This window comes from Canis aureus, chromosome 16, assembly GCF_053574225.1.
Source record: "Canis aureus isolate CA01 chromosome 16, VMU_Caureus_v.1.0, whole genome shotgun sequence".
In the NCBI taxonomy this organism is placed as follows: Eukaryota; Metazoa; Chordata; class Mammalia; order Carnivora; family Canidae; genus Canis; species Canis aureus.
This window is the reverse complement of record NC_135626.1, coordinates 47,667,817-47,956,174: the sequence shown is the minus strand read 5'-3', so window position 1 is coordinate 47,956,174 and position 288,358 is coordinate 47,667,817. Positions and strand designations below refer to the sequence as shown.

Here is a 288,358-nt window from a genome sequence, read left to right as displayed (position 1 = left end):
TTTACTGCTTTATTTATGATAGTCATATATTAGTCATTAGTCTCCAGAAAAACAGAACCAATAGGATATATATAGATATGTATTGATTATAAAGAATTGACTCACATGATTATGGAGGCTGACAAGTCCCCAAATCTATAGTCCATAGGCTGGAGACTAAAGAGAACCAAAATTGTAATTCCAGTCTGAGTCCAAAATCCTGAAATCCAGAAAAAGGCAATGTTTCAGTTTCAATCTAAAGGAAGGAAAAGGGATCCCTGGGTGGCGCAGCAGCTTGGCGCCTGCCTTTGGCCCAGGGCGCGATCCCGGAGACCCGGGATCGAATCCCACATCAGGCTCCCGGTGCATGGAGCCTGGTTCTCCCTCCGCCTGTGTCTCTGCCTCTCTCTCTCTCTCTGTGACTATCATAAATAAATAAAAATTAAACAAAAAAATAACGGAAGGAAAAGACTAACATCCCACCTCAAGGCAATCAAGAGAAACGTGCCCTGTACAGGAATCGTCTCCTGATAAACCTGGGTGACTACCCTGCCTGCGGGGACCATTTCACATGATAGTCAAGGCCAAGAAAAGTTAAGTAACTTTAAAGTCAGTTATAGTAAAATCGGGACTTAACCACAGACCTCTTGTGTGTCATCCAGAGGCTCCCCTACCCAACCAGCTGCGCCTGATTCCTACCTGAAAAGGGCACATCCCAAATGGCAGTGGGGCCCCAGCCCAGCCATAGTGAGCGCCAGCCACCCTGAGCCACAGTAGCTTGGACAAAGGTGCCCAGCTCCCGGTAGGACACATGCTGGGCCTGCAGCTTTGTCCGCACCAGCTCCAAGGGGCTGATCACAGTCATGGTGCCCAAGCGGGCTAGGGCACCAGCCACCATGGGTGAGTAGAGGTCAGAAGTCAGGGCTCAACCACAAAGGAAGGTCCTGTGTTGGTCATATGCGGTGAAGTAGATAGCAGTGGCCGGCACAGTCATCACCAGGGTGTCTGGGAGGCCACTCCACAGGGTCCTGGTGCCCTCGTGCCTCACGATCTTCACAAAATCGTCCATGGTGCCAGTGAAGTGGGTAGGGTCCTGAAACCAAGTGGCACAGCGGGCACCCTTTGGACACAAGTACAGGGGTTCCAGAACACCACTGCAGTACAGGAGGCACTTCCCTGTGGATGGGAGGATGGAGGGCAGTTTGGTGTAGGAGAGGCTCCAGAGTCTGGAGGGAGGCATCAGGCCACTGGCCACCGAGGGGCCCTGAGACTGCAGGCCCACTTTCACCATCCAGGGGTGTCATGAAGAGGCATGCAGATTTCACAGGGTACACATGTATCAAATCATCAGGGCTGTAGGCCTTAATATTTACAACCTTTTTTTTTCTTTTTTTAAGATTTTATTTATTTATTTGAGAGACAGAGAACACAAAGAGGGGGAAGGGCAGAGGGAGAGAGAAAAGCAGACTTCCTGCTGAGCAGGGAGCCCAACACAGGGCTGGAACCCAGGTCCCCGAGATCACAACCTGAGCTGCAGGCAGACACTTAACCGACCGAGTCACCCAGGTGCCCCTACAATTTTTATTTGTTTTTGTTTTAAAGATCTTATTTATTTATTCATGAGAGACACAGAGAGACAGAGACACAGGCCCAGGGAGAAGCAAGCTCCGTCTGGGCAGCCTGATGTGGGACTCGATCTCAGGGCCCCAGGATCACGACCCCAGCCAAAGGCAGATGCTCAACCACTGAGCCACTCCAGTGCCCCCACAATTTTTTTTTAAGATTTTATTTATTTATTCATGACAGACACAGAGAGAGAGAGGCAGAGACACAGGCAGAGGGACAAGCAGGCTCCATGCAGGGAGCCCAATGGGGGACTCGATCCTGGTACTCCAGGATCACACCCTGGGCTGAAGGCGGTGCCAAACCACTGGACCATCAGGGCTGCACCCCCACAATTTTTATATGTTAATCATACTTCTATAGAGCTGGGGGTGGAAAAAAAGAAAAAATATTAGACCCTACCTCTAAAGCTGGTTTTGCTCCTTTTTGCTTGGTTGGTATAGGTACACATTTTTAAAATAGCTCTGTTTTTCTTTCAAGATACTACTAATAATATATGTTGATTGCAAAAGAAAAACTGTTACATGCTATTTGACTTTTGGAATGACTGAATTATAGTGTCGGACAATAGATCAGTGGTTGCCAGGGGTTAGGGTTGGGAGAGGGTGTGGCCATGAATGGGTAACACAAAGGAGTTTCTCAGTAGTGATGGAGCAGTTCTGTGTCGGATTGTGGTGATAATCACTTGAATCTGCACGCATCATAAAATTTCATAGAACTATACACCAAAAAAACAACCAAAAAAAAAAGTGTTAAAAAAATTTAAAAAAACAACGGTATCTGTTGGCTAAGTAACATGTTCCAAACCAAAGTCTTGGAATTTTATGTACGTTGCACAAGATATTGACAGCAACCTTGTGAATAAAAACTATTGCTCTCAGGATCCCTGGGTGGCTCAGCAGTTAAGCGTCTGCCTTTGGCCCAGGGCGTGATCCTAGGGTCCCGGGATCAAGTCCCACATCGGGCTCCCTGCATGGAGCCTGCTTCTCCCTCTGCCTGTGTCTCTGCCTCTCTCTGTGTGTGTGTTTATTCTCATGAATAAATAAATAAAATCTTTAAAAAAAATAAATAAAAACTATTGCCCTCATTTGAAAAAGGAGCCAACAGACACTCGGACAGACACTCAGAGAGTATAATCAACTAGACACAATCAGGTACCGGGTAAGTGGCAAAACCAGGACTTAACCACATCTGACTCCAAGGCTTGTGCCCCATCCCTGCCTCACGAAACCTCTTGAAACCTAAATAAACTCCAAAGCACTGAGCCTCGGTCACTCACAGCATAGGCCATCCTGGCCATGATGTCATCTTACGCCACAGCTGGGTGTCTTGCACTTGTCCCTCTCACACTCTCTGGACCTCTTTACAGCTGCACGAGGTCCTGAATAAACACAGAAAAGGAGAAGTTGCTGGAGAAAGGCTGTAAAAATTAGCAGAGAGATGAAGCCATTCATAGGCAACTACAGGAAAAATCCAGACAGGCAGATGGCTCAGCCTGGGGTCAGGGGTCTCAGAGTAAAGGAAGCTATAAACCTTGCTTGAATTTGGTCAGTGACTGGCTTTTCAGGGATGTGTGTCTCCTGCAGGATGCCTCCCCCTGACTCTCTCCAGGCTGAGCTAGGGGACCCCCCCCCTTCGATGCACCCACATCAACAGGATTTATCTTATCAGGGGCTTTCCATTCAGTTCTAGAATCCCCAGTGTCTATGCTGTTGATCTTGGAGCCCTGCACAGAACCTGGCCTGGGTAGGGGCTCCATAAATGTAGAGTGAATGAATGAACTGCAAGAATCTAACACAGGATCGTGGACTCAAACGTCTTGCGAGGCCGGGCAGACCATACACATGGATGGGGTCGGGGATGGAAATGTAGGGAATAGCAAGGAAGAGAGTGAATGGGAGCATGTGTACCACATCTGAAAGGAGCAGCCACTACCCAGTCCTGGTCATTTGCTGCCAGGTGGGAACGTGGACCATCTATTGCCACATCTGATTTTTCAAAAGAGGCCAAAATCCAGGCTTTTATGATGAGCTCCTGAATTTTTCATGTTGTGAACTAATTTTAAACTTTTTTAATTGAGTGAGAGCCAAACAAAACACATATGCTGGTTGACCACTGCCCAGAGGACATGTTTGGAACGTCCACTCTAAAACTTCAGGATGTTTCAGAGTTTCTGATGCAGTGATTTTGTTGATGAGTGCTAGGCAAAGAGCTCAAGAGCAGGCAAAGGAAAGCCAGCGTCACTAACATACAGAAGACATTCCCTTTGACGGCCTCTTCTATAAGCAAACTACCAGGAGAGACCCAAAGACCAGGCAGGAACTCCTTAGGGGGGGTTGAGGGGGCAGATGACCACATGACTGCTAGCTGGTTTGGTTATAGGATTCTTGTATAACTTGAACCCCCATGAAAAATGCATCTTTTTTGAATTATCAGACTATTTTCATCCCAGCGCTAGAGGCACAATGACCAGACAATCTCCTCTAATGGACAAAAGATGGTCTTGCCAGATCTATGTAAAGAGGGGCCCTCATTGCCACTTGCACAAGACAGAGGGAATTTAAGACAAGACTGGACAGGGTCCTGGGGGAGAGGCCATGGGTGGTGAATTAGCCCTGGCCCGAGGACCTAATATGGATGTGAAGTCTCCCCTCCTCCCATCCTTCACTGGAACGCCAAGGGCCTCTTGTCATCCTCTTCACTGGCCAGTCCTTACTCTCAAACTCAGGAAATCGGCACAATGCTCAGAGACTGGCCTAGCTTCTGACCTTCCTTGACCGTCTGCTGGTTGTGTGACTTCAGGCAAGTGACAGCTTTGGAAACCTGGTTTCTCCGCCTTTAGAATGTAACCGACACACATTGGCATCATGCACCCCTTCATACGATATAATGGTTTCCCTTTGGTATTCCTCCCCGAAATCTATATCCCCAGTCTAAACACGAGAAAACACCAGACAAGCTCAAATTGGGGAGCATTATACAAAATACCTGAATGTATTCTTCAAAGGTATCAAGACAAAGAAACACAAGGATAGACTCAGAAACTGTCACAGGTTGGAGGAGATTGGCCAACTGAATTGTAGCATGGTATCCTGGATTGGTTCCCGGGATGGAAAAAGGCCAGTGGTACCAACAACTGGTGAGAACCGAGTAAAATCTGTGTAATTTAGTTTTAAAAATCATGGGACTGGGCACTGGGGTGGCTCAGTCGGTTGAAAGTTCAACTCTTGATTTCGGTTCTGGTCTTGATCTCAAGGTCATGAGAATGAGTCCCGCGTTGGGCTCCACACTGGGTAGGGAGCCTGCCTGGGATTCTCTCTCCTCCCTCTGCCCCTCCTGTCTGCATGTGCTCTTCCTCTCTCTCTCAGATAAATGAATCTTTAAAATCATGACACTGATAGCTCTTCTTCATATCCTTTTCCCCTTCTTTTCCTTTCTAGAATAATTCAATCCTAAAAGTTAGGTGAGACAGAGCAAGATAGATGTCCACAGTGGGAGGGGGTGGGGAGCCATGGTGACACAGAGTGTGGGTGGCCCGACATAAGGATTCAGAGCCTGAGAAGGGTAGGAAGGCTGTCCATGCAGGAGACGGCCTGGGGTGGGGAGTCAGAGCCCACATGGGGAGGGGAAAGCATCTCTGCTAGAGAACAGAGTTATAAATATGCAAAGGGAGAAGGTTGGGACAAAGTCCATGGCGTTGGACAGGAATCAGACACATTGGTGTGAACTCATACTGGTGTGAACTCTTTCAGTATATTGAGATACAAAAATAATTATAGAGATGAGTATTTAATAGATAGAGTTTTGGTTTTGCAAGATGAGTTCTGTGAATGGATGGTGGTGAGGGCTGTACAAGTGAGTGTTCTTCATGTCAGTGAAATGTACACCTGAAAATATTTAAGATGGTAAATGTTATGTTCTGGGCATCTTACCACAATTTTTTAAAATAATAAGTAGACGTAGATGTAACTGGTTGTGTCTGTATGTATGTCATCCTGTGGGTGTTCTGCTGTGGATGTGTATACACACACACCTACATTCCCTTGTTTTCTCCCCTGAGAGCGACGGGGAAGCCTCACCCTGGTAGCAATGAGCACACCCAGCACCAAGATCTTGACTTCTAAACACCATTTGCACTAAAATGAACCAGGATCCTTGGAGAAATGACTGATTTCGCAGGGCTGGGACAGGGAAAGTGTGAGATGAGCCTAGAACATCTTGTGCTAGAGAGCTCAAAGAATGACAGGCTTGGCACAGGACATAGCAATTAGCCACTGGGCTCCCACTGGCCAAACTCGGACTAATTATCAAAATAACTAATGAGAGTAACAGATTACAACCCACCGAATCCGTGAGTGCATGCAGACATTACATTTCTTGCCAAGATCAAGGGAAGGGAAGGTAGCACCGGGGAAAGAAGGACGCTCACTCTTATTTTCCTTTTTCCTATTTTTTTACAAAAATGCTGAGTGGAAAGGACATGACACATAGAGCAAACTAGAAGCCCAGAAAATTCCTAGAGAGACTGTCCAAGACATATGGACTTTTGAGATCTGTCCAGTGTCATTTCCTGTTGGTGGGGAGGGAAGATGCAGGGGGTGCCGTGAGGAATGGAGTGTGGGGGTGAGGGGAGCAGGAGAGAGGAAAGGAGGCTAGGCCACCGACTGCTGCTTCCAGGGAGCCCCCCCCATGCTGTGGGAGTGGGGGTGGCAAGGGGCCCCCAAGAGCAGCCTCTGCCCTGCAGAGTGGAGGTGCCCCACATCTGGTTCACATTGAAGGGTAAAAGCAAATGGGTTTCTGCACTGGAAGGAACCCAGAAGCCTCGGCCAAGCCATGCTGCTTGGACACCAGGGCACAGCATCACCTCTTCCACGGGTCACCGGGCCTGGCCAGCTCCCAAGGGCCTGCAGAGAGGACGTGGTTGGAAGGAGGCCATCTTCTCTGCTTAGAACCACATTATCCGGGCCCAGCTCTGCCTAATGGATAAAACAGCCATAGGTCCAGAGGGGCTGGTTCTGTGACGTGCAGATGACTCATGTCAGGCCTGGAATGAGGCTGGAGCTGCACATACACCAAATGTAACCACCTCCACCCACACGAGTTGTTTGTTCTTCTCACGATACCTCCCTCGCTAGGAAGGGACAACTGCTTGCTGGGGAATCTTCAGCAACTTTCTTAACTTCTCTGAGACCCAGCCTCCCCAACTGTAAAATGGGAACAGTGACTCCTTCCTCAGAGGGCCATCGTTAGCCAGTTAGAGTCACTGAAATGAAACGGAGAGTCAGCCTCAGAAAGTTCTCGATCAATGTCTGCCATTCCCATTGGTCATTTGGATATCATTCTTATCTCTTCTATTGGATAGTAAAAATCTAGGAGGAAAGGACTTTTTCTTGCAGGCTTTTACCCCAGCAATCAGTACTGTCCCTGGCAGTACCAGGCAAGGGACCAACAGATGAAAGTCCACTCTCCAGTTTGGCTATCTCGTGGCTTGTGTGACCCTAGGCAGCTTCCTAAACCTCTCTGAGACTCTATTTCCCTCTTTATAGAGGTGGAATCCTTGCCCTCACCATCAGGGCACTTGTAGGAACTGAGAGAGGTCATGCTTGTCAGGGGATGGTTTGTGGTATATACTATTTTCCTTCCCACACTCGCTTAAGAGTTTCAAAAAACAGTGTTGGGTCGAAGGGAAGCATCTTTAAAACCGTCCAGCTCTGGCCCTTTCTCTGCCCAGCATTAGATCTTTCCTCTTCGAATATCACCAGCAGCTGGGAGCGTGCGGATTCATCGTGGGGTGAGCTCTGACCCAGCGTCCCGGGTGGTACCCCCCAGCTTCCCATCCTGGCCGCCCTGTTGTCGCCCTCAGATTTAAGAAAACACACTGATTCTTCACCAGATGCAACCAGCTTGCTCTTCCCTGGCGCGCTCCTGGCTGCTCACTGGGAGCCGCACAGCGTCGGTGGCCGTCCTTGTCCATCGAGGAGCCCAGACCAGGAGCCGGGTCTGCAGAGCCAAAGAGCCTGGCCTCTGGGACACCACCTCCCTTGGTTCTTTGGAGGAGATGAAGCCAGAGAAGCTGGCCGCACCTTGGCAAAGCACTTGACCTCCTGTGCCTTCGTTTTCTCATCTGTAGAAATGGACACTACCCACCTCAGAGAGTGTGATGAGGCTTTCCCGAGAAGTTCAAGTACCTGAGGGGTGTACTTAGTGCAGTACCTGGCACGGAAGAACTGCTTAGCGAATGTTCACTATTGCAAATCCTACCTCTCATTTGGAATCTCTCCAGCCCTAAATAATTCCTCCTAAGCAGCTCAGAAGTTGGCAGGATTCAAACTCAACTCTGATCTACCCAGGCTACTGGGGGAGAGAGATAATCTCTCCCTTGGTTTCTCTCGCTTCCTTTCACAAGTGAGGGATCTGGTGGTCCTGCAACATCTAATCCACTCCTATAACCCAGCCACCCTGTCCATGGAACCATGATCCAATCGGATAATCAAGTCTTAATTCCTCTCATCTGGTCACCCAGATACCAACACACCTAATTAACTCTCACCTTCTCCCCAAATCAGTCACCCACTTGATTACCAGCCACCATCTAACTCCCATGCCTGCCCCCGCCCCCACTTGGGCACTGCTTAATGTAATCAGCAAGCAAAATGAAACCTTTTACTTTAAGCTTTTTTTCTGAAAGCTTGAACAAAAAAAAGAGTAGAAAAAGTAGCCTTCTCCACCTCTGTGAAATCCTAAGTAAAAAAAAATGTGATTTGTAATTATAATGTGTTATGTAGTATATAATACAATAACTGTATTATATATAACAAGATAATCATATAAATTATTTCTGTGTGTGTGTGTGTGTGTGTGTGTGTACATGCAACCAGGGCTATGAGAATGCTTATTATCACACTCAAGAGTGAAATGGAACTGGAACTGGAAGATATTATGCTAAGTGAAATAGGTCAATCAGAGAAAGCTAATTATCATACGATCTCACTCATGTGGAGTTTAAGAAACAAAACAGGATCATAGGGGAAGGGAAGGAAAAACAAAACAAGACAAAATCAGAGGGAGACAAACCATCAGGCACTCTTTCTTTTTTTTTTTTTTAATTCATTCTTGAGAGACAGAGACAGGAGCAGGATCCATGTAGGGAGCCAACGTGGGACTTGATCCTAGGTCTCCAGGATCATGTCCTGGGCCGAAGGCAGGCGCTGAACCACTGAGCCACCCAGGCTGCCCCCATCAGATACTCTTAATCGTAGGAAACAAGCAGTCGCTGGAGGGGAGGCAGGTGGGAGGATGGGGTAAGCTGGTGATGGGCGTTAAGGAGGCACGTAGTGTGAGGAGCACTGGGTGTTACACAAGACTGTTGAGTCACTGAGCTCTACCTCTGAAACCAATAATACATTATATGTTAATTGAGCTTAAAATTTTTAAAAAGAGTGAAATGGGACAAATTATACATCCTTTGCATGACAAGAAAGCTAGAAGAATAACTGTGGAAGGTCATGACTTTTCTGAAGTAGCTCTTGAAAAGTGCTTCAGGACCAGGAAGGGATGTATGTGATTGGAGGTGAGGACTGGAGACAGGCTCTTTGAGTAGCTATTCAGAGATTTGAAGGTTGAAGCACCTTGCACGGTCTTAAAAATATTGCAAAAACAATACAAAAACAAAACAAAACAAGCAAAAAAAAAAAAAAAACCAAAAACCCTCTATATATCCATCTATCTATCTGAATTTTTTTTGCCCCTGCCTTAAACTCCCGCTTTTTAAACTGAGAGCTTACTTGTTGAGCTGTTTAGCTCATTCACCCTTAAAAAACATCCTTAGGAGTTGGATAGTAGGTTCATCCCTTTCTGCTGAGTTAGAAAGTGAGGCACAGAGCAGTTAAGTAACTTTCGGGAGGTCACAGAGCTATTAAGTACTGGAATCAGATTTCAAACTCAAATCCATTGGATTTCGGAGCCCACACTTTTAACCACTAAACTCTACTGCCTCCCTGTGGTGGTTTTTCCAGTTGGGAGGAAGCCAACAGCTTTACACAAACACCTCCCCTCCCGGTAACACACAGAACTCAGTATCTCCCGTGCTGTTTTACATAGCAAACCCCACACCCTGTATTCACATTTTTAAACATGCAAAATATGAACCCACCATAAGAAGAAAAATACATTTTTTTCAACCAAGAACTTGTACTTTCTCTTATTTTAGATCATTATCAGGAAAGCATTTTTCAAAAAAAAAAAAAAAGGAAAGCATTTTTCTCCTCACTTCCTAGGTAAAACCAAAGGAATTCATTTTCAACTCATAGTGCATTTTGGAGGCCATTTAGAAGGCCCTGGGGGGGTTGAGTCCACGTAGAGGAATGTGGTGATACGTGGCCCAGTGAGGGGATCTGGAACCCTGGGGTAGGTGACACGTCCAGAGCTTCAGAAACATCTTTGTTCTTCGAATTGGGGTTTAGATACCTCAAGGGGCCAGGAGGTGGGTTTATTTTTTCCTGTTAAAACTTTCAGAGCTCAGAGCTCAAAGTTTTGGCCTCAGTGGCTAGTTTCGGTGTGTGGCAGGTGAGGGGTGGGGTGGCAGGTCTTGGGGGGTGCAGGGGGAGGTTCAAGCCCTCTGCCCAGAGGAGGAACAAATGTGGCTTTATTAATTCTAGAATGAGGGGATCCCTGGGTGGCTCAACGGTTTAGTGCCTGCCTTCAGCCCAGGGTGTGATACTGGAGACCTGGGATCGAGTCCCATGTTGGGCTCCCTGCATGGAGCCTGCTTCTCCCTCTGCCTGTGTCTCTGCCTCTCTGTGTGTGTGTGTCTCTCATGAATAAATAAATAAAATCTTTAAAAAAAGAAAATTCTTTTTCTTTTTTCTGAGCCCATGGGGTCAGCCTGAGCCAGATGGATTGAATTGAGGCCTGATTGGTTCCTCACTATTTACCAAGTGGTGTGGGGGGTGGATGGTGGCAGAAAGAAGGCCAAGAAGAGGATAAAGGAGAGGGTGGTGAAGACAACCACTGCCAGGACCCAGAGTAAAGGTTAGAACAAGGGCTGGTGGCCTTGCAAATAAGGAAAATAAAATGTTTAAAAGGACAGAAACACCTGTTTACTTTGTCTTTTGCAAACATGTCTGCCTCAGAATCCAGGCTTTCGGGTGTGAGCTTTGCTGAGAACGTGTGTGGGGCCCACAGGCAAAGACAGCCCCCCAAGCCTGTGACAACGGCCTAGCCTGAGGGCGCGCTCGTTGGGCACCCCGACGGCTCCCATCCTCTCACCCAGAGGAATAAGTCATCTGACCCTCACAGCAGCCCCGGAGGTGGGGACCTGCTGGCTGTGCTAACAGGTGAGCACTGTGAATTCCAAAGAGGGTGAGTAACCTACCCGAGATCATGGCAAGTAGGTGGCCCAGCAGGGCCCCAGGCTGTCACTTCCAGCCTCTACACCAGAGGCCAGGCACCCTCCCGGCTGCCAGTGCTGGGAATTTGTCCCTTGCAGGATGGATTCCAAGACAAATGTGTGCCTTCTCTTCATTACTCCCAAAATGATTGACAAAAATGGCTCTGAGTTTTCATTGGCAGCATCATGTGTGTATGTACGTATCTATGTGTGTGTTTAGTATGTGAAGGATTGTTCTGTGTACATCATGTGCCTGGTGACACTGTTGTAGGTACTGGGGTGAGTGCAAAGTAAAATGCTGTGCATGCATATATCTGTGTCCTCTTCTTCTTCCTTGGACACACCACTCAACTACACTTTCCAGGCTCCTGGGAAGTGAGATGAGACCATGTCATGGAGTTCTGGCCAGTGAAATGTGGGCCAAAGTGATGAATGGTCCATAAAAGCCTATCGGTGGTCACTCATGCTCTTTCTCTTCCTTGTTTGCTTCATCAATGCAGAAATCTCTAGAAAATGGTGGCGCTAATGAATGGAAGAAGCCTAATTCCCTCAACGAGAATGTGGAATAGAACCCCCCTACAAACACACACACACACACACACACACACACACACACACACACACTCCAAAGTGCATCAGAATGTGATATGAACAAGAACTAATCTTTTTTGAGGTAGGCCACTAAGATTTTTAAGTTTGGCCTATAAACAAAGCTTTTCCAATAAGAGAAGGAGTAAACAGTATTGCAAAATGAAACAAAATAAAGGAATAGAGATGAGGGAAATGGGTGATGTCATGGAAGACCTTTGGAGGAGGTAATATTTGAGGCAAGACCTAATGATGAGAAGAAACAAGCCATATGAAGATATGGGCAGAGACTCCTTGCAGGAATAGGAAAAAGCACGAGCAGAGGCCCCATGGCAGCAACAAGGTTGAATAGTTTGAGGACTAGAAGCAAGGCCAGTATAGCTGGAGCTCAGTGAGCTTGGGACAGTGTGGGAGAAGAGGTCTTAGACACGGGTGCCCAATAGGAGCCACTTCATGGACGGTCTTACAGGCTGTAGTGAGTTTTATTCTAAGTGTGACAGGAAGCCATCAGAAAGTATTAAGCAGAGGATATGGTGTGATTTGTGCTTTAAAAAGAGCCCTCTGGGGCAGCCCAGGTGGCTCAGCGGTTTAGCAACGCCTTCAGCCCAGGGCGTGATCCTGGAGACCCAGGATCCAGTCCCATGTCGGGCTCCCTGCATGGGCCCTGCTTCTCCCTCTGCCTGTGTCTCTGCCTCTCTCTCTCTCTGTCTCTGTGTCTCTCATGAATAAATAAATAAAATCTTTTTTTAAAAAAAAAAAAAAAGAGCCCTCTGGGGGCACCGGGGTGGCTTAAGAGGTGGTAGATTAAGAGTCTGACTCTTGATTTCAGCTCTGGTCATGAACTCGGTGTCATGAGATCCAGTCCCACATCTGGGCTCAGCGTGGAGCCCTCTTAGGATTCTCTCTCTCTCCCTCTGCCCTTCCCCCCTCAGCTCATGCTCTATCTCTCACTCTCATAAATAGATAAATAAAATCTTAAAAATTGAAAGCTCCCTCTGTGTTTGAAGTCAGATTAGTGGTTATGAACCACCTAGGAGTAGGGGTGGTTGATAGGGGAAGAGGGAGGAGGGGTGGGAAAAAGATGAGCCTGGAGAGGAGCCTGAAGGAACCATCTGGGGTCTGGAAATGTCCGTATCTTGATCTGGATGGCAGTTATGTGAGGGTGTCTGTCTATAGGTAGAAACGTGTTGAGCTGCACACTTCAGATTGGAGCCCTTTACACACATTATTGTATGTATTATATTTCAAATAAAATAGACCTCAAAATAAAATACGAAGACAAATGAAAAGGAGGAATCTAGGAGATGTTAAAGGTGCACAAAGTTAGCCAAAAACAAGCCCCTCTGGCTGTCGTGTGGACAGGAGGTAGGGGCCGAGAGCAGAAGCAGGAAGGCCCAAGTTGGAAGCTATTGCTGTGCTGTCCAGATTGTATCCTCTATCGGGCAGAGAGGGAGGAGAAAGAGGACGTGCCCTCCTCATTGGCACTAGCTTCACTTTACCTTTTGAAGGTAAATTGGTTTTACATTCTTCTTTCTCGAGATCCATCTAGAGAGACCGCCTCTACTTCCTGCATCCCAGTCCATGTCTGCCCCATCCCCGACGCTGCTGCCCTGCCTCCATGCTGCATCCTGGCCAGGCCGGGACAGGGGAACAGAGGGACCCAGATCAACCTCAGACTGGCGCCCCTGCCCAGACTTTGCCAGGAAGGCTAAGTCCCAGAGGCATCTCTGCAGGTCAGGGTGGGTGGGATGGGGAGGGGTGCGCGAGGGGCCACACCGGCTTTTGTAGCTTTTGGAGGTCTTTCCCTTGGATAAACCATGTGTGACACTTGGCTCGTCCCAAAGCTACTTTGCAAATATATGCTCTTGCATTCACCAGTGTGTCCACCCACCAAAAGTGGCCCCCGATGATTTCCCAGACCCTCTTAGCTCAGATTGCAGAGCGAATGAAGCCCCCAGGGGCTACCCCGAGAACCACCATCTCTGAGAATGACCCAAGGATTTAAGGCATTCAGCTAATCTCCCCACTGCCCTTAGGAAACCCCAAAGGCCAGTGCAGGTCACTGTCACCTAGAGATGAGCACAGGAACACCCACCCTGAGAATGCCTGTAATGCCCCAGCATGGGAAGCTGGTCCTGACTGGTCTGGAGCCCAGGCTGTGGGTGGCAACCATTCTCCCAAGGCACACCCCTGGGCCTTCCTGCAAGCCTGCACTGGGCAGAGCACCTGTCTGTGCTCTGGGCACAGACATTGGGCATTCCATCAATGCCTTACAACAAAATTGGAAAACTAGGGAACCAAGAAGTCTTCATTTTTCAGAAGCTAAAGTATGAGCTTCCTGGTTGAGAATTAATAATATTCTCCTCCTAAAATTCTACCTGCAGAGAGCAAGGAATAAACTGGAAAGAAGAAAGGACCTACCTGCTATAAAGAATGTCAACCACACAAGTATTGGTTTGGGTTTTGATGTTTTTTTTTTTTCAATTTTTTGTTTTGTTTTGTTTTTTTAATTCAATTAATTAACATATAATGCATTATTAATTTCAGATTTTTTTCAATTTTTAATCTTGCATTAATTCTAAACTTAGAATAATACAAAGACTTTTGCCACATTGGTGCGAGTTCTCCATATATGTGCATATAATTTTATATACTATATATAACATATATAGTATATATGCACTATATATGAATATATAATTTATCATGTGGAGAACAAAGGCAAAAGAAATATAGAAAAAATTAAATTTGTTTTGCAGCCCATTGACAAGTCCTTGAACAGTGAACTTCCTCAAAGAGCTCAGCTGCCTCAGTGTGAATACTTTGTTGGCCCCACAATGTCCTGGAAACCTTGCTTCCACATTCCTTAGAGACTTACGCCCTCCCCACTCTCCTGCCAACTTGAAAATCCCTAATGGGCCACTCCTCATGACCCCAATGCAGCTCTTTCTGCCCACAGGTCCTGTTCCCGTGCTTTAATAAAAATCACCCTTTTTGCATAGGAGATGTCTCAAGAATTCTTTCTTGACTGTTTACTCCCAAACCCCAACATTTCACATCAATTTATATATTTATGCCGATAATTTTTCAAAGATTAAAAAATTTTGTTTGGGGCACTTGGGTGGCTCAGTCGGTTGGGTGTCTGCCTTTGGCTCAGGCCATGGTCCCAGGGTCCTGGGATTGGGTCCTGCCTCGGGCCCTTTGCTCAGTGGAGAGCCTGCTTCTCCCCTCTCTACTGCTCCCCCTGCTTGTGTGCTCTCTCTCTCCCTCTCTGACAAGTAAATGAATAGAATCTTTTAAAAAATTAAAAAATTAAATAAAAATTTTTTAAAAATTTGTTTAAGTAATGTCTACACCCAATATGAGGCTGGAACTCACAACCCCGAGATCAAGAGCCGAGGTTCAGCTACTGACTGAGCTGGCCAGGCACCCCTATACATATTTATAATTTTAACACTTTATCTCTGAATTATTTTAGGGTGTGAGATGCAGACTCCTTTATGCCTAAACACTTCCATGTTGTCTCCTAAGGGCAAGAAGACTTTTCTATACAACCACAGTATAATTTCCAAACAAGAGATTTAATGCTGATATAATGATATTATCTAACATAGAGTTTGTATTCAAATTTTGCTAATTGTCTCAATAATCTCTTTAATGCCATTTTTTTTTTCTCAGTCAAGGATCCAATTCCAGATCATGGACTGCATTTAGCTGTTGCTATAGGGTTGAATTGTTCCTCTTCCAAAAGTCATGTTGAAGTCCTAACCCCTAGGACCCTCTGCATGTGACTTCATTTGGAGATGAGGTCTTGCGGAAGTAATCAAGTTAAAATTGATTGATAGAGTGGGCACTAATCCAATATGACCGATGTCCTTAGAAAGGGACAACTGGGGCAGCCTGGGTGGCTCAGAGGTTTAGCGCTAACTTCAGTCTAGGGTGTGATCCTGGAGACCCGGGATCGAGTCCCACGTCGGGCTCCCTGCTTAGAGCCTACTTCTTTCTCCCTCTGCCTGTGTCTCTGCCTCTCTCTATGTCTCTCTTTCTGTGTCTCTCATGAATAAATAAATAAAATCTTAAAAAAAAAAAAGGACAACTGGGCACAGAGAATGCACAAGAGGGCAGACAACAACGTGAAGAGACACAGGTAGAGGGCGGCTGTCTAGAAGCCAGAGGGAGAGGCTTGGGACAGATCCTCCCCTGCCAGCCTCAGAAGGAACCCGCCTACCCCTTGATCTCAGATCTGGAGCCTCCAGACCTGAGACCATAAATGACTGTTGCTGCAGCCATTGGTCTGTGGCACTTCATTACGGCAGCCCCAGGAAAAGAATACACCTGCCAGGTCATGATTAGGAGCCCTTTTGACTTGATTAATAAATAGCAGGTGACCCACCAGGACAGCCGCCCGGGGAAAGAGCTCCTTCTTCAGGGAACCACAGGCTGCCTGACTTTTGGAGCAAGTTTTCAGGGATCCACAGCCCTGATTAGATGAGATCTGGGTGGACTTTCTTGTTTTAAATGTCTACCAGGGGTGCAGGGTGGGCCAGTGCCTGGGGCTGGACCCCAGGTTCACCCAGGGGCCACGAAGACTCGGAGGACCCAAGGCGGAGGAGGGTGGCAGAGGGGAAGGAGAGGCTGCAGGGGGGTGTCTGGGAGGGCTTCCTGGGTGAGAGGAAAGTTTCCTAGGGTTTTGTTTTTTGTTTTCTCTCTCTCTCTCTCTCTTTTTTCCCAGAAAAGACAGTTTTTAAGTTTGCAGAAGGAAAGGTTGAAATGAAGTTCCCTGGTATCTTTCTATTGGCTGAATCCCGCTGTGGCTGCCTGCTGCTGATGGCTGGACAAACGGCCGTGGCCTGGGGTCTCCCTGGCAGTCGGGCCTCGAGGAGAGAGGAAATGAACAGCTGCTCACCGAGTCCGCCCTGCCGGAGACAAGGAACACCTCACTCTTCACGGAAGGGAAAATGGGACCTCAGAGCTCTGGGACCCAACTGGGAACTATGCGAACAGTGGTTCCTCTTTCGGGGGATGCATGACGCATCCGATGCCCAGGGAGCTATGGGGTGGTGACAGGCGTCTCTCCCACACCCCAGGCTTAGGAGAATGTCATCACCTGCAGGCGCATCCACAGCGGGGCTGGGCCAGGAACCCGCAGTGCTCCCAGGAACTTGGATCCTAATTTGAATGGACTAAAAGGTCACCAACATAAGATTCAGGGCCGAGAGAGAGAACACAAACCAACAGGGAACCACTTTGATACTTTAGACCAGAGGTTTTCAATCTCAGCACTATTGACATTTTGCACCAGGTAATCCTTTATGGTGGGGGTCTATTCTGTCCATTACAGGACGTTTAGCAGTATTCCTGCTCCCTACCCACTTAGATGCTGGTAGCAGCCTCTCCCCAAGATGTGACAACCAGGAACGTCTCCACTGTCAATGTCCCCTTGAGGGCCAAAACTGCCCTTGACTGAGAACTATTACTTTAGATTTAAAAAAAAAAAAATTATATATGTATATATATGTGTGTGTGTATCTAAGATTTATATTTATTTGAGAAAGAGAGCATGAGCAGAGGCAGGGGCAGAGAGAGAGAGATTGAATCCTCAAGCAGACTCCCTACTGAGTGCAGAGCTCAATGTGGGGCTCGATCTCACCACCCTGAGATCATGACCTGAGGCGAAACCAAGAGTCAGATGCTTAACCGACTGCACTACCTAGGCACCCCTAGATAAGGATTAATCTTAGACTTGCTTTTTTTTTTTTTTGCTATTACCTGAAATTTTGCTCAAAAGTCTAAATGACCCAGGGCACCCGCGTGGCTCAGCAGTTGAGCATCTGCCTTTGGCTCAGGTCATGATCTCAGGGTCCTGGGGTCGAGTCCCACATCGGGCTCCCCACGGGGAGCCTGCTTCTCCCTCTGCTTGTGTCTCTACCTCTTTCTCTGTGTCTCTCATGATATTAAAAAAAAAAATCTTAATAAATAAAAGCCTAGATAACTCAATTGAAATGCCAGGATCTGAACCCCACTGGAAGTGGCAAAAAGGCAAATGAAAGGGGGGTTCATTACGTGGTGTCTAAGTTGCTTTCTCCTTGCAGTTTCAGTTACGCGAGGCGCTCGCTGCCCGGCTCTCCTGCCTGCGCTGCGGCTGGGCTTGCTGGGCCGGGCAGAGACGGGGCTGGTCCACCTCAGAGCTGGCTGCGTTTCAGTGCCGGCTGGGAGCGCTCTCCAGGGGCTTTCCAAGCTTCATTAGCTCTTCTTTGTGAAGTTCCTTATGAAGCTCAGGCCAGGATGCTATGGGAAGTCCGAGTTATTAGGATTCTCGCCACGCTCTTAAAAAGAACCTTCCCGCATGAAAGGGCTGCGTGAGCCAGAACAGAGCTTATAGGAAGGAGCGTGTGTGCGAGTAGTGAACGGGGCCTTGTGAAGTGCATTTGAGACCATAAAGAAAGAGAGTAATACTTTCCAACTTTCTGGGCCTCCTCCTATTCTCTAGAGCAGGAAATTATGTAAAGTGTTTCCTGAACAGCTGAAGTATGTTAGAAACCTGCTAGCGTTCTCTACTTTATCTCCAGGAAATAGACGCTGAAGAATTTCTTTGCAACAAGAAACTGTTTGAGCTCTGCTGCCCGTTTTCACCTGGATGGGATGGATACTCGCTCTGGGAAGGGAAGACTATAACCTTCTTAGCTTATTTGGATGTCATATCCAGCGACCTAAAGAACATACCCTGGAAGAGAACTCTTCTGGTGTGTGTGTGTGTGTGTGTGTGTGTGTGTGTGTGTGTGTGTGGAGAGAGAGAGACAGAGAGAATATGAAGAACTTCCTTTGCCAGGTAATTTAGCAATGTCAGGAATAGCTTGCTAGTTATCTACTTATCCTCACTCAATCCTCGGGTGGGGTAAAGATGAGGTCAACCTCTTCTGTTTTAGGCATCATTCTAGAACTCACAACGAAAGGAAACTGATCAGCCCCATCCCACCTCTAGAGACTTGCCCTCTCCAAGGCCGGGGCCCATAAATCTCCCAGGGTGGGGGTCCACGGGCCTCCCGGCCCAGCAGGCCAAGTTTAAGCCTCCCCAGCACATCCACTTTGGGATGCTGGTGGGGTCACGGTACAAGAGCCATCTGGGAGCCAGCTGTGACTTTGGCGAGCAAATTCCCCTGGTCTCCTATGAGAAGGGCAGACGTGATTACCACAGCAGAAATACCAGCAGAAAATGACAGTTGTTACCTCCAGAGCAAGGAACAAGGCCTAGAAAGGAAGCCAACTCCTGAAGAGAATGACAGATCTGATTATGCTGTGAAAGGCCAGGCAAGTTCCCTGCTTCCTAATAGCAGTTAGGAACCATTCCCCCCAGCGGCAGCGCAGCCTGGGATCCAACTTGGGAAGTGTGTGATTTGCCTTTCAGAGACCTGGCTGTCAGCAGGAGGATGAGGAGCCAAACACGTCCTGTTGACACCGCCCACCCTCTGGGGCCTGCAGGGAAGCTGGACGTGAGGCCAAAGGGAGAAATCCAAAGCCCTGCCTGCCATCTTCTCTCTCCGGGAACAGAGGCACCACATTCTTAGTGCCCTTCATCATGCTTTTGGAATGAACGTCAACCAAATGCCATCTTTTCAGGACAGCACTTACCACTCCCGTTCCACCAGAGTCCTGTAGTCAAATCACAGCTAACATCGTTGGTCTGAAGTCTTAAAACTACTGTATGGATCGGGGCACCCGGCTGCCTCAGTCCTTAGAGCACTCTTGATCTCAAGGTCAGGAGTTTGAGCCCCACTTTGGATGTAAATATTAAGGGAAAAAAAAACAAGAATAAAAACTATGGCATGAAGCGAACTCAGATGGTGACATTAAAAAGTGGGGAGGGGGCTCCTGGGTGGCTCAGTATTAAGCGTCTGCCTTCGATTCAGGTCATGTCCCAGGGTCCTGGGATCAGGCCTCACATCCGGCTCCCTGTTCAGTGGGGAGTCTGCTTCTCCCTCTCTGTGCTCTCTCAAGTAAATAAATCAAATCTTAAAAAAAAAAAAAAAATCACAGTGTGTAGAAAGTAAATTGGAAAAATCTATACCTCAAGTCTGTAGTATTTTGAAGGTGGTTGCACCTCTTAGAACCTAATTTTCATCAGACTGTGAGCTCCTTTTCCCCAAAAAGCTCACGAGCATGTATTACATACAATTTTTGGGGTTCATGGGTCCCATTAAGGCCTATCCTGCATCTCAGGTTGATTCCTATCTATGAAAAAATGTACAAATAAATGGTGAGATTTTAGGCTATTATTTTAATCTTTCTGGTATTCTGTAGTTCTAAATTTTCTAAAATTAGTTCTTACTTTTGTAACCAGGAAACATTATTTTACAAAGTTACCAAAAAGAAAGAAAAGGAAAAACGCTTCATATTCACTAAATTAATGTTTCCCCTAAGTGACAGAGACAGTTGGTTGAGAGGATGGGCAGCAAGGATGCCGGGACAGTCACTAGTCACCTAAAACTTCGGTCTAAATCAAAGTTTAATTCTACATGTTTTCTGGTTGTTATGTTTTGTTTTACGATTTTATTTGTTTATTCATGAGAGACACAGAGAGAGGCAGAGACACAGTCAGAGGGAGAAGCAGGCTCCCTAGGGGGAGCCCGATGAGGGTCTCAATCCCAGGACTCTGGGATCACACCCTGAGCCAAAGGCAAACGCTCAACCGCTGAGCCACCCAGGTGGCCCTGTTTTCTAGTTTCTACGTTTTCCCACAGTTCTCCCATATTCCAACAGTTGTGCACCCAAAATGGTATGTGGGGTTTTTGTAGCTACAATCAGGAACTACCATCTACATATCAGACCTTGACTTACTCATTTTGAGTTAATTCAGTTTTCTTATTCATCCAGTCCTTCCTCGTCTTCCCTTGTTTTTATAGGTAAGCTTCCAATATTTCTGCCTGAACCTGTTCATTCTAAACATCAAGACTTGTTCAGAGAAGAAAATACAGTTTTGTTTTGCTGCCTTAGTACATTCAAGGAGCTTCACATCACCAGGAAAGAAGGCCCATCTGTTGTTTGCAGTGACAAGCTGCCAAGCAAACCATCGCCAAGTTGGACTCGGGTGGCTCAGGTGGCTGTTCTCACGGCCAGCGAGAAGTTAAATGAGGAGGTGCTCCAAACACTCTGTCCACCAGAATTAAGAGAAAGGGAAAGAGTGGGTGCAGAGAGAACACAGAGCTCTCCCTGAGGAGGCTACAAGGGCTCCCCTTGGGTGAGAAGCACCGTTCACAAAGCTAAGGCCAGGCTTTGAAAGGCCGAAAGGCTCCTGAAACATCCAATTTTTGTATTGAATCCTATCATTGAGTACAGACAATCCAACAGGGGGCTCCTGTTATCGTACAGTTGTGAATGATTTGAAGAACAAAAGAAAAAGGCACTCCATGGGCTCGGTCTGTAGAGCATGTAATCTTGATCTCGGGGTTTTAAGTTTGAGCCCCAGGCTGGATATAGAGATTACTTAAAAATAAAATATTAAAAAAAATAGTAAACTTAGCCTGAAAGGTAAAATCTGTTCTGTGGCTAGAATACTACCTGAGATAGCAATATTAATATAGTATTTATTACCTTTAGAGAACTTATTTTATACCAGGGATTGTGCTATTTTGATGGTCCAAGGGTCAACTAACATATGGAAGAGGCAGCATTTGAACTCAGGCAGGTCTGACTCCTTATTACTTGTCCTTTCCACTGCACTACCCAGAACTAGGATGGGGAAGGACATTCTTGGTGAAGAGCCTGGGAGGAATGCATGAACTGATCAATAGGAGAAAGTTTGGCACATCCAACTCCTACACAGCGTTAGGAGATGGTCCCAAATATTTAGGAGGAACTGGGCGTTTGCAAGACACCAGAATAATGCTTTCAAATTATGCCAGCAGCATGCCATTTAACATACAAATGCTCAAAATTAAATTGCTCTTCTGCCCTCAAAAAAAACCCCTACTTGATAGCTTGAGTGTTTTTTATCATCTTTATTAGCTGGGGTTATGAGACTTAACTCAGTGATGTTGCTAAACACTTTTCACTACATGTTCCCCTGGGGGAGAGGGGCGCTGCAGGATTTGGCCAGGTTTTGTTAATCACAAATTAGGTCAACAGCCTGATCTCAAAAGAAAGCACCATTAATGACATGTTTCAAGGGCTTTCCAAAATCAGTCAGCTGGGTTTTGGCAAGCGTCAGCAGGGTGGAGTGGAGGCAAGGAGTAGCCAGCTTCGCTTTCCTTAATGGCTTTCTGAATTTGGGGTATTGTTATCTCATAAGGGTTCTGACGGCCCAACAAGTTGAAGATTTTGCTCCTAGAATTACTGGTAGGATAAAAAGGAACATACCATGATGAATACCATTTTGGTTTTAATTGACCTGGTTCTTGGAAGCTCAAAAAAAAAAGGCAATTTGAGGCCAAATACGGAAGCAAACTTTAACACTGAAGATCTACTATATAACAAATTATCCAGTTTAAAAAAAAATATTTTATTTATTTATTAATGAGAGACACACATACACAGAGAGGCAGAGGGAGAAGCAGGCTCCATGCAGGGAGCCCGATGCGGTACTCGATCCCGAGTCTCCAGGATCAGGCCCTGGGCGGAAGGCAGGCACTAAACTGCGGAGCCACCCAGGGATCCCAATTATCCAGTTTTTATCTTTCCGGTGATGATGCAGCCACAGAAAGCTTAAGGGTGAGGGAATAATAAACAACCTTAAGAAATGGAATATTTCGGGGATCCCTGGGTGGCTCAGCGGTTCAGCGCCTGCCTTTGGCCCAGGGCGCGGTCCTGGAGTCCCGGAATCGAGTCCCGCGTCGGGCTCCCTGCATGGAGCCTGCTTCTCCCTCTGCCTGTGTCTCTGCCTCTCTCTCTCATGAATAAATAAATCTTAAAAAAAAAAAAAAAAGAAATGGAATATTTCCTACTTTTCCAAAAATAGTAGCTTGATAAGGATTTAAAGCAATGCTTGGTGTAATGTTTAACAGTGATGTTCAACCTCTAACCACAGTGTAACCCTAAGGATTTTTACAAGGAGCACAGTGTTAGTTTTTCCCTTGATATTTGCCTTGTGAAAATTAAGTGTTACTTCCTACCTCTACTTACCTTACTGCAAATTTACACAAACTGAAAATCATGGGCAAAGAGAATTTATTAAAGTCTTGAATGGGATTTAAAAATCAAAGGAGGGCAGCCCCGGTGGCGCAGCGGTTTAGCGCCGCCTGCAGCCTAGGGCGTGATCCTGGAGACCGGGGAACGAGTCCCACGTCAGGCTCCCTGCATGGAGTCTGCTTCTCCCTCTGCCTGTGTCTCTGCCTCTCTCTCTCTGTGTGTGTCTCTATGAATAAATAAATAAATAATCTTAAAAAGAAATAAAAGTCAAAGGAGGGCAGCCCCAGTGGCTCAGCGGTTTAGCGCTGCCTTCAGCCCAGGGCCTGATCCCATAGAGCCAGGATGGAGTCCCATATCAGGCTCCCTGCATGGAGCCTGCTTCTCCGTCTGCCTGTGTCTCTGCCTCTCTCTCTGGGTCTTCAAGGAATAAATAAATAAAATCTTAAAAAAAAAAAAAAAGAGCATAGGCATTACTTTAAAAAAAAGTCAAAGGAGCTACAAACTTTAGTAGTGCATTAAAAGAAGCTAGACAACACTGTGAAAAAGGAAAATGTTGGTAGCTATATAAAATTTTATCACTTTCAAAAATCAAGCTGAATATGAAAACTCCTTCTTAGAAAATCTTATCAAGTTCAAAAAAACATAGAAATGGATTTGAACTCTAAGGAAACCAGCATGCTTGCTAAAAATGTTATCTATGGATTTTAACTCTAAGGAGCTAGCGTGCTAAAAATGCTATCTAAAATATGAAAATGTATTTCTGGCAATCAGCTGTCTCCTGTCCATTACTTCACTATTGGGTCATGTTTTCCCTCTAAAAACAACAGACCTTATGCTTCTTACCAGTGTGTATTCCACTGGTCCCTCTGAGCCCACTCAGCCTCAGCTCTCTTAAAACAAAAACCTATGGTGTCCAGCTTTACTTCCAAGATTTTTCTCACATTCAAGACTTTTGAGTCCAGGATCTTAGGGACTTACCTTTTGAGCAAGGGTAGGAAAAAAAGGGCAGTGGAGCAAGTAGGTGGGAGCAGGAAGGCAGTCTGTGTAGTTTCGTGACTTCTCTTCTGCCTCTCCTCTATGGAAGCCTTTGCATATAAAAAGCCGAGAAAATGACCAGGGCTCCCAACAGGACGCCCTAAGCTCAGGAGGACGGGATGTAACATGCCTCGGTGTTCCAAATCAAAAACTTGGCTGCAGGAGGTACTTTAAAGAAGTATTAGCTGAAGTATTTGCTATTTCTATACGTAAATAAGCATTAAATATTATTTCATAGCAGGAACTTTAAGCCTATTCTCTGCAAAAGGCAAAACGTTACGTATGTATAGGTTAATGAACTGAAGGGTTAAGAATATCATGTTCAGGGATCCCTGGGTGGCGCAGCGGTTTGGCGCCTGCCTTTGGCCCAGGGCGCAATCCTGGAGACCCGGGATTGAATCCCATGTCAGGCTCCTGGGGCATGGAGCCTGCTTCTCCCTCTGCCTGTGTCTCTGCCTCTCTCTCTCTCTCTCTCTGTGTGACTATCATAAATAAATAAAAATTTAAAAAAAAAAAAAAAAAAGAATATCATGTTCATTCATATCCACTGAGAAAGTAAATGGAAATCTGTTGCATTATACGGATTTGCAAAACTAGCATATTTTAAAAACTGAATATAGTAGCCCTTTGTGGTCCTATCACACTTTGAGTCTTCAACCCAAATGCCCACCCCCATCACGTCAGCTCTAGATCGTCTATGGCAAAACAACCAGGCAAAGCTGTCCAATATCAGCAGTGGAGGCTTGGCTCATTACTTTTCCATGAATCAAAGGAAAAAGACAGTAGTGCTTTTAAGGTGCATTTCATTTGTCCTTAGGACTAGTGGGGCTCCTTATTAACCCTCCCTTCTCCTTCCCCCAAGCCCATTTCCTATGCTGCTAATAGTAACTATTCCTTAGATTAGTGCCTTCCAACCTGGACTGTACAGGAAGAATGTATGGGGATTAAAATTAAAATATCAGATACTGGGACCCCACCCCTTACCAATTAAACAGAATTTGTGGGTAAACTTTCCAGGTGATGCCAACAGCTTTGAAACCATGTTCAGCCTTGAAGTTTGGGAGGAATGAATTCTACTTGTAGCTTGAGACTTCTAATTTTATATATATAAATAAATAAATATATATATACACATGTGTATATATATTAAATTTTATGTACATGTATATATTACACACGCGTATATATAAACATCCTAATTATGATTAATATGCATACATATACACACATACATATATGTGTATAATATGTGTATGTATATATGTATATATATTTTTTTTTTTTTATTTTATTTATTCATGAGAGACACAGGCAGAGGGAGAAGCAGGCTCCATGCAAGGAGCCTCACTCCCTGGCCTCACTCTCACTCCCTGGCCAGTGAGATTTAAAGGAGATATTGGCTGAAGCCTTCTGGGAAATTCTGTTCATTTTCTTATGCAAACTTCTGAAAAATTCTATTCTGGCTGGAGTATAGTGGATATGAAGCTGCAAGTGCCAACAGCCATTACTGACAAAGAATCGAAGCAGCCTAGAGCAAACCCAGAGCTCAGAAGTGGGTAGAAGAGTTATGACTCCTGTATCTTTGAGGACATCACAAACCTGATATCAAATGTCATCTGCCACCAGAATTACACCTCTGGTTGGTCACATTGGTTTGGTTCTGTCACCCTTCATCTGCAATCTTAAGAACTCCAAATTAGAAAGTAATGCATAGGAACGGTGAGGTAGAGAAAAGGGTGGAATTTAATCTTTATTTACAGGACACTGTAAGATAGAAGATTCCACATAGAAATAAGCAACCCACTGAGAGGAGGAGCTTCATACAGTTTGTACAGTTCAGAACTGGTCAAGTATAGTTTCGTTGTAAAAAGTGCTACAATAACAAAACACATTTAAAAAAGAGTTCTTAGTAGAGAAACAGTAAGACAAACTTCTACCAAACAGTACACAACAAACAACTTTCTGTCTCAGCTGTACAATCTAAAAGTTAAAGGTCCCAGGAGTGCCATCCTGAACTTGGAATGTATAGCCTTCAGAGGTAGTTTCGGGCACAACATTCTGATCTTCCTCTTCCTGGAAGTATTAAAAAACAAAACCAAACAATATAATTTCACACACATAGCACATTTCTAGGAAGTAGCCTGCCTAGAAGTCTCTATTTACTCTTAAGGTCTTCATCTGCATATTATACTAATCAATGCCATACCATATTTCAGTATTTGAAATAGTGGAGGGAAAGCTGCTGAAAACTTGCCAATTCAGGAGCGCCTGGGAGATGGAAGATTCCGAATGGACTAAGGAATGCTACCACAGCAGACTTTCTTCCCCACCTGTCACTTTTCCATAGGAAATGGGAAGATGGGGATCCCTGGGTGGCGCAGCGGTTTGGCGCCTGCCTTTGGCCCAGGGCGCGATCCTGGAGACCCGGGATCGAATCCCACGTCAGGCTCCCGGTGCATGGAGCCTGCTTCTCCCTCTGCCTGTGTCTCTGCCTCATTCTCTCTCTCTCTCTGTGACTATCACAAATAAATTAAAAAAAAATTAAAAAAAAAAAAAAAAAAGGAAATGGGAAGATGGCCTATTAGCCCCAGAAGATGGCAGTGGGGTTGGCCCACTTTTCCATCATCTCCTATACAAACTTACTCTCAAGATACTCTAAAGTCCTTAAGACTGTTCATTCTAAAGAAAGAGGGGTAATTTTTAAAAAAATTTTTTTAATTTCTAAAGATTATATGATCATCAAGCCAAATATTTAAGAAGCAAAATATATATATACATTATGTCCTACTCACACTGATATTTTGCCATATTTAACAAGGTCACAGGGCTCATTTAAAAAGTATAAGGAAGAAAAAAATCTTATGGGCTTGACTTTGTGTATTTTCCAAATTCTTGTTAACTTTACCATGTTACTCACCTCTACAGAGAAATACTTCTCAATCAAGTTTAATGAAGCTTTGTACACAGACTCGTTTTCATGGTTTTGTAGAGCTTCAATTTTGTCCAAACCCCCACATTCTTCAATCATTATACTAAGTTTCTCAGTTTCACCTAGTTTCTCAGCAGCCTAAAAAAAATATCCAAGTTTAGTGGAATTTACTGAATGTTCTATTTTAATGAAAACCGTGAAAAAAAAAAAAAAAAAAAAAAGGAAAACCGTGTTTATGTTTGGGTATTGATGGATCTCAGACAACCACTTTAAAGTTCCTTCAACAACCCTATGAGATGGTTTTATTTCCAGTTTACATTTTCAAAAAATTCAAGGTGATCAGATCTATACTTGTTCTTAACAACTACTTCTGTAGCTCTCAGCTAGATCTTACAGTAGGTCTCAAATCATTTCTATGAATCAAAATCACCTGGGCAACTTTAAAAATGTTATCATAACCAGGCAGCCCCGGTGGTGCAGCGGTTTAGCGCCGCCTGCAGCCTGGGGTGTGATCCTGGAAATCCGGGATAGAGACCCACATCAGGTTCCCTGCATGGAGCCTGCTTCTCCCTCTGCCTGTGTCCCAGCCATTCTCTCTCTCTCTCTCAATAAATAAATAAATTAAATTAATAAAAAATTAAAAAAAAAGAAAGTTTAAAAAAAAACAAAAATAAAAAAAAATAAAAATGTTACCATAACCAAGTTTGGTCTTTGATGGGAACAGAATATTACTGTTTTATAAAAGCACCTCAGGGGTGCCTGGGTAGCTCAAGCCAGTTAAGCATCTGACTCTTGGTTTCAGCTCAGGTCATGGTCTCAGGGGTTGTGGGACTGAGCTCCATTTTGGGCTCCACTCTCAGCATGGAGTCTGCTGAGATTCTCTCTCCCTCCCCCTTTGCCCCTGCCACACATGCTCAGGTTCATAAATGAATGAATAAATGAATGAATGAATGAATGAATGAAAGAAAAAATCTTTTTTAAAAAGCACCTCTGATAACATCAAAGTGTAGTCAAGGTAGAGAACCATCGTCTAAGGACAAAGATGGCCTAAGGTGTATAAAAATAAACATCCCTGATTGGATTACTTACTGATAATCAAGAATTTATTAGGTATAAAAATGACATTGTGGTTTTAAAGTCTTCAAATTTTAGGATACATAAATCTTTACAGATTAAATAATTTATTTGCTTCAAAATAATTTAGAGGGTTTAGGTAAGAAGGAGTAGAAAAATAGGCCAAATGTTGACAATTTATTTATGCTGGGTGACAGATACACCAAGCATCATTATTCTAGACTCTTCTAGGTAGAATTTCCATAATCAGAAGTTTAAAGTCATTAGGTAGGACCTACCTATCCCCAACCACTGTGACAAAGTGTCATATGCTAGCATGCTCGGGTCAATTAGGAAGGGAATCAGAAAAAAAATAAAATGGATAACTAAGTCATCAAAATTTAATTTCACCATAATTCAGTAGGACATTGAAGAATTAAAGATTTCTGACAAAATAGATAGGAATGAATTGTGTCCACATATGGACTTGATTTAAATTCAGGTCATCCCCTTGTCATCTCCTTTAAATCTCTTATAATCCCTTGTCACGTCTTACCAAGAGTGTGGCCCACATAAGCAGCCTTTCTAATTCTGTGGCCTACTGAGCAAACTTAGCTGCCCTCCCGTGGGTTAAAATACCATCCATTACCATCAAGCCCAAGTTCAAATGCTACCTTATAACTTACCTGAAAGATGTTTGAAATGGCATCTAGAATAACCAGAATAATTTTGGTATCTTTTGCAGTTAAGAGGTTCATCAATGGTTCTATTATGCCACAATGAACGAGGTATACAATCTGTTCAACTGTTCCACCACTTGTATAGTTGGTCACAGCCCATACAGCTTCCTTTTGTGTCTTAAAGTCTGCCTAATAAGCATAAGGAAACAAGTTTAATTCAGAACAATTGTAAAAATAGGATCCCAAAAGTATGGTTATAGAAAAACAACTCTAACTACCAACAGATTCCATCTAATCTTAAGTGAAGGAGGTTACTGGCCACTATTTAGCAAAAGGACTCTAGGTAGAATCCAATATTGGCACATTAAGAATCTTATCAAGCACAGCTCTACCAAATGTCCATCCATAAATACTAACATTCTTTGACTAAATACTAAGACTTCATTACCTTAGAGAGAACACCAACGAGGAATGGGACTAATCCATGATTCACAACTTGCTGTATCTGGTCCTGGCGACCAGCTGTGATGTTTGACATCGTCCATGTAGCTTCCTTCTGAATATTAGTTTTGGGGTTCGTTAGCAGGCTAGGAAAGACAGCAAGTGCTCCTGCATCTATTACAACCTGAGTCTGTTCATCTGTCCCAGTGACAATATTTCCTATGGCTCTTAGTGCAGGAGTCTGAAAAGAAAAAGAAAAGAAAAAAAAGTTGATGCCAGTGGTTATCTTTTATTTTTTCCAGCACTGCTCAAAAACTCTATAAAGGTTCTGACAAATCAGAGGCCCATCATGGCCTAAAATAGGCAATGTCAATTGTTAGTATCAACTGACCATGCTTAAGGTTTAATATTTTTAGCTAAAAGTTAAAAACTTACCACAATGGGTAATTCAGTAGCTCCTAAAAGCTTCACAAGTTGGGGCACAACTCCTGTTTTCACAACCATTTCAATCCGTTCATTTGGACCATCAGTAAGGTAGGAAATGGCCCAGCAGGTATCTGCTAATACTTCTGGATCATCATGATGCAGGAGACGAACTAAGGTAGGAAGAATCTGCTCAACAGCATCTAACGGGGGTGCTGGATTCTTGTTGCGACAAAGGTTTGAGAGTGTCCAAGTAAGGTTACGTAAGTAACCACACTGAGGGGAAAGAAAAATGCAGTGAGAACTCCTGTGTATTTTCAGGGGGTGGGAAAAAATAAGAATCAAGAAGTAAACTAACTTATTAGTAACTTACTGCTAAAGATGACATATCAGGAACTGCAAGGAGAGCCAACAGTGGGTCAACTGCACCATACTTGATAACCAAGTCTCGAAAAACTGAACCATCACCTAAAAAAAGGCAAGGTTAATTATAACCTACTTGTCTAGCACCATCAATATTCAATGACTGAGTTCACCAGTGTCCTAACGCAAACACAATACTCTCGGAAATTCCCTAACTTACTTATATGCCATTAGCAGCCCTGATAAGCACTGGAAGCAAACAAGTTTAAATCTTAACACACAGGTCACTCTTACTTATGGACAAGGCACTTCTCCCAACCTCAGTATGATCAGAGATAGTCCAAAGAATTTTATTTATTTTTTTAAAAAGACTTTACTTATTTATTCATGAGAGACAGAAAGAGAGAGAGGCAGAGACATAGGCAGATGGAGAAGCAGGCTCAAGGCAGGGAGCCTAATGTGGGAATCGATCCTGGGAATCCAGGATCACTCCCTGGGCCAAAGGCAGGTGCTAAACCACTCAGCCACCCAGGGATCCCAGTCCAAAGAATTTTAAATCCAAGTACCTGCAATGTTTCCTAGAGCCCATACAGCTTGTTCACTGATGTGGGCATGGGAAGATGCCAACAGAGAAATGAATGCTGGGATAGCACCTCCATCGACCACAGCCTTGGTCTGTTCTGATGTCCCAGAAGCAATGTTAGTGAGGGCCCAAGCAGATTCAAACTGAATAGGACTACAATCAGTTCTGCCCAAGAAGGACACAAATTTTGGAATCAAACCAGCCCGGATTATGTTGTCTATGGGGGGCTGTTTTTCCCTAGAAAGCAGTTTCCTAAGGGTAAACAAAAAAAGAAACAAAGTTGAAAATGATTAACAAAAGTAGTTTGTGTAAAAATCAATTTAAAATGCAACTTAAGAGTTTAGAGCTAATGCACTATATGTTGACATATCCCGGAACTTAAGGGAGATGAACAGACTGGTTGCATAGTATGACCACATATGGTGTCTTTAACTACCTTTTTTCCCCCAAAATAAAATATTACCAATAATGGAAATTTGCTATTCCCCCAGAAAACTACTTTAGATCTTTTTACTTTAAAACTGACAGAATTACACTGCCATTCTTAATTTGTGTTTCCTTATCTACTAGTGAGGTTAAACATCTTTTCCTTCGTTATTTGTCACTTGGATTGTTTTTTAGTACACTGTCAAAATACAGAAATTACTCATTCTTTCTGTTAATGGATGTCACAAATATTTGTATTTGATAAAAGTTAAGAGTAAGCACACCCATGTGTTTGGGCCCATGGATGTGCCAATCCCATTTACTAAGTAATTCCTCCTTTCTCTATACCAACCTTGGTTGGTGCCACCTTGACAAAAACTGTTAATTTACTCAAAAAGTACACCAAAAGGTTAATAGCAATTATCACTGCGGGGGTGAGTAGGACTTCAGGCAATTATAGAAAAATCATACTTTCTTTCACCTAAGGGAAGATTCTAATGCAAACAGCCTTATGACCAACTTAACCTTCATTTTACTGTGCCATCTGTCTCTTTCCCATCAAAAAATCCTAAAGGGCTGATATCTTAGGTTACCCATGCTATAGCAGAAAAGACTTACCTAGCAGCTTGAGTAGCCTGGAGCTGGCTTTCCAAATTGTTGCTATTTATGCCTTTGACAATGTCATCAACAGACCAATTTACAGTGCCCTGCAAGGAGAGTGTGACTAATTTCAAATGATCTCTTTTAAGATTAAATATAAGCAATAAAATCCTTACTTGCCATTGTGAAGACATTTTTAGATTTATAATCAGGTACTAAAAGTTTAGCCTTACATTTAATTTTGGCTATCAATCAATTATTCATGGTTTTGTATGCAGAATAGTGCCAAAACTTGGTATATGACTCACTGGAATCTCCAGTTGTGGAGTATCATCCCAGCATCTCATCAGTAAAAGGAGACTGCAAACAATTTAATAAATGAAATTCAAGCAGTCTGAAGACTGGTCCTACAGTCTCAATCACTTGCATTTAGATATGCTGTTAGGGAGAAAGGGATGGAGTTATATAGGCAGTGTGCTGGAGATTTTCATATGTAAGCTTATAATCTATGCATTTCCATAGTACAGGGCTACAAAAATGTTTCATGCTGTGATCATAGTAGAATGGTTTGAGAACCAGTGCTATAGTTAGCTCAAAAAGACAACACCCCTGTTCCCACAGGTGCTTACAGCTTAAGAAGGAAAATGTGAAAAACAGACAACCATAAAACAAATGGTGAATATTTATGTTGTGTTAGCATTTACTCTCCATTTTTAGTGCACATCTGGGATGCTATGGGAATTCTGAAAAGGAGACATTTTTCCTGCTAGGCTGACCAAGGAGTGCTGTAAGAAGATGGGATTTGAATATAGTACTCTAGAAATAACACATAGGTATTAACTATTCAGTGAAAAACAATTTTTTGAACTACTAAAGGTTCTCAGTATCTTTGAAAGATACAAAAAGATAAATCTGAAAACCTAAGATTGATCTAATTAAAAAAAAAAAACTTCAAAGAATATGGATTTAAAACTACCAAAATTTTTAACAGAGAAAGAACAGGTCTAAAGCAGTATTTTTAAGACTATGTTTAGGTAAATAGTATGTGGCACAGAATGAAGGGAAAGATAAATTAGAAGACCATCTAAAATAGTTCAGGAGGGAAAAGATCTGAACAAAGCTGGTGACAAATACAAAAAATAGGGAACATCCAAAGAAGCCAGAAAGTGACTGGTTCTAGACACACGAACTTTCTGTTAACACAGGAATGGCCAGTCAAGGTCCTGAACTGGTGGCTAGAAATGCAGGGAAATCTGAAGGGAGTTCAGAGCTAAAGGAGACTTCAGAATCTGTTTCAGTACATTACGGAGACCAGGAAAGAAGACAACCCAACAGAATTACTGACTGGGAGAAAAAAAAAAAAAAAAAGATCATTAACAGAGTTGACAATTAAAACCATTAGGCTAGGAACATTATTTAAGTTTCTTCCTTTCTTTCTTTAAGTAGGCTCCGTGCCCAGTGTGGAGCCCAATGTGGGGCTCAATCTCACAATGCTGAGATCAAGACCTGAGGTGAAATATGAAATAAAGAGTCAGATGCCTAAGCGACTGAGCCACCCAGGGACTCCTTGCTTAAATTTCTAAGAAAAGCACCATATTGATTTTGTGGGTTTGCCAGAATTCACAATCTAAAATATATATTTACCTGGTTGTTGCGGTTTTCCTGCAGTGGAGAGGTAGCGTCATCAGGAAATGAGCTTACATTTCTCCTTTTCAGCATCTGGTCATCCTTCTTCGCTTTCCTCAGCTCCACATTAACTTCTATTCGGCGCCGCCTCATTTCCTTGGAAGAAGATAAACCACTTCACCCACTATATCAATTTTTGTGGCTAAGTGAGAATATTTATTTCAAATTTCCTCAAAGTTCTGATCACTTCCCAAATATCTTTCCATTTAAAAAATAGCATAGGAAAGCAACAGAAGATACTCACCGTACTGTCTTTCCCCTTGTTCTTGAATCTGTTAAGGCGGGCAGCTGGTGAATTAGCATTCTCGTTGGTGGACATGGTTATGAGACAAAGGAAGAAAGCTGTAAGATGGAGGAAGAGAAAGAAATTTCCCATTTATCATTTTGCTTTGTCAATAAGAAGAGCATTAATAGAATTACCAAGCATATACTGGACCCACACTTGTATAGTAGAGGACTAACTTCCTTTTTCAGCACTATGAAATACTGAACTGGCCCAACAGTATTAGTCCCCTCCTCTCCGAAAGGCTGAGACTTCCTGGAACAGTGCTGTCCATCAGAAAGAGAAAGCAAGCTGCATAAATTGAAAATTCCTGGTAACTACATTTTTTCAAAAACGCAAAAAGAAACGGGAGAAATGAATTTCAAATCTATTCCCTCCGGCCCAACACGTCCGCTATACTCTCCTTTCCACATGTTCTCCTATTTCGAGCTAGATAGATTTTACACTTTTCATACTAATACTCGGAGATCATGTGCGTACTTGGGGCTTACAGCACAGCTCAATCCGGGCTAGCCACATCGGTTTGAGGACTCACACACCACACTGGACGGTGCAGCTGGGACCAACTGAACACAGGGTGGGGCAAACTGAGCTCACAGTTAAAACCGACGTCCTAACGGGCCACAAATCCATATTCCGGAGGCTCTCCCAATGGCCAAAACAGGTCCATTCTCCACACTTGAAAATTAAAGGAGTATGTGGCACATCATCGCGTTACGGAGGCTTCCATAACCCTGCGTGTCAACACCGAGACCTCGAGACCCAATTCTGCATCCTCAGCACCCGGCAAACATTTTCATTCCCAAGAAACGCTCTCAGTTAGGCGGCTACTAACCCCGCTTCCTTCAAACAGAGCTCTTTCAGAGCGATCGCCAAGGGAGGACAAAAGTACAAGTCCTCCTGGCAATGTGCGGTCTTCCATTCCGTGATGTTCCCTGCCGACGCTGTGTCACAGCCGGGCCTGGGCCTACGTGTTAAGAGACGGTTCTTCCAACTGCCACCGCCCCCCCACCCGGGAAGATGCAGCGGGGAACGGGCGGAGGCGGGGCCAGAGGGGACAGCGCCGCCCGGGCCTCGGCGATCTTCTGGGCCGCGACGCGCCGCAGCTCCCGCCGCGGTCCGCAGAGCCTCAGCGGCCCCCAAACCCAAGCAATCGCACCGCGACACGGCCGCCTCCTCAACGAACGACGCCCCCAGGCCTCGTCAACGACGGAGGCCACAGCCAGGTCGGGCGTGGAATCCGGGCCTCCCCTCCCGCCACCACAAGCGGGGCGCGGCCTGCCAGCCTGCCGCTGCCGCTCGGGCCGGGCCCTGGCCTCAGTCGTACCTCCACGGCCGGCTCAGGCTTCCACGGGAGGCGGTGCGGGGCGCGCAGGCCGCGGGTCAGCTGCCCTCAAGACGTCCACCGCGGATCAGCCCAGAGACGGTGTGGCTCGTGCTGCCGGCCGGCGCGATTTAAATTTCCCGGTGTCCCCGCATTCCGATTGGCTGGTTCGAGCCTACGCTGCGCTCCCATTGGCGGATTTGAAAAACACGTTGATTTGGGGGGGTCATGGGGCTAAGAAGGAGAGAAGAGAGCATCGCGAGATATGGGAGAGGCCAGGCAATCCCAGAGCGCTTTGCAGGTGGATGAAGAAAGACTCCAGATCCCGGCGTGCAGCGGGCCAGTGCGCTGGACTTTGGCCTCAATCTAGGGGCTCTGCGGGGGGTTCATGCTAGTGAGGTTGCTCCCAGGTCGTTTGCCTGGGCAGCTGCTTTAACCCAAACACCACAACTGATTTCCAAAATAATGCTCTTTAAAATTCTTGAAAGAGAGGAGGTGGGTAAAAAAAGAAAAAAAATTTGATATAGAAACATATTGCTATGAGGTTTTTCCTTGATGGGACACAGTAGGAACTTGGCAGGGGTTTCTGGCCACTATGGAAGGAAAGGATAAGGCAGGTTTGGGCTGCATTTTTTAGTTTTTATTTTTTTAACGTGAGTTAGAAAAGACTGCATAGAAGCCACAAACATGGAAACAGAAGGTTTCTTAAGCCTATTTCTCCAGTCTTTTACTTTTAAATAATTTAAAATACAATAAATAAATAAATAAATAAATAAATAAATTCAAATACAGAAGAATTGCAAATCCATACCCAGATTGGCCAAATATTAACATTTTGCCACATTTGCTATTTCTCTATGTACACATGCACACACACACATATGTGAGTAAAAGTAATATGTAAAAGCCACGTATACATTTCTGAGCCAATTGTAAGCATTTCAGAAATTATGTCCCTTAACCACTAAATACTTCATTTTGTATCTTCTAGTAACATTCTTTTATATGACTACACCACAGTTATCAAATTCAGGACAAATGAACTTTTTTTGGTTTTGTTTTAGGATTTTTTTTTTTAAGTAATCTCTACACCCATCATGAGGCTCAAACTCATGACCCAAGATCAAGAGTGGCATGCTCTACCAACTGAGCCAGTGAGGGATCCCAACACAACTGAATTTTGATGCTATCATGTATTATGTAGTATGTTCAAGTTCTGACAATTGTTCCAATATGTTCTATGCTGTATTTTACACTTCTCTGAATAAAATATTTGCATTTTCTTGCATCACAAATGGTTACAGAGCATCAGAATTAAAGACCTTTTTGTTTGTGCAATTTTTCTGCATTCTAAAAAGGGCATTTTTAGAAATGTTGTATTGGCTTATTTATTTTACTATAAAGAAATTCAAACATTGAACTTTATCCATTCTTGCAGGCATTTTTGCCAGCCTCATTCATTGTGTAGCAGCCATGCGCTTCATTAGCAGTTGATTCTACGCCTCCCAATTCAATCAGTATGATCCCATCCCCCTAAGTGCAAAATGTGGAAGGAATTCACCCCTAAACCAGTCACTGCAAGGGATTCTCTTGGCTACTGTGAATGGTTCAGACGCAGGCATATGACCTAAATTCATTCAGTCGGGAAGCCTATGCCTTTTGTTTAATGACTGGTGATAGGAAAGCAGGCTCTGTTCTTCTGAACTGGGGGATGTGAGTCCTAGAAATTTGAATAGGACAATTGTAGAGAAACCATGAAAGCTCTGATCAACAGCTTGCCCTACCTCAGAAGGTTGCAATTACATAACTTTGCAATTATGTCACCTGACACACTTCCTTTGTTGTTTAAGCCAGTTATATTGGGTTTTCTTTTGCTTGAAAATATGGAGTACTATGTGCCCAGAAGTGTTCTAAGTGTTTTACATATATTAATACATCTAATCTTCACAACTCTGCGTTGTAGTATGATTATTATTACCTTGACCATTTCACAGAAGACTGAATTAAGAGTGGTTAAGTAGCTTGTCCAGGTTCACAAAGCTGGTAAATGGCCAACAGATTCAGACCCAGATGGCCTTGCTCTCAACCACTGTTCTGTACCCTCACCTGAAAACAGTCTGAATCAGAAATATGATGTCAAAAGTTGCCTTTGAAAGGTATAAAGTTGCCCTGGGGGTACCATACACCCTCTACTCTTAGCTATTATAGTTTGGATGGAGGTTCAGGAGAGGGCCTTGTCTGGCCTAGGCCAACCAGTACATTCCATCCCCAGACAGGGGATTGGTTTGATGATGAAGATAACACAATGCAATAAAATGTTTATTGAGGCCTTTGGGCATAAGACAGCCTCTCTCTTTCACAGGACTGGGTGTGCTAGTGTGAGCCTGAAACTCTGCTGCTTTCAGAGAAGCAAATCCAATTGTACCTAAGGCTAAATAATTGTAGTTTGTCTGTCAGTCATTGTTTCAAGTAAAAACCATTTTCCACTGAAAAAAGCAGTTAGTTTAGCTTGCAACTGAAACATCAAACATTTTTTTTTCCCTCAAAAGACAACCACTGAGGGGTGACTCGCTGGCTCAGTCCCCTGAACTTGCGACTCTTGATCTCAGGGTTCTGAGTTCCATCCCCACGTTTGGGGTAGAGATTACCTAAAAATGAAATGTTTTTAAAAAGTGGGGGAAAAAAAAAAGACAACCATTGTATTTTGGTATGCGCTAGAAGTGGTTGTCTTTTTTTGTACCGTGAATAAGTGAATTATCATTTACTAATAATGTCCTAGTTTTCATCAAAAGCATTTCCTTAATGACTCAGGGTCCACAGGGAATAAAACAGTGACATATGACACACAGACACGTAAGATTTCAAAGATACACACCGAGGTGTTAATCGTGGTAAGCTCCACATGGTAGAATTTTGGTCAATTTCCATTTTCATTGTTTGGTTCACCCATACTTCATACAATTCTACAATGAACAGGCGTTAGGTGTCTAAGGAGACAAACGAAATTATCTATTTTTAAAAACCACGAAAGCGGCATCTTCACGTGCAACAAGCATAGACATACTGCACGTGGCACCAAAAAGTCTCTGAATCTTATCCAAGACCTAGGATAGGATAAAAAATAATAATAATAATAAATAAAAAAGCAAATCCATATTATATTAATGGACCTTGTTATATCCATTTCTCCTTTAATTCGGAAGGAAAGCAGAGAAAGGGGAGAAAAATGGATTTAATCGAGGAAGAAAATGCATATTTGTAAAAAAAAAAAAAAAAACTTTTTTTAAACTTTTAAAAAGGCTGTTCCTGCTGTAATCCCCCAAGAGTCCCCAGGACATCCCAGTTTATGATACAGCTACAGGCTGACCGCGGGCAAGAGAAAAGGAGGGGCAGGACGGGACGCGAAGGTTGCGGGGCGTGCAGGTGCGGGCCGGGGCGTGCAGGTGCGGGCCGGGCGCCAGCTCCGCGGGAGGCGGCACCGGCGCGGGCCCAGGAACTTTGTAAAATGCAGACGCGCGGGCTCATCCAGCTACACACAATTAGCACGGAGGGAGGACAGGCACTGGAACTTCGTCTAAGTTTCCCCCAGCGCGCGTGACGCGCCGCCAGGACGGAGAACCTTCCGAGGAGCCCCGCCTGCGGGCAGCCGCTCTCAGCCGCCCGCGTGCCGGCCACGCAGCCGCCGGGCCCCGGGAGCCGGGAGGGCTACGCGCAGGCGCACGGGGGCGGGAGGAGGGCGCAGGGGGCGCAGGCGCGCGCTGTCGCTGCTGGGGGCGGCGCCCGGCGCGGGGCCGCGGAGCGCGGGGCGGGGCGCGATGATGGCATCGCGTAAGGAGACGGTGTGAGAACCCGGATCCTGTGGTGACCCAGTGGCCTAATGGATAAGGCATCAGCCTCCGGAGCTGGGGATTGTGGGTTCGAGTCCCATCTGGGTCGCACGGAGATTAGTTTTGGTGGAGAGGGAGGCGGTCGTGGGGGCTGACGGCGGGGAAGTAGATTTTGATCTGTGATCCTTCCGCGTCTCTGACGGCGGCCTAGAGAACAGCTGTACCTACAGATTAGGCACTGCGCGTCCGCGCGTTAAAGACCCTGCCGCTGAGACTGCAGCTGAAGGCTGAGACTTGGCACAGAACGGGGGCACTTGCATTGAGTTGCTTTTTTTTTTTTTAAGAAAAAAATCCTTAGGGAGCACGACCTGCCGACTAGACAGATGGCATCACCCCCCTTTGGTCCACCTTCTCTAGCATAGCTTCACGGTGGGCAGCCACACGTGCAGAGCTCCCCCCGCCCCCCCACCGTCAGGGGTGTGGGAGCCCTCCCGGCGCGCTGGCTCCGAACAGATTCCCTTGCAGCACTAAGGACGGTTTATAGGGAAGCCACGGTGCTGTTGCAACGGACATGTTGATAGTAAACGCATTTTGTGGTTTCTATTCTCAAGCATTATGAACAACCGACTGTAGTCAGAATGGATGGATGTGTGGTTTGGGGGTATGTGTCGGTGTATGTTTCATTTGCAAATTCATGTAATGAAAGAAATACAGACTTTCAGCTTTTCAGACCAGTTCAGTTGGCCGTCTTGAAAAGTTTAAACTTCTTGCAACACTCGTACAAGAGGAGTACCAGCGGGTTACTTCTACTCTTTAGAAACAACTAAATACAAAATGCAATATGCTACCCTGGATTTGAACCTCAAACAGAAAAAGGACGTTAGGGAGAAAGGGAGAAACAGTCTGGAGCTTAGTTAGATATGCCAACACGCAGTGCTTCTTACGTCAAATGTACATGGTGACGTTAACATCAGTGCAAACTGGCTGACGGGTGTAGGAGCCCTCTGTTCTGTCTTTGCAACTTCTCTGTAAATCTGACATTATTCCAAAATTAAAACTTTAATTTATTTTTTTAATTAAGAAAAACGTATTTATTTATTTGAGAGAGAGAGGGAGAGAGAGAGAGAGAGAGAAAGCATGGGAGTACAAGCAGGAGGGGCAGAGAGAGAGGGAGAGAGAATCTCAAGCAGACTCGCTGCCCAGCGTGGAGCCCGATTAAGGGCTCCATTTCATGACCCTGGGATCATGACTTGAGCTGGAACCAAGAGTTGAGTGCTTAACGGACTGTGCCAGCCAGGTGCTCCCCAAATTAAAATTTTATTAAAAACCAAAGAACCAGTGGAGAAACAGGACTGATATCCTTACCCACTTTTTTAAGATTAGGAATGTAGTGCTGTATTTTTTTTAAATATTTAATTTATTAATGATAGAGAGAGAGAGAGAGAGGCAGAGACACAGGCAGAGGGAGAAGCAGGCTCCATGCAGGGAGCCCAAAGAGGGACTTGGTCCCAGGTCTCCAGGATCAGGCCCTGGGCTGAAGGCCATGCTAAACTGCTGAGCCACCGGGCTGCCTTGTATTTTTTTTTTTTTAATAGATTTGATTTATTCATTTGAGAGACAGGACAAGCAGAGGGAGGGACATAGGGAGAGTGAGAAGAGAAGCAAACTCCCCACTGGACCTGATCCTACGACCCCAGAATCATGTCCCCACTGAAGTCATAGGCTTAACCTGACTGAGCCACCCAGGTACCTCTCGAATGGCAAATTTAAGACACACCTTTCCAGTCCTTATCTTGCTTAACATTACTCTGAAGATTGAAGCTCCTGACCAGTCCTTCCTTTAATTTTTTTATTTTTTAAAAATTTTATAATTTATTTGAGAGAGAGAGCATAAGAGAACACAAGCAGGGGGAAGGGGTAGAGGCAGAGGGAGAAGCGGACTCCCCCACCACGCAGAGAGCCCCAGCTGTGACTCAATCCCAGGACATATCCCAGGATCATGATCTGAGGCAAAGGCAGATGCTTAACTGACTCAACTACCCAGGTGCCCCACCTCAACCTTTTTGAGAATACGAGTTTTTTTTTTTTTAAAGTAATCTATTTGCATAATGTGGGGCTTGAACTCACGGCCTTGGCATGCTCTACTGACTGAGACGGCCAGGTGCCCCACCAGGCCTTCCTTCTTGAAAGACTCTTTTCCCAGGCTTCCGGAAAAGCCCATTTCCTCAGTTCTCCAAACAACTTCTTTTCAATCTCCTTTGCTAGTTCTCTCTAGGTGCCAACAATGGAAACAAACCAGCTCAACCTAAGCAAAGCAAATAATAATTCGTTGGAAAGACATGGGGGAAGGGGAGCACTCATTAAATAGCAGGGCAATCAGGCTCAGGAACCGGCAAGAAATCAAGGACAACCAATGCCCCCCCCCCCTCCCCAAAATCAAGAAGCTGAAAGCACAGTGACTCTCATAGCCAGAAATGCCTGGTTGGGAGGCCGCCACTGCTGTCATCACTGGCACTCGTCACGCAGCTAGAGCTGCAGTAAGTGCTTCTGACAGTTCTCTTCATCCTCGGGCCACTTGCTCTGGAATCAAGTTTTCAACGAAATGCTTAGAATTGCCCAGCTTGGATCAAGGACCTTTCTCCTGTTAATCCATGGGGCCAAAGAGCAATTACCCTCCCACCAATTCTTCCCTTGAGGTGGAGAGGTAATTCCTTTAAAGTAAAAAGAGGCATGCATGCTAGCTAGCCATTGACACACAAACACCTTTCCTCAGCACGAATTTGGTACATTTTGTTCTAAATAATCCATATTCATTGGTCTACTGCTACTGTTGATTTCAGGGGATGTAGACCAGGATTTTTTTTTTTTTTTCTCATTGAACCGTTTAAATGAGTCTCAAAATTTTGTGGCAGATTTTTGGTCAAGATATTTCCATTAAGAATTATTGACTTTCTTGCTGCCTGAGTGGCTCAGCGGGTGAAGCATTTGACTCTGGATTTCAGCTCAGATCATGATCTCAGGGTCACAAGATTGAGCCCTGCATTGGTAAAAAAAAAAAAAAAAAAATTACAGATTTTAAAAACTAATAACTTGGGATCCCTGGGTGGCGCAGCGGTTTAGCGCCTGCCTTTGGCCCAGGGCGCGATCCTGGAGACCCGGAATCGAATCCCACGTCGGGCTCCCGGTGCATGGAGCCTGCTTCTCCCTCTGCCTGTGTCTCTGCCTCTCTCTCTCTCTCTCTCTCTGTGACTATCATAAATTTAAAAAAAAACAAACAAAACTAATAACTTAAAACTAATACAAATTGTCCTTTCCTTCTGAAGGTTTTATGATGCTTAACTATCATTAACTAGTTATTATTAACTAGTCTTTTAATTTTAAACTGAAATGGGCAATTGAGACATTGAGTTCTGAGACCATTCTTCCGCCACTGATTAAGACTAGGGTGGTAGGTGTTGGGGATAATATCCATTTAGCCTTCTGGGCCCCTAGGCAGACTTGTGACCTTCCCAGGTCCAGCCTTCCTGTCTACTGCTTTGATGACACAGCAACCACCTGTCTTATGTTATGAACAGCAAAACGGCCTGGGCAAGTATAGTCAGAGAGGTTCTTTTTTTTTTTTAATATTTCATTTATTTATTCATGAGAGACACACACAGAGAGAGACAGAGACATAGGTAGATGGAGAGGCAGGGTCCCCACGGGGAGCCTGATGTGGAACTCAATCTCAGGACCGTGGCATCATGACCTGAGCCAAAGGCAGATGCTCAACCACTGAGCTACCCAGGGCCCCCTGGTCAGAGAAGTTCTTAATACACATGGCCTTGCCAGGGACTGTATCAGTGATGGCAGCATCACCTCATTTCAAGAATTTGGGGCCACCTTCCAGTTTTCCGAAGAAAGACAACCTCCTTCAGCTCTGCAAGCATGTGAACAATGCGAGCCATATGGCTACCCAGCACTAATTAGGCCTGGATGGTTCAGGAGAATCACCTGAGCCATGAAACCAGCTGCTTCCATTGGTGGGTCATTTTTGCTGTCACCAGCCACATTGCCACAATGAACATCTTTAACAGATACCTTCTTTTTTTTTTTAGAAAGAGATGGAGAGAATGCAAGCAGGTGAGCGGGGTGGAGGGGAGGGGCAGAGGAGAGGGAGAGAGAATCAGAAGCAGGCTCCATGCTCAGCACAGAGACTAACACCGGGCTTGATCTCATGACCTTGAGATCATGATGTGAGCTGAAATCAAAAATTGGATGCTCAACTGACTGCGCCACCCAGGTGCTCCTGACAGACACTTTCTTGACTTTGAAGCCCACGTTGTCCCCAGAAAGAGATCCACCCAAAACATAAAGGTGCATCTCAACTGTTTCATTTCACTTATACTCACATCTCTTGTAGCATTGACTGGAGCAAAGGAGGAACATGCCAGGTCTGAAAACACCAATATCCATATAGCCCACAGGGACAGTACCAATACCACCAATTTGTAGATGTCCTGAGGGCTTGTCATTTGGACAAGTTGATGACAGGATGCAATCTGGAGCTTCAAGCAGCATGGTTCCACAGGCATTGCCTTATTTATGGGTGACTTTCCATCCCTTGAACCAAAGCATGTTGGCACTTGGCTCCAGCAGGCTGTCACTATTCCAACTAGAACTTGGCACAAATGCCACTGTGTTAGGGTTAGAACCAATTTTCTTAATGTAGGTGCAGATTTCCTTAATGTTTTCCTCATACTTCTTCTGGCTGTAGGGAGGCTCCAAGAGAATTCAGTTTTTAACACCAGCAATTAGTTGTTTTGTACCCCATGTGTAATCCAGAAGAGCATGTGCATGGGTCTGCTCATTCTTGGAAATACCTGGTTCAAATTCACCAACCCCAGCAGCAGCAATCAGGGCAGCAGAGTCAGCCCATGAGATAATGGGCTGTGGTGGTGTTTTAATTAAGTCTCTGTGTCCTGGGGCATTAGCGATGGTAATGCCTGCTGTTCTCGAATTTCCACAGGCAGATACCTCAAAGGCGATACCACACTCACATCAGCTTCCAGTTTATCGACAACCCAGGCACAACTGAAGGACTCCATTCCCATCTCAGCAGTCTTTGTCTCAAATTTTTTCAGTGGCTCTTTTGTGTATCCTACTGCATTTGAAGATCAGATAGCCGGTAGTAGTACACCTGCCCAAATCTCCATGTCCAATGATGGTGATGGTGATGTCTTTTCCTTTCTCATTGTGGCCTAGATTTAGCGGTGGATTTCAGGACCTCCATTTCCTGGCAGCAGACCTGTTGCAAAAAAAAAACCCCAAAACAAAAACTAGATTGTGAGTTTTTAAGGGTCACAGACTCTCACATTTCAGTACATAAAATGTGTGTCCTTGACATTATACAAAAAATAATCTGGCCCCAAATGTCAATATTGCCCAAATCTAAGAACTCCCTTAGAGACTTGACATAGAGATGGTCTGAATATATTATTGATGAGCCTCAAGAAAAACATTTCAGGGCCTTATCAATTGTCCCTGTTTCTATCATTTTTCCTTTGTCCCCCAAGCAGCCTCAGGGACACACTGAGGAGTAGGTCAAAGGGTACCACCAAATGGACACTTAGGGGGTGCCCGCGTGGCTCAGTTGGTTAAGTGTCTAACTGATCTCAGCTCAGGTCTTGATCGCATGGTCCTGAGTTCAAGCCCTGCATTCTACGCTGGGAACCTACTTAAAACAAACAAACAACAACAACAAAAACCACCACAAATATACATCATCTAGGGATGCTCACGGTAAGCTGGGTGTAAAGCTGCCCTCACTGAGGCCTTTGCTGAGTCAAGTGCCTGATTCTGGAGACCTAAGCTCACCACAAGAGCCAGGCTGACATGTGAGGAGACAATGGCAAGAACCCCCGACGCTGGAATTCGTAGTACAGTGTATAAGCTGGGGTATTTGTTCCCACTAGCATTGTATTACCATGGACCTAGTTATTTGGAGAAAACCATTTTCCCCACAGGAAAGATATATTATACCTATGATCAAAGATAGCATCCTAGGGGAGGCGGGTGGGGGGAAGGGGAAGCTGGGTGATGGGCATTAAGGAGGGCATACGATGAGATGAGCCCTGGGTGTTATACTATATGTTGGCAAATTGAATTAAACTTTTAAAAAGTATAGCATCCTTAATAAATGGAAGGATATGACAAAATTCAGATATTTGAACTTTTTGCATAAAATTCTCCCTTTCCGGGATCCCTGGGTGGCGCAGCGGTTTGGCGCCTGCCTTTGGCCCGGGGTGCGATCCTGGAGACCCGGGATCGAGTCCCACGTCAGACCATCCGGTGCATGGAGCCTGCTTCTCCTTCTGCCTGTGTCTCTGCCTCTCTCTCTCTCTCTCTGTGTGTGTGTGTGTGTGTGTGACTATCATCGATAAATAAAAATTAAAAAAAAAATTCTCCCTTTCCTTTTAATTGAGCTATATAAATATCAGGCTTTTTCCACGATCATGATTTTTTTTTTTCGATCATGATTTTTTAAAAGTAATTTCTACACTCAGTGTGGGGCTTAAACCCACAACCCCAAGATCAAGAGCCATATGGTCCACCAACTGAGCCAGCCAGGCACCCCTGATTGATTTTTAATTGTAGGCTATTCTACTTTGGGGTTAAAAAATAATTATTATTGGGATCCCTGGGTGGCTCAGGAGTTTAGTGCCTGCCTTCGGCCCAGGGCGTGATCCTGGGGTCCCGGGATCGAGTCCCACATCAGGCTCCCTGCATGGAACCTGCTTCTCCCTCTGCCTGTGTCTCTGCCTCTCTCTCTCTCTCTCTCTCTCTCTCATGAATAAATAAATAAAATCTTAAAAAAATAATTATTATAAACATGTAACATACATACAGAAAAATCAGGTATCATAAGCATACAGTTCAATTATGTTCACAAACTGAAGAGACTTGTTTAACCAGCACACAGATCAAGAAAGGGGATCTTACTCACTGCAGAAGTCCCCTCCTCTGACCGTCGTTCCCTTCCAATCACTACCTCCACCCGGGTGATCAGTACCCTTCTTTCTTTTTTTATTTTTTAAAGAATTAATTAATTAATTAATTTGACAGAAAGAGAGTGCACAAGAAGGGGAGTGGAAAAGGGAGAAGTAGGCTCCACACCAAGCAGGGAACTTGAGGCAGGGCTCAATCCCAGGCCCCAAGGACCCAGGAACCCAGGGACCCAGGGACCACAACCTGACCTAAAGGCAGATGCTCAACCAACTGAGCCACTCAGGCACCCCAATACCCTTATTTCTAACAGTGTTGGTTAGCTGTGCCTCTTTTTATACTGGATCACTTTGGAATTTTGATTTTCAAAGGTTTGACTAAATACAGATGTTTATTAGTATTATATCAGTCCAAATTTTCAAAATCCATTTAAGAATGTCAGAATAAGTGCCAGAATTAATATTAACATGCAATCCAAAAATATTAACATTCAGAATTATCATACTTTGCAATTTGCCAGATTCCAGGATTAAACCTACAGTAAAGTTGACATTTTTCTCTACTCCTCTTGGAAGCCCTACAAAAGCAACAAGAAGAATGAGAAGCAGAACCACAAACAACATCATCAATGACACTAGGAGGAGACATCTGAAACTCTTCAAATGAAAAGAGGAAGGGCTACCGAACGCAGAGAAACCAACCCGCAGGGGATCCGAGGATGCTCAGGCCGCAGATATTAGGAAGGACCAGCAGAGGGCGCGTCTCCAAGGGAAGGGTCCAAACTCCAGAGGCAAAACAATAATCCCTTGTTCACAATGACAAGACTGGGGTGTGTGGACAGCGCCTTGTCCTCACAGGGACAGATCCGTGTTCTGGGTATGGAGTTGCCTTCCTCGCCTGCAGGGCTTCCACTAGCACCACCGTTTCTGGACGTAGACATTGCCAGGAGTCACTGGTCCAGAAACCAAGGAGAGATGGGAGTGGTCCCTCCCACTATGACCCCTAAAAACTCACTGGAAGAATTTTTTGCTCTCCTTGCTAGTGATCTGGGACTCAGTGGGTCCAAAGGCCTTGTGCCCAAGGGAGAAATGTCTAGACCGGGAAACAGCATCATGGGTCCATTCATTTGAAAGCTGAGACTGCCCCTTGGCCATTTGGGATTCCTCCTGCTGCTGAAAACAAAGGAGTCACTGTTATAGGCTGAATGTTTCTGTCACCCCAAAATCTATATAGTGATGTCCTGACCCACAATGTTATGGCTTTAGGAGGGGGGCCTTTGGGAAGCAATTAGGTTTAGATGGGGTCATGAGGGTGGAGTCTCTCTCTTCCTCTCTCTCTCTCTGTCTCACGGATACAGCAGGAGGGTTCTGCAAACCAGGAAGAAAGCTTTCATCAGAACCCCAACCATTCTGGCACCCTGATCTCAGACATTCAGCCTCAGAACTGCAGAACCATGAAAAATAAATGTCTCGTGTTTCAGCCATCTCTGCTAGACAATGTCTAGAACCCAAGGATTTAGCAGGGGCAAATCTTAATATGCCCTTCTCCCAAAAACCTGGTTAATGGAAAGTACAGCAACCTGATAAAGACAAGACTGCCAAGAACTCAGGTCCTACAGGAAGAAAGTTTTGGGTCCCCCAAGGGTGCCTGGGTGGCTCAGTTGGTTAAGTGTCTGCCTTCAGCTCAGGTCATGATCCCAGGGCTCTGGGATCAAGTCCCATAACAGGGACTCAGTGGAGAGCCTTCTCCTCACTCTCCTTTGCCCCTTCCGTGGCTGGTGCTCTCTTTCACACTCTCTCAAATAACTAAATAAAATCTTTAAAAAAAAAACAGTTACTTAAAAAAGAAAAAAGTTTTGGGTCCCCCTACCAGGCATAGGGCTCTGCTCAATTGTGAGTAAGGGGTATATGAATAAGTAATAGAAGAAGGCAACTATTATGGCCACTTGTAGAGGAGACTTCAGACAGTATGCTTTATGTTCATTTGCTCTTTTTCCTTCTTTTTTCTTTCTGCCTTATATAAAGAGCACCAGTAGTAGCTAATGATTTTGGTATCACTTGATTACTAGCTGTATAACCTTGAGCAAGCTGCTTAGCCTTTACATGCCTTAGTTATTCATCTGTAAAACTAGGGTAATAAAAGTAAGAGCTCCTAGGTTGGTGTAAAGATGTAATGCTTAGACCAGTGCTCAACAGGTGCCAGCTATTATTGTAATCATCATTATTATTAACAACAGATATTCTTTTTCGTTTCATTGTAACATTAGACAAGGAAGTTCCCAAATTAAGAATGGAAAAATTTCCCAATTTTATTATTATTAATTTAAAAGATTATTTATTGGGGTACCTGGGTGGCTCAGTGGTTGAGTGTCTGCCTTTGGCTTAAGTCATGATCCTGGGGTCCTGGGATCAAATCCTGCATCAGGCTCCCCAGAGGGAGCCTGCTTCTCCCTCTGCCTATGGCTCTGCCTCTATCTGTGTCTCTTATGAATAAATAAATCTTTAAAAAAAGTAAAAGATTATTTATTGAATTACAAGTACATATTTATATCGGATGTTCCAAAACTTGGAATTAGAATTTTTTTAAACCTTCCAAATTAATTCATAAGCTTTTTTTTGACAATAATAGTTGCTATAGTCATAATATGAGAAAACATCCAAGAGAATGGTAGAAACTCCAAGTTCAGCATAATGATTATTTCTAGGAAGGAAAGGAAATTGTACCTGGGAGGGCATAAGGGGCTTCAACTGGGTAGTAGTTGTCCGTTGCTGCAAAACAAATTACCCCTAAATTTAGCAGCTTAACATAATGAGCTTTACTTTTTAAAAAAAGATTTTATTTATTTATTCATGAAAGACACAGAGAGAGAGGCAGAGACATAGGCAGAGAGAGAAGGAGCCTCCATGCCTGGAGCCTGATGGGACTCGATCCCGGGACTCCAGGATCACGCCCTGAGCCAAAGGCATATGCCCAACTGCTGAGCCACCCAAGTGTCCCCATAATAAGCATTATTAATCACACTTTTTGTGGCCCAGAAATCTGGCAGTGGTTTAGCTGGGTGATTCTGCTTGGGTCTCTTAAAAGTTTCAGTCAAATTGGGGTTGGAGCTGCAGTCTCATTTGAAGACTCAAGTGGGAAGGGTCTGCTTTCAAGCTCACTTCTTTGGCTCTTGGCAAGCCGCAGTTTCTTACTGGCTATTGGTGAAGCCAATATTGGAACTGGCTATCAGTTCCTTGTCACATGAGCCTCTCATAGCTTGCCTGAGTGTCCTCCCAACTTAGCAGCTGGCTTTCCCCAGAGTAAATGATCTAGAAGAAAGAGAGAATGCATACTTGAGATAAGAGTTCAGACGTTTTGTAACCTACTCTTGAAAGTGCGTATTATCACTTCTTCCACATGCTATGGGTGACTCAGACCAGTCCTGCTACAATGTGAGAGGGGACCACACAGGGTGTGAATACCAGGAAGTGGGGATCATTAGGGGCCAGCCATTGTGGACACCAACTATATTTATAATTATTTAAAAATTAAATGTTAAAAAAATTAAATGTTTAAGGGCATCTGAGTGGCTCAATTTGTTAAACACCTGCCTTTAGCTCAGGTTATGATATCAAGGTCCTGGGATTGAGCCCCACATCAGGCTTCTTGCTCAGCTGGGAGTCTCTCCTCCCTCTGCCCCTCACCCAGCTCATGCTCTCTCTCTTTCAAATAAATAAATTTTTAGAAATCTAAAAAAAAAAGGCTGAGGAAGAGGACACCTCAAATAATGATGACAGAGACTTCTGAAGACAATTTCAAGAAACAGGTAGGCATTCTCAGAAAAATACAAGAAGCCATGATCCTTATAATCAGGAAATTATAAAAAGAGTAGACTGAGATGAAAGAACAATAGGATGAACCAAAAAAGCTAACTAATAAGAATTCCTTAGCTTTAAAATCCTGTTGGAAGGAGCCAAGAGCAGAGTACATAGTACTGAACATGAAATCAGTGACATGATGTGCAGAGTCAAGAAAGCCTCCTAGAATGAAAAGGAAAAAGGGACACTTGGCTGGGTCAGTCAGAGGAGTGTGTGACTCTAGGTTTCAGCCCACATTGGGTATAGAGATTACTTTAGAAAAAAACCTAATAAACTAAAAATAATTTGTTTTTTAAAAAAGGAAAGAGAGATTGAAATGATGATGAAGGGGCATCTGGGTGGCTAGTTATTAAACATCTGCTTTTGCTCAGGTCATGATCCCAGGTCCTGGGATCGAGCCCCACATCAACCTCCCATACTCAGTGGAGAGACTGCTTCTCCTTCTCCTCCTTCTCCCTCTGCCCCTCCCCCTGCTTGTGCTTTCTCTCTCTGAAATAAATAAAATCTTAAAAAAGAAAAAGTATGGGATGCCTGGGTGGCTCAGTGGTTGAGCGCCTGCCTTGGGCCAAGGGCGTGATCTTGGAGTCCCAGAATTGAGTCTCACATCGGGCTCCCTGTATGGAGTCTGCTTCTATCTGTGTGTGTGTGTGTGTGTGTGTGTGTGTGTGTCTCATGAATAAATAAATAAAATCTTTAAAAAAAGTAAAATGATGATGGAGAAGATAAAATATATAGAAGACATAATCAGAAGATCATGATTAAGGGGTGCCTGCCTGGCTGGCTCAGTGGCAAAGCATATGACTCTTGATCTTAATGTTGTGAGTTCCAGCCCCACCTTGGGTGTAGCTCTTACAAAGAAGACCAATATTAAGGAAGACACAAAAGAATAGGAGTATCTGAAAGATTCTTAAGGTGAAAATGGTGTAGGTGCACAGATAAAAACAGCTGAATGCGCTTGAAGCAAAATCGAGTGTTTAGCCTCTTAAAAGTGAAACATTTGGCCTGCCTGGGTGGCTCAGTCGGTTGAGCAACAGCTTTCAGCTCAGGTTGTGATCCTAGCACTCTGGGATTAAGCCGTGCTTCTCCCTCCCCTTGCTCTTGTGCTCTCTCTCTCAAATAAATAAATAAAATCTTTAAAAAAGAAAGTTAAATATTTGAGGTATTCTCTATACATGAGGAAATATCAACAAAACAAACGTGATGACTGTGATTATTCAACAAAGTTTGGAAGGTTCTCATCAATGCAATAAAAAAGTTAAAGATTTGAGAAGAGGAGGCAAAATATTTTTTTAGATTACATGGTTTCCATTGGGAAAACCCAAGGAAATCAATTGAAAATAGTCTGAGGATTGCCTGGCGGGCTCAGTTGGAAGAGCATGTGGCTCTTATTCTCAGGGCATGAGTTCAAGCACCATGGTGGGTGTAGAGATTACTTAAAATAAGTGAATAAATAAAATAAAAGAAAGAAAGAAAGAAAGAAAGAAAGAAAGAAAGAAAGAAAGAAAGAAAATAGTTTGGAATATCTTTGGATCTATGCAAATTGGGGTATACAAAATGTACAGATATACAAATTAGTAGCTTTTCTTTACGTCTACCAAAAGCAGAAAATATATAAAAGACAAAAAGATCTTTTCCGCATTACATCAAAAATACAAAATATCCAGGAAGTAAATTTAACATAAAGATGTGTTTAGAGCTTAGATGATGAAAATGATAATGGGGGAAAGAAGACTCAAAGAAATATAGAGATATGCCATTTTCATGGGCAGAAAGACAATATTGGACAACTGTCAATTCCTTTACAAATGAATCTATCCACTTAATGCAAATTCAAAAAGTCCAACAGAATTTTTAAAATTTAGCAGAGTACACTTGGGAAAACAAAACACTGTGTTAGACAATTTTTGAAAAGAAAAATGTGTTATAGGGGGCACCTGGGTGGCTCAGTGGTTGAGTGTCTGCCTTTGGCTCAGGTCATGATCCCAGGGTCCTGGGATCAAGGGCCGCATCGGGGTCTCCACAAGGAGCCTGCTTTTCCCTCTGTCTATGTCTCTGCCTCTTTCTGTGTGTCTCTCATGAATAAATAAATTAAATCTTTAAAAAATATGTTATAATATCACTATAATTATAACAATGTCCCAATATGGGCATATAAGCATGGGAGTAGACAGCGGGAGTAACGGAAAATCTAGAAATAGACCTAAATTTATTAGAAGTTAATATTCTCTATGTTAAAGGTGACATCTCAAATTTAGAAAAGGATGGATTTATTTGTCAATTGGGTTAGACAACTTTCTAGTTATTTTAGAAAAAAATAAAATTAGATTCTTACCTCATACTACATATCCAAATAAATTCCAGATGGAATCAAAATTTAACTACAAGCACTAGAAAAACAAAGGCTGATATATGTGTAATTTTGAGTTGGAGAATGTCTAAGCATGACACAAAAGACACCAGGGACATTGTTAAACAAAAGACTGATAGATTTTTCTGTACAAAATTTAAAAATTTGATTACCAATAAATCACTAACAGGTTAAAAAATCAACAAAATTTTGTGGGGAAATATTCTCAATATATATAGTGGACAAAGAGTTAAAATTCTTTGGCTAGAAATAGCTCTCAAAATCATAAAAGAAAATGAAGATTCTAATAATTAGACAAAGAACAGGTGCTTAGCCAAAGAAGAAATCTAAATGGCCAATAAATCCATGAGAAAATCTACAATATTACCAGCAAACAAACAAACAAAACCAAATTAAAACAAAGAGAAATCTTTTTCTTTATTTTTTAAATATTTTATTTTTCAAGTAATCTTGACGCCCAGTGCGGGTGGGGCTCGAACACAACCCAGATATCAAGCATGGTATACTTTGACTGAGCCAGCCAGGCATTCCAGAAACCCTCTATTTATTTATTTATTTGACAGAGAAAGAGAGAGAGTGAGAGAGAGAGAGCACACAAGCAGGGGGAGCAACAGGCAAAAGGAGAGGGAGCAGCAGGCTCCCTACTGAGCAGGGAAAACCCTGGGATCATGACCTGAGTTGGCTTAACTGATTGAGCCACCCAGGTGCCCCTTATTAACATTTTAAAAGTCATGCTATAAAGTATCTACATGCCATGATTCCACTTTTATGTGAAGAAATTATATAACATTTACATGCACATATATGTGTAGAAAAAAGTCTGGAAATCGATAAATCAAAATACCTATAGTAATTATTTCTAGGAAATAAGATTGTCATTGATTTTTTCTTTTGTATTATATATTCTGCAAAGAATATGTATTACTTATATACATTTTAAAGGCTTTTATGAAGGGATGGAGGATATCACAAAAAGACAGCTAACAGATTTGACTATATAAACTAGTAACATGTCTTATGTAATATAAAAAATTATTAGGTCCATCAATAGATTCAACACCTCAGAAACAACCACCCCATCCCTGTCGTTGTCTTTCCAGAACCTGCTCCCAAGAATACCCTGACTTTTTGAACCTTGTATTAGTTTTGTCTATTTATGAACCTTACAGAAATGAAATTACATAGTATATAGTGCTTTGTGTCAGACTGATTTTCCTTGAGATTATGTTTATTTACGAGATTGATCTATATTTTGCTTTTGTGATTGTGGCTCATTTATTTTCATTGTTTTTTTTTTTAAAGATTTTATTTATTTATTTGACAGAGAGAGAGTATAAGCAGGGGCAACAGTAGAGGGTGAGGGAGAAGCAGGCTCCTTACCAAGAAGGGAGCCAGATGTGGGGCTTGATTCCAGGACCCTGGGATCATGACCTGAGCTGAAGGCAGCTGCTTAACCCACGGAGCCACTCAGGCGCCCCTGTTTTCATTGGTTTATAGCAACAAATGTGGTTCACAATGTTGTCCCCAGGAGCCATTTGGCATTGTCTGGAGACAGTTTAGATTGTCATAACTGGAGGTGGGGGGCACTACTGGTATCCAGGGGATCAGGCCAGGGAGACTGGTCAAAATCCTGCAGTGCAGTGTAAAGAATTATCTTGGCCTAAATGTTAATCATGCTGAGGTTAAGAAACCCTGCTCTAGGGGCGTCTGGCTGGCTCAGTTGGTCTCAGTTATATAAAAAATTTAAAAACAACAAAAACCACAACCCTGCTCTATCGTATTCCAGTATGTCACAAGATATCCATTCCTCTAATGGTGGGGACACAGAAAGTTTTACAGTAGTAAAAATTGTAAACAGCCTGAAATATTTTTTTAACATTTTGTTTTTTTAAATATATATATATATATATTTTTTAAGACTTTATTTATTTATTCATAGAGATGCAGAGAGAGAGAGAGAGAGGCAGAGGCACAGGCAGAGGGAGAAGCAGGCTCCATGCAGGGAGCCTGACGTGGGACTCAATCCCACGACTCCAGGATCATGCCCTGAGCTGCAGGCGGTGCTAAATGGTTGCGCCACCGGGGCTGCCCAACAGCCTGAAATATTCACAAATTATGGTTGGTCCAAATGAGAACATATTATGTAGGTATGAGATTTCACAAACGTGAAATAAATAAATAAAGAGTTTATGGGGACACCCAGGTGACTCAGCGGTTGAGCTTCTGCCTTCGACCCAGTGCGTGATCCTGGGGTTCCAGGATCGAGTCCCACATCAGGCTCCCTGCATGGAGCCTGCTTCGCCCTCTGCCTGTGTCTCTGCCTCTGTCTCTCTCTGTCTCTCTCTCTGGGTCTCTCATGAATAAATAAATGAAATCTTTAAAAATAAATAAATAAATCCAACTTAAAAAAAATAGTTCGTAATAGTATTTTGAACAATTTTAATTGGATAAAAGCTGGATTCTAAATTGTACCCACAAAACAGGGAAGCATTTCTGTCATGGTGTCATGAGAACAACACAGAATCCAAAATAGTGTAGACACTCTGCCCACCCCTGTGTAAAAGTGATATCCAAGGCGTGCCTGGGTGGCTTAGTGGGTTAGGCGTCTGCCTTTGGCTCAGGTCATGATCCCAGGGTCCTGGGATGGAGTCCAGAGTCCCTCCCTGCCCGGCGGGGAAGCTGCTTCTTTCTCTCCCTCTTCCTTTCCCCCTGTTTGTGCTCTCTCACTCTCTCAAATAAATAAATAAATAAATAAATAAATAAATAAATAAAATCTTAAAAAAAAAAAAAAAAAAAAAGATGATATCCAAGAAGGAGGCTGGAAAGAAACACCTGGAGATGTTGCAAGGATTGTGGGGTGTAGTGGTAGTGAAGCGAGGCCTACATTTTGCAGTTCTTTTGGCTACTCGGTTTTTATTTTCCAAATTTTCTTTTTTAATAATGTAGAGGGATAGGAAAATACAACAGAGTTTAAAAAAAAAAAACCCAGCTACTCCCAGCTTCTCCCACCAGCGTCCGTGGGAGAGTTTGTCCGCGGGGTATTGAGGTCTCCAGCACCTTCTCCCATTGAGGGTCGTCCCCTGGTGCACCCCCATGCTCCCGGGCCGGGGGAGGGGGGCGGTAAACCCGTCATTTTTCTTTTTTTTTTTTCACCCCAGTCATTTTTCAAACCAGAGTTTACGTGGCATCTCCAGCCACCTTTACTTGGCCTCCACATTCTGTTAACCATTCTTTTCTCTCTAACAGGTACAGCTTTTCAGTATGGCACTTGACGCTCAAGTGGAATAGGTTATTTTTCACAGTGGTCTGTGAGCCAGGTGAGGGGAGGATTTAGGTCTGAATATCCCAGGATCTTTCTGGACACCTGTGGGAATAAAGCTAGGGGTTGTCCTTGAAAGTCTGAAGAATTTGGGGGAGACCCTGGACTGAAATCAAAGAACTAGAACGTGACCATAATTTACCTGATGGAAACCAAAGCAAATATTATACTCTTTTTTTTTTTTTTGTGCTCTTTTTGAAGAATAATTATGACTGATATTTCTGGTTTTCTACAACAGTGCCTGGAACATAGTATTTTGATACTGAGGAGTGGCCTATAATTCAATGCTGGCTGCACTGATCACCCAGAGTTAGTGCAGACCCCACTGTCTAAAGGGCATGGTCCACAGGCACCTGGGTGGCTCAGTGGTGGAGCATCTGCCTTTGGCTCAGGTCATGATCCCAGGGTCCTGGGATCCAGCCCTATGTTGGGCTCCCTGCTCAGTGGGGGGAGCCTGCTTCTCCCTCTGCCTCCTGCTCTCCCTGCTTGTGCTCTCTGGCTCTATCTATCTCTCTGTCAAATAAATAAAATATTCCTTTAAAAACAGAAAATAAAGGGCATGGTCCACAACAACACTGCTCCTATTTCAGACCAACTGGCTGGATCTGGGGCTTCTCACGATCCCCCTCAGGTGTGATAACTTTCTGTTACAACTCGCAGAACTCAGGAAAGCACTATACTTCTGATTGCGATTTTATTCTACAGGATACAAATCAGGACCAGCTACACAAATAGACACATAGGGTGAGATCTGGAAGGGCCCCAAATGCATAGCTTCGGTTCTCTTTCCACGGATTAGGGAGCACCACTCTCCTAGCACAGCACCAACCAGGAAGCTCCCCTGAGTTTTCTTTTTAGAGATTTTACCCACTTTTTTGAGAGGAGGGGGGCACGCACAAACCCTCTGCCACAGGGGAGGGGCAGGCAGAGGGAGCAGGAGAAGCAGGCTCCCCACTGAGCAAGAGCCCAACTTGGTTGAGGGGGGCTCGATCCTGGGAGCCCGGGGATCATGACCTGAGCCAAAGGCAGCCACTCAACTGACTGAGCCACCGAGGTGCCCCTCCACTGAGTTTTCTATGGGGTTTCATTACATAGGCCGATGGATTAAATCCTTGGCCATCCAACTGAACCCAATCTGCAGCCTCTCTCCGCTCCCGGGAAGTCAGGCAGGCTCAAGGTTCTGACCCTCTAATCCTATTGTTGGTCTTCCTGGTGACCAGCTCCCATCCTGAAGCTATCGGGGAGCCCTCCAAGAGTCACCTCATTAGCACAATCTCAGGTGGGATCCAGGAAGCTCACGAATAACTACGACACTTCTATCACCAGGGAAATTCCAAGGGTTTTAGAAGCCCCATGCCAGGAACCTGGCACAAATTCTTTATTATACAACACATAGTAGACACTCAATAAATATTTGCTAAGCGGAAAGATACACTAAAAATACCAGAAATTGGCAGGGGAGAGAAAGGCACTTAGGCTCTTAGATTTTTCCACCTGACAAGTGTATATACTTATTATGAAGACAGACACATTAGGCTACAAAAAACCAATACCGTTAAACATTCCAATCCTATGACAAGCTCCCCCTTGCTCTGGTTTATATTACCAAGCACCCTGATGATAATTTGACTTCCCATGTGACTTGTTTATAGAAAGACAACGCTAGCCAGGCTGACATGAGCATGCACGTCTGCCTGAGTCAACTTCTCGTTGTAAATTAGTTAAGTGGCATTCTGGCTTACATGGAGCAGCCTCTTTGAGCTCTTTCTGCCTTCCACACTCCACTAGGGTAGTTTCCGAACCACGTGCAGCCCAAGACGCAACCCTGGACTCTGGCAAGTCCTTCCAGGCTGGTGCCACCCCGGAAGCCTCTAAGAGCCCGTGGGAGCCATCCAGCCGGCTCTCTGCCTCTACATTTCAGGGTGTGGGCTTCAGGGCATTCACAACATTCCTGCAACAGAAGAGTTTCGGGAACACCCCAAATTGGATCTGGGTGACTTGAATATAATCTCAAGCAAGCAGGTATGTCTGAGATGTGGTTGTAAAGGAGAAAGCTTAAGCCTAATTAATTTTATTCCACTTGACTTAAAGAAAGAGCATGTGAAAGAAGGGGATCTGAGGACATCTGTGACCTGGGCCTCAAGAACACAAGCCTTGGGGATCCCTGGGTGGCGCAGCGGTTTAGCGCCTGCCTTTGGCCCAGGGCGCGATCCTGGAGACCCGGGATCGAATCCCACGTCGGGCTCCCGGTGCATGGAGCCTGCTTCTCCCTCTGCCTGTGTCTCTGCCCCTCTCTCTCTCTCTGTGTGTGACTATCATAAATAAACTTAAAAAGTTAAAAAAAAAAAAGAGAACACAAGCCTCCAGAGCTGGAGACACTGACTCTGGTGCACACAGGCCTTGCAGTGACTGGAGAGATTTACTCTTTTGGAGGAGAGAGAGAAGTCAGTCTTCTAAAACCGGAATGAGGAAGATGAACCCACCACGAGCTACAATTCAATCTGGTACTCAACAAGCAAACTTCTGGTTAATAATTAGATTGGTGAATCATCTTCACTATATCCTCTCCATTAAAAATTAATAAATGATGTTCTGGTTTATACATCTTCCTCTTATAAGTTTGTTTACTTTGAGTCAGTCCCACAAAGCTGATGCATTGAGTTTCAAACTAAGGGAAGTTGAGGATCAGACTACAGAAGATAAGAAGATAGCAACCCCTTCCAACATATTGTCAGCCTGTGGCCAGCCAGCCAGCTCCTCTCTAGATGAACATATATACTTCAATGTATCCCTCAAATCACAGCACATCTAATTTGGGAAGCTGTTCTACAGTACCTTTTTTTTTTTTATTTTTTTTTTTAGTTTATTTATTTTTAGTAATCTCTACACTCAAGATGGGGCTCAAATTCATACCCGGAGGTCAAAAGTTGCGTGCTCTTCTGAGTGAGTCAACCAGGTGCTCCCACTCTGGAGTATCCTTGAATGGTATTCTCTTTGGATACCCCCTATGGCTCCACTGTCATAACCCTTCAAAGCAGTCTGCTTTCTTGGAGATCTTAGTTGTTAGAATATCTTTTCTTAAATTGGAAATTGAATATGTCACCTTATAACTTCTACCTACTGGTTCTTTGACAAAATAATACAAATGTTTTTAGGTGCCTAGGCTGCATAGCCTCAGTTCCTGTGAAGGAACTTGCTGATGGAACCAAGTCTTCTTATTCCCCTATTGTTCTCCTAGTTTCCCAGTGTCTTTCTTTAAAACATGATTCCCCACTCCACCCCACCCCCGCCGAATCTAGTCAGTCCACTAGCATTATTATTTTTGAGACATAAGATATTGGTGCAGCAAAAGTTTGTTATTTCTTTTAGCAGCTGCATCTCACTGTTGGCTCATATGCTTCAGATAAAATGCCTTCACCTCAGTGCATTTCCCCTTCCCTTCGGATTTGAAGCTGTTGAAATGAGATACACATTAGTAAGGCTGTGGGTTTACTGTGGTGAGCTTGACCACCCCCCCCCCCTTGGTGAATGCTATTTCTGTTCAATCTGAGGAAGAGGGCCCTTAGCTCAGGACTCATATACAGAATTCAGACCTAAGCAGTGAATGAGTTTTTCTTAGAAAGAAAGAGAGAAAGAGAAAAAGAAGATCTACCTTTCTGTAGGAGAGAAGCCATCACTAGAGAGCTGGGAAGGTGTTTTTCTCATTTTTATCTCCTAGCACCTGGCTGGGTAAAAGGCACTCAGCATGGGCTTGATGAATCTAGTGAAGGAGATACTAATTTCAATTGGGAGAGAAGAAAGCAAAAGAAAGAAAGAGAAAGAAAAAGAAAGAAAGAAAAAAAAGAAAAGAAAGAGAGAAAGAAGAAAGAAAGAAAGAAAGAAAGAAAGAAAGAAAGAAAGAAAGAAAGAAAGAAAGAAAGAAAGAAAGGAAGGAAGGAAGAAAGAAAGAGGAAGGAAGGAAAGAAGGAAGGGAGGGAGAAGACAGAGCCTATTTGCTCAAGGCTGTTTTCCTTCTGGTTCTAGAACATAAAAATGGCACATACAGTAAAATAGTTTACCCAAACCTAGGCTTGGCTTCTCTCAGAACCCCTGACACACTCCCCGGCGGATTTTTCCTGTCATCTTGAATCCCTTCCACAAGCCCAAGTCGTCTTGAGCACTAATCTGCCTGTTGTTGACTTAATCTGGAAAACACTTCCTATCACTCCTTGGCCCCCACCCTGTCCCTCAGCCCCTCAACACCCTTCTTCTGCCACTCGCCCCACCCTCCCCTCCCCTCCCCTCCCCTCCCCTCCCCCTCCCCGGGTCCGGAAACCCACATGGGGGTTCAGGTTTGGGGATCTGATGCTGTCACTGCCCACCGACGCTCGCAGGGACAACTTTGAGAGGCCATGTGCTTGTCCCCCTGAGGAAGTGGGAGAAATCCCTGCAGCTCGGTTTTGTTCCAATGGTCTGCTCAGTGAGTGATTCCCGTTTCCCCAAAGGCTGCCCCTCATTAGCATGAACGGGGGTGGGGGTGTGGAGAAGGGGTGGGGGGAGAGAAAGAGCAAAAGCCCAGGCTCAGTTTTAGAGCCTGGGAACCGTGTCTACGAAAATGACAGCTAGAGCTTTCTGGCTCCTCTGTTTGATCGTTGGATCATCTCCCGAAGCCCCAGTGGCGGACAGAAAAGGTAAGATGGGTGAAATGCGGAGTCCCCGCGGAGGAGCAGGGGTGGGGTGGGCGGGGGGGGGTCGTGGTGGTGGTGCTGGGGGTGGGGGGCAGAGGGCCGGGGAGAGGGCGCGCTGAAGGGCGGGACGGGGAGGGGGTCGGAGTTTGCAGGAGAGGGGACTCCGGGTCCGTGGTCGTGTTCGAAAGGAGCAAACCGTGTCCCCAAGATTTTGTGTGTCCTGGCAGCCTTTTCGGAAAGAAGCCAGTTCAGCTGCTGAAATGATCTCGAGCGAGCCGGGCAGGCTGGAGAAAACTTTGCATGTTAAGTAGTTGCTCCATCACGGCGGAGGGAAAGTGTCACAAGGGGTCGCGGCCGTGCCTTTCGGGCGCCGCGCGGGCCGGGCTCGCAGGACGCGGCGGGCGGCGGGCGCCCGGGGGAGCGCGGGGTGCGCCCTGCGCCCCGGGCCCGGGTCCCGCGGGCGATCCGAGGCGCTGGGGGCGCCCCGCGCGGCTGAGGGCCACGGGGAGCCCCAGGCGGACACCGGCCCCGGGGCGGGGGCGGGGGTGGGGGCGGGTGGCGCTGGCGGGGGCGGAGGAGGATACCTGCGTCTCTAACACACACAATTTCATGCATGAGCTGAAAAGAAGTTACTGGGGGGAAATGAAATAAGGGATTCTCAGCGGGGAGACGTTTTTGTTTTGCTTTTATTTGGATGTTCTGTTCGATTCACTATCTCTGGGAAAAACGGCTTCCGCACCTCGCAGGGCAATTGACTTTGGGTTATTTTTCCACATGGAAATTGAATGACTTCAGTGGCATTTAACCCAAATATCAGACAATCTTTCCCATGACAACAGATGGTGATATCAATGGGGAAGCAGTTGTGAGGTCAACAGTCGACAGTCAGGAATTGGATATCCACCAGGACTTTATTCAGCTGTGTATGGGACGACGTTGGACATAATGAGTCAGAATCAACCTCTCTGCAAAAACATGAACCATAACCGGCTATTAGGGCTGGGTGAACGCTGATTTTTAAAGGAGATTGTCGATTGGGCGAGATAAGGCACTTTTAATGCAGTGTTGCGAGAGCTGCGAAGGGGGCACACCAGGCTCTTCGAGGCAAGAGGAGAGAAATGCGGAAAACGAGCCCTTGAGACAACAGAAAAAGAAAAATAAAGACAGATTCTTGTGCCGCTTTGGAGGGCACTGGGACCCAGGCAAACGGGGAGGTGATATTGTGTAACTGGGCATGGAAAGTTGCCCAGCTTCCAAGCTGGCTGAAGTTTGCTCACTAACCTGTCTGCAGAGCTGGGGGGGGCGGAGGGGATCATTCATAATTTTAAAAAAAAATTGTTTTCACGCCATATCATTTAAGAGATTTTTCTCCTCCAGGGAAAGGGGGAATGCAAGTGGGCTGTGTGTGTGCTTTTATACTCAACCAAGGGGCCTCGGCCTCCCAGCCGTGCTTTAAAGATCTTTCTTAGCTGTGGTTTACTGGTAAGTGGTGTCCAAGAAGCCGGATAAAAATCCACTCAGAGACCAAGATGACAGTGTAAACACGGATGGGAAAACCAAATAGTTCTGTTGTCAGGGGCGCTTAAACAATTAGGAGAACCTGTAATATGAGACCTTTCCCCCTGGGGTTTGCTCTTGGTACTTTCTCAACAAACTGTACATAGCAAAAAGGCGGATGTTTATACATATATTAAAGAAACGGCAGGAAAAAAAAGGGGGGGGGTTGTTATTTAAACCACAGTTGACAGTTGTGTTTAGTCCTAGAACAAATAGGTTGTTGCAATTTTTGAATGCTATAGGTTTGAGAAGGTTCCTTAAGGAAATGAAACGTTCCCATGCGGGGAGAACATTTTTCCTGGTTGGCCTGGTTCTCCCGGGCAAGACCCTCCCGTCGGTCTCCCCCGGGGCGCCCTCCTCTGCCCTCGCGCTCCCTAACCTGCACCTCCAGCGCCCCCACGCCCGCTCCTCTCGCAGGTGCCTGCCGAGTTTGCATCGCCCCCGGCGCGTCTGCCCTCCCGCGCGCCCCCGCCGGCCCCTCCGACCTCCGCTCCTCCCCTGCCCTCTCCACGGGGGCGCCCTCCTGACGGCCTCCCCGGCCTCTCCTCTTCTTTCCCCTACAGCCTCGCCGCCCCACGGCAGGAAGCCCGACCCCGGCGGCGGCCCGAGCGCGGAGGAGACGCCGGGGCCCCGAGCGCAGCCGGTCCCCGAGGCCCCGCGGCGGCCACGCGCGGCCGAGGCCGCCCCCCGCGCTTGGCCCGACCCGCGACGCCGGAAGCCCCCGCCGCCCGCCGAGAACCGGGCCGGCTTCCGGGAGGCCGCGCGCGCGCCCGCCGGCCCGCCGAGCCCGCGCCTCGCGCAGGCGGAGAACCGCGCCTCGCCCCGCCGCGCGCCCGCGCTGGAGGACGCCCCGCGGCGAGCCCGCGCCCGGGCCCTGCGCTTCCCGGCCGTGCGGCCGCCTGCGCGCGCCGCCGAGGCCCCCGCCGGCCCCGCCCACCCCAACCGGCCGCGCGCCGCCGCGCCGCCCCCGGAGCCCGCGCCTGCGCCCGCGCCCGCGCCCCCGCCGCCGCCGCGCCCCGGCCCGCCGCAGAGGGACGCGGAGCCCGGCGCCCAGCCCTGCGCGCGCGCCTGCAGGGTGGACCTGGACGAGCGCGAGTCCTACTGCGCGAGCGAGTTCGGTGAGCCCCGCCCAGGCGAGCCTGCCCGAGCCTGCCCGAGCCTCCCCGAGGGCGCGCCCGGGGGGACCCACCCGCTGCACCCTGCGGCCCCCTCGCCCGTGCGGACCGGTCCGTGATGTGCAGACTCAAGTGGGGAGAGAGGGGACGTGAGCGCTGTGCGTTTCTCCAAACTCTTTGTTTTTTTGAAGAGCAGCAGTGAACGGGATCGTCCACGACGTGGACGTGCTCGGCACCGGGATCCGGCTGGTGACCCTGCTGGTGGACCGGGACGGCTTGTACAAGATGAGCCGCCTGTACATCACTCCGGACGGGTTTTTCTTCCGAGTCCACATACTGGCCCTGGACGACTCCAGCTGCAATAAGCCGTGTCCAGAATTTAAACCTGGTATTGACACTGACCCCACCACTTAATACACGGACTTTATGCCACCGCTTGTAACTCGGATGCCACGGCCAGGGATTTTTTTTTTTTTTTTTTTGCGGGGGGGAGTATTCTAAAAATGAATAGAATTTAGACGACAGGTATTATTTCTGTCACTCTGATTTACGCGCCATCAGCCTCCCCGCGCCTCTGGTGAAAGGTGGGGAAAGCATGGATGGGCTGGCACAAAGCAGGCCCTCAGATACGTGTTGACATACGGAGTGACGAAGCAGCGTAGCCAGAGAGCCACAGAACAGGCTTTTAGAAAAAAGTTTAGAGCGGTCATTTTTTGGAGGGGGGAGGGGGGAACCCACTCCCACATCTTTCTAGAGGTGTGCTCTGGAAAATCCTCCTGATACCTCGTGATTAGGACCTTTGTAACGTTGGCTGGTTACACAGGCTGATTATGTGGTTGTCTTCTAAAGGTCACTAGACTGTTTCCACCGCTTGTTGGAGGGTGAAATGTCTGAGTTTCAACATGTGCAGCAGTAGTTGCAAGCTGACGCATTCCTTGACGGCTTCGCAATCTCTTACTGCTTCTTGGCATTTAAAAGACACTATGAATGTACTTTCTGGTTACTTTTTTTTTTTTTTTTCCCTCCCCAGGCAGCAGGTATATCGTGATGGGCCACATCTACCATAAGAGACGCCAGCTCCCTACGGCTCTGCTCCAGGTGCTGAGAGGACGGCTCCGACCCGGAGATGGACTGCTCAGGAGCAGCAGCAGCTATGTGAAGAGATTTAATCGAAAAAGGGACGGGCAAGTGCAAGATGCAGTTCACACCCAGTGCATCTGAATCGTCCTATCCTTGGGCTTTTGGGAGAGACTTGGCATTCAGCAACAAGATGGGGAAGGGCCTGTCTCCACGTAATGGGGTCTTCCTGTGGAGTAGGGCCCATAGCTCCTTCTGGAACTGACTGTGTCATTCCAACTCTAATCTTCAAGTTGCCACTTATTTACAAGATGCCTCTTCGATGGTACGCTTCAGAGCTCCCTGGCAAAGCTATTCAGCTCTCGTGGCAGTTATTCACGCGGCTCAGATAACTGACCTGTCCAGTTAACACATCACCGCTTCATGTTGTTTATTTTTAATTATTTTAATTTAAATACATTCTTCAGTAGAAATAGTTCACAAAAAACATTTCCTTGATTTTAAATATACAACTTTGAATAGGTTCTATCACGTATCAAACCCAAGTTTCATACTAAAACCATCACATTTTAAATTCTGTACAGACAGTGCACTAGTCAAAAGACATGTATTGAAATGTCATTTAGATCAAACACTAGGGTCAGAACTCAAGACAAGTATTAAAGTTTTACACTTAGAGTACTAACAGGCTTAATTCAAGCAAAATATTCAAACAAGTGTTCCTGATGTACCAAAATGTGATAAATGGTTTATTTTCATGCCTCCCTGCTCCTAAAAACGCATGTTTTGTGCCAGACTGGCAACTATCCCAATGCTAAACATATTCTGGGTGTATCTGATGTCATTTTTCTATTAAGACCAAGTATCGTGTTTGTGTTTGTAAAGTAGTAAATCTTGCCTTGAAATCAGATCTTGGATGCACCTGGTTTTTTTAGCCTCACTGAGCTCTAAAGGTTTGGGAAAAAAGCCTTCCTCAAACATACTCCAAAAACTCTGGAACCAATATGCAATGACAGCTAACAAGTATGGGAATTTTAAACATTTTCCAGTTGGTTTGGAAAAGGTTTAATCACTAGCTGAATTTAATATTGATTTTATACTTGAGTCCCCAAAGACATTAACAGGTTTTTTTTTTTTTTTTTTTTCCCAGAAGACTTAAGCTGTAGATCAGTTAAGCTGAAACACGTGAATAGAGACACGGATAATCCATGATTGGAAATCACTGCCTATGGAAAGATAAACAGGAACTGCACCAAAGAAGAAAAAAACCCAGCCTATTCTGGTCTCAGAGATGTGCTCAGGGAGCTCAAGATGTGTTCTTTAGAACATTAGTCTTTAATGGCCACACAGAAGTACTGTATACCTAAGGGATGTTTAGGACAGGACCATAGAGCATCCACAAGGAAGCAGTAGCCTAAGACAGAACATCCAAGTGTGATGGGAGATACTGTCACCTTATTTGTCCCAAATGGGGCAAAAACATTAAAAAAAAAAATTTGACAGTTTTTTTTTTTTTTTTAACATTTGAGAGATTCTGATTATTCTGTGGTAAAGGATTACTGAGGGAGTTTTAGAGAATTTTCCAAAAATGAGTGTTGCCCACACTTAATAAAAGTCATGCTACAATTGTTTCTCAGCAATGAATCGACTGCATTAATTATAATGTGAACTATCTGGCAGGAGATAAGCAGAGATTGAAGAGCTTCTGGCTTAGCTTTCTTTAGGATAAACATGAACTAAGACATACGTAGCACCAGTCACAAAAACCAAAGCCAAATCTTTAAATGTGAAAAGACTAAGTGGTGATCTTGAATAACACGGTGAGGAAAACTGCAAAATGGCCAAATAGACAAATTATTGGTTGGATGGTTGCAAGTTAAAACATTAAGAGTTATATAAATAGCTTTGGTTGAAAAAGGAGGGGGCAAAATCACTTTTACTCAAAGCCCGAGGGTTATGGTTTGTTTAGACCAACCTGACAATACTGCTTCTGAGTTTTGGAAGTACAAAATTGTGTGATCTGTGTGATAGCTGGAGGTCAAACAGCGTGTACACACCGGCAGGCCAGCTTTTTAGAAACTGCCCCATCAGAGTTATGGCCATCGTTCAAGAATCAGATTGCGGTGAGAGGCGAGGCTCCAATTAGGTAGAAGAGTGGTGGGTGAGGGGCACATGTGCATAGGGAGTAGGGGGCAAACTGATATTCCCAGGTTAGGCAGAAAAGGTTAAGAATCTCATTTTCAATATTCAGCCAGTACCTTGGATGCAATCTGTATTTTATGGAAATTTTTAAGTAGCAAATTCATTGTAGTTCCTAATCCTTTTCTCCTACTGATAGATTTTTTTCTTAGCCTGTGGATTTGTGCTCCAAAGACTAATCTGTGCACATGTAATAGCCCCTCATCTGTAAAATACTCCATTGCCTTCCAGAACTCAAGTAGCACCCCTCCTTTGAATTAAGCTGTTAGAACTCAAGAAAATAAGAGTACCTGTCTTGCTTTTAGGTCCATAAAAATATATATACCTTTATTTGGTACTAACTTTATCCCTTGGCACTGTTTGTTTATATTTCCCTTCAATCATTTTTAAGGTTGATCAAACACACATATATGCAAACACCTCAAACCGGACCCAGCAACTGTGACCTAATTTCAGGTTCAGAACTTTTCATTTAAAGCTTTTCTTTAGTTGAATTTGGTCCAAATTGGATCAAATGGGGTGTGATCTTATAAGAAATGTCTTTTTCAGTAGCTTGAAGTACCCAGGAGTACCCCCAGGATATTTCAGGTGATTAAAAATACCTCTCAGCTGGCTCTTTCCCCTCAAACACGAGACGCTCTGCTCATGAGATAGCACCATTCTCTCTTTCAGGACGAGAAACTGGAGGCTTCCAGGGAACAGCCTCAATCACCTTGCAGAGCGGGAGCTGCAATAACCCTGGAGCTCTATCTAGCTCAGCCCGACTGTGCACGTTTAAAAGGTCACCACCAGGCTGACTCTTTAATATCAAAAAAAAAAAAAAAATACAGATGAATACAAATAGGGAAAGAACCTCAATTTACAGATTCTGGGAAGGTAGATTAGAAACAGCAAATGTCAGGGTCTCTAAATAACACTCCAGGCCATTTGAAATATAAAGACAGTTGTTTTACTTTAGAAAAGATCTCTGAAAGTTCACAATTTTTTTTTTTTAACCTATTGCGGGACATTAACTAAAATACAAATCCTCCAGACTCTGGAGACTGGGAGAAAAAAGCCTTCCCAGTATTATGAAAATAGTTATTATGAAAAGTTTTCAAGGATTGTGAACTTGGCAGATGGAACATAACAAGCACCGATAATACTTTTAGTCAAGGAAATCTACTGATGCAAATTACATGTATTTACAAGCCCAAAGTCTGGGTAGAAAAATCCTAACTGCATATCACAAATGTGCATTCTACTACTTGGATTATTCAAAGGAAAATTGCTGTCAATATGTATATCTTAGTGAATAGCAGGAGGTTGTCAAAGAATACTCCTAGAAAAGCAGCTTTGAAACTCATTATGTGTTATAAGAATGTATGTTTTTCAAAAATTACTTCTGAAAGATTAAATCTCTGTAGTTGATAAAACTATAAAATGTCTATTTGGTGTTAGAAATTGCAAAAGGCTTTATACTATTAAATATACATATGAAATTAATATTTTCCTAGTCTGAGGATTCCCATAAAATTTACCTTTTTGGTACAATTCGGCAATGCCAACGGCTACAGAAAATATATTAACCAACCAAAACACTGTTTCATTAGAAACTGCACCAGATCCAATGTCAAAAACATTACTTTATTTTTCTAGGATGAAATGTCCTATTACGTACAAAAAGAATTGCTGTTTAGAATTTGCCACAATCTTTTAAAAACATAGCAATCTATTGCCTACAGGTAGGAAAGTTCTTGCCGCAACAAGTTGTAAATGATTAAGCCCATATATATCTATATCTCTCTCTATATATATGAATAAATAGTACAGAAATACTGTGATGTGACGAGATGCAGAATGATTTTAAATTCATTAAAATGTAGGATTCTTGCATCAGCACAGTGCATACAATAGGTAACATTTTTTAAAAGTAAAAGGACAAAATAACCTGCATTTGACTACTTCCATGTTAGTATTTTAAGCAAAAACTTTGTCTTCATGTTCTCATATTGAGCAGTTAGTCTCTTTAAGTTTGTAAGCAGAGGTTTATAAGTGACATTTTATGTACAAAAAGTAATGGGCTTCATGAGATAAAATTAACCCAGAATAACCTGCACACCTGAGTCTGTGATAAGGAAGAACTGGGAATTGGAGCAACATCTTTCTTTCAAGAAACTAAGGTCTGGGGAAGGTTTTGCATAGCAGGGTGATACTAAACAGAAGGAAACTTTAAAAAAAAACCATGATTTGACAAACTCCAGAAATTGGTAGGACAAAGCTAATATGAATTAGTGCAAAATCTAGTAAAACTTTTGCAAAGCTGCATAAACCAACTATGGCAGATCTTACAGAAGCTATTATTACAATGCAGTCATACAATGTGTAAGGTTAGAACACCTAAAGGAAAAACATGCAAAATACACCTGCCTCTGTTGTTTCCATTTTTCTCCTACTGCTCACGCCATTTTTTCTCATGTGGGGGGAAAAAAAAACCCAAATAATTTAACCAACCAACAAAAAAATACAAAATGGATGAAGTAACTTAAAAAATGCCCTTCATGAAATATAAGTAGCTGTCTGTAACTGATAATTTGCCTGGTATAATGGACAGATGAAGGCAATGTGTATTTTGCCACATTACTGTTTTTATTAGTACGATCAATTGATGCAACAGGATTAGCACCCCTGAAGAGTCTTCTCTGATGTGATGACAGTGGGCTGGGAATTGTAAAGTGAAGGGCCCTTACTGTCCTGGAGAAACCCAGGTGAAACCCAGGTATGGTTAGATTCTTCAGCCTTTTCTTTACCTTACAGCCCTCCCCTGTCCCCTCAGAGGCTTACAGATATCATTAGCGCACATTCAAAGACACCATCTGTGGGAGAAAAATGATCTCCATTTATTTTGTTTCATATACATCCATAGTTGAATTTTAATACAAAAAGAAAAAAATTAGAATCTGACAAATGTTTACAAACAAGATACCTTCAAATAGATTTTTACTCAGTTTAGCCTGGTGCAGAGTAAATGACAAATTGTACTGTTATATTCAAGGCAACAGAGTCTGTAGTCCGGGACCACTTAGCCCAACCTTTATGCAAGCTTAATTTTTATCTACCATGAACAATAAACTCATTGTTGATTCCCAGTTGTGTGTGTGTATGTGTGTGTGTGCACATGTGTACATAGCAGCTCCTTTCATAGAAAGAAAAGACATCTAGAGGTCGTCTTGTACTTTTACCTACAGGAATCATGATAAGATACAGAATGGATTACGTGTAACCGGGGCTGGATTTTATAAGAAAAAATAATTAGCTGACAAATGAGGGCAGCAATAAAAAAGCGTCTTTTTTGCAACAATAAATAAATACAGTCAAAAGTTTTCTGTGAGACTCTAAACCAGCTTCTTCACTGAAGAGCAGACGTGGCATTTCCATGGAGTTACACTTGACCCCATATTATCTTTTTTTCTTGCTTTCTTTTTTCTTTTTTTTTTCAATAAACAAAGTTTTCCCGCTTCTGCCACAATAGTAAAACCATTTGATCTTGACAAGATAATGGTGTCGTTGACTTTGCTTTTCCCTTGTCCGTTGGACAAAATTGGCCAAGAATATAATTGGACTGTTATGACCAATAAAAACGAAGTTTAGGTCAAGTCTTGTCAGGATAACCTGACTAAAAACATCTGGCTCCTTAATTTAAAATAGTTCAGACAACCAGATTCTTGCCGTGTTTTATGTTAGGTTAACACGCTGAACTTTAAGAAGCTGTAGACTGCAGTTTGTTGTTATGAGACCTACAGAATACAGAAAAAAGGGAACAATTAAGCACCCTTCATTTTTGAAAACAATGATGCTTTATGCGGATGCCAAGGTCGGTCTGTCTGGGGGAAGCAGCCATGTTCTTTCATTCACCCTTGGCAAGCAAATATATGAGAGCAAGTAAGAAAATTTTAAACTAAAATAGAAATTTTCACTGTACACTGAAACATGATAGTTCACTGGAAAAGGCCATTATTAAAATATATATATATATATATATTTTTTTCATCTAATAAAGATTACACACTTTTAGCCAGAGGGACAGATAGAAACATTTACAGAAGCATTACCATTGTGGTAAAGGTGTGTGCGCACGCGTGTGTGTGTATGTGTGTGTGCATGCTTATTTACATTGATTTGGGGAATATGAAGAAAAAATTATATTAAAAAAAGAAATAGCAGTATTAAAATCACATTTTTCTATTAAAGTCCAGAAAGTCTCCTTTCTAGTTTCACAGTTTTATTCACAACTTTCATTAGTAAAACCAAATTACTGTACAGTTACCAGAACTATGTCAAAGTATGGTCTATTGCAATAGTGTATATAAATACAGTATTCCAAGAGTTTACAATTCTTAAATACATTGTTCAACATGGCTGCTAGAATAAACGGTTTACTACTATACATATATTTTCAACATTAAAAAAATTATATTACTACTATGAACTTTTGGGGGGCAATTTTGAATTAGGTAATCACGTGGTGCAATAAAAGAAAGAGTGACCCCAACATCCAGTTCTGATTCCAGTTAAAAATTCAGACTAAAGATATCAGAATCTGTAAGAAAAGAAAGAACATGGATGGTATAAATGATGAATTATAACAAAGTACAGTAATGAAAATAATGTGTAAACAATGCTGGAGACCATAAATTAAAAATGGGGAAAATATGGCAATGGAAATATTGGAAACCCATAAATCAATCAAATTTCAATGAATGGCTGCTTAAGGTTTCATCCTGCCTTAAACCTGGAAATCAACAAAACTTCCCTAAAATCTCCTCACATTTTATTTCATATCATAGAATTGAGCAAACTTTTCAATTTGCTCACATGTTTCTTAATGAAAATTATGTAAATTAAAAAAAAAATAAAAAACTACAAAAACTAACTAGGTGACAGGCTCTCCTCAGCGGCCCCTGTACTGTGCAGACCCTGCCCCTGGGCCTCCTCTCCTCTCCTTGGGCAGCTGCTCTCATCCCCACTGTGGGTTCTGCCTGCAAGCCTGGTAGCAGGGTGGGATTCAAGCCCCCCCGCCTTCCACCAAAGACTAAAGCCTTTCCAATTTAAAAAACCCATTTCAGAAATTTAATTGGAGGAAGAATTGCCTGAGGTATAAACAGAAAACAGGGAGAGATTTAAAGTAAGTTGTGGTCCTCTGTCTGAAAACTTTACTAACCTGAAGTCCAGGCTCCCTAGGATCAATTACTTTGAACTTCAGTTCTTGGGTAGGTAGATTTCTTATACTATTTCTTGTTTTATCAACTTTATATTGCTTAAATCTTGTTACGGCAAATGAGAACAAAGCTCACATAACCATTTTCCTGCTTCTCTTCTTGAATCTAAGTTTTACTTCTAATTTTAAATTAAATCTTTTTGTGCTTTGTCTATAGGTTGATTCTAAAAGTTGAAAATCAATGTATTGTTTACATTATGAGGACTGTGTAAATATCTTTTCCCCTTGTGGCACCTGCTCCTTTGCTGAGAGGGCATTCTTAGCATTCCTATACAATTTTATGTTTTTGATGGAATCTTGAATTGCCTTTCATTTTTTCCTCACTAACATCCTTTTTTATTTTTATTTTTATTTTTTTCTAACATTCTTAAGCTAATTATCTAATGTAAGAATCATTTCTCCCCTCAGACACCTTCCTACTGGGAGTGTTCCATTCTCCTGCTCCTGTTTGGACTGCTTGCTGCACTGGCCTGCTTTGCAATTGTCATCCTGGGTCACAGTAATTCATACTGTTTTCTTGAACCTCTTGTTTCTTGGACCCAAGATCTTTTGTTTTCTTATTTGCTTCTTTATTTTGCTAGTGCACATCTTAAAATAACTTGCTATGAAAGGCTGCATGGGAAGGAGCCCCTTTATGAGTCCTTCCATGACTGAAGATGTATTTTTCTACTCCTGCATTTGATTGTTTGGTTGGACACAGAATTTTAGGCTGAAATTCTTGCCTCAAACTTTTATTTAAAGATTTTGGGATCCCTGGGTGGCGCAGCGGTTTGGCGCCTGCCTTTGGCCCGGGGCGCGATCCTGGAGACCCGGGATCGAATCCCATATCAGGCTCCTGGTGCATGGAGCCTGCTTCTCCCTCTGCCTGTGTCTCTGCCTCTCTCTCTCTGTGACTATCATAAGTAAATAAATAAAAATTAAAAAAAAAAAGATTTTATTGATTTATTCATGAGAGACACAGAGAGGCAGAGACACAGGCAGAGGGAGAAGCAGGCTCCATGTAGGGAGCCCGATGCAGGACTTGATCCTGGGACTACAGGATCATGCCCTGGACTGAAGGCAGACACTTAACCGCTGAGCCACCCAAGGATCCCACCTCAACCTTTTAGATTCATTCTTCCAAAGCCCTTCAGCATTCCATATTGTTAGAGAAAAGTCTGATACCAGTCTAATTCTTGTTACTTTAAAAGTTGTTGCACATTTCTTTAGAAATTCTGAGAAGAACTTCTTTTATCCTTGGCATCTGGGGTTTTTACAGTGATGTATATGCAGAATGGACTTTTTTTTTCCATTTGTCCAGCTGACTTATTATGTTTATAAACTGTCCTCATCATTTCATACCCCACTCCATCTCCTTATTCCATAAGAATGTAAGCTCCACAAGGATTCAATATATAAGACATACAGCAGGGTCTCAATTTGCTGAATGAATGAATTTGTTTTCCCTGGATTTCAAGTCTTCTGCCTCTCACCAGCTCAGGGAGATTTTCTCACATTAGTCTTTTGATAATTTCCTCTCCTCAGTTTTCTCTATTCTTCCTTTCTGGAATTTCCATTAAGTGAATACTGGATATGCTGTAGTACATTTTTTCCTCTCATATTTTTTTATCTACTTGTCTTCTTGTCCTTTACACTGAGAAAGTCCTCGATTTTAACTTTCACTGCTTATAGTAAGTTTAGATTTTTTTTTCTAGCCACTCTTCCTGGTTTTGTTGTTGTTGTTGAAAGATTTTATTTACTTAGGAGAGAGTGAGCACAAGTGGGCAGACGGGGAAAGGAGAAACAGACTCTCTGCTCAGCAGGGAGCCTGATGTGGGGCTTGTGAGCTAAAAGCAGACGCTTAACCACCTGAGTGAGCCACCCAGGCGCCCCTTCCTGATCATGATCATTCTTTTCCAGTTCACCATTTTGTAGATTCAAGATTTTTTTTAAGTAAACTCTACCCTCAATGTGGGCCTCAACCCCAAGACCAAGAATTGCACGCTCTACCAATGGAGCCAGCCAGGCACCCCTAGATTCAATTATCTTCTAAAATTTCTCTTGAGACATGATTTAGATGCAGTTTTTTGGAAAACCTTTTTTTCCCTTCTTGCCCTGGGGTCTCAGCAGCATGGGAGGCATACAGGCCCTTTATGGGGAAAAAAAATAACCCCCATCAACTTGGCACAAGCAGGGCCCTAAAGAGAGAGATGGCCAGGAGAGGGAGCCCTGTGGCCTCTGGTAGGATGCCACCCACATCCGAGGCTTGCTTTGCTTTTTTTCAAGTTCTCTTTTGTTTTCTCTGGAATTTATTCTTCTGCTATACCTTGACTTTTCTCTTTTACACTGCAAGCTTTTCTTTTCTTTTTTTTTTTTTTTTAAAGATTTTATTTATTTATTCATAGAGACACAGAGAGAGAGGCAGAGACACAGGCAGAGGGAGAAGCAGGCTCCATGCAGAGAGCCTGATGTGGGACTCGATCCAGGGTCTCCAGGATCACGCCCTGGGCTGCAGGTGGCGCTAAACCGCTGCGCCACTGGGGCTGCCCACACTGCAAGCTTTTCTTACACATCTGGCTATCCCTGGTTGTCTGTTCAAACTTAAGAAGAGTAAGTTAAAGGACTTGACAGGTGCCCCGCAGAGACCAATGTATGTGTGTAGGGCTGACTGGCCAGTGTTGCCTTAGATCAGGGTTCCTCAATCTCAATACTATTGACATTTTGGGGCCGGATAATTCTTTGTTGATGGGGGGGGGGGGGGCGCGGAGGCTGTCTTGTGCATTGAGGATGTTTAGCAGCATCTCTGACTCTAACTCTTAGATGCCAGCACTACTTGCTACACCTCTTAAAGTATGACAGCCAAGTGTCTCCAGGCATTGCTAAATAGCCCGTGGCAGGGTGTATGTGCAAATTATCCCCATGGAGAGCCACAACTTAAAGGTGACAGGGCTGTGGATGCAACCAACTCTTAGAAACCAGGGGTCTTTATTCTGGGTCCAATTCTCTTTTGTCTACTCTAGTTCTCTATAGACAGTTTATTCCATTTCTTAAGGGAAGAACCTCCTAGACCAGACCTCTCAGTTCTATGGGCTTTCGCACAGGTCTGTACTCGGGTTAGGAAGGGTTACTAGCCCATATACAGATCTTCAGTTAACTCCTCTCTCGCCTTCTATTATATGTTGGAGGCTCTCAGTGGTTCTACTGCTCAGCAACCTGTTACCTCTTCTAAAGGGCACTGTAGGAGGTGTCTGGGCAGTGGTGTCCCTGCTCTGTCAGCCAATCTTCTTTTATCTGAATTCTATATTCTAGAATCTATAAAATTTCATCAGCTAACTTTCACCGTATTCTTTTCATATTCTGAGTTTATTTCTTTTTATCCCTTTATTATTATTTTACTAAGAACTTCATCATACTGAGTAAATCTTTTTTCATTTTAGGTTTTACAGCTAATGGGTTAACAGAAAGGAGATGATACAAATGGGACAGTTTCAGAGATTCTGTAAACTCTCTCATTCTTGGTCTAGAGCTTGCCTACCCACCTGGTTTCCTTTCTTCCTTGCCTATACTTTTTGATTCCTGGGCTTGACCCTCACCATTAGTTTATGTAAAGTGATTCTAAAACGTAGTTCTTGATCTACCTTGTTGCAGGACAAGGAGAGAGACAACACCCCATGGACTGTCCTCAGAGGAAAATAAACAGAGCACTGATTCTTACGTTTTAATAAGCAGAGTTCACTAGATAATAGAGGTGCCCAGATCCTGAACCAGCCAAGACCAACCCAATCTGAATATCTAGAGAGGATCAAGCATGCAAGTTGGTGAATGGGGGGGATGGTGAGTAGTGAATCTCAGAGGTACAAAGTGGTGGCAGTTGGAAAGGAGAACAGGCTTCTGTTGGAAGGAAGAAAGTCATGGGCTTGAGAAGTGGGGACTGAAGTACAGACACAAAGGCAGAAGGTGCTACATCGGAATATCATGGCAAGTTGCTCAATGCTTCTATGTTACTGGAGGTTCAACAGAAAGGTCTGTGGATTTAAAGCCTAGTTCTGCCCACAGGAAAAATATGCAGAAAAATAAAACATTTTATGATTTCAAAGATATAGCAAACAAATTAAGGAAAGGTACTTAAATCTCTCCTCCTGGTCTTCCTCTAACTCTACCCTATCAAACAGTCATTTTTTTTCTTGCTTTTGTAAACTCAACAGGCAAGAGTTCGGTCTTACTACTACTTTTGTATGTGTCCCATGGCACATACATTTAAAAAAAAAATATATATATATTTTATATACATATATACATATTTCATATTACTTATATATACATTTTAAAGAAAAAATATGTATATATAATAATATATATTTATAAAATAAAAAATATAAATAATATAAAAATATGTATTTATGTATTATATATGTGTGTGTGTGTGTGTATATATATATATATATATATATATATTTTTTTTTTTTTTTTTTTTTTTTTTTAAGATTAAGTAAACTCTATTCCCAACGTGGGGCTGAAACTCATGACCCTGAGATCAAGAGTCGACTGAGCCAGCCAGGCACCCTGGCCATGGCATTTAAGATAGCATCTTACCTTCTGTAAGCATCTGGTAAGTGCTTTCTTATTTTAAAAAATAACTTTAATTTTAAGCAGACCACAAACTCAATTTTTCATTACTGAGTCTGTCTTCTTGCCCTTGGTGGAATATCATAATGCTAGAGTCTTGATTTTTTTTTTTTAAAGATTCTTGATTCCAAGGATCAAACTGGCCATAAACAGCACTGGTTGATTCCCTAGACAAAACAGTATAAAGAGTTTGAGGAGCTAGATTAATTTAGAACACTGAACACATTTTTGCTCACCTGCTAGCCTTGAATCCTTTCAATTTCTGTACAAAGAAGGACTCAAGAACTTCTGCACACTGGTAAAAAGGCGAGTCACTCGGATTGTAGTAACGACAGTTATCAAAAATTTTGGTCATATCTGCCACAAATTCCGTCAGCTTTTCATAATATCGTCTTTGTACTCTTTCTTCCATGGTGGCAAGGTCTTAAAAACACAAAATGTAAAACATTTTCAAAGTTTTAAGGCAGCTCCAATGTGAATATTGATCACAGTCCTGATTAACAAGAAAATATATTTCCTGCTCAAACAGTCCTTAAACCAAGCTGATTGACCACTGGAAACTATTTATAAAGCAATTCATGAAGAAAATGGGAGCACTTCTCCAATTCTGGTTTTGATTGGAGGAGTCTAAAATATAAATCTTGGCTAGTGTTATGAAGGCACTTTTATTTTCAGTTAACTACAGAGAATAGCTCTTTATTCAGCTGGGTTGAAATAAAAGAAGCTACATCAACACCATCAATATACATCTAAGTACAATACATTTTTACATGCAAACAATTATGGATTTATATTACATGTACAAAGAAGAAGAGAGAATCCAAAATTATGAACAAAAAAATCTTTGCGGTTTTGTGATACCTGTATTAGACTTTAATAACATCATTTTGTTTCCTTTATTAATTTTTATTGTTACCTTATATTGGACACAAGTAATACTGACTTAAAACTTATGGTGGCAAGGACATAAAGTGTCTACTTAAAGGGACAATATTGGCTGATACGAATAAAAATATTGGTATGTTAATAGTACAGGCAGTATGCAGAAATGACCAATAATTCAGGTGGTAAATAGGTAAGTGCTTTGGAATACACTGAGCTAAATCGACCTGAAATAACAGTAAGTCCTCGGAGTAAGCTGCGTTTAAAGGAAAATTCATATACAATTTCACATAAAAACCTGGGAGAGTAAAAAGCTGGTGATGTAGGATTGACAGACTGATAGCACAATTCCAAACAAAATCTCAATGGTTATTTTAGAATTTGAGAAAATTATTTTTTAAAAAGATTTATTTACTTATTTTAGAGAGAGAGAGAGAGAGAGAGAGTATTCAAGTGGGGGGAGAGGCAGAAGGAGAGAGAATCCTCAAGCAGACGCCCCACTGAGAGTGGAGCTCGACACAGGGCTTGATCCCAGGACCTTGATATCATGACCTGAGCCGAATCAAGAGTTGGCCACTTTAACTGACTGAGCCACCCAGGCACCCTGAGAAAATAACTTTCAAGTCCAAGAATATCTTAAGCAGCATTTATATTTTTTTCCTTATTTTATCTATTTATTTGGTAGAAAGAGAGCTCAAGTAGGGGGAGCAGGAGGCAGAGGAAGAGGGAGAAGCAGGAAGAGCAACGTGGGGCTTGATCCCAGGACCCTGGGATCATGACCTGAGCCAAAGGCAGATGCTTCACCAACTGAGCCACCCAGGGGCCCCTCTAAGAAACAATTAAAAATAGAAATAATAGGAGAGAGTTTAATCTATCAGACATTAAATATTATAAAGCTGTGATAATGGAAAAGTATGGCACTGTGCAGGATGACACAAACCGTAACAGAACTATACTCAAAATAGGAACAGACTTAACTGTGTTCAGTATAAGAATTTTATATAAGTTGAAGATGTCTTTTCTAATAAGCAGAAGAAAAAGTTCATTAATAAATTGGGTTGAAGCAATTGCCCACATATCTGAAGAAAAAAATTCTACCTCACACTAATGCCAAACAAATTCTGGGTAAATTAAAACTTAAGGACAGCAATGAAAACCATAAAAAGTACTAAAAGATATAACATTGTGAGTGTAATTAAACACTGAATCATGGATATTAAATAATATATATATATATTTATATTAAAGATTTACTTATTTATTTGAGAGAAGGAAAAAAGAGTGAGAGAGTGCCAGCAGGGGGAGGAGCAAGAAGCAGGAGGAATAAGCAGAGAAATGCTGAGCATGGAGCCTGACATGGGGCTCCATCTTACAACTCTGAGATCATGACCTGAGCTGAAATCAAGAATCAGATGATAAACCAACTGAGCCACCCAGGCACCCATGTTATATATATCTTGACACAAGTACACATGCATTTTTGATGGTTCCAGTTTATGTAAATAACGGGAAAAACTTTAGCCAACATGCTTGATGAAACTTCAAGCAAGACTTGGGCACATCTGCTGTGTGTAGTAGGTCCAGTGAGCTATACAGGAAAGAGTAAACACTTAACACAGCACATCGTTTTTGCACTTAAGTTCTGGGTACTTACTGCCTAGATAATTTTAATAATGTACACGAACATTTTGTGATTCCTTTTTTTTTTTTTTTAAAGATTTTATTTACTCATGAGAGGCACAGTGAGAGAGAGAGAGAGAGAGAGAGAGAGAGAGAGAGAGAGGCAGAGACGCAGGCAGAGGGAGAAGCAAGCTCCACGCAGGGAGCCTGACGTGGGACTCGGTCCCGGGACTCCAGGATCACGCCCTGGGCAGCGGGTAGGCACTAAACCGCTGAGCTACCCAGGGATCCCATATTTTGTGATTCCAACTTAATTAGATATCCCTTAGAAAGAAAGTACTAGGGAGGCACCTGAATGGCACAGTTGTGATCTCAGGATTGCAGGGCAGAGCCCCACATCAGGCTCAGCACTCAGGGTGGAGTCTGCTTGAGATGCCCTCTCCCTCTCCCTGTATCTCCTGCTTGTGTACTTGTTCTCTTTCTTTTTCAAATAAACAATTTTCTTTAAACCCCTAGGAGAACGTATAAGTGAATATTTATAAATCTGGGGAAGGACAAAGGACTGAAATATGATTCCACAAGCAGAATTCATAATGATGAACAGATTTAAATCCAAAAACATTTAAAAAGATCTTATGCCAGGGAGCCTGGATGGTTCAGTAGGTTGTGTCTGACTCTCGATTTCAGCTCAGGTCATGATTTCAGGGTTGTGGAATTGAACCCTGCATTAGGCTCTGCACTCAGCAGAGTCTGCTTGTCCCTTTCCCTCTGCTCATCCCCCTGCTTGCACACTCTTTCTCCCTCTCTAAAATTAAAAACAAAAAATCATATGCCCCCCCCCCAAATCAGTATAAAACTTTGTTTTATTTTTAAGTAGGCTCCATGCCCAGTGTGGAGCCCAATTCAAGGCCTAAATTTATGACCCTGAGATTAAGACCTGAGCTGAAATAGAGTCAGATGTCCAACCCACTGAGTCACCCAGGTACTTGGTATATAAAGAGACCTTAAGGAACACTGACAACAATATGAATATCACAAGAGAAAAATGGGTAAAATACATAAATAGGAAACTCACATAAAATTCAAACAATAAGCATATATCACTAGTTACTGAAGTCATGCAAAGCCAAAGAACCACTTTCTTCATACAAATTAGCAAAAATTAAAAATAACACATCAGCCTATTTTCAGTGATTACCTCTAAGACAGAGTATGAGTGGTAGTACATTTTATACTCACACTCTACACCTCTGTAAAATCTGTACACCATAATATTTTGAAATAGAAAGTATGATAACAGTGTTTTCAAGAGTAGAGAGGGAAGGATACATATATATACACTATTATTGGAAACTGGTTCAATGTGCAGAAGTGCAATTTGGAAATATTTATCAAAAGGCTAAAAAGAAAAAAAAAAAACCCAAAAGGCTAAAAAGTATATATATATATCCTTTGACCCAGAAATTTTTTTTTTTTTAAAGATTTTATTTATTTATTTATGAAAAAGAGAGAGAGAGAGAGAGACAGGCAGAGGGAGAAGCAGGCTCCATGCAGGGAGCCCGACATGGGACTCGATCCTGGGTCTCCAGGATCATGCCCTGGGCCAAAGGCAGGTGCTAAACCGCTGAGCCATCCAAGGATCCCTGACCCAGAAATTCTAATTCTAGGAATTTCTCCTCAGAAAACAAACAAGTGCAGGCAGATTCATAAACAAAGATGTTCACAGAAGTGTTGCTTATAGCAGCAAAAACTCCACAGTGAAAAACCCATTAATTGGGGTGATTATCTTAATGGCATATGCTTACAATGATGTAGCTCTATACCATGTATTTTCACATGGTATGAAAAAGGTACTGACAGGTTTATAAAGTATACTATAAAACATGGTTTATTCATAACCCCATTTCTGCTTAAGAAAATTTATAAAGCTGCTCATCTTGTTGGCTCCTTCATTCCCTGAAGAGAAACTACTATTTTCAATTTAGTCTGTATCTTTGTAGAACTCTTTTATGCATTTCTAAATATATTTATGTTCCCTTAGAAAATACAGAACTGTGTGCTTGCTTCAGCAGTACATATACTAAGAAAATACAGAACTGTTTGCTGTTTGAAACCTAGGTATTTTTCTGTAACTTTGATTCTTCTTTCAACAGTATGTCTTGGAAATCTGTATTATCTTCCTGTACATACCGACTACATAAGAGGATGTTTACCTTGGTGGTATAAAAAAAAGAAGAAAAGAAAAAGACCAGAAAGAATTTCGGTTAAATAAGTAAGGTATATTCAATTCACAGACTATAAAAAGCCCTTAAAGTCATGTTATTGAAGGTTAATGACACAGGAACATGTTTGTCAAACAGATGATTATATAAAAATATTTTTAAATTTACTTATTTTGGTAGTTTCTATACCCAACATGGGGCTTGAACTCCCAACCCCAAGATCAAGAGTCACATGCTCCCCTGACTGACCCAGCCAGGCACCCCTCAAACAGATTATCATATGATCTCAATTTTAACACAGACAGACAGACACACACACACACACATACACACTGCACACCAAAATGGGATTTCTTTTATTTCCTAGATTTTCTACAATTCCATTATGTTTAGAAGTAGAATTATCTATTTAAATAAATATCCCCACATAGTGTCTCAAAATAATTATACCAATCTAAAATATGTAGGAGGATTAGCTTCTACTTTCAACATCAGAACAGAGGTAATGGCTACTTGGTTATTTTTCAGATAGCTTTAAGTAGCCCTCACTTATCTCCCCTTCATGTTTTTCCCCCCTCTTTGAAGTTGCCATCAAACAAACCATTCTCATTTTTAAAAACTGAGATATTGGGGATCCCTGGGTGGCTCAGTGGTTTCGTGCCTGCCTTTGGCCCAGGGTGCGATCCTGGAGTCCCGGGATAGAGTCCCGCGTCCGGCTCCTGGCATGGAGCCTGCTTCTCCCCTCTGCCTGTGTCTCTGCCTCTCTCTCTATGTCTATCATAAATAAATAAAAAGAAATCTTAAAAAAAAAAACACTGAGATATAACTGACATACAACATTGTATCAGTTTTAGGTGTACCACATAATTATTTGACATTCATATATACTGCAAAGTGATTACCCAACAAGTTTAATTAACATCTATCACCAACCATATATAGTAAAAAAATTTTTTCCTTGTGATGAGAATTTTTCAGGTAGCTCTCTTAGCAACTTCTAAATACACTGTAAAATCCTCTTCATTTAGGAGCACCTGGGTGGCTCAGTGGTTGAGCATCTGCCTTTGGCTCAGGTTGTGATTTTGGGGTCCTGGGATCGAATCCTACACCGGGCTCCCCACAGGGAGCCTGCTTCTCCCTCTACCTATGTCTCTGCCTCTCTGTGTGTGTCTCCCATGAATAAACAAATAAAAATCTTAAAAAAAAATCTTTCTCATTTAAAAAATGCTTAGCTTTTGAAATACTTTTTTTTTTTTTTTTAAGATTTTTATTTATTTGAGAGAGAGGGAGAACACAGAGTGAGAGGAAGAAGCAGACTCCCTGCTGAGCAGAGAACCTGACACAGGACTTGATCCCAGTGCACCAAGGGAATGCAGAGTTAAATGTTAATACACACTCTCAATTTATCCTACAAGTTACCACACTAATTTATTCTTCCACCAGCCTCGCTCAACACATCCTTACAACAGATCAGTCTCATGGATGGCAAATATCTGTTGAGATCTAAAGATACTCCATACTCAACTCAAGTACCTACCCATAGGTTCCTTAATAACACCGTAATAATCTGGTGCATCATTAGGATCCACTGGTTCAAGGAAAGGCCAGGCCATCTTATGGGCCTATAATGGGGGCAGAAAACAACATTATTGTCAGGTAGAAATACAAATTTCATTTATGTTTCCCAACTGAGTTATTGTATCAATCAACCCTTAACTCCAGAAGTCAGTTTTAAACCTGAGAGATGAAATTATTTTATACTTAGAGGAGTTTTGCTCTAGACATAAATCATCTCAGGTGAGCATACTTTGCATTAATGATTCTCAAAGAGTGGTCTGAGGACCTCCGCTGGGGCAGTGAAGCATTACTTAGAAGTCCGAAATCTGTATTCTTATCCCTAACATGACAACCTGCTACCTATAAAAGTGGAGTGGAATAAGTTCAAAGTGTGGAATGGTTACCACTACTGACTAATGATAATGAGGTGGCAGAGACATGCAATTAAGTAACTTGACCCACATATGGAGACCGCTGTTCAAAAAAAATTTTTTTTTTCTCTTCAAGATTTTATTTTTAAGTAATCTCTACACCCAATGCAGGTTCGGACTCAATTCCAAGATCAGGAGTTGCCTGCTCTTCTTACTGAGCCAGCTGGGCTTCCCCTCACTAAAGTTTAATCAAACTGTTCAATTTATAGTGGTGAGGTAAACTTTTCTTTAAAAATTAAATCTAGGTTTAAAAAGTGAGTAATTTTAAATACAAGTGTTAGCTTAGGAACAAGTGAGCTCCTGTGTGAATACGGTTAACCTCATAATATTGTCATGTGAAGGACAAGAGTCTCGAGACTTCACTAGCCTCGTCGGGAGTCAGGAAATAATCACAGACTCTGAGACTGGAAGGTTCAAACCCTAGAAATGAATCCAAAGTCACGCTGCTTGACTTCCTCTTCAAACACGACACACAGAGAGTTTTCTCACCTGTAAAGAACGAAGCACCCTTTTTAAACCCTCATAGTCTTTCTCCGTTAGCGGTGTGAGCACTGTCATGGCATCCTCTGTTGACTGGCACTGTGGACAGACATACTCGTCAATGAGCTCTGCCTCACTTTGCAAGATGCCAACGCAGCGCCCATGGTACCAATTCTGACACCGATCACAGCCAATATAAAATCTGCAAGATCCGAAATGGAAATGTGAGTTCAAAACAGATGGGATCACATTGCTTATAATTTACTTTAAAAAGTGATAAAACATGCACCTGAAAAGATTCTAACTCTGGGTATAAAATAGTTTAGTATTACAATCGTTTTAATACTTTTGCAGATTGACATTCAAATGTGTTAATTTAGTGTTTCTGATGTTAAGAACAAGCATTAAAAGTTTATTAAGAACACTGTGGAATATTGGAGAACTAATCTGAAGAAAAATGCAAAATATTTAATTGTCTTTAGAGCTCAAAACGAAATAAAGCCAAAAATCTTTCAACTAGTACTGTATCAAATGGGAAGCTCGTATTGGCCACCCAACCAGGTGTTCAAAATCCTACAAGCTAATAACAGAGTCTCAGAACTTATACTGAATTAGTGATTTTTTCCCCTAACCTACAATAAAGCACCATTTCAAACACTGATAAAGTCCAAACAAGTCAGGCTATTTTAATCTCATTAATTTCTATGTTACATATTGAAGAATCAAGTCTACCATTAAACCATATTTTTTTTCCCAATGCATCTCAAACATTCACTATGAAGCAACATAAATTTTGAAGGGGAGGTAAAGAGGGAAAAAAGAGAAAAAAAATTGGAAAGGAATTTGGAATGTAAGTGTATAATATATGCAGAAAAATATCTTGCTTTTTATTTTAAAATAAATAACCAGTCAGAGCAATTTGGCTTCCTAAATTATTAAATATGATGCTCTTATCAGAACTCACTGTGACTCATCATAAGGTGTTCTGCAGATACAGTACAATTCCTCACTGCTGCCCTCTTGTGCCCGTTTACAATCATTACAGATGTACACATCCATTTTCTTAGCCTCCTTTTCTGTGATGCCAACACATTCTCCATGATACCAGTTAGTACAAAGATCACAGCCAATATAGAACCTAAAAGTATTCACAATGAAAATGACAATGTAATTGTCATTTTGAGCTGCATGATACTTAAATCTGTCTTCCCTGTCCTGATTCGCTTTCTTACAGGATAACTTTCTGCAACGAGTCAGCTAAACATCCTGCATCCAACCTTTCTATCCTTGGCAAACTACAGCATCTGACACTGTATCAAGTGTGGAAACATAAAATCACTCACATCAATTTCAACAAATACACTGTTTAGTGAAATATGGATCTTTAAAAACATACTGAAATTTGAAAAAATAAACAACACACTGATGGTAATGTCTCCCTCTTAATGAATGTGTGTAAAACTGGAACAGGCACAAAAACCAAAGCCAAAGAATCAAAGACTTACATCTGTCAAACCTATGCCACAGAAGCCATTTCAAATTCAGGGCTATTTCTTAGATAGGTTTGAAAATGTATCTCACAGTTTAAATTGAAAACAAAGCAAAGCGCAAACACCAAGTAAAAGTTACACTACAAGGAACATGCAGGTCAGCCAGATGTAGAAGATAAATGGTCAAAATATGATATGAAGAAGAAATCTAAGAAAGGCAGATGTAGTAATTCAATTTCTAAGTTTTCTAAATTAACATGGGAATTTAATTTAATTTTAACAGATTATGACATGGGCCAGTTTTTCAATGTAATGTATGTGACAATGTGGAGCGTGACCAGATTAATGAATTGGTAAGGAACTGCTTCAATTCAAAATGGGGGATACACAGCGTGGAGTGTGATATAAGAATTGGTAGCAAAAACAGCAAGACATTCCACTGTAATTGGCGAGGTAGGGCTGTACAAGTGCAGTAATTACTGAGGGTAATCACATCTAGTTAACACTCATGGCTTTTGTAATATAAGATCCCAAATGACAGAACAGATGAAAGATGTCTCTATGACAAACAGAGTGTATATAAAAGTGCTGACAGGAGCTATGTAGGAATGTCATGTAAAAATCATAGCAAGAATTAGTGTGAATCACAAAGGATCAGACTGGCCTTCCTGACACGGTTCTATCAAAGTGTTTCTTGGTAGATTGACCTAGAGAAATGGAAGTAGTCCTCAAACTAACCTGTCATATGAATGTAGGAAATAATATATGATTGTATACTTCATCCTATTCCCATTAATTTTTTTCTTTTGTTTTTTTTTTTTTTTTTTTTTTTTTAATTTTTTTCTTTTGAATTTGGATTCCTGCATGTTTTTCACTGCCACAGGTGGGGTTGGGCCCTCAAGGTGTTTCCGTATGTTGCCTTCAACAGATGGCGGGCTATGTGTTCTGGACATAAGCTCAGGGCTCGAATTTCAAGTTGTAGTCATTCTCACTAGATTCCCAAACCAGCCTAGTTTGGTACAAGAGATCACAAAATACTCCTAAAATACACTAATTCATCCTAACTAGACAGGGAGTGAATGAACCTGGTATACTGAAATTTCAGTAACAACATGAAAAATATGAAATACCCACAGGAAAATGAGGCAGTTGCAGTAAAATGCAGTAAAAGTTGCAACATATGTTCACGTGTACCTCATTTTATGCGGCTTTAAGTATGACAAAAATATTGTGTGTGAAATAAATTTCTGTGATCTGAATATTTTAAATAAGCCAAAGAAGTCTAAGTCTAAGTTTTTAAAGTCCATAAACAGATATTTTTGTAAAGCAAGTAAATCACATTCTGTTCTGTTCTGTAAATTAAATATTCTTTTGCTTAAAGGGAGGCATGTGTATTAGACTAAGGGGAAAATCATTTAGCAGGGCCCCACTCTGCACATTATCTATCATTTCCAATAAAGACAACGAAAAGGGAAGATGCTAAAACTGAAGTGTTTAATTCAACACACAGCTAAATCTAGCAACAAAGAATGTTGATCGAGCACCTGGTTATAATTTTAAATAACACTGCCAAAGCAGCTTCAATGTTGCAACTTAAAATGTCATTGAAGAGATCACAATTTTATTTTATAAACTTTTTAGGCATCCAGTGAAGGCAGATATTAAGCATGGCTAACTCTAATCATCCGTGTTTAGCACAATCAAACTTTTTGGTACTGCAAAAAACACTGTAGCGAACCTTGGCTTTAAAAAGCTGGCCTACATTTAAATGCTCAAAATGAAAGCTTAATACTTTGTTGAATGATAATGATAAAAAAATGAAACTGCATTAATGGATTAGTGTTTCTCAAATCTTGTATATATCACCAAATACAAGTCACAACAGTCAAAAACAGCCTCCAGCTGCCATGCTTTATTATCACACATTTCAGTGCCATTCTTGAAGACTGAGTGAAAAGAGCACTCTGGCTTTTGTCCCCAAAAAGAAAGTGGGAACTCTGACAAAAATAGTATTAAATTTCAGTATCCCAATACAAAAAACACAGAACTGCTTAAAATTAAACAATAAAAAACAAAACCACTCAAATTTGAAACCTTGTGCACCATTCATAGTCAGACAGTCTCTAAGTTTTGATGTAATCATAAGGTTGTGAACAGATTCCAGAAAAGATGCTTTCAACTTTGGGCAGCAATAATATACCTCCTTCTCTAGACAGGATTACGGATTGATTTGGAATTAATCCAGAGAGAAGAGGAAAAAGCAAAAGAGCAACAGAAAGCTTGTTTTTGACAGAAAAGAATATGATGAACAAACATGAATCATGAACACATAAAATACAAAATTTTGACTTCTCTAGGGTCGAGTTTAAGAACATCAGATACAAGACCACAAAGGAACATCATTACCCTTACTTTCAACTACTTTCATTGACATTGCTACCAATACACTCATTTTCTTCACAACTGGAAATTTAACAGCTAAACATTTAAGAAAATAAACTAGAGCCCAAAAAGATCTACTCACTTAGATTCATCGTAAGGCGTTTTACAGATACAGTAAAGCTTTGTGTCCTTCTTAGTTTCCTTTGAGGTAGTAGAGATCATTTTCTTCTTCTTGGACTTGGAGCTTGAGTCTCTTTCTTCTTCTCGCTTCCTCTTCTGGGAAGCCACAGGCAGTGTGGCCGTGGCTGTGGCTGTGGCCGTGGACAGGGGACCTGTGTGCTGCGGGGGAGGCGGAGGCGGGGGTGAAGGCGGAGGGGCTGGAGGCGCAGGTGGTGCTGCAGGCGATGTAGCCGCTACTGCTGTGGCCTGCACCATGTCTTTTTCTTTCTTAATTTTCAAGTCTCTCTTGAGCTCTTCCTGTTGTCAATTAAAGACAAGACAAGACTGTCATTCAACTTCTGTAAATGCATGACTTGGCCAAAGGACTTTACATGACCTTCCTTCTGACCTTACCACCCTTGTCTGAGCAGCTGCACAGTCCAGCCTAGTGTGAGGGAGGTTAGTAATCGTAGCATCCTAACTATACTTTAAACCCAATCAAAACAACTAGGAATATAAGGTGAAGATTATATAATAAATAAAAGCCACTAGCTATCTTCAAAGAAGATCTGACAGAAAGATGACCAAGTTTCAGAAAACAGTGCCCTCACTTGGCTTGCCCATGCTGTGTCCTGGTTATTTCAGTTGTTGCTCAGAATGGGGTTTCAAGTGTCCTCACCCACTGGCTGCTTTCTTTTGGCTGCTCTCTGTCTGTGTCCTTAGAGTGAGACCCAACATGAACTGAACATGATACTCAAGATGTGTTCTGATCAGCCAAAAGCTCAATGAGGGCAGTCTGGGTAGCTCAGCGGTTTAGCGCCGCCTTCAGCCCAGGGCGTGACCCTGGTGACCCAGGATCGAGTCCCACGTTGGGCACCCTGCATGGAGCATGCTTCTCCCTCTGGCTGTGTATCTGCCTCTCTTTCTCTCTCTCTCTCTGGGTCTCTCATGAATAAATAAAATCTTAAAAAAAAAAAAAAAAGCTGAATGAGAGACAGTTATGTCTAGAATTTAGAATGCAGGAAAAGCTATTTTATCAATATACATTTTGACATAAATTAAAATCCTTACATCTCTTCATGTGAAATACTTTATAGACACACCTTTGTTATCTAGTGCCACAACTTATTCTTTGAAATGATGATTATTTCCCTAGAGGAAATAAAGCCATTGTCATTGGCATCCATGTCCAAACTTGGTATAAATAAATCACTGAGCTTTTTTTTTTTAATTCTTTTTTTAAATTTATTTATTTATGATAGACAGAGAGAGAGAGAGAGAGAGGCAGAGACACAGGAGGAGGGAAAAGCAGGCTCCATGCCGGGAACCCGACGTGGAACTCGATCCCGGGACTCCAGGATCGCGCCCTGGGCCAAAGGCAGGCACTAAACCGCTGAGCCACCCAGGCATCCCCAATCACTGAGCTTTTAAAATTACACACCAAAAAAATTTTTAAGCAATCTCTATGTCCAACGTGGGGCTCGAACTTGACCCCGAGATCGAGTCGCATACTCTAACTGAGCCAGTCAGGAATCCTGTCAACATCACAAAAATTCTAATAAACCTGAATGGTCTAGCGGTTTAACGAGTCTACCATCTACCATCTAGATAGTCTTGTAAGTGAGAAAGTAAGCTGTACAACTATTCAGCAACCCTTCTCTAAAAAGAAAGTCTAAACTTCTTCTGAGGGAAGAAAGTAAACCTTGGGTGTCATTTTCCTAGTTAATATGATGTGTTTATAACATAATGAAACAGATTTTAGAAAAATCAAGATGATATAGTAGGGTGGGGGTTCTGGCTGGCTCAGTTGGTAGAGCATGCAGCTCTCGATCTCAGGGTTATGAGTTTGACACACTAATTCAAGATGGTAACAGAGGAGACTGGGGTGTTGGGATGGGGGAGAGGAACAGTATACAAGAACTCTTCCTGCATAATTTTTCTGTAAATGTAAAACTGCTCTAAAAAATAACCCATTTAACCAAGAAGAGAGATAAGTAGAAATCATACAAGAACATAAAGGATCAATCACATATCTTAAAAAGAAAATTATAATTAAAAATTATTTTATTTTTAAAGATTTTATTTATTTATTCATGAGAGACACAGAGAGAGAAGCAGAGACACAGGCAGAGGGAGAATCAGGCTCCTTGAGGGGAGCCTGATGTGGGACTCAATCCCAGATCCTGGGATCACGCTGTGAGCCAAAGGCAGACAGCTCAACCACTGAGCCACCCAGGCATCCCAAAAATTATTTTAAAAATATGCTAGTACACAAAGATTTGAATATTGCTCTTCAAAGCAAAGTATTTTAGCCATAAATTCTACTAGTTAAAATAGTGCTGGACATCATCTTTCTTACAAAGTATAAATACATTTTCTTTCTTATTAGATTATATAATATACTATCAAGAAGACCACCTGTAAGATGTTTACAGCAGAAATATTTTTAGGGGCACCTGGGTGGCTCAGTCAGGTAAGCCTCTGCTTTTGGCTTGGGCCATAATTCCAGGGTCCTGGGATACAGCCCTGCATCGGGATCCCTGCTCAGAGGAGAGTCTGTTTTTCCTTCTCCTTCGGCTTGACAGCTCCCTGTGCCTATGCCCTTTCCCTCTCACTCTCTCAAATAAATAATAAAATGAAATCTTAAATTTTTTTAAATGACTGCATAGAATGCAGAAAAACGTTCAGTATATGTTGTCTCTCCAGTGTGATTTCACTTCTGTATAAATTATGTTTATACAGATGAATACATATATTAAAATAATATATATAAGATATATTCTAAAATTATTTTAAAATGGTAATCTTTGGGAGTCACATTGACTTACATATTATATTTATTTGTTGGCCAAGGTAATTACTTGGAAAGACAACTGAATGCATATGTCCAAATTATTTATATGTTCAGAGTATAGACTATTAAATTTCTTCCACTGTGTGCAGAATATGGAGTGAGAATAGCATATGACACATGCTGGATATTAAATAAATACCTGGTGAGTGAACTGAATGGATAAGTCACATTATATATACTGTTCTGCAACATGAATTTTTCATGCAAGCATTTATCATTGAGAATTTCTCCGAAGAGGTAAAAACAAAAAGGACCAATCCTACACACATGATTTTGTTAAAATGGCAGTCCATTGTGTGGACATGCCCAAATGTATTTAATCCAGTGATTCCAGCGGAGGGTGGTGCTAATACCCTGAGTATTTGAGAACATAGGTGGAGAGGACTAAGTCATTTTTTGGGTTGAAAGTAATGATACTAGCATTTAGTACCCAATGCTATACTTCCTACAGTGTGTAAATACCTGGCCTGTTTAAAGGGCCCAAAGTGCTTCTGTTGAGAGACACTGATTACCAATCTCTGCAGATGTCAGGCAGGTTCCAAATTTTTGTTATTATAAACATTCATTATGTCCTTGCTCATATATCCTGTTTCTTACATGAGTTTCTAGAAGTGAAATTATGGATCAGAATGTCCACATTTTAGAGTCTTCTGATAGACACTGATACAATGTTCTCTAGAAATATAGGATATTTTATCTAGAAAAAAACAGTATTTTCATTTCACTCCTTAGTATTTAGGTTGACTATCTTTTTATGTTTATGGGCGTTTGGCATTTTTAAACTTGAAAACTGCTTGTTTGTATGTCTTACACATTCTTGTACTAGTTTTTTTTTTTTTAAATTTCATCATAACTGAGGGATCACTGACAAAACTGCAAGGTATTTAAAGTATACATTGTAGAGACTTGATATATGTATATATTGTGATAGGATTTCCATTATCTAATTAACTATTTATTCTTTTTCTTATTTTAATGTTCACCTTTTCCTTACTGACTTAAGAGCTCTTTAAATTTTACGATTACTAATTCTGTCATTAATGTCAGAACATTTTTTCCTGTTTGATACCGGTTTTTCAATATTTTTTTATTTAATTAATTAATTAATTATTTTTTATGATAGTCACACAGTGAGAGAGAGAGAGGCAGAGACACAGGCAGAGGGAGAAGCAGGCTCCATGCACTGGGAGCCCGATGTGGGATTCCATCCTGGGTCTCCAGGATCGCGCCCTGGGCCAAAGGCAGGCGCCAAACCGCTGCACCACCCAGGGATCCCCGGGTTTTTCAATATTGCTTATGGTATTTTCTTTCTTCCTAGATACATTTTCTTCTCATAAAATCTCTTTCCTTCTTGACATTTGAAATTTGTAATGTGCAGGAGTGGTTTTCCCCACTCTAAGATTACAAAAATGACCATCTTGTTTTCTTCTATATTTTTGTGGTTTCCTTTTTCACATTATAATTTTTTATATTGGGCAGCCTGGGTGCTCAGTGGTTTAGCGCCGCCTTCAGCCCAGGGCGTGATCCTGGAGACCTGGGATCGAGTCCGAAGTCGGGCTCCCTGCATGGAGCCTGCTTCTCCCTCTGCCTGTGTCTACCTCTCTCTCTCTCTGTGTCTCCCATGAATAAATTAAAAAATCTTACAAAAAAAGAATTTTTTTATCTGAAGTGGATCTTAAGGTGAGAGGGAATATTTGCTACTGTGAATTGACTCTTTGTTTATAACACTTTCACAATGCTTATAATAAGTCTCAACATGTATCTAGTGTGTGACCACCTCCCTGAAATTTCTCATAAATAAAATTTTTCTTTTTGGGTTTTGACATAATAATATCATACAATAAGAATTTTATCCTTTTTTAAAAGAATTTTATTTATTTGAGAGAGAGCAAGAATGAGAGAGATCACAGAGGGAGAGGGAGAAGCGGGCTCCTCACGAGCAGAGAGCTGACACAGGGCTCAATCCCAGGACCCCAGGATCATGACCTGAGCCCAAGTCAGACACTTAACCGAATGAGCCACCCAGGCACTCCAGAATTTTATCTTATTTAAGACAGTAGCTAGAAATTTTCAGAAGTGATAAATAATTTTCAGAGTTTTTGGCATTGTCATCTAGTTTCTGACTTTAGTGAGAAGATCCCTCATGTTTCAGAGTTGTATAATGTCAGTTGTTGGGCTGATCAATTTTTAAAATTCTCATCTTAAAATATACAAAGTACTTCCAGGAATGATTCAGATAACCTACTTTTCTCTTAAGAAGCTGTTCAAATATGTGTGAATAGATGTCCTCTTTCATTTTTCAATGAACTCCCCAAGCAAGCGAAGAATTAGCAATGCCTATAGGATAGTTACAACTCAAGGAGTGAAAAAAAAAAAAAAAAAAAAAAAACTCAAGGAGGAATGTGTCTTATTTAATGGGCAACTCTTTATTTCCTATCCTTCGACACTGTTTTGCAGCTCGTGGTCTACCTTTGTCATGAAACTTAGCAAGACTATGTAATAGACGATAAAAACTATTCCCGAGAGGGTTCTCAAAATGTTTTTATTTAAATCAATAGACTGATCTCTTAGTGTGGCTATGTTAGAGATTACAATATACTTCCAGATATAAAGCCTCTGTCCTATTTCAAAAGACATGTGTCCCACTGTTCTTAGTCTATGTACAAAAATAAGTTCTAAAAAAAAAAAAAAAAAAAAATAAGTTCTATAAACAAGATGATATTTACAGCTTAGCCGAAGTTGCAAAGGAAAAAAAAAAAAAGAATAAAGTGCTAAACACTGGACACAGAAGGAAGGGAAATACCTTCTTACCTGCACTTCAATCTGTAGGTCTTTGTCCAGGAGTGCTCTCTTTTTTAGTATTTCAGCTTTGAGTTGTTCCTTGTGTTTGAAGAGCAGCGCAGAGAGCTTGGTGGCATTCTGCTTGCTACGTTTCTGTTCCACACTCTCTTCACGCTTCCGTTTCTTTGCTGCCTGCTTTTCTTCTTTATCTATCTTATCCAAAATATACTTCATCACCTGGTTACAGACAATCATTCTAGAGAGAAATACACAATCCATGTAATCCTGAAAGGCTTAAGAAATATTTTTTCTATGTCTTTACAGTTGATACACACACTTTCTATGACTAGAAAGCTTCAAAGAGTGATTCAAACCAGTTATGAGCAGCTAGTAGTGCCAAGTGTCTCATTTAATGAACTTCAGCCAAAATTCAAAAACAAAAAAAAAAAGGAAACCCCAATGTCCTGTGTGTGTGGACACTAAAGAGGAAAGGCTGGTATACAACGAGTCCCTGTGTTCCTGGGTTACAAATATTTCTCCCTACCTTTGATTCTCTTCTCTTTCAGCTGGAGTCATGGTCTTTTTCTGCTTTAAATGTTCTATTACAGCATTATGCTTCATCACCACCTTCAGGACAGAACAAAATCCCAAAGTGCATATTTTATAATGACTACAAGTTGGTATACAAATAACAACAGTAGAAATCTGAGCACATGTATGTTTTCGAAAGAAACTAAAAATTTTATATCATAATACAAATAAAATTAGAGCTACAAAAATATGGCTTGGGAGCTTACCGTGTACTGGGCACTGTACTAAGTAAACACTTAACAATACCTCAATTATTCCTCATAACAACGCTGAAAGGGCTAATTTTATAAAAGAGATTCTCAGACATATAAAACTTAACTCACTTACTTGAGATTAAATGAGTACTATAAGCTGTAACTTTAACTCAGCTATCATTCTCCAATAGCCATTTTTTTTTTAGCATTACACTCTCTTCCTAGACATTCATTTCAAATATTTCCCCTCCTTCCCATCCCACTTTGCATGGAGATTAGGATAAAGACAGACATTGTAATAATTCTCAATTTACACAGTACTAAACGCTGGGTAATGATGCATTTGAACATATACATGACATCGATTTATAAGAGTATTACCATACACCTTTAAAATCTCTTTGCTGTTTAAAAAAAAGTGCTTCTAGCAATGTTGCATTAGAACCCTCAAATGTGCTAAGAGACACTATCTTAATTATTTCTACCTAAAAAGAAATGCTCATATGATGTGATAGAAGTACTATTGCTACAAGAGCCATCATGTTCCAAATTTCAATGAATCAAATCAACATGTGGTACACCTTAAATTTATACAACACTATATGTTGAACATATCCCAATAAAAAATAAAAAGTGCTTCTACATACATGACCTCTTTCAATCATTACAATAATCTTGTATGGCTGGAAAGAGAGGGAGTATTAATGAAGATATGGAGCTCAGGGTAGAGAGATGAGTTTCAGAGACTGTGAAGGGGAGACCTTGGAACTGGATGCAGGTCTCGTGACTTGGGAACACTTGAAATCCACACACAAACTCCTGACTAATGCTGAATGGTGTATGTTGTCGATGCAAAGACAGTTTTCTCCAGTGATGCTACAGGATCTTATATGTGTGACTTCATTTTAAGTAGAATAATTCTAATTCCTCTAAATTGCCTTACTTCACTAAGATGCTACTACAGGATACCACTTTTTATTTAAACTCTGGAGTAGAATTTCAACCTTTTACAAAGGTATGGCTAGAAATGCAAATAGGTTTCAACTGTTTATAATTTGCTTAGTCTCCGAGCAAACTAAGGAATGACCATTGCAAATAACTTCAAAGAAAGTACTATGGCGCCTGAAGTGGCTTTCAACTTAAACCTTCCAGTTTTGCATTAATGGCACTTAAACTCCTAACTCCATTCTTTCCATCTTTGTTCTCCCAAAATACAGGTAGTTTTTGTAATAAGCACTGATTGTTTTCATCTAATACAGAGTTCCAAGCCTTGGTAGTCATTTGTTATTTTTTGTCAATCCAGTGCTGCTTCTAAATTGAAGCATCAGTGACTTTTGTCTCACGTAGGAAACCTAACACAACCAACACTAAGTCTACTGCACAGCACAATAATTCAAGCTACTGAACATGCTGCTTTTTTACTTAATAACTTTACCTGTTTCTGAATGATTTCACTTTGATTAGAAGCTTGGAGAGTGTGTTCCCGCTTAATTTCTATCTGTTGCTGCTTCTTCTTTTGCTGCTGCTCCCTGAGTTGCTGAACCCTTTGCAACTGCTCTTGCACACTGGCTGCCTGCACTGTAACCACATTCTGAATCTGGTGAGTCTGCACAGGACTGCTTTGCTGAATTTGAATAGGTAACTGGAGTTTGATTTGCTGGGGCACACCACCTTGCTGAGCCTGTATCTGAGCCACAACCTGCGACTGGATCTGAGAGAGAACCTGGACTTGTTGTTGCAGCTGAGGCACAGCAATGACTTGGGGCTGTGGCTGCTGTATCTGTAGCTGAGGACGGGATGGGGATGAAACAGTAACTTGACTTAACGTCTGTCCTGATGAAAGAGTTTGAGTTGGAGACTGTACCTGGGGTTGTGATTGTGGCTGGCCCTGGGAAGGTATCTGAAGAGATGTATGTGGTTGAATTGGAATCGGTTGTGAGGTTGTAGTCTGAACCTGGGATTGCTGTCCAGGAGACACTTGGGATGGAGTCGATGGACGTATTCGAGTCTGTGGTGGACTTTGGACGCGAGCAGGAGACTGTCCTTGGACATTACTTTGAGGCTGACACTGTACTGCGACTTGGGGTTTGGATGACTGTGCCTGGGTGGGTTGTGCTTCAGAAGGGACATGGGATGCAACAGTTGTTTGGGTCTGAACTTCAGGCTGAGTCTGAACTTCAGGCTGAGCTGGGGATTGGGGCTGGGTTTGGGACTGGGGCTGAGCTGAAGGCTGAGCAGTCTGTGGCTGGGCTTCTGGAGGACTCACACTTGATGACTGAGCTGCTGGCAAGGTTTTGGCTTGTTGCACCTGTGTTGGGGGTGATAATTTACTCTGTCTTTGTTCACTTGTACCTGTGGGGGAAAAAAAAGACTAAATATTTCTATTACACTAGAACATAGGACCATGGTAAAAGAAGAATTTGAAGGGAGTTTTCTAAAGGCGAGAATTCTCAATTTCAGTAACACTGATACCTTAGAAATGTTCCATAGACACACTTGAGTTAGGACTCTCCTAACTGGGGATCCAGGTTCTGTTTCATGGCTGCCCTCTGCACATGCTGCTAAGCCTCCTGAGCACTGGCTCCTAAAGCAAGGCACAGTCTCTGGAAATTAGCCATGACTTCTGGTACAGGCTAATGCTAAACCCTCATTTTTCTCCTACGGCATGGTGAGGGTAGCTTGTAGTAAGAGGCTAACAAAGTGGTTCTGGACCTGCAGCTCTCAAATGTAGGCTATGAGCTGGATAGATCCACCTTCCCTGAGATTATCTGTATGGCTCAATCAGTGCTTGCAAGGCAGGGCAAGAAGCAAGTCTAGGCACAGTTACCATGACAGCCATTATTTTTTGCTCCCCATCCCAATTCTATTTTTTTTTTTGGCGGGGGGGGGGATTGGAGATGACAAGGAGTCTGTAGGAACAAGAGATACTGTGAGGTTGACCAGTCATCTTAAGCTCACTGGCTTGAGGCATATCCTTCCAAGGGGAAGCAGTGGGCCTCCTATCCCTCTATTAGCCCAGCAACTCAAGTAATAATGTGCATTTCTGATAACCCCAAGTTCTACCTGCTGCTGTAGTGGAAACAGTAGTGGTGGTGGTGCTGGCTGCTGTGGCTGTTGTTGCCAGAGGCGTAAAGAGGAACCGCTGAACGGTACCATTCGGCATGGCAGCTTGCATCAGCTGCTGTCCTGGACCCGGAAGTATAGTCACCCCTTGAGGTATCAACTGCAACTGTCCAGTAGTCTGACCTTGTCCTTGAATTACTACTGTCAAACCTTGATTGCCACCCTATGGAAAACAACAGACAACATGTAAACAGCGTTCACAGCATCAATCTATAAGTATTACACTTTTACTTGGGAAGATCCTTTAATGTAGTGAAAATATATACTTGAATGTTTACAGAATAGTATCAGAAGGAATTCACATAAGCTAAAATAAGACTATTTATTTGGAAAGACAAAAATGTTGTAGAATGAAAAAAATGTGAACTAATAACCCAGAGTTCCAGTGCAGGCTCTCCAAATAGACAGTCAGGGATCTGTCTACAAGTAGCATTACCCCTCCATGGCTAAGTTTCCCTAATCTATAAAACAAGAAGATTGACGTGAATGACTAATGCCACCACAAGATTCTGATTTTTTTTTTTTTAATCTTTTTTATTTATTTATTTTTTTAAAGATTTTATTTATTTATTCATGATAGTCACAGAGAGAGAGAGAGAGAGAGAGAGAGGCAGAGCGAGAAGCAGGCTCCATGCACCGGGAGCCCGACGTGGGATTCGATCCCGGGTCTCCAGGATCACGCCCTGGGCCAAAGGCAGGCGCCAAACCGCTGCGCCACCCAGGGATCCCACAAGATTCTGATTTTAAGCCATCTTATACTCAGGTTATTTTAGAATTTTCATTTTTAAAAAAGATTTTATTTACTTATTCATGAGACACACACACACGAGAGAGAGAGAGAGAGAGAGAGAGAGAGAGAGAGAGAGGCAGAGACACAGAGGGAGAAGCAGACTCCATGCGGGGAGCCTGATGTGGGACTCGATCCCAGGACTCCAGGATCATGTCCTGGGCCAAAGGCAGGGGCTTAACTGCTGAGCCACCCAGGGATCCCCTTTTTTATAATTTTCAAAGCATCTTTATACATACTGTCTTGTTTGATCCTCACAATGGACTTGTGACTTCATGGAATAAGGAGAAAAAATATTACTATTATCTTATCACTAATTAGAAATCAATATTAGAAAGTTCAAGTCACTTGCCCAATGTTAGAGACCAAGTTAAAGGTGAGATAAAATGAGGAGCCAGGTCTCTTGGTCTCAGTTTTTCAACATGCACCAGATTACCTATGGTGCATGCTCAAGTGTAAAAAACGCAGGGTTTAGACAGGGAATACAAACATTTAGTCAACAAGGTTGCTAATGCCCACACAGTTATAAAAATGGGGACGAGGAAGTAAAAGCTCTGTATGTACTGTCTCTTCTGTTCAGGACTTATTAATCCAGTGACCTTAACTACCAGGGACATGGTGGATAGTTAGAAGCAAAGTAAAAACAACCCACCCCAAATTCCCAACAGCCAAAACTGACACACAAAATTCATGGATAGTTTAGGAAATAATTATAAAGTGGGATCCCTGGGTGGCGCAGCGGTTTGGCGCCTGCCTTTGGCCCAGGGCGCGATCCTGGAGACCCGGGATCGAATCCCACGTCGGGCTCCCGGTGCATGGAGCCTGCTTCTCCCTCTGCCTGTGTCTCTGCCTCATTCTCTCTCTCTCTCTGTGACTATCACAAATAAATAAAAATTAAAAAAAAATTTAAAAAAAAAGGAAATAATTATAAAGTAAACATCTATAAACAAACAAACAAACAAACATCTATAAAATCAGCATTCAGGTCACCATTACCATTATGCAAGAAGCCCCCACTGTGATCTACTCTGATCTCCATTCCCTTCTTTTCTCCTGGAGGTAATCACTATGCTCACTGTTACCATAAGACAGCACATCTTCATAGTGCTTCTGCTTAGGTATTGATCTATTTCTTTTGGTATTATTTATTTATTTATTTATTTATCTTTAGAGAGTTTGGGGAGGAGGAAGACAGGGAGAGAGAGAATCTGGAGCAAACTCTCTGCTAAGCATGAAGCCCATTATGGGGCTCGATCTCACGACCTGAGCCAAAACCAAGAGTTGGGACGCTCTACTGACAACCACCCAAGCACTCCACAATTTTTGATTTGTGTTTCTAAGTTTATTTATCTTAGGGAAGAAAGAGAAAGAGAGAGAGAGAGAGAGCGCCTACACATGTATGGCGGGGGTGGGGAAGGGGCAGAGGAAGTGAAAGAATCTCAAGTCGATTCCTCACAGAGTGCAGAGCTCAATCTCATGATCCCAAGATTATGATCGGAGCCAAAATCAAGAGTCGGACACTTAACTGACTGAGCACCCAGGCCCCTGTTATGGATTTTTATAGGGCTACAGATTCACAACTTCAAGAGCATCATCCATGGAGAACATGATGGGAATGATGCCCCTCTGGGTAGGCAATGTAATAGCCCTGTATCCCTGTACAATACAGCTAGTTTTGTCCACTTCTGAATTTTATGCATATAGAATCATAATAGAAGTTTGTTACTTGCTCTTTTAGCTCAACAATCTGGTTCTGTGTGGCTGCAGTTTTTCATTTTTGTTGCTATAAGTAATGTACCTCAATTTACCTAATTGATAGTAGGTAGACATTTGGGTTGTTACCAGTTTTTTACTCCTGTGAACCATGCTATGAACACTCATGTCCATTATCCTGATGATGCTCACATGAACAAGAACTTCCATTGGGGAATACACCTAGAACTCCCAGACATATGTACATATCCTTGACATTGAAATGTCTAGGAGTTTTCCAAATGACTAAACCACAATTTATACTACCACCAGTTGTGCGTAAAAGTTCATTTTGTTTCATGTCTTTGCCAATTCATGATCCTGACATTTTAATTTATACCGAGCTCTTATGTACATGTTTTTTTTTTTTTTTTAAAGATTTTATTCATTTATTCATGAGACACAGAGAGAGAGAAAGAGAAAGAAAGAGGCAGAGGGAGAAGCAGGCTCCATGCAGGGAGCCTGACGTGGGATTCCATCACGGGTCTCCAGGATCAGGCCCTGGGCTGAAGGTGGCACTAAACCACTGAGCCACTGGGGCTGCCCTATATATGGTTTTAATATGCATTTCCCATATTACTAAGAGAGTTCAGTACTTTTTTTATTTTAGACAATTAGATTTCCTTTTTCCCCCTTCGAGTTAGTTTGCCTTTTTTTTTTTTTTAATTGAGCTTTGCCTTTTTGCCTTCTTGTCTTCTTGATTTTTAGTTAATTCTTTATGTATTTTGGATAAAAGTCCTTCTTTGACTGTATTTACATATCTTTTCATTTTCATTTTGTTTGCCAAATTTAAGTTCTTATTTCTGATGTAGTTGAATTTATAAATCTTTTCCTCATGTATGTTTTTTCTTAACTAAGAAAGCCTTCCTTTTCCTACCTTAAGGTTATGAAACTTTTCTTCTAGCTTACCTTCTGAAAGTTTACAGCTTTACTTTTCATAGGTGGGACTTTTATCCTCTTGGAATTGAGTTTATGAGTGAAGTAGCGGCCTACTTTCATAGCTTCCCATATAAACTCAATTGTCTCAACACCATTTACTAAACAGTCTGTTCTTTTCTCAGTGACCTGCAATGACATCTCTACCATGAAACAAGTGTCCACATATGCATGGGTCACTTTCTGCATTATTAATAAGTAAGGCATTGTAAGAAGTTTTGGTTATCAGGTTATCACATAGGGCACAGCCTCCTGTTCTTCAAAGGTGTTATAGCTTTTCTTTCTGCTTTGCACTTCCACATAAACTTATAAAATCAGCCTGTCAAGTTCTATAAAAAAACCTCCTGGTGTTTTTATAGAACTGTGTTTAATCTATAGATTACTACTAGAAGAGCTAATAGCAATAATGAGTCTTTCAGGGAAGCAACTTTCATTTTTCCCATGGAAATTGGTCATCTAGTAATGTTTTGGTAATTAAAAAGATTATCTGACTGTTTTAGCTCACAATCTAAGGACTCTAGATAACTGAAATTTATTACATCTCTTCTTCAACTCTAGGAAGCAGCTATTTCTTTAAAAAGTGCATTATAGGGGATTCCCACGTGGCTCAGCAGTTTGGCTGCTGCCTTCGGCCCAAGGCGTGATCCTAGAGTCCTAGGATCAAGTCCCACTTTGGGCTCCCTGCATGGAGCCTGCTTCTCCCTGTGCCTCTCTCTCTCTCTTTCTCACATGAATAAATAAATAATATCTTTTTTTTTTTTTAAGTGCATTATAAAACTTTTGAGAATAAGTACATGATTTTGGTTTTATTTTGCTTTTTAAATATATTTGAGAGAGAGAAAGTAGGAGGAGGAGTAGAGGGAGGGAAATCTGAAGTTGACTCCCTGGTGAGAGTGAAGCCTGATGCAGGATCGATCTCATCACTCAGATCGTGACCTAAGCCAAAACTAAGAGTTGGACATCCTAAGTACATGCTTTTAAACTTATTGCAAGAATAAATAAATGATCACCTGTAAAGTTAAGAATGTTACCTAAGTGGAATTAAAAAACTTTAAAAAAAAGTTAAAATGTTAAAATGAAGTTGCATTACTTACGTGGCCCTGTGTTAACTGAGTGAGCTGAGCCATGGTAAGCTTCACCTGTCCCTGTTGTGGGCGAGGGGATTGTGAGGTTGAAGACTGCAGATTTGTACTGGATGTTCCCGAAGTTAATCCTTTCTGTGCAGGTGTCGAGGAAACTGCACTAGGGGCAGAGATTGCAGTGGAGACAGGCTGCCCTCTAATGATCTGAGTCACCACTTGTTGAGGAGCACCTACACACACAGCAAAATGCTATGAATGTTTATATGTCCTTAAGCAGTATTCTGAGTTGAAATATTGTTCAACACATCAGATGAATGTATTCTTTTCGATTTTCAAAAAGCTCTATTGATGCTATGAGCCCAAGGATGCACTCAGACATATATACACACCGAGTCCCACCTGGTTGTCAGTGTACCTGTTTTTGCTTTGTCACTGACGACCACTCCCCAGTTCTTGCTATTTGCAGTTGAAAACACAATCAATATTCTTCCTGTGAGTCTAATGCTAAAATGACAATTAGGGAAGACTGAAGAAAAATATACTATAAAGAGCCATTTTATAAAGCTGCCTTTCTTTAGGAATATAGAGTAAGATAATCTAATATATAATGAATCGGGACACCTGGGTGGATCAGCGGTTAAGCGTCTGCCTTCGGCTCAGGGCATGTTCCTGGAGTCCCGGGATTGAGTCCCACATCGGGCTTCCTGCATGGAGCCTGCTTCTCTCCCTCTGCCTGTGTCTCTCATGAATTAACTAAAATCTTAATATATATATATATATATATATACACACACACACACACACATATATATAATGAATTCATATGAATTTTAAACATAACAAATAAGAGTATAGGGCTATTCTGAACCAATTATTTTTATAAATGAGCTTTTCTTAAGGCTCTTCAAAGATAGTTTGGGACAACCATGAGGTCTAGGATCACTTTATCCTCAGTACCAGGGCAAAATGCTCAAAGAATGCTTCCATAGTTCACTGAACAAATGAATGAATTTAAGTTGGAATGGCTCTAGTCTTCTAAAAACTTTCATTTCTCATTTAACTTGCTGAAACTAGAATAAATTTCTCCCATGTGGAGCAGTTGCTAAGAGTAATTATTTGATAGCTAATTTTACATTTACAATGTCCTAATTCATTATTAGTGAATACCATCACACTTCTGAAGTTTTATATTCATTTCCGGTCTTTTTTCCATTGCTGAATATATTTCTGAACATACACATTTATGTATAACATTGCACATGTATTACATTGAAAATCTTTTGACATTCAGAATTACTGTCTCCTTTATCTTTTTAAAATAGTGCTATGGTGAAATCCCTGTTTATAAATTTTTATGTGCTTCTACTTATTTCCTTAAAATATCCCCCCCGCCAATATTACTGGGTTTCTAGTAGAAGCACAATACTAAATAGCATTTTATTTTATTTTATTTTATTTTATTTTATTTTTTTAAAGATTTTATTTATTCATAGAAACAGAGAGAGAATGAGAGGCAGAGACACAGGCAGAGGGAGAAGCAGGCTCCATGCAGAGCCTGACGTGGGACTTGATCCAGGATCTCCAGGATCATGCCCTGGGCTGCAGGCGGCGCTAAACCGCTGTGCCACCGGGACTGCCCCTAAATAGAATTTTAGATACCAACTCACACTCCGTCACCGAGTTCCTATCTCACTAAACTTTTGCCAACCGTAGGTACCATCACTAAATATAATATTCCAGCAATCAGAAATGGTATGAGAGCATCATGGTCTCTGAATTAATTCAATTACTATAATCAGCATTTAAATCCCTGTCAAGGGATCCCTGGGTGGCGCAGCGGTTTGGCCCCTGCCTTTGGCCCAGGGCGCGATCCTGGAGACCCGGGATCGAATCCCACGTCGGGCTCCCGGTGCATGGAGCCTGCTTCTCCCTCTGCCTATGTCTCTGCCTCTCTCTCTCTGTGACTATCATAAATAAATAAAAAAAACTTAAAAAAAAAATAAATCCCTGTCAAGTCATTATGCTTCATCTGTGAGCTCTCTCCACACTTGTCCCATTTCTTTTTTTTTCCTACTTATTTATAGTTGCTTTTTATAGGTTAAAGATACAAATTACAACTATGGATTCTACCTACTTTGCATTCTGCCTTTTCTTATTTTTTATTTTTAAAGGTTTTATTTTTTTATTCTTGAAAGACACAGAGAGAGAGGCAGAGACATAGGCAAAAGATGAAGCAAGCTCCCTTCGGGGAGCCCAATGTGGGACTTGATCCCAGAACCCCATGATCATGCCCTGAGCCAAAGGCAGCTGCTCAACCACTGAGCCACGCAGGTGTCTTTTTTATTTTTATTTTTTATTTTATTATTTTTTAAACATTTATTTATGATAGTCACACAGAGAGAGAGAGAGAGAGAGAGGGGCAGAGATACAGGCAGAGGGAGAAGCAGGCTCCATGCACCGGAAGCCCGATGTGGGATTCGATCCCGGGTCTCCAGGATCACGCCCTGGGCCAAAGGCAGGCGCCAAACCGCTGCGCCACCCAGGGATCCCTTTATTTTTATTTTTAAAACTCAAAGTGTTCTCTTTTCTTTCAGTATGTGTGTGTTTTCTTATTCTGGCTTTAATTATTTCTTTTAAAGTTTTCCTGCATTCTCTAATCAGATATACCTTCCCAAGGATGTTCTTAGTCATGGTATATGTTGGCAGAGGTCTACCCCCCACTGAAACTCTAAACTGATTATTCCAGTATCATTTGTCTAGTCTTTCGTCCTGATTCAAAATGACACCTCTGTCACACTGCAAATTCTCACATATAATGCCTCTTTAATGGTCTTCTTTGGTCTGGTTTCCTTTGGTATCTTGGTGCTAATTCTGGTGGTGTATAATATGCTCTAACAACTAGCAGTGCATGTTTTCATCATTACTCTGTCTTCTAAACTTTTCTTGATTAATATCTCCCATTTATTCTTAAGGTGAACCAAAAATACATCATATGAAATCAAGTGCTTTAATTTGAGAACTGGACCCCACATTATGTCCTTATACTGCAATCTGAGGAATAACGCATGAAAAACTACTTTAGCTGACCCCCGGTACTGATATGATGCTATCACAAACACAGATGGATAAAGGGCTGGTGCTGGTCATTCAGATGATCCCCAATATGTACCTGTTAGTTTACTTTGTGATTATCACCAAAATGTAAATTCAAAAATTAAAAAAAATCTTTATTATATATAGGGAGTCTGTGGGTTCCATTTTCGGAAAGGCTAGTATGGTGGTAGGAAGAGGATAATCTAATCTACACATAGAGACACACTAAGCATATCCACCTCCTCCACCTAGGATACTTCCTCACTCTCATTGGCCGGACGGACCACTGGCCACCTTGTTTTTCCTTGACACAGGAGAAACACTAATATGTGTAACTATGGACTCACGTGTGCAAGTCAAACACATAACTCAAGCTACAAAAGGCAACAACAAGGAACTGAGGCTCTATATATCTTGTAATCACCAAATTTTTCCAGTTTTGTAGGTATATTACCTTTTGTCATCTGTAATTTTTTTCTGCTTTACTTTTATTGTTTCCTTTAGTTCTCTGACAGCTTTTTTTAAACAGTAATAGATACTAAATTTTATCAACTGTCCCTGCAGCTTTGAGTGAATTAATGAATCATACTTTCTTTCCTGGGGTAAATCATGTTTAAGCTTTAGAAGATTGCATTTAAATAAAAGCAAAAACAAAAACAAAAACAAAAAAAAACAACAATGCTTTATTTCATATTAGAACTGTGTAAAATTGTAAAATGAATGGAAAAGATTTAATCTTTTCTTTGCCTTATGCCCTAGAACTTTTTTTCTAAGAAGGAAATTGCTTTCTAATCATTTCAAAGGATTTTACCCATAAAACCATGAGGTCTGGAATTTTTTGTAGGAAATACTATGGCAAATTTCCAAACTTCTTTCCTTGATATGAGTCATTGAGACTTGAAATTTATAAGCATAGTATATACTTATACCTCATTATTCAAATAAATTTAATTCCTGAGTATGGGAAGTGAGAATTCTCCAAGGTCTTACTATAAGAATTCCTATATATGATTTTCTTTTGATTAAAAAAAAATTCATTTTAGAGATGACTAGGTCGCTCTCAGGTGGTTTAGCATTTGACTTTGGCTCAGGTCATAATCTCAGGGTCATGGATCTAGCCCTGAGTCAGGCTCCCCACACAGTGGGGAGTATGCTTGTCCCTCTCCCTCTATCACTCCCTCTGCTCATGTTCTCTCTCTCTCAAAAATAAATAAAATCTTAAAAAAAAGTTCATTATTTTTATAGCACTTTTTTATTACTAATGCTGTAAACAAGCATTTTGTTCCCATTTCTCAAAGATCAGACTTCTAAAAGAATGGATTAATAATTTTTCCTTTTCTGGGACGCCTGGGTTGCTCAGCGGTTGGGTGCCTGCCTTTGGCTCAGGTCGTGATCCCCGGATCCGGGATCAAGTTCCGCATCGGGCTCCCTGCGAGGAGCCTGCTCTTCTCCCTCTGCCTATGTCTCTGCCTCTCCTCTCAATCTGTGTCTCTCATGAATAAATAAATAAATCTTTAAAAAAAATTTTTTTCCTTTTCTCTTTCTCTTTTTTTTAAAGATTTTACTTATTTATTTTATTTTACTTTATTTATTCATGGAAGACACACAGAGAGAGGCAGAGACACAGGTACAGTGAGAAGCAGGCTCCCTGTGGGAACATGATGTGGGACTCAATCTCAGGACCCCGGGATCATGCCCTGAGCCAAAAGGCAGAGACACTCAACCACTGAGCCATCCAGGTGCTCCCAAGATTTTATTTTTAAGTAATCTCTAAACTGAACATGTGGCTTGAACTCTCAATCCCCAGATCAAGAATAGCATGCTCTCCTGACCAATCCAGCCAGATGCCTGCCTTTTTCTCTTTTCTAATTATTACTTGTATTTTTATTTTACATTCTCCTGTTTTCTTTAAGGTTTATTTTATATATTTTTCTAACTATTGATTAAGACTTCATGTGTGTTTTTGGTCAATTTTCTCCTCCAGTGTATTTCAACTGCCTAAGGTAGGTGCTCAAATATTTACTGAATAAATTTGCCTCTGAGTCCAGCTTCGACAGCACGACTTAGTCGCTACTTGATAATCTGCTTGAATCTTTGCGTTTGATGTTCCCTTAACTCAAAAGTTACTTATGAGAATATACATTTTAAAATTTCAAGCAGGGACACCTGGGTGGCTCAGTGATTGAATGTCTGCCTTCGGCTCAGGTCGTGATCCTAGAGTCCTAGGATCGAGTCCCATATCGGGCTCCCTGTATGGAGCCTGCTTCTCCCTCTGCCTGTGTCTCTGATAAATAAATAAATAAAATCTTAAAAAAATAATAAATAAAATAAAAAATTTCAAGCAAGTATAAACTAGTAGTATAGCTTAATCTTAACTTCTAACTTTACTACATAGAATGTGGACTATACACATTCTACTTTTTGGAAGGAATTCATCAGGTTTTACCTATGATTCATTATATGACTTTTTTTTTTTTTTTTTTTTTAAACAAACAGCCCATATATATTTAAAACCAATGTGTATCCCTGAAGGTTAATCAGTTGACACAGTCTGCTCTGGTCTATTATGCTTCTGTTAATCTCTCGTTGATATCAAATAGTTTTTGCTTTAAATACTCCAATAAAATCTTATTGGTTCTTTTTAAATATATATATATATTTTAGTTTTAAGTAATCTCTACATACAGTGTGGGGCTTGAACCTACAACCCCAAGACCAGGAGTCGTGTGCTCTACCAATTGAGCCAGGCAGGTGCCCTTATTTGGTTCCTAAAGATCTTAAACTGCATCTTCATTGCAAGTTTTCATCTTTAAAACAATGAATAAATCATGGACTTGTACTGTGTTCAATATTAGTAGGATAATCCTTGTCTTCCCCACCCACACTCCATCTCCCTTCTTTCTTACTTTCTTTTTTTGGCCTTTCTTTCATGTATCTTTGCTTATCTATTATTTACTTTTGTGGTAATTCAATTTTAGATATGTTTCTCATTAATATAGAGTTGGATTTTTTTGTTCTATCTTTATACTATTCAACTTTTATTTTTCTATTTTTTTTAAATTTTTATTTATTTATGATAGTCACAGAGAGAGAGAGAGAGAGAGAGGCAGAGACATAGGCAGAGGGAGAAGCAGGATCCATGCACCAGGAGTCCGACGTGGGATTCGATCCCGGGTCTCCAGGATCGCGCCCTGGGCCAAAGGCAGGCACTAAACTGCTGTGCCACCCAGGGATCCCCTATTTTTCTATTTTTAAAGATTTTATTTATTTATTCATGAGACAGAGAGAGAGAGAGAGAGAGAGAGAGAGGCACAGACATAGGCAGAGGCAGAGGCAGGCTCCCGGTGGGGAGCCCTGATGCAAGACTGGGATTCGATCTCCTCCTCCCCTCCCCACGCCACCATCATGCCCTTAGCCAAAGGCAGATGCTCAACCACTGAATCACAGGAACATCCGTACACTATTCAATTTTTAATATGGGAACTTTAACCTATTCACATTAATGAATGGCTGATAATGCCTTTGTAATCTTTTTTTATGCCTTCTTTTTAAATGCTTCGTTTCCTTGATTTTATGTCTTTGCCACAGACTACTGTCTTTGTTCATTCTCTTTATTCCAATGATTTGAACTAATATATACTCCATTTAGTAGAGACATTTAAAACATTTTTATCAAGCATATTGGGATCTATTTTTTTTTCTATTCGTAACACCAAAAATGAAATAATACCCATGGATATATCCCACAATGGATTAGAAATTTAGTATGCTCTGAGGTACTCATTCAAATTGGTGGTTTTTAGTATGTAGAGTGCCAAATAAAGAATATTACAGACTTCCTAGACAGATTGTTTAGATGTAAAATGAAAATGCTGGAGGGATGAATACCTGGCTGTACCATCACAGGAGTTCGAATAATTGCCTTTCCTAGTGTTGACTGTTGGAGTGGTGTTCTAATCACCGTCATACCAGGGCGGATCTGAGGCCCTGTAATTACCTATAAATGACACAAAGGACAATGAATTAAAATGTTTTTAAAAGACTAAAAGCATGATGATGGACTTAAAACAAAGATCTTTAAACATTTCCTAGTGATAAACAGGTCTACAGAAATGACAAAGGTTCTGGATATTACATTTTAAATTACATTAAGCATCAGAATAAAGATGGTATTTTGAGGAGGGAAAACTTAATTCAAATGAGATCATATGAAATTCCTTGTCACTGATACTAAGTACAGCTTTACGAACTAGAACAAGACCTACTGAAACTGTGTTCTATAACCACCATGACTGCTCACAGGAAAATACTGAGTCCCGTTTTTCCCTGATGTCTAATACATATCTGTCACCCACAGACTATAATAGTAAGATTGGAAACCAAATGTTCTTTCATAGTTTTAGAAGACAGACTACAGAGCATATTATTTTCAGTTTTATAGTTTGGTTCAGAACACTTTCAAGTCTTTTCCATGATACCAGAGGCAAAGAAATGATGTATCAAATAGGTGTGCCTATCAGCTGATAATAAACTAGTTAGAATGCCATGGATTCTATTTTCATTCTATTTCTTGGTTGCACAGCAAGTTTCCCTGGGGGCTCTGATGCTGCCCCTTGTTTCATATGAAGGAATTTTCTTTACAAAACCCTAGAAAGCATTTTTATTATGATTCATAACGTATACTAGTATGCTATGCTATTAACTGTTAAAAATTAACATTTCATATATGATTTATGCTTAGAAATAGTTTTTTTAAATCAGTACTTTATCACAGATTAAAAGGCAAAAGAAAATTAGAAGCTGGATTAATCCTGGAAGAGACCATTCTAAAAACGTCAACCTGCTGTGGTTAACATTTAAAAACAAAGTAAACATGTAAAGAACTCTTACTTGTGAACTGCTTGTGGTTCCTCCAGAGCCTGATGTATTGGGTCTAATTGTGACTGTTGCTGTCCTGGGCTGGAATGAAGTAAAGGTCTGCTGACTTGTACCTGTACTTGATGGAATGATACCCAGGACTTTCTGCTGTACTTGAACAACGCCTTAAAAAAAGATGAAGATGTCATTGACAACTGCCCCTTTAATAAAAAGTATCAGGTGTTGCTGGGTTTCTGAGGAGAAACTACGTGTGGTAGGGTTTTATAGTGGGCTACATAGAATGTGAGATCCGAGGACTGAAATCAGTGAAAAGGAAATGAAAAATAATGGCGACAGTATGATCTGGCAAATGTGAATTAAAACTCTTCACATTTCCCTTACCTCCTTGTGTTGCTGGCACATTTACAGCGACAATCTTGCTGTTTGCAGGAAGTGGCAGTTTGGTAATTACTTTTCCTGCCATAGTGACTGGATTGCCTGTAATTTGGAACGTCTGACCTGTGCTGGCAATGGTTGTAGCAGATGTGGCAGCTGTGCTGGTGGCTAATGGGGTATAAGACATTTAATAAGCTTTAGATTTAAAATAACCAGCAACGTAGTGACTTCTAGGAAGGGCACCAATGCATGAAATGTGGCTCATTTTGTATTTTTAAGACAAACATTCCTCTCCACTCAAAGTGAACTATGTAATGTTGAAAGTGAAAAAATGTGAGAGGAGTTTTGCTAATGTAATAATTATGATTATTATTTGTAACAAACCAACTGTTGCAGTTCGTTTGCTCAATTAGTTGCAGAAGAAAAACAATTTTCTAAAGAAATGTTTCATTTCAGTAGGTTAAAGGAATGAAATTTCTTTTCCTCGAATGAAAGTAATCTTTTCTTTAATAACAGTTGTATACCTGAATTTGACTGGCCTTGCTTAACCCACGTAGCAAAGGTCTGATGGAAGTTCTTATTTTGCTGGAATGTTACTGTAGCTGGAGATCCAACTTTAGTGGTGAGTACCATTTTCGTTCCAGTTGTAACTGAGCCACTTATGGGGGCCACCATAACTTTCTGTGCTGGAGAAATGGTACTAGTTGTACTATTTGTTGGGGAAGTGGTAGAAGCTGCAATTACTGAAGGCTTCTGCTGTTCCAATCGTTTCTAGAAAAGTTAGGGAGAGAAAACATGAACCAAAATAGTTCTAAATAAAAACAGTACCATTCTGCAACTAGTCCAGCCACAATTTCTCCAAATCTAAAGAACTGCACCAAATTGCTAAAATATTTTATTCCCGAAAATATGTCCTTATAAATTTGCCTTTAAATTTAACTTCCTGGAGAAGGCAATATTTTTATGGCTCTAAATCACATATATTTTATTCAAAGTAATAAGTCTTTCATTAAAAACCAAGAACAACCAAATTTTTCCAGCCTGTACAAATGTGCAAGGTTTCAGAGTGCAAATAAAAGAGACATGGGTGATCTTACTGGAGACAGGAATGCTTTGCTACTCAGTGGTGGAATTTAGAGCATAGAGCAAATGATGGGAACTGTAAAAGGTTTTTGTTTACTACAAGATTAATTTATCCAAATATAAAAAAACCAAAAAAAAAAAAATATAAAAAAACCATGTCAATACTTAAATAATCACTATTCAAGTTGACAAACAGGTAAGCAAGCAAGCTGAAAATTATTAATGAAATATCTTTTCCAAACTTCTTATACTACTCAGTTCAAACATTTTTACAGAAAAAATATTTTAGACTATTTTATGAAGACAGGTATAATCTGATCAGACTATAGGGTTTTTAAAGACACTTTGTATATCTTTTATTATAAATTGCCAACATTTCTGGACCTTACCAACATGACGATATAAGCTTCCACGTGTAAGAACAAGAGGCGGCACTGATTTTAAATCTGGTGGTGAATACTTTATCATCATCTTATTTACTGCTCAGACCAACCCAATACAGTTGCTAGTATTGTAACTTACAGATGACAAAACTGAGACTCAGAGAGATTGTGTACCTGGCCTGGGCAGAGCTAGTTATTCGTGGGTTTGAGAGGTGTACTAAGATAAAACTGTAATGGTGAACTGTCTCTTGCCACTGGAAACTGCTCACCAGTGACATCACGGTCAATCCATATATAATTGCTTTTGTACACATCCTACACACCTGAATATAATGTGAGATACTTCACATAGCCTCTCATTCCTCAGAAGAAAAGTTTAGTTTTGGATACTTAGAGATGTTATCTGACTGAATCAGTTAAAAAAAAAAAAAAAAGGAATGGAACATATATTTAGTAGCTATTTCCTGAGGGTATGCATTCAAAATTGGAAAGGTTGACTGTATTTGTAAATAACCATTTAAAATAAATTTTATTTTATTTATTTATTTTTTAAAGATTTTATTTATTCATGAGAGACACAGAGAGAGAGGCAGAGACACAGGCAAAGGGAGAAGCAGGCTCCACGCAGGGAGCCCGATGTGGGACTCGATCCTAGGACTTCAGGATCACGCCCTGGGCAGAAGGCGGGCGCTCAAACCGCTGAGCCACCCAGGCATCCCTAAAATAAATTTTAAAAAGTAAAACATTAGGTTTCACTAGAGAGATGACAAAACACATCCATAAAACGAAAAAACCATTAAGCTAGTTTTTCTATGAATGGACAGATAGACATGAAAAAAATCCAAAAGTTATCGCAAACTTTGATATAAGGGAAGACATTAACCTATAGTAATCTGATGTAAAAGATGTATAAAAATTTATTTATTTATTAAAGATGTATAAAAATTTATTTAAAAAAAAATTTTTTTTTTGATGTATAAAAATTTAAAAGAATGTTTTATAAAGGACAGGCCAGGTGGCTCAGCGGTTTAGCGCCACCTTCAGCCCAGGGTGTGATCCTGGAGCCTGGGGATCTAGTCCCATGTCGGGCTCCCTGCATGGAGCCTGCTTCTCCTTCTGCCTGTGTCTCTGCTTCTCTTTCTCTCTGTGTGTGTCTCTCATGAATAAATAAATAAAATCTTTAAAAAAATGTTTTATAAAATGTGAAAGGAAAAAAGTAGTTTGAAATGAATACTTTGGTTGATATAATAAGTAATTTATATTTGGTTGATATGTAGTTTTTAAATACTATGGGTAACTAAGTTAATGATATTGTAAATAGACCTTTATCAATTTCACCTACACCCTAAAAGTTTACATATTAAGGTGGCTAAAAAGTTTTATGGTATTTTCTCAAGAGAAAATAGGGGTAATCATCCTTTATGTGGGCCCCTAATATTCAGGCACATAGAGTACATTATGTATAGCGTGGAAATGCAAAGAAACCATCAGTAGCTTTATGATCCTCAATTATAACAACTCATAGAGTTTTAGTACAACTTGCTTTTTCATAGCCAAACAGAGATGGTACAGACTGGAATTTGCAAATTACTCACCAACACCTCAAGCTAATGTAACATTGTGTGTCAACTATACTTCAGTAACAACAAAAACTTACCCATTGAATTCTAGAGATAATAAATAAAACCACATGAATATACCATTGTGCATGCACAATAATATACCACTATTGTGCTTTTGGTGTGCATGAATTTGACTAACAATGTCAATTCACTGCCAGGTGGGACTAGTACCAACTCCCCCACCTGCTGGACAGCCAAGCGCTGCTGTCTGAGGTGAGCCTCCATTTGGGCCTTGAAGTCCTCTGCCTTCTTCTGTTCACTAACCTTAGCCTGTTGCTCAACTGCTTGTGCCTTTTCTTTCTCCACTCTGCAGAAGGAAAAACAAAAGAAGAACTTTATCAGACACTACACTATTAGGCATCTGGTACAAATTATTTTTTTTGGTATGAAATATTAAGCAAAATCTGGTTGACTTAAATATTATGAAATCAGTTCAATTTAAAATAAACGTTAAATTTAAGGTAATTAGAAACTGACAAATGGATAGAACACATTGAAATTAGAAAAAGGACTTTTAACAAATGATCTGTAGCTTGCACTTAAAAATCAAAAGTTGAAGCAAAATTAACTTGGATATCCTGAATAAATTAATGTGGTAATTCTGTAATTCTGAAATGGTAAAAGCTCCAAATATCTGATTACATGTTAACCATTTTCTTACCTTTCAGCAAACGCCCTGATCTCCCACAATTCCAACTCTTCTTCTGCTACCCAAGTCTCGATAATAACAGGGCCAGTTTGCTTGGGCGTTTCTGGTCTCTTTGGCCGCAATGCACTTGATCGAAGGCCTTTCCTCTGAGGTGTAGGTGTTTCTTTAGAAAAGAAATCAGAATATTTTAAGCAATATAGCTTCTAAAATTACAGTACTTCTAGAATCTCTTCTTACATCATGAAAAACAGGAGTTGCCAAACTTTCTCTTAAAGAGCCAGATGGTAAATACCTTACACTACGCGGGCCAGATGGGCTCTGTTACAACTATTCAACTGCACCTTTGTATCATGAAAAAAGCCAGAAACAATACATAGGTGAGTATGTATGGCTGTGTTCCCATCAAACTTTATTAACAAAAGCAAATGGTGGGTCAAAGCTCATGGGCCAGGTTTTTTGGCCCCTGATATAAAAGGCCTAGGGGTCTTTACACACAGTTTGTTCCATCTGCCTGTAACACTATTTCTAGCCTCCATCCCCTTCACTTGACTACCACCTATATATACTTCAGACCCTGACATGGATACACATCCTTCAAGAAGCATACTATGTTCCTACCACAAGTCAGGCTGGGTGACCCTGGCATATACAACTCTGGCAATGTGTATTTTCCATCGCAATGAGAACGGAGGACTTTAAAATTGCTCACGTAAAAAACGGATCTGAACAAGTACAGTAAAATCTAATGGTAAGATTTAAAAATAAAAAGTAGGGAAAGGCAAGCACTGAACTGTCCCATTCATTCAGGGAACAATGAAGCAGCCAAAGAAAACAGAAACAGCAAGTAGGACCTGGGTTATCCAAAGTATTAGGAGGCAAAGAAAAGTGACCCAAGAAAACTGGTTGTTTGAAAGCTCTGGGGTCAATAATGAAGACTGGTCAGAAACCACCTGTTCATCTGTTTCTCTGCTCATCAACTGAGATGTCTCAGTTCCACAACACTGTTTTAAATTATGCTAATTTTCACCATCTGCTAGGATGGCTACACTTTATTAAAGTTCTTTTTAAAAAAGCTACTCTCATTTATTCTCCAAGATGAACTTTTGAATTTTTTTTTTTTAAGATTTATTTATTCATGAGAGACACACAGATAAAGGCAGAGACATAGGCAGAGGAAGAAGCAGGCTCTCTTTGGGGAGCCCAATGCGGGGCTGGATCCTGGGACTGTAGAATCATGCCCTGAGCCAAAGGCAAATGCTCAACCACTGAGCCACCCAAGGTGTCCTGAACTTTTTAATTAATTCAATCAAATATCAAAATTTAAATTTATACATTGGGGGACAATTATTTTTATTATTAAATAGTATATTTCTAAGGAGAGTAATCTCTTTACCCATTTTGTAACAGGTTTTTATCTTAAATGTTTTTATTGCATATGTGAAATTAAATTATTGATTTTAATCTATTTATGTCTCTTGAATCTGGTCACCTCACTGAACTCCTTTTAGCATTAACAGTTTTGAGATTCTCATGTTATAGAATTATAATATTATAACCTCTTCTTTGGTTGAATCTCATTCTTCCATGTACTTGCTGTCCCATGCTTATCATTTGGTTGCTCTATAAACGTTTCCTGAATCACTCTTTATGCCTCTTAGATTATTTCTACCCTGAGAACTGAAGTATTTCACAACAGTTTTAACCCTTGAATCAACAAATGTTCAGGGACCACTTATGTGTCAGATTTCAGCAGCAGGTGTTAGGACTACAACAAACTAGACAGACTTGGTAGTTGCCCTCTTGGAGCTGATGGTCTGGTGTCAATCACTGCTCTACATCTTAATTATAAGAGGTATTATTATTTAAGACTTATGTATTTATTTTGAGAGAGAGAGTATGCACAAGAGCATGAGCAGGTGGAGGGGCAGAAGGAGAGAATCTTTCAAGAAAGAAGACTTCCCTCTGAGTGAGGAGCCTGACATGGGGCTCAATTCCACAACCCATGAAATCATGACGAGCTGAAACCAAGTCGGAGGCTCAACCGACCAGGCCCCCTAGAACCCTTGTAAGAGGTATGATTATAGTTCTCTGTACCCTCCCTATGCTTGGCAAAATGCCTATAGGTATCAATTTGTGTCTAATGAAATCTTGTTATGTTTATTGCTTAAATATCATTTTTAAAAATATAATAGATTGTATTGAAAAGACATCTTTTTCAAAAGTGGAATAAAGAATTAGGAAATGAGGGCAGCCCAGGTAGCTCAGCGGTTTAGCGCCACCTTCGGCCCAGGGTGTGATCCGGGAGCCTGGGGATCAAGTCTCACGGCGGGCTCCCTGCATGGAGCCTGTTTTTTCCTCTGCCTACGTGTCTCTGCCTCTCTCTCTCTCTCTCTCTCTCTCTCTCTCTCTCTCTCTCTCTCGGTTTCTCATGAATAAATAAATAAAATAATTAAAAAAAAAGAATTAGGAAATGATTATAATCAAATTTTAATTTTTTAAAAAGATTTTATTTATTTATTCATGAAAGACACAGAGCGAGAGAGAGGCAGAGACACAGGCAGAGGGAGAAGCAGGATCCATGCAGGGAGCCTGATGCGGGACTCGATCCTGGGTCTCCAGGATCACACTCCAGGCTGCAGGCGGCGCTAAACTGCTGCGCCACCGGGGCAGCCCTCAAATTTTAATTTTTTAAAAATATTTTATTTATTTATTCGTGAGAGACAGAGAGAGAGAGAGAGAGAGAGAAACAGGCTCCATGCAGGGAACCTGATGCGGAACTCGATCCCGGGACTCCAGGATCACGCTCTGGGCCGAAGGCAGGAGCTAAATAAACCACTGAGCCACCCAGGCATCCCCTCAAATTTTAATCAGTAAAAGACATGGCTAACAGGTCAATAACAAAAAAATAGAATTCTTTCTATTTCTTACCTTTTGGTGCTTCTGGAACTCCAATGGGGCAAATGATTTTCCGGATACAATATTCAGATCGAATGCCATAAGGACCAACATCTCGCCTCTTAATTATCTCTGTTGTTGTGATTTCAGTTTCAGATGTTTCTATGGTGATTTAATCCACACAGTATTAATAAGTACCTAAAATATTCAGAGACTAAAAAGGTACAACATCTGGTGCTTTAAAAAGGAGACATATGTGGAATAAACTTTTAAAAACATTTGATTAATTAATAATTTCAGGACCATTGCTGGAGTGCAAGAATACTGAGTTTCTTCCTCACTGAAAATTTCTAAACTGAGCAAAACACTGTTTGGGGGCAGCTTAATTTCTGGTGGCAAAACAGTCAAAATAATAAAAGAAGAGAGATGCAGCAAGCATAGGGTTCAGTTTAACTGATCTATACCATACAATAATAAAGATTTTATTTATTTATTCACAAAAGACACGGAGAGAGGCTCTCGAGACACAGGTAGAGGGAGAAGTAGACTCCCTGCAGGGAGCCTGATGTGGGATTCAATCTCAGGACCCTGGGATCACTACCTGAGCCAAAGGCAGATGCTCAACCACTGAACTACCCAGGTTACCCTCCCCTTTTTTGGTAAAGATTCATTTATTTTGGGTGGGGGGTTGGGGGAGGCAAAAGTGAGAGACAGAAAGAGAAAGAGAGAGAATGAAAATGCATGTGCAAGGGAGTGAGCGTGCAGGGGTGTGGGGAGAGAATCTCAAGTAGACTCTGCACTGAGCACGGAGCCCTGATGTGGGGCTCAATTGCGTGACCCTGAGATCATGCCCTTTTGACCAGTAAGTCAAAATCAAGTCAGACACTCAACCAACTGAGCCACTCAGGTGCTCCAATGAAGATCTTTTAAAAATTCAGACTCGAAAAAAAAAAAAAAAATTCAGACTTGTTCACATATAAGTGACTCACCTTATAATTTGAGCCCCCCTCAACCCCCAGGATTTTATAACATGTGCTGCCTAACTTTAGCAAAGCTGTATTAGCAAAGCTATATTTTTAAAACACAAGCATTATATTTTAATAAATAACAGAAATATTTAGTGAACTATTCTTTTCAACTTAAACTAGCAAATAAAAAACCCTTACCTGTCCGTGTAGTCCCTCCTCCTGGAGGAGCCTTGGCTGCCATGTCATCCCATCTCAGGCTTGCCCACAGTAACCGTAACATAAGGCTCACTCCAGCTAAGGACTTTACAGTCTGAAGTCTATACCTGAATGAAAAACCCAAGAAAAACTACATATGTATTGTGTACATATGTGTGTACACACACACACACACACACACACACGCATTCTATTATTAGACTGAAGACCTATTTCTTGCTTCCATTATTATTTTAATAATTATAATACGATTCTGTAAGCACTTTGACTATTATACATCCCTTAATAACTTAACTTTTTCCCCTAGGCATAACATGCATTTAACAACTTAAAAAAGGGTTTGTAGTCACTTCAAATGCCACATAAATTTATAAAATGAGCATGTTTCATTTTAATACTGACGTGGCAAGAATTAATGTTAATTTTATACATTTAGCCTAATTCCAAGATATATGTTAGAGAAATTATGAAAGATAATAGAGATATAATTGTGTTACTAAAGATGATAAAAGAATTTTGAGAAAAAGGATAAAATCTTAACTGACTGACTTAGCTAAAACAAATTGTTTAAATTTTCTCAAAATGCAAAACAAAAAAAGACCCCCCTGCAAATCCAACAAGACCTTTCCAAATGGACAGAAATTTTGCATCCAAATGGTGGCTCTGTAAAACATGAACTATTGGATGATGAATACCTGCTATTATTAATGAACACTTTTAACCACATTAATATAGTTTTAGAATTTTACAATACAATGAGTAACAAAAAGGACAATACTCTATCAGTTACTGATCAGGAGACAAAGGAATCTCTTTGTTCAGTTTTTTCCTAAGCATTAGGTGTAAAATTATTGAACATTTTAGATATTCTTTTAAAAATAATATTAAAGATACATCTCAAATTTACAACTTAATGAATATTATGTCCCAAGACAGAACCAACTATAAAACAATGTAAAGAAACCCTAGGGTAAAAAAAAAAAAAAAAAAAGAAACCCTAGGGTATCAATTCTCTATTAGTGTCATCTTTGTATAATTAAACACTGTTGACATTTCCACGTACTTAAATAAACACACTTGTTTACATATACAGAAAATCTATAAAACTAAAATAATTTCCTCCCCTAACAGAGGTAGAAGGTAAACCTTAAGACAATTTGTATTTGAGAGGCAATGCTTTCTATTCTGAACATTAAGCTGGGAAAATAAACAATGTGAGAAAGGGAATGCTCCAGCCAGAAAATTGCAGCTGCTTTTCAAATCCCCATCTCCACCTGTGACACCAAGATTTCCTTTGTCGTGCTGTCGCCCTGTGAATCCTCTGACCTGGAGTACAGTTCTTAAATGGGAGGGTCAATGTTATCTAGTGCAGGGATGTCCCAGGAAGGGGGAAAGTATGTGTCATGTTCAGACCACACCCCATAGAAATGCCTAGGGAACTCTGAATGCCAAATGGATATGTATTTTGGAAGAGAAATGTTTCTCATTCTCTCCCTTCCTCAGATCACTCACTACAGCCGAACAGCAACTTCAATGCATCTTTGTTTTGCAATGGAAACACCACCAAGTGGGGAATACACCAAAAGCCTATTTGTTCATGTATTCATTCAAAAAATACTTGAGTGCCTTCTATATGTGTCAGACTAACTGAAAGGAGCTGGAGGCAGGGAAATGAATTATAATCTGCTCTTATATCCTCAGGAGCTGTCAGAGAAGCATGAGGAGCACATGACTTGGCTCTGGGATGGGGATCAGAGCTTTGCTAGAGTCTCAGAGGACAAAGATTGTGGGAATAGCCAGGGGCACACACATGTTCAGAAGGAAAGTGTACAACAGTACACACCTCTTCCCAGAAACCACATCTGGTATGCTCTGACTGCAGGGCAGGGATGTGGAAGCGCAGCAAGAGACGAAGCTGCCATGAGAGAGGAGGGCAGAGGCAGAGTGTGCAGCACCAAATGGAAGGATAAAAGAAGAGCGTTAAAGGCAATCTGCATTAAGGCCTCTGAGACTTATCCAGAATAGGATGAGTTATAAAGGGAAATACTTCTCAGAGACATGGTGCACAGGTGACAGACGCTCTCCTCCTCCCAGGCCTGCAGTTGTAGTTCACACTTTGAAGGCTTGCTCTGCTCCGTCAGAACATTCACAGGATAGATTTGGCTTTTAGGAGGATTATGTGGCCAGCACTGTGAGACAACTACTGGTTCAAAGTGATAATGAAACACAGAATCAGGGCCCAGGAAAAAGGAAGTAAGGGAATGGACAGTGTGGAGGAAAAGAGAGGCCTAATGGATTGACAAGACAAGTTTCACTTTTCACTACTGCTCAGCCTTAACATTAAATTAATAAATATCAAACATGCACCTCCTGGCATTCTTAGCTTCTACTCTAAGCATCAGACAGATTTTTTTATTTTCAAGTGTGAATATAAAAATGCATTTCACATGCATGGTTTTTATAGCAATACACTTTTAAAAAATGCATTCTAAATCAAGAATACTTTACATTATTTACCCATGCCCCTGTTAGATACAAGGGATTATGTTTCCCTCAACTTCAGCAGATTAAGACGTTAGCACGTATTTGACAGCAATATCTGTTTAAAATGTACAGGAAGGTATCTCCTTCCATTAAAAAATGAGAAATTAACTAAACAGATACCAACTGTGCCCACAGTGCATATTAAAACATAACAATTCAAGGCTCCTGAAACCCAGCCGTGCAGAAAAGGGCCCTGGGCAACACTTGATCGGAACTGGTTCAGAGAAAAGTGCTTCCCAGTTGAGCCTACCTTCCACTTCAGAAAAGGAAAGCGCAGAAAGGTTGGCCTCCACCACTGCCAGGTCATTTTAGTTAAAGTATTTGTACATAGTAACTTTTCCAGTGGGAAAGAAGTTACCTGCAGGACAGTCAAGGATACACTTTGGGACCGCTCTCAATGAAGAAAGCAGAAAAGTGCAGAGTAATCCTATAAATCCATGAACTGTAATGAAGAGTTCCTTGATTCCCTGCAGGATTCTGCAAATCCTTCATTGCAGGCCCTGCAGAGAAATTGTACTTTTCAGCTGTCTCTATTGAATGTGTAATGGAGTGATATTTTAATTCAAATCAAAAAATGAGTTATAAAAACCTTGGTCAAACCAATTGTGACTGGTCATATTAATAAGTTAACTCCTTTAGAGAGAGTACTCATTTACACTTTGTTTTGTTTTGTTTTATAATACTGGCTAATTATAATATAAAAGAAATAAAAAAAAGGCATGGTTTTAACTTAAAAAAAAAAAAAAAAAACTGGAACCATAGTAAAGACACACAGAAACGAAGCTTAAAGTGAAATGGAATCTGTTCAGTCACTTGAAGTAACTGCAGCTTCCTATCAAAATCTAGCAGCCATCAAGACTGTTCCTGACTCACAAGCATGCCCCACAGAACTCTTATGTTTTCAGTGTTTATGTTCCTCCATCCTTTCGAGTTGTGAGGGTGAAAAGATAAAAAGACAAGGACATGAAAAAGGACAAAGCAAGGACAGATATGTGAAATGTGATATAGCAGAATACAGTACTGGACTGGGGATTTAGGAAAACTGGGCACTATTCCTAACTCTGTCCCTCTGTGGCCAGAGGTAACTTATTACACATCTATAAAAGATAAGAATTTCTAAGATCCTTTCCCAAAATGAAACTACATGATCTTACAACTGCCAACACTATGTACTTATGACTCATCCCCAAAGCTTAATGCCCAGAAAATTTTAAATTAAGACTATTTCTGGGTTTTAAAAAATCTCTAAGGAATCTCAGAGACCTCTCCTCACATAAATAACAGAGAACTCCAAAACAAATGTTTATCATGCAAATAAATTATTTTAGGAAGATTTCCACATTATGATGAACTCGGTGTGATTCACAGGCATGTTTCCTATGTCTTATGTTTCTATGAATTACCTAATAGAAATAAAATACAAACATTCCAGAAAGTGGACTATCCAAGTCTCTTATTCTCATTCCCAAGGCAAACACATGGCAATAACTCAGAAAGTTAAACCACAAAACCAACTATATTTGACATGTTTCTTCTGTCTTGAGGAAAGTAAAACTCAATTTCATTTTAAAGATTTAGATCTTTTCAAGTCTCTTAACATTTTCCCCTAAAGTTTTACCCTAAGTAAACTTGAGTACCTCCCAGCCAGCCAAATTCAAGATTCTCTGTTATCTTATTTCCATTACTAACCTGGCTTATTAAATTTCTGCTTCCCTGTCTCTTATTATCTCATTTTTTTTCTGTAAAAAATGAGATATGCTTACTCAAAAATGCTTTTAAGACTTTCTCCCTTCCCCAAATACATTTTAAAGTACATACCTCCAAGTGATACCAAAGGTTGGTCTAGGAGAAGGATAAGGCCATATGTCCAAGGCAGGTTTTGCATTGTAATTAAAATAAGGGACTTCTCGGATTCCTCCTTTCCTGGCCAACTTTTTTAAGTCATCATTAGGTAAAACAAATATGCTCTTCTTGCTGCTCTTGGTGACAAACTTTCTATACGATGGCAGAGCTGTACCTGAACGAGTCTTCTTGGGTCTTGAAAATTTCATGAGTTTCACTTTATCTCTTGTGGAATACTCTTTGCTCACGGTCATAGATGTCACTAGAGTGCCCCCTGCAGTGGTCAGCGAATCTGTCACTGTTGTGGTGACCACAGTTTTGCTCTGCTCCTTCACAGAGATGATGTCCACACTGCTGCCTGTGGAGGGTGTGGATAGCTTTGTGACTGTTGTAGTGGTGGTTGTGACAGTGGACTTGGCACAATTTTCTGTGGAAGAGACCACAGTCTGCTTATCCCCTTTTGCTACTTTGATTACAGTTTTTGATTCTGTGGCCACCGTGGATGTCATGGTGGTGACTTCTGTGATAACTGTTTTTCTCTTAGACTCTCCGTTGATATTTTCATCTCTGTTGGTGGGCAGACCATTTTCATCAACGAAATCATTACTGAGGTTAGATTCCTCTCCAGAAGTAATAGGTGAGGGAGTAACTTTCTTAACTTCTGAGGTTTCAATTTCCATATCTTCTACCTGATTTGTTGAACTGTTTTCTGGACAAGACAGTGGAGGCATGGTCTCAGACTCTTTGGTTGATGGCAGGGTGTCTAGGCCATCTTGGTAGTCGCATGCAGCATCTGAAGATCTCAGTAAACGTGATTTTGTTTCCAAGTTGTTTTTTTCATTAAAATCTTCCATGATGACATCGCCATTCATGAATGGCTTTACAGCAGATTCTTTAACAGTCAATGACTTAATATCATTTTCAGGAATTATTTTATTTATATTATTAAGCTTTGATTCAAGATCACCACTTGCTACTTTACTCGCAGAGATTTCTTTCAAGGATTCCCCTTTTAAATATGTTTTGGGTTTATTATCTTTTCCATTTATTTGATAAGTACTTGCTTTCTGTCCTTTCTTTTCAGACTCTCTATTTTCATTATTCTTTCTGTCAGTGCTACTTTTTAGATTGATTTGATCAATACATTTATTAACTGATCTCTCCTCTAATTTCTGTTCTTGACTTGGCTTCCTACCATTTGCTTCAGTTACCTTACCCTGTGGTCTCTTATAGTTGCTAGTGGACTTATCTGGAACAAACTCACGTTTCAATGGTTCCAAGCCTTCAATACCTTGTTCTTGAGTTACAAATTGCTCAGAAAGACTTTCATTGCTATTCTGAACAATCATATCTTCTTCACTGCTGTCCTGAATAGACATAGTATCAGAACTATTTTCCAAAGTGCTGTTATATTCAGAGATACATCCTAGTTTTCCTTCAAAGTCTACTGCTTTTGACAGAGATGGGAGATCTCTATCATCAGTACTTTTAGGTACTGATGGAAGTGAAGGGCTCTGGGAAGGAGAAACAATGGTGTCATTATCCTCCTGTATGAGTGTTTTTTTGTTCTTATAGATCAAAGTACCAATTCCATCTGCACTGGCTAGTTTGGAGTCATCAATGAGAAAGTCACTTCCTCTTGTTTTAACCTTATTAAGTTCCTGGCCTTGACTGGTAGGTTGAGAGAGACTCTCATTTATGTCATTTCCAACAGAATTCTGTTTCTGACAGTTTGTCTCTGGGCTCTGAATGGAGATGTCATCTAACATTTGCTCTTTTGGATAAAGTCTGTTTGTTGTATGATCAGGATCATTGATTCTAAGAATTGAGGAATCGCTTTGTGAACATCCTCGAATCACATCTTCAGTTTTACCATTACTTGTGTTAGGGCTTTGTTCTTGTCTAAGCGAGTCACTTTGACACCCTTCTTTTGCTTTTGTTATTACTGATGATTCAGAAAGGCTTTTCAAAGAACTTGTACACGTCTTCCCTATACCCTTAATTCCACCCTCCAACTTCATTTTCTCAAGGCGCTGTTTTTCTTCCAGTGTAAACTGTTTAACTCTCCTTTCAAGAAGTCCATCTAGTTTGGATGATTTAATTTTCTTTTTATAACTAGTCCTTAGATGGAAGCCCTCACTGACATTGACCACATCTACTTGAGAACCTTCCTGACAGTTTATATGCGGCTCTGTTTTCACATCATCATCTATCTCCATTGGTTCTTCCTTAAAGGGTTTCTCATTGTCAGAATCTAAAATTTCTTGTACATCTGTGAAACAAACACATTTATGTAAGTGCTAACTTTTAGTCTCAAATGTGGAATTCACAATATTTTTATTTTAAAAACCACCAATGTTTATTTTCATTTCACTCACGGGGCTTCAGTGTAAATATACATATTTGAAAGCTCCTGATACATGATTAAGATAGGTCAATGGACAGGGCTAAACTTTATAAAAGGTTAAAAAACAGACATTTTGTAAATATTTAAATACTCTGATTCTTAGTATCTGAAGTTGGAATGTTAAATGAAAAATTACTTAGCATGTGACAGTTACCCCATACTCCAGTACCTTCATGGAAAATTTTATGTAAGATATTTCATAGTCATAAAATATCTTAAGGCTTATACATTATCTAGCTTACTTAGTTTTTAAAGAATGACTTTTCACAAAAGACAGTATAAGTTCCTCAGAAGGCTGGACACAGAGTTATTAGCTCATGACCTAGGATTCCACTACTAGGTCTTTACCCAAGAGGGATGAAAACGTATGTCTACATAAGAACCTGTACAAGGATGTCCTTATCAGTATTCATAATAGCCAAAAAGTAGAAACAACCCAAAAGTCCATCAATTGATGAATGGATAAACAAAATGTGGCACGTCCATACAATGGACTATTATTCAGAACTAAAAAGGAATGATAAAATGTTGACATATGCTATAACATGGGTGAATCTTGAAAACATTACACCAAGTCACAAAAGACCATGTATTATGTGATTCCATTCATACAGAATATCCAAAATAGGGCCAATCCATAGAGACAGTAAGTAGACTAGTAGGCTGGGGGGATTTAGGGAGGATTAGAAACTGGGTACTAAGGAGTATGAAGTTTATTTTTGGGGTGGTGAAAATGTTCTAAAATGGACTGTGGTGACAGCTGAACAGCTCTGTGAAATACTAAAAACCACTGTACATTCTAAATGGGTTAGTTATATAGTAAATGAGCTGTGATTCAATAAAGCTGCTATTAAAGAAACATAAAGGCAGTACCTCTCCTGCTGTGCGAACCAGATCCATTACAATCTTATCACCCCCAGGCTGCCCTCCACACCGGACTCTCCTTACCTTGGTCCTTCTTCTCAGTAATCTTGGAAACGTCCATTTCACTTTGGTCTGCCCCTTTTGCAGCATCTGAATCTTTTACCTCGCCTTTCTCAGAATCAGGCTCTGTTTTTATTTTTTTTGGACTCCGTGGACTTTTTCGTCTATCTGATTCATCCATATTTTCATCCACATTATTTTTGGCTAAAAAGAATTGAGTGTGTGTATATATATATAATTATAGGTATTCTGAACATTAGCAATCTGCTTTAACAAATCTAGTTCAGTGGAAATTATATTTCTAGCAATCTATACTGTTTTCTATTAAAAAAATATAAAACCTGAAGATAGTATATACTTTCCTAACATGCTCAACTGACCTAAAGCATAAGAGGAATGAGCACATTTTAGATGTACTTCAGGATCTTTCATATATGACACTATTTCAGCTGCTCAATGACTCCACAAAGTCTACATCAGTGTTTCTAATATACTTTATATTAAAGAACCATATTAGGAAAATAAATACTTAAGTATTTTTCACCCAGAGTCCATGGATAGACTTCAAGGCTATCTAAGAGCCAGTGAAATTAATTACAAAGGTTTGTTTGTATACTTTTTTTTTTCTGGGTAGGGAATCACTGTATTTATCATAGATTAAAAGAGACTTCAGAGAAATAACCAAATGCAATGTTTGGCCTTGTCTGGACCTGATTTACTACCAACATTAAAAGGGCATCTCTGGCACAACTGGGGTAACTAGAATAGTAACTGAGAATCTCAAGATGGACATGTTAAATATTGTTAGTGCGTTGAATGGTAATGGCATAATTTATGGAATAACCACTCCAATCAGAGATATATGCTGAACTGGTAGATAACATAATTTCTGGAATTTGCTCTAAATACATAGGGGGGGAAAAAAACTCCAGAAAAAAAGTAGATTATTACAACTAATAGGAGAATGACAGAAAGATGATGCTTTTTTACTTTCGTGTAGTTTCAAATTTTCCGTAAGGTAAAAAAAAAAAAAAAATCAAGCCCATGATACAGAACTATTGTCCAGGTGAATTTTCTTGGGCCTTACAGGCATTTTCTACCTTTTATTATTCTCTTCACTTGATCCCAAATATTCCAAGGACTTAGCAATGTGTACCTACTTATTTAAACAAATGACTCCTTCCAGAAAGATCTAGCTGAGGGAAGGGAAAAGAGTGCAAAAAACTTGGTATCTGTCAAGACAGTAGGATACTGGGGAGAGAAGAAACGAATCATAGAAAACAGTGATAGGATGTGTCTGGACCCCACAAGTAACAAAAGGACAAAAAGTAAACTGATACTCTCCTTATTCAATGCTTCTTTAGTTATTTCAGAACAACTGGGCAATATTTTTTCAATGATTTCAAGTTTCTCAAAAAGAGCTTTATATAATAGTAGTTCCACCTAAAAGTTTTAAGAACCCAGATGCTTAAAATAGACAATTATAAAATACTTGGGATGTCTTCTCCATTAAAGATCTTCTAGACATAAAGACAATTAATATCCTTTGTTAATCTTGCACATCAGTACCTTTATTGACACTTGTAAACTAATAAGCTAAGGCATTCAGTCTGAGTTAGAATGGAGGTTAGAAATAAGTGACGCAGTCAAACAAGCTGAACACTCTAGTCTTCTGATGCTAAGTCAAGGTTCCCTGAAACGCATTTGTTTTCTCCAGCACATCTGTGCCTCTGTCATATGATCAGATTAGGTTAACCATTATTATAGGGACCAATAGTTCTGAGATTATAAACTGGTGGTTACTAATACTAATGCCTTCACTGTAATTCTTATTCTATACTAACACATGCATTGCTACCACTGGAGAGGAAAAGGGCTCAAAAGATGTTGTAAGACCAACTTGGTACCTGACTGGATAAAGGCCCAGAATTTGGACAATAGAAACAGTATGCTAAGGAAAGTGGATATGAGATAAATCTGCAAAAACCTAAATATTTTGCTTATTGATAATCTGGATTTTATTACACAAGACAAAATAAGTCAGATATAATTAAACAAAAGCTCTCTATAATTCTATGTGCTATGTGGGTAGCTGGAGCAACAAAATGGCAATAAAAAATGTTAATCTTTTAGAATTTATTATAGTGGACATTTGGCTTGAATATAATCAGATCACAATAATAAAATTTAATATTGAATAGTTCTAGTTGGCAAATAGAACAATTCACTGAGCATCTATTATGTGCAAGACATTCCTAGTCCCTATAAATTCCAGTGACAGTTATGAAATAATAAGTATTTTTCCATTAAAAAGGTAATCCAAAATGATAACTTTATCACATCAATAATTTCAAATATCTCAACCAGTCCAGGATTCAGCAGAACCATTCACGAAGAAGCCAAATTAGTTAGCTAGGTATGTACACAGTACTCACTATAGCGTAGACTTCATAGGAAAGAACACATCACACCATACGTTAGCAAATTACACTGCACAGTGAGCAGAACTGCTTTTGAAAATAACCAGGTAACAAAAAAGTGATGGCAATGTAGAGTGCAAAAAAGGACAGTGGGAGCGAGGAGACAGATTCCAGAGTTCTATCTGTGTGAACTGTACATAACTTCACATCTTCATGAAATAATCTACTCATGGAATGTGAGTTTCAAAACAGATGGTGTCTTAATAGGGCAGTTCCCCTCTAGAATTCTGTGACTCTAAATATATTAGTTGTTAGCGAGTAGCACAAATGGAGTTAATATCTCCCTCATTTATGTGGAAGTGTTTACAGAAGTCTCTATCACCTCCTTTCTGGTTTTGTAATGTGCTACAACATCAAGATTACCAGATAGGTGGTTCCTTAGGAAGTCAAGTAATACTGAATTTAAGATTTTAGAAAAACAATTAGGTGCTGAGGCCTTTTTTCTTTTTCTTTTTTTTAGGAAGTTCTATTCTATCATCTTTCTTTAATTGAAATCCTAGTTATAAATATCCTGAAAAAAAAAGTAATTTAAAGTATTTGAGCTTCTTATTAATAAATAAGCTACATTGGTAGTTTTGCATGTTCTATTAAAAATTCCAGAAAAATACTTTTATCCAAAAATATGGTCAATGCACTACAAATTTATAAGAAATAGTACAAAATCAGAAATTATGATATAGAAAAAATAACTTCAATTACTTACTTCCTTCTAATGATTTTCTGTAATTCACATTAGTATTGCCTGGCAACTTAGGAACAAACCTATAAACATGAGTTTTACTAATCCAGCTCCAACCACCATATCCTGTTACTCTGTATTCCTCTCCTTTTTGTTTCCAAACCTGGTATAAATGAAAACATTCTGATTAAACAAGAATGAGAATGCTTATAAAGCACATGTGGTTTTATACATTTTTACCAAACAAGAAAAATAGGCAAATAAGTTTACCAGTCAATTTTATTTTCAAGAGGAATCAAAGATTTATGAAAAACTGAACACAGCTGACCCTTGAACATGGGGGTTTGTTGACTCCTCCCCACGTAGTCAAAAATCCATGTGTAACTTTTAATTCCCTCCAAATTTAACTCCCAATAGCCTACTGTTGGCCAAAGTCTTACCAATAACATAAACAGTCGATTAACACAGATTTTGTATGCTATACATATTTATATATTGCATTCTTTACAATAGAGGAGGCTAGCGAGAAGAAAATGTTATTAAGAAAATCATAAGGAAGCAGGTGCTTGGGTGGTACAGTCAGTTAAGCATCTGACTCTTAGTTCCTGTTCAGGTCATGATCTCAGGGTCGTGAGATTGAGCCCCACTGTTGGGCTCCATGCTGAGAGAAGAGTCTGCTTAAGACTCTCTCAGCCCCTCCACCCCCATCCTTCTCTAAAATAAATAAATCTTTAAACAAAAGAAAAAGAAAATCATAAGGAAGGAAAATACAGTACTGTCCTATATTGGAAAAAATCTATGTGTAAGTAGACCCATGCAGTTCAAACCCGTGTTTTTCCAAGGTGAACTATCCCCTTTTCTAATACAAAAAATGTAACACAATTTTACAGTTTTCTAATAATTTCAACAAATTAGTCTAACAGCTCACCTATATTCTAGTAAGATAAACCTATGCTTACAAAATTGCCAGAAAGATTTACTTTGTTCTAACTACATTAAAGAAAAAATTATGTCAAAGTAAAACAAAATTTAAGTATTCAAAGTTGGAGAACACAAGTCTCAGAAATGGTTAACACTATTTTAAAAGACTAATAAGAATTACCTGATGTTTAACTGGAAATGTATATTTTACCCATGTAGCTTGTTGCATTGTTTCTTCCTCTTCTTGTTTTTTCTCTTTTTTCTTGACTTTCTCCTTCTCTTCTCTTTCAATTGATGTCATCCTGTGTAACCTAAAAATATATGAATGGAAAGACAGAACTGCATTTAACTTTGAAAAATAAAGAAGATAATAATACAGTACTGAAAATCAGGAGGACAGAATCAAAGGCTGGTTAGCTATAATCCCACGACCCAGACAACCCCAATCAAAAAATAACTAGATGTACAATTCTATAACAGGAAAAATCAAACAGTAGAAAAAAGCAAAAACATGCCATCCTTCCTCTATGTGTCCTTTTAAGAAATACATTCCCTTATGGCTTATTCCTAAAACTATCTATACACCAACATCCTATTTACACAAAACAGATACTACATTACAATCACAACTACATAGCATGTATTCAATGAATTACTACACTAGAAGATCTTTCCATACCGGAAGATACAGATCTTTTTTAAATAGTTAATGTACCCCACTGCACGGACATACTATAATTTACTTAACCAGTTCCCTATTAAACAGTACATTATTTCCTTCTCGCCAAAAAGACCAAGAAATCCAAAATCTTTTATTTTAACCATATTTCTAATTCTATCTAGCATTGGGGGTTTTAAAGTCATTACAGGGTCCACTAAATGTAGAATTCAGGCTTTCTACATCCATAGAGAAAAGGACCCATGAGGCTCCCACTCCTGGGTGAGGGGAAGGGCTACGAAAGAAGGACCCACACTGATTAGCACCAGTTATTAAACACAGGGCACAGGCTACACTCTTTTTCAGGATGTAAAATGTATCATTGCACCCAGCAGTAAGGAGACAGGCAGGCCTGTGGTGGGGCTCTACATTAAGATGATTAGACTGAAAAATTAAAAATTAAAAATTAAAAAAAAAAAGATGATTAGACTGGATTTTTGTGAATGGGAGTATTTGCCATAAACAAGGACACTGATCAAAACCTATGAAGAGAGGAGTCTAAGAGCTGTAGTGTTAAAAAATTGCTCTATCACACCCTACCCAGATGTAGCCAATCTTGCATGTAAAGCCATGTGGAAAAAAAAAAAAAAAAAAAAAAAGAGAGATCTTTTGTCAACTTAGGGGAGGAGGTGGTTCTGGAAAGATGTGAAAAGGGATTTAATTCTTTTTATCTCTATCCTCCCACTAAAAACTCCCTATTTATCTCCACTTTGAAGAAAGCTTTGTGTCCTATGATATAGACCCTAGAATCCAGTCTTGCCCAGGCTGAGAGCTCAATGCCTATTAGCTGCACAACCACTACTATAGAAAACATTCTTCATTCTCTCACAATTGACGGGAGGAGGGGAAAAGGAGCAGATTCTCACCGAGGATGAACTTATTCAAGTATCATCAACTGGCTACTACTCTTGGGACCAAGGGAGTGGGGCATGCTCTGTAGGCACAGCGTGGTGGATAACCTGATACCTTCAACCCACTACACTGAGCCAGGATCAAGTAGTATTTTTCAACAGAGCTTTTGTGGGCTAAGTTTTAAAAGTATCCAAAAGTTCAGGTCTGACACAGCAACTGAGCAATCTTTGCTGACAATGGCCAGGAACGGAGCCCTGTGCAGGGAGGCCACCGGGGCAGAACACAACTGGGCTGAGAGCTCAGTCTGTGCTCTTGGTGTTCACATGGGAAACAAACATTGTCACCACCAAGTACAAGGGCTTCACTTTGCTGAGGATATCAGGCCAGTGAGGTAGTACTATAGTTAATCTATGATGTTAGCTACTCCAGAGAAAGTTCTATTGTTTTCACTGCCACCAAGACAATCTTTATGTTTTGAAAGCAAAAAAGGTGAGTTCTGAAGGAATGCAATTCCATTTGGATAGGCAGAAACCTTGGCTACTGCTGGCAGCCTAGATGCCCCAGGAAGGAAACCCCATGGTGCTGGTATTGTGCAGCTTCCAGCTGCCACTCCATACTGGCAGGCACATTGGGTGGCAGGTATTTCTTCCACACCTCCATGGTTCAACGGAGAATGTGACCAGGAGTAGGCACCAAGCCTCAGCTCCACTCCCAATCTCCATGGTGCCCAGGGTCTTGTACTTGTTTTGCTGTTACAAAGCTATAAGAAAAAATGCTTTGTGTCTTTCTTAGTAAACTTGTAGAGTACCCCCAGTACTCCCAGGGGTGGGGTAGCTAAGTCCAGAAGTTCTTGCACTGACAAGTAAAATGCTGACAAGTAAAGCCATAAAGCTCTTCAGAATTGTACTTCATGCCGCCATCAATTATAAAGCCACCCTTTCCCACACCTTCACTCAAGTTAGTACCAAACTTCTCAATTATTAGCCCAACTGAGAGATAAAAAATTATATCCTAGAGTTTTGATCGACATTTCTTTAATTACAAGAAAAGTAAACATTTTTATGTCCACTGGCCTTTCATATTTATTTTTCTGCAAAATGCCTGTTCAAATCCTTCGTCTTGTTTGTACTGGACTATTAGTCCTTTTCATTTATAAAAGATCTTTGTCAATTAAGGTAACTTCCCATTTGTGTTGCAAATATTTTTCCTCAGTCTGTCATCTGTCTTTTGAGTTTGATTATAATATTATTTTTCTACTCAGAATTTTAAATACATATATCCACTTTTTTCCTCTATGGCATCTGGGTTTTACATCTGTTTAAAAAGAAAGTATCACAACAAAAACATAAATTAATCCATAGTTTCTTATTGAAGTTTTTTAGTTTTTGTTTTTTAAAAAAATCTTCATTGATCTGAATGTTTTTGCTGAGGCAGGGATCTAGATGGTATTTTCTCCAGACATGTCCTCTTTCTTTCTCTTACATACAAAGCTGTCATTGGTAGATGCTCATATGTGCTTAGGTCTATTTCTGGATTCTTTGTTCTATCCCACTACCTTAAATCTTATTTTCTATTGTAGCTTCAAAAATGTTCTAATATTGTTTCCCTTTTTTCTCATACCTACTTCCCATTTCTTGCAATTAATTTTTCTAGCTGAAATATTAATATCATTTTGATCAAGCCTGTCTGCCCCACAAGGAGGGAAAATTCTATTAATAATGCAAATAAGTATTAATTTTGATAGATTAAATTAATATAATTAACATAATGCACGGTTTTAGAAAATGTAGTATACATATTTAAACTATCTTTATTTCTTCATTTTCTGAGTATCCTTTCTATCTTTAGTAAAGCTTTAATGATTTCTTTACATGATCCTAAATGTTTCCTTGGTAAATTTATTCCTAGTTGTTTGAGAGTTTTTTGTTGTTATTGGGATCTTTTCTTTCACTACAATTTTTAAAAATATGTAAGATGTAACTGGGTTAGGAAAGAGAACTTTGTGGCAATAACCAAATACATCGGAATCTAGTGTGTCCCATTCCCAGTCATCATCCTGACTTTGGGGTTATTGTCCCCTTACTTTTCTTTATAGTTCTATCACTCATGTATATCCCAAACAGTATAAAGTCTGGCTTTTTTTTTTTTTTTTTTTTTTAAGATTGTATTTATTTGAGAGAGAGGACAGCAGGGGGAGTGGTAGAGAAAGAAGCAGGCTCCCCACTGAGCAGGGAGCCGATGTGGGACTTAATCCCAAAACGCTGGGATCATGACCTGGGCTGAAGGCAGCTTTCCCAGCTGAGCCACCCAAGTGCCCCAAAGTCTGGCTTTTGAAAACTCGGTAGCAAGACTAAAACTAGCTGCATGAACAAAGACCAACACTGTTACTATTAAAAAAAGGTTCCCAGGAAAAAATAAACTTGTCCCTGGGTCTGAAATGTGAGGGTGAGGGTCTGAGTGAGGCCTGGAAGACACTGGGCTCACCATACTCAAGGTTATCTGGCAGGATGTGTGAAAGGTACAGGTACACTGCACAGATATGATCAAAAGTGGACTGCTATGGACTTCCTACTTCTGTGCCTTTTGATGATTCTGTGGTGTGACTCATGAAAATTCTGTTTCCCCCACTGACTCGGGATATGGCCCTCTTAGGCAGGTTACCATTTGTCCACCTGTATTATTGCTTCCATGGCCTTACTGGTGCTGTATTCTCTGTTTGTTTCCCTTTTCTCTGTGGGTTTATGCTTTAAAAAATCCCCTTGCCATAGTTTTCATGGAGTTAAGCAGGGAACAAATAAATGTATTTATACAATTTGTTATTTTAACCCAGAACTCCCACAGTATTTTCTATGTAGTTACTGTTACACAAAATGTATTGTTCAGGGGACACCTGGGTGGCTCAGTTAGTTAAAGCATCTGATTGCGCCTCAGCAGGGAATCTGCTTGTTCCTCTCTTTCTGCCCCTCTCCTCACTCAGGCACGCACAGTGTTCTCTCCCTCATTTATTTATTGACTTATTTAGTCAATAAAATCTTTATTAAGTTTTCAGATGGTTTCTGATGGTTTTTCAATTTTCTTGGGGTTTCTAAATATCTAATCAGATCAACTGCATATAATAATTATGCCTTTATCTGCCAACATGTACATACATACACAAGCACACACACACATATGTATGTAGATTTTATTTCTCTTGACAAACTGCATTAGCTAATACTTTTAAGAAAAGTTAAAAGATAGCAGTGATAGGGGGCATTTTCATTTTCTTCAAACCTAAATGTTAATGGGAATGCATCAAGAAAGCATGACAGTTTGGTTTGGAATACATCTTTTTGGGGGGAGGTGGACAGCAGGGGTGGACAAAAAATGACTATTCTCTATTCCTATTTAAGCTTTTTTTAAACCAAGAATTAATGACCTTATATCTTCTTAGTGTCTAATTAGATGATCAAAGTTTTCTCTTTGACTTCAAATGGCATGATATTAATAATCTAAGAGTGGACAAGTCTTCCATTCCTAGGGGAAGCCAATTATCCATGGTTTATAATTTTTAAAATTTACTCCTGAATATATTTACTAATGTATTATTTTTTTTTACTAATGTTTTAAAAGTACCTGAATGCACATCTATTTGCCATTTAATTATTAACCAATGATAAATATTAATAAAAAGAAATAGGGCCATAATTTTCTAGTTATCTACTGTCCATTTCTATATATCAGGTTTTATTGCAGTGTTCTACTAACAAATAATAATCTGCAAGCTTTCTTTCTTTTTCTATTTTATAGAAGAATTTGAATAGACTTATCTATTACCTGAAATGTGAAGAACTTCCTTATGAAGTCATCTGGTCCTGCCCACCTCTTTATTGACAGGTGCAGTGATACCCTTTAAAATGAACCAAAATCCTTTTCCTGCCTGAGAAAAGTGTGTGGCCTATTCCCTACTGTCCAATAATGGAGATGGGGGTAGGAGACCCTACTCCTCAGCCCTTCTATACAAAACTAGAAGCCCAGTGGGCCCTTCATCTATGGATGGAGGAAGCCTGAATACTATGTTAGTGGACCCTCTGAAGGTTTAAAATCCCTAGTGCCAGTGAGAGTGAATCAAAAATACTGATTGGTAAGGCTCCTTTTCTATTTTTGATGTTGGTGATTTGTGTTTTCCCCTTTATTTTTTCTTTCCTGATAAGCTCATCAGTGGTTTGTAAATTATAATGGGATCTAAGGTTTTCTATTTCATCAAATATTTAATATTCAATTGTTCTTGGTATTTCCTGTCTTCAGAAGGACTTCTTGAGACATATGCCTAGCTAATTAATTTGTAGTTCTTCTTTCCTGTGTAAGCATTGAAGACTACCAATTTCCCCCCTGGGTACTCTATAGGGGCAGACTACAAATTTCAATATATGTAGTTTTCTCATGAACACTCAATTCAAAGTGTTTTCTAGTTTCCATTACATTTTTTTTTTACCATTTGTAATTTATTTAGAGGTGTATTTCTTAGATTTCAAGCATATAAGTTCTTGAATATCTTTAAACTTTTACCACAAATGTTTGTATTCACAAACAATATTTTAACATATTATCCTACATGCTTTTAAATTTTACATAAATAGAATCATACTACATTTATTTTTAAGTAGAGAAATGTTTTTACTCTGTTGTACATATATGAGATTCAATCTTGACACTTGCCCTAGGTTCACAGCTGTGTTAATATTAATAGCCCATTATAGAACCACAACATAACTTTTTCTTTTTCTAAGATTTTATTTATTCATGAGAAATACACACAGAGAGGCAGAGACATAGGTAGAGAGAGAAGCAAGCTCCATGCAGGGAGTCTGATGTGGGATTTGATCCCAGGACTCCAGGATCATGCCTGGGCCTGAGGCAGGCAGGCCTCAACCACTGAGCCACCCAGGCATCCCCACACCATAACTTAAATGTGCCTAATTATGGACACTTAGGAACTGTTACCAAATTTCACCACTACAAAGTATTGTAAGAAACATTCTGGCATGCCTGGGTGGCTCAGTCGGTTAAGCATTTGACTCTTGATCTCACCCTCAGGGTTGTGAGTTGAAGCTCTGCACTGGGCTTCATGATGGGCATGGATCCTTTTCTTTTCTTTTTTTTTTTTAAGATTTTATTTATGAGAGAGAGAGAGAGAAAGAGAGAGAAAGAGAGGCAGAGATACAGGCAGAGGGACAAGCAGGCTCTATGCAGGGATCTATCCTGGATCTCCAGGATCAGGTCCTGGGCTGAAGGCGGCACTAAACCACTGAGCCACCTGGGCTGCTCCCATGGGACCAACTTTTTTAAAAAACTTCTTCATGCTTTCTCATGTACACATGTAAGATTTCTCTAGGGTACTGAGTGAGGAATACAATTGCATTTTCAACTTTGTTTTTACCAAATGATTCTTTAACATGGTTGCAGCAACCATTTCGCTAGTTACTCTTGTATCAGCAGTGTTCCAGAATTCTCTATTAATATCACCTATTTACCAATATATTTAAAATTTTTAACAATACCATGGGCATGAAATAATATTCTCTAGTTTTAATGTGCATTTACCTCACCTTACCAGGGAAATTTTCATGGTTTTGGCTATTTGTGTCTCCTTTGAATTATGTTTGTATCTTTGGTCTTATTACTAAATGGTTGCATTTTTTTTTCTTATTGAGCTGTAGAAGTTCTTGAATATATTGTGAATACTAACCCTTTTTTGATTATAGAATGATAAAAAAATTAAAAATACCTTTACCAGTCTATGACTTAGTTTTTTAGGATGACACATTACTATGAAACTCAAACAACAGAAAACAATCCACCATTCACTGATCTATACTTATGTGATAAAACTAGAGTCAAAGAAAGGGTAGATTAAAACACAAACTTAAAAATTATGGTTATCTCTCAGAGGAGGCAAGGTAATGTGAACGGAAAGCAGATGCAATAGGGATAATGTTCTTATTTTTAAACTGGTTGATGAATTCACAGGTGTTATTTTATTATGACTCATTATTGCTTATACATTACCTTTTTTTTTTTTTACATTACCATCTTATATATGTATCATGATATTTAACACAAATAAGGAAAGTCACCTGTAGTCACAGCACTCAGACACATATATGCACAGTCGACCTTATCTGATAGATAACAGCTTATTAACGGAAGAAATAATGTCACACTTTTGTACGATTCAGAACATAATAAATCAGGAAGGAAAGAAAATCAAGAATAAGAGAAAGGATGCCTGTGTGACTCAGTGGGTGAGTGTCTTGCCTTTGGCTCAGGTCATGACCCTGGGGTCCTGGGATCTCGGTTTCTCTCATAAACAAATAAATAAAATTTTTTTAAAAAGTAAAAGAAAAGGAACAAAGTATGGGAGGGAGTGGAGGGCAAAGGAAAGAATATGGATGACACAGAAAGGCAAGGGGAAAGGGGAAATAGAAGAAGAGAATGAAGTGGAGGAAACAGGAAGGGTAGAAAGGAAGGAATTTTATTCATTCCAAAATCATAATCTCTTATATTTTCTTCTTGGAAGTTTTTCTTTTCGCATTTAGGATTTACTCTACCTGGAACTGACTACTGTGTGTGATATAAAGAATGGGATCCAATATTCCACTGTACAGATAACTCAAATAGCCTCATCACACCTTCTACTTAAGAGTTCGTCTTATTTGTTTATTTATTTATTTACTTACTTATTTATTAGTTCGTCCTTTTTAAAATGATTCTCTATCATCTATTACATCAGTATAGACAGGCTGGTCTCTTTCTGGATGGTTTATTCTGTACCACTGGTCTATTTATCTTTGCATCTATACCACAGTATTATTATAACTACCAAATAAAATTTGTTACCTGGTAGGACAAGTCTTTCGACCCATCCTTTAAATGTAAACCCTATTATTTCCCTTTTCCATAAAAAACTTTTAATTTTTAATTACCCATGCTATTGAAATTAACTTACATAACAACATGAAGGAAATTCACACTGTTTTGGGGGGTTTTTTTTAAGGTTTTTTTTTTTTTTTAAGATTTTATTTATTTATTCGTGAGAGACAGAGAGAGAGAAAGAAAGAGAGGCAAAAACATAGGCAGAGGGAGAAGTAGGTTCTATGCAGGGAGCCCAATACAGGACTCGATCTTGGGACTCCATGTTCACGCCCTGAACCGAAGGCAGATGCTCCACCACTGAGCCAACAGTCGTCTCCCCCAACCCCCGCCCTTTTTAACACTGTTAAGACACATCCTTAAAAAAAAAAAAAAAAAAAAAAATTGTTAAGACACTGAGTATTCCTATACATGAACATGAGCTAAATTTTTTTAAGATTTTATTTATTCATGAGAGACACAGAGAGGTAGAGACATAGGCAGAGAGAGAAGTAGGCTCCACACAGGGAACCTGATGTGGGACTCAATCCCAGGACCCCAGGATCACGCCCTGAGCCAAAGACAGACGCTCAACTGCTGAGCCACCCAGGCATCCCCATGAGCTGAATTTCTGTTTAGGTATTCCTTTATACCTCATGTTGCTTTTCAACAGAATTCATAATTTTCTCCAAAAAATTCTTATTTACTATTTTTTAAATGTTTTGCAACTGTTCAACCATCTTATGAATAAAATAACTGGTTGAATTTGTAAATAGTTCCTTAGGATCAAGTCTTAGAAACTGGTCACCTGGAAGTTTTTGATCCGTACTGAGAGATGTTAGAATCCTATTATTAATCTCTAATTTTTCTGAGTCATAGTCTCTAATTTTTTAAAAATTCAGAGCATTCTACTTTATCTCATCTCACAATATTAAAAAGAGTTCTTTCATATATATTACCAGGTGTGTCATACTAATACAAATGCAATTCATGATATAATTTAATAACTTTAAGGAACATAGTTAGAAGGCCAGTTATAATGATAAGCCAGGAAGAAAAAAAAAAAAAAAAACCTCAATTTAAAAAAAAAAAAAGATGAATTCCATATTCCATTTTACATTGGAATGTTTAAAATTGAGAAACGAATTTATATAATTTGAGTATTGGAGTTTATTGGCTGACACTTAGCTAAGCTTCAGTTCTCAATGTATTTATCTATGTCATCAGAGACATGGCTGCTTGGTCCACCAACATTAACTTTAGGATGATAACTAAACAGAAGAATGTTGGGACAGAATAGTTTTGCGTATGTCTGGAGGTAAATTCAAGAAGGAACAACAGAAACTCAAGACTACTACTTCACAATTGCCTCTGACTCTCTCCTTGGTCTACCTTGACAAAAGAGATCAGTAAGAAGTAGAATAAAGATATGCCAGCCATTCAGCTATCCTCTCCTAGTGTGCAGTCTGTAGCACTGGAACTTAACCCTTTTTTTACCCTAGGAAGAATTAAGTCCATTCCACTTGTGGAAGCCTCTATTGGTAGAAACAATAACATTCAAAATAGGAGGGAGAAAAGGGGAAGACAAAGTATCTGTAAGACTGATGTAAGGAAAACACAAAAAGAGACGTCTGCGTGGCTCAGTGGTTGAGCGTCTGCCTTCAGCTCAGGGCGTGATCCTGGTCCCAGGATCGAGTCCCAACATCAGGTTCCCTGCATAGAGCCTGCTTCTCCCTCTACCTATGTCTCTGCCTCTCTCTGTGTGTCTCTCATGAATAAATAAAATAAAATAAAATCTTAAGGGGGGGGGGACACAAATAAAAACCCTGAGAGCAATCTTTAGCAGATGAAAATTTAGCAGATGTAAACTACTTTTCTTAAAAAAAACTTTTCATGGGGAACCTGGGTGGCTCAGTGGTTGAGTGTCTGCCTTTGAGTCCTGAGAGCAAGTCTTGCATCAGGCTTGCTGTGGCGAGCATGCTTCTCCTCTGCCTATGTCTCTGTCTCTCTGTGTGTCTCTCTCATAAATAAATAAATAAAATCTTAAACTAAACAAAAAAAACTTTTCATTATAAAATAAAACAAAGATGTGGGAAGCAACACAAAATTTATTTATAGTAACAAAATAGCAGTGTTATAACTTCAGAATGGGCTCCATAGAGGAGCAGGGAAGTAAAATGATTCTTTTCACTTGAATAGTAATTTAAATTTTTTACCATAAACTTATATTAATTTTTATAGTAATAATTTTAAAGACTAACTATAGTTAAACAAATACATTTAAGTTAAAAAGTAGATTTAAGTCACAACATTTATCAATTTTTTTAACCATCTGAAGTCACACAACTCTGGGTCTACTTAGCAGCTAAATGATGTTTGAACATTCAATGCTAAGTAAATCAGATACCTAACACAGTAACTGAAACATTCTAGAACATTCAAAATATGTGATTGCTCTTTCTATTCAATAAAAATGCTTTTTACTTGAAAAAATAAGAAATAATATTTATTCACGTTCCAGCTTATAGAGGAGAAAAATGAGGCCAGGAAGAGTTAAGTTTATTATGTAATATAGTCTTTTAAATACAGTAACTTTCATTACCAATAGACTAATATTCCAAAAGGGAGTGCGGTATACCATTTACAAGGCTCAGAAGTCACTTACCTGGTATGTCCTAAAGATTCTCGCCATATCGGCAGCATCACAACAGGTTTAACTGCACACTCCAAAATAGCTAAAGCCAATGCAAATTCTCTGGGTTTGCTACACATCTGAACTGCCTTGATCCAATTTGCCCTATATTTCAGAAGAAGGGGGGAAAAAGTTATTTCACTTGATGGTCTTAAAAGTACAAAAGCTGTAATTTCAGACTCCATCTCATAGGACGCATGTTTCTAGGCTAATAAGGTTTAAATATACTGCTACTGGAAGTTCCTACCTCACAGAATCACAGATTTTGAATACCTCAAGGAATCCCAGAGGTTGATTAGTCTTCCAACTCCTTAAACCCTCTATAATGTTCTGGAACTTTAAAGACTCTGCTTTCCAGAAATTTTTCAAAAGCTAATGTTGGTCCAGTAACTTAGAAGTATATACACATCCCTAATGTCCTCAGTGTTTGCTAACTAAAATGACTTCATTCAATTCCTTGGTAACAAGTTGAAAGTGAGCAACTGGAATAAACATTTCACAAATATTTAGTATATTCACGCAACAAATGAACTTTAGTTTCCTTTACCTGTGTGATGCCCAATTTGGATGAAGAAAGGATGAAGGGATATTGTTTTCTAGTTGGGTGATAGTTAGTCTCAGAGTAGATATGGTAAGAACTTTGGACCCGTGGACAGAACCATTCCATTTGAACTCTCCTGCTGGAGTCAGACAGAATTTATGTGCAAGATGTCTTCTCTTATCATGATCTTCTCTGTGCTGGTGCTTATTCAAAGCAAATGAATTGGTGGAGTACTGATTGTGGTAGACACGATACTTCCCTTCTTGACCCAACTTAAAATAATTGTTGATATTTCCTTTCATGACCACTTCCTTTTTGGTACTCAACCGTGAAATTTCTCCTTGAGAGTTAACTACCAGTACCTGACCAAGAAAATAAAAAGCCTAATTATTCATATCAAATAAGTAAACATGATCAACTGTCTTTCAATAATCTGTAATTTATCATTCCAGGGTCATCTGGGTGGCTCAGTGTTTGAGCGTCTGCCTTTGGCTCAGGTTGTGATCCCCGCAGGGAGCCTGCTTTTCCTTCTCCCTCTGCCTGTGTCTTTACCTCTCTCTCTGTCTCTCTCATGAATAAATTTTTTTTTAAATCTGTAATTTATCATTCCATATAAAGTTCAGGTATATCTTATGACTGAACTTTTGAAATTTCTAAGTGAAGTTAAAAGCTAAACCTAATTGTTTATAATTAAACAACCAAGATCTTCCCATAAAAAGAACCTCTACTAAGTGCCTATTATATGTCAGACATTATGAAGTATTTTCATGCATCTCAAATATATACACAAAACTACATGTGCACATCATTCACCAATCATTACTTCAAGATTATAATATAAAGGGTAGGGAAGGGCAGCCCCAGTGGCGCAGCGGTTTAGCACTGCCTGCAGCCCAGGGCGTGATCCTGGAGACCCTGGATCGAGTCCCACATCAGGCTCTCTGTATGATGCATGCTTCTCCCTCTGCCTGTGTCTCTGCCTCTCTCTCTGTCTCTATGAATAAATAAATAAAATCTTTAAAAAATAAAAAAATAAAAAAATAAAGGGTAGGGAAAAAGAAAGGCATCACATGTTTCATTCCCCAAAAAATATATTCCCAAAAATATTTTTTTCTTTTGCTCCTTTTATCATTCCAGCATTAGTATAAGAGTCCATGGATACTTTATGTTTCCAAACAGTTTATCTCAATCTTTTAGTGAACTGTGAGATCAATAGTGGATCTTATTCAACTTTTAAAAAAACAAAATATAACACAATCAACTAGACTAGAAAAGAAAATACCAGAGTGCTTCCCACATAACAAGGTAAAATACCATTTCAGGAAACATCTGAATGTGTGTACTGGGTTGCTATAATAAATGTCATACTGAGGGTCAGAGTGAAAAACCAGCCTGAAAGCTACTGCTTTAAAGAAATTCCTGTGATGTTTAGAAAAGAACACTGTATATTCTTGTGTATCTACCTTGCAAATAATTCTTAAATATGGGAGACACAGCTGTGGCATTATTCTGCTACACTGGATAGCTGGGGAACAGAAACAGTAAGTCCTAGCTAGGGAGCTTGGCTGGCTCAGTCAGTAAAGTGCATGACTCTTGATCTTTGAGCCCCATGTTGTGTGTAGAGATTACGTCTTAAGAAATAAAAAATAAAAATAGAAGTACTAGAAGCACCTGGGTGGCTCAGTCAGTTAAGTGTCCTACTCTTCATTTCAGCTCAGGTCATAATCTCAGGGTTCTGAGATTGAGCCTTTCATTGGGCTTCCTGCTTAGCAGGGAGTCTGCTTGAGATTCTTTCTCTCCTTCTCCTTCTGCCCTCCTCCATGTTGATATATACTCCCCCTCTCTCTAAAATAATAAATAAATCTTTTTAAAAGGGGGAAGAGTGCCTGGGTGACTCTTAAGCGTCTGGCTTCAGCTTGGGTCATGTTCTCAGGGTCCTAGGATGGAACCTGCATGGGGCTTCCCTGCTTCTCCCCCTCCCTCTGCAGCCTCTCTTGCTCGTGCTCTAATAAATAAATAAAATCTTTAAAAATCTATAACTCTATATTAAAGCCCATAAATAGTGTATTCTTTACCATATGTGGAGGAAAAAAAGCCTCTCTTTAGAATTATATACAATAAAACTAGCCATATAGTAAGAAAGTATACCATCCAATTACAGATTTCCCCACAAGAACTGAAATTTGGGTACACAACTATACCTATTGTACAAAATATGTATTACATGTATTATAAACCTAACCACTTTTAATCTTGCTATCCACTACACTCTTGGAAACAGAAAAATACAATTCAAAAGTAGGTCTACAGGGATGGCTGGGTGGTTCAGTGGTTGAGTATCTGCCTTTGGCTCAGGGAGTAATCCGGGGTCTAGAGATGGAGCATCGGGCTCCCTGCGAGGAGCCTGCTTCTCCCTCTATGTCTCTGCCTCCCTCTCTTTGTGTCTCTCTCATAAATAAATAAAATAAAAATCTTTTAAATAAATAAATAAATAAAGGGTCTACAAACTACCCACCCCCACTTTTCAGGTATGATAAATAAAATTATTTCACATTCCAAAGATTTTTGTTTTAAATGGAAACAACATACCTCTTTGCCCTCCTTAAATAATTTATTTGCTTCATGGGCTGCAGCTGCCACCTGTTGGCTCTTCAGCTGGCTAAGTTTACTGTCTGGATTCCGTAATCTGGTGATAATTCGAGTTGACCCAGATGCCCCTCTTCCAGCTCCAGGAGACTCACTTATTTCCCCATTAGACTTCTCTGATTTGAAATCACCTGTTATCAGATGAAAAGCCAAAAGTAATTGCTAATAGTAAGTTATTTATAACAACATCTTATTTATACAAAACTCTTATTTGATGCACATTTAAGATCCAGAAAGTAAACAAAAAGTCTTTGAATAGCCATTGCAAATATATGAATTCTTAAGGGTTTTGCTTAAGACAACTTTAATGTGAGTCACTTATGTAAAGAAAATTCAAACATGCCAGGTTATCTGTTTCAAAGCTCATCTTCTAGAAAACATGAAGGGCTACTACAAATATATAAGTAACAAACATCATAACTCAAAATGCACACAAATAAAACACTGCCTTATATATTCATTATGGATCCTGTATAAAAAGTAAGGGTATAATTAATTTTAGAAAAATTTCCTTTGAAATTGTTTAAATACCTAATGGTTTAAAGCTTTTAAATACAAATGCCAAAGTGAATTTTCACCTAAGGAACCTAGAATTATCCATGTATGGAAATAATTATACATGCAAAATCATGTAAAACTATACTTAGTTTTTTAATATAATAGAGGCCTCTCAAATTTTCATAACAATTTTTTAAAGTGACAGACTGCACTGCCAAGGAGCAATTACTGCTTTTCCATGAACCTCACTTTGACTAAAAATTTCTCTACATTCTTAAAACTATCATATCACTATCCAATTTCCATTGGCCAACAAGATTTCTCTGTCACTGTCAAATGAAAGGCCAAACATAAAATTTACTATATTTTATTTATTATATTATAAAATATACTCTATCATATATAAAGATGGTATTTTGAGTAGAGAAAAGAATTAGACTGGGAAAATTGGCAATTTTGAAAAATATGAAAGACAATTCAGGAAACATTTCTTAATTTTATCTGACCAACACCCCTTCTTTCCTTTAGGAAGATGCTTTTCTTCCACTTCAAACATCATTCAGCAAGGGCTACAAATCAAGATACCCTACCATACTGGGTGAACAATGTCACCCAGCTTATTAGCCAGACAGAGCACATCACCACCTGGCCACGGTAACTGTCCCAGATCTGGCTATGTGGCCCAAGCCATTTGTATACTACTCTAATTTTTAAAATCTGGAGATGGATAAAGGATCTTGCTTTTTTTTTTTCTTAATTAAGTTGTCTATTTAAGTAATCTCTACACCTAACATGGGGCTTAAACTCACAACCCCGAGACCAAGGGTCACATGCTCTTCCAACTGAGCCAGCCAGGCACCCCAGTCTTGCTTTTGTGTTAGTGAACAGAAAGAGTAAAAATTAGAGGCTGTCTACTTTTTATCCCACAACATGGAAAAAACTTAATAATATGAGACAATAAGCTCATCATGGAGGGGGAGGAGTGAGGATAGAGGAAGATTCATGATAACTTCATTTTGCTCTCAGGGTCCAATAATGCACCTGAGACTCACTACCTCTAGACTTCCCAATTGTACTCAATTAAATTCTCTTATTTTAAGGAAGTCTGGTGGATTTCTGTCACTTACAACCAATAAATTATAAATAATCCAGAGTATTTTAAGATTTTTTTTTACACCAAAATATAGCACTGACTAAATCAAGATGGATAAGGGGTATCAGATATTTTTCCATCCCAGGCTTCAAAGGTAGAAACCTTCAATGTGTGACAGCAAAGCAGTTATTCAGACCATTAACAATTTTCTCTAGGGTCTCAGACCTTGAGTCTACCCATGCTGAAGCTTTATGCCAAGATACTGAACGATGGTGGCTACTTTCTGCAACCACCTATATGGTCCTATAATAAAGACTTTTAAAATAGCATCTGATCTTGGCTGGACTTCCTAAAAGCAAGAAGGGAAGGCACAGTGCTTCTTAAAGGAAGCTCTACAATTTAGAGCTGAGAGTCAATCCTTTGAACATTTGCAAAGGTGGTTTTGTTTTGTTTTTTTTTTAAGTTTATTTATTTACGTAATCTCTACCTTCAAAGTGGGGCTTGAACTCACCACCTAGAGATCAAGAGTCCCATGCTCTTCCAACAGAGCCAGTTAGGCACCCTGACATTGCAAATAAGGAAATATGGGAAAGGAGACAGAAAATTCATCCCAGGGGTAAGACTTAAAAGAGTAGAGAACGGGAACAAGGCTTCTCTAACACCTCCTGCCCAAAGGCCACATTCCTCCTATTATAAAGGAGTGAATCAGTGCTAGCCCAGAGGAAGAGGACAGAGCTGCTTTCCCCCAGCCTCTGGAGATCTAAGGACGGCAGGAGGCAGAATTCTGCAGGACTTTATTCCTTTGAAGGCTAGAGAACTGGGTGTACGAAGCAGACTAACTGAGCAAGTAAGGGGCTCTACCTTCAGAGGCCCTGAGCAGAGTTTCAGGGTATTAGGTACTAGGCTGGGTACCCAGGCAATCTGTGAGGGAGTGCTACTGCCAGAAAAAAAGCCCAAACCTGCCAAGCTGGGACAGATGATCATTCAAACCTACAGCAATCCCCAGCAACCCATTCCTGACAACTGCAGAGAGTAGGTCTGCAAGGACTAGGCTGCTAAAGAGAATGGCCTCCAGAGGAGGTCTTCTCATATATTTCTCACGACTCATCCACAGCCATCCTCCCAAAAAACCAAGGGCAGCCAGATGTATCATAGAACATCCTCCACTATCGGGATAACAAGTGTGACAGGCAGTTAAATTCATAATCTGACTCATGGACTGTGAGACTGACAGAAGCTACATCCAGACCTAATCAAAGATAATACACAACACACAGAAGTTCTAAATACAGTTACAACTACCAGAGGTAATTTTGGGAAGTTTTTGAAAAAAAATCTTCAGTTGTGAATGAGATCTTTGCATTATGTTAGGCAGAAGCATTTTTCAATGAGTAAATATGTTTGTATTGAGCTATCAAAAGGTACAACTGTGGATATTTGTTTCCTATCTTTGCAGCATTCCTCTTTCTTTGAAAACCATTCCTACCCCACTCCAATCATACACTTTTGCTGGAGCCATCAATTATAATACCTTGCCTGCCCTGGCCACAGGGGTGGGAACAATATGTCCAAGATAGGCCACTCAAATTCCTTCCTCAAGGGCTTTTGATTTGGAGCAGGAGTAGGGGCCTTGCCTTTGGGCCACAGACCTTGGAAAGATATGAATACAAACCGCTGATGCCATCTTCCCTGCCACTTGGAAAAAGCCTGTCTGTATTAGGAGAGAATGAAATTAACACACAAACATATGCACATCAAAAGGTGGAGAGAAAGAGAGGAAGACAGAAAAGCTTTGATACCTGGGGGTCCAGTTATGCCTGATGATGGTTTGGACTTCCCAATTACATGAGCTAGTTAATCTGCCTTTTCACTTAAGCTACTGTAAGTTGGTTTGGTAGCTTGCAACTGAAAACAAGTTCTAATTAAAACAGATCTCCATCTCATACCATACACAAAATTATACAGTAGGATTAAAAACAAAGTTACAGAAGTATTATGTGAAATTACTGTAAAACATATGTATATGCTTGGAATAGGATCTTCCTTAGTAAGACACAAAATCCAGACAAACCCTAAAGAAAAAGATTAATAAATTTAACTATATAAAAATATTAAAATTTCTGTGTAACAAGATAACAACAAGAGTTAAAACATGCAATTACTATATAAGTATATACATGAAATCAAAAGTAACAGCCATAATACAAAAGCATTCCTAAAACTCATTAAGAAAAACTATCAAAACTCAATAGGAAAAAATGAGCAAAAGATACGAATAAGCAATTCACTGAAAGTTCAACAAACACATAAAGGGAAACTCAACTACATTAGTAAGCAGATATATGCAAATTTTTAAATGAAATACTTTTCATCATTAGCAAAACTCCAAGAGACTGATGTTGAATTTAGGTGAGAGTATGAAAAACTACATATGTATGTAAATTATTGGTATAAATCCCTTTTACTCTACAACTAAGCAGCAGTCATCACTATTTTAAAAATGTACCTACCATTTGACCCAGCAATTTCACTTACTGTTCCTATACTGCCAGAAATACTTGCATAAGTACACAGAGATATATGCTAAAGGTGTTCAAAAAAAATAGCACCACTATTTGTAATAAAAAAAAAAAAACTGTTAACAGCTTATATGTCCACTAACAAAGAAATAGTAAATAAATTACTGTTCATCCATACTGTGGAGTACCATGCAGCAGTTAACAAAAACAAAAACAAAAAAACAAAAAACAAAAACGAATGAATTCAATTCATATCATGAAAAGATCCCCTACATGTATTACTAAGTGGAAAAAAAGCAAGATGCAGAACAATGCATGCAGAATAATTCCATTTATGTAAAAAAAGTAATTAAAAAAAAAACCTTTTGGTAAACATACATATATTAATGTAACCACATGGAGAAAGACAGAAAATATTACATACCAAACTGTTGATGGTGGTTACCTTTGGGGAAGGGGCACTAAAAAGATTTATTTTTCCCTGTGTGCTTTTGCATTTTTTAAAATAAAAACAATGACAAGTGCTATTTATAGTCAAAAAAAAAAAAGAAAAAGAAAAAAAGAAAATATAATTCTTCCCACCCCATCAAACTTTTATTTAAAAAATTAAAAATTAAAAAAATTAAAAAGCTCGCTTTAATGGATGAAGTGTATTCTTACCTATCTCTTCTTGAATAGAGACAGGTGTATGAGACTCTCTCTCTCCATTTTCAGGCTCATCAGCTGCCTTAGCAGATTCACTCTGGGAAGAATTTAGTTCACTGCTGCTGTTACTGTTTTCCAGATTAGGCTGGATGGAGGTAGTGGTAGCACTAGTGTTACTGCTGTCACATGTCTTGTTAGGTTCTTCTAGAAAAATAGAATATCTGATTTTTAGATTAAAAAAATCACATGAAAAGTAACTACTTTGTCAGAAAAGACATTTAATGGAGGACTGCATTACAAAGCTAGAGTTTAAAAAGAGAAGCTGCTCATCTATGAAGAATGCAATGTCTGAGATTAATAAGCAACATTCTAGAGTTATTTTTGAAGCCTCTCAAAAGTCTAACTCATTCTAATTCAGACTCTTATCATCTTAATTTCTAGTATAAGGCAGACAATCTTTCAGATACCCCACAGCTGAAGAAGAAAATTAAAGTGATATAACTAGCCCACAAAACTTAGAAATGGTTTTGAAATAATCCTTCAAAATCTGAAATTTATATTTTCTTTTTAAAAAAGTAGTCAAAAAAACAACAAAAACAAAACAAAAAAATAAATAAAAAAGTAGTCAAACATATTAGAAACTGCATTAAACAGGATTATTTATCTCTAAGTTTTTCTGCTTGAATTCAATGCTCCCAAATTAACTAGAAGGTAATGCTAAAGTCATTATAAATTTAAAGAATAATTTAATAGGTGTCGGGGGGGGGAGAATAATTTATTAGTTATCACTAAGTATACTATTCCTAAAAGTGTATCAAAATGCACACTACCATGAACTGAAAGCCTAGATCTTTCCATGATAGTTCAGAAATTAAGAGCCCCCTTCCCTCTAGATTTCATTTTGTCACTAAGATATTCTTTAAATCACCTAAATTAGGGCAGCCCCGGTGGCTTAGCGGTTTAGCGCCACCTTTAGCCTGAGGGTGTGATCCTGGAGGCCTGGGATCAAGTCCCAAGTCAGGCTCCCTGCATGGAGCCTGCTTCTCCCTCTGCCTATGTCTCTGCCTCTCTCTCTCTCTCTGTCTTAAATCAATCACCTAAATTAAAAAGTGGTTGGTGGTATATCACAAAGGCAATCTCAAAGGTATAAAGAGCTCCTACATTTTTTTAAGAAAAAAATCCTAACAACCTGATAGAAAAATGAAAAGACCTATAAGCAATCACAGAAGAAATGAAAATGGCCTTTAAACATATTGGGCTGGCAAAAATCCAAGACTCACAATACACTCAGGTAAAGAGGCAACTGTTAATAGGCACCGCCCCACACAATACAGCAGGAGTGAAATGGGCCGAAGTGTATATAAAGGAACTGACAATATAAACACATGCGCTCTTAACCTACCAATCCCACGTCCAGAAATCTATCCCAAAACACATTGGCAAAAATACTAAATCACTTTTTTATATAGCTATTCATTGCAGTGTTATTTATAATGGCAAAAGACCACAGACAAAATGTCCATCAATGGGGCACTGGTTGAATAAAAGGTGATATACACAATGAAATATCATGTACCATAAAAAGGATTGGAGAAATCATCAGATCCACACATAAATGATTAAATGTAAAAAGAGCAGAATAGTAGTTATAGTATGCTAACTTTTGTGTGAGAAGGGGAGAGAAATATAAATTTATATGCAGATTTTCCCTTTATTTATGAAAATTTTTCAAACACTGGAAAAATAACCAAAATTAACAAATGTGGCTACCTATGAGGGAAGGAAGGGAAAGGATTACCTAGAGAGGGAAAGGATGTGAAAACTCTCTGTATACACTTACACAGTTGATTTTGGAATCATGTAAATGTACATTTTTCTAAAACTTAAAGTTAGAAATGCAATCCCTAAAAATTGAAAACTGAGACAAATTAACCTAGTTGTATATCAAGTTGTTTGCATAACCACACAGAGAAAAAAATTATTTTAAGCAACTTTGGAACACAGCATTTTGACTGTATGGCCTTCCAGGAAATACAGCATAAGGATAAAGAACTATAAAAAAATCTTAAATACTATTCAGTGGTCTTACTGTCAGCTATTGATATTACAAAATTACTATGATATATAATCATTTCTTATTCATGTACATCAAAATGTTAATACATACATTAATAATATGTTATTATTAATGGACATCTGTATCAGGACAATGTAAATATGTAATTAAGTTACCACTTTTAGGAACTAAGGCTTTTAATGTATGGGAGAGATACAAGTTTAAAACCAACCAACAAACAAACAAACAAAAAAACCTAAGTATGCAATCCTCAATCTGATGAAATGTCAACATGAACTGGTATTTTTCTTTTCAAAAATACGTATTTTCTAATACCAAAAAAGCCAACAGGCAATGACAGCCAGACTGTGGTCTCTAAATATCATTCCCCACTAAAAGGAACCAGGAGTTCTTGGAGGAATGACTGATTCCAGGTCTGGTGTGGTAAATACATAAGCAAAAGCAGGGAAAGCTATCGAAGACTACCAGGGTAAAAGGACTCAAAAGTCAACATGAACAGGCTGGTACTTGGTCAATATAAGCAAAATGAATAACTACAACTGACTGAAACAAATTGAACACATAGAGATGCATAAGTTCAAAAGGATACATAAAATGAGAAAGCCATGCCCCTGTGTAAAAGTCCATAACTCAGGAACCACTGAAAATAAGTGGATACCAACTCCTGACTCTGAAAAATAATGAAGCATTTATTCCTGCTCTAACTACATTCCAAGGTATTCAAACAGCATCAGTTAATAAGGTAAAATTCTTCACAGGAGAATTTCAGTTAAACAAATATAGAAAAAAAGAATTAAAAACCACTATATTATAATCACACAAACAACTGATTCTGAAATGATCATCAATGAAATGAAAGGTTAACAGGAAACTTCACAATGTCACTACCTGAACTCTGATCAATTTCAGCATTTATAAAGGCAGACTAAACAGAAATCATGAGCCTTTTGATGCTACGCCATATGAAGTACCCAGGACACAGCTTATGGAATAGTCTCACCAAAAACAGTTAAAAATGTACTGAATCAAGCTTTTAGAAGAAATTAAAGAACACTAAAAGGAAGGAAACAGACAAATCCTCAATGTGGGATGTCCTATAGCAGGATACACTACAATTCTTCAACAAGTCATCAGTGTACAGAGGAAAAAAGTCGGGGAAAAGACTACTCTAGACCAACAGACTCAAGAGACATAAAATCAAATTTCACATCATATGGGAATCTTATTTGGAGTTAATACAAATACAACACAATGTAAAAAAAGAAAAATTTAAGTGAGGAAATTCAAACTGCCTGAACAGTAGATGATATTAAGGAACTGACATCAATTTTATTAAAATGACAACTGCACTGTCATTATGTAAGAAAATGTTCATATTTCTTAGATGTGAGTAGGACTGATATAACATGATGTCTGGGATATACTGTAAAATAATGTGGTAGGAAACAACCCAAAATCATATTAGCAAGAAAGGGGATAAAAACAACAACTGGGTTGTACACCGAAGAATATTACAATGCAATTAATGCAATTAATATGAAAGAATTCCAGCAATACGTAACATTATATTAATAATGTAATATAAAGTGAAAAAACCAAATTCCATAAATACAATATACTTAATAATATATATTTAACATAACACATTTACAATAAAGTTTAAAACAACTAAAAAAGAAATATATAGTTTTTAGCAAATCATGTGTGTCAACTCCATGAAGCAAGAGCATGTGAGTTAAATCACTTTGACCTCCAGTATCAACAATCTTGATTCTACTGTGTATCCCTTATAAAACAAAAGAAGATGTTAGTGAACCACAGGAGTCAGAGTGACAACTACTTCAGGTAGGGGACAGGGAAGCAGAGGATCAGACTGGGGAGTTGATTATAGATGTAGGTTAGTTTCAAAGCAGGACTTAGCTTTTTGTTTGGAGTGACAGGTTCCTAGGTGTTTATTTTCATTATTAAGTAACTTAAAACCTGAATGAGGGCAGCCCAGAGTGTGATGCTGGAGACCGGGGATCAAGTCCCACATCAGGCTCCCTGCATGGAGCCTGCTTCTCCCTCTGCCTGTGTCTCTGCCTCTCTCTCTCTCTCATGAATAAATAAAGTCTTATAAAAAAACTGAATGAATAAATTAAGGGGGGGATCCCTGGGTGGCGCAGCGGTTTAGCGCCTGCCTTTGGCCCAGGGCAAGGTCCTGGAGACTCAGGATCAAATCCCACGTCGGGCTCCCGGTGCATGGAGCCTGCTTCTCCCTCTGCCTGTGTCTCTGCCTCTCTCTCTCTCTCTGTGTGACTATCATAAAAAAAAAAAAAAAAAAAAAAAAAAAAAATTAAGGGGGACTATCCAATGACCAGTGATGAATATAGTCAACTAAGGATGGTGATTTATCTAACAATGTACATCTAGGGTCAAAGATTAAAACATTTTTTTGAGCAAAAAAAAAAAAAGAAAAAGAAAAAGAAAAAAGTAACCAGTTAAAAAAAATCATGGGTGAAGCAAGTATGACAAAATCTTGATAATTTTTTTATATAAGTGATAGACATATAGCAATGTCGGTATTGTCATAATATTATTCTCTTAATTTTTATGTATGTTTCAAAATGTTTATAGTAAAAAAAATTTATATGAAGGATTTCAAAATGCCAAATTTAACATCTGCTAGCTACAAGCCAGTATACAATCAACTAACTCAGAAAAATTTGGAACAAGAGAAGTCTCTCAAAATAATACCAAATTCTTCACTAACCATTCTTTTCACAGCTGTAAGATCTAGATTTGTAAAGTGTAGTAGTCCTAATTTATAATGGCCTAAATATCATCTTCTCAAATAATGAAGCAATATATAAATATATTCCCTCCTTTATGAGCTCAGAGTGCATTTTCTCACAGAATAAAAAAAGTGATTAAACTAGCTCAGCCCACAAAAACATTTTTGCACATAATATACTCCAAGTATGGTTTTAACCAAGAAAATAATTCGGGGGGGGGGGGGATCTCCTGTGTCTGCCTTTGGCTCTGGTCATGATCCCAGGATCCTAGGACAGAAGTCAGATTTCCTGCTCAGCAGGCAGGTTTCCTGCTCAGCAGGAAGTCTGCTTCTATCACTTGCCCTCTCCCTCCCCCCTCCCTCTGCCCCTCCCCACTGCTAATTCTCTCTCGCTAATCAATAAATAAAATCTTAAGAAAAAAAGAAAAAATAATCTGGGATAAGAACTTAAGAGATAAAAAAAAAAAGAACTTAAGAGATTGACTATACACATCTTAAAATACTTTAGAGAAGTTTTTTTCTGCTATTAGGGATATAATGGTACTTCACACAAGAATAGGCAATCAATCCCTTACCAGGTATTCTCATACAAAAAAGCCAATAACCCACTGAAAGCAAACTTAGCTCAGATTCCATCCATTTAAACTTTCAAGGTGATAAGCTTAGGACCATCACAAACTCATAAAATATAGCTTTTTTGTTTGTCCAAAGTTAATCTGTCTTAAGTAGAAAAGTGTTTTTCCTCCATTTCATTTCAATTTAGAATGCTGATTTGGGTTGTTTTTTGTTTTTTTTTTTTTAAGTAGGCTCAACGCCCAGCATAGAGCCCAACGCAGAGCTTGAAATCATGACCCTAAGACCAAGACCTGAGCTGAGATCCAGAGTTCAATGTTTAATTGCCTGAGCCACTCAGTGCTCCAGTTTTTTTGTTATTAATAATTGTTCTAGGGTTGCCTGGCTAGCTCAGTCAGAAGAGCATCTGACTCTTGATCTTGGGGTTGTGGGTCTGAGCCCCATATTGGGTGTAAAGATTACTATAAGAAATAAACAAGCAAAGAAACTTTAAATAACTTTTCTAGGGATGCCTGGGTGGCTCAGTAGTTGAGCATCTGCCTTTGGCTCAGGTCGTGATCCCGGGGTCCTGGGATTGAGTCCCACATCGGCTTCCCTGGGAGGAGACTGCTTCCCCCTCGCCCGTGTCTCTGCCTCTGTGTGTGTGTCTCGAATGAATGAATAAGTAACTGTTCTAGAACTCTTCACTTCTTTATTTCATTTGGCTATAGATTAAGGAAATCTGAAGCATCTGCTTTATTTTTTTTTTATTTTTATTTTTTTTAGCATCTGCTTTAAAACACCAAGGGGGGCACCTGGGTGGCTTAGTGGTTGAGTGTCTGCTTTTGGCTCAGGTCTTGATCTCAGGGTCCTGAGATAGAGTCTCACATCAGGCTGCCCTCAGGGAGTCTGCTTCTCCCTCTACCCATGTCTCTGCCTCTCATATGAATAAATAAAATCTTAAAAACAAAAAACAAAACACCACCAAGAAGGTATCACCTATCAACATGTACATTTTATTGCTCAAAGTCCAAATGTTCTAGCCCTAAGGCAAATATTATAAGTTTTGGTATTTACAATACTATTTTTCATTAGACACGAAAAACACTGTAAACGAGTAAAAATAGGATAGGTTTTATAGTCATCTCTCAAACCAAAATTACATATAGATCTTGATCTTCAATTGCTTTTTGTTTCAAGATATTATTTATTTATTTGACATAGAGAGAGAGAGTGCACAAGCAGGGGGAGAAACAGGCTCCCTGCTGATAAGGGAGCCAGATTTGGGGCTCAATCCCAGGATCCTGAGATCATGATGTGATGAGCTGAAGGCATGACACTTAACTGACTGGGCCACCCAGGCACCACCACTGGATTTTCCTTATAATTAAATTCAAAACTAAAGTGCCTATCTTTTAAGATGTCATTATCCCAAAAAGTTTAGAAACAGGTTAAATCAGTATGTTCTTTTAGTTCAACTTTATAGCTGTTAAGAGGTTTCAGTATGTCCATGGAAACATTTTCAAAGCAATTATAGTTATAGAAATAAAGCCAGTTCATGACAGACACAGAGAGAGAAAGAGAGAGAGAGGCAGAGACATAGGCAGAGTGAGAAGCAGGCTACATTCAGGGAGCCCAGCATGGGACTGAATCCCGGGTCTCCAGGAAAAAAAAAGAGAGAGAAAAGAGAAAAGAGAAAAGAGAAGAGAGAAGAGAGAAGAGAGAAGAGAGAAGAGAAGAGAAGAGAAAAAAGAAAGAAAAGAAAAGAAAAGAAAAGAAAAAAGAAAAGAAAAGAAAAGAAAAGAAAAGAAAAGAAAAGAAAAGAAAAGAAAAGAAAAGAAAAGAAAAAAGCCAGTTTTATCTATTACTGATTCCAGGCATTAAATCTGCAGGCATTAACTTAAAACAATGCTGTCTGCATTATGTTGGAATACAAATTCTCAATAATGGGTTTGACTTTAAGATGCTAGAAAGTCATGTGTCCTCTCCACTTCTAAATTTACAACTCGACATTCTGGTACAAAAAGTTTCTAATCTAAAATCCAGAACAAAAGTGTAATTCTGAAATTGAGAGACTTTTGTTAACTACAAAGAAGTCATACTAAACAGCACACTTGCCACATGGGGTTGTTTTTGGAAACATAACCATTTCTATGAACCAAAGTGAAATGTCTGGAACACATATGCAAGAAAAAAATCTAAGGACTAGGTATATTAAAAGATTAATTTTTTTAAAATGATGGCTACTAACCTTGCCTAAAATATGGGCCAACTTTTCAGCTTAATCTTCAATATTTGCCACTCAGAATCTTTCTGATTACTGATTATATCCAACATGAAATCATGAAATCTGCCCATTTTTCTCATGTTCTCACTCCCATAGATTTTTAGAACATAAGTTTGTAATTTTTCTTTTGCATAATATCATTTATTATATTACATAAAAATGACGGTGCTCTCTGACAAGACTTTATGTCAAGATATAGCTTGAAATAATATACATTTATTCTTTTCTTTTGAAGATTGTTTTAATTTTTTTTAAGATTTTATTTATTTATTCATGAGAGACGCAGAGGGAGAAGCAGAGAGAGAAGCAGGCTCCATGCAGGGAGCCCGACATGGGACTCGATCCTGGGTCTCCAGGTCTCCAGGATCATGCCCTGGATCCAAGGCAGGCGCTAAACCGTTGAACCACCTGGGCTGTCCTAATTTTTTTTTTTTTTTTTTAAGATTTATTTATTCATGAGAGGCAGAGACACAGGCAGAGACACAGGCAGAGGGAGAAGCAGGCTCCATGCAGAGAGCCCAATGTGGGACGTGATCCCAGGTCTCCAGGATTCACACCCTGGGCCAAAGGCATGCACTAAACCACTGAGCCACCCAGGGATCCCAATTGTTTTAATTTTTAAATAATCTCTACACCCAACACAGGGCTTGAACTCACAATCCCAAGATCAAGAGTTACACTCTCCACTGACTGAGCCAGCCAGGTGCCCCAATACACATTTACCTCTAAAGAAATCTGAAAGTAAATTTATTTCTTTTTTCTTAAGATTTTATTTATCTGAGAGAGCACATGGGTGAGGGGAGGTGCAGATGGAGAAGGAGAAGCAGATTCCCCGCTGAGCAGGGAGCCCAATGTCGGGCTTCAATCCAGGACCCCAAGATCACAAACTGAGTTGAAGGCAGACGCTCAACTAAATGAGCCACCATGGTGCCCTGAAAGTAGATTTATTTCTAAAAATATTCTGGATGAAGAAATTCTAAATTCTTCTAATTCTAAATAAAAAAAATACAACCTTCCTATTCTAGAAAAGATACACAAAACAAACAGTAATCAAAAGCAAGCTATTGTGGCTTACAAATGTTATTAAAAATAAAGAACATCTTAACGGGGTGATGAGGTGGCTCAGTGAGTTGAGCATCCAACTCTTGATTTCGGCTCAGTTCATGATCTCAGGGTTGTGAGATTGAGCCCTGCATCAGGCTCCACTCTTAGCAAGGAATATGCTCCCTCTGCCCCTCCTCCCATTTATGTGCATGTTCTCATTTATTAAATGAGTCTTTTTTTTTTTAAGATTTTATTTATTTATTCAGAGAGACAGAGAGAGAGAGAGGGGCAGAGACACAGACAGAGGGAGAAGCAGGCATCATACAGAGAGCCTGACATGGGACTTGCCACGGGGGCTTGCCCTATTAAATGAGTCTTAAAAAAAATTTAAAAGGATATTTTATAATGATAAAGTTAATTCAATAAGAAATATAAATATTATGTCCACCTAATTACACAGTCTCAAACTATTTAATGCAAAAAATTAAAAAAAAAAAGAGAGAGAGAAAGGCAACTCCACAGTAAATAGTTAAAAATAATTTTAAAGGGCAGCCTGGGTGGCTCAGTGGTTTAGCGCCGCCTTCCGCCCAGGGTGTGATCCTGGGGAACCGGGATTGAGTCCCACATCGGGTCCCTGTGTGGAACCTGCTTCTCCCTCTGCCTGTGTCTCTGTGCCTCTCTCTGTGTGTCTCTCATGAATAAATAAATAAAATCTTAATAATAATAATAATAATAATTTTAAAATAGCTACAGAGAAGAAGAAAAAAAAAACATAGCAAGGATACAGATTTGAAAGCTTTAAAATTGGGCAGTCCGGGTGGCTCAGCGGTTTAGCGCCGCCTTCAGCCCAGGGTGTGATCCTGGAGACCAGGGATCGAGTCCCACGTCGGGCTCCCTGCATGGAGCCTGCTTCTCCCTCTGCCTGTGTCTGTGCTTCTCTCTCTGTCTCTCTCATGAATAAATAAATAATTTTTTTTTAAAAAGAAAGCTTTAAAATTAATTGTCCAATATTACACCAAACAACTAAAAATACATATATTCTTCAAGTGTACATAAGACATTTATCAATATTAACCATACACTGAACCATAAAACTTCAACAATTACTCTGATCAGAGTGGGTTAAGCTAAAAGTCAATAACAAAAAAGATAAATAGAATGGGTTAAAAAGAAAACTATATCATAATGAAAATCAGAAGATATTTTAAACTGAATGACAAAGACAATATATAAAAGTTTGTGGGATGCAGCTATAGCAGTACATAAAGGGAAAATTATATCCTTGACAGCAGAATAGAAAAAAATAACTAAAAACTAAAAATCATCAAAGCACCCATCTTAAGGAGTTAGGGGAGAAATAAAATTTTCATCTAAATGTAGAAGAATAGTTAGTGTCAACTAGGATGCTCTTTTGAGGAGCTCTATTTTTTTTTTAAATGCAACCAATGACAATGATAAAAATGAAAAATTTTAAAACCAGGGGAAAAAAAGCTGAGTGATGAATATATTTATACCATAGATTGTGGTGACAGTTTCATGAGTGCATATTTATCTCCAAACTTATCTGGTGGCATACTTTTAATATGTACATCCTCTTATGTGTTAATTAAACTTCATTAAAGTTTAAAAAAAAAAAAACAGGAACAGGAAAGAAATCCAAAGATGCAAAGAAAAGAAGAAAAAACAAAGCCATGAACATAAACTAGAAGAAAAATACAATAAAAAAGGAACAACAAAGCAAAAAGTTATTTTTTAAAAAGATAAAACTTGTTAACAGCTTTGTAAGAAGATGAAGAGAGAACAGATAACCAATTTCTGGATTTAAAAAGAAAGCGTCACTACAGATCCTGCAGATACCAAAAGATATGATGCCATTACACCAATAAAATTTAAGTGAAATAGGTAATTAGAAAAATGCAACTTACTAAACCTGACACAAGAAAACAGAAAATATGAATAGCCATCAAAGAAATGCACCTGATCTTAGCCAAAAGGCCAAGAAGGGGTCCATCTATCAAAGAAATGAAATCTAAAATTAATCTTTCCCACAATGAAAATTCCAAGACCAAGTGACTTTGGGAAGGGTGGGGAGGCCTTTATATAAGGAATAAATAACACACAGAATAACTCACAGAAACTTCTGCAGAAAACAGGAAAAGTGGGAACTTGTCCCAACTTGTTTTATGAGGCTCGCATAATCTAAACACCAAAGCCTGACATGGACATTATTAGAAAAAGAAAATTACAAGCCAATCTCACGCATTAATCCAACCTCCTAAACAAAACATTAATAAACTGGATGCAACAGTATATAAGAATGAAAATAGGGCAGCCCGGGTGGCTCAGCAGTTTAGCGCCGCCTTCAGCCCAGGGTGTGATCCCGGAGACCCGGGACCGAGTCCCACATCGGGCTCCCTGCATGGAGCCTGCTTCTCCCTCTGCCTGTGTCTCTGCCTCTCTCTCTCTCTCTGAATGAATGAATGAATGAATGAATGAATGAATAAATATTAAAAAAAAATAATAATAACAAACCACATCTCTTACCACATAAGAGAACACAAAGGAACTGACAGGTAATTTACAAAAAAAGGTAACTAAGTTTCCTATATATTCATATATTTAACAAATATATGCACAGACACACATACACACGAAAAAGTGCTTAGCATCCTTAGTAACCATAGAACTACAAGTTCAAACCACAATAAGATATCCCTACAATGCCATCAGAATGGCTAAAAGAAAAAGAAAAAACTGAATGACGATGATACCAAGTGTTATTAGCAAGAATGCAGAGGAGCTAGAACTCTTACAGACTACTGATGAAATATAAACTTGTACAACCATTCTAGAAAACTACACATATCTGCTAAGATGGGCATACACAAATTGAATGACCCAGGAAGTCCACAACTAGATTTATATCCCTAGAAATGTACCTACAGGAGCATTAAAAAAACATGTAAAAGAACATTCATAGTAGCATCATTCGCAATAGTCCCAAACTGGAAACCATTCAAATGCCAATCAACATAGAAAATGACTAATTAATAATTAATCTATTATATACATATATAATAAAATATCATACTGCAATAAAACAAAATGCATTACCATCACAAGCAACATTTAGATGGCTCTCATATATTGCTCAGGTAAGAAAAATTGGACATCAAAAAGCACATACTGTATGGTACTATTTATTATCTTTTTTAAAGGCAATCCTAATTGATGGTTATAGAAGTCAAGATAGTAAATGCCTTTTGTTGGGGTAGGAGCAATGGTGGCTAAGAGGGGGCATGATGTGGTTATACAGGTGTGCTCTACCAAGCTTTTACTTAATAACTATGACTTTACCTTATGTTATACTTTAATGAAAAAGTTTATTAAAAAACATCTGTTCATACCAAATGCTTCCCAATCTGTCTTCTACTGATAAGCTTGAGTCATTAAATTAGGTGTCTAAATATATTCTGAAGGTTTAGAAAAGAAAACCAGTGAGTAGCCTTCTATCACAGTTATTGTTTTTCATCTACCTAGAATAATACCCCTTCTCCAGTTCCTCTAATACCATATCTCATCTAGTGACCACAGAATGACACGAGTGATAACAGAGAGTGGTTCAGGGATACCACAAAGTACCCAGCACATTGCCAGGCACCATTTTAAATACTCAATAAATATTTGTTGAATAAATGAATGCAGAGAGAAAGAGACAGAAACAGAAGGAAGCAGAGACATATTACAGTCTTCTCTGAGGGTCAGGGCTCTACTGTTAGGCCTGGCTACCGCCCAATAGAAAATAAAGTTCTCAAGGACCTTGATTTTGTCTATTTCGGTCACTGATATATTCCCACTAGTGTTCTAAGTTTTACAATGAGGGATCTATTTCAAGTGTACCAAACTCCTCTTTAAAAACTGGTATGATATGTTTAATATGTGTCTTTAAAAATGCTATTCATATTGTTTTGGAAACAAGTATGAGACTATCAGGTTTCTAGGTTTGATTTCATTTTGTAGTCAACAAGAGAATTATGATTTATTAAATGGTCAGGTTCTGAGTTTATAGCATCTTCAGCTATTTGGCATTCTGATCCTGCTAATGAACCCCATCCACTCTGATACAGCTACTAATAATTGCTATTTCCTCCCATCCTAGCTTTCTTAACACTTCTTGTTCAGGTTCTCATCTAAATCAATTTTTCGTGACTTACACATTTAAAAAACCAGTTGAAAAAAAAATTTTAAAAACTACCAGTTGAATACAAAGCTTAAATACAAAAGATCTCACTTCCAAGTATTATGTTAATTACTACTGAATCAGTAAATGTATAATACAACTCACCTACTTTATTATTTTTTATTTGCTAGACTTTCTCTCACTCTTTCAAAGACTGGACTGAATACAGCAAGAACAATACTATCCAACATTTACTAAGGAGTCAACATGTCAGGTCCACCCTAAGTCTTTTATACATATTATTTCATTTGGGATCCTTTAAAAGTGTATGTCAGATACAAAGGTAAGAGTTTCTCCCTTAAACTATTCTAATAACAAAAGAACAAACATCTCAGAGATATTAATAAACCGGTAATAAATAACCTAAAAAGTAAATGTCTGCTAAAATCTGTGCATAGTTGTTATTCTACTGTGTTTGGTTTAAAAACCAAACAACCAACCACTATATAAACCCACTAGTAAGACTGAGGTTTACATTAAACATCAATCAATCTAAAAGCACAAAAAACATTTTAAGAAGTACGTACTAAGGATGTAATCATAACTCCAATAAAAATGGAATTTTGTTCACCTTTTTTTGGGGGTCTAGTACTCTACTTTCAAATTCTGGCTCATGAAGATGTTAAAATCATAATAATGCAATATCTTAATTGGACAGGACCCAGAGATCTAACCATAGAATTATACTGAATTATAGATCTCTGAATCTCCAGTCTACTCAATAAAGGACTCTTGCTGAAATTATCTCTGATAGGTCAGATAGATATCAACATTACTACTTTTAAGGAAGTAGTTAATATTCACTCATAAGACTCTATACTATGATTTCTACTTATTTGACATAATATCCTACATTTCAAAGAGAAGTCGAGTACCCTGGCCAACCTCTCAGAGGACCATTAGATTATTTCCAACCTAGCTTCCTCTTGATACCAAGTCTATTCTTTTCTAGGATCAAAAATTTATCTTTATTTATTTCACCAGATAACACTGCTTCCAGACTTTTCTTCATCTTAATAGCCAATTTCTCATAAGTACAATATATGGTGAACTTATTGTGATTTTTTTTGGACCCTATACATATATCTCTGCATGTAATCTAATGTCATACTGGTGTTTTCAGCAATAGTTCACTGTTTATAAGCGCTCAGTTGAAAGTAGTCACATGAGAACTGTTGGTCATGAAAATCCTTCAAGTTATAAAACAGGAAGATTAAATATGACTTAAACCTAATGGCAGAAGCAGATCTAGAATCAAGTGTTCCAACTACTAACTAATGCTGTCTTCTTCCCAACATCCTAGAATCAAATCCCCAGTATACAACGTAACAATGACAGTACCACAAGTTGGAAAATATGTGATATTCTTCTAATATAGAGAAAAAAACTGTTAAAAATTTCCATCAAAGTATTGGCTACAATTCTTGATTTGTGGTGGGATTACCAGTGTTTATTTTGTTTTGCTCATCTAAATTTCTAGTTTGCTCCAATAAAAAAAAATTCTTTTTCATTTAAAAGAGAAAAAGCAAAAGGCATAATGACATTTTTTGTGTGATATAACTTACTTCAAGTATAATTTTAATTTTAAAAAACTTAAAATATGAATTATTGTTTAACTTACATTTTTATGTCAAAATGTATCTTGCAAAAAAAAGTTTTGTAACAATGGTTTTCTATCATAACATTATGGTTTGAAATGTTTAAAAAAACTACACGAGCACATGCAAACATAAATTAATTTGTTAGTACATACAGAATTGGAATGGTCAAATCATTCAACACTGAGCTATTAGTATGTAAGTACTTAAAACCAAAACATTTGCCACTATGATCTGATGATAAACTATACAAATAAGTCTATTAGTCAACACCAGCTAAATGAACTTTAAAAAGCATGAAGAGATTATGATGAGTTTCAAGCACTAACTGCAAGAACATGTGTCAAACTCCAAATGTTAGGTGACAATTTAGCAATCAGGGATGGCACTTATGTAAGCAAGCAGCATGAATGAACACATACTTTAAAATTTTAGGTGACATTCAGCTTTTACTACAAAAGGGAAGGACTCCCCCCATTACAGAGGCATTGATACACTGCCCTCTGTACCTGGCACATCCTGGGGGAGCTCAGATGCCACCTTCTTCTCTGCCATGTTGCTGCTATCGTGGGTTTCTGAGAGACACCCCACGGGACTCCTCCCTTCAGAGGGACTAGTTTCTTCTGAAGAAGCATTTGTTGTGTTGTCGCCAAGATTTGCTGACACAGAGTTACCTTTATCCCCAACTTCTGTTGGCTCTACAGTAAAATGCACAACAAAACTTTAAAGATATCCTTTTAAATTGCTTTAGGACAAATGGCCATATTCAATCAACTACTAAAAAAATGATCACCAAGAAAACCTGCTTTTATTTGATGGCCATTTTGAAGCAATTAGAACCTGGGATATTTTTGCAGTAAGTAATCCAAAGAGTATTTAAGAATATTTAAAATATTAAGAATGGTTAAGTAATTAATATAAAAATGAACATATCACATACAAAAGTGTATATTCTGGTATAAAAATAGTGATATTTCACCAGCAAATCTCACAGGGAATTGGCACCTTATTAGGAAGTATAAATAGAGATATGGGCATATTATAGCAAATCCAGCAATACATAAAAATCCTTACAATGATTATATACATTACAAGGGGAAAAGATACCCTGTTTTCTTTAGAAATATAAAATTAAATAGATATTAGTAATAAAGAGATTCATTTTCATTTTGAAAGTAAAACTGAAGTTCTCATAAATAACACTAATTAAATATTACTTTCTAGCCAAGTAATTTTTTTACCCTCAGATTTTCCTTGCTCAGGATCATCATCTGGTGTTTTGTCGTCACTGTCTTTTTCAAGGGATTGGTCTTCAAACTCCTCTCTGCTTTTCTCAACATCTTTGGAGTTATTATTCTCTGTCTCATTCTTGTCCTTTTCTATTTCTTCTGGGCTTTTAACAATATCAATGTCTCCTTTTTTGGCTCTTATGGATTCCAAAATTTCTTCTATAATAAAAACAAAAAATTTTGTTTCCATATGTACCCAAAATATAAGTACTACAAACCCACTTAAGAGTTTCAATACAAGTTATTAAATATGTTAAAACAGTAGAACTATGAAATAAGGATTAAGATTACCAATACAATGTTAATGCTTACAGAACTCAACCAATTTGTTTATCTTCACTTCTAGAAGATACATGGTAATTATGACTACTTTCTTTTTAAAAAAAAAGAAAATTAAAAAAATAAAAAAAGAATATTAGTCTAACTTTTGAAATTGATATTTGATAGAGATTACTGTCATCTCTTCTATCATACAAGGAAAACTATAAGCTGCATAGACCCACAGTCTAGGCAGTTTGGTACAGTGGTCAAAACCGAGGTATCCATGACCCAATGCACATCTGACTTGATTTAGCTGTTTATTAGGCTTACCAGAGGCAAGCTATTACCATACAATTCCACTGTAAAATGAGAAAACAAAGTCCCATTTAGAAAAAACATTTCTCTCTGAAGTCCCATAACTATTTTGACAGTCAATAAATCCCTAAGGGCTCTAATCCTCTTTCAATTTGGGTAGAGTGATACTATAGCATGATGTAGAACACAAGGCATATCAATACAGACTCTTAGATATTAATGGCATTCTTTGGGTTTTGATCCAATACTATCATTTTTTATTTTGCTGCTCCAATTTGTGCCAGCTTTGGCCACTAGGGGGTTCTTCAAATGAAGCCTGTATTCTTTGAACACACTTCGGTCATTCATTTGTTCATTCCTTCATTCATTTAGCATTTCCTTACTTTCTAGCACTACGAGATGCCCCAGGCTCACCTCATATTTTCCCTGACCCAATCCTAGAATCTACCATCTCTGTAAGGAGTCTCCATTCTTTTTTTTTTTTGGAGAATGATACTTAGAAGACATGATTTGGACTCTAGGTATACTTGTCACTATTAGGATTTCACTATTTCTATACCCTCTCAGCCAACAGCTAGAAAACGTTATGTATATGTATACTAACATCTGTGTATATATACATCAATATTATTTCTCTATCTATCTATGTATGTGTGGTGGTTGGTGTGGTTCATTCAAGCATTGCCCCTTTGCTTCTTCATAACTTCTAACAAGAGAAATCTGGTTCTCATTATCTATATCTATTTATTTGGTCAACCTTAGTATACATAGTAATTTCAGAATTGCTAAACTGCACCCCATGAGAAATAAATTTACCAACTAGAGTACAATGTTTGTAAACAAGAAGAAACAATTTTTAATGCCACGTATCATGGTATTTTTTTATTTTTGAATTTCCTTATTTACATTTCCTTTGTTTAAATTTTCTATACCTGCATTTCTTAAATTGTAGATCTCTAGAATGTTTCCTAGGATTATAAAAACCTTGTGAAGTCATCATTGGAAAACACTGATCTTTCTGTTAAAATAATTACATTTGAGCCGGCTGGAGTTAATTCCTTACACTCACTCACCTTCTCTACTCCTTTTTTCTTTTCTTTTTATTTATTTATGACAGAGAGAAAGAGAGAGAGAGAGAGAGAGAAGCAGGCTCCGTGCTGGGAACCCAATGTGGGACTCGATCCCGGGTCTCCAGGATCATGCTCTGGGCTGAAGGCGGCACTAAATCACTGGGCCACCGGGGCTGCCCAGCTTCTCTATTCCTAATTGCTAGAAGAATTCAGAGCCAATGATTATATGAACTTCTAAGATAGCAACAAGACAATCTCATATGGAAGAAATTCCAGGGCAGCCCCGGTGGCCCAGCGGTTTAGCACCGCCTTCAGCCTCGGGTGTGATCCTGGAGACCCGGAATCGAGTCCCATGTCAGGCTCCCTGAATAAAGCCTGCTTCCCCCCTCTGCCTGTGTCTCTGCCTCTGTGTGTGTGTGTGTGTGTCTGTCATGAATAAATAAATAAAATCTTTAAAAAAAAAAAAAAAAAGGAAGAAATTCCAAATAGCTTGCTTTCTGTCTTTTTTTTTTTTTTTTTTTTTAAGATTTTATTTATCCATGAGAGTCAGAGAGAGAGGCAGAAGACACAGGCAGAGGGAGAAGGAGGGTCCTCGCAGGGAGTCCCACGCAGGACTCGATCCTCAGACCCAGGATCACACCCTGAGCCAAAGGGAGACACTCAACCACTGAGCCACCCAGGCGTGCCAGCTTTCTGTCCTCCTTATCATCCAACTCATCCCAGGATTCTTTTGTACATATTTCCTATATCTTTGTACCTATGGCTTTTATTTCAATTACCTTACCTATGGTTACCCTTGCTAAGTACACTATACTTATCAATGGAAGTATCTCACTTTTTTTTTTTTTAAAGAACTTTTTATTTAGAAAATCTAGTTTCCAATCACTTACTGATTGGAGCCATATTATTTCTTATAGCCATATTATTTCTCACTTTCATAGCTCCACTATGTTTGATTTTCAACTGCCAACACTTCTTTTAGCTTTCTTTTTTTTCCCCATGTAGTCTTTATGCCCAATGTGGGGCTTGAACGCACAACCCCCAAGGATCAAGAGTTATCTGCTCTAATGACTGAACCAGCTAGGCACCCCAAGTGCTAGCATTCCTTAACCTCACTAGTGCATGTTCCTCCCAATTTTCCTAGTGCCATTCAATGAAAATAAAAATTAAAAACAAAACAAAACAAAAACTACTACTACCAGGCACTTGGTGACTCAGTTGGTTGAGTATCCAAATCTTGATTTCAGCTCAGGTCATGATTTCAGGGTGGTGAGACTGAGCCCCATGTTGGGCTCTGTTCTGGGCATGGAACCTGCATAAAATTCTCCCTCCCTCTGCATTCTCTTTCTCTCTTTCTAAAATAAAATAAAATAAAATAAAATCCATCTGTAAGGGCACTAGGGTGGCTCAGTCGGTTAAGCGTCTGCCTTCAGCTCAGGTCATGATCCCAGGGTCCTGGGATCAAATCCCACATTGGGCTCCCTGCTCAGCGGGGAGTCTGCCTCTCTCTCTCTCCTTCTGTCCCCCCTCCCCCCAGGCTCATGTTCCCTCTCTCTCTCTAATAAATAAATAAAATCTTAAAAACAAAAAAAAAAAAACCCAGAGGAATAAATTTGCAAGGATTATGCTATTTTTGAGGTTAGGTATATCAAGTCATTAGAACGGGCTGCAATGCTGAAATCCCTGTCACAAAAATGCAAAATACTCCTGGCTATCTCAGAACCCAGTAGTAGTTTCTGCTGTTTTCATCTCATAAAATCCCAAGTTAAAGGACACAATTAGATATCATTCTAGGATTCACTTGGGCTGGATGCTCCTAAACTGACTATCACAGCTCAGATTCTGGTTCCCAGAGAGGACAAATACACTGTCAAAGTCATCAAAAATATGAAAAGTCTGAGAAATTGTGACAGTCAGAAATTGTGACAGAGGAACCTAAAGAGACACAACAAATATAATGTGGTATCCTCGATGGAATCATGAGACAGAAAAAGGTTATCAGTAAAATAAGGAAATCTGAATAAAGTATAGACTTAAGGTATCATAATATATCAATACTGGTTCACTACTCATGACAAATGTACCACACTAATGCAAGATACTAGAAACCTGGTGCAGGGTATATGGAACCCTCCGTACTATCTTAGCAACTTCTAACTATAAAACTATTCTAAAATTAAAAGCTTCATTTAAAAAAAAAAAAGAGCATCTTTTAAAAGAATACTGTTTCTCATAATTAAAAGTAGGACTACCAATAATAAGATATTTGAATTAAAGAAAAAAACTGGAATATTAGTAATGCCCTAGACAATAGACAAAATGCTAAAATGCATAGAATCCCCTAATTTAGGCTGGGATGAACAAGATTCCTTGGGAAAACAAAAATACAGAGAATTAAAATATATATAACTTGATATTTTAATATTTTCTTTTGTAGTGGTTTCATACCAGGAGTTTGTCTCAAATTTAATAACAGTAAATTGAGAAAATTTCCCTCTCACCATTAGCTGCTGCCAGAAAGGATTTGTTACTGCCCCGAGCCTTATTGGTCAAGTCTTCAGTTATGTCCATGTGCCGGTGGATTTCTTCACGCATTTCTTCCAGGATTTTGCAGAGTTCTGCTTCCCAGTAATCTTTATCTAGACAGTCAATTAATTCTGCAAGTTGGACCTTTGTGCTGTAGTACCAAATTTTCTTCTCATTTTCATTTTCTGTATCTTCTTCTCTGTTTAAAAGAAGTACAAAAACACTCTCTATGTTAGACATAACAGCACTGATATGACGATTTCCATCTATCCAGTGAGAGTTAAAATATGTTTAAAAAAAAAGGGATCCCTGGGTGGCGCAGCAGTTTGGCGCCTGCCTTTGGCCCGGGGCGTGATCCTGGAGACCTGGGATCAAATCCCACGTCGGGCTCCCGGTGCATGGAGCCTGCTTCTCCCTCTGCCTGTGTCTCTGCCTCTCTGTCTCTCTCTGTGTGACTATCATGAATAAATAAATAAATAAATAAATAGCCTACCCATTAAAGCTCAGTATATTTGCTCACAAGAAATCCCCTCATGTCTCACTCAAACTCAAGTCACTTACATTTTAGTTAAGCAATCTCTAATTATTTTGGCTTCCTAGCCCACAGCAGCTTATGATAAAATAATGTGTGAGTTAATAGTGGGAACAGAGGAGGGGGCACCTGGGCGGCTCAATCAGTTGAGTATCTAATTCTTAATTTCAGCTCAGGTCATGATCTCAGGGTTGTGAGATCCAGCCCCCGTGTCTGGCTCTGTGCTCAGGAGGGAGTCTCTCCATCTCCCCTGCCTCTCCCCCCACTAGCACACACACTCTCTCTCAAATAAATTAGTCTTAAAAAAAAAGAAAGATATCTACAAATATGACACACAGAAACAGGACCTCAAAATTCAGAGGGTGTTAGTACTTGGTGGAGGACAGTCTTGGTTATACTTTAGTCAACTTTCAGATCATCGCTATAACCATATGAACGGAATTTTAACCAGAAATATTAAACTATGTTCAGTATATGGCAGGTACAGAGCAGGTTAACACTACAATTCAGTTTAGAACATCTCCATCAACATGATATAAATGCTCTGCTAAATTCTGGTCCTGGAACAAGCCATCTCAATGAGTGACAATGTCTCCTCTCTCTCCCTGTCTTATGGACAACATTCACACTGGAGAGAAGAGTCCCACGTTGGGCTCCCTGCATGGAGCCTGTTTCTCCCTTTGCCCATGTCTCTGCCTCTGTCTGTCTCTCATGAATAAATAAATAAAATCTTAAAAAAAAAAAAAGAAATATGTATGACAATATTTCTTCTCTCGTTCAAAACTAATTCAACGAATTCAGGAACATGTGTGAGGTACCTGATGAGAGTCTAACTTTGCTGTCTACTCAAAAGCAAACTCATAGAGTTGAAAGAATTGGACTTTAAGAAAGATCTGGCTTTAAAATGGGCTCTAGTATTTATGAGATATACAAACGTGGACAAGACACAACCCCTCTGAGTCTCTGAGCTATTTTATTAACCTTGCTGATAAAGTGGGGATAATGGTACCTCTTTCAGGGTGACTGTAACAATTAAAGGCAATATAATAAGGCACAGATTATAAAAAAAATAAAAAATAATGATAAAAAAAATAAAGCATAGGGGCGTCTGGGTGGCTCAGTCAGTTAAGCAACTGCTTTTGGCTCAGGTCATGATCTTGGAGTCCCGGGATGGAGCCCCACTTCGGTTCCCTGCTCAGTGGGGAGTCTGCTTCTCCCTCTACCCTCACCCCACTCGTGCTCACTCTCTAATAGATAAATAAAATCTTTAAAATAAACAAAGCATAGATTATAGCACCTAGACACATTGTTAGTAATGAATAAATATAAAATATTATTGTTACTAAATATGGTAGTAAATAAAAACTGAGCAGAAATGCAGGAATGAGTCTTTCAGTAATTCTGAAGAAAGGAGGGACATGTTAAATCATGGTTAAGCTTATCAAAATTATCAAAAAGGAAAAAACTAATAACAAATGTTGGAGCACCTGGGTGGCTCAGTTGGTTAAACATCTGCCTTTGGCTCAGGTCATGATCCCAGAGTCCTGGAGCCCCACATAAGACTCTCTGCTCTGCAGGGGAGCCTACTTCTCCCTCTCCCTCTGCTCCTGCTCATGTGTTCTCTCTCTCACTCACTCTCTAAAATAAATAAAGACTTAAAAAAAAAAAAGATGAATTAATGTTATCTCTCTTTGCTCTTTTTTTCAAAGTTTTATTTATTTAAGTAATCTCTATCTCCAATGTGGGGCTCAAACTCACAACCCTGAGATCAAGAGTTGCATGTACTTCCCACTGAGCCTGCCAGACACTCCTCATTTTCCAATTTCAAATCAGCATCTGGTGATATATGAAATTATTATATTGCTGTGTTAAAAGCTTTTTACAAAAATTACTGAAAATCTTTTTTAATCTGCTTTCTGTTTCACTCTGTAATGGGTATTTCTACTGACTTATGACTGAGTGATGACAGTAGTCTTATTCCAATTTACACCATTAAAGATGTCAGAGTCCTCTAATCAAAAAGACTAATAAAATGCTTTTAAAAGGCAATGCTATATCAAAAATCTAATTAAGTGACAATATCAAATCAGAAAGTACTTAGTGAGCTTTGACTGAATGAGCTAAGAGTTACAGAACAGCCTGGTTCTTTTTTTTTTTTTTTTTTGAATTTTGAATTTTCTTTTTAAGATTTTTTATTTATTTATTCATGAGAGACACAGAGAGAGCAGCAGAGACATAGCCAGAGGGAAAAGCAGGCTCCTGTGGGACTCAATCCCATCCTGAGCCACAACTCAGCCACCCATAACCTGAGCCAAAGGCAAACCGCTCAACCACTAAGCCACCCAGGTGCCCCAGTCTGGTTCTCTACTTTCTAAAAAAATCTATCTTAAGGATTCACTTGTTAAAAGATGCTGAATTCTTTAACTATTTGCTCTTTCCTCTTTCCTCAGAATTATCTACAAATTTCAGTGAAACAAGAAAAATATTCTACATAAAAACATTTTTAGGGTAGAAAACATAATTTACAAGCATATGATTTCAACATGAAAATGAGATGGTATGGGAACAAAATTAAACAGTCTCTCCACTTTTTTCAAGTAACTCAGATATTACTGAAAGGGTTCCTAATAGCTGACTTAATCTATACTGTCACTTACATAATTTCTATCTAAACAGAAAATACTTAATTTCAATTTTAATCTTAAAAAAAAAAACCAAACTCATGACTTCACATATTAGATTGGAATTGCTCTTTTAGAAAGTTCTTCCTTAAAAAAAAAAAAAAAAAAAAAAAAAAAAAAAAAAAGTTCTTGTGAGATTTGAACTCACGACCCTGAGACCAAGATCTAAGGTGAGATCAAAAGTCAGACCCTTAAGCAACTGAGCTATCCCGTTGCCCAGAAAGTTCTTCCTTTTAATGAGATGACACAAACCTAGTGTTTCCACCAATTAGTCCTGGTTCTGCCTCCTGGAGTTATGTGAAATAAACCTAATACCTCCTCCACACATAGTCCTTCAAATCTTTTACATCTACAATTCTATTCAGTTTTTTTCTTTTCAGGCCAGCATGATCACTACTTTAATCATTTCTTATAGCACATTTTTCAGTTGTAACAACCCTAATATTCTTCCCCTCAACGTCCCTCTACAAATGTGGCACCTGAAAACTATTTTTTATTCTGCTCATCAATGGTAATACACAACACTGACAATTTCCTCCTTCTTCAAGCTGTAGAAGAATAAATTCATTAAAAGCATAAGTAACAAAACAGAGTGAACAACTGCTAATGTTTTCAAAGAAGAGCTGTTTTATTACTGTTTTTTCAGTAATATGTATGCCCAACTTGGAGCTCAAATGCATGACCCTGAGACCAAGAGTCACATGCTCTACTGACTAAGCCAGCCAGGTACCCCCATGAAAAACTGTCCTAATACTTGTGGACTTAGGTACATTTTACATAGTTTATAATAATCAAAATTATTTACTCTAATCATAAAAGCGACCAGAGCTTTCCTACATAAATAAACATTGATTTGTGTGTGTGTATATATATATATATATTTATATATATATATATTTGGTTTGGAGTTAGAATGGGGTTTCTAGGCACGCCTGGGTGGGTCAGTGGTTGAGTACCTGCCTTGGACTCAGGTCATGATCCCCAGGTCCTGGGATCAAGTCCTGCATCGGGCTCCCCATGGGGAGCCTGCTTCTCCCTCTGCCTGTGTCTCTGCCTCTCTCTGTATGTCTCTCATGAATAAATAAAATCTTGTTTTTTTTTAAAGATTTTATTTATTTATTCATGAAAGACACAGAGAGAGAGGCAGAGACACAGGCAGAGGGGGAAGCAGGCTCCATGCAGGAAGCCGGATGTGGGACTCGATCCCGGGGGATCATACCCAAGGCTGAAGGCAGCGCTAAACTGCTGAGCCACCTGGGCTGCCCCACACACTCTCTAAAATCAATAAACAAATCTTTTTAAAAAGAAAATTAGGGGCAGCCCGGGTGGCTCAGCGGTTTAGCGCTGCCTTCAGCCCTGGGTATGATCCTGGAGACCCGGGATCGAGTCCCACATCGGGCTTCCTGCATGGAGCCTGCTTCCCCCTCTGCCTGTGTCTCTCTCTGTGTTTCTCTCATGAATAAATAAATAAAATCTTAAAAAAAAAAAAAAGAAAGAAAATTAAAAAAAGAAATCAGGTATCCTTGTAAGTGGAAGAGAGGACACACAGACACATAGGGAAGGTGATGTGAAGGTGCAGGCAGAGATTCATGTGATCCATCTCTCTATAAGCCAAGGAACGTCAATGATAGCCAGCAACCACAAGAGCTTTGGAACAGTCTCCCTGAGAGACTCCAGAAAGAATCAATCCTGCTGACACTGAGGTTTCAGACTTGTGGCCTTCAAAACTGTGAGAGAACAAATTCCTGTTGTTTTAAGGGACTCTGTTTATGATAGTTTGTTACAGCAGCCCTAGGAAACTCAGATTTGGGTGCTGGGGAAATGGAGTGTTACTCTAACAAATACCTAAGAATGTGAATGTGGCTTTGGAACTGAGTGATGGGAAAAGACTGGAAGAATCTGGAGGTACTGGATTAAAAAGGCTTAGATTGCCTTAAAGAGATGGGCAGAGATTGGAATTATCCTGCTAACAAGCCAAGGAACACTAGGGCCACTAGAAGCTAGAAAAGGCAAAAACCGATTCTTTCTTAGAGCCTCCAAAAGGAGAGTGGCCCCACTGATGCCCTGAATTCAGACTTCTGACCTCCACAACTATGAGAGAATAAATACCACCTAGTTCGTGATACTCTGTTACTGCAGCCCCAAGAAGCTAATACAGCCATGGATTTAGCAATTAAAGCAACAGAGAGGTCAGGCAGTCCAAGTGGGTTACTATTACACATTCTAGAGGCAGAATACCAGAGACTGAATCCTGATTCTGCTACTTACTACTAATTGTGTGATACTGAATAAATTATTGTCTCTATGCTTCAACTTCTCCATCTGAAAAATGGGGTTGATACAATACTTGTATCAAAATGCTGTTGTGAGGATTAAGGTAAATTCAAATAGGTAAAGCACTTAAAAGACTGCCAGCACCTACTGGGTGCAATATGAAGAGTTGCTATTATTTTCCTCATCTTATGAAGTATGTAATATCTACCTTAAAACAAACACAGGGGCACCTAGGTGGCTGTCAGTTAAACGTCTGCCTTTGGCTCGTCTGCCTTTGGCTCGGGTCATGATACCAGGATCCTGGGATTAAGCCCCACATCAGGCTCCCTGCTCAGTGGGGAGTCTGCTTCTCCCTCTCCCTCGAGCTTGTACTCTTTTCTCTCACTCATTCTCTCAAACAAAGAAAACCTTTAAAAAAAAATAAATAGGGATCCCTGGGTGGCGCAGCGGTTTGGCGCCTGCCTTTGGCCCAGGGCGCGATCCTGGAGACCCGGGATCGAATCCCACGTCGGGCTCCCGGTGCATGGAGCCAGCTTCTCCCTCTGCCTGTGTCTCTGCCTCTCTCTCTCTCTCTCTCTCTCTGTGACTATCATAAAAAATAAAAATAAATAAATAAATAAATAAATAAAAATAAAAAATAAATAAATAAATACAAGTGCAACAGATGCGTTAAAAAGAAAATTCTTTCAAGGGTGCAAGAGGGAGAGTGGTTTAGGGAAAGAAAGCCCTAGGAAAGGGCATACGTAGGCCAAGACTTGAATGATAAATTAGCCAAAAAAAGGTTTTGGATGTTTGCATTTGGTTTTTATTTTTGGTGGTGGGAAGCAAGAGAATTAAATGTACAAAATTAGGGAACTGTGAACTTTCTGTTAAGAGCATATGGAAGTGGGGCATCTGGGTGGCTCGGTGTTTGAGCATCTGTCTTTGGCTCAGGTCATGATCCTGGGATCCTGGGATTGAATCCCGTATCAGGCTCCCTGCAGGGAGCCTGGTTGCTTCTCCTCTGCCTATGTCTCTGCCTCTCTCTCTGTGTCTTTCATGAATAAATAAAATATTTTTAAATAAAATCTTAAAAAAAAAGAACATATGGAAGTAATTCGAAGGTTTTGCTACTTGAGGGAAAAAGACCTAATCAAAACTGCTGTTTTAAAAAACATCCAGCTATGGAACAGAGACTAGAACTGGGGAATGGTGAATTACATACAAATCAGTTTGGAGGCTACTGAAGTAGTCTCATCAAGATGATGTTGGCTTGTATTATCGTAAAGATAGTGACAATGGAAAAAATCAGATTCAATATTTAAGAGATAATGAAAAGGTACAACAAAACACAGGACAAAAGCCTATTCCCGAGTTTTTTCTTGAGCAGCTTTTACTATGATAGGATCAATGGATGAAAGGCAGGTAAGGGGGGAGAGGGTGAGGAGTTCAGTTTTAGACAAGCTGTATTTGAGGTGCCTGTTATGTGACTATGTCCAGGAGACTATGGGATATACAGAATTTATTTAAGTAATCTCTACCCCCAAGGTGAGGCTCAAACTCATGACCCTGAGATCAACAAGAGTCTGACTGTGCCAGGTGCCCTGAAAAAAAAAAAAGTTTTAAATGCTGTGTTCAAGGTAATTTTATTCAGAATGAAGAGTGACAAGAAAAAGTGCTAATCTAATTTGGCAGTTCCTCTTTTACTAACAGTCCCAATTTTAGAGCAAAGAACTGATAGGATGAATGCAAAATTAAGAAAGATTGGCTTTCTCATATATTGGATTAGAACTGATCACTAGGGGATCCCTGGGTGGCTCAGTGGTTTAGCGCCTGCCTTTGGCCCAGGCGCGATCCTGGAGTCCCGAGATCGAGTCCCGCGTCGGGCTCCTGGCATGGAGCCTGCTTCTCCTCTCCCTTCTCCTGTGTCTCTGCCTCTCTCTCTCTCTCTCTCTCTGTCTATCATGAATATATAAATAAATAAATCTTTTTTTAAAAAAAGGAAAAAAAACTGATCACTAAGTTGATTGCTCAGCGTTCTGGTTTCTCATGTAGATTCATGTAAGAACCTTTCATTTTATTAAATGCTTCACTAACCTATATAAATAACATATTTTTAAATGAGTAGTAAACATGGATAGCCTGGGTGGCTCAGCAGTTTAGCGCTGCCTTCAGCCCATGGTGTGATCCTGGAGACCTGGGATCAAGTCCCATGTTGGGCTCCCTGCATGGAGCCTACTTCTCCCTCTGCCTGTGTCTCTGCCTCTCTTTCTCTCTCTCATGAATAAATAAAGATCTTTTTTAAAAATAAAATAAATAAATGAGTAGTAAACAAATAAAAGGGGATGAAGGGGGTGCCTAGGTGGCTCAGTCAGTTAAGCCTCTGCCTTCAGCTCAGGTCATAAACCCAGAGTCCTGGGATAAAGCCCCGCATCAGGCTCCCTGCTCCACAGGAAGCCTGCTTCTCTCTCTCTCTCCCTCCACCTGCTGCTCCCCCTGCTTGTGCATGCTCTCTCTCTCTCTGTCAAATAAATAAAATCTTTATAATAAAAAAACAAAGCAAGCAATAACAGAAAAACTTTGTTTCTATAAACTACTAGCATTGCAATTAAAAATTGTTCACTACAGGGATCCCTGGGTGGCGCAGCGGTTTAGCGCCTGCCTTTGGCCCAGGACGCGATCCTGGAGACCTGGGATCGAATCCCACGTCAGGCTCCTGGTGCATGGAGCCTGCTTCTCCCTCTGCCTAGGTCTCTGCCTCTCTCTCTCTCTCTCTGTGACTATCATAAATAAATTAAAAAAAAATTTTTTTTTTAAGTTGTTCACTACAGAAGCACCTGGGTGCCACAGCCGGTTAAACGTTAGACTCTTGGTTTCAGCTCAGGTTATGATCTCAGGGTGGTAAGACCAACCCCTGCACTGGGCTCCGTGTTCAGTGCAGAGGCTGCACGAGTTTCTCTCTCCCTCTTCCTCTGCCCCTTCTCCCAAGCGCACACATGCACACTATCTCTCTCTCTCTCTCACACACACACACACATAAATAAATAAATCTTTTTAAAAATTTGTTCACTACCCCACACTTTGTTTTAGGTATGCCTCCCTTGGGCAGTAGGTTCACTGACTCATCATTTTAAGCCTCCAGGGAAAGCATATATCAAATCTCTACATACTGTCAACCAAACAATTTACGGAACTTCAAGAGTTTCACCAGGAGTCCACATGTAATCTACCACAAGAGGGCAACAAACTGAAACTGTTAGTAATTTAACTTTTAAAAAGATTTAAATCTTTCTGATCTATCAAATTATCGACAAGGAACACTTAATTACCACTAACAATGATATTTAAAGTTTTGTATTTGACTTTGTAAGAAAAATAGTCAAAAATCACAACCTGAAAAAAGGCATCCTTATTTGTCTCAGATCTTTACTAAACTTGGTGTACTTTATTATGCATCAAGAATGGCAATTTCAGGGGCAACTGACTGGCTCAATAGGTACAGCATGCAACTCTTCATCCTAGGGTCATGAGTTCAAGCCCCACATTGGGCACAGAGCTTACCTAATTTAAAAGATATGTATTTTTTTTAAAGGCAATTTCAGGGACTATGGATAAAGCTTTCAAAGAAACTAAATTAAATGAATAGTTGTATTGCCAAATACAGAACTTTAGGAATTTTACTGTTCAATTTATAAAATATTTCATCAATGATGTATCAAAAATCCATCCACAGGGCTTCAAAGGTAACTTCTTAAGTTCTTTGACTCATATAATTACAAAGGTTCACACACACTTATCTACGTTTAAAGAGTTTTCTCTCCTACTTGCCTAAGCATTGTTTTAAATATGAATACTGATTTATCACGGTATAGAACTTTTTTTGGAATGCCACTAATATTTTCAAAAAATGCCTTTGTCTGAAATTTCTAAAGATCTCAGAAATACCCAGTCCAGGCACAGCAAAAGTCATTATACTATCTCCACACACCCCGAACCCCAGTCACAAACATTGATTTTAACAACTAAAACAATGCAAGTTGCAGACATCTCCAGATGATGCCCTGGAAACTAGACTACAGTATAAAATTAGTTACTGAAAATATTCTTCTAAACAGCTTCTGAGAAAAAACTCTAGGTCCCACTTACTAATAGCCAGTGTCTTGGGCAAGTTATTTAACCTGTCTGAGCTTTAGTCTCTCTTCATTTAAAAAATGAACACAAAAATAATACCTACGAAAAAATAATAATACTTACATTATTGGGTTGTTGCGAGAATTAATGAAAAAAACATAAAATGCTTAGAACACTATGAGGCATATATTAAGTGCTCAGTAAATTTTGCTGGCTATTCATCACCTACTAGTAATAAATCTTACAGATGTCAAGGCCTACAATATTTGGACAAAGCACCTTTGGTATCCTTCTGGCCCAAAAGGGCAGGACAGAAAAAGAAGTGAGAAGCAGGGAGAATGAACATCTAAAAGGATGAGGGGGAAAAAATAAATAAATAAATAAAAGGATGAGGAAGGGTGGGATAGGGAAGGGAAGTACAGGAAGGAAAAATTGGAACACAGAATAAATTTAACTTACTTCCTAATTTGTTCACAGCCATCCCAAGGACTCTGAGCCCTTTCAAGAGGGCATTTGAGACCAAGTATGAATATGGCCTGTTGACTGCTGAATGTCTGAGAAATACAAGCATCAGGCTCCCTGATGGATAGTGTCACTGACTTTTCACTTAAAATGAAACACAGCATTATCCTTCAAACCAATACATGGTTACAGTTATCTCACCAGTTCTAATGACCTTGCCAACAAAAGCTTCCATGCTACCATCTCCTTAGCAAGAGGTCAAAAAGACGGCACAATAAACACCATGACCAGGTATTTGGGAAGTGGGAGGGCAATAAAAAAAGTGACAAAATTTTAAAAAAGAACTGATCCAAATCAAAAGATGCAAAATATACATTTTAAAACTTCATATACTCTTTCTCTTATCAGTTTTTGAATTAAGATAACAGACTAAATCCAAACATCTCATTTTGGTCCCTCCTGAAAGCCTCTTAAATCTGCTAAAGAAGGGCAGCTCGGGTGGCTCAGTGGTTTAGTGCCACCTTGAGCCCAGGGCCTGATCCTGGAGACCCAGGATCGGGTCCCATGTCAGGCTCCCTGCATGGAGCCTGCTTTTCCCTCTGCCTGTGTGTCTGCCTTTCTCTCTCAGTCTCTCATGAATAAATAAATAAAATCTTTAGAAAAAAATCTGCTAAAGAAATATTTTTTAAAACATTAAACTCACAAGGATAGAGAAATTAGCAGAAACAACAAACACAATTTGGAAGCAGGAAAGCAAATGGACAAGTGACAACTGCTGTTAACAGAGCCAAGAAAGCCCAATCCCAAACCAAAATGGTGATCCTAAGAACCAATAATCACAATCCCCAAAAGATACTGAAAATGGAAAAGGGAGTAGCTACAGCAGAGAACTGCTGGACAGCTGTGGAAAGAGCAGATCCCTAGATCACCTCTACCTGTCCCCTTCAGCCACTAACAAGTTTAGTCTCTAAAGGAGGTAACACTGAAGTTCTTGGGACTAGAGGACATCAGTTCTGTACTCAGGTGTGAACCGAGATACTACTATACAGAAAATCAAACGCTGAGTGGCTATACCAGTCAGAGCTTTATGTTTCAAGCAGAATACCAACAAAGGCCTCTGGGCTATCTGACCAGCTCAAGAAGAAGGGCTAAAAATAATGACATCAGTGATGCCCAACAAAATAAGTTACGAAAATCACCCAGTGGTTAAGCTCAAAATTGATAAGGCCTACCCACTTGCTCAGAGCTTCCAATCAGCTGTATAATCCAATAATGTTAATTGGGATCAGAAAATTATGAACAATCTGAGGATGTAACAGACCAAAATAAATCCTAGGAAGAAGCAACTTAGAAGAAATTATGCACAGAGGGGGGAAAAAACCACACTCACACACACACACACAAGTATCATTAATATGCTCAGAAAAAGAGAAAAAATTATTACATCCATGAAACAAAAACAGGATTTTACTACTTTTTTAAGGAGAAAGATTCTAAGAACAAAAGAGTTCTTAGAAAATAAAAATATGATAGCAGAAAAGTTAAATAGTAAGGCTGGAAAACTAAGATAAGGAAATCTTCTAGAAAAATCCAGGAACACCGCATATACTCACATCTCTCTCTCTCTCTCTCTCTCTCTCTCTCTCTCTCACACACACACACACACACACACTTATATCCCAAAGAAGAACAAAGACAAAGAGGAAAACTGGAGAAAAAAGATAAGAAAATCTGAAGACCAAAATAGGAAGTCTAGTGTTCAATAAAATAATAGCACAAGGTAAATATAGCAGGGAAAAGGAGAAGAGGAAGTCTTCAAGAGTTCTCAACTGACAGATTGAAAGTGCCCACCACATACCCAGTGGATAAAAAGACTCACAAAAGGCCATACCACTTTAAAACTGCAAAACACTACAAGCAAAAAGAAGATTCTGTAAGCTTCCAGATAAGTCCAAACTGGTCACATACCGGTCACATACAATCAATGAACGGATTCAGATTTCTCAACAGCAACACTGCAAGAAGGCAACTGCACAAAACTCTGAGGATCTCTGTTGTACCATTTTTATAATCAAAAGGTGAGCCCAGTGGCAGCCCAGGTGGCTCAGCGGTTTAGCACCTGCCTTTAGCCCAGGGCATGATCCTGGAGTCCCAGGACTGAGTCCCACATCGGGCTCCCTGGGTGGAGCCTGCTTCTCCCTCTGCCTGTGTTGTGTCTCTGCCTCTCTCTCTCTGTCTCTCTCATGAATAAATAAAGTCTTAAGGAAAAAAAAAAGGTGAGCCTGAGTAAGATTCTTCTCTCTCCCTAGCATGGCTTGCCCAGGTACTGATGAAGTTCCTGGTCTCTTCTCCATGCCTTGCTCTGATGTTTCATTTCATCCCACCACAGATTTTCTGATTTGACCTAATTCCGAGAGCTGAAAGAAGGCTCTGAAGACTTCAGAAGCTAAAAATACAAAGAAGCCCACTCCCTCTGATCATATTTCTACAAGATGTCAAAACCAAGTCCACACTACAACCCTCCCCAACATCTGACTGAGGTAAATACTCTGCTTTTCCAGATTGCCTCCTGACCTTCCCACTGACCTGCCTGGAAGAGCCTCTTGAAAACCCTCAGAAAAGCAGAAGCCAGACTATGACTGAGTCTGCTGAGCTCATCTTCTCCTGCAAGACTACAACAAATAATGACAAAACTGACCTTTCATAAGATAGCTGGTTTATTCTTGCCAGTCCATTTTATGTATAGACATAACAAAACTAAAAAGAGAAACAAGAAAATCCTAACACCAAAACTGGGGTGAAGATTACCTCAGGGTAGGCTGTAGGGAACATAACCAGGGAAGGGCCCACAGTGGCATATGCCTTGTAACATTCTAATTCCTACCCCAGGCAAGTAATACACTGTGTGCAATCTGCGTTTTTCTATACATTTTTCTTTCTTTGTAATTTAAGAAACCGTTAATATACATATTCCTTCAAGTTGGAAATAACTTTATAACTCATTAAATCACAAAAGTTTATTATTACAGCAGTAGCACAGCTGTTATATCAGTCATGATGGAAACTGGCTTAATATTAAATACACACAAAAATTAAGACCGATTTACTTACATAATGAGTCTTCGGTTTAAGAACCAGTATTTCCTCCGACTCCTGTCATATCCAATAGGTTCATGTCGAATATATGGTTTGTTTTTTTGGATTTCAGCAACACAGTCAGTTACACCAGGCACCTTATGTGCTACACAGACCTCACACTGCCATTCATCCTCCGGAACCTCCTCAAGAGGTGGTTTCACACATTCCAAATGGTATACTGCTGAACATGTCTCACAGCAAAGCAAATCCCCAAGTTTGTGACAAACCCGACAATGGTCATCATATTGGATCACCCCTTCAGACATCAATTCCTCACGAGCAATATTTGTGGTAAGAAACTGGTCAACTAAGAACTGCAGAACTTTGATTTTGTTCTCTACTGGTCCATAGGGATAGTCCTCTGCTTCTTGGTAAGGAAGAACGTGATGGTACTCCTTATCACTCTCACAGTACACCCGCAGCACCTCTGGCCACGTCATCCCATCTATGAAATACAGCGTGGAATTAACGCTATCTTTCAGATCAGCAGGTCCAAAGGTAGTATTGGAAGTGTCTTCTTCACGCAAAACTGCTTTCAAAAGCACAACGTGCATCTCTGCCATAAGTGTGCACTGCTCTTGACTCACCAGAGCTGCACAGAAGTCCTCAAAGCGAAAAGGAGATAGCCTTAAAACAGTGCCAAAGTTCCGCAGTACCTCATAAATGGCAATAACATTCATTATATGCTCATTAGGCACCATTAAATCCTCAGAGGACTTGGGAAATTCAAGGGGTGGGATGTCTTTTTCTTCCAATATCGGAGAACGAGGCCGATGTACCCTTGGTTTTCGCCTACCTATAAAGGAAGAAATGACATAATTACAAATCAGTACATCATCTTTTTTTAAATTTTTTATTTTTATTTTATTTATGATAGGCACACAGTGAGAGAGAGAGGCAGAGACATAGGCAGAGGGAGAAGCAGGCTCCATGCACCGGGAGCCCGACATGGGATTCGATCCCAGGTCTCCAGGATCGCGCCCTGGGCCAAAGGCAGGCGCTAAACCGCTGCGCCACCCAGGGATCTCACATCTTTTTTTTTAAAAAAAATATTTATTTAGTTAAGCAATCTCTACACCCAATGTGGGGCTCAAACTCTCGACTCCCAAGATCAAGAGTCACATGCTCCTCCAACTGAGCTAGCCAGGCACCCCACAAATCAGTACATCATTTCCAAAACTGAGGGTTTTCTAGCTTTTCCTATTGGGACACATACCTCAAAAACCAGATAAGCATACTTCTATTTTTCTAATAACTGTCAAGTTAAAATAATACCAATAAGTAATGATTTAGCTTTAATTTTTAAGTCAATAAAGAAAATCTAAATTCAAAGTTTCTCCATTATACTAAAAACTACAAGTAAAAAATTTTCAATTATAATTAGCTCTGAATTATCTAGAGGGGATAAATGGTGTAGAGGCAACCATGATAAAAACAAAACAAAACAAAACAAAAAAACCTGCATTAATTAAACCTCTAAAAAGGGACGCGTGGGTGGCTCAGCAGTTGAGTCGGCCTTCAGCTCAGAGCATGATCCAGGAGTTTCGGGATCAAGTCCCACATCGGACTCCCTGGGAGAAGCCTGCTTCTCCCTCTGCCTATGTCTCTGCCTTCTCTCTCTCATGAATAAATAAGTAAAATCTTAAAAAAAAAAAAAAAAAAAAGAGAGCTCTGAGAAGAACATAAATGTGAAAAAAAATCCCCATGTAAGAAAAAAGACACAAAAGAGCCCATCCTGTGTCTGCTGCGATACAGAAATGCCTCTCAACACTGGAAAGGAAGTTCTCTGGTGAAGCACCCATTTTCCTCTGCTAGAAATGCTTCCTGAGAGGGCATCCGCGGTGGCCCAACGGTTTAGCGCCTCCTGTAGCCCGGGGGCGTGATCCTGGAGTCCCAGGATCAAGTCCTATGTCGGGCTCCCTGCATGGAGCCTGCTTCTCCCTCTGCCTGTGTCTCTGCATCTGTGTGTGTGTGTGTGTCTCATGAATAAATAAAATCTTAAAAAAAAAGAAAGAAAAAAAAAAAGAAATGCTTCCTGAGAGCCACATGGGGGGGGGGGGGGGGGAGTTCCACAGTGAAGCACAAAGTTAGGGCTGAGACAGAAAGGAAAGGGGAAATAAGAGAGGAGGAGAGTCCCAGTGCTGGGAGAAGGAAAAAGGGAGGCTCAGGGAGGAAACAGACAAGACTGTGTGTGTGTTTTTAGTGGTCAGTTGAACCACTGCAAGTACCTGTTCCCCAATTTATAAGATGTGATGTCCAAGAATGTATATGTATGCATATAAATGTATCAATATATATAGCACACTTGAGACCCTGGTCTGTACCAAGCATAAAGATCTTACTTAATTCTGTGAGTTGGGATGCCTGGGTGGCTCAGTGGTTGAGTGGCTGTCTGCCTTTGGCCTCAGGTCGTGATCCCAGGGTTGTGGGAGTCCTGCATCGGGCTCTCCACAGGGAGCCTGCTTCTCCCTCTGCCTATATCTCCGTGTCTCTCATGAATAAATAGAATCTTTAAAAATAATAATTCTTGGGCAGCCCCTGTGGCGCAGTGGTTTAGCACCGCCTGCAGCTCAGGGTGTGATCCTGGAGACCTGGGATCGAGTCCCATGTCAGGCTCCCTGCATGGAGCCTGCTTCTGCCTCTGCCTGTGTCTCTGCCTCTCTCTCTCTGTGTGTCTCTCATGAATAAATAAATAAAATCTTAAAAAAAAAAAAAACTTTAAAAAAACAATTCTTAATCTATGAGGTAGTATTTTAATAAGCCCTGCTATATAAATAAGAAAACTTGTCAAAAGAAACACGTTTCTCCTAAACTGTTATGCCTGTATTACTATTATTATTCTCATACTTTCCAATGATATTTACAGAATAGGAAATGTATGTTTTTTAAATATAGGAAATAATTCTAACAAGATCAATTAACACTAAATTCACTTTTGTATAATTAACTTTTATCAACTATGATTCTGGGTTACTGGTAAACTCTTAACTGCCTGTTCCCTCCCCCATTCCTGAGCCCTCCTCACTTCTAGCTAAGTCTCATTATCTGCAAACTAAAAGGGTGTATATGGTATCAGGAGAAAAAAAGTATGCTTAAAAATATAAAAGGGCTGGGATGCCTGGGTGGCTCAGAGGTTGAACATCTGCCTTTGGCTCAGGGTGTGAACCCGGAGTCCAGGGATCGAGTCCGGTATCGGAATTCCTGAAGGGAGCCTGCTTCTCCCCCTCTGTCGGTGTCTCTGCCTCTCTGTCTCTCAAGAATAAATAAAATCTTAAAAAAAACAAAATTATATATATATATATATATATATATATATATATATATATAGGCAAGGTATTTTAACTTACACAATACACACCCAAATCTTCATTCACCAAAAAGATTTTCCAACTAAAAATATATCCATTACTTTCTGCAGAAAAAAGTCCAAGGGATCACCTGGGCCAGTCACTGCTGGTGAATCTATATCTTGAGAAAGGAGCCTACAACTCACAAAAGTGACACCATCTGCACAAATCCAGTTTTCACAGATTCAATTAAATCATAGAATCATCATGATAGTAAGCATCATGATGGGTACTCCAGTCTATATTATGGTCTCCTGGAAATTACTTGGGACTCATCTGTATAAATATAAACGAGAAAGTAGTAAAAGGGAAGATCTAACTTCAACTTCCCTTGAATAACAGAAGAAACACAAGTCAGCTGAGGAGACCAACCCGCTTATAGAAACAGTTCTTGCATTCTTCTCAGATGTTTATGCAAAAAGCTGTCAAAGAGCATTTAAATAAAGAATCACAGAAGGAAAGGCTGGGTGGGAAAGCGGTTTGAGGACCCGAAGAATGTAGACGACCTTAAATGTTAGGTTTAGGAGTCTGTACAGTACTTTATACTGGCAGTAATGAGGGTTGCTACAGGTTTTCTAAGCAGGGCACAGACAAGAGAATAATGTTCCAGAGAGACTTCTCTGGCTTCACTATATAGAATAAAAAGGACAGGGGGAACAGAGCAGAGGCAGGGCATCTTCTGGAATTAACCACAGATGAAGACATGGATCCAGAGTCTGGCTGTGAGAACACCACCAAGATAGACACAAGGGACCTCATGAAGAAAGAAATCAACAGGTGTAGAACAGACCACCATCACAATGAGATTTAACTCTGTCTGTTACCATTTCCTTCAAAAGCTGATTCTAACCTCCTCAGGCTCCTCTGAATTCCTGTAGCCTTCTTCAAACTATGTTTGTTCATATTATAATTATCTTTTCATGGTATCTACTCCATCTCCCCAGGAGAACACCCAACTCTTATGCTAAAGAGAATTTGACATATTTATTTTATTAGTATTTACCCAGCATCATTTCTTATAGAGAATTTCCTTTCCCTATAAGGAATCCTTATATCCCTATTAGGGAGGGATATAAGTGATTCTGATACGGCCCCCAATCACACTATGTGTATCTTCTCATCAATAGCATGAAGATATGACCCAAGGCAGGCCAGTAAGACTCTTTGCCTGGGACTTTATATTCAGATGTTGAGAGTTCTCTCAAGCCCTTTCTTCCCATGCAGGAGGCCAGAGCTGTCCAGAACTAAACATCTCTGCTTCCCTCGTGGAAGAAGGGAATAAGGATGATGAATAGAAGCAGAAGTAAGATATAAGTACTGATAATTTGGGCAGCCCCGGTGGCTCAGGGGTTTAGCACTGCCTTCCTTCAGCCCAGGGTGTGATCCTGGAGACCTGGAATCGAGTCCCACATCGGGCTCCCTGCATGGAGCCTGCTTCTCTCTCTGCCTGTGTCTCTCTGCCTCTCTCTCTCTCTCTGTGTCTCTAATAAATAAATAAAATCTTAAAAAAAAAAAAAAGTACTGATAATTATTGAGGCCTTGGGGGAGCATATCCTTCAGTTTTCCAGCTACAGAAAACAAAACTATTCCCCATGTGCTTAAGCCAACACACTGGTTTCCTATCACTGGCAAATAAGGGAGTACTCATTAAAAAGTATTCGACTCTGTATCCAGTAGGCTTTTTAAAATGAGAAACACAATAACTGTTTATACTGTGTATATAACTGTGTATATAAACACTGCTAATAGTAATCTATTTGTAAACCAGTAACAAATACTGTCTAAATTCATTTAATGTCTAATTTTTTATTTTTTTAGACAGGGGGGGAGAGTGGCAGAGAGAGAAGTAGAGAATCTTTTTTTCTTTTTTTTTAAATATTTTATTTATGGGCAGCCCCAGTGGCATAGCAGTTTGGCACCGCCTGCAGCCCAGAGTGTGATCCTGGAGACCCAGGATCGAGTCCCACATCGGGCTCCTTGCATGGAGCCCACTTCTCCCTCTGCCTGTGTCTCTGCCTCTCTCTCTCTCTCTGCCTCTATGAATGAATAAATAAAATCTTTAAAAAAATAATAAAATAAAATAAAGATTTTATTTATTCATGAGACACACAGAGAGGCAGAGACACAGGCAGAGGGAGAAGCAGGGTCCATGCAGGGAGCCCAATGTGTAACTCAATCCTGGAACTCCAGGATCACACCCTGGGCCAAAGGCAGGCGCTAAACCACTGAGCCACCCAGGGATTCCCAAGAGAGAATCTTAAGCAGGCTCCACATCCAGCACGGATCCCAACACAGAGCTCCATCTCACAACTCTGAGATCATGACCTGAGGTGAATAGTCAGACACTTAACCCACTGAGCCATCCATGGACCCCTCATGTCTAATTTTGAAGCATCAGCTTTCATACATTCTGAAAGATTTTGGATAACCATTGTACAGATCTGATTTCTAACAGCTCATTTTAACTTCGTATTAATAAACTAAAGTCTGTTCATTTTCTGCAAGTATTAGAGGTAAAAGGAAAAAGAGGCAAAAAAAAAAAAAGGCCCATAAGTTCTACATTCTATACATCTAGTTGGAAACCACAAAACAGTTTCTATTCAGAATATGACTATAATCACATACATATTGAAAATGTGAGCATTTTTGAAAGCTAATATTAAATATAGGTCAGTTCCCTCTGAAGCATTATTGGGAAAGTATAAATTGTCTCAATTTTTTAAAAGGCAATTTGGCAAAATCTATCTGAATGCATAACTCTTTGACCCAGAGATTGTACCTCCCAGAATTTATCCTACAGATATGCACATACACATTCAAGTACATACAAAAAAATTTAATGCAACAGTTTATAAAAGTCAAAATTTTGTGTTTTCTTTTTAAACTAAATATACATCAATATTTAAATGAATTGTGAATTATGACAACTACACAATGGAATCTAACATTTGAAAAGAACAATGTAAAATTCATATATGCTGAAATGAAAAATCCAGGTAGGGAGTTTTCTCTGTGTTTTTTGTTGCTATGAATAGTGGCTGGCACCTAGTAAGGTACATGAAATTATTTATTGAAAAAAATAGTTTTTAAGTGCTAGCTCACACAATCACATAAGAACATTATGTCTCTACATTATTTGCAAATGTTAGAAATGTGCTTTTACTCCTCACTATGTAAGTAAATAGAGAACTACAATGAGAACTTCTCAAACAGTGGTCCTCAAACTCTGTAGAGCAGAATCACCTGGAGAGCTGATTCTGATTAAAATAGTTTGATTTAAAAGGTCCAGAATAGGGACGCGTGGGTGGCTCAGTGGTTTAGCTCCTGCCTTTGGCCCAGGGCATGACCCTGGAGTCCCAGGATCAAGTCTTGTATCAGGCTCCCTGCATGGTGCCTGCCTATTCACCTTTCTCTGTCTCTCATGAATAAATAAATAAAATCTTAAAAAATAATAATAATAAAAGGTCTAGAATAGAGTCTCAGAATGTGCATTTCTAACAATTCCCAGATGCTGCTCACTGTGCTGTGTGAAGCTACACTTCAAGAACCACTGCCCTAGAACTTAGGCTACACCCTCTGAGAGCCAGACAAGCAATAATTAATACACACCAAATGAAATTCACTAATCCCTAAAAGCACCTTCAAACCTTACTACTCAAAATGTGATTGGCATCATCTATGATGCTTGCGAGAAATTCAGAAGCTCAGGCCACAGGTCTACCACATAAGGATTTGCAGTTTCTCAAAATCAGGTGATTCATATGATCATTCAAGTTTGAGAAGCTGCCTGAAACAGTCCGACATAAAACTGGAGATGCAGAAGTCACATGATAAGTTGTTAAAAGTAGAGGGCCAATAAGCAACCAAAATTTACAGAACTCCAGGTTAAACTCCATAATCTCTGTTTTTATCTTTCTCCCCAGGTAATTCCCTTGTACAATGAAGTTTGAAAACTACTCCTTTAGAGAAATTGGATATTTGAAAACTACTGCTTTAGAGAAACTGGATATTTCCCCTATTAAACAGAAAGTAAATAAAGCTTTCGTAGAAACTCAGGCAAGAAAACTAAGGGGTTGTCTCAGGAGGCATGACTAAAATAGGACTGATGTGAAAGAAAGCTGATACCTAATCAAAGACATTAAAAAGCCTACCAAAAAAGAAAATGCTAAGGATGGAAAGCAGTTTGCATGAATTCGGGGCCAGGAGGGGAACCAAGAACAAGAATTTGTCAATGAATTTCCAGCACTGTCAAGGGAGAGAATTTCTTGACTGGATAACACAGATTCTGGCCCATCAGATATGTTACTACATGAATAGAAAAACTGTTACTATGTATAGATACTTAAAAAAAAAAAATGAAGTGGCACTTGCAAAATTTTCCACTCTTTTGTATTTCATAATAGAAGTCTAACCTTATTGAGTCTGAGGGATGTTCTCTTCTTCGAATGCTTTGGAAGAACTGGTCAACAGTACTCAGTGTTAATTATTGCTTAGGGCCCTTTTCTACATATCTGGGTTTTTAAAATACACACTGTGGGCACAACCTGCATTTGTTTGGTTAATTTCTCTTTTTAAAAAGATTTTATTCTTAAGTAATTTCCACACCCAACATGGGGCTTGAACTTACAACCCCAAGATCAAGAGTCATATGCTCTCCCGACTGAGCCAAACAGGTGCCTCTAATTTTTTTTTTTTAAGATTTCATTTATTTATTCACAAGAGACACAGAGAGAGAGACAGAGACAGGCAGACGGAGAAGCAGGCTCCATGCAGGGAGCCGGATGTGGGACTCAATCCCAGGACTCCAGGATCACGCCCTGGGCCAAAGGCAGGCGCCAAACCGCTGAGCCACCCTGATTTCTTTTTTAACTAAAAACAAAAACAGGGCAGGCAGGGGGAGGGGGAGGCTGAGCAATTTAGTGTCCCCTTCAGCCCAAGGTCTAATCCTGGAGACCTGGGATCAAGTCCCATGTTGGGCTCCCTGCATGGAGCCTGCTTCTCCCTCTGCCTGTCTCTGCCTCTCTCTCTCTCTCTCTCTCTCTCTCTCTGTCTGTCTCTCATGAATAAATTGATAAAATCTTTAAATAAAAAAGATAAAATAAAATCTTTACAAAATAAATAAAATAAAAACAAAAACAAAAACAAAAACAAAGGATGCCTGGGTGGCTCAGCAATTGAGCACCTCCCCTTTGGCCCAGGGCATGATCCTGGAGTCCTGGGATGAGTCCCACATCAGCCTCCCTGCATGGAGCCTGCTTCTCCCTCTGCCTGTGTGTCTCTGTGTGTCTCATGAATAAATAAAATTTTTTTAAAAAATTAAATAAATAAAAACATAACCCCACACACACCTTCTCTATAAATTTTAAACAGAAAATGCCTTAATTTGCTGAAGTTGTGAAAAATCCCTGACCTTTTATAAGGCCTTGATCAAATGTCACCTCTTCTCTCCTGTGCCACCTAGAACTGTGTTTCTCTGGCACTTTGTATAGCTCTTCATTATAGTTGCAGTATACTTATAGGCAATCATTTATGTGCCCCCAGCTCATTTGTTAACTTCCTTAGAGCACAAACCATGTCTTAAGTTATTGTGGTAACTAAAAAGTAATTGTTCAACTAATGACACCCAGCAGAACACTACTTGCAGAAGATGGAAGTCCAGAGGTAAAGTCATGCCAAAAACCCTAATGACACTGTAAATTTTTCAAAATTTGGCTTATAAATTTTTATATTAATTCTAAGAAAAAATTGAGTGTTTTCAGACTTTTAAACCCCGTAACACTCTGTACAATCCGTGTTTCTAGAGAAAAAAAAATGTATTATTGTCTCAGTATATCTGAGAGAAAGATGGACACTCAGTATTGGTAAAAAGAGATCGTTTTCTTTTTTTTTTTTTAATTTTTATTTATTTATGATAGTCACAGAGAGAGAGAGAGAGAGAGGCAGAGACACAGGCAGAGGGAGAAGCAGGCTCCATGCACCGGGAGCCCGACGTGGGACTCGATCCTGGGTCTCCAGGATCGCGCCCTGGGCCAAAGGCAGGCGCTAAACCGCTGCGCCACCCAGGGATCCCCAAGAGATCATTTTCATAGTCATCTTTTTAAAATTATGAAACTCATCTGTCAAGCAACAAGGACTCCCCCTCTCATCTGGAATAGTGTCCTATTCTTGCTCAGTTGGTAGAGCATGTGACTTTCCATCTCGAGGTTCTGAGTTCAAATCCCATGTTGGGTGTAGACCTTACTTCAAAAAATGGGGGTCGGGGGGTAGCTGGCTAGCATCAGTTGGTATAGTGTCCCAACCAAGTTTCAAGGTTATTATTCACAAGGTTGTGCTCTTCCAATTAGTACATTCCATTTGTCTCCAGTCTCTATCCTTTCATGACAGTAATAATATGAAAAACAGCAGTTAGCTTTCACAAAGGGCTTCCAATATGCCAGGAATTGTGCTAAGCACATTTAAATGCTTTATTTCATTTTATCTTCAGATCAACTCCATAAAATAGGTACTACATTTATCCTTTTAAAGATGAATATGGAGGGGCTCCTGGCTGACTCAGTTGGTGAAGCATGTGACTCCTGGTCTCAGGGCTGGGAGTTTGAACTCCATGCTGGGTGTAGAGATTACTTTAATTATTTAAAAATTTTAATAAAAATAAAAATAATTAAAAAATAAAGATGTACATAGGCTAAATCACTAGTCTAAAGTAACACAGCTAATACCACTAAGATATAAAACTAAAACATAAATCCACCTTAGGGGCACCTGGTAGCTCAGTCGGTTAAACACCTGACTTGATTTCAGCTCAGGTCATGATCTCAGGGTCACAGGATTAAGCCCAACATTGGGCTTCACACTCAGCAGAGTCTGCTTCTCCCTCTCTTTCTGCTCCTTCCCTACCCTACTCACACTCTCTCAAGTAAATAAAATCTTAAAAAAAAAAAAAAAGCCTACAAATCCACCTGGTCTCCTAAGCTTGTGCTCTTTACATTAGACTTCCCCCTTATTAAAAACCACCTGAGTTGGGATCCCTGGAAGGCTCAGGGGTTTAACGCCTGCCTTTGGCCCAGGGTGTGATCCTGGAGACCGGGGATCGAGTCCCACATCGGCTCCCTGCATGGAGCCTGCTTCTCTCTCTGCCTGTGTCTCTGCCTCTCTCTCTCTCTCTCTCTCTCTCTCTCTCTCTCTGTGTGTCTCTCATGAATAAATAAATAAAAATCTTAAAAAAAAAAAAAAAAACCCACCTGAGTCAACCTCTCAGCAAAAGGGCATTTGAAAAATAACAACGGGCAGCCCAGGTGGCTCAGTGGTTTAGCGCCACCTTCAACCCAGAGCCTGATCCTGGAGACCAGGGATCCAGTCCCACATCATCGGGCTCCCTGCATGGAGCCTGCTTCTCCCTCTGCCTGTGTCTCTGCCTCTCTCTCTGTGTGTCTCGAATGAATGAATGAATGAATGAATGAATGAATGAATGAATGAATAAATAAATAAATATCTTTAAAAAAAACAGGCAAATACTTTATTTTAAAAAATAAATAAACAATAAATGCTCTTTGTGTAGGTGGGAGAAACAGCAGATAAAGGACATCAATGACAAGATTAGAAAGTATAAGCCCTGGAAGCAAAAGTTTTAACAAGAGCCAACATTTCAAGTGCTTAATAGCCACAAGTGACTAGTTGCTACTACACTGGACAGTACAAATAAGGAACATTTCCATCATCTCAGAAAGTTCTACTGGACAGCCTTGGTCTAGAAATACATTTAGGGACTACTGTATAATGACTGGAGTTCAAATAACAACTGTACCACGTTATTAACACAAGGTTAAAATGTATGTAGTACCCTCTCTCTTTAAAATATTTGTAAAGTACTAAAAACATTTTCTATGGATTTCCAACAAAATAAGAAAACTGAAATAAAAATGTAAGCATCAGGGGCACCTGGGTGGCTCAGTCAGTTAAGCATCTGCCTTCAGCTCAGCTCATGATCCCAGGATCCTGGGATCAAGCCCCACATCAGGCTCCCTGCTCAGTGGGGAGTCTGCTTCTCCCTCTCCCTCTGCTGCTCCCCCTGCTTGTGCTGTCTGGCTCTCTCTTTCTCTGTCAAATAAATAAATTAAATCTTAAAAAAAATGTAAGCATCTAATAAAGAAATCCATATATTTACACATAAATGTATGAATTGATAGAGCATGAGGTATGTGCTCTAAAGAAGCCCCCCTCAAAACTGGAAATAACCTAAATATTCATCAGTATTGAATGGAAATACATAATGAAATATCATACATTATTTAAAAACGAATGAACAGGGGACACTGGCTGGCTCAGTCAGTAGAGCATTCAACTCTTGATCTTGGGGTTTTGAGTTCAAACCCCATGTTGGGCACAGAGATTACTTAATAAAAAAAAAAAAAAAAAAAAACACTTGGGGGTGCCTGGATGGCTCAGTCATCTGCCTTCAGCTCAGGTCATTATCCTGGGATCAAGCCCTGCAGCATCAGGCACCCTGCTCAGCAGAAGTCTGCTTCTCCCTCTTCCCTGGCTGCTCCCCCTGCTTGTCCCCTCTCTCTGTCAAATAAATAAATAAAATATTTGTAAAGTACTAAAATCTTAAAAAAAAAAAAACTTAAAAACTGTTCTAAAGTTTATTTTTAATTATTTCAATTACCTGTTTTAATTTTCTCAGTATATATAGATAACAGCCTGAATACATAACAAGATTAAATAAAACATACTAGAGGCACCTGGCTGACTTAGTTGGTTAAGCGTCCAATTCTCGATCTCAACTCAGGTCTTGATCTCAGGGTCATGAATTTAAGCCCTGTGCTGGGCTCCAAATTGGGCTACTTAAAAAAAAAAAAAAAAAAAAAAAAAAACTCTATTAACTGTAAAAACTGACAAAACTTGAAAACATCAATTGATACTTGAGATATAAATTACCATAATAATTCACCTAACCTTGCTGAAAACATCTGACACCTCTGGGACACAACATCCTTCAACTTCCTACTGCCACCTAGGCCTCAATTTTCTTGACCAGGAGTTCCTCTGTCATATACTGCTCTTACATGTGGTCATTCCCCAAAGTTTAGTCCTCACCAGATTGTCTCACTTCCCCTAAATTATCAGTGGACTCAATTACAACCAAAATATTAATGACTTCTTTTTTTTAAGTTATTTATTTATTCATGAGAGACACAGAGAGAGAGAGAGGCAGAGATACAAGCAGAGAGAGAAGCAGGCTCCATGCAAGGAGCCTGATGCAGAACTCGATCCCGGATCCCAGGATCACGCCCTGAGCCAAAGGCGGATGCTCAACCGCTGAGCCACCCAGGTATCCCACCCTCATAGAATTTTACACATTTACAATATTTATATTTTTACTCAATTAACATATGCTTCTGCTAGACTGCAGCTTCAAGCCCAATGGACAGAATAATTTACATTTTGCTTATCAGATCCTAGTACTTATTTCCATGTCTGGCACAAGGCAGATTACTGAATAAATAGTTGCTGCATGGGGCATCTGGCTGGTTCAGTCAGTAGAGCATGCCACTCTTGACCTCAAGGTTGTAAATTCAAGCCCCACACTGGATGTAGAGTACTTAAAAATAAAACCTTAAATAAGGGGTACCTGGGGATGCCTGGGTGGCTCAGTGGTTGAGTGTCTGCCTTCGGCCCAGAGCGTGATCCTGGAGTCCTGGGATCGAGTCCCATGTCGGGCTCCCTGCATGGAGCCTGCTTCTCCCTCTGCCTGTGTCTCTGCCTCTCTCTGTCTCTCATGAATAAATAAATAAATAAATAAAATCTTTAAAAAGGCCCGGGGGGGGGGGGGGGGGGCTGGATGCCTCCATCAGTTAAGCATCTCCCTTTGGCTCAGGTCATGATCTCAGCATCCTAGGATCAAGTCCCACATCTGGCTCCCAGTTCCATGAGGAGCCTACTTCTCCTTCTCCCCATGCCTGCCACTCTTCCTGCTTGTGTGCTCTCTCTCCCTCTGTCTCTGTCAAACAAATAATTTTTAAAATCTTTATAAAAAAGTTGCTTTATGAATTCATAAACCAAATAAGTTGCCATCAAACTATATAAAGCAAAACTGTAAGAAATCCAAGAAGAAATGGACAGAAAAAAATTATAGCAGGAGACTTAAGACATTTCATTATGTCCTTAACAGATCTAGCAGACTGAGTAAACAGTTACATGGAATGCAGGTTGCAAATTCAAAAGTGTACTAAGAGGAAGTACAAGAAGAGTGAGTAGAGAACAGAAGTAATCTATACGGTCTACTTAAACTAGAACTAACCTGATCAAGAAAAAAGTAGGATATTATTCAGCCATAAAAAGGAATGAAATTTTGCCATTTGCAACAATACAGATGGATTTAGAGATTATAATGTTAAGTGAAATAAGTCAGATAAAGACAAATACCATATGATTTCACACATATGTAGAATTTAAGAAACAAAAGAGGGGTGCCTAGGTGGCTCAGTCCATTTAGTGTCTGATTTCTGATTTCAGTTCAGGTCATGATCTCAGGGTTGTGAAATCAAGTACCGAGTCAGCTCCAAGCCCACCAGGGTGGAGTCTGCTTAAGATTCTTTTTCTCTCAAAAAAAAAAAAAAAAATTCTTTCTTTCTTTCTCTCCCTTCTCCCTCTGCCTCTCCTCTTTCTCTATAAAAAAAAAAAAAAAAAAAAAAAAAATTATTAACTATTGAGAACTGATGATTACATGAGGCAAGGTAAGTGAGGGGATAAATGAAATGGGTGATGGAAATTAGGGAGTATACTTATGATGAGCACTGGGTGATGTATGCAAGTGTTGAATCACTATATGTACACCAGAAACCACTACAACACTGTATGTTAACTATACTGGGATCAAAATTAAAAAGAATAAAAAAAGAAAGAAGTAGGACAGAGCACAATAGATTAAACTGGTGATGACAAAGGAGAATTTGCCAGGGGTACAAATGTTATTAAAAAGGGATCCCTGGGTGGCGCAGCGGTTTGGAGCCTGCCTTTGGCCCAGGGCGCGATCCTGGAGACCCAGGATCAAATCCCACGTTGGGCTCCCGGTGCATGGAGCCTGCTTCTCCCTCTGCCTGTGTCTCTGCCTCTCTCTCTCTCTCTCTCTCTGTGTGACTATCATAAATAATAAATAAAAATTAAAAAAAAAAAAACAAAGGTTATTAAAAGGATGCTAATAAAGTGTATATTCTGGGTGAAGGAATGTTTGTTAGGAAATTACTTAATCACCAAAACTAAATTAAAAAATAGAAAATGAACAAATAGTGATGAGAAATTACATGATTATTTCAAAAGAAGCTAGGAAGACATTTGAGAAAATACAATAGCTACATCTAATTAAAAAAATAATCTCAGGGGATCCCTGGATGGCTCAGCGGTTAAGCATCTGCCTTCGGCCCAGGGTGTAGTCCTGGAGTACCAGGATCGAGTCCCACATCAGGCTCCCTGCATGGAGCCTGCTCCTCTCTCTGCCTGTGTCTCAGCCTCTCTCTCTGTGTGTCTCTCATGAATAAATAAATAAAATCTTTTAAAAATATAATAATAATAATCTCAGAGAGAAAGCAAAGTGAAACAGGTGAATATACTCAACACAATTAAAGGTTTCAATCCACTAGCCAGCATAATAATTAAAAGTATTAGCATCCATCCATTAAATTTGGAAAGCACAAAGATGCCCAGCATTATAACATTGTTTTGGAGGTAGTAGACAATGCAATTTGAAAAAAGGAAAAAAAGGATATATAAACATTAAGATAAGATTTGTGCATATGACTCATGTTTGCAGATGATACTATTTCACTTCTAGAAAATTCAACTCAATCAACAAATAAGTTATTAGATACAAAAAAGAATAGATAGGTAAGTACAAAACTAACTTTTAAAATCCACGGGCAGGCAGGCAGCCCCGGTGGCGCAGCGGTTTGGTGCTGCCTGCAGCCCAGGGTGTGATCCTGGAGACCCGGGATCGAGTCCCGCATCAGGCTCCTTGCATGGAGCCTGCTTCTCCCTCTGCTTGTGTCTCTGCCTCTCTCTCTCTCTCTCTCTCTCTCTGTGTCTCTCATGAATAAATAAATAAAGTCTTAAATTAAAAAATAAAATAAAATCCACGGGCACTCTAGAAGTTCCATGAGAGTAGATATTTTTGTAGACAATTTTATTTAGATATAGTAAGAGTCTACTGTATAAAAGATTTACAAAACCAATTACAGATATAACAATATATGTTTCTACACATTTATCCATATATACACAAACATATAAAGATGGCTACCAAAAAAAAAAAAAAAAGATGGTTACCAAAGGAGAGCGACCAAAATATTCATGCAATTTTCTGAATTTAAAATTTTCTCTATTTCTTTCCTAATATATATGGGAAAAGCAAAAATAAAGTTCTTCCTAGACTTTCAGAAGTGTTATGTTAAAGTTCAAAGCTTTCTTCCTATCCTAATTATCCAAATCTCAGATTAATGAATGCCAACAGGTCAAATGGCAGTTGACAAACCATGACCAGCCACACCTTGTTTTTGTAAATAGTTTTATTCAAACACATCCATGCTCATTTGTTTACTTACTGTGTATGGCTGCTTTTGCACTACAATAGCAGAGTTGAGTAGCTGCAACAGAGTTTGACTCACAAAATGTAAAATATTTACTGACAATTTAAAAGAAAGTTTACCAATCCCCTGCCCATTAGATCATCTAGTGCAGCCAACAGTTTACAGATGAGAAAACTGAGGCCCACAGAAGAATGACTTTTCTAAGATCAAACTCAAACTAAGAAGCAGTAAAGAGGATGCCTGGGTGGCTCAGTGGGTTAAGTGTCCCACTCGATTTTGGTTCTGGTCATGATCTCAGGGCATGATCTCCACACTGGGTGGAGGAGATCTCTTTTAAAAAAAAGAAACATTAATGAACTCCATTCTAACCTAGTCAGAAAATTCTCAAAACAAAAATCAGCCCATGGCACCTCAGTCTGGAAGCTCAAATCACAAGATATTTACCAGTAAGATGATGAGAAGAGGATGTGGGGGCCTAATCCATATCTAACACCACCTACTAAAAGTCTGAGTAAACTTTGGTAGATTCTAGGAAAAAATTAATTTAAAAATCACATAAGCCTGGGAATATAATGTACAATATGGTGACTCTATTTAAACAGCAAATGCAGTTATATTTTAATTAAAAAAAAAAAAAAACGCTATTTCAAGTCTTCAGCTTACATACTTGAACCCTGTAGGCATTTGAGGTGGTGACCCCTGCCATAAACAATCTCCACTGTTAGAGTTCTTTTTTTTTTTTCTAAAGATTTTATTTATTTATTCATGAGAGACATAGAGAGAGAGAGAGAGAGAGAGAGAGGCAGAGACACAAGCAGAGTGAGAAGCAGACTCCATGCAAGGACTCAAACAAGGATAATACATCTGGAAGGAAATAATTTTCTATGTTTACAGAAAATCAGAAATCAAAGGCATTAAACCTGGATATTTTTGGCCCAAAAAGTTCATATACTTACCTGAAATTATAGTAAAACTACCTTTTAAATTTTTTATTATTTGCATAACACCTTGAAAGCAGAATATGTTCATGAGTCAGAGAAGGGGGTAATTTACTAAATAAGGCTTCAAGGAGTATGTGAAATTATTTCAATGTCTAGAAGAACAGTTAAAATTGCACTAATGGAAAGTGCTAAAATTTTACTATTTTAAATGTTGGACTATTTCCTCAGACAAATCTTGATATCGCTGTGCAAAAGCATTACAAAGAATAAGGACAAGAAGAGAAATTCCATACAGATTAATATGTGCATTTCTGAAATACTTTTTAAGTTCCATAAATAGAATATACTATAAACAGATCCCAAAAGGAGGCAATGTTAACATACTGAAATCAAGCAGGAAGCCATGACAGGAAAATATAGAAACTGAACCTACTGAACTCAGCCATTTGATATGAATCACTTGGCCATGCAGTCTCCCAAGTGTGTGAATTCTAAAAAATATCCATGAGTAGAGAAGTCTTAAGCACTCACTTTCTTAGCAAATCTCAGGAGGTCCCATAGTTGCAATTTAACATTAGTTAAGTAACAAAAGAATTCTACTCAAAAAAAATACATATACATACATATATATGTGTGTGTAAAATATGTGTGCATGTGTGTGTGGTTTCCTTGAAAACTATTAGCTAAATAATTTGATCAGAGATTCCTGAAAAGAGGTTTTATGAAGGAGAACAGACACACTTGAACACACCGGTATCCTTTTTTTTTTTCCCCCCACACTGGTATCTCTTAAGTTATCCCATAGACAACTGTTAAGCTTTTATAATACTGGAATATTCTTAAATTACCTAATTAAATTTCCCAACCAAAAGGCTCTGAATTGTAACCCCTCTTTCCCTTCTGTCCCACATCTATAACTCTTAGCTTAATTTTATCAGAGATCTTCTAAAACTAAATATTAACTGACTGCCTCTAACAATAGGCACCCCCATGTGTGGTTCTTGGAGGCACTTATGGCTGGCCCAATCTGTAGAGCATGCAACTCTTAATCTCAGGGTTGTAAATTCAAGCCCCATGCTGGGTGAAGAAATTACTGAAAAATAAAATCTTAAAAAAAATTTGTTTAATCAATCAATCAATAAATAGCCACATGTGGCTAGTGGCTGCCATAATGGACAGCACAGAAGTTAAGAGTGGAAAGAATTCAGAGACTTATCTCTGACTCATATACTCATGTACCTGTGCTACCTACTGCATACTGGAGATTGAGCCAGGCACGAAGGAAGGAGATGAATGAGACTATGCCCTAATGTAGGTTCTCATGAAGAAAACAACCAGATAATCAACAGTCCATTTCAGTACAATATCTTAACAAATGAAATAATGATAAAGGAATCAAATAATCTAGATAAAATAATCCCTCCTGAATGTTTATGCACCTAATAACACAGCCTTAAAATATATGAAGATTATAGAACTCCAAGGAGAAATAGGCAATTCCATAACAACAATTGTAGATTTCAACACTCTCCTCTTAGTAATCAATACAAGTAGATGAAAAATCAGCAAGGATACAGATCTTAACAGTACTGCAACCAATTTAACCTAACTGGTATTTGTAGAACATTCCACTCAGCAATAGAATACACCTTCTTTTCAAGTACACTTGGAACATTCACCTAGACAACAATATTTTGGGGCACAAAATAAGTCTCTAAAATGTTTTACAATATTAAAGTCATACAAAGTATATTATCTGACCATAATGGAATTAAATTATTTTTTTTTATATATTTTGTTTTTAAGATTTTATTTATTTATTCATGAGAGACAGAAAGAGAGAGAGAGAGAGAGGCAGGCAGAGACACAGGCAGAGGGAGAAGCAGGCTCCATGCAGGGAGCCTGACATGGGACTTGATCCCGGGTCTCCAGGATCACGACCTGGGCTGAAGGCAGCGCTAAACCACTGAGCCACCCGGGCTGCCCAATGGAATTAAATTAAAAATCAGTAACAGAAAGATATCTAGAGGGCTGCCTGGGTGGCTCAGTCCATTAAGCATTCAACTCTTGATTTTGGCTCGAGTCATGATCTCAGGATGTTGAGACTGCACCCCACATGGAGCTTCCCACTCGGTAGGGAGTCAGCTTGGGATTCTCTCTCTCCCTCTCCATCTGCCCCTACCCTAGCTCCCCAAATCTGAAATAAATAAATAAACAAACAAACAAACAAATAAATAAATAAGATCTAAAAAAAAAAAAAAAAAAAAAGATACCTAGAAAATCCCCAAACATTTGGAAACTAAACAACATGTAAGTGTACAAGGTTCTGCAGGGTGAAGGAAGAAATAAAAGAACTTAGCCCTACTTGGGGAAAAGTAAACAGTGATCAGAGAAGGTAAAAGCTGGACAAGGTGATGGCTGGGTGACTAAGAGTTAATCATCGCAGCAGTGAAGAACTAACTATAAGGTATATGAGGAAACTACAAAGAGTTCAGTACTACTTGATCAAATTTAAGATGAAGATAAATAAGTTGTGAATAAAGAGAAGAGAAATAAGGGAAATTTAGAAGTCAATTCATCCCTGACCTCTTTCTGTCCTTCACTACATCCCACCTAACCAATCTCACTAAGATTGGTCATTCTAAGTCCTAAATTATTATTATTTAATTATTTCTCTTCACTCCCACTGACACCGACCTAGTACAAGATGTGTCAAGTGGTTTACTTCATTAGTGGAATTTCCTTCATCCATTCATATCCCACTCTAATCCATTCTCCACTCTATAGCCAAAGATACCTCTTTAACAGCAGTCTGAAAAAAAATAAATAACAGCAGTCTGATCATATTACTTGTTATAAAATCCTTGATGGTGTTCCCACCAGTCCATTGCACGTGATGTTCCTAAGGCCTACAATCCTCTTTCCTCTCTTTAATTTTGAGCTTAATTGTCAGCTCTTCAGGGAACCTTTCTTTGACCCTCACAAACTAGATCAAATTTACATGCCCTCTTTCAAAATACTTCTCTTACTGATACACTTGCTGCCTTCCCTGCTACATCAGGGCAGGGGGTTATCGGATTTATTCCCGGCTCCATTCCAGATAGTGCCTGGAACACAGCAGGTACTCAATAGGTTTTGTTTTGTTTTTTTTAAAAAAATGAACAAATCAATGAAGCAACAGAGGATAAGGCTGGACATAAATGAAAGGAGGCCAGACAAGCTGATTCCTTCAAGAGTCCAAGTGAGGGATGAAGAGGGACTGATTTAGGGAACCATTAGCATGAAAGAACAAAAAAGTTAAAAGATATGTAAACTGAATAGGATCTGGTAACACTCCTGCATATGCAGGGTGAGGCACAGGGAGGAGTTTGTTACTTCCTCACTTCGGACTTGGGCAATTCAGTGGGTGTCATTCACTACGCAAGGAAATGGGAGGTTGGGAGTGGTCACTAAAGTATGAATTCTATTTGGAACATGTTTGATGTGATGTGCCTAGAGAACATCTAAGTGGAAGGCTTCAAGAAGTATTCATCCATTAATGACTTAAACACAGGAAAGAAATCATGACTACAAACAGATTTGGAAATCAGAGGCCATGAAAGTTTTATATTTTATTAGCAAAGAAATACAAATTCAAACAAGAGAGCTTTTAACCCACTGAATCCAAAGATGCTTTATAAATAACAGTGCTGGCAAAATGACAGCTGGTGAAATATATATTTGTATACTGCTGGTGAAAATACGTTTACTGTATTTATAATATACTGATACATCATGTTAGATAAAATATGCATATTATATAAATTATATATTATGTATGTTACATGTAATGTATACATGCATATTAGTGATACACAGTAAAGCCTTAAAAAAAAAATCAGGGATGTGAACCACGGTTTTAACTAAAAGAACAGCCATTAAAGGTAATCATAGCAAACAATAGAGTACAGCTTAACTATTTTGGTAAACCCTTAGAATGGAACCTTATATAGCTATTAAAAGTCATATTCTAGGGGCGCTAGGGTGGCTCAGTTAAGCATCGACTCTAGATCTTAGTTCAGGTCTTGATCTCAGGGTTGTGAGTTCAAGCTCTGCATTGAGTTCCAGGCTGGGTGTAGAGTCTACTTAAAAAAAAAAAAAAAAAAAAAGGTCCTATTAGCCTTCTCCTACTACAATAAATCCTATACACCAAACCCAGATTATTACTTTTCTGTCATCAGCTTTATCATGACACGTTCCAGTTTTAAAACATTCAATGAGGGCAGCCCGAGTGGCTCAGCGGTTTAGCACCACCTTCAGCCCAGGGCGTGACCCTGGAGACCCAGGATTGAATCCCATGTCAGGCTCCCTGCATGAAGCCTGCTTCTCCCTCTGCCTGTGTCTGCCTGTGTGTGTGTGTGTGTCTCTCATTAATAAATAAAATCTTAAAAAAAATAAAAAAATAAAAAATAAATAAAACATTCAATGAAGGGATCCCTGGGTGGCTCAGCGGTTTAGCACCTGCCTTTGGCCCAGGGCGCAATCCTGGAGACCCAGGATCGAGTCCCGTGTCAGGCTCCCGGCATGGAGCCTGTTTCTCCCTCTGCCTATGTCTCTGCCTCTCTCTCTCCCCCTATGTCTATCATGAATAAATAAATAAATCTTTAAAAAAAAACAAAAATAAAAAAATAAAACATACAATAACTGTCAACTAAGTACGAATTTCTCAGACTGGCATTTATTCAAATTGCACCAAAATACAATCTCCCTTTCTCTACAGTCTTATCTCAACACTCACACCACAAACATGTAGCCCCTCAACATGCATCATTCTATCCATCTGTCAGAATTCACATCCTCCTTTCTCTTCCTAGCCAACCTCCACTTGGAGAAACCTAACTAACTTATAAAACATCTAAAACTCCATCTTTTCCAGACTCTGCTTCTGATCTCCGAATAATAGAAAACGACTTCTTTCCCTAATTTATCTTTTTCCATACAGCACTTCCCATAGTCTACCCTATGCTAGAGCTACTGATGCACTGTGCTATTATTCCTTCTTCGAAAGAATAAAGACCTTGAAAACAAGAACCTTTTTTTTTAAGATTTATTTACTTATTTGAGAGAGAGCATGTGTGTGCATAAGAACAGGGTGGCAGTGGGGCAGGGGAGGAGGCAGAGGTAAAGGGAGAATTCCAAGCAGACGCCCAGCAGAGCCCAGAGCCCAACCCTGAGATCCCAACCTGAGCTGAAACCAAGAGTCAAAAGCCTGTGTCACCCAGGCACCCTAAAAAGGACCATTTCTTATCCATCTCTGTATCTCTTTGAAGCTTTTTTTTTTTTTAAGATTTATTTATCTTAGAGAAAGAGAATGAGAATGTACAAGCGGGAGGGACAGAGGAAGAGGGAGAGAGATTCTAGAGCAGACTCCACACTCAACGCGGAGCTCAACTCAAAGCTTGATCTCACGACCCCAAGATCATCACCCAGGGTCCTGGAATCAAGTCCTGAACTGGGTTCCCTGCTCCATGGGGAGTCTGCTTCTCCCTCTCCTTCTGCCTGCCACTCCCCCCAGCTTGCCCCCCCCCCTTTCTGTCAAACACATAAATAATCTTAAAAAAAGAACCAAAATAGTAGATCACAGAGGCCCTTGGGTGGCTCAGTCAGTTAAGCATCTGCCTTCAGCTCAGGTCATGATCCCAGAGTCCCGGGATAGAGCCCCGTGTGTTGGGCACCATGCTCAACAGAGTCTACTTACTTCCCCTTCTCTCTCAGCCCCTCCTCCCACTTATACACACTCTTTTTAATAAATAAAAATCTTAAAGAGTAGATCTTAAAAGTTCTCATCACAAGAAAAAATGTTTTAACTATATTAAATGATGAATATTAACTTATTAGAGAAACCATTTTGCTATATCATATCATTATGTTGTACACAACTAATATAATGTTATATGTCAATTATATCTCAATAAAAGTGGTAGAAAGGAGAAAAAGTCCAAAAAAGAGAGAGAGAGAGAGAGAGGAGAGGAGACATAGCAATTTTCAGTAAATTTGTGGAATGTGGAAACTGGCAGAAGAGGTATCTGACTTTGCAGAAGTCTCCATTCTAAGAACATTCAGAGGCAGAGGGGAGGAACAATATAGGTAATGATCTGGAGGCACCAGGACTCCTGGACCATTGGGCTTAGAAGGCTCAGGGTTCCTAAATGGGAAATTTAGTAACATGTACTCTAAGGTCAGAGCCCTAGCTACCTTCCTTCACTTACCTTCCCAAAGTACTGGGCATACATTCTTTCTCAGACCCCTAAGTTCCAGCCACAGGAAAGAGATTTAAGACATCTTTCTTTAAGACAACAAACATACTTACAGGAGAAAAATAAAAGTGTAAAAAACAAAAACACACAAAAATAACAAATACTGGGGTTCCACCAAAGAAAAGGTTAGCTCACTGCCTAATCACCTCACAATGAAACCTACCAGTTGGGAAACCCCAGCCACCCACTATCCAGCATCTCACTCCACATCTAAAACTAAGAACAGCTAAGGATCATGAGATATTCAAAAAAACGCCTCCATTATTAGAACTAAAAAGAATGGAATCTGGAGCCCATGGCTAGCTCAGTCAGTAGAGCATGTGACTCTTGATCTAAGGGTTGTGAGTTCAAGCCCCACTCTGGGTATAGAGCCTACTTAACAAACAAAACAAAAATAAAAACAAAAGAATGGAATCTAAGGTAACAAAAGAAATAAAGTTTTTAAAAAGGTAATAAATGCCCTCAGAGAAATTAAAGAGGGTATCATGTCCAAGAAGAGGATGGTCTGAAAAAGGAACAGAGGAAAGAGCTCTGGGAAATTATATAACATAAATTATTATTGTTAGCTAACTTTCTAAATTCAAGAACAAGAAAACAAACACACCCAATTAAAAATTTGGCAGAATATTTCAACAGACACTTCATCAAAGATCTGCTTCACAGACAAGCAAATAAGCACATGAAAAGATGTTCAGCATCAGTAATCATTAGGGAAACGCAAATTAAAACCATAATGAAACATACCACTATATACATATTATTATGGCTAAATCCTCATCCATTGTTTCTGGGGATGAAAAATGGTAAAACTACTTTGGAAAACAGTTTGGCAGTTTCTTTTTATTTTTTTTTTAAGATTTTACTTATTTATTAATGAGAGACAGAGACGGGAGGGGGCGGGGGCAGAGACACAGACAGAGGGAGAAGCAGGCTCCATGCAGGGAGCCTGATGTGCAACTCAATCCAGGGGCTCCAGGATCAGGCCCTGGGCTGAAGGCAGCACTAAACCGCTAAGCTACCACCTGGGCCGCTCTCTCTCTTTTTTTTTTTTTTTTTTTAATTTTATTTATTTATTTGAGAGAGAGAAAAAGAGAACAAGCAGGGGGGGCAGGGAGCAGAGGAGGAAAGAGAAGCAGACTCCTCACTGAGCAGGGAGCCCAAGGTGGGAATCAATCCCAGGAGCCCAGGATCATGACCTGAACCAAAGGTAGATACTTAGTCAACAGCTACCCTAGTGCCTCTGGCAGTTTCATATATGATTAAAATATACATAGCATATAACCTAGCAATTCCACTCCTAGGTATTTACCCCAAAAAAATAAAAACTAGTATTTACACAAAAACCTGTAGGTGAATGTTTACAGCAACTTTATTTAAAACCTCTAAAACCTGAAAACAACTCAAATGTTCTTGAACTGGTGAGCCAAGTGTGGTACATCCACATAATGGACAACCAACTGCGATAAAAAGGAATGAATTATTTATAAAAGCAGTATCTTGGATGAATCTCAAATTCATTATGCTAGGTAAAAGAAGCCAGACTCAAATGGCTAAGTAGCATATAATTCTATTTATATAATATTCAGTAAAAGGGAAAAACTACAGAACAGAAAATATATCAGTGGTGGCCCAGGGTGAAAAGAAGGGGAAAGAGTTGGCTAAAGGAACACAAGGGAATTGGGGTCAGATAATGTTCCATACTCGTGGTGGTGGTGGTTACGTGCCTGTATGTGTTTGCCAAAATTTAAGAGTCAAAACTGTCCACTAAAAGAGTGAATTTTACTGTATAGGTACAGTGTACTTCAATAATTTTTAAAATTAGAATAAGAAATAAAAGAAGATATATCATTAAACAGGATGCTATGAAAAAGAAACAAAGAAAGCAGCTTTTAGAAATTATCTAATAGCCGAAATAAAAACTTAACAGAAGGCTTGGAAGAGAAAGAAATCTCCCAGAAAGCAGACCAAAAGAAAAGACAAGAATTTTAAATGACAAAAAATTTAGTAAGATCAGTCTACAAGATCCAACATCTAACTAACTAGAAATTCAAGAAGCGAAATGAGCAAATTTGGGGAAAAATGAGCAAATAATAGAAAAAAATTTCTCAGAACTAAAGAACACAAATCTCCATATTAAAAGGACCCACCAAGAGGCAACTGGCTGGTCTAGTCAATGCAGTGTGAGAGTCCTGACCTCAGGGTCATGAGTCCAAGACCCACATGCAGCAGTGAGTTTACTTAAAATTTAAAAAAAATTTTTAATTTAAAAAGTGGGAGCCCCCAAGGAATATTGTGCTGTTCCTTCAGCACAATGAAAGGAAAAAAAAGCCACATCAAGGGATATGATCACTGCAAAACTTCATCATACTGGAGACCATAAAAAGAGCCTAAATGCTTCAGAAAGGAAAAAAACAGGTCACACATAAAAGAAGTAATCAGAAAGACCCTCGACTTCTCAACTGCAACACTAGATGCTGGAATACAATAAAGCAAATCTTTCAAGTAAAACGGATTTTTAAATTTAGGATCCTGGGCAGCCCCGGTGGCTCAGTGGTTTAGCACCACCTTCAGCCCATGGTGTGATCCTGGAGACCCGGGATCGAGTCCCAAGGCTCCCTGCATGGAGCCCGCTTATCCCTCTTGCCTGTGTCTCTGCCCCCGCCCCTCTCTCTCTCATGAATAAATAAATAAAATCTTTTACTTAATTAATTAAGGATCCTAGGGGTGCCTGAGTGGCTCTGTTGGTTGGGTTTCTGCCTTCACCTCGGGTCATGAGCCCAGGGTCCTGGGATCAAGCCCTTCATCAGGGTTTCTTGGCAGTGAGTTTCCTTCTCCCTCTCTCTCAAATAAATAAAATCTTTAAAATTAAATTAATTAATTAATTTAGGATCCTATACCCAGCCAAACTGTCTATCAAGTATTAGGGTCACAAAGGGCATTTTCAAACATACAGTGATTTTTCTTTTTAAGTTTATTTCTGATGCACCCATTCTTAGGAAGCAACTAGAGGTTGTACTGAAAAAAAGAAGTAAATTAGGAAAAACCTAGGACTCAAGAAACAGAATCTACATGGGGAAGCAGCAAAAAGAAGTTCCACTGTAATGTTCAACAGATCTACAGAGCAATCAGTTCAGGTGAAAAGAGAAATGGGGAAGGGTGCAGAAGGGAGACCAACAAGGAAAAAAAATGGAATTGTTACACGTGAGAGTTTGGAAAATAGTTAAGTGATAAGATATTTTACAGACTTGATAGTGCACTGGGCTCAATATGCAGAACATTAAGGAAGTGAAAAACTAAGGCAATAACTCCAGGAAAAGTGTTAGTTATTATAATCATTATCACAGCATGTTATTTGGTTCCATTGTCAATATTTACATAGCCCTTGGTAGGGAAACCAATCCCTCTACATTTATCCAAGAATCATGCTATAACTATAATGAAAGGATAAGGAAAAAGTAAAAGTAATTATAATAGGGCTAACTTCTTCATCTACCATTAACAAATCAAAAGAGAAATGTCTAAAACTGATAAACCAAATATAATCATAATACTGTGGTAAATACCAAGTGGGGGGAAAAAGAGCTACAAGAATTGAAAGCTACTGCCTCTGGAGAGGTCTTGGGTAGAACAAGGTACAGTAGGGAATTGCTTTTGTTTAATTTATATCATCTATGTTCATATACTACACTTCGATAAAAACAATGATACACGAAAATCTTCCTAAATATCAAGTAAAAACACTGTTTGTTTAATATAACCTAAGTTGTATCTTTAAAAAAATATTTGAGAGAGAGAGAAAGAGCTTATACACGTGCATACACATTTAAGTGGGGAGGAGGATAGAGAAAACCCCCAGACTCCCCGATGAGCACAGAGCTGGACATGGGGCTCAATCTCAGGATCCTGAGCCAAAACCAAGAGCCAGACGCTCAACCAAATGAGCCACTCAGGCATCCCTAGTTGTACCTTTTTAAAAATATATAGGTAAAAACACTACAGGAAATGGTATAAAAACATTCCCAGGATTTATCTTTGGTTGATGAGATTACAGATTTTCATTTTCATCTTTGTATTATATGTATTTTCCCAAAAGAGTAAATCTGTGCTATTTTTATAATTTTTCATTGCAATTTTTAAAAACTTGAAAACAGATAAGCTCTCTGGAGAAGGAAGGAGACAGTGAGAGGGCAGATTTGAAAACCTGGAAAACTGGTGTTGAAGGAACAGGCAGAGAAAGGCAACACAAACTAACTACCAAGACTTAGAAGCATCAAGAGTGCTTTTTTCTACTCTGATGACAGTGAATAACTGAAGTAAATACATTATTTACCGTAATTCTGGAGTAAGTCAGATAGTAGGTAAATCAAACTTTTTAAATGGGTAAATTAGTATTTCTTTTTATTTTTTTTACAGGATTTTTTTTTTTTTTTTTTTTTTTTTTATTTATGATAGTCACACAGAGAGAAAGAGAGAGAGGCAGAGACACAGGCAGAGGGAGAAGCAGGCTCCATGCACTGGTAGCCCGATATGGGATTCGATCCCGGGTCTCCAGGATCACGCCCTGGGCCAAAGGCAGGCGCCAAACCGCTGCGCCACCCAGGGATCCCAATATTTCTTTTTATTTATTTATTTATTTTTTTTGTGATAGTCACACAGAGAGAGAGAGAGAGGCAAAGAGACAGGCAGAGGGAGAAGCAGGCTCCATGCACCGGGAGCCCGACGTGGGACTCGATCCCGGGTCTCCAGGATCGCGCCCTGGGCCAAAGGCAGGCGCCAAACCTCTGCGCCACCCAGCGATCCCTCAATATTTCTTTTTAAAGGGGGAAAATAAAGCTCTGTTGTAATGCATTTTTTTTTCTTACATGTGGTTCTCAAAATATGTTTATACTTTCTGAGTCAGATGACCTCCTTTTACTTTTTTTTTAAAGGCCTTTTTTGTGGCTTGAACTCATGACTCTGAGATTAAGACCTGAGCTGAGATTAAGAGTAGAATGCTTAACAGACTGAGCCACCCAGGTGCCCCTAGATGACATCTTCTCACTATACTGGAAGTGAGGTCCCTATATCTTCAAAGACTCTCCATCTTCAGATCAGGAACAAACCAAAAGATAATAATAGCTAATACCTGTTGAATCTTTACCACATGCAAGCACTGTTTTGGCATTTCGCAATATTAACCATTTAACCCTCATAACACCCTGAATTCAGTACTATGATATCTCCATTTTACAAATGAGGAAAGTGAGACACTGAAAATTAAGCAAAGAGCCCACCATCACAGAGGCCAGATTTAAACTCGTGAAGTCCAATCCAGATTCTCAACTTTAAATTTCCATGCTGGGGACGCCTGGGTGGCTCAGCAATTGAGCACTTGCCTTCCTCCCAGGGCATGATCCTGGAGTCCCAGGATCAAGTCCCACATTGGGCTCCCTGCATGGAGCCTGCTTCTCTCTCTGCCTGTGTCTCTGCCTCTCTCCCTCTCTGTGTCTCTCATGAATAAATAAAATCTTTAAAAAAAAATTTTTTTAAACAGATATCTTTATTTTCTTTAATTTTTTTAAAAGATTTTATTTATTTATTCATGAGACACAGAGAGAGATGCAGAGACACAGGCAGAGGGAGAAGCAGGCTCCATGCAGGGAGCCCGATTTGGGACTTGATCCCGGGTCTCCAGGATCACGCCCTGAGCCAAAGGCGGCGCTAAACCGCTGAGCCACGCGGGCTGCCCCATTAAAAAAAAAAAAAAAAAAAAAAAAAAGGGATCCCTGGGTGGCGCAGCGGTTTGGCGCCTGCCTTTGGCCCAGGGCACGATCCTGGAGACCCGGGATCGAATCCCACGTCGGGCTCCCGGTGCATGGAGCCTGCTTCTCCCTCTGCCTATGTCTCTGCCTCTCTCTCTCTCTCACTGTGTGCCTATCATAAATAAATAAAATAAAATAAAAATTAAAAAAAAATCTATGCTGTATGCTACCCCTCTAGATCCTTTTTTTTATACTATATGCACTTTATTTTTTTTAAGATTTTATTTATTTATTCATAGAGTCAGAGAGAGAGAGAGAGAGAGAGAGAGAGAGGGAAAGAGCCAGAGACACAGGCAGAAGGAGAAGCAGGCACCATGCAGAGAGCCTGATGTGGGACTCAATCCAAGGTATCCAGGATCACACCCTGGGCTGCAGGCGGTGCTAAACTGCTGTGCCACCGGGGCTGCCCACCCCTCTAGATCCTTGACACACACAAAAGATTTATCTAGACTCCTCAGATTTTCATATATCATGATAGCCTAAAATTTTGTGGTGGGCTTAACATATGCAGATGCCTCCAATGCCTGCCAGTAGTCCCCTCTCCTCCCTGCTCATGGTATCTCTGTTGCTATCTGTCTCTCTCAAATAAATAAATAAAATCTTAAAAAACAAAACAGTTCTCTTAGAATGAATGAAAGCTGGTTTGTAAATCTTCCAAATTATCTCTGACTTCTGGATTGCCTTAGGTCAGTTTGGAGAATTTATTCCAGAAGGATTTGTCAGAGAAGGACTAGTATAAGTGAAGTCATACTGTTGATTTCCCAGGTGCCCCAAGAACTGTTTTTGAAAACTATTGTGGGCAACCCGGTGGCTCAGCGGTTTAGCACCACCTTCGGCCCAGGGCATGATCCTGGAGTTCCAGGATAGAGTTCCATATTGGGCTCCCTGCATGGAGCCTGCTTCTCCCTCTGCCTATGTCTCTGCCTCTCTCTCTCTCTCTCTCTCTCTCTCATGAATAAATAAATAAAATATTAAAATAAAAAAAACAACTATTGTAACATGAGGCTCCTGGGGTGGCTCAGTTGGTTAGGCATCTACCTATGGCTCAGGTCATGATCCCGGAGTCCTGGAATCAAGTGTCTGGATCCCTGCTCAGCAGAGGAATCCGCTTCTCCCTCTCCCTCTGCCCTTCCTCATGTGCACTCTCCTCTCAAATAAATAAATAAAATCTTTTAAAAGAAAAAACTATTGTAACCAAATTCTAAATAAAATTATTTTTAAAAACTGTATTGGGGGGAAACCTGTATTTGCAGGGTGCCTGGCTGGCTCAGTCAGAAGACATGTGACTCTTAATCTCAGTGTTGAGTTCAAGCCCCATATTGGGTGTAAAGGTCATTTAAATAACTTTAAAAATAATAATAATAAAATAAAACTGTACTTGTATTGATCCAGCAAGTCCACTCCTAGAATATACCTGTGAGAAATGAAAACATTGCCAGCCAAAAACCTATACACAAATGTTGACAAGAGCAATATTCCCAATAGCCGAACAGTAAAAACAGTTCAAATGTCCATCAACTGATGAATGTGTAAGCAAAATGCAGTATATCCATATAGTGGAATATTATTCAAATAGAGTACTAATATATGCTACAACATGCATGAGCCTTGAAAACATTATGCTTAAATAAATAAAATCTTTAAAAAAAAAAAAAAAAAAAAGGGCAGCCCTGGTGGTGCAGTGGTTTAGCACCACCTTCAGCCCAGGGCCTGATCCTGGAGACCTGCGATTGAGTCCCACATCAGGCTCCTCGCGTGGTGCCTGCTTCTCCCTCTGCCTGTCTCTGCCTCTCTCTCTCTCTGTCTCTATGAATAAATAAATAAAATCTTAAAAAAAAAAAAAAACATGATAAATGAAAGAAGCCACATATTGTATGACTCCATTTATATGAAATATCCAGAAGAGGCAAACCAATAGATAATGAATGAAAGCAGTGGTTGCCAAGGAATGGCAAAGGGGGAAGGAGAGAACAATAAGTGATTGCTGTAAGTATGAGTTCCTGGACGGGGAGCGGTGATTTAAAAATGGTCTGAAATTCAGGAGTGGTGATGGTTGCACAATTCTGTGAATTTATTAAAAACCACTGAACTGGGCAGTCCCAGTGGCCCAGAGGTTTAGCGCCGCCTTCAGTCTGGGGCCTGATCCTGGAGACCCAGGATCAAGTCCCACATCCGGCTCCCTGCATGGAGCCCACTTCTCCCTCTGCCTGTGTCTCTGCCTCTCTCTTTTCTTTCTCTCTCTCTCTCTCTCTGCCTCTCATGAATAAATAAAATCTTTAAAAAAATAAAAACCACTGAATTATACACTTTAGAAAGGGGTGAATTTTATTTATAGTATGTGTATCTCAATAAAGCCTTTTTTAAATTTATTTATTTGAGAAAGAGAGCAAGTGAATGTGCACAGGTAAGGGAGAGGCAGAGGGAAGGGAGAAGCAGACTCTCCACTGAGCAGGGAGCCTGATATGGGGCTCAATCCCAGGACCCTGAGATCATGACCCAAGCCAAAGTGAGATTGCTTAACTGACTGAGCCACTCAGGGACCCCTCAATAAAGCTATTTTTAAGATGGAATTATTAGGGCAGCCCGGGTGGCTCAGCGGTTTAGCGCCCCCTTCGGTCCAGGGCCTGATCCTGGAGATCTGGGATCCAGTCCCACGTCAGGCTTCCTGCATGGAGCCTGCTTCTCCCTCAGCCTGTGTCTCTGTCCCTCTCTCTCTTTCTCTCATGAATAAATAAATAAAATCTTTAAAAGAAAAAAGGAATTTATAAAAATATAAAATGGAATTATTAAATACTGCTGGAGAATTATTTAACTATTTAGCTTTGGTTTTTTTGTTTTGTTTTGTTTTTTAATAGCTCCATGCCCAATGTGCAACTCAACTCAGACCCTGAACTCACAAACCTAAAATCAAGACCTGAGCTGAGGGATGCCTCTGTGACTCAGTGGTTGGGCTGAGCGGCTGCTTTGCTCTGGTCATGATCCCAGGATCCAAGATTGAGTCCCACATCTGGCTCCTGCAAAGAGCCTGCTTCTCCCTCTCTCTCTCTCTCTCTCTGTCTCTCATGAATAAACAAATCTTTTTAAAAAATAAAATAAATAAATTTTAAAAAAATTTATCTGAGCTGAAATCAAGAGTTAAGACACTGGGGATCCCTGGGTGGCTCAGAGGTTTAGCGCCTGCCTTTGGCAGGGGGCGTGATCCTGGAGTCCCGGGATCAAGTCCCGCATCGGGCTCCCTGCATGGAGCCTGGTTCTCCCCCTCTGCTTGTGTCTCTGCCTCTCTCTCTCTCTCTATGTCTATCATGAATAAATAAAAAATTAAAAAAAAAAAAAAGAGTCAGACACTTTACTGACTCAGCCACCCAAATGCTACTCAGCAATTCTGATGTCTAAAAATGTTAGCTATTACTGTTACTACTTTTAAAAATTATTCAGCAGTCAAGGTACAATATTTGAGTAATATAACTTAGTATCTAGAAAAACATGAAATAATTTGATATATATCAATAAACAAAATGTAATTGCATTTAGTTATATGCATTTTCATTCTTTTGTATGATCTGACTTTCCATCTTTTTTTTTTTTTAAAGTACAGGGCTTGAACTCACGATCCTGAGATCAAGACCTGAGCTGAAATCAAGAGCAAGACCCTTAACAAACTGAGCTACCCAGGCATCCCATTTTATTTCCCAACTATTAAAGTGCACTTTGCAGGGATGCCTGGCTGGCTCAGTCGGTGGAGTGTGCAACTTTTGATCTCAAGGTTGTGAGTTCAAGTTCCACGCTGGGTACAGAGATTACTTAAAAAAATAAAATCTTAGGGATGCCTGGGTAGCTCAGCTGGTTAAGTGTCTGCCTTTGGCCCGGTTCATGACTCTAGCATCCTGGATCGAGCACTGAGTTGGGTTTCCTGCTCTGTGGACAGCCTGTTTTTCCCCCTCCCTCTGCTGCTCCCCCTGCTTCTATGTGAGCACTCTCTCTCTTTCAAATAAATAAAATCTTTAAAATAAAATAAAATCTTAAAGTGCATTTTACAAGTTTAATAAGTTTGTTTTAAAAAAGATCTCCTGCCTCCTGAGGCTTCTCATTTTAAAGAACTGAAAGCATGAAAAAATTAGAATGAGGGTCAGTACTAAACTAGTGCTCAATTATGAAAGTTAGGCTATAGCAACTATAAGCAAGGATTCAACGAGAGAAAAAATAAAAAAAACAAGGAAAGCAACAGTACTCTGGAAATACTTCTGGGAAGATGACTCCTGGGAAGTGGAAATCCTAAGGAGCAAGAAGGGAGGAATCTATTCAAATTTGTATTTATTTATGATAGGCACACAGTGAGAGAGAGAGAGAGGCAGAGACACAGGCAGAGGGAGAAGCAGGCTCCATGCACCGGGAACCCGACGTGGGATTCGATCCTGGGTCTCCAGGATCGCGCCCTGGGCCAAAGGCAGGCGCTAAAACCGCTACGCCACCCAGGGATCCCCGGGAGGAATCTATTCAATGCAAAGACAGCATCTACTAGGATTGGCTCCTGTCCGTGTCACCCAAATTATCAGTCCCCCACCACAACCACCACCTTCTCATTCCCTACACACCTCCTGCAGTCAAAGAACACAGGAAAGGAGAATCTAACAGAAAAGATCAGAGTTCTTAGCTTCAACTTCCTCAGTGGTGCTGTGCATACACATTTCAATATAGCTCCAAATATATGCCAGAGGAGATGAACATGAACTGTACACAAGACTATTCATTACTGCATACCTCAGGCATACCTCAAATTTATCTCTTTACCCCTCACAGATCATGAGGCACAACTTTTTTTTTTTTTAAGATTTTATTTATTGGGGCACCTGGGTGGCTTAGTGGTTGAGCATCTCCCTTCAGCTCAGGGCATGATCCTGGGATCCAGGATCGAGTCCCGTATCAGGCTCCCTGTATGGAGCCTGCTTCTCCCTCTGCCTATGTCTCTGCCTCTCTCTCTCTCACATGAATAAATAAATAAATCTTTAAAAATAAATAAATAAATATTTTATTTACTTACTTTAGACAGAGAGAGATTGTGAGAAAGAGCACCAGCAGGGGAGAGGGAGAAACAGACTGCCCACTGAGCAGGAAGCCTCAATCCCAGGACCCTGGGATCATAACCTGAGCTACTTAACCAACTGAGCCCACCCAGGTGCCCCATGTTCCCCAACATTTTAATAACTCTTCAGGGCCCTCATTTTCTTTCTTCCAATTCTCATGTTTAACCTCTTCAGATACATATACCTAAGCATTCATCTCTCTATCTACACTTCTGATGTTGTCAAGGTCTCAGGTACCTGAAATACCTGCGGAAGTTGATCTTGCATTCAGTGCTTCAAAACCCATCCAGGTGCCCACTAGCTATCTCATCTTCTTCCAATCCATAATGCAGTACAGAAGCTATGCTAAACTTGTTAACATCACACTGAAATCATATTCCACTTATTTCTGGATCTTCTGATTGATCACCAATACTCACAAATGATATAGGTTTGAAATAGATGGGGGAGGGAGGGCTTCAGAAAACACCTCCTCCAGTCATCCTCTCAATTTGGGGGAAATGGCAAGCTGGCTGCACTGGTGGCTTAACAGCATCTCCATGATTTGATTTGGTTTTGTTCCATTCTCCAGCATGCTGCCGATGGGAATACAGCATATCCCTTGGGTGTCCCAGGAGTGAAAAAGGAGGATCACTGATTGAGCCCAATATTTACCCTACAGATGAGAAGCGGAAAGTAATAGCCTGATTCTCTAGATACTGCCCAACTACAGACTTTTATAGCTTATTTCTTAGTCCCATATTCAGGCTCTTGCTAAGCCAGGAAACTTAAGATTGCCCACACTTTAAAACTCCACACTAAGTGTAGATATAACTTAAAAAAAAAATCAGGGGCACCTGGGTGGCTCAGTGGTTGAGTGTCTGCCTTTGGCTCAGGTAGTGATCCTCTTTTTTTTTTTTTTTAAATCAAAATCAATTTATTTTTAATATTTTAAGGAATTTAATCATCTTGATCTCCTCTGAACACCTGTAGAGTCCTATTCCTCCCATAATATAGTTTTGCTGTATTTTATAATTGCCCATGTACATGTCCAGGGCTTCGAGGGACAATTAGCTCTGTAAGGTCAGAGGCAATAGTTATCTTACTAGCTCCTATGTCCAGCTCCAGGAAGTATGCAATGAATATATGCTGAATGAACGAATGCATTGGGCTCCTCACAGGGAGCCTGCTCCTCCCTCTGCCTATGTCTCTGTCTCTCTCTGTGTCTCTCTCATGAATAAACAAAATATTTTTTTTCAAAATATTTTTTATAATAAATAAATATCAGTGCCTCAGTTCATACTGCTCCCCTTGATCTATCCATCCTCACCTTGCACATGGCCATCAAAGAAGGATATACCCACACCAACTCCCCCTCTACTCCCCCATTACCCATCTCTAACTCTACTGCACTTTGTCCTTCACTTGGAGCAATCAGACATCACACAAATACCAAAAAGACATTTGGTTGACATTGGAGGGAATAAATACTACCAAATCAGTAACAAATTCAGGGGTGCCTGGGTGGCTCGGTGGTTGAGCGTCCACCTTTGGCTCAGCTTGTGAGCCCAGGGTCCTGAGATCAAGTCCCACATCAGACTTCCCGAAGGAAGCCTACTTCTCCCTCTGCCTCTCTTTCTCGGTCTCTCATGAATAAATGAATAAAATCTTTAGAAAAAAATTCTGCTTCAGATAAATCGAGAGTTCATTCATGGCATCTATGCCACTGTTCTCCTCTGTCAGAATCCTTACAGGACATAAATCACTAACTCTCCCCGGAAAACATCAGGACTTTAGCTTTCTGAAGTCATCGGAGGTTCCAAATTTCAAAATTTCAGCTAAGTTAAAAAAAATTCAGCTAAGTATAATACCTCAGAAGTCCCACACAAGTTAAATGCAAAAACTATTCAGTTTGAAATATGATTTAATTTTTTTTAATTTAGCAAGTGAGTGCTTGATTTCAATGTGCTGTCACAACACCAAATGCTTATTCGAAACAGATTTTCTATGTGATCTTTCACAATGTATTGACAACATGTATCATAAAAACAGGGCCTCTGGGTGGCTTAATCAGTTAAGTGTGGACCCTTGGTTTTAGCTCAGGTCATGATCTCAGGGTCTTGAGATCCAGTCCTGTGTCAGGCTCCATCCACACTTAGTGTGGAATCTGCTTGAGATTGTCTCCCTCTGCCTCTGACCCTCCCCCTACTCATGCCCACACCCACTCTCTCAAATAAGTAAAACCTAAAAAATATGTCATATGACCTATATGCTGAAGTAACTCTAAGTTAAACAATAAAAATAAATAAAAGCCTTTTTCAGCCAAATGCCACTAGCTGAAGCAAAACTAGATGATTTCAATTTTGTATTAACTGTCATTTCTATTGTCCTGTGACTACCTTATGAACCCATTTAAATTTTTTCTCCATAAAAGGAAAACATTTAATCTCCAATGAAAATACTTTTTAAAATCTATGATTTTAGGGGTACCCAGCTGGCTCAGTAGGAGCATGTGACTCGTGATCCCAGGGTTATGAGTTTGAGCCCCATGATGCATATAAAGATTACTAAAAACATAAACTTTAGGTGGCTCAGCAGTTGAGCATCTGCCTTTTCAGTTCAGGGCATGATCCTGGAGCCCCAGGATCGAATCCCTGCACAGAGCCTGCTTCTCTCTGCGTGTCTCTCATGAATAAATAAACAAAATCTTTAAAATAAATAAACTTTTAAAAAATCTATGATTTTAGAGAAGTAAGCTCATGATATTAAGCAACATCTCTGCATCACGAAGTCCTATTACCTACGAACCACTCAAGAGATGAACAGACTAACGAATAATTTCTTTTTTCGAATAATTTCTTATGGTAGGAATTTAATATATCAGTACTTAAACCAATGTTCTAGTCTACAAAAATTAATCGAATTGTTCTAAATTGCCAATAAAGTAAAATCCTTTTTTAGCCCTGACAGTACAGGATTCAAATCTACCAATCACATTTCTTTCTGTGCTCCCGGGTTATCAGTCCCAGAACGGTTTTTCTTCCCAAACATACAGACATATACACATTTACCTGATAGCCATCTCCCCAGCCTTTATTATCTGTAAGTACAGACAATAAAACCAATGAAACTGGTACTTGGCCTCAACAGCTCACTGTCATGCATTGTTGTTACTCATCCTAGCAAGTGGACATATTCTCAAAGTTTAGAACACAAAAATGCATGATCCCTTTTACCATGATCTTGAGGAATAATGTGTTTCATAAAATAAAACACCCAACAAGTTAACACCACATCCAATAAAGAGGGGAAAATGCCTGGCAAGTCATATGAAAGAACAGCTCAAAACACACTAACTCTGCTACTGAAAACACTCACTTGTCAAACCAGCAAAATCTAATTAGGATCAATTTTTAGTTTCCCAAATCCAAAATATTTAGGAGCTATGGCACTCACTGGGGAATTATCAAAACTTCATCTATTACAAGCTCTCACCTAACAATCATCTATCTGACCAATCTTTGATGAGCAGCTGCTAGGTGCAAGACACTGTACTAGGAAGTGCAGGGGATGTAAGATTAACACAAGGATATATAATCCTTAAATTCAAGTATACACAAAGTAGTCTACAAGTACCACTAATAACAAAACGTCATGAAAGTACGTAAATATACAAGCGTGTTGTAAAAAACCTAAACACAAATTGTAATTTAACTCAGCATATGCACAGTATTATTTATTCACTCAAAGAGGTTAAAGTTAGCTGAACTGACCTGCCAAACTGCCTCCGCTCTGTCTAGCCCCCAAAACTTCACTATCCTCAGATAGTGTAATGCAGTCTCTAAGGGTCTTTCAATTCTGGGTAGCAAGAACCACGTGTGATTTCTTAAGGTAAAAACTATCACTATAAAAGTCGGCAAGAAATGAAAAGTGGCGTGCAGTTCCTTCCACACACAAGACATAAATACTTGACACTTGATTCATTCCCTTCGCTCTCCTGCCAGCCTCCCTTCCTCCCCACCACCGGGCAATGGCAGGCAGATATCCTGTCAGGCAAAAAAGAAAATTACTTTTTGCATTTGCTGTTAGGACAACGTAAGTGAGACTTCGGCCGGCTTAACACACTTCTCCATAAACAGTTAAGCATTTATAAAAAATGGAAACATTTAAATTCAACCTTTTCTACTACCCTAGTCTCTATTAAAAACAAGTGACACACCTTAATTACTTTTTCAAGATCCTATTTCCTCATAAACTTCACTTTATAAATGCTCTTAAAACTGGAATCTAATTTAGTTAATCCAGATTAACAAAAATATAAAGGAAAAATCTTGTAGGTTATTGCTACAAGTTACTCTTTTTCCCACAATTTAGTAATCCGCAACTACTTTTTAATACAAAGCAGCAATTGTGTATTTTAAAAAAAAAGAAAAATATTGCATCGCGGCACCAGCCTAGAGAAACTTTCTGTGAGAAAACAGGAGAGAAGTCACCCTGGAGAAATTCATTACAGATCCAGAGAAGACTTTTATGCTTAGAAACAGAATGAAGAAAAAATTAAAAAAAAAAAAAAAGTCATTCTGTAATAAATCCCTGTGTATTTCTGCCGTGTGACTAAGAAATTGGTCCAAAAGTTCACTTTCAGCAATTATGTCTGCACGATCAACTATACATCTACTGCAACAGGTGACACGAAACTGTATTTCTCAGGCGAAGCCAAAGGGCCGAATTAGTTAAGACGCATGTTGCTGCGGTTTCTTACTTTTTTTTTTTTTTTTGTATTTTACCCAAATGATTTGGAATCCAATGAATTGCCAAATTTGTTTTGTTTTGGTTTCCTACTTTGCTTTTTTTTTTTTTTTTAATCAGCCATTTACCAGCAACTGTTGCACGAGCCCATTAGCCCTCAAGAATAAAAACAAACACGCAGGGACCAGATAAAGCTCCCCTCCAAACCCAACTGATCCATTTCCTTAACACAATTTTAAAAACCACACTGCGAGGGGTGTGAAGAGCAGGATGTTTTTGCGTGTGTCTGTATGCCACAATCTGTCTAAAATCCTCAATTCCCTCTTAAGGAACAGATATATAATAAAAAAAAAAAATCTAAAAGAAACCGCATTAGAAATGCAAAGAGGTCTGCAAAACAAGAGGCTTCTTTCATTCCAAAAACCAAACCAAAACAAGGGGAGAAAAATGAATGCAATGGATATGTGTGTGCCAAAGTTTCAATCCTGCCCGGTGGAGACACTGCACTGGCACAAATTTTGAAGAGGAAAAAGAGGGGGTTGTGGGGCGTGGGGGGGGGGGGAGAGAGAAAGAGAGAGCGAGTGTGTGGCCTGCAAACTGCAACAATGCAATCTCCATTTTGAACAATGCGCCTCTTTCCTCTTGTAAATCTAGTTTTTTGCCACTTGATGTGCCGTCGCGTTTCCCCTCGGTTTGGGGGGCGGGGGTGGGGGGGAGGTGGGGGTGGAGGGGGGAGACCAGAGAGGGAGCGAGCCAGGGGGGAGGGCGCAGGAGGTGGGGAAGGAGTCTGCAGCAACGGGGCTGGGTGGGTACCTGGAGTGCTGCTGTAGGTGCTATGGCTCCTGAAGCTGCTTTCCGTGCAGTAGCTGGCGTCGTCGTCGTCGTCTTCCATCTCCTCCGGATAATCGGAATCATCGTCGTCCTCCTCCATCTCATCCTCCTCGTCGTCCTCGGAATCTTGGGTCTCCTCGGCGTCGCCGTCCTCCTCCTCCTCCTCCTCCTCCTCCTCGGAGACCATGTCCTCCTCCTCCTCCTCCTCCTCCTCGCTCTCGTGGTCATCGTACACCACTTTGTTGACGGCCCTCCGGGCCGGGGTGGTCCGGGCCAGGTGGCCGCCGCCGCCCCCGCCCCCCGTCCTGCCGCCCCCGCCTCCTCGCCCCCCCCGGCCCGGGGCGCTGGTGCTGGGGGGGGCCGGCGGCGGCGGCGGCGGCGGCGGCGGCGGCTTCCTCCGGCTGCTGCTGCCCCCCCTGGGCGAGCTCAGCCGCGTCTTGGGCGCCACCTCAGCCTGGGCGGCGGCCCACCTGCCCCGGCTGCTGCCGCGGTGCCGCGAGCGGAGCCCCCCGATGGGTCCGGACGTGGGCGGAGGCGGCGGCGGCGGCGGCGGCGGCGGCGGCGGGGCCGGGGTGCAGCGCTCGGCAGCGGGCGCCGCGGGCTGCTTGGGCGGCCTGCCCCGCCGGCCCCTCATGTCGGAGCCGAGGCGGGGGGGAGAAGGGAAAGCGGAGGGGGAGGGGCGGGCGGCGGGGTGGCGGTGGGGGGCGCCGGGGCCGGGTGGGGAGGCCCGCGGGGCCGGGCGGGAGGGGCCCGGCCGGCGGAAGCGGGTGGAGGGAGAAGGCTCAATCCGAATTGCTGGGGCCCCACTCCGGATCGCCTTCAGCCGCCATCTTGTTTCTTCCCTCTCGCTCGGTGACTGGGGGAACCGACAGCGGCCGCAGGCCCGGAGCGCGGTCACGTGAGCTGCGCCGCCGACGAGCCTGGGACGGAGCGAGGCCGCGCGGCGGCCGCTAGGGGGAGCGCGGGAGCGCCGGGTCGGGGGCGGGGAGCGCCGGGCGCCGCGGCGAGGCTCGGCTGCACGGCGCACGGAGGCGGCGCGGGGGAGAGGGGCGCTCGGCTCGGGCAGGGCCCCTGGGACACAGGTGGGGGGATGGGAAACAGCTGCCCCCGCAGAGCCCCCCCCCCGCCCCGCTGCAGCCAGGACGAGGCCGACCCTCCCTCCCTCCCTCCCTGCCGCGCGGCTCCTCGTGCCCGGCTCCGGGAGGAGAGCAGGACCGGCCCCCTCCCCGGCCCCCTCCCCGGCCCCCTCCCGCCCGCTGGGGGCAAAACTGATGCTGCGGGAGCCCGAGGACGTCGCGGAGGGAAGTCAGCTCCGGCCGCGGAGGCGAGCCCCCGGCCACGGGAAGCCCCGAGGGCTCGGTGCTCCAGAGTCCCAAAGCTGACCCCAATGACAACTGCTCGGAAGCTGTGCCAGGAACCACGCCCTGAGCCGCCAGACCCCAAGGGAAAGTCACTCTGAGACTCCTTGGATAAGATCCCCACCCGGAAAGCCTCAGACACCCTCCAGGACGCACCCGCACCTGCATCCCAGGCTTCCTCACCTTTCCCAGGGCCCCTCTCCACCCCGTTCCGCAAAAACTTTCCCGATTTCCCATAAGCAGTAGAAAGGATAACTTTCTACCGCCTTAAAAAAAAAAAAAAAAATCTACTTAGAAATGTTGTTTGTCTCTCGGTCGCCCCATTGGTAAATAATTTTCATGTCTTTACCTGGCGAAGTCGCCAGGTCTCGGTCCAGCCCAGGGAACGAACCAATCGTGATGATGAAAGGTCAGGCGCGGCCGGACCAAATCCGGTATTCGACTCACAGGTTTTATGAACTTACTAATACGCATCGAATGTATGACGACTAATAAAGCGATTTGGAAAAAAGACAGTCAGCAGGATTCTGTCCACCAAGTGGCTCGTTACAATCTAGTTCGAAGGATAGAACACAAGTGAGACGGAAAAAAATGAAAATACGAGTATTAATTGCCAAGTAAACGCAGTGTAATTCGATTGCATCAAGAGTGGCAAATTTACAAGCCTTTGAGGACCATGTAAGTAAGGAAAGTAAATAAAGTGGTCAAGGTGAAGGGCCTGTGTTTTGCTTAGGAAGGGCAGCCATGGGAATACGGGTGTAAAATCACCGTGTCTTCAAATCCTTCAAGAGAAGGTGGGAATGTGCATTTCATGTGAAATCTCTTGGTTTTTATATAGCGACCGTGTCGGTTTAAAAACAAAACAAAACTTCAGATTGGCCAAAATAAATGCAGTTCCCATACAGCTCAGAGTCTACAAGTTTGCAACCTGTGTCCTGCACTGTCTATAGCCCAGCATTCCAGGGGCCTAGCTGGCCTGTGACTCCTGGTCTCTGAGTTGTGAGTTCAAGCCCCATGTTGGGTGTAGAGAGTGCTTAAAAACAAAAAATTTTTTTAATTTTTTTTTTTAGATTTTATTTATTTATCCATGAGAGACACAGAGAGAGAGAGAGAGAGAGAGAGAAGCAGAGACACAGGCAGAGGGAGAAGCAGGCTCCATGCAGGGAGCCGGATGTGGGACTTGATCCTGGGACTCCAGGATAACGCCCTAGGCCAAACCAAGGCAGGCGCTAAACTGCTGAGCCACTCAGGGATCCCCAAAACAAAATCTTTTTTAAAAAAACTTTTGGGCAGCCCTGGTGGCTCAGCGGTTTAGCGCTGCCTTCAGCCCAGGGCCTGATGCTGGAGACCCTGGATCAAGTCCCCTGTCGAGTTCCCAGCATGGAGCCTGCTTCTCCCTCTGTCTGTGTCTCTGCCTCTCTCTCTCTCTCTCTCTCTCTCTCTGTGTGTCTCTCATGAATAAATAAATAAAATCTTTAATAAATAAATAAAAAGTTTTAAAAAATAAAAGCACAGAGTTCTATATATCATAGGGAATACAAAGATACTAGAGACAGCCTTTGGAGTTTGCAAGCTAGTAGTGGAGGAAGACATTTTACAAAAAAACAAAAAGAAAAGAAATTACAATGGATGGCACAAAGAGAGATTTTTGTTTGTATGTATGTAAACTCTTACCAACTGAGCCAGCCGGGCACCCAAGAGTGATAATTTTGTATTACTTGGGGTTTTTTAGTTGCAAGCAACAGAAACTAACTGGCTCATTTAAACAGGAAAGAAACTCATGAGAAAGATACAGACGCCTCCAGAATTGCTGGGTCCGAGTATAAATAAAATACAAGCTCTCAAACTGTTGTCTTCCAGCTGGCTCAGTAGCTGTTGTTATATAAGCATTCCTGCTCTCAGTTATTGGGGTCCACAGTAGGGCTAGCGAATCTGGACAGCCAGTTCCTCTACTCCTTTCACTGTAAAGTTAGTTCCTTATTCAGATGCTGTCATGGACCTAATGTTTGCATACCCGCAAAATTCATGTTTTTTTTCTTAAGATTTTATTTGTTGGAAAGATAGAGGGACGCCCTGGTGGCTCAGCGGTGTGGCACCTGCCTTTGGCCCAGGGCATGATCCTGGAGTCCTGGGATCGAGTCCCACATCGGGCTCCCTGCATGGAGCCTGCTTCTCCCTCTGCCTGTGTCTCTGCCTCTCTCTCTCTGTGTCTCATGAATAAATAAATAAAACCTTTAAAAAAAAAAAAGGAAAGGTAGAGCCAGAGACCACAAGCAGAGGGGAATGGCAGAATCAGACAGAGAAGCAGGCACCTGCTGAGTAGCGAACCAAACACAGGGCTCGATCCTAGGACCCTGGGATCATAACCTGAGCTGAAGGCAGAAGTTCAACCAGCTGAGCCACCCAGGCACCCCTAAAATTCATATGCTGAAACCCTACCTCCCAATGTGATCTTAGGAGATGGAGCTTTTGGGAGGTAATTAGGATTAGATGGGGTCATGAGGGTGAAGCTCTCAGGAATAGGATTAGTGCCCCTATAAAATCATGAGAGAACTTGCTTCCCCTTTGTGCTCCCACCATGTGAGGATATAATGAGAAGTCAAAAGTTTCGAATCCAGGGGCAGCCCGGGTGGCTCAGTGGTTTAGTGCCACCTTCAGCCCAGGGCCTGATCCTGGAGTCCTGGGATCAAGTCCCACATCGGGCTCCCTGCATAGAGCCTGCTTCTCCCTCTGCCTGTGTGTCTGCCTCTCTCTGTGTGTCTCTAATGAATAAATAAATAAAACCTTTAAAAAAAAAAAAAGGATACTGTGGTGGCTGGAGCACTTGGGTGTCTCAGATGGTTGGGCATCTGCCTTCGGCTCAGGTCATGATCCAGGAGTCCAGGGGGTTAAAAGCTCCCTGCTCAGTGGGGAGTCTGCATCTCCCTCTGCCTCTGCCCCTTCCCCTGCTCATCTTCTCTCTCTTTCAAATGAATAGATAAAATCTTAAAAAAAAAAATACTGTGATGGCAAATAAGGTCTTCATTAAATCCATGTAAGAGGATGGTGATGGTAAAAGCATCACTGGTGAGAAAAGCAAATCTTTTTGTAAATAAATTACAAATTTATTTTGGATTCTGATATCCAAACTCAATATTAAAAAAGTATTTTTAAAAAACCTCAATATTAACCTATACCAAAAGAGATCGACTCACTGCACCCGCCATGATAGAAAGAATCCATTATAATTCTTTGAAAAATCGGCACTCAGCAATAGCAATAGCCATGTCAACCTCTCCAAGGAGAAGCGCATCCTGAGCTTATGATCCCAATAAACAGACCTACATCCACATAGTAAGTCTTCTCGTTCAGTAATTTAAAGCTTCTTTAGCAGTGGGGGCATTTTAATAAGTAGTCATAGAGGATACAAATACTCTTACTTTCTCAATCTGCTCCGAGAGGTTCATCTATGTCCTCTCTCCCAAACCTTGTCACCAAATAAAGTCCCTGACAACTTGGCCCATGAATTGGCATGGAGTCTTTCTCAAGGCAAAGAGAACCATAAGAATACAACTCAAAACTCTACCCACTGGAAAATTTCCTCTTGCCATTGTCCTTTCAAGACCATTTTCTTCCCTCCTTCCTTCCTTCCTTCTTTTCTTTCTTTCTTTCTTTCTTTCTTTCTTTCTTTCTTTCTTTCTTTCTTCTTTCTTTCTTTCTTTCAGATTTGGGAGAAGAAAACCACAAGCTGAAGGAAAAAGCAGAAGGAGGAGAAGAAGAGCAGGCTGTAGGAGCAGGCTGCCTACAGAGCAGGGAGTCCAATGCGGGGCTCCATCCCAGGACCCTGAGATCATGACTTAACCTACTAGGTTAATCTACTAGGCCACCCAGTCACCCTGTTTTAAGGCCATTGCATTTAAGCGCAACTATAACAGCCACTCCCAGCCAGTACCATTTGTAAACCAAGGTCAAATGTCCTCCTTAGCCACCTGGGTCATGGGAGATTTCCGTAAGGCCATGGTCATGAATTGAGGGAAAGATGGTAGTAAAATTCGAGTAAACATACTGGGAGCTGCATGATTGTGTCTTCTCCAAGAAATGCTCAAGCCTGCTTTTATATATTCCACGTCCTCTTGAGGAACAGCACATTACTAGGCACCTTATGGCCAAGTGGGACAGATACTCAGTTATGATAAGCCACAGAGGTTACCTGGTACTCCAAGGCCAGGCTGTCAATCTTGCCAGGACTGAGGAGAAATTAAAGAACAGTTTCTGAAAAGGAGAATAGTTGTTAGCCAAAGAGAGCAAAGCTTTGCTCCAAAACCACAAGCACAACATAGTGATGCTCTTTTGGGGGCTTGCCACAAACTCTGTAGAGCATCCCAGCATGTGGCTGTACACAGAGCACCAGGGGATCCGCTGGGTCATGAGGACCACTTAGCAGAAATCCTTACACTATAGCCTGAACCTGCTAAAGAACCTTCTCTTGCTCTGTGCTGTTACTCAACGTTAGCAAGCTTTCGGGTCATTTGGAAAACGCGTTAAAGCAGCATATATACAAGTGTGGTATATATTTGCATATATGTAGTCTTGTAAATCTAAGAGAGCTGCCAAGTATCCAGCACTGTTGGAAGAAAGCACCACACCCCACAGTCAAATTTCTCACACCCATTACATGTTCTATGGCTACAGCCATTCACTCGTCTGAAGACTTGCCTTTGATTCCAGGTGACACGTATTTTGTTTAATTATTTTGCCACTAGTTGCTGTGGGGTGTTTAAATCTCAAACCTTAACATTAGATGCATTTTCTCCACCATCCACCTCCAAAGCCTATATGGTCACTGACTACCCCCACCCCATTTTCCTGAGAGTCTATGGCCTACAACTAGCCTGGTTCAGATTTATCAAGTTGGGTTCTTGGTTGTAAGCAACAGAAACCAACACTGCCTGCTTTAAGCTCATAGAGTCTTTGGGAGTGCCCAAGAACCAGCCTCTGATTCTGCAGCCAGGAAGTGCTACAAAATCAGGCTACTAAACCAGTGAAGACAGCACGGCTGTTGCTGCCTGGCACACGGCCCGGCTTGTCCTGGTAACACACCAACACTAGGCACTGGGCACTGCTCCATAGCACTGCTAGCTTCCAGCTCCAAGGCTGAGGTATATGTGCCTGAGTGCAGTCTCACCGCAGGGAAAGGCCAGGATGGGAGGACCTGGGTTTCACTCCACAATGTGGAGGAGTTCAACCTGGGAGAGGAGATAAATTGAGATATGACACACAGAAAGAGAAGTCAACAGGAGTTGACTTGGACTTGAGTGACTCAGAAAGTGATGGATCACAGACAGGCCTGCAGTCAAGACTCAGAAAGTTGGCATAGGAGCTGGTTTAGGAAGGACGTGATCAGTGACTTTAGCTCACTCAACCCTGAGGGAACCCCAGTTTCCCTACAAATAAATGAAGGGGCTGGGTTAGGTCTGTACTTTCCAACACTTTCAAATTATAGCATCTACTGGAAACTAAAGGGTAGAGGCACTGGATGGCTCACTCGCTTAAATGTCCAACTCTTCATGTTGGCTCAGGTCATGATGTCAAGGTCATGAGATCCAGCCACATTGGGATCCTTGCTGACTGTGGAACTTGCTTAGGATTCTCTCTCTCCCTCTGCCCCTCCTCCCACCACTCACCTGTGCATGCATGCTTGCTCTCTGTCTCTCCGTCTCTGTCTCTCTCTCTAAAAAAAAAAAAAAAAAAAAAAAAAAAGACCCTCCTGACTCTAAGATTGAAAAAAAAAATTAGCATGTTTAAGAAACAAAGAGGGGAGTCTGAGGGGTAAACTGAATGTGGTAAAATATATTCTCTTCACAAAGATAATTATAATAAAAATTAAAATAAAACATATGGCATTAGAGAAGATATTAAATAGTGAATTTGCAACACTTCCCCCAAAGCCCTATTTTATTAAATGAGAAACTTCAACTTGAATCTTAGTACCTAACTTTATATTCTCAGCCTTGTGTTTTAAATAGCTCATGCAATTCCTGATCCAGACTCTTTAACAGTGATCTCTTTAACTGACAAGAAACTGTTTGCAGCAGCAGGTGATAAAAAAAAATTGAAAGGACTTTTATAACCACTGGAACATTTACAACAGTAGAAATTATATTTAAGTTTTATTTAAAGCTCTTCCTTTTCTTTCATTGACAAATGTGCTTATAAAATTTCTTGTGGATTTTAGATCCAATCAAACTTTTTCATAGCTAGTATTTCAAAATAACAATGAGGCTCTAATTTGCAGAACACACAGGCATTTTTAGAATGGTCACCTCACAGCTTGGACATTATTTGTGGCACACCAGTCACAGACAAAATTATCTGATATAAAAGTATGCAAAGGGACAGTTTCTGAACTGCCTGCACCAGAACCTCCACCCCCTACATCCTCACCACGCCCCCCAACACACACACACTCACTCATACTTCCCTCTCCACTTGATTGCTCCTCTGGATCCTTGGGCACCTGAGATACAAACACCTCCACCGTCTCTATGCAGGCAGTGATGTGCTCTGCATCTGACTGCCAATGGTGGCCTTTTATTCACTATCAGACCCCACTCCCTTAGGGCCATCAGAAGATGAGGCCATAGTGGACAGAGGTAAAAGATCCAGAGGCTCCTGCCACTCTGAGGGCTGGGAGGTTGTCTATCTCCACTTGCCCAGATCTCGTTCACTGTGCACTAGTGTGTGCCATAGCTCCTTGGTTTGGCAGGTTGGATTAGGTCACCTCTGTGGTTTCTTCTAATGCTAATGTCTGTGATTATGATCCTGCCATGTTTCATCTTAGGCAGGCTGAATTTGGCTTGTGGGTGGGGAAATGAAGTGAAAATGTCCAGGAGATCATTTGAAATGTGGACTGAAGCTCAGGAGAAATTGATACTAGAGGAATAATTTGAGAACCAGCTTCTTTGAGATGAAAATGGTGGCCATGTGGATAAATTAAAGTGTCATGGAAAGGGGGCATCTGGGTGGCACAGTTGGTTAAGCAGTAGGCTCTCGGTTTGGGCTCAGGTAATGATCTCAGGGTCCTGGGATCGAGCCCCACATCAGACTTCACACTCAGCTCAAAGTCGGCTTCAGGATTCTCTCTCCCCCTCTGTCCCTACCCCAGCTCGCTTGTAGGCTCCCACTCTCTCTCTCTAAAATAAAGAAGTCTAAAAAAAAAGTCACTGAAGAGAGCATAGAGAGAAAAGAGTACCTCACACAGAACTTGGAGAATCACTTACATTTCAGGAACTGAAAGAGAGGAAAAGAAGTGTAGAATGATCTGACGGTACTAACCCTGGCTCTGGGGTAAGACACTGCCAAATGGAAACCAAGGAGTGACTGAGGAAACTGTGCCCCAAAGCTGCGAACCTCAAACCCTACTTTTCTTCCTATCTCTTTAGCCACTCCCCTCATTTCTTTTGTGGACTTGTGTCCCTCCATCTATTGGCTCAAATCACATTATTTTCAAGCTTTATCCTACTTAGAGATCTCCTGGATCCCCTAGTCACTACCATGACTTCAGTTGCCTCCATGAGTTCACGTTCTCAGACCAGCATCTCTTGTCCAGACCTGTGGTCGGATCACTTGCTTCTCAACCAAACTTTTGTTTTGTTTTGTAGGTTTTATTTATTTTTTTGAAGATTTATTTATTTATTTATTTATTTATTTATTTATTTATTTATGAGAGAGAGTGAGAGAGCACCACAAGCAGGGGGAGTGGCAGAGAGAGAAGCAGACTTCCCTCTGAGCACAGAGCCTGATGTGATGCGATGCAGGACTTAATCCCAGGACCCTGGGATCATTACCTGAGTTGAAGGCAAACACTTAACCAACTGGGCCACCAAGGCATTCCATCAAGTAACCTTTTGATTAGTTGTCTTACTTCCCTGAGACCAGGGATAAAAGTCCCCTGAATTCAAACCTCAATATTCTGCTCACCCAGTTTTCTGTGCAATCCATCAGTCTTTATTTTGGGAGGGAATACAGCCTCACTCCAGCTGAGAAAATAAATCCTATTTGGGAACCTAAAGACTTTGCAACTTTGGAAATCTCCTCTACAGTGAAGTAGAGTGGCTAATTTATCTCAATTTGCTAAGGATTTTCCCAGTTTGGGTACTAAAAGTCTGGCATCCTAGGAAATGTCTCAGGTCCAGGCAAACCAGGTGGTTGGTCATCCTATAGGGAGGTGTCCTTTGTGAGGTTGGCAAAGGCAAAGGCCTGGAAAAGAGCAGCTATGTCTATCAAGTACCTACATTTTGAATAGTGAGGTGGTGGGACAAGTAGCAAATATGTTCTAGCTACTTCCTGAGGCCCCTAGGGTCTTTGCAGAGGTTTGCAGGAGCAGGTGGGGGCATTGGGGCAGAGAAATTTGAGTACAAGGTGAACATAGCCTCATTTAAACCCACAGGCTAGAGAGGCCCAGGGACTTTGGGGATGTATTTACATAGCCAAGACAACACCATATGCACCATTTTGTCCAGTGCATTTGTATCTATGATTTTACAATACATTCTCACAATTTAATGGCTTGCAGAATGTTCCATCAAGAGGGTTTTGCTTGTTTCAAAATTTTTCCTATTATAAACAGCACTTCACAAACAACTTTGTGCTAAAAGCTTTTTTTTTTCTTTTTCTTTTTTTTTCTTTCTGTGTTTAAAATGTTTATTAGGGTAGCTGGCTGGCCGGCTCAGTCAATGGAGCATGCAACTCCTGATCTCGGGGTCATGAGTTTGAGCCCCATATTGGGGGTAGAGTTTACTTAAAAAACAAATTAAAATTTTTATCAACGGTAATTTAAACGTATCATTGATTAAGTATATACATTAGGAAATGTTATCTCATTTAATCCTCACAGCACTGCTGTGGACTAGGTATTATTTTCCCTAGGTAGAAATGAGATCTCAGGGGTTATATAATTTGCCAAGGTCACATAGCTAGTGCATGGAGCCAGAATTTGAAACCAGCAACACCATATGTTTTAAAATATGTTGATGGTTAATTTTGATTTGTTCAGAGCCCCATTGTCTCTTTCCTGCATTTGCTCTACTGAGCTCCCTTGAACCTTACATATACATCTCTTTATTTTATCTATTTATTTTTTTGGGAGAGAAAGTGTGGATGGGAGGGGAGGGCAGAGGGAGAGGGAGAGAGAAAATCTTAAGCAGGCTCCATGCTCATCACGGAGCCTGATGCAGGGCTCGATCCTATGACCCTGAGATTATCACCTGAGGTGAAATCAGGAGTTAGAGGCTTAACCGACTGAGCCACCCAGACACCCTGCATCTCTTCATTTTTGATGATGTGTTGTGCAAGTGATCATGTGTGTCTCTCTTTTGCACTTTCCCCACTGTGTTGTATTTGCTTGTTCACACATCTGGTCACCCTGCAAGTGGAGAAAGGCCCTTGAGAGTAGAGCTGCATTCTCCTTCATCCCCTTCCAGCATATCTAGCATGACGGAGGAGAGACACAAGACAGACTCATTACTGAATGTACAAAAAGAGACATCAGTTGGTAGCTTGAGAGGGAAAGGAAGGACTATTTCAGGGTTGAAGGGACTGGAACAGCTCAGTGTGTGAGGGCTGTCTTGTATGTGCTCAGAGAAGGTGGTATCACTGGGGCAAAGGCCTCGAACCAGGCAGACAAGCTATCCTGGCCCATGGGAATGGGGGAAGCAAATCTAGGGGGCTGGGAATATCCTTGGGGCACCTTCACTTACTCAGTAAATATTTATTATGCACCTACTTTACACATATAGTACATACAGTGCTACTTTTTAAAAAAAATTTTTTTAAATTTATTTATGATAGTCACACACAGAGAGAGAGAGAGAGAGAGAGAAAGAGAGGCAGAGACATAGGCAGAGGCAGAGGGAGAAGCAGGCTCCATGCACCGGGAGCCTGACGTGGGATTCGATCCCGGGTCTCCAGGATCGTGCCCTGGGCCAAAGGCAGGCACCAAACCGCTGTGCCACCCAGGGATCCCTACAGTGCTACTTTGAACAGGGTGGGTAGGGAAGGCTTCTGTGAAAAGATGACATTCTAACTCAAATCTGAACGTTATTGAAACCATCTATGTCAAGATCTGGAGAAGAACATTCTGAACATAGTGGACTCAACAGATTTGGGAAGCAAGCGGAAGACTGAGTATATTGGGGCAACTTTGTGATCCTGGGCAGGTTTCTTAATCCCTGTTTCATCATATGTGAAACGGGAATGATTATAGTACCCACTTCACTGGGTTGTAATGAGTATTAAATAAAAGAAGGCACAGAAAATAAAAATAAGAACAAAAATAAAAATAAAATGCCTAAAATGGGGGGGAGGTGGCATAGTCAGTTAGACATCCAACTCCTGATTTTGGTTCGGATCGTGATCTCAGTGTCATGAGATTGAGCCCTGAGTCTGGCTCCATACTCAGTGGGGGAGTCTGCTTGAGGTTCTCCCCCTCCCTCTACCCCTCCCCTCCATGCTCTCTCTAAAATAAATAAATAAATCTTTAAAAATAAATAAAATGCCTAAAATGGTATATGGCTTTTATGTTTTGTATATTTTTCCACAATTAAAAAATGTATGCTTAGTGAAAGAAGTCAATCACAAGGGCAGCCCAGATGGCTCAGCGGTTTAGCATCTGCCTTCCGTCCAGGGCCTAATCCTGAAGACCCGGAATCAAGTCCCACGTCAGGTCCCTGCATGGAGCCTGCTTCTCCCTCTGCCTGTGTTTCTGCCTCTCTCTCTCTCTCTCTGTCTCTCTGTCTCTCATGAATAAATAAATAAAATCTTTAAAAAAAGTCAATCACAAAAAGCCACATATTATATGATTATATTTGTATGAAATGTCCAGAATAGGCACATTCATAAAAACAGGAAGTGGGCTAGTGGTTGCCCAGAAATAGGAGAGGGAGAATGGAGAGTGATTGCCAGTGGTCACAACCCTTCTTTTAGGGGTGCTGAAAAATGTTCTGGGACGAGATAGCAGTGATGCCTGTGAATACACCAAAACCCACTAAATTGTACACTTATTCAAAAGGGGGAATTTTAAGGGCACCTGGGTGGCTCAGTCAGTAAAGCCTGCCTTTGGTTCAGGTCATGATCCCAGGGTCCTGGGATTGAGTCCTGCATCAGGACTAAGCAGGGAGCCTGCTTCTCACTCTCCCTCTGCCTGCCGGTCCCCCTGCTTGTGCTCTCTCTCTTTTGGTCAAACAAATAAATAAAATCTTTTTTTTTTTTTAAAGGTGAATTTTTTTCAAGCTCTTTGATTTTTATTACTCAAAAAAAATCCTCATTTTTTTTTATTTAGCTTTCTGACTCTGTGCTTGAGCCTTCAACACTTTCACAACGATTTTCTGCTCCTCAATAAGGAAAGCACGCTTGATCCTGTCACGAACACACTTAGCACACATGGAACCACCGTAGGCCCTGCTGACGTGTTTTTTCGTTTGAGACAATCTCATAAGGACTTTAGGTCTCACAGCACGAACTCCTCGAAGTCGGCCAGGGCACATGCCACATGCAGACTTTGGCGCTTTCCCAACATTCTTGGTATAAAGGTAAACGATTCTATTGCCAGGGGTTCGGGACAGCCTAGTTTTGTTAGAGGCTGTATTGTAGGGCAGCTTATGATGGTATGTCAAACGCCTACGGACACCGTCCCTGAAAGAGGAAAAAAAGCTAAAGGTGAATTTTAAAAAAGGTGATGGCATGTGAAATTACATCTCAATAAAAATTAGTAAGAAATATATAAGTAGGGACACCTGGGTGGCTCAGTGGTTGAGCATCTGCCTTCAGCCCAGGGTGTGATCCCAGAATCGCAAGATCAAGTCCCCCATTGGGATCCCTGCATGGAGCCTGCTTCTCCCTCTGCCTATGTCTCTGCCTCTCTCTCTCTCTCTCTCTCTCTCTCTGCCTTTCATGGATAAATAAATAAAAATATTTTAAAAAAGAAATATGTGAGTAGTACAAGGAATGGGGAAATAATTATAAATATATCTTAAGAATTTTTATTTATTTATTTATTTATTTATTTATTTATTTATTTATTTTTTGAGTGACCTCTATATCCAGAGTAGGGCTCAAACATACAACCCTGTGACCAAGGGTTGCATGCTCTATGGACCAAGCCAGCCAGCAGTCCCCATGCCTCCAGCCTGCTTTAACTAGTTCTTCTCAGCCTTTCAGCAATAAAGTTATTCTCAGCTGATATATATATATATAGATATATATATATAAATATAAATATTTATTTATTTATCTATTTATTTATTTAATTTTTATTTAATTTAATTTAATTTAATTTTATTTTATTTTATTTTATTTTATTTTATTTTATTTTAAGTAAACTCAATTCCCAGTGTGGGGCTTGAACTTACCTCCCGGAGATTGAGAGTCACATCCTTTATGGACTAAGACAGCCAGGCAACCCTGATACTATTATTATACATTAGTAAGGTTTCTAGTTTCATTTCTAACATTTAGAGAGAGAGACAGACACAGAGAGACAGAGTAAACATGCAAGGTGATTTGTGGATTTTCTTTGTGATTTTTATACTTTTAGAATTTTTTTTTACTGTGCCTATGATTCCATGCCTTCCTTTCCTGCCCCCCCTCCCCCCAACCCATGGGCTTTCTTTCTGTCTCATTCGGAATCTGCTTAAATTGACCTAGTTTTGTCTTTAATCAAATCTTCAGGAACCAATTCATTACTGTTAGAAATGGTCTAACAGGTTTTATTTTGATGATTGTTAAAATTCTCTTTTATTTTTGGATAACACAGTCACAAAGAATGCTACCATTTATTTGACCAGTAAAAGACAACGCTTATGAATAAAATTTGAGGAAAATAAAAAACAAAAACATATGCCAGCAGGTTTACCTTGATGATAGAAATGATCACGGCTGAGAGCTGTGCCGGCCAGACAATGGTTTCAGATTTGCAGTGTGCCCTGAAAGCTGTGAAAAATGTATTGCCCAGCACCCTGATAAGGAAATCACTCATTCTGAGTGAAGGGAATGAAAAGATTAGAAAAAATAATAATAACCCAAAGGGCAAGAATAAAACAAGCTGGGAAGAGACACACATTTCGAGCTCATATGGCTTGCTTGAAAAGAGTCTTTAGGCTTTCAACTACTCACAGTGATTTCTATTCCTTCCTTCCTAGCCCTCCGAGGCCACTGGGAACACCATCCTAGAGGAGCCTGCCTGCAGCCAGCCTGCAGCCACACCTGATGCCATTCTTCGAAGTGTTAGGACGGTGACAGTGTCGCCTCTGATCCTCCCCTCCATGGGCACACCATTCAAGGATTCGCAGCCCTTGCTGGCCTGGCAGCAGAAGACAAATTTAGTTTCCAGGGGGCAGTTACCCACAAGCTTTTTTTTTTTTTTTTTTTTTTAATGATTTTATTTATTTGTGAGAGACACAGAGAGAAAAAGAGGCAGAGACACAGGCAGAGGGAGAAGCAAGCTCCGTGCAGGGAGCCCAACGTGGGACTCGATCCTGGGTCTCCAGGATGGATCATGCCCTGGGCCGAAGGCGGCGCCAAACCACTAAGCCACCAGGGCTGCCCACCCACAAGCTTTTTTTCTGAATAGGGTTTCTTTCCATCACACTCTTTTGGGCCTCACTGCTCCCTGGAAGCCTGGGCAAATACGAAGTGGAGCAAGTATGGGTACGTCAAAGCCCCAGTGAGTCTTCCTGCCGGATCATTTTCACCGAGCAATACGAGAATGGAATATTTTGATTTTCCTGACATCGAAAGCTACCCCGAGTTATTTAGCATTTTCGTTATCTCCTCACTCTTATGAATGCCGCTTTCTCAGCCAGGAAGCTACAAAGCCAACTTCTTAGGAGATTCCAGATTTTATTAAACATTTATCTGCTTTCCTCAACAGTGAATGTACATTAGCTTGATTATAAAATGAGTGACCTTTTTTTAGGGGAAGGGAAGGTGGTAAATGGAACATAGGACTCATCACCAGCTGATGCTGAAGGGATAAATAAAAGGCCTGGGCGGGGGGTGGTTGGGGGACTCCTCACACCTCAGCTGGGATGGTGTATCCGCGGATGGAGACTGGAAGGAAAGGCTCTGCTTGGCTCTGCCCTGGGAACACACATGCACACACACACATACACACATGCACATGCACACCAGGGACTGCCCTTGAGGGCAGTCATTAACCAGGCTGGACCTCATGTCATAGGCTCTGCCCTCAACCAGGGCTACTGTAGTCTCAAAGTAGCCACTACTTGGGACTGTGCCTTGCTTTGCTGATTCTCCACATTCAGACACTAGAAGCAGATCACAGAGGTAAGGAATGGAAGGCAGTCTTGCAGACATGCCTCAGCCTGTTTGCAGAGCTCAGATCCCTTGGCCAGAACAGTGGCCCAGAGATGAAGAAACTGAATCCCATTCCGTAAAGAAGGGGCCTCAGAGTTCCTGTAGCTCTGCCTCCTTCCTGACCCCTCCACTAGAGGACCCTGGATTCAACATAACGAGGAAGGGGCTGGCCAGGGGATTACTGGCTCCTCTAGCCCTGCTTGCAAACCTTTCCTTGAGAATGTCACATGTATCTTTGCTCTTTAAACACCCAGACTGCATTTTGGTCAGAAGAATTTTTTTCTTTAAGTTATATTTATTTAAATAATCTCTACACCGGATGTGGGACTCCAACTCACAACCACACAATTAGGAGTCACATGTTCTTCCAACTAAGTCAGCCAGTCACCCCTTGATCAGGAGAATGTTTAAGGTGTGTCATGGAAGGATTTGTGGTAAGGCTATATTTGAAATGTTTTGCAAAGAAATCGGGTTGTAGTATTTAAAGCCCAGATCACTCTGGATCTGAGGGGATGGATTTAAAAACAGATTTCAAGATAAGTCTTGAGCAGTTGGAAGATATGCCAGTGGTCTTAGGCTTGGGCAATGTCCCTGTTCTTTTCCAGGAGCTGATGAAAAGGACTAGCCTTGGGGTGCCTGGGAGGTTCAATCAGTTAAGCATGGGACTCTTGATTTCGGCTCAGATCATGATCTCAGGGTCATGAGATCGAGTTCTGCTTCTGTGGACTGCTTGGGATTCTCCGCTTCCCTCTCCCTCTGCCTACCTCTCCGCCCCCACCCCCCCGCTCTTTTGAAAGAAAGAAAGAAAGAAAGAAAGAAAGAAAGAAAGAAAGAAAGAAGGAAGGAAGGAAGGAAGGAAGGAAACAGCCTGACCCTCTGGGCATCTTCCACTGGGTAACATCCTCATCCATTTGCCAGACCCGCCTAGGTCTCTGTCCAGTGGTTCCAGACCAACAGCAGGGGCGCCACCTCCAGGCCAATCCTGAGAAGTGTAGTTTTGTGAGCCAGACTGATATTCCTGGACATGTTCATTCTAGGCAGCGTGTATCTGCAAGATAAAGGGCAAAGGGTCTGGACTCCTGGGTTAGGAATACCTTACCCCAGGTAGTTCTAGAATCTGGGGTTTCTTAGTGATCAAGAATCTGAGCAGCCCGTGCCCTACTTTCCCACTCTGATTGCCCCAAGTGACCTCAGAAAAGAGATGGGATTCCTCCTGTATCAGCCTCACTGTATGTTTTTTTTCAGGGATTCCTCTTTATTTCTTACTTGTCCTTGGCCTTCCTCCAGACCAGCATAACTTTACATCCTCAAAGCCATCCCATCCAGCCTGCCTCAAGAAGTCCCCAGACTAAGTGACTTCTTTGTGACACTGTGTGAAGAAATCCTGTGATGGCTAATGTACGTGACTTTCTGGGGAGACATTGCCACTGAGCCAGGTTATTTTTAGGGAGGGGAGTTCCCATCACCTGGCAGCCAGCAGTGCCTGGAACTCACTTAGTTCAGTTCCTACCTTATCAGTCTTCAAAGAGTTGGATATTCACATTTGCTAGCTGAGCAGCCTAAACTATCTAGCAGATATCCTGTCATATTAGCTGAGGATGGCAGGAAAGCCCCATTTCCAAAGCCCCATGACCTGAGAACTTTGAAGTCATGCCAGCTTTGTTGCTGCTTGTCTAAGCAATTCTGCAGGACCATCACCGAGTTGGCTGAAATTCAAGTCCACCCAAAGGTAAGGAATGAACAGGATCCTCTTCCTCCTGAACAGCCATCAATGCCCTGGCAGCAAGATACTGCACATCAGGGTTGAGATCAGACATGGCATCACTCAGCGTGTCATTAAGGATCATTCAAAATCCTGAACATGACCATTCAAGGGGACTTTTGGTGACCTTGTGGTCTGAAAACTGCCACTTAAGTCCATCAGCTCTTGACTCACAGGTACTCTGGCTGAGAATAAACAGCAGTGCTGCTGAAGATCAATGGTCGCCTTGATGCCCATGGCCATCACATCATCATGGGGGGAAGCAGGTACCCTAACTAACTTACCTCTGGATTCCTGGTGGAATACATCAATCAAGCTCTAGAGAACTCTCTCTGCTGCTCCCTGCTCACCAAGAAACACAGCCGTACCACCCACTTTAACTCTGCTATGGACTGAGTAAAAATATTCTCAAAATATGTATCTGACAAAGAAAATGTATCCAGGATATAAAAAACATTCTTGGGGCACCTGGGTGGCTCAGTCGTTGAGCATCTGCCTTTGGCTCCGGTTGTGATCCTGGGATCCTGGGATCCTGGGATCCAGTCCCGCATCAGGCTCCCCACAGGGAGCCTCCTTCTCCCTCTACCTACCTCTCTGCCTCTCTCTCTCTCATGAATACATAAATAAAATCTTTTAAAAAGTCCTTAAAACTCAATAATGAAAACAATCCAGTGTTTAAAATAGGCAAAGGATTTGAAAAGACACTTCACAAAGACAGATGGATAGCCAATATGCACACAAAAAGTGGTCTCCATCACTTGGTCATCAGGGAAATGCAAGCTGAAATCACAATGAGCTACTTCTACACTGTCAACAAAATGACTAAAACTCAAGACTGAAGACACCAAATGTTGAAGAGGATATAGAGTAATTAAAGCTCTACATTTTTGTCGAAAGTTTAAAATGGCACAACACTCCTGGCTGGCTCAGTTGGAAGAGCACGTGACTCTTGATCTTGGAGTCATGAGTTTGATCCCCACGTTCGGTGCAGAGATTATTTTAAATAAATAAATAAATAAATAAATAGATAAACCAATAAATAAATAAAGGTGCCTGCGTGGTGCTGTCAGTAAAGCAGGGAGCCTGCTTCTTCCTCTCCCTCTGCCTACCGCTTGCCCTGCTTGTGCTCTCTTTCTCTCTGTCAAATAAATAAATAAAATCTTTTTAAAAATAAAAATTAATTAATTAGCTAATTCATTAATTTTTTTAAATTGCACAACTTTGGGAAAATGTGTAACAGTTTCATAAGATTAAACATACAGGGGATCCCTGGGTGGCTCAGCGGTTCAGCGCCTGCCTTTGGCCCAGGGCGAGATCCTGGAGACCCGGAATCGAGTCCCACGTCGGGCTCCCTGCGTGGAGCCTGCTTCTCCCTCAGCCTGTGTCTCTGCCTCTCTCTCTTTCTGTGTCTCTCATGAATAAATAAAATCTTTAAAAAAATAAAAATAAAAAAATAAACATACAACTTACTTATGACCCAGTACATCTATTCCTGTGTATTTACCCAAGAGAAATGAAAATGGGACCACACACATACACAAAATTGCACAGAAATGTTTAGGGAAGCTTTGTTTGTTTGTTTTCCTTTAAGTAGGCTTTACACCCAACATGGGGCTGCCCTGAACTCAGGACCCCAGGATCCAGAGTTGCATTTTCTACCAACTGACGTAGCCAGGTACCCCTAGAAAGACATTTCTTGAGACTCCTGCTTTAAACCAACAGCTTCAGCAAACTGCCGGCCTTGACTCAGGGCCAATGTAATTTACTTTGAAATGCATGAAAAAACGAGGTGGGTTGATGGGTGGATAAATGGGTGGAGAAATGAACAGTTGCATGATAAAGAGTCCAATGTAAATTATAGAATCTTATGGTAGGTATATCGGGAATTACTACACAATTTTTTCCATTTTTTTTTTTTTTTAAAGATCACCACACTTTATTTTATTTTTATTTTTTTTATTTATGACAGTCACAGAGAGAGAGAGAGAGAGGCAGAGACACAGGCAGAGGGAGAAGCAGGCTCCATGCACCGGGAGCCCGACGTGGGATTCGATCCCGGGCCTCCAGGATCGCGCCCTGGGCCAAAGGCAGGCGCCAAACCGCTGCGCCACCCAGGGATCCCAATTTTTTCCATTTTTTAAAGAATTTTTTTCCATTTTTTTGAGGCCATAGGAAAACTAAATTGGCAATCTTTTGTTTCTCCAGTGACAAACATATGTGGATGTTTGTTATACATCTGTCAATTCTGTTATTGAAATATTCCATAATAAATACATTAACTAACAGATAAATAGGGCTGCCCCAGTGGCCCAGTGGTTTAGTACCGCCTTCAGCCCACGGAGACCCAGGAGTCCCACGTTGGGCTCCCTGCATGGAGCCTGCTTCTCCCTCTGCCTGTGTCTCTGCCTCTCTCTCTCTCTGTGTGTGTCTCTCGTGAATAAATAAAATCTTAAAAAAAAAAAAAACAGATGAATAAATAAATGTCCTCTGGTGATTCTGACAAGCACCCCGTTGGGCTTCAACAGCTCAGGAGTCTCCATGAACAGCATGCAGCGGAGCCACACAGCACTTACCTTAGAGGCTGGAGAGGAGTTTCCTATGACTGCTGGAACCAAACATCACAAGCATAATGGTTTAAAATCACACAAACTTACTATCTCACAGTTCTGGAGGCCCAAAGTCAGAATGGGTGTCACTGAACTAAATTCAAGGTGTTGGAAGGCTGCTTCCTTCCGGAGACTCTAGACTTCCTTGTCCCTTCCGGCTTCGAGAGGCTGCCAGCATTTTCTGGACTCATGGCCACTTCCTCCACCTTCAAAGCCAGCAGCATAGCATCTTCAAATCTCTCACTGACTCTGACTTTCCTGCCCTCCCTCTTTCACATTTAAAGTCCCCTTGTGATTCCACAGAGCCCACCCAGATAATCCAGGATCATTTTGTTCTTTGTTTTTAAGATTTTATTTATTTATTCATGAGAGACACAGAGAGAGAGGCAGAGACATAGGCAGAGGGAGAAGCAGGCTCCCCGTGGAGAGCACGATGCGGGACTCGATTCCAGAACCCCGAGATCACAACCTGAACCAAAGGTGGATGCTCACCACCGAGCCACTCAGGTGCCCTGATCATTTTCTTGTTTTAAGGTCATCTGATTAGCACCCTTACTTCTATTTGCAGCGTTAATCCTACCTGGCTCTATAACATAACATAATCACAGGATGCGGACATCTTTGGGGGGCCATTATTCTGCCTACCACAGTGCTCTGCCCACTTGTAAGGGGCTCCCCGAGTAAGCTGGAAGAACTGCGATTCCTGACATATGTGCTACGCAGCCGTGATGAAAATGGAAATGCCAGCTCTTGCAAAGCCATGGCACTGCTCCCCATTCCTGTGGATCTACCTCATCCTCAACTGCTCCCTACTACCTCCAGACCACCCTCCACACCCCCACAACCAGCCTGGACAAATCAGAAGGGGCAAGTGTGACATGCAGTACAGAAAACATGGAATCCCCACTGGCCTTGGGACCAACATTTGGTACTAACAATAGACTATGTTGGCAATAGATGACTGGCCTCCATCTCTCTGTCAAGAACTCCTCTGAAGAAGTTCAGACATTCCACCGGGTAAGTGAAGAGACACTGTGCCCTGTCTAGGGGACTTGGAAGGGTCTGGTGCCCACCCCAGTTTTGGCCCTTCACATGGCCAGCCCAGCCGACCCCAAAGCCAGCCCTGAACATCCTCGGACACTCGCTGGGTATCTGCCTCCACTTCTGCAGCTTGATCCTCATCTGCTCAAACTTTTCTCTCCTCCTTCTAGTTTGGAACCTTGATCTCATGCTCTTTCCTAGGTGTCTTCTTGCAGGTGGGAACCCCAGGCCTCCAGTGGAATTTTTGGATCCTCCTCCTCTCCAGCTTCAGTGAGAACTTCTTGATTCGGGCTCCCAGTTCTGGGGACTCCACCCGTCCATCAGGAATCAGAAAAGGTCCAAGCCCCAGCACCCCTATAAGGAGTAAGGAGAGAATGAAATCCTTTTGTGCTTGACATTTCTCATTTCATTTTTCAAGACTTATTTTTAAGTAATCTCTATACCCAATATGGGGCTTGAATGCACAACCCCAAGATCGAGAGTCACATGCCCTACCAGCTGAGTCAGCCAGGGGCCCTGATATTTGTCATTTCACATTATTTCCTATGTCAGTGGGGTCCATTATACTGATTGACCATATTTTGCTTTGTCGCATCTATGCTTTAAGCTTTTGGGACATTGCCAGTCTATTGCTATTATAAATATCTCTGCAATGAACATCCTTATTCAAATGACTTCAGTTTCCTTTTGGGTTATTTCCTTGGGACTAATTTACAACCAAAAGATAATTAGATTGAGGTATTCATCTGTTCCTTTTTTTGTCTGATGCACATCCCTTTCCACTGGGAACATCCCCTTCCACTTTATGGTTCGGATGTGCTTTCAAGCAAATGTCCCCACCTGTCCTGTCCCAAGGGTAGGTGTGTGAGCCAATTTGCTCATGGTAGATTGGTAACAACAAACCACAAGTCTCATGGTTTAACACAGTTAAGAATTTATTTCTTGGGAGATCCCTAGGTGGCTCAGCGGTTTAGTGCCTGCCTTTGGCCCAGGGTGTGGTCCTGGAGTCCCGGGATCGAGTCCTGCATCGGGTTCCCTGTGTGGAGCCTGCTTCTCCCTCTGCTTGTGTCTCTGCCTCTGTGTGTGTGTGTGTCTTTATAAATAAGTGAATAAAATCTTTTAAAAAAAAAAGAATTTATTTCTTGGTTATATCCTTGCTTGATAAAGGTTTTTGGGAAGTAGAGGAGGCAGGACATGGGGAGGTCCTTCTATTTCTTTTTTTAAATACTTTATTTATTTATTTATTTATTTATTTATTTATTTATTTATTTATTTATTTATTTATTTATGAGAGACACACAGAGAGAGAGAGAGAGAGAGAGAGAGAGGCAGAGACACAGGCAGAGGGAGAAGCAGGTGCCATGTAGGCAGCCCAATGTGGGACTCGATCCCGGGACTCCAGGATCATACCCTGGGCTGAAGAAGGCGCTAAACTGTTGAGCCACCTTGGCTGCCCAGGAAGGTCCTTCTATAAGCTGAAATTTAGATAGAAGTTCCTTCCTTCTAGTGTCTTCAGTGTTCTTTACAGCTTCTTTGGGGCCCTTCCATGAGACCTGTACATGCATCAACCATTAAGGAGCAGAGAGTAGGAGGACTGGGGGAGGGAGTACAGCAGCTCTGAAGTTGTACATCTCACTGCCATATTTGGTTGGCCAGAATTAGTCACACACTTCCACTAGATATGAGGCCACCTCGGAAATGGAGTCTTCTGTGCCCAGGAAGAAATGAAACAGTGGTCAACACACAGCATTGTCTTTGCCAGTTAGAAAACCCCGTACTTGAACATGAGATTGCTCAAGAATGGGCATATAACCTTGGTAGATTTATTCTGGAGCATTGCTATGGATCCTGGGAGTCTTCCTAAGGACAAGAGCCATGCAGCGCTTGCTAACATGGAGGTGGCAGGGCTTCTTCCCCAGCAGAGCAAGGGAAGAAGGCTGCTGGAAAACAGAGCCAGGGGCAGGGAGAGCCAAGGAGCTCAGATCCCTGGGGAAGTGCTTTGAGCTCCTGGATCCAGGATCAACTCTTCTGGATAAATTCCCTTTGCCTGAGCTAGTCTGTGTTGGATTTCTGTCACCTACAGCCAAAGGAGTCCTGACTAATAATACTTAGGTCCAGGGAGAAAAAGATTTATTTTATTTTACTTTTTAAAAGATTTTATTTGGGCAGCCCCGGTGGCGCAGAGGTTTAGTGCTGCCTGCAGCCCGGGGTGTGATCCTGGAGACCCGGGATCGAGTCCCATGTCGGGCTTCCTGCATGGAGCCTGCTTCTCCCTCTGTCTGTGTCTCTGCCGCTCTCTCTGAATAAATAAATCTTTAAAAAAATAAAATATTTTATTTATTTAATTAATTAATTAATTAATTAATTTATTCATGAGAGACACATAGAGGCAGAGACACAGGCAGAGGGAGAAGTAGGGTCCTTTTAGGGAGCCCAATACAGGACTTGATCCCAGGATTCCAGGATCTTGACTGGAGTCCAAGGCAGATGCTCAACCACTGAGCCACCCAGGTGCCCCAGGATAAAAAGATTTTAAAATGCTTGAAATAGATTGTGAAAATGCTCTCTAAAACAACCTAGCCATTGCGTAAGGCAGCTTGTTTCTCCAAATTTTGTTTTTATAACTTACGTTTTTTAAAGCATACCTTAATGTTGTTGTATTCAAACATTTTTTGCTGGAAAAGCTGAGTCTTTTCTCACAGTTTATGTGCTGTGTTTTCCTGGGTTTATCTCTCTTAACCATATGTTAAAAATAATGACTTTATAAGTCTGGATAAAAGCCATTTTATGAAAAAAAAATTTTTAAAAAGCCATTTTATGAGTCTTCCCTTATATATTTTGGAGGGCAAACTGTTACTGGTTACATCCATCATATAGAAATGTGCAGAAAGACTTATGTGGATGGTTGTAGCAGGAATGTCTTTATTCTCCCAACAGAAATTTACTTCTTATTATGAGAGTTAGTATAGTGCAAAGATTGAGAGCAGAGGCCCTGAGGCCAGAATTCTTGGGTACAAAACCTGGTCTATGTACTTACTAGCTATGTTAACTTAACAATCATTAACCTCCTCATCTCAGAAACAAAGGTAACACCTACCTTGCAAGTTTGGTTGCAAAGCTCCTACGAGGTTTTTTTATGAGGATTGGATGAGGTAATGTATATAGAATGATCAGAACAGTGACTAGCTTCAGGAAACACATTATTATTATTATTATTTTAAAGATTTTATTTATTTATTCATGAAAGACACAGAGGAGAGAGAGGCAGAGACACACGCAGAGGAAGAAGTAGGCTCCCTGCAGGAAGCCCGACGTGGGACTCGATTCCAGGACTCCAGGATCATGCCCTGGGCCAAAGGCAGGCGCTCAACCGCTGAGCCATCCAGGGATTCCCAGGAAACACTTATTAAAATGCTGTTCTGGGGGACGCCTGGGAGGCTCAGCGGTTGAGCGCCTGCCTTCGGCCCAGGGCATGATCCTGGAGTCCTGGAATCGAGTCCCACATCGGGCTCCCTGCATGGAGCCTGCTTCTCCCTCTGCCTGTGTCTCTGCCTCTCTCTCTCTCTCTCTCTCTGTGTCTCTCATGAATAAATAAATAAAATCTTTTAAAAAATAAAATAAAATGCTGCTTTGGGGGGTGCCTGGGTGGCTCAGGTGTTTAGGCCTCTGCCTTTGGGTCAGGTCATGATCCTGGGGTCCCGGGATTGAGCCCCACATCAGGTTCCCTGCTCAGTGGGGAGCTGGCTTCGCCTTCTCCCGCTGCAGCTCCCCCTGCTTGTCCTCTCACTCTCTGCCAAATAAATAAAGTCTTTAAAAAAAAAAAAAAAAAGGGCAGCCCCGGTGGTGGTGCTGCGGCTTGGCGCCGCCTGCAGCCCAGGGTGTGATCCTGGAGACCCTGGATCGAGTCCCATGTCGGGCTCCTCTCCCTGCCTGTGTCTCTGCCTCTCTCTCTCTCTGTATCTCTATGAATAAATAAATAAGATCTTTAAAAAAAGAAAAAATATATATATACTGTTTTTGTTATTATTATTACTGATCACCTACAGAATGCTAAACCTTTCCCTGGGCACTTGGGATATAGCAGCAAAGAAACCAGATAAAACTCCTGATTGCCCATATGGAACCTCTATTCTTTTTTTCCTTTTTAAAAAAATTTTAAAGTAAGCTCCACACCCACATCAGGGCTTGAATTAACAACCCTGAGATTAAGAGCTGCATGCTCTACCAGCTGAGCCTGCCAAGGAGCCCCTGGAGCTTACATTCTAAACAGACTAATTAAGGAAAATAGAGAGTATGCCAGATGGTGATTGATGCAGTGGAGGGAAATAAAGCAGGGAACGGAGAGAGAGAGAGTAATGGGGAGAGATGAAATTTTAAAGATGTTCTGATAAAGGCATCACCAAGAAGGTGATGTTCAAGTACAGGCCTGAGAAAGGGAAGAAATGAACCTCATGAGTTATCTGCGAGAAAGGCGTTCCAGGCAAAGGGAGAAGCAAATGCAGAGGGACCAAGGTAGGATCAGACCTGGACAGGCTGACCTCTGTGTGTGGAACTGCCTGAGTGGTGGGAGAAGTCAAGGCAAGGGGAAGGGACGGGACTGGATCATGGGGGGCCTTGATGGTCTTTGTAAGTCTTTGGATTTTGCTCAGAATAAGATGGGAGCCACTGGAGGGTTTTGAGCCAGGGAGTGGCCTGAGGTGACATATTTTAAGGGTGCCATGCTGGCAGAAGCAGAGAGACTATCAAGGAGGCCACTCAATAATCCGGCTGAAAATGGTGATAATTTGGAGCCAGCTGCCCACGGTGAAACCAGCAGAGTAGAGTCAGAGTTTAGATATATATTATAGATACAGATTAGGATTTGCAAGTGGACATGACATAAGAAGAAAGAGAAAGAGAGCTTTCAAGGATAACTCTGAGAGGTGCCTGGGTGGCTTAGCTGGTTAAAAGTGTCTGACTCTTGATTTCACAGTTGTGAGTTCAAGCCCTGTGTTGGGCTTCACACTGGTCATGGAGCCTACTTAAAAAAAAACAAAGCAAACAAAAAAACCCCCCACAATTTCTTAAAAAAAAAGAAATACTGGGGCATCTGGGTGGCTCAGTGGGTTAAGCATATGTCTGTGGCTCAGGTCATGATCCTGGGGTCCTAGGACTGAACCCCACATCAGGTTCCCTGCTCAGTGGGAAGTCTGCTTTTCCCTCTGCCTGCTGTGCCATCTGTTTATGCTCTCCCTTAAGATCTGTCAAATAAATAAATAAATAAAATCTTAAAACAAAAAGGAAAGAAAAGAAAAGAAACACAAATGGATGGATCCAAAGTTTTAGCCTGAACAACTAGAAGGAGAGCTGCCATGAGCTGATGTGGGGAAGACTAGGGGAGGAACAAGTTAGGGAAGAAGATCAGAGTTTAATTTCACAGTTGTTTGAGGTACCTATTAGGTACCAGTGTTTATGGTTTGTTATATTTGTGCCAACTCTCATATAGCATGAGTGATAACTATGATTAGTCATATTTGTTATAAATAAAACCTTAATCTCATTATTTTTTCTGTTTAACTGGTTTTGTTGATTTTTCAGTAGACATAGACTGGGAACCTTCACAATACTGTGCTAGCTCCCAATGATTTCTTTGAGGGCTTCAAAGTCCTCTCTATCTTCTGCACCCTTTTCCTGTTATCCACTAAGAGAATTTTTTTAAAGTAATCTCTACACCCAACAGGGTGCTCGAACTCACAACCCAGAGATCAAGAGTCACATGTTCTACTGACTGAGCCAGCCAGGCACCACAGAGAATCTTTTATCCCTGCAAACAGGGTAGGTTTTGCTTGTAGATTTGCCACTCCTAAGCAATGTGTATTATAAGATGCATGAGAGAGGGCACCTGCCTGGCTCAGTTGGTGGAGCATATCTCAGGTCATGAGTTCAAGCCTCATGCTGGTGTAAAGATTACTTAAAAGATAAATAAGTAAGTAAATAAAGCAAGATGTACCAGAGGATGATGGAAAAGAGCACGTTACAATTGGAAATAAACCTCTAGAAGCTGTTGGCTTTGATTTCACTATAAAATTGCAAAGGTAAATGGTATTGATGGTAGATCTGACCTTTTCAGTTTATTTATTTATTTGTTTTTATTTTTTAAAAGGTTTTATTTATTTATTCATGAGAGACACAGAGAGAGGCAAAGACATAGGTAGAGGGAGAAGCAGGCCCTCCACAAGGAGCCCAATGCAGGACTCCATCCCAGACCCTGGGATCACACCCTGAGCCGAAGACCACTGAGCCACCCAGGCATCCCAGATCTTTTCAGTTTAATCTCAGTGTAGTGTTCTTTTGTTTGTTTGTTTGTTTTAAGATTTTATCTATTCAAGAGAGAGAGAGCATGAGCCAGGAGAGGGGCAGACAAAGAAGAAGCAGACTCCCTCCTGAGGAGGAAGTCTGACTTGGGGCTCAATCCCAGGATCCCAGAATCATGACCTAAGTTGAAGGCAGACACCCAACTGATTGAGCCACTCAGGTGCCCCTAATCTCAGTGTAGTTTTAAAGTCGCATGAGCAAGAGGTCAAATGTCAGATAATATTTATTACTGGCGGGATCCCTAGGTGACGCAGCGGTTTGGCGCCTCCTTTGGCCCAGGGCGCGATCCTGGAGACCCAGGATCGAATCCCACGTCGGGCTCCCGGTGCATGGAGCCTGCTTCTCCCTCTGCCTGTGTCTCTGCCTCTCTCTCTCTCTCTTTCTGTGACTATCATAAATAAATAAAAATTATAAAAAAAAAAATATTTATTACTGGCTTTTAACCAGTGTTCCATGGAGATGTTTTAAGGGAAAGGCACTGAAAGGATGGGACTCTAAGGTCACTCTGTGTGTCCAAGGGCAGCTCACTCTTTTTTTTTTTTTTAAGATTCATTTATTTATTTATTCATTCATTCATTCATTCATTCATTTATTCATGAGCAACACAACACACACAGAGGCAGAGACATAGGCAGAGGGAGAAGCAGGCCCTACGCAGGGAGCCCCATGTGGGACTTGATCCCAGGACTCCGGGATCACGCCCCAAGCTGAAGGCAGACGCTTAATCGCTGAGGCACCCAGGTGTCCCCTCCTTTTTTTAAAAAAATATTTTAAAATTTATTTATTCATGAGAGACAGAGAGAGAGAGAGAGAGAGGCAGAGACATAGGCAGAGGGAGAGGCAGGCTCCCTACAAGGGCAGCCCACTCTTATATATTACATAGACACTATCCCATATATAAAGCTTCTGAATATGAAGAACTTCATATGAAATAAGTTTCTGGGGGATCCCTGGGTGGCTCAGCGGTTTAGCGCCTGCCTTCGGCCCAGAGCGCCATCCTGGAGTTCCGGGATCGAGTCCCATGTCGGACTCCAGGCATGGAGCCTGCTTCTCCCTCCTCCTGTGTCTCTGCTTCTCTCTCTCTCTCTCTCTCTCTCTCTATCATAAATAAGTAAATGAATAAATCTTAAAAAAAAATAAGTTTCTGCCATTTTAAAAAAAACTGTGAAAATACTGTGGCTCCATATTATTTCAAGAATTAGAGTCACAGTGGGGCACCTGGATGGCTCGTTCCATTGAGCATCTGACTCTTGATTTCAGCTCATGATCTTGGGGTCATGGGATTCAGCCCTGTGTCAGGCTCCATGCTCAGCTTGGAGTCTGCTTATCCCTCTCCCTCTGTTCACACTCTGTCTCTCAAATAAGTAAATAAATAAAATATTTAAAATTTATTTATTTTTTTAAATTTTTATTTATTTATGATAGTCACAGAGAGAGAGAGAGGCAGAGACACAGGCAGAGGGAGAAGCAGGCTCCATGCACCGGGAGCCCGATGTGGGATTCGATCCCCGGTCTCCAGGATCGCGCCCTGGGCCAAAGGCAGGCGCCAAACCGCTGCGCCACCCAGGGATCCCCAATATTTAAAATTTAAAAAACAATTAGAGGGATCCCTGGGTGGCTCAGCGGTTTGGCGCCCACCTTCAGTCAAGAGTGTGATCCTGGAGACCCGGGATCAAGTCCCGCGTTAGGCTCCCAGCATGGAGCCTGCTTCTCCCTCTGCCTGTGTCTCTGCCTCTCTCTCTCTCCTGTCTCTCATAAGTAAATAAATAAAAATAAAATCTTAAAAAAAAAGAATTAGGGTCATTGTCACATGCCCTATCTCCCCAACTAGTTAGTGTTGGTTTATAATGGCTAAATTTGAGAAATATGCATTTTCTTTGAGTGGCTTTTGTATGTCCAAAGTGAAGGTAATTCCTAGATGTTTACTGGTTGGTTTGCATTTATTATTGTCTATGGGATCTTTTCCTTCCCACTAAATTTTCCAGCTGTTTTTCCAGCTGTATTCTTACAATCTAAAATCTTGCTGAAGCCACTGCCAAACTCCAGTAGTGTTTAGGATGATTTTCCTAAATATAAACATCTTGACTGCCCAAAGTGAAACATGTGCTCCTTTCTTCTCAATTCTTTTTTTTTTTTAAGATTTTATTTATTTGAGAGAGAGATATTGAGAGAGAGGGAGAGAGAGAAAGAGAGACAGAGAGAGAGAAAAGAGAGAGCAGGAGCAATGGGGAGAGGGGGAGAGTAAGAAGCCGACTCTCCACTTTGCAGGGAGTCTGACTTGGGGCCAGATCCCAGGACCCTGGAATCATGGCCTGAGCTGACAGCAGATGCACAACCCACTGAGCCATGCAGGTGCCTCTTTCTTCTCAATTCTTATGTACCTTACTCCTCCTCCTTAGAGAATTATGACAAGCATTCCTAATGTAGTAACTAAAACTAAATTGTGTCAGTGAAATTAATTAAACTAAATTATGTTAGGGCATCTTGGTTTTGCACTTTGAAAAATTCAATGTATATGCAGGTTTGAAAATTCAAAGTTTACAGATAACAGCTAAGTGAAAAGTAACATCTTTCTTCCTTACCACCTGTCCTTCTCCCTAAAGACAATTTCTTGAGCTTCCCTCCAGAAAAACAAGTAATTGTATATGTGAGAATGTGATGTGTGTGGGTATGCACAAATTCTTAATTATACATCCTTTCACACCTGTCTTTAAGTGTAATCATTCAAATGCTTAGCAGTTAAGTGAAGATTCCGGGTATGAACAGCACTCTTTAGTCTCTTAAACCATGAAACAGATGGGAAAGAATGCATTCACCTCATGAGAGGTGGGGCACTTGGGGGGTGGGGTGGGGAGGTGGGGAGCACAGGCACATCCTAGGAGGACCCGGCTTGAGACTCGGCCAGTAGGACATTTGAATGGATTAACATTGTTGATTTGTGAATTTGTGAATTTTGCAAGAATTCTGCTCTTTCCCTATAGCTGTGTGTTTTGGGTCCTTGTTAGCATTTGTCATGTAATTCTTTCTGGATTGTTGCATAGCCTCTCTTGTCATCATTAGTATTTCTTTTCTGATTAAAAATACTCTGGTTAATGCTTTTTTACAAGTCTTTCCTTTTTTGAGATGTTTTCATTTGGAGTTCCTTTTCAGCTTCCCTTCCCCTTTGTGGTGGGCTTCCCGGCACTCCATGGGGTACAAGCACCCCTGCGGTCTTGGAATGTGAGCAGCCTGGGCAGGCAAGCCCTGCCAGGAGTCTAGTCGCCTGTGGAGCGGGTTATCTCCTGGGGAAGAATGCATCCGAAGGGAAGTAGCTACGTTCAGGCAGACAAACCTGGCCTTAAAAATAAGCCTTGGGATGCCTGGGTGGCTCAGCGGTTGAGCGTCTGCCTTTGGCCCAGGGTGTGATCCTGGGGTCGGGGATCAAGTCCCACATCGGGCCCCTTGCAGGGAGCCTGCTTCTCCCTCTGCCTGTGTCTCTATCTCTTTCTCTGTGTCTCTCATGGATAAATAAATAAAGTCTTAGAAAAAAAAAAAAAAAAGAATAAGTGTTGGGTGATGGGGTGTTTGTCCCTCTTAGCTGTCTAGTCCCCAACCCAGCCAACTGGAAGCCAGCATCGCTGGTCTGAGCTGTCTCAGTCTCTAGGCTATAAATGCAAACTAAATCTGAAAGAGCCATTTCTAGTACTAAGTCTATACAGGATCGGAAGTAATGACATTCCCTTTCATTTTGTCCATGTGACAAAGCATGTTGGTAAAGTAGGGAGAGTGGTCTTCTCCCCACTTCTACATGGACATGCCATAGAAGACAGCACCCCTGAGTTTGCCACAAAACATGAGGCAGCTTTGCCTCCTGCTCATCAATATGGGTGGCCCCCAAGCAGGATGATTAGTTCAATGCGTCAACTTGGCTAAGCTATAATATCCAGTTATTCAATCAAACGCTAATCAAAGTGTTGCAATTAATATCTACAGTCAATTGAGTTTAAGTAAAGGAGATTATCCTTGATACTCTGGGTGGGTCTCATTCAATCAGCTGAAAGACTTTAAGAACAGAACTGAGATTTGCCTAAGGAAAAAGACATTTGTCTATGGACTATAGCATCGGCTATAGAGTTTCTTTTTCTTTTCTTTGTTTTTTTTTTTCCCCACAGAAAGCTGAAAAATAATTTATTCTAGTCGATGGCATTAATAAGAAAGTCATCCTGAAAATATACTTTGGGGGATGCCTCGGTGGCTTAGCGGCTGAGCATCTGCCTTCAGCCCAGGGCGTGATCCTGCGGTCCCAGGATGGAATCCCTGCATGGAGCCTGCTTCTCCCTCTGCCTCTGTCTCTGCTTCTCTGTGCCTCTCATGAATAAATAAATAAAATCTTAAAAAACAACAACAACAACAAAAACCAATAGCTCTTCCCTTTAAAAACTATATATATATTCTTTGGTATAATTCTGTTGGGACAGATATTCCCTCTGAACATGCTCTCCTACTGATTGCCCCACCCAATCCTTACTGTCTCAAGACGATTTTTTTTTTCCGAGACGGTTTTTGAATACTTTGCTGACTCCCGTGTTGTGACCAGGCAGCAGTCATCTTCAAATTCACAGGTTCCGGGATCCCTGGGTGGCGCAGCGGTTTGGCGCCTGCCTTTGGCCCAGGGCGCGATCTTGGGAGACCCGGGATCGAATCCCACGTCGGGCTCCCTGCATGGAGCCTGCTCTTGCTCTGCCTGTGTCTCTGCCTCTCTCTCTCTCTCTCTCTCTGTGACTACATGAATAAATAAAAAAAAATAAAATCTTAAAAAAAAAAAAATGAATACCATTCTATATAAAAAAAAAAAAAAAAAAATTCACAGGTTCCAAGGAGAGAGCAATGTATTTCTCAGAAGAATAGCACCTTCTATCTCAGACGAGTGCATAAACATTTTATTAGAGTCAGCACAGTTTAGGTTAAGTAGGCATATAATTCATCAAAATGTAAAACAGGTGACAGGAAAAAAAACGTATTGTAGAATAAGATATTCAAACGTAGTGGAAATGCTTGAGGCAGCTGATGGCCAAAATAGGTGAGCCAAAGAAGGTGGTCTGGGTTTGGAGTTAATTTTGCATCTAGTGGAATTCTCTTCGTGACTTTGATAACTGAGCGCTGGGGAGCAGGTCTTCCTCCCCAAGGCCAGTGATACTTAAGGTACCAGATGGTCTCATTTTTCAACTGTGGTCCAAAGAGAGGGTTGAGTTGGGCCAGAATTGCAACCAGCCAAAGAGATAGCAGCAAATGTAACAGGTTACCAGCGTGGTGATGATAACTCCCCAGTTGGGACCCTTAGGGATGAACCAGGGCACGCAGACACTGACGAAGCCCCAGAACATGCTCATCACAATGGGAGGCACTGCAAGGCTGTTGTATGCCACGGTTGCCACCAGAGGTACCAGGCCCTGCTCAACCACCTCACACTGGTCCCACCCGGAAGTGTCAACACCCGGCCATAGAGTTTCTTGCTCAAGAATTTCCAGCCTGTATTTTTCACAAACTTTCCTTAATAAAAGATGAAATGTTAAAAAAAAAAATGGTTTCCAGCCTAGCCTGCCCTTCCAAGTTTCAGACTTGTCAGCCCCCACAATCACATAAGCCAATTCCTTACAACAAATCATTTTCTTTTCTTTTTTAAGTAATCTCCACACTCAACATGGGGCTCAAACTCATGACCCCAAGATCAAGAGTTGCATGCTCTTTTGAACGAGCCAGCCAATAAATCTTTTTTCTTTTTCTTTTTAAAGAATTTATTTATTTATTCATGAGAGATATGGAGAGACACAGGCAGAGACACAGGCAGAGGGAGAAGCAGGCTCCATGCAGGGAGCTTGGTCCCAGGACTCCAGGATCACGTCCTGAGCCGAAGGCAGACGCTCAACCACTGAGCCACTCAATGAATTTTTTAAAGCCATCCATTCATCCATTTATCCATCCATCCTATTGGTACTGTTTCTCTGGTAGAAACCTGATCGATATATCACGGAAGGGGCAGCACCCAATAAAGGCAGGGGTGAAGCATTTTGTATAAATGGTGGTGCCCATGTGTTATTGTCCTGACTGTGGGTTTCAGACAAAATGCCATGATGAGATCCCACACCTTCTTCACTGGTAGTGAGCATGACCGAAATAAGCCAGGGTGGAAGAAACAGTGGATGCTTCCAGGAAGAAGTCGGAGCTTATCAGTGACCATGTATATGCATACCCTCTGGGCATGTCCGAACATATCTGGTTGAGACTTGGAGGTGGCTGGAGGTCCTTCCTCATCAGCAGGTGTAAGAAGGAACCCAGATGATACAGTTAATCCCCATGTGACCCCATCTGCAGTTCCAGAATAATGTGGGGCAGAAAAACACAGGCCTTGAGTTCCAGCAGGAAACAGATGGCATACTCAAATTTATGATCATGAAAGGGAGGTTTGACAAACAGCCTATTCACTCAAGGGGAGCCATAGCATAAGGACACCACATGGGACAGTCCAGTACTCCTGGGGCTGGTAACAGCCCAACTGTCACTTCTCCTGGGCTGAAGGGACAAAAGGAGGGAAGGATTCCCAGAACTGGAAACAGAGTTGCATACAGAAGTTTGCCTCTGCCAGCACCTGTCAGTGGAGGGACAGCCAGAGCAAGGTGACCCCTTAGGAAGGAGCTGATCTTACTTATTTTCTTTCTCTGATGTCTTGCCTGGGCTCCTCTTGACCAGAAGCCAGGGACATGAGAGGCCCTTTAAGTGATCCATATAGGTTAGCCTCTAGCTAGAAAGGCAGATGAGAATGATGGAGAATCATCTGAAAGGGCAGAGAAATGCTGTCTGGCCTATACAGGTTACACTGGGATACTGAACTTAGGTAGAGCCTTCCTCTCTCTGGAAGACATTTTTTAGTGTTACACTCTTTTTTCTTTTTTTTTTTAAGATTTAATTATTTATTCACGAGAGACACAGAGACAGAGGCAGAGGGAAAAACACGCTCCCTGTGGGGAGCCCGATGAGGGAACAGATCCCAGGACCCCAGGATCACGCTCTGAGCCAAAGGCAGACCCTCAACCACTGAGCCACCCAGGCACCCTGTTACACTCTATTTATAGTTTCTCTTTGTTCTGGCAATTCTCAAGCAGGTGCATCAGTGTTCCCCTAGAGGGTAAGGGAAATGTGGGGGCTTTTCTTTGCTTGTCTCGATGACTTAGGGGCACAGTTGGCATTTTGGGAGCAGAGGCCAAGAATACTAAATGTTTTGCAAAACCAAGAAAGTGGGCAGCCCGGGTGGCTCAGCAGTTTAGCTCCACCTTCGGCCCAGGGTGTGATCCTGGAGACCCAGGATCCAATCCCATGTCGGGCTCCCTACATGGAGCCTGCTTCTCCCTCTGCCTGTGTCTCTGCCTCTCTCTCTCTCTCTCTCTGTGTCTCTCATGAATAAATAAATAAAATCTATTAAAAAAAACAAGGGGGATCCCTTGGTAGCTCAGCGGTTTGGTGCCTGCCTTTGGCCCAGGGCGTGGTCCTGGACTCCCAGGATCGAATGCCACATCAGGCTCCCTGCATGGAGCCTGCTTCTCCCTCTGCCTGTGTCTCTGCTTCTCTCTCTCTCTCTCTCTGTCTCACATGAATAAATAAATAAATCTTAAAAAAAAAAAAAAAAGAACAAGAAAGAATGTGAAAGAATGAAGAACTCGAAAGCCCTAGAGGGCAGGATGGGCTTGCCCAGGTGAGGGGAGCAGAGAGGCTAGGGCTAGAAGCAGGGTATCTGGATATGCCTGAGGTAAAGAGTCTTGGGTTGCTTTTGGCTTTGGAGGCAGCTGGAAGGGGCAACAATTATCAGGAGATCAGGAGCTGGGACAGACGCACACTGAACTAGCAGAGAAAAGATCCATGGGTTCAAGAAGCAAGAAAGTATAGAATCAGGTCAACAGATACGTCAAGAACATTCGTAGGCCCATCGGCCCAAAAGGGAGAAAGGTGCCATAACTCTAAGGTCAAGTCCAGGATAAGGCTCAGACTCGAGGTTCATATGACACCAGCATAGATAGACATTGTCATGGGCTGGAGGGGGACACCAGCACTTCACCTGCCCTGGACTTCCTGTGGGGTTGCCTCCCTCTAGTCCCATGAATTCAGGTGAAATGAACCGCAGCCACTGACTGCTGCAGAGCCCCAGGGGCCTCTGGAAACTGGGGCAGGGTGGAGTGAGCCAGTGGGGGCAGCAGGGGGTGCTGCTGGCCCTTCTAGAGGTGGGATGTCGGGGAACTAAAAGAAGATAGTTGGTTTTATATATATGAGTATAAGATGCCATGGGTTGTAAAGCACGTCCCGATTTCAGAGAGAACATGTGAAGAAAATGAGTATCTTAGACTCACTGAAATATAGTTCTTTTTTTTTTTTTTTTTTTTTTTTTTTTTAAATTTTTTTTTTATTTATTTATGATAGGCACACAGTGAGAGAGAGAGAGGCAGAGACACAGGCAGAGGGAGAAGCAGGCTCCATGCACCGGGAGCCCGATGTGGGATTCGATCCCGGGTCTCCAGGATCGCGCCCTGGGCCAAAGGCAGGCGCCAAACCGCTGCGCCACCCAGGGATCCCTGAAATATAGTTCTTTTACTTAGTTCTCTCAGTAACGCCCCCAAAAATGTAGATGATATGATCTCTAGGTACCAATGGGAAAATTGACGCTCAGAGAGAGTAGATAACTTCCCAAATGTAAGTTTTGAATCCAACAGGAACTCATTTCTTCCAGAGCTTTCTCTGGAGCCAGAGATGCTCTGAAAGGTCCATTTAGTAGGGATTTGGGAACAGCAAGTGGATTGGAAGGGGGCTGGAAGCTAGCTTGTCTTGAAACCTATCTAGGAGAAGTCACAGGCTTACTGGGGGGCTGGGGGAGGACTCCTGGAGATTTCGGTGGGGATTCAGATCTCCCTAAGCCACTCCCTTGGTGCTGCCACTGCTCAGAGATGTGAATGGTGCTACCAAGGCTTGTCTTAACTGTCAGACACCACCAGTACTGGCTGGGGACTCCACCCTTGCCAGACCCTCTCAAGACACCGATACCACCCTGCAGATTGCCTCTCAGGTGACTCCAGTTTCTCTGACACCATTGTGTAGGTCAGGTTTCCTGGAACCAGGTCCCAGATACCTCAGGGCTGTCTCTAGAATGCTAAGGGTCTGTGGGGACTCCACATCGGCCACACAGCCCAGCCTGTGTCTACTCTCTGCTGGAGGCCCTCACATTCCCAGCAGGCCCCATTCTCCCTTGAGACCCTCTGTCTCCTCCAAAATCCAGTCTAAAGTGTCCAAGTAACAAAGCCAGGATCCTGAGCTCCGTCCCCAGATGCTCCATCAGCTCTTGCTCAGAAGAAAGATTATATATAGTTCCAGGCTCTTATTCTGACCTTGCATGTTATAGAGGCTTCTGCTTGGATATAGAGCATATATGAGAGAAAACGGTGGCCCAAGTGTGCCTCTCACCATGGATGCCTGTGCTTCTGAAAATGTGTGCTGGAGTATCTTCTTTATGTATAGTGAGTTGGCCCTGTGGTTTCTTCGTGGTTTTTTGTTTCCTTTTAAAGATTTTATTTATTTCTTCATGAGAGACACAGGCAGAGGGAGAAGCAGGCTCCATGCAGGGAGCCCGATGTGGGACTAGATCCCGGGACTCCAGGATCACGCCCTAGGCTGAAGGCGCCGCTAAACCTGAGCCACCCAGGGATCTCTCTTGGTTTTTGAAGCCAGTGTATGAAAGCAAATTTCGGGGCACTTGGGTGGCTCAGTTGGTTAAGTGTCTGCCTTTGGCTCAGGTCATGATCCCAGGGTCCTGGGATGGAGCCCCACGTAGGGCTCCCTGCTCAGGGGGAGTCTGCTTCTCCCTCGCCCTCTGTCTGCTGTTCCCCCTGCTTGTGCTCTCTCTCTGTCAAAGAAATACATAAAAATCTTTTTAAAAAATTACAATAATCCTGATTCCATTACACATTCTGTTTAAGAGGGCAGACTCATAACTGATTCATAAATATTATTCACATTTTCACATAACCTTCATGATTACCATTTTTTTTCATGATTATTACTTTTGAAATATAATACAGGGGCACCTGGGTGGTTCAGTGGTTGAGTGTCTCCCTTCAGCTCAGGTCATGCTCCTGGGGTCTTGGGATGGAGTCAGGCATAGGGCTCCCGCAGGGAGCCTGCTTCTCCCTCTTCCCATGTCTCTGCCTCTCTCTGTCTCTCATGAATAAAAAAACAAAATCTAAATAATAATAATAAAATCAAGTACATTATATAAATTTTAAAATCTAATTTTGAAAAATATCCAATCTTAGCACGTAACAACCCATTACCTTTCTGATATATTTCTCTATGCACCTCTATACCAAATAGTAATCCTATATGCTGCGTCTCCTAATATTGTATCATAAGTGTTTCTCCACCTTGTTACCCAGTCCTCTTGCAAAATAGCCTCTGCTTATAGAAATTTCCAGCTTACTGGCATTTTCCAGCAGCTGACTTCCTAAGCATTGCTGGAAAGGCGCCAAAAAGAGTGTCTGAGTTGGGATTTGTTCTAAGTGGTTTCTTGTGTCAGGAACTGTCTGGCTCTGTGAGAGTCAGTCCTGTCCATGTGTGAGCAAGGGTTATCCTTCATGAGCCCCTTTCAGAAAGGGAAGGCAGGGATGAGGTCAGCATAGCTTTGCAGCTTCTCCCTCCACACCCCTGGCTCACTCTCTCTCTCTCTCCACCTCTGATGCCCATTTCCTCTGGTATTGGAGTCTGACAGTCCTGGGCTCAGCCACTCAGCGGGGTAACCACATCTCTGAACCTCTCTGTTTCCTCAGCTGTGGGATGCAGCACTGTCTCCACAGGGCTGCCGTCTATACCTGAGATGATGCATGTGAAGTGTGGAGCAGAATAGTCGCCATTATTTATGCTCAGTGATCATTCTGTGCCTGGGGTTTGATCTCCACCATTGAGTCCCTCTGTCTAAACCTGACCTGCAGACTCACAACCCTGGGAGCCAACCCTGAGTATGTTTGGCTCTCCTGAACCAGGTCCTCTGGGCCTGAGATTCTACAATCCTGTTCCCCACTCCTTCTACATCCTGACCTCTACAAGACTTGTGCCTTGTTTTGACTCCCTTATTAGAACGATCTTCCTCTTACTGACTAGTGGCAATGTCCCCAAGCTCCAAATTTTAAGAGTCCCATTACATCTATGCTACCCCCTTCTCCTCTTTGCTTTGGATCCCCTAAGATAAGCTCCCATCCCTACACCAAAGCACTGTGTCCAGTCAATGCTCCCTACTTAGAATCTTGCTCCTTCTGTACCTTGAGCACTTGTCAAGTAGCTGCATAGAGCAAAGTGTCTTTAACACTCATGCTTTGCTGTGTTAAGAAAGCAGTCTGAGGGCAGCCCTGGTGGCGCAGAGGTTTAGTGCCGCCTGCAGCCCAGGGCATGACCCTGGAGACCTTGGATCGAGTCCCGCGTCGGGCTCTCTGCATGGAGCCTGCTTCTCCCTCTGCCTGTGTCTCTGCCTCTCTCTCTCTCTGCATCTCTATGAATAAATAAAACCTTAAAAAAAAAAAAAAGAAATCAGTCTGATTGAGGTGCCTGGGTGGCTCAGTCAATTAAGGGTTCGGGTCATGATCTCGAAGTCCTGGAATAGACTCCCATATAGACTCTCTGCTCAGAGGGGAGCCTGCTTCTACCCCTCCATCTGCCTGCAGCTCCACCCCCCCCCCATCCTCTCTCTCTCTTTCGCTGGCTCTCAAATAAATAACAACTTATTTTTTTTAAAGATTTTATTTATTTATTCCTGAGAGATACACAGAGAGAGAGGCAGAGACACAGGCAGAAGGAGAAGCAAGCTCCATGCAGGGAGCCCGATGTGGGACTCGATCCCAGGACTCCAGGATCATGCCCTGGGCCAAAGGCAGGCACTCAATCATTGAGCCAAGCAGGCACCCCATAAATAACAACTTAAAAAAAAAGAAATCCATCTGTTTAAATGAGTTACTAAGATAAATCAGTAAAAACAAAACCTTGCATGTGTATGGCAGTTAACACTACATATAAGGCACCTGCTGGCAAGTTAATCACCTTTGATAATCACAACAGTACCATGAATGAAATAAGATGGTTTCACTTACTGTGAAGATGGAAGATTAAGGCACAGAGATGTGAATTGCCCAAGTTTGTCAAATTAGTGGTGGTGCTTAAATGAGTATCCTGTGTCTTTAAATCAGTCTTCTTTCCCCCATTCCACTCTACTTCCAGAAATGACAAAGAGCCCCTTGCCTCTCTCCCTGTGGTAATGCAGTTTAGAGGAAGACGTTTATTAATGAATCCAAGAGTCTGTCTTTTCTGGCTGGCCATGAGAAAAAAGAAAGAGCTTGAAACAAAGCAAGTTCTGTAATAATGGAAGACACATTCCTGTGGCTATGCTGAAGGCTACAGAAGCTAGCTGCCTCGACCATTTCAGTTTGAAAAGGAGGAGGAATGAGAGGCAGCGACTTTGAGGGCCACAGGGAAGGAGAACTTTTGGTACCAAAGGGTAGGAGCCCCTTGGTTTGCACTTTGGCATGCTTCAGGGAAATGGCAAGTGCTCAGAGGGGAAAGGCCTACTGGCGTCCCCAGGAGTCTAGATCTTTGGCTCGGGGTAGTCACCCCCACCATGGTGAGAATTCCTGGATTCCAGACATGGCACAGAAACAGAGACCTGCAAAACTTCAAGGACCTCGGGGGTCTGGTCAAAAACCATGGTGGACTGACCATTCACCATATCTTTCGTATCGTATTAAACCTAGTAGCAATGGAAGGTGAGGGAAGCCCAATCATGATTGAGATTCAATTTCCTATAAGTCTGTTGAAATAAAGGCTTGAAGTAGGATTTAAGTTGATTTGATTTAAAGAATACAATTAGGTTGGTTCTTGGACCCCCGAGGCTGTGGATGCAATAGCCACCATTCCTCATTCATTCATTCATTCATTAAGAATTTAGCTAGGGGCATCTGGGTGGCTCAGTCAGTTAAGCATCTGCCTTCAGCTCAGGTCATGATCCTGGGATCCTGGGATTGAGCTCTGCTTCAGACTCCATGCTCAGCAGGGAATCTGCTTCTCCCTCTCCCTCTGTGTGCTCATTCACTCTCTCTCTCTCTCAAGTAAATGGATAGATAAATCTTAAAAAAAAAAAAAAACAACGAAACAAAACAGAATTTAGCTAATATTTATTGAGCTCTTACTAGGTATTAGGCATTGTGTCAGGTACTAGAAATATCGTTCATACTGATATTATCCATACCCGATGAAGCAAATAAATGATGGCAAATAATTGGGGCACCTGACTGGCTCAGTTGGTAGAGCATGTGGCTCTTGATCCTGGAGTCATGAGTTCAAGCACCACGTTGGGTGTAGATTGTTTAAATAAATAAAAAATTTTTAATGGTAAATAGCAATACATAGCAAAAAAGGAATTGAAGAAGATGCTGAAGTGGTACAACATAAAGTAAGGAAAAGGCAAACCAGGGATCCCTGGGTGGCTCAGCAGTTTGGCGCCTGCCTTCAGCCCAGGGCGTGATCCTGGAGTCCCAGGATGGAGTTCCGCATCAGGCTCCCTACATGGAGCTTGCTTCTCCCTCTGCCTGTGTCTCTGCCTCTCTCTCTCTGTGTGTGGGTCTCTCATGAGTAAATAAATAAAATCTTAAAAAAAAAAAAAAGTGGTCAAGACAAACTTCTCAGTGAAGCTGAGGCCTGAGAAATAAGGAGCCAGTCAGTTCAGGCAGAGGGAATTGCTTTGTGCAAAGGCCCTGTGGTAGAAAAAAAGCTTGATATGTTCAAGGGGCTGAAAGACCTGTATGCTTGGAGCACTGGGGGATTGTGAGAGAAAGAAATGCCGGAAAGCTGGAAGTAGATTATTCTGTTTTGTAGGCCACCAATCCTATTCTTAATGCAGTCTGATTTGACATTTATTTATTTATTTATTTATTTATTTATTGACTCTACCTATTTATTTGTTTTTTTTTTTTTGTTTTTTTTTAATTTTTATTTATTTATGACAGTCACACACACACAGAGAGAGAGAGAGAGAGAGAGAGGCAGAGACACAGGCAGAGGGAGAAGCAGGCTCCATGCACCAGGAGCCTGACGTGGGATTCGATCCCGGGTCTCCAGGATCACGCCCTGGGCCAAAGGCAGGAGCCAAACCGCTGCTCCACCCAGGGATCCCCTACCTATTTATTTGAGAGAGAGACAGGTAGACAGCAACAGAGAGCATAAGCAGGGAGGAGAGGGAGAAGCAGGCTCCCCGCTGATTGAGGAGCTCGATGTGGGGCATAATCCCAGGACCCTGGGATTATGACCTGAGCTAAAGCAGATGCCTAACTGACTGAGCCACCCAGGCACCCCATAATTTGATTTTTAAAAAGATGGTGGTAAATGCGTTGGTGGAAGGAAGTATGGCCCCAGAGAGGCAGGAAGGAGATTCTAGAGATTAGCTTACTCAACCACTTCTCCTTTGTCTTCCCTTGCTATTCAGACTGTAAAGCCAAACTTCACTTTCCCAGGCTCCTTTGCAGCTTGGTGTGGCCATGTCATGTGACACATGTTTGGGAAAGGTTTCCCTCCAGAATAAAGAACAAAGCTCAAGTGAGAAGGCTTGTATCCTAGACCTTCTCTTTTTTTCCTTTGGAGCACAGATGTGGCTCTGGGAGCTGACACACTGCAGACTATAAAACAGGAAGATAATCTTGGACTGTCTTTCTCCTTAGTTATTGTCACATTAGTAAAATATCCGTTCCTTATTTAATCTTCTGTAATAGAGTTTGTTTGTTTTTAAAGATTTTAAGTAATCTCTACACCCAACGTGGGGGTCAAACTCACAATCCTGAGATCAAGAATGGCATGCTCTATCGACTGAGCCTGCCAGGTGCCCCCATGTTAGGGTTCTTTGATACTTATAGGTGGTTCTGATAGAGATGTGTTTGCAGTTGTCCAGGAGAGAGGTCGTGGTGGCTTGGACTATGGTGCTGATGGATATGATAATATTGTGGAGGAGGGCCACCAGGCCTTGCTGGGGAACCAGACTTGGGGAACAAGGGAAGGGGTAAGTTGTTCTCCAAATATGAAGCTAGCAAGTGGCAGAGATGAAAGTCAAATCCAGCTCTCCCTTGTCTCTTTGTACATAAATCATTCGATAAATGTTTGCTGTTGACAGCGACCTCCCAGGGCTCCAAGTCTTTTCTTCAATGCCAAACTCGTGCCTATTGGGCTTCTTCTAACAGAGGGTTGCCTTTGGGTGCTGCCATGGGTTTAGGAAGCTGAACTGTCAATGTGGCCAGTCCTTCCACCAGTGTTGACTAAACACTGACTAACAATGTAGAGGCAGGGGAGCCTCAGCAAGCTGACTTGGGGAGGAAGTGTGATATTCCCAAGACTCTGATTTCTGTAGTCTCGCTCAGATGTCCCCTTCTCCATTCTAGAACCCAGAGTTTATTAAGCCCATGAGTCTACCTGGATGCTGGTTCTGATCTCTCAGCCAATCTTTGTGACGATGAGGTCTAAACTCTGTGGCTGAGTTGTCAGCAACATGAAGATTGCAGATTCAAGAGATTTTCTTCTAGTTCATAGAACAAGTGATTCACAATTGTACATACTAATGGGAAAATTGGATGATGGAAGAGGATTTTATTCTTCTTCAGTATATGGTTATATTGGTTTCCCGGGGTTGCCACATCAAAGAACTATGAACTGGCTGTTAAAACAACAGAAACTTATTATCTCACAATTCTAGGGGCCAGAAGTCTGAAATCAAGGTGTTGACAGGCCTCTCTGAATGCTCCAGAGGAGGATCCTTCCTTGCCTCTTCCAGCCCCCAGCAATCCTTGGCTTGTAGACTCATCACTCCATTTTTTTTTTTCTTTTTCGTTTATCCTTTTTTTTTAAATTCCTTTTTAATTTTTTTCTTCTTTCTTTTTTTTGTTTCAAACCTTTGTGTTGAGGGCAGCCCAGGTGGTTCAGCGGTTTACCACCTCCTTCAGCCCAGGGTGTGATCCTGGAGTCCCAGGATTGAGTCCTGCGTCAGGCTCCCTGCATGGAGCCTGTTTCTCCCTCTGCCTGTGTCTGTGCCTCTCTCTCTCTCTCTGTGTCTCTCATGAATAAATAAATAACTAATCTTTAAAAACAAACAAACAAACAAACAAAAAACAACCCTTTTGTCGAGGGCTGACATTCAATAAATTGCAGAGAAGGAGCTGCTAGACCCATCACTCCAAATCTGCCTCCATCTTCACTTGACTTCTCAGTGATTTCTGTACCTACATCTCTTCTTATAAGGACACCTGTGACTGGATTTAGGACCTACTCTAACCCAGAATGACCTCACCTGAACCTGATTACACTTGCCTTTATTCCAAATAAGATCACAATCACAGGTACTAGAGGCTAAGGCTTCAACAATCTTTTTTGGGGACACAATTCAATCCGAAACAATGTCACCATATCTAAATGATGGCAAGAAACTGACAAATTGTCCAGAGAACATTTTCTCAATTTCCTTTGCTTCCCACATGAATGGAATACTTTTCCTTGTTGGAAATTGCATTCCTTCCCTTCACTTTTTCCTTTTTTATAGAGAATAGTTGTTTATTTTTAAGAATTTATTTTTAAGTAATCTCTACATCCAACATGGGGCTTGACCTCACAACCCTGAGATCAAGAATCACATGCCTCACCAACTAAGCCAGCCATGGGCCCTGAAAATAGTTGTTTTCTTAATTACAATAGGAAACAGAGCATGGGATCCCTGGGTGGCACAGCGGTTTGGCGCCTGCCTTTGGCCCAGGGCGCGATCCTGGAGACCCGGGATCGAATCCCACATCGGGCTCCCAGTGCATGGAGCCTGCTTCTCCCTCTGCCTGTGTCTCTGCCTCTCTCTGTGACTATCATGAATAAATAAATAAAATCTAAAAAAAAAAAAAATTACAATAGGAAACAACTGCCCACTGTATAACATTTGGAAAACAGAAAAGCACAAAGAAAATCACCATAATCCTACCTATCAAAGATAATTATTATTTAGAGTAATTTTCCATGCATATACAGTTTTTCTTTGTATAAACAGTATCACACTCCATAAACTGTTTGAAGCCTATTTATTTTTACTCAATATCACATGTATATTTTTCTATGCTAAGAAATGTTCTTATATGGGGGCGCTCAATGTCACCTTCCTGAGATCACAACCTGAGCCGAAACCAAGAGTGGATGCTTAACCGACTTCACCACCCAGGCATCTCATTATGTCTCATTTTAAGTTTTGGGTTTTTTTTTAAAGATTTTATTTATTTATTTATTCATGAGAAACAGAGAGACAGAGAGGTAGAGACACAGGCAGAGGGAGAAGCAGGCTCCATGCAGAGAGCCTGACGCCCGACTCGGTCCTGGGACTCCAGGACTACGTCCTGGGCTAAAGGCAGGCACCAAACCACTGAGCCACCAAGGGATCCCTCATTTTTTTTTTTTTTTTTGTGAGGGATCCCTCATTTTAAGGTTTCTGATGCATATTGATAAACTGTCCTCCAGAAAGACTATACAACAACAGCATATGAAAATGCCAACACCTGGGATGCCTGGGTGGCTCAGTTAGTTGAGCATCTGCCTTTGGCTCAGGTTGTGATCCTGGGGTCCCGAGATCGAGTCCCACATCAGGCTCCCTGCATGGAGCCTGCTTCTCCCTCTGCCTGTGTCTCTGCCTCTCTCTCTCTGTGACTCTCCTGAGTAAATAAATAAAATCTTAAAAACAAAACAAAACAAAGGGCAGCCCCAGTGGCACAGCGGTTTAGTGCCGCCTGTAGCCTAGGGCATGATCCTGGAGACCCTGGATCGAATCCCACGTCGGGCTCTCTGCGTGGTGCCTGCTTCTCCCTCTGCCTGTGTCTCTGCCTCTCTCTCTCTCTCTGTGTCTCTATGAATAAATAAATAAGTAAATAAATAAATCTTTAAAAAAAAAGAAAGAAAATGCCAACAACAGAGAAAGGGCTGAGTTGGCATGAGGTAGGGTGACAAAGAACAAAACAAAACAAAATGCTAACAGTAAATCACATAGGCCTCCCTGAAGAAATCTGTCCATTTTATTCTGGTAGTATTGTTAAAAATGCACTTTTTTTTTTTTTTTAAATAAGTAAACTCCATACCCAATGTGGAGCTTGAATTCATGACCCGGAGATTGAGAATCTCATACTCTACGGACTCAGTTAGCTAGGCACCCCTAAAAATGCAGATTCCGAGCTTGTTGGTCAGGAGTGAGGACAGCAACTCTCCATTTGCAACCTGCAAGGGTGCTGCCACCACTGATCTGCTGACCCTGCTTTAGACAATAAAGCTTTAGAGGACTTCCAAGTCAAACAAGCCAATAAATCATGAAAAGCATTATCTTAATATCAGGAGGTCCTAATCACCAAACACTTTAATGATTACTCCATCTGAACAGAAGACAGTAATAAGTTGCCAGGTGGAATGGTTGCTAGGTGTAGATGGTAAAAAAAATCCTGGATCCTAGTCCTTTAATATTTTTTATTTATTTTTATTTATTTATTTTTTTAAATATTTTTATTTATTTATTCATAGAGATGCAGAGAGAGAGGCAGAGACACAGGCAGAGGGAGAAGCAGGCTCCATGCCGGGAGCCTGACGTGGGACTTGTTCCAGGGTCTCCAGGATCATGCCCTGAGGGGCTGCAGGTGGCGCTAAACTGCTGCGCCACTGGGGCTGCCCTGTTTTTGTTTTTATTTTTATTTTTTAAAATTTTATTTATTCACTCATGACAGACAGACAGAGAGAGAGAGAGAGAGGCAGAGACACAGGCAGAGGGAGAAGCAGGCTCCATGCAAGGAGCCTGACATGGGACTCAATCCGGGGTCTCCAAGACCACACCCCAGGCTGAACGTAGTGCTAAACTGCTGGGCCACTGGGGCTGCCCCTTTATTATTTTTTAAATAAAGCACAGAGCCTATCATGGGGGTCAATCCCATGATTCATGAGATCATGACCTGAGCAGAAACAGAGTCAAACATTTAACCAAATGAGCCACCCAGGTGGCCCCATTAGTTATTTTTATTTTTTAAAAAGATTGTATTTATTTATTCATGAGAGACACAGAGAGAGAGAGAGGCAGAGACACAGGCAGAGGGAGAAGCAGGCTCAAGGCAGGGAGCCCTACGTGGGACTCAATCTGGTACCCAGGGGATCACTCCCGGAGTTAAAGGCAGACGTTCAACTGCTTAACCATCCCCCTATTAGTCCTTTAGAGGCACCTCACCTTCCAAGGTTCCTTCTTTCTTGAATCTGACTCCATCTTGGTCCTGACTTCTTTAATTTTTTTAAAAGAATTTATTTATTAATGAGAGATAGAGAGAGAGGCAGAGACAATGGCAGAGAGAGAAGCAGGCTCCATACAGGGAGCCTGACATGGGACTTGATCCCAGGTCTCCAGGCTCACGCCCTGGGCCAAAGGCAGGCGCCAAACCGCTGAGCCACCCAGGCGTCCCATTGGTCCTGACTTCTACATCTAGGCCGATTCCCTGGTTTTCAACCACAGTTCCATGAACACAAAATTGTGTCTTCTTTAAAGAGCTACAGTGGTCTTGACCTCATTCTTGTCCAGTCCTTGGCCTCGCTCCTTCACAGAGTGTCCTCTGAGCATCTGCCTGGACCTGCCTTAATTCCTTACCTATGTCAGTAATACCTGTAGGTCCTCTCTTCTGGCCCAAACTCCAGCTTCTCCTAGCTCAGTGAGAGTGAGAAGGAAAACCTGTTGGCAATGAGAAGGAAGTAGGTTTCTAAGAGGAAAGTAACTCCAGCAAAAATAATCATTCCTTTCAGAGATTCTTTATCACGAGTTCTATGATTCCTTCTAGTCTAGGGGTCTAGAGGGTGAAGGCCCACTGGGGGCGTTCTCTATGAAAAACACTTTAGGACTATTTGTTCCTTAGTCCCACCAGCAGCTCACTAAGGTTGTCTGTGCGACTAGGAAAGAAAACCCATGTGGAGTATCTCTGGGAGCTCCAGGACCAGCTGGGGGTACCTAGGGAGCAGAATTTAGAGGGCCGTGTGATGAAGGTGGGCTCCCCAACACATATGACACCTTTGTAACATACTTTCTTTTTTAAGATTTTTATTTATTTATTCATGAGAGACACACAGAGAGAGAGAGAGAGAGGGGCAGAGACACAGAGGCAGAGGGAGAAGCAGGCTCCATGCAGGGAGCCTGATGTGGGACTTGATCCCGGATCCTGGGATCACATCCTTAGCTGAAGGCAGATGCTCAACCGCTGAGCCACCCAGGTGTCCCATGTGACAGACTTGATATTCATTGATGACATTGCCAATCACCCTCAGGGTCTCCCCAATGACAGGAATGATACACAGAATAATTCCAAGGACATTCCAAGGACAATTGTTCAAGGGATCACTGCTTTCTCTAAGTCACTGTGAGATGTGACTACCTTGGATTTTACCTTTGACCCACCCACTATCCACATGAGGGTGAGCCTGTTTTCAAGATGGAGGATTCTTTCCCAAACCAAGCTCCTTCAACTGCTCACCTAGGAGTATCTATCAATTTCCCTAATGTACCTCATCCAACTTCCTTTGCCCTCATTCTGATACCCTCTACTTGTCCTAAGTCCTCCATGGAGCTCCCGGCCATATCACCCTCACAGGAGCCAAGAGACAGCCCCAGCAGTACAAGAAGAGGTGAGACGTGCTCGTGTCATTGAAGTAGGAATGGGGTCTGCATTTTCTCTCTCAACTATGAAGACAAGGGAGAACTGAGGTAATAGTTCTATACTGTCGATACTCTATTTCAGTCCTCTTGTGATACGCAAGCTTCTGTGGGCTGACCTCTAGTCTGTAAGCTGAGTGTGAGCCAGGGGCCACGCCTATTTTGTTCACTGGTTGTATCCCCCGAACTCAGAACTATGCTTGGCACAAGCAAGGATTCACTTCATATGTGCTCAATGAGAAACAGGCTGGGATCAGGGTCTAAGGGTTGCCCGGGGGGCTCAGTGGTTGAGCATCTGCCTTCGGCCCAGGGCGTGATCCTGGAGTCCCGGGATCGAGTCCCACATCGGGCTCCCTGCATGGAGACTGCTTCTCCCTCTGCCTGTGTCTCTTCCTCTTTCTCTGTCTCTCATGAATAAATAAAATCTTTAAGGAAAGGGAAAAAAAGAACTACCGTTTAAAACACTGGCTGTAGTCTAAATTCCAAACACCTAATCACATTGAGAATGACAGCTGGCACTCACATAGAGCTTACAGTGCCCTGGGGGTTCATGCACTAGATGGCTTCAAAGCAACCTGCAAAGCAAGTCTTGTTATCACACTTTTTAGATGTGGAAACCGGGTCTTAGAGTTTGATTTGCCTAAAGTTCCATAGAGACTAAGAACTGGGGTTTGCAAAGAAAGGCTGGGGCATCCCATAATGCCTTTCTGTTAACACATGTTTCCTGGGATACAACTTGGGTCCTGTTCATATATATATATATATATATTTTTTTTTTTTTTTTTGACAGAGAGAAAAAGAGTGCACAAGCAGGGGGAGCCTCTGGCAGGCAAAGGAGAGGGAGAAGCCGACTCCCCAAATGAGCAGGGAGCCGGAATCAGGTCTCCATCCCAGGACCCTGGGACCACGACCTAAGCCGAAGGCAGATGCTTAAGCAACTAAGCCACCCAGGCGTGCCCAGGTACACTCTTTTACTATTTTCAGTTATTCAGTTTTCTGAGTCTCTTCTCACTGGGTTGACCCCATGAAATCAGCAGCCCAGCCCAGTGCACCCCTGGGGTTGTGTTACTTTGGACAAGTCACTCAACTCATCCTGTTTACCTCTTTATAGAGTTTTTAGTGTCTACCTTCCTCAGAGATACTGTGAATATCAGGGGAAAACAGATGACATTAAACACTATTTATAGTAAAGTTTTATACATTCATAAAAATAAGATTCAGATGTGACTGAGTAATGAGCTTAAGAATACAAAATAAAACTTGTCCTTTAAGTTTTGACAGGCTCCAATCCTCTGCTATGGACAGGGCTAACTGGCCATTTCAGCAGACTTTACAAGTACATTAGAATGAGCTAGGAACACCTAATGTTTAGAAAGTATTTGGGACGCCTGTGTGACTCAGTGGTTGAGCACATTTGCCTTCGGCTCAGGACGTGATCCTGGAGTTCCGGGATCGAGTCCCACATCAGGCTCCCTGCATGGAGCCTGCTTCTCCCTCTGCCTGTGGTCTCTACCCCTCTCTCTGTGTCTCTTTAATGAATAAATAAATAAAATCTTAAAAAAAAAAAATAGAAAGTATTCTGGAGCACCTGGGTGGCTCAGTCTGTAGAAAATGCAACTCTTGATTTCAGGGTCATGAGTTCAAGTCCCACCTTGAGCAAAGAGCCTACTTAAAAAAATGCAAATAGGAGTATTTTTCTATTGATTGAATATGTGTGTATAAAAATGTATGTATTCGATTTCTTTAAATCCTTATGGAGGAGATCCCTGGGTGGCTTAGCGGTTTGGCGCCTGCCTTTGGCCCAGGGTGTAATCCTGGAGTTCCGGGATCGAGTCCTGCATCGGGCTCCCGGCGTGGAGCCTGCTTCTCCCTCCTCCTGTGTCTCTGCCTCTCTCTTTCTCTCTCTACATCTATCATGAATAAATAAATAAATACATCTTAAAAAAAAATCATTATGGAGAGGCACCCAGGTGGCTCAGTGGTTGAGCGTCTGCCTTTGGCTCAGGTCATGATCCTGGGGTCCTCAGATCAAGGTCTGCATCAGGCTTCCTGCAGGGAGCCTGCTTCTCCTTCTGCCTATGTCTCTGCCTCTCTCTGTGTGTCTCTCATGAATGAATAAAATCTTTAAAAATAAGTAAATAAAAATAAGTCATTATGGAAAATTAATTTCAAATGTATACAAATGTTGAGACTAGTATAATGAATCCCATGAACTTATTTTCAGATTCAACAATCATCAAATTCATGGCTAAGGACATTTCATCTAATCTCTCTTTTTCCCTTTTCCCATATTTTGAAGCTACTAGAAATCACATACTTTCTTTTATATTTTAGTATATATCTCTGAAAGAGAGGGACTTCCTGTTGAAAAATATAAAACAGCTAAAATGCAATAAAAATTATTCCTCTTATCATCAAATACCTATTCAGAAATCCACCTTCTTTGTTTATACTTATATATTTTTTAGGTTTGTTCATACTGAGATCCAGTAAGGTTCCCATATTAAGATCGACTGATATCTTTTAAAAGTCTCTTTAGAGGTTACCTTTTCCCCTCTTCACTACACTCTTACAATTTATTTTGTATTAGAAAACCTAAATTATATTTTAAAGACTCTAAATTAAAATTATCTTGAGATCATATATTGGTCTTGAAGAAACAGTATCAATTAGAAGAAAATCATCCATACTTTCTATTTCCCTCTTATAGTCAAACATGGATTCATTTGCAAGGCGGTAATCAGTAAAAAGATAGCATTGCATTGTAATATTAAGGTGCATAGGCATACCTGCTTAAGATAGTTTTTAAATGTAATAAACCAGTTTTCAAGCAATCTCAAATCTATAGAGTTACTTCTTTCGTTCGTGGTGTCTAAAAGGAAGAATAAAGTCACGGAGCACATCTTATGTGTAAGAACACAATATATAGTTAACGGCAAGGGCAAATACCGGGGCACAGGGCAGAGAGTGTTCTGCATGGATAAGAGCATGAAAGTCCACAAAGATTAGCTGCTCTTTATTAAGGGGCTCAAGGCTTCCAGAAACACGAAAGTTTAAAGAAACCTGGTTGCCATGGCTGCACAAAGAGACAGAGACAATCCTAGTTCACCTACAACGTAGAGAGGAGTTTAAGGGACTGCTTTTATCTCCGTAATTGCTCTAATTTCCCATTAGCCATTGTGGGAGTAGAATGAGCTGAGCTTCTGCCCCCAAATGGCCTTAGTTGAAGCACTGTGGGCCCAGAGATGAGCCTCTGTGGGCGGGGAAGACGGGGAGGGAGAGGGCCTTCTTTCCCTCATCTCTTCTCTGGCCCTTTCACCCCTTGCCCTTTGAGTCTTGCCAATGTACACCCTGCCCCAAGGGTGGTTCTGGGAGAGCAACAGAGCAGCTGGGCTGGGTGGTTGGTCAGAAGTGACTGGGTGTGGACTCTGGCCTGGATGACAGGAGGGATGCCTGGCCCTGGGAATGGAGCCAGGCTGAATTATTTTTCTGGCTATTGTGGGCCTCAATATACATTCCTTTCTCCCTGTCCAAGCTGGAAATTCCATTGCGCTGAGGATCTGTGTGTGTGAGCACGTGTGTGGTATGAAGAGCATGTAGGGAGAGGCTGGAAGGACCCAGGCTTGTGGCTTTCCTGGCCCTGAGATCCCAGCCCACAGCTCCAGGGCTCAAGTCTCTGGCCTTTCAGGAAACTTGCAGGGAGAGCAGAGAAGAGGCCCTCAGTACCCTCCAAGCCACCTTGGCAGGGCAGTGTCAGCTTGACATTACATGGAAAAATTACGATAGCACACCTTGATTAAAGGCTTATAAGATTGTAGCCAGGCATTTTCATGCATTATTGATTCTTGCTGCATATCCCCAGTAGATGGGAAAGGACTGGAGGGACACAGGAAAGGGAGCTTGGTGAGACCAAGTAACTTGCTCAAAGTGAAACAAGATGAACACATTTGGCTCTAGTGCTGCAGCCGAGCTAGGCAAGTCATTTGGTCTCTCTGAGCCTTGGTTTCCATAGTTGCAAAGTATAAATAACAGAAATACCCACCTGGAGAAGTTCATTCAAAGCCAAGATGAGCTAATGCATGGAAGGTTGGTGATGAACTAAAGAACTATCCAAAGATAAGGTCGGAAGGTTGCAAAGAAGCTGGCTCAGCACAGACCCAGGTGCTTTCCTAGTAACAAGGCAGTATCTTTGATGAAATACTTCTAGTCAGTCAACTAGGCTATCTCATGGTAAGAACACCATGTCTTTTCAACAGCATTCAAAAGATTTCTTTTATTACTTTTTTTTTTTTTTTTTTAAGGAAATTCTATACCCAACCTGGGGCCTGAACTCACCATCCCGGGATCAAGAGTCACATGTTCCTCAGACTGAGCCAGCCGGGAGCCCCTCATTCTGTACATTTTGAGGCCCTCTGCACTAGCAGGTGCTATCTAGATTCTGTGATTACATGACAGACTTAGTCTTGCCCTCATAGTTTAATGGGGCCAACAGAAAACCCAAGCAAACAAGTAAGGAAATAATGTTGCGCTCAGTGCTAGGAAGGAAGTGAAGAGCCGATGCAGAGATAGAATGGTCAGGAAAGGCCTCTCCAAGGTGGAAACTAAAAGAGTAACAAGAAGCCAACCATGTGGTAGGGGTGGAGACAGAACAACAGGTATAGGGGACAGCCTGAACACAGATGATTGGAGGTGGGCTGGCCAGGTTGTGGAGAGTGGGCCTGCAGGTAAGGCTCAGAGTACAGGAGAGATAGACAGGGGCCAGAGCACGCAGGGCTTGATGGACTATAGTAGTAAGGACTATACTAAGTATTGTTTTACTTATTTATTATTAATTTTTTAAAGATTTTATTTATTTATTCATGAGAGACACAGAGGCAGAGGGAGAAGCAGGCTCCATGCAGGGAGCCCTATGAGGGACTTGATCCTGGGACTCCAGGATCATGCCCTGAGCCAAAGGCAGACACTTAACCACCGAGCCACCCAGGTGTCCCATAAGCATTGTTTGAAATGCAAGCTCTACGCCCAATGTAAGGCTCAGACTCATGACCTCGAGATCAAGAATCACGTGCTCTTCTGAGTCAGCCACGCACCCCTACAGTAAGCTTTTTAATTTTCCTTAATCTTTTTTTAAAAAATATTTTATTTATTCATGATAGACATAGCGAGAGAGAGAGAGAGGCAGAGACACAGGCAGAGGGAGAAGCAGGCCCCATGCCGGGAGCCCGACTTGGGGCTTGATCCCGGGTCTCCAGGATCACGCACTGGGCCAAAGGCTCAACCACTGCGCACCAGGGATCCCAATTTTCTTTAATCTTACTTCTTTTTAGCAAGCTCTATGCCCAATATGGGGCTTGAACTCATGACCCGAATACATGACTCTATTGACTGAGCTAGGCAGGCACCCCTATAGTAGGTTTTTTTAAAAAGACTGTGGTAAAATTCACATAACATAAAGTTCACCCCTGTAACATTTATTCCTATTCCTCTCTCAACCCGTCCTGCCCCCTGGGCTTTGGAAACTACTGATCTGCTCTCTGTCATGGGTTTACCTGTCTTGGACGTTTCATATAAATGGAATCATATGGGACGCCTGGGTGGCTCAGCAGTTTAGTGCCTGCCTTCGGCCCAGGGCGTGATCCTGGAGTCCCAGGATCGAGTCCCACGTCGGGATCCCTGCATGGAGCCTGCTTCTCCCTCTGCCTATATCTCTGCCTCAATCTCTCTCTCTCTCTCTCTCTCTCTCATGAATAAATAAATAAAATCTTAAAAAAAAATAGAATCATACTATATGGCCTTTTGTGATTGGCTTCTTTCACTCAGCACAATGTTTTCGAGGTTCCTTTGCATTGTGGTGTGTTTAATATACCAGAAAGGCTTCTTATTTTTCTTGTTTTAAAGCAATCTCTATATCCAACATGGGGCTGAAGCTCAAAACTCTGTGATCAAGAGTCACACAGTCTACTGACTGAGCTAACCAAACACAGGTGTTTTGTTTTAGGTTTTTTTTTTAATTTATTTCCTTGAGAGATCACTCAGGGAGAGAATCTCAAGCAGACTCCCTGCTGAGGAGCTTGATGCAGGGCTTGATCCCAGGATCCTGAGATCATGACCTGAGCCCAAACCAAGAATCAGAAGCTCAACTTACTGAGCCACCCAGGTGCTCCCCCTTCAGTACAGGTTTATTAAAGGGCATGTGTAGTCCAGTCTGATTTATGTTTCAGGATCATGTTTATTGCTATGGAGAGGACAGGAGAGAAGCCAGGGTGAAAGTGGGCAGGTGGCTAGGGGCTGTTCCAACAGGAGGGTGAGAGATGGAGGAGGTGTGGAAAGGTGGCTGCAGTGGAAATGGAGAGGAGGCGGCACTTTGGAAATATTTTCTAGGTCAGATGGACAGGACTTGCTGATGGATGTGGGAGGGCAAGGGAAGTGGGGGAGCCAAGTCCCCAGGAAGTCCAGGATAGGGGTTACAAATGTGTTCCATTTGGGGTGTTTTAAAGTTGAGAGCTAATTGGAGATGTTAATTTGACAGCAGAAATTAAAATCTGGGAATTTGTGGGAGTATCAGAGCTAGAGATAAAAATTTGAGAGTTATCAGCCAGAAGACTGAATCTAAATGCAAGGGGTTAAAAAAAAGAAGAAAAAAAAATAAATAAATGCAAGGGGATATGTGTTAAATTACATGCATTGTAACAAAGTGATTTCGACCCAGAAGGTAACCAAGAGTCCAGTACTTCTCAGCTCCAAGCTAATAGCAAAATATCCTGCATTTGAGTGAGTGTCAGCATTTATAAAGACAGAAACTAGTATCCTAAAGGTCTATATGCAGAGGTGCCAGCCTCACCTAACAGATCTCTTTGCATTTCTATTGCCACTCTGGTCCAGTCAGGCGGGTGGTTAGCCCCAAGCACCAGTAACTGTTAAGTGCATGGATTCTAGCCTTCTTTCTCTTTCTTTTTTTAGTGTTTTATTTATTCATTTATGAGAGACACTGAGAAAGAGGCAGAGACACAGGTAGAGGGAAAAGCAGACTCCTCGCAGGGAGCCCCGTGTGGGACTCGATCCCTGGCGGGGGATCAGGCCCTGAGCGGAAGGCAGACACCCAACTGCTGAGCCACCCAGGGATCCCTGGATTCTAGCCTTTCAATAAGAAAACCAAGTGGGATCAGTGTCTTGGCTTGAGTAGAAAACAAATGCTTTGTTCATCAAGGTCACTTACATTGAAGAAATCAAACTTTTTTCTTAAACTTCTAACAGAAGGGAAATGTATCACAGTTGACTCCTATACAACAGAACTGCGCAGGTCCACTTATATGTGGGTTTTTTTTCTTTTTTCTTTTAAAAGATTTTATTTATTTATTCATGAGAGACACACAGAGAGAGGCAGGGACACAGGCAGAGGGAGAAGCAGGCTCCATGCAGGGAGCCCGACGTGGGACTCGATCCCAGGTCTCCAGGATAATGCCCTGGGCTGAAGGCAGGTGCTAAACCGCCAAGCCACCTGGCCTGCCCGGCTTTTTTCGATGAATACAGTAGAGTACTGTATTTTCTCTTCCTTACGCTTTTGAAAATATATATTTTATTTATTTATTCATAAGAGACATAGAGAGTCAGAGACATGGGTAGAGGGAGAAGCAGGATCCCTGCGGGAAACCTGAAGTGGGAATTGATCCCAGGACTCAAGGATCAAGACCTGAGCCAAAGGCAGATCCTCAACCACTGAGCCACCCAAGCATCCCTCCTTATGCTTTTTAAAAAAGGTTTTATTTTTATTTTTAAAAGCTCTATGCCCAACATGAGGTTCAAACTTACCTACCCAGCAACCAAGAGTCACATGCTCCAACTCTTGATCTCAGGATCATAAGTTTGAGTCCCATGTTAGCTGCAAGCTCTACCAACTAAGCCAGCCAGGTGCCTTCATATGCTTTTTTCAAATAACATTTTCTTGGGCACCTGGAGGCTCAGTAGTTGAACGTCTGCCTTCGGCTCAGATCGTGATCCCGGTATTCTGAGATCAAGTCCCACATCGGGCTCCCTATGGTGATCCTGCTTCTCCCTCTGCCTATGTCTCTGCCTCCCTTTCTGGGTCTCTCATGAATAAATAAATAAAATCTTAAAAATAAATAAATAAATAAAGGGGCAGCCCGGGTGGCTCAGCAGTTTAGTGCCACCTTCAGCCCAGGGCCTGATCCTGGAGACCCGGGATTGAGTTCTGCATCAGGCTCCCTGCATGGAGCCTGCTTCTTCCTCTGCCTGTGTCTCTCCGTCTCTCTCTCTGTGTCTTCACCTCGTGGCCCTGGCTGTTCTCCTCACTAATTCAACAAATAAATAAATACCTGCCATGTGCCAGGCGCTGACCTAGTGCTTGGAGGGAAGCAGTGAACAACACAAGGATTCTGTCCTGATGGAGCTTAAATGGAGAGACAAAAACCCTCTTAACAGATTAATAAGATTATATTGTTGGATAGTTAACAGTTTTCTGGGGGGGAAGTGAAGGAGAGAAAGATACTAGAGAGTACTATCGTGGGCACGGAAGGGGGTTAGCAGGGAGGTCAGGGAAGGCTTCACTGAGGTGACATTTGAGGACCAACCCCAAGAAACTGAAGGAAGAAAATAAGAATAATGTGTACAACTGCAAGAGGAAGACATAGCAGGCGAGCACTAGTGAGGTCGGGAAGAGTGAAGTGACAGGGACACAGGTTTGAAAAAAGACTGATGCAATTTGTCTTATTTGTTTGTAACAGGATCGCTCCATCTGCTACACGGAGAGTGGACTGCAGGGGGCAAGGACAGAAGCTGGAGCACTGTTAGACTTTTGTAGTAATCCAACCAAGAGAGCACTGTAGCAGAGGGCAATCGAGAGAGCACTGTAGCAGAGGGGTAATGGAGGAGCTGCCGCCCGGAGTCAGAACTAAAAAAGCAGATTTCAGATTAAAACCACAATGAATTACCACCTCATACTTACTAGAATGGCTACTAACAAAACCCCAAACAAAACCAAACCCAGAAAGTAACAAGTGTTGGCAAGGATGTGGAGAAACTGGCACCATTATGTCCTGCTGGTAGGAATGTAACACAGCTTGGCAGTTCCTCAAAATATTAAAAATAGAATTACCATATGATCTAGTGATTCTACTTCGGTGTAAATCAGAACTGAAAGCAGGGTCTTGAAGAAGTATTTGTGCATCCATGTTCACAGTGAAGGGGTGCAGAATATACTGTAAAATAATGCTTCTCTGGCATAAGAATTTTTTGCTGTTATTTATTATTTTTAGCAATCTCTACACCCAATGTGGGGCTTGAACCCACAACCTTGCGATCAAGAGTCATGTGCTCCAATGACTGAGCCTCCCAGGTACCCCCAAGGACAATTATTTATCATCAGAGATAACTCTAGACTCTAGACTCTAGCTCAGGAATAGTGCAGAGGACTCCACATAACAAACCCTATGGAGTGCCTGGGTGGCTCAGCTGGTTGGGCATCTGTCTGCCTTTGGCTCAGGTCATGATCCCAGGATCCTGGGATAGAGCCCTGCATCAGGATCCCAGCTCAGCGGGAGTCTGCTTCTCCCTCTATCTCTGTCCCTTCCTCTGCTTGTGCTCTCTCTAATAAATAAAATCTAAAAACAAAAAACAACAAAAACAACCTACTAAGCAGCACCTATCTTTCATTATTTTCCCCCAAATATTTACCTTCCCATAGTTTGTGGCCCTTAGAAGCACACAGTCCCAGCACCTTGTCTTGTCTCATCTCTATAAAATTTATTGTTCTTTTGTTAAGATGCAATATAAGCCTGAGTTCTAATCACCCCTTGAGTCCCTCATGACTGAGTTCTCCTGTGTGTACACACTTGCTAAGAAACCATTTTTCCCTGATTAATCTATCTTGAGTCAATTAAATTTGCAGGACCCCCGCCAGAGAACCTTAGAGGGTAGAGGAAAAAAGTTAAATTGTTCGTTCCTTCCTTACAATAGCAGCATTAGTCACAACAGCCAACCATTAAAGCAACACACGTGTGACACCAACAGAATGGGTAAACCCACTGTGGTATATACATGCAATGGAGTATTACTGGACCTTAAAAAGGGGCATTCGGACACAAGCTACAACGTGGATGAACCCCAAAGATGTCCTGCTATGGGAAAGAAGCCAGCCACCAGAAGACAAATACTGTACGATTTCACAGATGTGAATTATGTAGAGCAAACTCAGGACAGAATGTAGAATGGTGGTTGCCAGGGACCGGGGACGGGGGAAAGGGAAGTTGTTTAATGGATAGAGCTTCAATTTTGCAAGATGGAAAAGTTCTGGAGTTCTGTTCCACAACAATGTGAATATATTTATTACTGAACTGCACACTGAAAAATGGTTAAGATGGTAAGTTTTATGGTATATGTATTTCACTGCAATTTTTTTTTTTAAAGCAATGCTTTGGGGGGCACCTGGCTGGCTCAGTCAGTAGAGCAGGTGACTCAATATTTGGGTTTTGAGTTTGAGCCCCAGGTCAACAGGTTGAGTCTACGTAGAGATTACTTAAAAAAGGAAATCTTTTTTTTTTTTTTTTAAAGCAATGCTTTTAATCTATTATAAGACAAAGTGGTTCAGAAACCACTGACTTAAAAAATTATTTGGAATGGAAGCAGGCAGCAAACAATTCCAAAGACACAAAAGAGTATTTAAATGGTAAAAAGTGGGATGCCTGGGTGGCTTTGCGGTTGAGTGTCTGCCTTCTGCTCAGGCCCCTGGGACATCGGGCTTCTGCTGCTTCTCCCTCTGCCTGTGTCTCTGCCTCTCTGCCTCTCATGAATAAATAAAATCTTAAAAAATAAATAAATAAAAATAAATTGTAAAAAGTGAGCAGCACTCTCAACTTGGTTTCCTCCCCAGAGGCAAACACTATTTCTAATTTCTTGAGTGTCCTCCTATGAGTATTCCAAGTATAAACATATTCCTGTTATTGATACTAATCACAGCAAACCCACTGCTTTTTGTTTTCATCTATTAAATTCTGGGGATTGTTCCATATCAATACATGCTCACCTATTCCTTTTAAAATGCCTCTATATCAAACCATTGCACAAACATACCATATTTATTTATTTAGCCAGTATTCTCTTGGACATGTTATTTCTAAATGTTTCCTATTGCAAAAAGGTTGGAAATGGATATTCTTGTACATGCTTCTGTGGGCACATGTGCCAAATATCTATAGGCTAAATTCCTAGTAATAGAGGAATCAAAGGATGTCTGATTTTCAATTTTAGTAGATATTGCCAAATTGCCTTATGAGGCTATACCAAATTTATATTCACACTTAAAATGTAATGCATGCCCAACTGCCCTACCGCTTCACATTTGTTCATAAAAAGCCCAAATCAGCACAAACATTTCACCAGCCGACCTCATCCAGTCTACCATCCCTCTTCTTGCATGCCAACTATAGGTGGCTCTTGAGCCCTGTTACTCAAGGCCTGATGATTTACTTTTCTAGTTTTTTTTTTTTAAGATTTATTTATTCACGAGAGACACACACATACATAGAGGCAGAGACACAGGTAGAGGGAGAAGCAGGCTCCATGCAGGGAGCCTGACATGGGACTCGATCCCGGGTCTCCAGGATCATGCCCCAGGCTGAAGGCGGCGCTAAACCGCTGAGCCACCCGGGTTGCCCACTTTTCTAGTTTTTTTTTTTTTAATTTTTATTTATTTATGATAGTCACACACAGAGAGAGGCAGAGACACAGGCAGAGAGAGAGAAGCAGGCTCCATGCACCGGGAGCCCGACGTGGGATTTGATCCCGGGTCTCCAGGATCGCACCCTGGGCCAAAGGCAGGCGCCAAACCGCTGCGCCACCCAGGGATCCCACTTTTCTAGTTTTGTATCCAGTGCAAAACTTCTGATTTTTATCCTTTAACCTCTTGACTTGTGAGAAGCATCCCATCCTAGGCAACTAGCAAAGAACCCTTAATATCCATCCTTCTCCACCCCTTCCTATGGGGAGCAGTGGTCTGAAGATGGAGGATTCTCCACAAAGATTCTCCCTTTACAACAGATCTTTCTGCAACATGAACTGAATTACGCTTGCCCCCTTCATTACTCATCGTGCAGTTCGAACAAACACATCACACCCTCATGGCACTTAGTCACTTGCTACAAACTCTGCAGAGATCCCTTCAACTGAGAATAAATAAGGCTCCCTGATGTTAGGTGATAAAGAAGTATTCTAACTAAAATTCGACTTTATCCTAATAATGTGACAGACAGTGTCTCTAAGTGTCCTTCCTTTTGAACTCAGGCTCCTAAATCAAGAGTTACATGCTCCACTGACTGAGCCAACCAGGCGCCCATTGATCTTGTTGGTTTTGTTTTTTTTTTTAAAGATTTTATTTATTCATGAGAGACACACACACAGAGAGAGAGAGAGAGAGAGAGAGAGAGAGAGGCAGAGACCCAGGCAGAGGGAGAAGCAGGCTCCATGCAGGGAGCCTGAGGTGGGACTCGATCTCAGGTCTCCAGGATTACGTCCTGGGCCAAAGGTAGGCACCAAACCGCTGAGCCACCTGGGCTGCCCCTGATCTTGGTTTTGATTCTTTCTTTGGAAGTGTCCTTCCTCTCACTTCCACATTTCTAGTCTTTACCCATCTTGCAAGAGAAACTTCAAATGCCACAGCCTTCCATGAGACCCTAACTGGCAGCAAGCTTCACCATCCTCAAAACTCCCCCAGCATTTAGGACACTTGAAGGTGGGGATAGCATTTTCTTCTTTGTACTCTGCACCACCACATGTGGGTTACTGAAGTCATACGCTCTTGGATATCCTAGTATAAGTTACTAGGCATGTCCTGTTTCATGCTAAACCCATAGAAAACTACCTGTACCAGGTGTCACAATGCCCTCATCAAGCTGTTGATTCTGCTGGTCAATTTTAAACCTCTGAACAACAATAACAAAAAACCAAAACCTCTGAACAGAGTCCTGGCATTACCTGTACTGCCTATACCTGGGTGTCTCTGTAACCTTCCTGGGCCTTGCTCTCAGCCATACTTACCCAACTCATCTCACCCTTTCACATACAGCAGCATAGTCACTATACTTGAAATTACATGTAAACTCTGAAGCGCTGTACGAATCCCAGTCTAGGCACAGTGTGATTATTTCATCTTAATTTATTTTATTTTCACATCAATTTGACTAAGGAAAGTGCAGGCAGGGCAGTTACATAATTTTCAAAGTCAGGACAAACTGAAAATATAGGGCTCTTTCGTAAAAAAGCAAGTGAAAAGTGTCATTAAAGGTAATACAAATAAACCTTTTCCCTTTCTTCTAAAGTGTCTTTCTCACTTTGTCATGGTGCCTTTTGCTATTTAATGCTGTGGTCCCTTGTGGCATGGGTGGTACTTACAGGGCCTGGCCCTACAATGAGATGCAGGCACAACCAGAAAGTGTTACAGACATTAAAATTTGAACTCCATATACTTTTCATGTGTCAAGAATTATTATTGCTCAGGACGCTGGGGTGGTTCAGTTGGTTAAGCGTCTGCCTTTGGCTCAGGTCATGATCCCAGGGTCCTGGGGTGGAGCTCTACATGGGGCTCCCTGCTCAGCGGGGAGTCTGTGCTTCTCTCTCCTCCCCCACTTGTGCTCTCTCTTGCTATCTCTATCACTCTCTCTCTCTCTCTCAAATAAAATCTTTTTAAAAAGTACATGAAAAAAAAAGTACATGAAAAAAAAGAACTATGATTTTTTAAAGATTTATTTATTATTTATTTATTTATTCATTTATTTATTTATTTGTTTGCTTGTTTGTTTATGAGAGACAGACAGAGAGAGAGACAGAGAGAGAGAGAGAGAGGCAGAACAGGCGCTAAACTGCTGAGCCACCCAGGGATCCCGAAAAAAAAAAGAATTATTAATCTTTTGATTCTCTTTCCTAACCATTAAAAAAATATAAAAACTGTCCATAGTTTGTGAGCCATAAAAAACTCCAGTCAATTAGATATGGCCCTTATAGTTTCCAACCTCTGAACTAGATGACTTTATTAACTGAACATTTAAAACCTGCATAGATTGGGACGCCTGAGTGGTTCAGCAGTTGAGCATCTGCCTTTGGCTCAGGGTGTGATCCCGGAGTCCCAGGATCATGTCCCATATCGGGCTCCCTGCATGGAGCCTGCTTCTCCCTCTGCCTATGTCTCTGCCTCTCTCTCTTTGTGTCTCTCATGAATAAATAAATAAAATCTTAAAAAAAAAAAACTTGCATAGACTGACAGAAAAGCTTTTGTGCAAAATAAAAGGAAAATGTGGCTGCCTGTAGAGATGAAAAGTTTGTGGTAGTTCAAAGAGAAAAATGGTAGGAGATGTGAAACATCACATGATTTTCAGTAGATTACATTAAACTCAAAGCAGTACCAGATTCATCCTGTAAGCAGCAAATTTCAGAAAAATGTAATTCACCACAGCAAATTAAAGATGCTAATTTCAATTTTATTGACTGTAGTTCTGAATTATTTTTAGTACTTACTTTTCCCTGTACAAATCTTATCCATTCAAAGCCTAGGTCTAACCTTCTCTCTCTAACAATATTCTAGGCCTGTGGCTCCAAATAGAAGTCCAGGAGTGATGCCCTGTAACGTTAGAATATGGGTGAGGTGAACGGAGAAAAATTAGGGCAAAATAAAGACTTCTTCTTAAAGGTTAATTAGCAAAACAAAGCCTTGGTAACCTTATGTCAGATCCCAGGATCCTTTGGAAATTATACAGACCCGTGATACCAAAAGTTCGGGAAACACTGCTGCAGATTTTTCTTTATATAGCACTCCAATACTCATTTGTTTGGCATACAAAGGTGAACTTGTATCACTACTGATTTTGCTTTGTTGGCTCCTCATCTAGACAGGAATGAGCACATAAAAGGCAGGAATTCTGCTTCTGTGTCTAACCAATCCCTTGGATCCTTACTTAGTTGATGTTTATAGGAACTTTCCTCCATCTTTTTAAATTTTTTTAAAAATTTATTTATTTATGATAGTCACACAGAGAGAGAGAGAGAGGCAGAGACATAGGCAGAGGGAGAAGCAGGCTCCATGCACTGGGAGCCCAACGTGGGATTCGATCCCGGGTCTCCAGGATCACGCCCTGGGCCAAAGGCAGGCGCCAAACCGCTGCGCCACCCAGGGATCCCAATTTTCCTCCATCTTGTAGTTATTTCCTACCCAGGCTGTCTTATCCAATCATTATCATTCAGTAATTTTTATTTTATTTTATTTTATTTTATTTTATTTTATTTTATTTTATTTTATTTATATTTATTTTATTTTATTTTATTTTATTTTATTTTATTTTATTTTATTTTATTTTATTTTATTTTTTAAAAGATTTTATTTATTTATTCATAGGCACAGAGAGAGAGGGGCAGAGACACAGACAGAGGGAGAAGTAGGCTCCACGCAGGGAGCCCGACGTGGTACTCGATCCCGGGTCTCCAGGATCACACCCCAGGCTGCAGGCGGCGCCAAACCGCTGCGCCACCGGGGCTGCCCTCAGTAATTTTTAATGATACTTACTCCCCCTACTTCATCTGCTAACAGTTCCTAACGGAGGCTGTTCACTTGCTTCTTCCTAAACCATAGTCCCATTTGCCCTGGCACAGGGGATCAGCAAGAAAGGCTTAAGACGGGATCCCTGGGTGGCTCAGCGGTTTCGCACCTGCCTTTGGCCCAGGGCGCGATCCTGGTGTCCTGGGATCGAGTCCCGCGTCGGGCTCCCAGCATGGAGCCTGCTTCTCCCTCTGCCTGTGTCTCTGCCTCTCTCTCTCTCTCTCTCTGTGTCTATCATAAATAAATAAAAATAAATCTTAAAAAAAAAAAAGGCTTAAGACCTTTAGCCAAATACCAGTGTTCCTAACCGATACTCTCCCAAAGGTTTTAGTATATTTGCACATAATACTTTTATTTTTTAAGAAGAAATTTTAAGTCTTTTATTCTTCTTTTTACAGTAGGCTCTATGCCCAAGGGGCTTGAACTCATGCCCAATACTTTTAAAAAATTAATTAATTAAAAGATTTTAAAAATTTATTCATTTGAGAGAGATCACAAGCAGGGGGAGCAGCAGAGGAAGCAGCAGACTCCCTGCTGAGCAGGGAGCCAGATGCAGGCTTCCATCCCAGGAACCTGAGATCATGACCTGTGCCAAAGGCAGATGCTTAACCATCTGTGCCACCCTGGCACTCCCCCCATACTTATTTTTAAAAAGAACTTGAGTTTGAGCCCAAACACTGCCACTGAGGAGCAAGCAATCTTGAGCAAATCCCTCAGCTTCGTGGGGGTACCCAGCGGACTCAGTTAAGCTTAAAACTTTTTTTTTTTTTAAAGATTTGATTTATTTATTCATGAGAGACAGAGAGAGAGAAGCAGAGACACAGGCAGAGGGTTCCATGCAGGGAGCCCGATGTGGGACTCGATCCTGGCACCCCAGGATCACGCCCTGAGCTGAACCACTCAACCACTCAACCACTGAGCCACCCAGGCATCCAAAGCATAAGATTCTTGATCTCGGGGTCATCAGTTCAGACCCAATGTTAGGCATAGATCTTACTTTAAAAAGTTTAAAAATTAAGAAAAAAATCTCTCAGCTTCTCTATCTGTAGGTAAGGGATGAATTATTATTATTATTATTATTTTTTTTGAGGGAGAAAGAGCATGTGCGTGCAAGTGGATGGGTGGGGGAGCAGAGGCAGAGGGGAAGAGACACTCTTAAGCAGGCTCCACACTCAAGAGTGAGCCAGGGCTCAATTTCATGATCCTGAGATCATGATCTGAGCCGTAATCCAGCCAGACACTTAACTGAGTGAGCCACCCAGGCACCCCAGGGATGAACTCTTAATAGCTATGGCACTTCCACTATCATATACAAATCAGTGCTACACAAACATTTGCAGCATCTCTATAATGCGACAGATTGACAGATTGCCTTTTTAGTTACATAATTTCTTATTAAAATCTCTGAAAAAAAAAATCTCTTTGATCCAGGAGAGAGGAAGCACTGAAGATTTAAAAAGTTCTCTGTGTTCTCTGTTACACTATAAAGGAAAACTATAATAGAATTAAAAAAAAAAAAAAGATCAGGGGGACACCTGGGTGGCTCAGGGTGTGATCCTGGGGTCCTGGGATCAAGTCCTGTATCGGGCGCCCTGCAAGAAGCCTGCTTTTCTCTCTGCCTATGTTTTTGCCTCTATGTGTCTCTCGTGAATAAATCAATAAAATCTTAAAAAAAAAAAAAAAAAAGGCAGAGATTTGAAGCAAAAGTAACTAAGATCTATAGTAGAGAACAGGTAAGAAAACAGACTCTTTAAACATTTCCAGAGAAATTCCACCCTAGGGGATCCCTGGGTGGCTCAGCGGTTTGGCGCCTACCTTTGGCCCAGGGCGTGATCCTGGAGTCCCGGGATTGAGTCCCACATCGGGGTCCCGGCATAGAGCCTGCTTCTCCCTCCTCCTTCGTCTCTGCGTCTCTCTCTCTCTCTCTATCATAAATAAATAAATCTAAAAAAAAAAAAAAAAAAAAAAGAAATTCTACCCTATAGAAAATGCAACCACATATTGCCAGTAGAATTATTTCAGAGAAATATTTAGCATCAAAAATACAACAGGGAACAGCGCTACTCATTAAAGATAGAAGTACAGACAAAACTTCCTTTGAGGGCAGCCCTGGTGATGCAGCGGTTTAGCGCCGCCTGCAGCCCAGGGCCTGATCCTGGAGACCTGGGATCGAGTCCCACGACGGGCTCCCTGCATGGAGCCTGCTTCTCCCTTTGCCTGTGTCTCTGCCTCTCTCTGTGTGTCTCTCATGAATAAATAAAATCTTTAAAGCAAACAAACAAAAAAACACACAAAACTTCCTCTGAAACCCTAAACACAAGTAACTTAAACACACACTTACCTATAAGAGAAGTAAAGTACTAATTTATACTTAGGGTATCCTGAAAAGTTTAAATAGCTTATTATAAAATTACAAATTGAAACCCAAAGGAACCAGAATCTCATAAAGTTTCTAGGTCCAAATACCAATTTAGAGGAAATCTGAATTAAGAGAACTTAAAAAATGATACAATAAAAACATCAGCATAACCCAGACTAGAAATCCTACAGGACAAATGCCCTAATTTCTTCAATCAATGCAATAAAGAAACAGACAAACAAGAGATGGTAAGGCGGTTTATATATTAAATATCATGTAGGGCAGCCCTGGTGGCTCAGCAGGTTGGTGCCGCCTTCAGCCCAGGGTGTGATCTTGGAGTCCCGGGATCAAGTCCCACATCAGGCTCCCTGCATGGAGCCTGCTTCTCCCTCTGCCTGTGTCTCTGCTTCTCTCTCTCTGTGTCTCTCATGAATAAATAAATAAAATCTTACAAAAAAAAAAACAAAAAAACACCATGAGACTTATCAACCATTACAATGGGTAAACTTTACTTGTCCCGATTCAAATAACTTGTAAAAATAAAAGAATAAAATATTCAGAGATGAAATTATCTGATGTCTGGGATAATATAAGAAGTGGCACTAAGAGGAGGTATCAATAAAACAGAATTGGGAAAGTACAGATCACGGCTGAAGTTGGGGAATACATATTTGGGATTCATTATACTCTTCTTTTGTTATGTTTGAAACTGCCCATAATACAAAGAAATGAAAAAAAGAAAACATCAATCTTTTCTTTTTATTTTTTTATTTATTTTTATTTTTTTTAAAGATTTATTTATTTATTTATGATAGACATAGAGAGAGAGAGAGAGGCAGAGACACAGGAGGAGGGAGAAGCAGGCTCCATGCCAGGAGCCCGACGTAGGACTCGATCCTGGGACTCCAGGATCGCGCCCTGGGCCAAAGGCAGGCACTAAACCGCTGAGCCACCCAGGGATCCCAATCTTTTCTTTTTAATATTTTATTTATTTATTCATGAGAGACACAGAGAGAGAGGCAGAGACATAGGCACAGGTAGAAGCAGGCTCCCCATAGGGAGCCCAATTAGGGACTGGATCCCAGAACCACCGGATCACAACATGAGCTGAAGGCAGATGCTCAAGCACTGAGCCACCCAGGTGCCCCTCCAAGTTCACTTTAAAGTAAAATAAAACATCTATACTCTAACTATACCTTATATGGCATACAATTTAACATATGACTTTAACAATAAAATATCCAAATAAGACACTAACGCATACAAATTCATCCAGAAATGAAAAGTGGCCAAGGATAATTAGGTTCACATGAAATAAATATATATAAAATATATAGACTTATTTATTTTAGAGCAAGAAAACACAAGCGAGAGGTGGAGAGGGAGGAGGAGAGAGAATCTCAAGCCGACTCTCCACTAAGCATATGGCTCAACACGGGTCTTTTTTTTTTTTTTTTTAATTTTTTATTGGTGTTCAATTTACTAACATACAGAATAACCCCCAGTGCCCGTCACCCATTCACTCCCACCCCCCGCCCTCCTCCCCTTCCACCACCCCTAGTTCGTTTCCCAGAGTTAACAGTCTT

General features: G+C 41.1%; 3 protein-coding genes, 2 long non-coding RNA genes, 2 other non-coding genes and 2 pseudogenes across 23 annotated transcripts; 3 read left to right on the top strand and 6 right to left on the bottom strand.

Moving 5' to 3' along the window:
• Nucleotides 1-25,459: 25,459 nt before the first annotated feature.
• KPNA2 (karyopherin subunit alpha 2) lies at nt 25,460-34,686 on the bottom strand. Of its 2 annotated transcripts, none has more exons than XM_077853758.1 (11): nt 34,529-34,686; nt 33,163-33,260; nt 32,877-33,014; nt 31,251-31,339; nt 30,190-30,458; nt 29,634-29,728; nt 29,273-29,536; nt 28,845-29,078; nt 28,403-28,585; nt 26,652-26,801; nt 25,460-25,807 (listed from the first exon to the last, which is right to left on the bottom strand). In XM_077853758.1, the coding sequence occupies exons 2-11, from the start codon at nt 33,235-33,237 to the stop codon at nt 25,715-25,717; spliced, it is 1,590 nt and encodes a 529-aa protein (XP_077709884.1). In that variant the 5' UTR covers nt 33,238-33,260; nt 34,529-34,686; the 3' UTR covers nt 25,460-25,714. The 2 variants fall into 2 exon arrangements, with proteins under 2 accessions (XP_077709884.1, XP_077709885.1); XM_077853759.1 differs by lacking the exon at nt 34,529-34,686 and adding an exon at nt 34,037-34,177.
• Nucleotides 34,687-38,388: 3,702 nt separating this feature from the next.
• TRNAR-CCG (transfer RNA arginine (anticodon CCG)) lies at nt 38,389-38,461 on the top strand. The gene has a single exon. It is a non-coding gene; the product is annotated as a tRNA-Arg (tRNA).
• A 20,739-nt stretch (nt 38,462-59,200) lies between these two features.
• Nucleotides 59,201-64,204, top strand: C16H17orf58 (chromosome 16 C17orf58 homolog). 3 transcript variants are annotated; one of them, XM_077853754.1, is made up of 5 exons: nt 59,201-59,339; nt 59,445-59,550; nt 61,668-62,222; nt 62,416-62,607; nt 63,250-64,204. In XM_077853754.1, exons 2-5 carry the CDS (start codon nt 59,475-59,477, stop codon nt 63,438-63,440), a joined length of 1,014 nt encoding a protein of 337 aa, XP_077709880.1. In that variant the 5' UTR covers nt 59,201-59,339; nt 59,445-59,474; the 3' UTR covers nt 63,441-64,204. The 3 variants fall into 3 exon arrangements, with proteins under 3 accessions (XP_077709880.1, XP_077709881.1, XP_077709882.1); XM_077853755.1 differs by lacking the exon at nt 61,668-62,222 and having other exon boundaries at nt 59,222-59,339; nt 59,482-59,550; XM_077853756.1 differs by lacking the exons at nt 59,201-59,339; nt 59,445-59,550 and having other exon boundaries at nt 62,132-62,222; nt 62,411-62,607.
• A 4,147-nt stretch (nt 64,205-68,351) lies between these two features.
• Nucleotides 68,352-221,218, bottom strand: BPTF (bromodomain PHD finger transcription factor). Of its 14 annotated transcripts, none has more exons than XM_077853740.1 (32): nt 220,552-221,218; nt 180,937-181,759; nt 167,742-167,965; nt 163,547-163,753; nt 162,815-163,003; nt 147,750-147,938; nt 142,923-143,110; nt 140,340-140,695; nt 139,766-139,897; nt 128,821-128,950; nt 127,743-127,881; nt 124,584-124,763; nt 121,205-123,500; nt 116,825-116,949; nt 115,692-115,820; nt 112,776-112,926; nt 112,298-112,421; nt 109,551-109,797; nt 109,033-109,194; nt 108,664-108,815; nt 107,662-107,770; nt 100,693-100,910; nt 96,064-96,286; nt 94,436-95,352; nt 92,760-92,842; nt 92,246-92,471; nt 86,564-86,898; nt 83,514-83,687; nt 82,559-82,751; nt 81,619-81,703; nt 75,594-75,780; nt 68,352-70,074 (listed from the first exon to the last, which is right to left on the bottom strand). In XM_077853740.1, the coding sequence occupies exons 1-32, from the start codon at nt 221,201-221,203 to the stop codon at nt 70,068-70,070; spliced, it is 9,552 nt and encodes a 3,183-aa protein (XP_077709866.1). In that variant the 5' UTR covers nt 221,204-221,218; the 3' UTR covers nt 68,352-70,067. The 14 variants fall into 14 exon arrangements, with proteins under 14 accessions (XP_077709866.1, XP_077709865.1, XP_077709875.1 ...); XM_077853739.1 differs by having other exon boundaries at nt 68,352-69,271; XM_077853749.1 differs by having other exon boundaries at nt 68,352-69,271; nt 94,865-95,352.
• An 11,986-nt stretch (nt 221,219-233,204) lies between these two features.
• LOC144285374 (large ribosomal subunit protein eL34 pseudogene) lies at nt 233,205-234,049 on the bottom strand (annotated as a pseudogene).
• Nucleotides 234,050-237,425: 3,376 nt separating this feature from the next.
• LOC144286822 (uncharacterized) lies at nt 237,426-242,772 on the top strand. Its single transcript, XR_013354765.1, has 3 exons — nt 237,426-238,008; nt 241,216-241,664; nt 241,890-242,772. It is a non-coding gene; the product is annotated as an uncharacterized LOC144286822 (long non-coding RNA).
• LOC144287321 (small nucleolar RNA SNORA2/SNORA34 family) lies at nt 239,689-239,797 on the bottom strand. Its single transcript, XR_013355157.1, has one exon. It is a non-coding gene; the product is annotated as a small nucleolar RNA SNORA2/SNORA34 family (small nucleolar RNA).
• Nucleotides 240,016-286,773, bottom strand: LOC144286821 (uncharacterized). The gene is made up of 3 exons (XR_013354764.1): nt 286,229-286,773; nt 267,766-267,846; nt 240,016-242,042 (listed from the first exon to the last, which is right to left on the bottom strand). It is a non-coding gene; the product is annotated as an uncharacterized LOC144286821 (long non-coding RNA).
• Nucleotides 252,955-256,391, bottom strand: LOC144285381 (uncharacterized; annotated as a pseudogene).
• Nucleotides 286,774-288,358: the final 1,585 nt, after the last annotated feature.

Bases quoted from the DNA above. Each gene is read 5' to 3' on its own strand.
- KPNA2 (XM_077853758.1), bottom strand. From the start codon at position 33,237: ATGTCCACCAACGAGAATGCTAATTCACCAGCTGCCCGCCTTAACAGA. The intron at 29,729-30,189 runs GTACTTGGATTT...GCCTTTTTTTAG, and splicing joins GGCTCTAGGAAACATTGCAG to GTGATGGTTCAGTTTTTCGA. The intron at 25,808-26,651 runs GTGAGTAACATG...TAATACTTCCAG, and splicing joins AGAAGTATTTCTCTGTAGAG to GAAGAGGAAGATCAGAATGT.
- C16H17orf58 (XM_077853754.1), top strand. From the start codon at position 59,475: ATGACAGCTAGAGCTTTCTGGCTCCTCTGTTTGATCGTTGGATCATCT. The intron at 59,551-61,667 runs GTAAGATGGGTG...TTTCCCCTACAG, and splicing joins CCCAGTGGCGGACAGAAAAG to CCTCGCCGCCCCACGGCAGG. The intron at 62,608-63,249 runs GTATTGACACTG...TTCCCTCCCCAG, and splicing joins GTGTCCAGAATTTAAACCTG to GCAGCAGGTATATCGTGATG.
- BPTF (XM_077853739.1), bottom strand. From the start codon at position 221,203: ATGAGGGGCCGGCGGGGCAGGCCGCCCAAGCAGCCCGCGGCGCCCGCT. The intron at 163,004-163,546 runs GTAAAAAAATTA...ATTTTACTGTAG, and splicing joins TGAGCAAGGAAAATCTGAGG to AGCCAACAGAAGTTGGGGAT. The intron at 109,798-112,297 runs GTGGGGGAGTTG...TAACTTTTCTAG, and splicing joins AGCGCTTGGCTGTCCAGCAG to AAACGATTGGAACAGCAGAA.